The sequence below is a fragment of the Dermacentor albipictus genome, unplaced genomic scaffold (assembly GCF_038994185.2).
Source record: "Dermacentor albipictus isolate Rhodes 1998 colony unplaced genomic scaffold, USDA_Dalb.pri_finalv2 scaffold_13, whole genome shotgun sequence".
NCBI classification, from domain to species: domain Eukaryota; kingdom Metazoa; phylum Arthropoda; class Arachnida; order Ixodida; family Ixodidae; genus Dermacentor; species Dermacentor albipictus.
The window spans coordinates 4,123,926-4,373,398 of record NW_027225567.1 but is presented as its reverse complement, the minus strand read 5'-3'; the positions used below and the strand labels follow the sequence as shown (position 1 = coordinate 4,373,398).

Genomic DNA, 249,473 nt, shown 5'->3' with positions numbered 1-249,473 from the left:
AGGCTTCAATTTCTCTGTGTTTTTGGATTTGATTCGCTGGGGATCGTTTACTTGTATTTTGATTTGCGTGAGTATCGCAACAAGTATTGTGTGACAGCAAAGCCAAAGCTTAAAGTAGCGACCATGGTCCTAAAGTGTTTGACGGGAGCTGACCTGTTGTGGTTGTGTGAAGAGATCGAGGTGAACGTAGAGGAGGACTTGACGGAATCAGAAATTCGTAAGGCAATTCTAGAAAGTAACAATGATTCGAAATTCATAGAAAAAATGGGTCACCGAATTTTAAGAAAAAAACGGGAATAGGAAGCAATTAGGTATGAAAAGGAAGAATTTAAGCAAGAACAGGAAAAAGCAAGGCAGAAACTGAAAAGCATTTCACAGGAAGAAGGCCTAACAGAAGTAACGAGGCAGTACATTGAGGCATTAAACAAAGAGATTGAAGGTTTTCAGCAGTTCATCGAGCAAAGTCAGCAGCGGCTTGAGAAATCTGTAGGCTGCACGCAGCGAAAATGGCAGTAAATAGATAGCAGAGTTTGTTCGAAAGCCGAGAGTAGTAGTACCTGTGAAAATAGCAGCACATTCATAAGTGAACTCGAAGTGCTAGCAGCTAACGATGCCTTAGTGGCAGCAGAGGCCGTTAAAGGCCAGAGTGAGAGCGACGAGGTGCGGTGCCAACAGAGGACTGTAGGACAGCTAGGCCAGCTGCGAACAAATTGGCACAGTTACCGCGCGTGTGCGTGGCATCTTATGGTAGCGAGGTCGTAAGCGAGGTACAGAATACTACGGACTTGACAGACGCGAGCACCCATGTCGAGTCAGATCTGCGTGCAGAAGTAATGTGCCAGCTGGACGATGCAGTTGAGAGTAGTTCTCGGGATGGCAAGCTCCGTAGTTCACAAGAGAACAACTGCATTGTCCAGGGATCGGTGCGGCTCTCCGCCAGTCTAGGTAGCCTAGAGAGGGATGATTTAATTAGGAATCATTCGGACTGTGCGCGTGAGACAGCGATCGAGACCGACGGGCTGTGTGTCGATGCACAGCGTGAGCTGGGCAATGCAGTAGAGGGCAGTTCGCAAGAGTGCGAGTTGCATAACTCGAGTAAAGCCTGCTGCATCGTGCCAGAGTCGGTTGGGCTGTCCGCCAGTCGAGGCAGAGAGAATGTTGATTTAAATGAAAATCAATCAGACTGTGCGGGTAAGAGACCGATCTGGGCCGACCAGATGTGTAACGGTCAGCACGAGGCGCGAGATGACGGCATGAAAGAGAAGTCAAAGAGAAAGCGCCGAAAAGATCGGAATGCGCTGACTAATGTAGCGCCGCCAAAGACGGCGAGAGACCCAGAAGGGCAGGGCGCGGAGAAAAGACAGGTGCGGTCGTCACGGACGATGTTGACGCATCAAACACGTTCGAGCCACCGGTCAAAGGGAGACCGAGAAGCATGTTCTGCATGGACGCGGACAAAGGGCACGGGGCAGTTAAATTCCTCGTCATTCATTCGTTCTCTTCGAAGCTCAGCGTGCAGTACAAAGAAGCGCAAGGTGGCAGTACGAGACCAGGTGGGGAGTACGACGCGGTCAGTCGAGGTCATAATGAAAGCGGGGCGCCAGGACGCAAATTGGCAGGGGACTGTAACGTCTTGGGGGAGCTGATAGTGAATCAGCCCTTTTGTTGTTCCTCGGCAGCCAGAATAGCTTTCAAACCGCGGCCACCTCGGGTACGGCTGAAAGTATGAGTTAGTCGTAAGCAATCGGGAACGGGAGGCCAAGATAGCTTCCGTAGTAGGAAAACGTGTTGTTTTGTTTTCTTTTTGAACACTTGCAAATTTTCGCGATTTGAGACTAGGATTTCTTTCAATATGTAAGGTATGAGCTCTGTTTATGTTTTGTTTGAGAAGCTTGAGATTTGAAAGACGTGTTTAAAGTAAACCTGTAGTCTCGCGAGGTGTTCATTAATAAGTATGAAGGCTTTCTTTTTTTGTGTATGCGTGAGTAACCTGAAGGTCAACGTTATCGTTGAGAGGCCTATCGTAACGCGCGTGTGTGTTATTTAACCTTCTTTCTTTTTAAGTGTTTTTGAATTTTCTAAGGTTAAGCGCGTAGATTTTCAGTAAGTGCGTGATTTGCACTGAAAAGAGCTCTTAGGTCCATTAGCGCGTGTCCTGCGCCGACGGAAGGAAGCAGAACGTTGATGACTGGGTTGCTCGTGTGTGTCGAGGGCAGCCGTATTCTGACTTCTCTAGTACGCGTGCGAAGAGCTAGTTAGTAAAAGACACATTTGTTCAAAGGTTCCTCTGTGTTGCGTAAGTTACGCAAGTGTGGTTGTTTGTTTAAGAAACGTGTCCTGTGTGGATTAAAGGAACAAATGTGAGTCAGCATGATGAAAACTTTGTATGATGCAAGCACGTGTTCGGAATAGGGACCACAAACTTAGCACGTTTGTGATGACGTACCTGTGGAGTTGGCCAGACGGTTCAGTGGCAGCAGTACATGAAATAAGTACGCCACTGCGATAGGGTAAGAACAGGCTGTTCGTGAAGTTAAGCTGCTTAAGTTATGTTTGGGTATTGGTGTTTGAAAGCCTTCAGTTTAATTCTGCGTAAACCTTTGCTCTGGTGCAGCGCGACGGTCGGGTTTGGTCGAACTCAGGAGGAACGTGAACGCTCGCTTTGGCGGCACGAAATTTTGGGGTAAAATTTGGGATTCCCAGTTGAGTGACTTGCATGAAGATTGTGGTAGGAAGCCTGGTGGGTTAGGAGCTAATTCCGGGCGTTTGAACGCTGAGCGGTATTGTGTTGCCGGGTCGACTCTTCTGTGCCAGTTGTGATAAGATGGTTGAAGGCATTCGAAGTACGCAGGGGTTGCAGAGAGCAAAGCCGTCATCTTGCTCGCCAGCCATTCTCTTCCTACCCAGCGGTTGCCAGCACTGGCCAGGCGAGATTTTCCAGGCCATGGAGGAGCTGTTAGGAATGGCCGTACGGGGTGGCAACGTTCCAGCTTTCAGCCCGCTGCACGTGTTCCAAGCCCCCCAGACGGAGCGCCCTTCAGAGAACTGCGGATGACTGGTAGCCACGTGGCGCGCGGTCAGCTCAGGAATGTGGTACTCGGTAGCGCCACCGGGGATGGAGCAGAGTTCCACGAAGCCCTCTGACGTCGGCGCCGGACATGGGAATGTGTGTGCCTATGTGTACGCAAACTGTTCTGCGGGGTGGCGGCAAGTTTACAATGATTGGACGAACATTTCCGTCCACTGGGACTCCGTCCACGTGGACCTCGAAGAGTAACGCCGTACGATGACGTCGAACTATGACGTCAAGCGGAGAGCTCATAAGCAGCGTTTGCCGGCTGCTAGAGTGTGCTCGTGTCGTGCTCATCGTCGGGAGCTGAGTGCTCGGTGTCATGATCGAAATGTAGTAGTGAGCTGCGTACTCGTAAACTGTTTGCTGTATGTTAGTTTTGCGGGCTCCATATGGGAGTCGCGCTAGACTGCCGATGTATGTCTTGCTTAAAATGTAAAATATATAAATAAATCCTGTTCACCGAGTTCCTCTCTACGACCTTCAACTCCTTCAAATGGTGGCAGCGGCGAGGTAGTCCGACGACTCCTACATCTGGTTGACAGTGGAGGGATCGTCCGACGAATCTTACACCTCGCGAACGCGCTCGTGCCACTGGTCGCGCGTTCGTCGCAGTCGTCTTCTTCTTCTGCAGCTGGCTCCGTCGCCGCCCATCATGCCAGCGTTCCCATATACTGCCGCTCGCGCTCGTGCCACTGATCGCGCCTTCGTCGTCATCTTCTTCCACAGCCCGCTCCGATGCCGCTTATCGTGCTAACGTTCCCATACTGCCCCTCCCTGTGCGAAGGCGCTCACGGCGCTGGCCCACCGTCAGTGCGGTGATTTTCGGCAGAGTTAATGCGCTAAATGTAAACGGCCTCGCATCGCCTTTCTTAAGTGCGCTTGGAAATGCGATGCACCACTGTCGCATTCATGTAAACATGGCTATAGATAGGCTTTCGCCTATCGCAGTTTAGCTCAGCAGGGTGCCCATTGATTTTTTTTTCTAGGTTTAAATCAAAAACGCTCATTCCTAACTTTAAAGCAGCAACAGCTTCATCATCAGCGACATGAACACTCATTAAGGCAAATAGTGATTCTCTAAAGAAATGGCATAAGGATACTACATTTCGAGGTCATATCACTGCCAATACAGATACCACATGTCGACAAAAGGGCATCACACTGACGATGCATGCGGCAGGTTACTGAATGATGGAAACAAAAAATATGACTGTTTTTCAGTTCTCACAACTTATTAAAGACAATGCACCCGCCACCATTACACGTTTTTTTTTTCTATAACAGCGACGCACAATGGCGGACTGATATTTGTTTATGATATACTTCTTAAATACTTCTTAAAGGGGTGTAATTTTAGTTTTCATCGCGGAACCGCAATGCTGGAGCCGCGCTCTTTTTCTGCTAGCAATATGGCCGCCACCGGCTGCACGCACTCCCGTAGGCGGCGGCTGGGACTGGCACTCCCGAAGTTTCATTATATAACCTCTTTTCATAGAAACGACATCATGGTTGCCAATAGATTGTTGGCTCGGATATGTTTGGCATGATGCCCAAGTCGGCACCCTGTCTTCTAACGCGCTCTTATGGTTGCGTTCGCGTGAAGGTCGATCCAAATAGGTGGCGAAGCTTCGGGCGAAAAGCGGTTCAGTACAGATTGTAACCGGCATCAGCTAGGGGGATTATGGGAGCAGCGATTGGAGCGCGACTATGTTTGGAGGGAATAAACATTGGGAAAGAAAAAAGCGCTTTTTAATTCAAGCGAGACATAGTTAGATTCATTAAACGGAATTAAAATTCCTGGTCAATTTTATATCTTCGTGATGAGTTAACAAAATACAAGTTTATACAATTTTATCATTATTAATAAATGCATTTATTTTCGGCGCCCATCGTTACAGGGGACGTTGACGCCACTATCACTCGCAATGCAATGCACGTCTTGAAATGGGCAGAAACCCGCACTCGTAAAGTTCTCCTGTTGAAATACGCCCCCTTCACAGTTTGTGCTTTCTTGCTTGTCGAAGTTTGTCTGAATTTGGTGAAGCGGGTAGCTTCATCGCTTCTTAATCTGTTCAGCCAAGATGATGATGATGAAAAACGTTTATTTTCTCTATTTTGCAGTGATTTTTGCGGCATCAGATGGAGTCTTCCATCTTCTCTCCAGGGTCGGTTCCCCTAGTCCAGGGCTCCGCTGAGGGTAGCTGCCCTGCGTGCACGCCTTACTAGTCCTTGTTGGACTTTCAGGGTGTCGCTGGATAGCATCCTCTCCCACTGTTCCGCACTCGGGTTTTTTATTATGGCTAGCCCTTCTGTTTTCTGGCAAGCCCATGTGGTATGATATAGGGTTGGTTTGTCTCCACACCATGGGCACTTGCTCTCGTACTGCGTGGGGTAGATCTTGCTGAGCATGTTTAGGCACGGGAATGTTCCCGTTTGTAGCTGTCGCCATGCTACGGCGTCTTCTCTGTTTAGTTGTTTGTGAGGGGGTGGGTATTTTCGTCTGATGCCTCTGTAGTAATTGAGTATCTCTGAATAGCTTTGGGCTACCGGCTCGGGTTCCTCAGTGGGGTCGGGAATGTTGGATGCTCGGTTTGTTGCGTGCCCTCGAGCTATCCTATCGGCCACCTGATTTCCCGTAATGTCGGTATGTCCCGGCACCCAAACTATCGTGTGTTTGGCCTGGTTGTTGACGGTTTTGCCACTTGAGCGGAGGATTCGGAGCGCGCTGTGGCTGATTCTGCCGTTTAGGTAGTTGCGGCATGCTGCTTGTGAATCTGTGAGTATGGTTAAGGACCTGTTGCATCGGTAGCCCTCCGCTGCCGCTAGAGCCACGGCTGCCTCTTCGGCCTCAACTATCGTACAGTTCCGAATTGATGCGCTGGTGATTTCTTTTAAGTCCGAGTTGATCACCGTTGCGACTTTGCTTTTCTTGTGGTTTTTGTCCTGAGTGTAGGTAGCGGCGTCTACGTACACTGTGTCATGTCTAGTTGCCAGTGTTCTTTGTACATACTCTGCCCTTGCTTGTCTTCGTGCCATGTGTAGGTTCGGGTCCATATTGCTGGGTATAGGTGCTACTTTGATGGTGTTTCTGTATTCGTCCGGTATCGTCTCCGTGCTTTGTGTCTCCTTTATGGTAGCTTCACCGCCGTATCTACTCAGGAGTCTTCTGCCCGTTGCCGATAGCCTTAGTCTTTGCATTTGCGCGATTATCTGCGCTTCTTGGAGCTCCTCGAGACTGTTGTGTAGCCCCAGGGCCAGGAGTTTGTCGGTAGATGTTGACTGCGGTAGGTGGAGCGCCGTCTTGAGGGCTTTCCTCAGGATTGCGTCCGCTTGTTGCATTTCGTGCTTCGTACAGTGGTAGTACGGGAGGCTATACGTCACTCTACTGACCACCAGGCTTCTGACCAGTTTGAGTGTGTCTGCTTCCTTCATGCCGTGTCTTTTCCGTGAGACCCGCGTTATCATGCGGGCCACTTGGTTGGCTGCAGTTTTAAGTAGTGTTAGGGTGTGGGTACATCGTTGGTTCGATTGTATCCACATTCCTAATATCCTGATGAGCGTCTTCTCCGGGATTGGCTGTCCCTCGAGGTGGATGTTCAACTTCATGTTTACTTCCTCTGGGACGGTGCGATTCTTCTTGCCTCGCCATACTCTTAGGAGCTCGGACTTCTCCGTTGAGCAGGCTAGGCCTCTTGCCTTGACATATTTCTCTACGCATGTCGCAGCTTCTTGTAATCTTTCTTCCTTTTCCCTGAGTGAGCCTTTGGTGACCCATACAGTGATATCGTCGGCGTATATGGCGTGGCGTACGCCGTCGATTTGGTCTAGTTGTTGGGCCAGTCCAATCATAGCAACATTGAACAGGATGGGTGAGATGACCGATCCCTGCGGTGTGCCTTTGTTTGGGGTGGTGAACTTTTCGGATCTCAGCTCGCCCAGGCCGATTGTTGCTGTTCTGTTGGACAAAAATGCCTTGACGTAGCTGTGTATTTTCATGCCGCAATTTAGGTTGTCTAGTCCTGTCAGGATGGCCTCGTGGCTTACGTTGTCAAAGGCGCCTTTGACGTCCAGTGCCATCATGATGTGCTCTCCGTTGAGCGGGATATTGCTCAGTACCTCTTCTCTGATTTGCAGCAGTACATCTTGGGTCGAGAGCCTGGCTCTGAAACCAAACATGCTGTGGGGGTACAGCTCGTTTTCTTCCATATGATTTTGTAGCCTCCTCGTAACCACTCTCTCATAGATCTTGCCTAGACATGATGTAAGAGAGATTGGTCTGAGGTTTTCCACTTGAAGTTTCTTGCCTGGTTTCGGGATCATGATGACTTCCGCGTGTTTCCATTCTTCTGGTACTGTTCCCGCTTGCCAGTGTCCATTGAGATATTCGGTTAGCTTTTCGACTAGCTCGTCTCCAAGGTTGCGGATGAGCGCGTTTTTGATCTTGTCCGCACCTGCGGCTGTGTTCTTTATTGCGCTTCTTATCGCCGCGTACACCTCTTCCCGGGTGATGGGTCTATCCAGCCTTCCATTTTCTTCTCCTTTGTAGCGCTCTGTGTAGGCTGCTGGGTCACCGTCGCCGTAGCACTTTTTGCGTACTTTGTCCAATAGTTCCGAATCTGTTCCCTCGTACTGGTGCACCAGTCGGTATATGACTTTGTTGTTTTCGGTCTTTGATTTTGCCGGATCGAGGAGTGCCTTCAGTACACGCCATGTTTTTGCAGTGCTCAAGCGTAGTGAGTTACGACCGCCGCATAATTGTGTAGTTGTTCTCATGCGACTGCGCCGGCCGACGGGCTTGGCGTCCGATGATAGGATCAGCACCCTAGACCTAAAGCTTTTGTCGGGCTCCAAAGAAAGTATGTTCTGTGCAAGGGTGCGATTTCGACAACCGTACGGCTGGCTTTTCCTGCATTGCTTTCCGCGCTGAAAGCTCGAAACGCCCATCAAGTCGAATGGCAGGGCATTTGAATATATAGCTCCAAAAGCAGGCCAGAAAACAAATTTGGCGCCTTCGAAAACAAAATGACGTCACTTCTGCATTTAAAGGTCATGGCGTCACATTATTTTTTCTTCCGCCGGAAGTGTTCCCACCACATACATATGGCGCTAAGCGCCATGAACCACCGATGGACCGCCATGTATTGAACGTATGGGCTACTATGGAAGCTTCGCTACCAGGTATATTTACCTTGTTCGCGTCTTTGAGCCACCGGGCACAGCGGGCCAGCGTAGACGCCACTGGGCTTGTTGTACCACGCATGCGCACTGGTGTCTACGCTAGCCCACTGGGCACGCTGGCCTGCTCGCTCGCTGAGCTATAACTCTCTTTTGTCTGGAAGGGACCCACACCATAACATAATGCAAAGTGCTTCCGTTGAGCGTATGTATAAGGCGAGAAACGCTGTTCTAAACTGTCTGTTCTCTAACCTTTGCAGTAAGCCGATGTTTATAGTATTCCCGCAAACACAAGGGTCACGAGGATGGCAACCGTAACCGCAAGAGTCACAGTATGGTCGTAAGTTGTCGCGACTTCGCAGCTTTAGTTCACAGAGCCTGTCACTCAGTGATACGGGGCGAGGTAGGGCCGATGAATAAGCAATTGCCAAGATTCCTATTTGGAAAACGTCAATTACCAAGAACGGCGGCTTTTTATACTATCGCAAAGGACGCATGCTGGGCGGTGACTCCAATCATTTGCTCATTACATCACACATCTAGCGAAAATTAAACTGGTTTCAGAAATTCCCGTTTATATTCCTCGACTCTTACAGGGAAGCTGAAGAGTCTGTCGAATTCAATAAGACGCTCACATACGGATGCGGGAACCCTATAAACCATACAGGTAAAAGTTTGGGGGGGATTTTTCGCTTAGCAGCGACGTAATCGTCAGTTAAAATTGCGCTGTAGCTCCGCCCACCATCGAGCGCCGCGCGCTGCTGCTGACGCTGACGATGCGAGCGGACACCGGAAACCGCGCAGTAGTAACGTCAGCACTGGTCTTCTGCTCCTTCGCAGTCTCCGCGACCGTGCCTGGCCGTGCTTATTTCTGCGTGCGTGCCGTCCTAATCTGCTTCGCTCGACCCTACATTCCTTTGTTTGTTTGTATGTAGAGTGGTAGTTGACGTGCGCAGCATCAATTGAACTTGTAGGCCGATCATGCCGGTGTTCTGTGCAGCCTACGGTTGCACGAACACCAGCGGCCGCGACGATGTTCCTATGTTCCATTAGTTCCCACAAGACAAGAAGCTTTCAGCTAAGTGGGAGGCTGTTGTGAAGCGAAAGAACTTCAAGCGCTCAAGAACAACTGTGCTGTACTCTAACCACTTCCGTGACGACGATTACTACCAGAGTTTATCAATAATGCGTGCTTTGGGTTCTCCTTCGTGTTAGTACGCCGAACGGATGGTGCATGCTTATGTCGCACCCTTGACGCAGGTTTCATCGCCAAGCTCTGCGAATTTTCAATTGGCACGTTTGTTCTGAAACAGCCTGCATGCAGATACCATAACGCAGTGCAAGTGTAAAGTTTGCAGGTGTTGGAAAGCCTACTCATGCCAGCACGCTGCGCTCCCCCTTCTCTCGCACACATAGAGAAACAGACCATCTCAAATAGACGACGGAATTCGACGGTTACGAGTAGCGTGTGTATAGCGCGCTGATGAAGGTTCTATACTACAAGTGCTTCAACAGCCGGTAAACTTTTACCGCGTTTAAACCGTCTGTATAGATTGCCGACACCTTTGGGGCAGCGCACAAGTGCCGAAGATCGCATCACCGCTTACGTTCTACGAGGAGGCATGCAGGAAAATAACACTACAGTTGTTTGCCCGGAAACGTACTCACTGGATCGTTGAGTGCAGCTTAGCAAGAAACGTACTCGCCAAAGAACATTGCCAACACAAGGAGATGCAAACACTTCGCCTTCGTTCGCGTGGAAAGCACTTCTTGCACCAGCATTTTTTGCTTCTTGGAGAGGCCGGCTCTTCGCAATCGGCTCGCACATGCAGGGAGTAAAGTATAAACCCCATACAAGTGATCTTGCACGCGACAGCGACAAGCGAGGCGATGGCTGTCGCGTTCACTCGTCGCCTACAAGCCGAACTCCACGCGAGCGATGGCTTTGAGCGACGACTTCACTGTATGAAGGCAGCAATATACGTGGCGTAACAAGCGTGACGCGTGCTTTATCAATTTAAGTTGATGTATTTTATTGTAAAAAGGAGCATAAACTATTTCTGAAGCTCTTGCACTAGTTTCTTATTCTTGCACGTGTAAAATTCAATAGTTTGCTCGTTCCGTGCGACAAACAGTAGTATTTGAGTTATGTACATCCAGTTCCGGCTTCGCACTATTGGCTAGTCACTCATAGCACTTCCGGGTGACGAGCGACGAGTTCTAGATTTCTAGAAACGACCTATCAAGCGACAACACCGAGCGATCTGTTCAAGCGACGGCCTGTTTTGTCGCTTGAAGCCGTCGCCCGTTACCGTCGCGCGCAATATCACTCTCGTTGGGTTTGGACTTTATGCCGAACTTTTCAGAGAAGCGCAAGCTCTCGAAATTTTCCATGACCGTCTCAGTAAAATAGCGCCAAACTACCTTGCAGCGTGCTTCATGTGTAGCGACAGCAGTCGGTCCGGACGAACACCATTGTTGACGTCACGAGGGGCCTGACCAATCACAGGCGCAAACGAGGCGCGCGAGCTGCCCTGAGTCTGCTGCTGCATTTTTCGTCAAAATAAAATCTGTTTGCGCTTTCTTTCGCTCAATTTCGATGCGATATTCGAATTCAGAGGGTAGAAAACCATGACGTACTGCTCTTCACTCATTTTTCTGGAAAAGCTTTCACCTTCCCTTTAACTGCAACTTCGCCTGCCACCTGGACTAGTTTTTTTTTTCTCTTTTTGTGCCTTGCTCCTTTCCCAATGCACGGAGACGTGCTTCCACCGATGCTAGTACCTCGTTTTTTTCAATAAAAGAAGGCATTCATTCATTCATTCATTCCTAAGTTGCTGCAGAAAATACCATTTCTTAATCTCCGTAACCACCCTGTCTCTCACCTGGACTCTCCTATCGCAAAACTATGTTGCTGTGTTGCAAATGGCTGGGCGTCGAATATAAAGTTTTCTAGGAATGGCCAGCAGCGCGCATGCAATTTATAGACCACCTTCTCTGCCACTTCCACACTCAACACTCTGCTCCGTGAGCAACTATTACCCAGTTCGAAGGCAGACCACTATAGAAGAAAAATATCCTGGGAACCTGGTCAAAGCATTATTCGATTCACAAGGCCACAAAAGACCAACTGTGCTTCTTGAAAGTGCCTGCACTGTGTGTACTGCATGGTTCACTCTCGCGACCACTTCATTCTTTTTCCTTATTTCTCTGTTTATATTTTACTACGTAGCATTAGGATTGTTAAAGTGGAAAAAAGTGTAAGCGTGTGAGGTTTGGCACCGCCGGTCATCACGTGGGAAAGGTAGAGAGGAGATGGATGGGACCGCTTAGAAAAGTGAAACCCTGACGAAGATCGGTCCACCGATCGAAACTGTCGAAATTAAATACTTGTTCTGTTTACCTTGTAGCACCACTCAAGTTCTTTACGTTTGAAAGGTAGCCTGAAGAAACCCTCTTTGCCTACTATATATATATATATATATATATATATATATATGCACATGGTGGTATGCTCCAGACCCCACCGTCGGTTACACTTCGCTCCTAGAAGAGACAGGACGTGTGTCGAGTGAGGTACTGAACACCACGGCAACTTAGTAAACGTGTCATAAATCACAGATCTGGGACCTCGCAGAGGCGCGGCGCAATGCTTACCGTATTATATGTTCTTTTATTTAGTATGTTGCATTTTTTTTTTCTGGTGGCCTGCCTCATCTCTCACAGGATGAAGTACAAAATGAGAGAAACCTAGCTGCACTAGTCAAGGGCAGCGTTTTTCAGAATTCCTGATGCATCGATTTAAAAGATACATTTCGTATCCAAGCATAAATGACAGCGATACAGGCGAGGTGAGTTACGGCAGCTCGTGGGTTTGGACTAACGACGCTGTGACGCAGAACTTTCGTCTTTTGCGTGTTTGTGAACCGGAGTGAAAGGCAGGAGGGCAACACGCCTTCCCTAAATGAAAAGTTCGAAATGACCCTTTGTTCGAAGGTCGGACGTACATCCAGTTCCGGCTTCGCGCTATTGGCTAGTCGCTCATAGCACTTCCGGGCGACGAGCGACGATTTCTAGATTTGCAGAACCGAGCGATCCCGCGACAAGACCCGAGCGATCTGTTTCCGCGACGGATCGGGCCGTCGAGCGACGGCCCGATCCGTCGCTCAAAGCCATCGCTGGTCGCTGTCGCGCACAAAATTGCGCTCATGGGGTTTAGCCTTAAAAACAGAGACCGTTATAAACACTTTTTTCTTATGTCTCTGATCTTGCGTCTTTCTTCTTTCCTGTTCATTGCACTGTCGTTAAATATAAACCTAGACTCTTGCCCGCTATATCAAGAGTCTATATCAAGAGGCAAGAGTCTATGTATAATATAGACTCTTGCCTGCTTTCTATTCTAATAAACGTAATTTTGATTTCGCGCGTCTTCCAGGTTGGTTTGGTCTGTTTTGATGCCTATGGTTGAGACTCAGCCCACTAAAGGTCATCAACCATGAATCGGCCGGCGTTAGATACAAAAGAAAATACTAATATAGAAAGTTGTAATTGCAGAATGAGATAACGAATGAATACCAATCGTTATTACGAATTTTCCGGCTTTATTATTTTAAACTTCGAAGTTAATATTTTTGTGTTTACAATCAGCAAAATAAAACGATAAGATTAACATGGCAGTCTCTTCGTTTCACTTCCAAAATTAAGTCTGGCATCACCTACTTTCCTGTTGCTTCGAGCGCAGAACTTGACCGGCGCATCAATTTGGTTCGTTGTTGTTTCTGGCTGTGCAGACTTGTTGCGCAGAAACACGCAGCATGTCATGAACGGGTCAACTTCGCGTCACGTGATGCAGCTCCGAGACAGCGTGCCACGAGCAATGCATGACCACAAAATGGCGCTGATGATCACTTGACCCGTGCGAGGCACGATCCAGCCACCGGCCCTGCTCGACTCCAAGGATTGCGCCCAGCATCGCGTCCAAACCCAGAGGCGTTCCAGCTCCGCAGCCGATGATGGCGATGATGCCGATGGACCTGAGGCGATGACGACGCTCCAGCGACAACGTAAGTAAGCTTAGAGTGTACTAGAATACGGTTGATTGGGATGAGTGGCTGGGGCGGCGCATCCTTTGCAGTGAGGTGGGCCATAGCCTCCTATATTTTTCATGCCCGCGCAATGGTGCCGCGGAGACCGTCCATTGCCCTCTCCTTTCCTCCTCGATTTACGCCTCGGCTCTCCGCGAGAGGCGCTCACACCCCATACTACCTAAAATGCTGCCCTCACATGCCAGACCGAGCTACGCGTCGAGGCCCATCGAAGCACCCTAACCGATACGTCAAGCAAGAATTGTGCGATTCCCGTCGTGTTGGTTGCAGGTGAGCGTATGCGTTTTGCAACAGCAGCATGTTTATATACATATTTTCTTGAAATATCAGGGATGCATGACCGAACTTGTAAGCAGTGTACACAAATGAAGCGACCGTTTGTTTACTAGATTTTCCGCGACCACGTGTTAGTTGTTGGCGTTGTTGCAACGTGTATTGCTTTACTAGTGTAGGATCAGTGATTTACGATGCACAGTTCTTATCGTTTCCTTGCGTTACTTTCTTTTTTATACCCAATCAGTTCTCTATCTGCAGTGTGGAATCGGTCGTGGTGTCCTGCGCCCGACAAGATGCCGTACTGCTGTGTGCCACGCTGCAAGTCATCCAGTAAACAACGGACGCCGGGCACATCGTTCCACGAAATACCAAGTGATCCGGAACTGTGCGCAAAATGGCTGAAAGTCATTTCTCGTGAAAACTGGGTGCCGAATACGACGTCGTGCTATTCGACTGTATGCAGCCGACACTTCAGTTCCTCTGACTTTAAGGAAGGTTGCGAAATTCGGAAACTTAAGAAAGATGCTATTCCCAGCATTTTCGAAGAATGTCCGGCGTACTTGCAGCCTCCTAAAAAAAGAGAGAGAAGCTACGCGTCAGTGAAAAAGCGCGAGGCTGCTGCGCTAGCCAACCCACCACCGCCGAAGCGACGAGCAGTCATTGATGACAACCAAATGGAGTCGTGTCCGCATCCGCTCTACGAATTGCCGGTTGTCGACGTCGTCTTTGAAGATTTGTCACCTGTGGACTGCACCGCTACCGAACCGTTGCCACCCGTGAAAAACGGCGCTAGCGAGCACTGCATCACCGCGACTTTGCAGATGGACAGAGCAGTGCAGGTGTCCTCACAATTATCGGGTTCGACAGTGGACAAACGAAAGTGGAGACGCAAAGAACGAGACTTAAACGCGCATATTGAGCGGCTCAAGAATACCGTCGACAATTATAAACAAGAAATACAAAAGCTCAAGGAAGAGTGCTTTGTTCATGCATTCCTCCAAGTTGTCGAGAAAGCGAAGGAGAAAGACTTGGCTGCGTCAGTATTAGTAGAACAAGTTAAGAATTTCGGGAAAACGAAACCAACGTGGTCTGATCTGACAGTGCGCCATGCTGTAGTTTTACGTAACCTCTCGACTCGCGCATACGAGCACATAAGGACTACAGGCATTCTCCGGCTGCCCAGTCGAAGCACCCTGGAGCGTTTTATGGGCACATAACGTGGCGAAGTCGGCGTGACGGAACTCGCGAAGCAAAGGCTGTCAACCGAGCTCGCTTCTCATCCCTCATCGCAAGCCAGAGCGTGCTCTTTAATTGTCGACGAAATGCGCGTGAAACAGAGGCTACTTTACCATAAACAAAGGGACGCCTTCATCGGTGAAGTAGACTATGGTGGAAGCTTTCCTAAGGAAACAACAAATGAGCCTGTGCTAGCCAACTCACTTCTGTGCTTCGTCCTCAACGGCCTTTCAGTTTCGTTTAAAATACCCGTGGCATATTTTTCACGAGAAATTGCACTGGCCGCGAGCTGCACACGCTCATGCGACACGTCCTGAATGAAGTTGAAAACATAGGATTTTTCATCGTGCGCATTGTCACCGACAACCACAAAATCAATGTCTTAGCGTTCCAAATTCTATGCAACGGAAGCCTCACGCATTGCATTGAGCACCCAGGAACACCGAATCGAAAGCTTTTCTTAGCATTCGATCAGTGCCACTTGGTCAAAAACGTGCGCTCGCAGTTTTTATCGCGTGACATTGGAAAAGGCGGCGAAATAACGGCGAACCACTTGAAGAGCCTCTACAAAATGCAGCAAGGCAGCCTTGTAAAGCCAGTTCGATTTCTGACGAGAAAACACGTGTTCCCCACAAACATCGAAAAAATGAACGTAAAAAGAGCAATCCAAGTTTTGTCTCCTGCGGTGACAGCGGCACTGAAGCTCCTGCAAGAGCAAGCGGGCCACACATGCGACGCAAGTTTCGCGGGTGTCGGACCGACCGTTGAATTCATGGACACCGTGCACCGCTGGTTCATGCTCATGGGCGTGAGCAATTGTACCCAGCACATACACCAGAACAATGCCGATTGCAAGGAGTTCGAATTTACAAGCGATGAACGGTTAATCTGGCTTGAAACAAGCTTCCTCGACTACCTGGCCGATCTCAAAAGCCAGTGCCTGGCGAAGAACTTCTTAACCAAGGAGACTTACGAAGGCCTGGTGATGACAACTCGTTCAAATGTTGAGTGCATTCGATATCTTCTTGAAGAGATGCGCTTTCACTTTGTTTTAACGAGAAAAATGTCGTCTGACCCAATCGAGTCGTTTTTTGGCTGGCTGAGGAAGTCAGCAGGGTCAAATGATCAAACGGATGCCCGAGCTGTTCTGTCAGGTATTGAGAAGACTCTGAAGACTGGCATCGCGTCGGCGGCTGGTACGAGCAACGTAATGGCAGCAGAAGGCAGCGATCACTTGTCAACGCTGCCGCAACAGAAAAACAGAAGGGAAGGAACCAGCGAGGAATTCCCTGCAGATGCATGTAGAGAGCTCACAGAGCGACTCAAGCGAGGACAGCCTCTGCTTCCTACTCCAGATGTCGCAGCATTGGCTATGGTCGGCGGCTACTTGGCAAGAGTTGTACAAGAAAATATCAATTGCGAGGAGTGCGTCAGCCTGTTAAAAAAGCCAAACGCCTCGGCGCCCTCGGACTCGCTGATAAAGCACCAAGACCGCGGTGGACTCATCTACCCATCTGGACAACTTTTAGCAGTTCTCTACGCATTAGAGAAATTTATCGACGTTCTTCTCGCAAGAAGAAGGCACATGAATCAGCCTTTGAAGGAGGCTGTGAGTAATGCCGCTGCAATACTCCGCGAGCACAAAACTTTGATGTGCTCGACGCCAGGACACCAAGAGAACCTGCTGCAACTGTTGCTGACAAAGTTTTTTCGCCCAATATTCACAAATTTTGCAATGAAGGCGACAGACAAACACGACATGGCTAAAGTGTTTGAAATAAAACCGCTGTCACGAAAGACCCTCAAACTGTGAGCTATGATCTCACAGTTCGGCGCTTTTTGGTGAAGGGCTGGCTCTCCACAACATGTTTTGTGTTGCTTACTTCCACTGTACATTGTGTACGAACATCAATTTAACGTGCGAATATATTTTATAATTCCATCTCAAATACGAACGCCAAACTTGTCTCCACGAGCGCGTGCGCAAGCGGCGGCGTCGCGTCGTCTGCTCTGGGACAGGGTATGGGAAGGCAGCGCGGTCTGGTGGCGGGCGCATGAACTAGGCGGTACGGACGGCGCGCTTTGTTCCCCCACTCAGTGAGCGGGCATGAAAAAATATAGGAGGCTATGGGTGGGCGATGAGGAAAAATACTGTGGCGGCGGTGCGATCGAAGTGAATCGGGCCATATCAAGGTCACGCCGTTGGAAACTGCTGGCGATTCTGGTCGGGAGGGTCATTCGTGCTACTTCGCGTGCTGGTACATGCGTTCAGACCGCTCAAACGGTGTTTGTAATTGGACATGACATGTATTTAGGCCTCACGAATAGATGCCTTTCTTTCTGTTCTTTATTTCATTTTATTTATATATAATGCCACTCAGTGACTGCGCGTGCATTTCGGCCGCAGTGTCGGCTTTCATGCTACGATGCTGTTGTACGGTTCCCATTGGAGAGCAAATATTTTTCTTGCTATTCAGGCAGCATGTATCTCTCTTCTGTATTTTTCTGCGTATAGTTTTTCATCCATAGATTTTTCATCAGTTTCATGCAGGCGGAAAAAAACAAATGTGAGCTTCCTGCTTGCGCGTCAGACAAATAAAACATATGGGCCCCATTCGGCACCCTGTACTCAGATTTACGAGAAGTATTCTTATAGAAAAAGAAAAAAAAACTGCAGTGCAACATTCCATTCATGTTTCCGTCTTCCTCGCATAACAGAACACGGAGTAATTGGCACAGGTTCTTTTATTGCGGTCGGCACTGAGGCGCCGAAAACAGTTTTAGGGAGCTCTTATTTATGCTAATCGTTGGCCCGTAAGCCGGTGTGAAATTCTTTGTCAAATCCATGCTTAACAACAAGAACAAAAGAAAACTCGCTGCCCTTCCACTCTCTGAAGAAGGATGACCAGCGAAGCTGTGTATGTGGGCCCCTAAATGGCGAACGCCACCACCGCTGCGGGTAGGCCCGGCATTGTACTATCTTCGGGATTTTTTTTGTACACGCGGACACGGTTGTGGGGAAACAGCCCTTAACAGCTTCGCCGTAAAAAAAAAAAACAGTGACGCGGTAACTTAAGTAGCGGCTGCATAGTGAATATTTCGCTGCAACATTCGAGGTCACGGTTCCAAGCCAGGTCGCGGAATTCGATGTGAATGAAATGGAAAAGCACTCGTGTACTTCTGTTTAGGTGCATGTTAAGGAACCACAGGTGGTGAGAACAGAACATCATAAGCCTATCGCCAGACGTAAAACGCAAACATTTGTTTAATTAAAAAACAAAAAAGAAGGTAGCTGCGTCCTTCGGCTTTCTTCTAGGGGTGTAAGCGAAATAAGTTTTTCTCGAGTCTGATTTCTGAGAAAAACATGTTACGCTTATCTTATATTACATACCTAGATGTAATGCCGTTCGCGACTGTACGTCCGCTCAACGAAGTAGCTTCCGTATTGCAAGCGGCTGCTTTCAGTTATCCGGTGCACACGCATAAGGACAATAATGAAGCAGATAATGAAACGGCATGCCTCACATACGCGTAGAGATATTTGTAGATATGCTGTGTTCGTTAAACAAGAAAAGTGTGGTACAACATTGGGCACCCAGTTTTAATGAGTTGCAGCTATGGTAAGACTATCAAAAAATATGTCTTCCTTGCCCGAATCAAGTTAGTCCCAATACGGGGCGTTTATATTGAATGACAGCTCGGAAGTTGTTTAGGAGAACCGATTAGCACCCTTGCGTTAATTTTCTCAGGAACTGGTGCGCCTCCGCGCAACAATTACGATTCTCCAGAAGCACAGTCATTCTGAATAAAAGTCCTCACTTACATCGGCACCTCACCTTCGAGATTTCAAAAGTGCTGGTATTCGTTACATTCGAACGCAAACGGCTATTCAATAATTTTTAATAGTGAATTCTGAAGTCGAATACGGTCCGAATGGCAAATAATATTCGATTAGAGTGTATGTTATTTCATTTCGCCTGCTGGCATGTTAAAAGAGATCGCTAGACAAGCCACGGATATTGCTTTGATAAAGACTTCCCGGTCTCCCCGACTTAGTCTGAATACATCGGAAATATCTTGTCCCTAACACTGTTGTTCACATTAACGTGCAATAAGTGTTTTGATTTCCTTTCTCGGAAAATGAATTGGTTCAACTAGGGCTGGTGCAGCTTTCCAAAGAAACACGCTTATTCTGGTCAGGAGTTCTCAATTTTTCAATCAGTGTAGTTAGAACGTATAATATATTTTCTCTTGCATATATTTCGTGGATATATATGCCTATGTACCGTTAGATTTACCTGGAAGTGCATCGGTCATCTCCATCTCTTCGCACCACGCAGTTCCGTCAACAAGAAGCGTGCGTCAAATGACACGATATCAATAACATTTTCTTACGTAGCTTCGTGATGCGGATAAACGCCTTCTGTGGCAAAAATAACGTGTTACTATTAGAAAACAGTGTTAAAAATAGCCGTTCACCTGGCTAAAACTACAATCGTTACCGTCTGACAAGAGTCGCGGGCGCACGAAAACAAGTAAAACCATAAAAAAATTTACTGCACAGACTTTTGCAAGAAAAGCTGGGCGTCCGCCAGCGTCCGCGCAACGAACGCACCGTCGCTAGCTTGCAGACGACGCACTTGACAACGACAGCAAAATTGATGATGCCATGTTGCATAACCCAAGCCTCAAATATGTATACGTAGCAAAAATGTGTCAATATAAATTAGCAGTGAAAATAAAGCACTATTGCGAGAGCGTACGCGCGCAACCGGTCTCAGGGCCCGCAGAAAAATTACGTTGAATATGCCGCGAAGCGCGTCTCCGCCCCAATCCAGTTCGCTCGCAGTGCCATCGCAAAATTTTGCACACGCGGCGCCTCAGCGAGAGAGTACCGTTCGGCCCACTCAGCAATTGTCTAGTACACGCTAGTAAGGTCCCTGAATAAAACAAACCTAAGGCACTTCCCTCACTCTCAGTTCTGTTGGTCGCTTCGGTAAAGAAGAGTTTTTCGCCACACAGCGGTGTCGAACTGTCGGTGTATGTCACTGTGCTGCTGAGCCCGACGTCGAGGGTTTGACTCTTGTCCTTGATAGCCGCATCCCGATGGTGGCCTCGTTGCTATTTTCTTAGACGCCGAAGAGATTGCTACGAAATTCGAACTGGAGGCTAAAGTTCAAACTACCATCTGCATACATTGAAACAATAAGAAAAAAATTATACGGAGCACATGCTCCTTGTAACTACGAAGAAGCGCTATGTTCAATTTCAATGATTCCGTAGTCAAATTTTAAGCAAGATGTGAACCGGGGACTCAAATGCACATCGTTCAGCGTGAAATACCGCACTGCGTACTAAACGCAGGCAAAGCTAAAGAACGCAATAATGCAACGTAGTATCTTTTATAGTACATGTGCGTTTGAAGTTAAATTGATAGTACCTGAAAGTAGCCGCGGCTGGCGCGCGGACGCCGATTTATGCCAAAAACCAGAACCATACGATTTATAGCCACGCTATCTTTGTGTTTTGCCTTTCACATACACCCTAGGTAGCCCAAAAGAGATACGTAACGTTTTCGTAGCGTTTATCCAAGACGATAAAAACGGGTTAAAGAAGACACGAATGAGAGAACTTCGGCGGGAAAACGTCGTATATGTCTGCTAATGTCCGGCTTAATTACTTTCTTGGGACGATCTAGAACAGGTCTGCAAGACGTATTCGAAAAGCTGGTCTAGAAATAGGATTTGGAAAGACACAAGTAATCCCTTTGGCAAAACTATTCGTAACCAATTTCTAAACGTTTTTAGGACGTTATCAAAAAGCTGGTCTAAAAGTGGTCTTGAAAGGTTTACGATCATCTGAAGCTAATTTTCGCGGGTGACAGGGGCGCGATCAAACATCGTTGTTCAAAACACGCGTTTAGTTTCGCCTCACGCGACTGGCCTATGCCGCGCAGACGTCGCAGCCGCACTCATCGGCACGGCCTAGGCCAATCGCGTGAGGTGAAACTGATCGGGCGTTTCGAACAACGATCTCCAATCGCGCACCAGATGTGTAGAAGCGTCGGTGTTGACATTATGAGCCATGGCGCAGTGCCAAGCACTGTTCCCCGCATGGCCGGCACATCCTCTACCAAGTCACACGAAAATGAGCCTGTTGGGAATAATGAATCCTTAATACCGCCTTTAGTAAGCTACGATGCTTACAACCAAAATGGGATTGACATCCTGCAAAGAACAAATGGTCACGTCTTGGCAGGCGGCCAGACCAAGCCCTTCGTGCCAAGAGTGCATGAAATGAGAACATTGTGACCAAGCAAAAACACTTTATTAAAATGTAATGCTTATGCAAGGTTCGAACAAACTGTGTGAGAAAAGCAAATAGAAGTAAAAGTACATCAACAATGTCAAACGTCGCAGAAAGGATTCGTAATGAACTCGAAAGTGAACATTCACTTGCACATAAACAAAATTCCAAGTGCACATACAAAAATGAACGGAAAAACCTGAAGTGTACCTAAGTTTCTCATTTATCATAGTAAAGAGCACGGGCTAATAGATGGACTAGAGTTATGCAGAAGTCACATCGGAGCGAATGGAAGAGGTAGACTGAAAAATGCAAAAGTATGAATCGGATGGTAACTGCCTCCAAGCAATGTTACGAATCAGCTAGAAGCTTGAAAAGAGCACAAAAAGAAATACCACCGCATACCATCATAAAACAATCCTGTGACAGAAATAAAAAAAATGGGTACTACGCAAAATTGGAAATATTGCCTTTAGGATATATCAAAGAAGGTAACGGCGAGAAAAATAACCATACAACAAAAAAGCAATAAAGTGATATTAGTACAGAATACTTAAACGGGGTATTCAGTGTAACAAGTGAACACTACTGTAGTACAGCGAACGATGAGACAGTAATGCTGCATCTTGCCACTCCAGAACGTGAGAAATGAATATGCAAGCCTCATACTAGAAACTTACATAAACATGGAAATAAACTAGAATGCACTGGAAGTTGCATTTGTGTAACAAACGAAGCAATGGTCATAATAAATAGTAAGTGGTTTATCTAAAAAGCCCTGTACAAGAGGCAAAGTTGTACCTCTCTGGCAAAAACAAAGTTGCAACGAATAATTTGCAAACCAGCAAATACACTAATTAGCACATTGACATGTCACACGTTGCACACATTTCCAATCTCCTAAAGAAAAAAAAGCACTCCGAATGAGAAAAAGGCTTAACACATGTAGCCCTGAGCAAATTCTTTGCCAATTCACCCGCACTTTCACATCCAAAAACATTTGCCACAAAGTCCAGGCACAGTTCCACTGATGCTTACCAATTCACCCCCACTTTCACGTCCAAAAATATTTGGCACACAGTCCAGGCAGAGCTTCATAGATAGACAGCTTGAGAGCACCCTACTGATTATTCTGCAGTCCCGCTGGAAATAGAACTGCCGCACATGCTGGTAGTGGTTTCAATGTAGGCACACTTGCTACCCTGGACAGGTATGCTCAGATATCTGCACTGGTGCTCGATTTTGTCGAAGTAGACACGTTGATGCACTACGCTGGTAGTGGAAATGTTTTGAATGCACAAGTATTGGCTTCACCAGTAAGACTTGCCACCGTACCACCACTGGTATATATACGCACTTGCTTTTCACTGAGTCGCATTGAACTTAGTGTTCCCTATGTGGGAGCCATGTGTTAAACCGGTGTCACACGACCCCTCTCGATCGCGATCAAGCCCGATCCGGATCGAAGTTATCGATGCGACTGGCTCACTCTCGTAGCTTGCGCAATGGAGCCAATCACAACCGAGAAATTCGATTTGTAACGGACTGGATAGCGGTTAAAACCCGTGTGTAACCGCTAACCCGTGGGATAGCGGTTAAAAACCCGGGTGAAACCTGTATCAAATAATGCACAGACGTACGCTAGGAAAATGTGTTGCACAAGGACAAAGAACTGCGGCATGCCCTATTGTGCGAAGCGCGCGAACAGAACACAAATAAAAAAAAAACGCACGAGCGCTTCGCAAACTCCTTGCGCACAAATGGCAGCCGCACGAACTCGGCAGGCCGCCGACAAAGTAAAGCGTGAAGGGCGCACAGCGTACATTCCGACACATGTCCCAAACTGCACACAATCGTACCACCTAAAGCATACAAGTTATTTTATACCAAAGGCATACTTGACTCACGTACGCTGTATCCACAAGCGAGTTATGCAGCGTACATGTCATATCAATTTTGCAGCGTACAAGCAGCAAAATTGATAACAAGCACAAAGCTACAAGGGACTCAATACATTACTACCATTTGAGGCGTCAAATAAAATCGAATTTGGCCGTTTCATATATTCGGCACAATATATGGACACACGTGGTATCCCGTAAGACCATGAAATACCACTCACGTGGGTAAAGGGGGCGAAAACACAATCGAGAACCTGAAGCGCAAGCGATAAAAGCACGGTATGGTGAACGCAAAATTCTGTCGGTGCGCTGTAGCGCGAGGGAAGAAAATAGGGCGGGCACTTGACCTCACCTTTTGGAATACCGTACTAGTACGGAATCATTAAAAAAAAGCCTGTTTGAACCAGTTCTCTTGTCTGCAACACTCTTGCTAAACGGTGAACTAAAATACCACGATGACGGCTCTATTGCGGAGATCGGCAAGGTGCGCACAGACAGCAATTTTGCCCTCTTTCTTCGCATTCTGCAAAATGCTTTCTTGTTAGGATCACGCACAGCGGCCGATCCCGACGCTAGGGACACACAGGCGCGATTTCGTCCCCCTAACTTTCGTCCTTATACTGCCCTTAACGCCTTAATTACAGCGTCAGTGAAAAGATGCCTCACATAACATGACAATGAACTTGAAAAGCTGATTAGTGCCCTCCTCTCGGCGCCCTCCAATTGAAAACACTACTGATTTCCAAATTAAAACGACACAAACAGATCGCAAAACCCAAACTAATCACAGAATGTCGTTTTCTTGATGGCAAAACACTGCAACACTTACATGACAAAGGGCAGCGGCAGCACATTCAGAACAGCCGCAAACATACCACAGTGCCATGCGAGTGCGATTACGCAACTATGCCCGGCTTCACGAGCAGTGTTGCCAGGTCGGACAACGTGGAGTAGCCCAAAGCTAGAGAAACTGTAGCCCAAATGTAGCCGAACACAAAAAAGAGCAAAACAGATTTGTAGCCAAATATAGCCATTGTTATTTTCAGTTTTATCTGTATATACATTTTCGCATTCGACAACGGTAATCGCTTTTTGTACAATCCATCGTAAAAAAATGGCCGTGATGCCGTGACGGTCGACCCTTGACCTCTACAACAGCTAAACATCTTGAAGGGGCAGCGCAATATGACGAAGACGGAAGGCAGGAACACACAGGACAGCGCTGATCTCACAACTAACTTCATTCGAAGCTTACACAAACTTATGTACACAACCCATAGCCACGTGCTCTCCCATCAATGGCGTCATTAACAGTGCACAGACAAAAAACGCAAAACCCTGTAATCTAGGGTGCGATCTTGTACGCGTTCCAAAATTGAACGGAGGCGGTTCGTTCCACCGAGCCAAATACGATTCGTCAATTTGAACCATGCCGAACGCCATGACGTCAATTGTGACGTGATATCTGCTGTCAATCATTCCGTGTCGTCTGCTATCCGACGAACGGAACGGAACATACCGCCTATTTCGTGACGTAAAGAACGAACCGCCTCCGTTCTATTTTGGAACGCGTACAAGATCGCACCCCTGATCTTACACTATGAGGCGGCTAAAAATTCAAATTCACTGTCATGCAAATTTAACGATGGCTTGCTTACGCAACGCGACCCTTTTTTCCTGATATAGTAGACCTCCATAATCTCCCTCGTGGTCTCCCTCGATGTCGAATGGAAGCACGAACAAAAAACTTGGAGGACGCTTGGAGGACAACTGGTCAGAGAGTGTTGTGGGACATTGATGGAAATGAACTGATCATTATTTATGGCGACAGAAACAGACACGCTGTTCGGAATTGAATTAGCGATTATAATTCAAAATTGGCAAAGAATATCTCAAAGGCCAGTAAGTGGCGAGGCCTGGCAATGAAATCTTGGTACTTCGAATGTAGTCTATGCGATTACTGTAAGTAAGTCGGCTGTTATTTATAAAACATAATTATTGCTTAAAATTGCAGTTGCTATAGTATTAGACACTTGCGCTTTGTTCTATGCTTCGGAAATCAAAAGCGCACGCATGGCTACGGCAACACGCTGAACTGCGTATCACGCGTAAAATCGTCGTTTCGTTTTCAATCCGATTGGTTTCGCTTTGACTGTTTAAATACCAAAGCAGTCGGGCAGGAAACAATGGAAACACGTAGCTATTACCGCAAAAGTACTTAAGACTTCGGAAAACATGAATCGCAGGAACGTCGAATTGTTAGACAAACTACTTTGTCACACTTACGGCCGCACTTGTCGTCTGCCTCCCTCTAATGCCGGCGTATAATCACTATCGCGCTCACCTACCACCCCTGCCAACAAGCTGCCAGTGAGAGACTACATCCTCACTGCAGATGAAAAAATTCTGACAGAAAAATTTTCCACGGCGTTTTCCGCGTTACCACTTCATGATTACACACTCTCACTAGCAAACTTTCCATTGCATTAAAAAATAGGTACCATGAAAATTGGTTCTCAGCTCATTAATATATTCACAGTTAAGAGTGGAATGTGATAGCATTCAAAGATCCCTGACTGCTTCTCACCCTTCCCAGCAACTGCAGTGTATGCAACCATAATGTTTACCTGCAAATGCTGGAGGCGAACAATATGCATGAAGGCGAGCTTTCTGGTTCTTTTTTTTTCATTCCACTCGCATGGCAGGCGCCGCCGATGCTGCGGAGGCGAGTGCCATCTGTATGGCACTCGCTTCCGCAACCGAGCGGGGCGCGCCGATCCTACTTGGCAGTAACCGCTTGTCCTCGTTTTCTTCCTGTGTCTCATGTCCTGATTCGCGCTGCACCACTCAGTCTCATGGAAAACCAACTAGCCCAAACCATCGCCCCCTACTAAGATGTCGAACAGCAGCTAGAAAAGGGGTTTGTGTTCGAGGTTCCGCGTAACAAACATAGTTTTCTCGTATAATCAAATGACAATTCGACGCTACCATGTCTATAGAGGGAGTGTAAGTCGTATTTTACGAATTTTCTGCCGCGTTTTATTTCGAGAAAATCAGTTACTTCAGTAATGCGTATGCGACAGCCGAAGGGCCTACGTGGTTCGGGATAATTTGTTCACACAGCAATGGCGTCGACGCCGGATTTTCTGCGACACGGGGCCCTTAACGCCTGTCACATTAAAGTTCATTTCACACGCAAAGGAAAATGTCAGTAAAACGCTTACCGTGGGAGACGCGAACTAGGTCAGAAACTGTGCCTAGCGCGATACTTCAACCAGACACCTTCGCGTTGGACACACTGGAGCGTGTCATTTACCCAGGCTTCCCTTCTTTCATTTCGGCGCCACGATGGCGCAACCACATTGCTCTCTATTTCTCAGCATAGCCATGTTAGTACAGCGCACTGTGAAACACCCTCCACTCCCAGGCTCATCCGGATGCCCGGTAATTGGGTGTCGGGATAAGACGAAGATGAGACAATTGACATTGCTGGAGGAAATGTTAGCACGGTGAAGCGCGGTTTAAATTTAAGTTCGTCAAGGATAAAATCATCGGCTCAAAGAATGATGCACTGAGGGGGAGGGGGGGGGGGCATTTCGCGCGCACACGCACAGCGACGCTGCTGGCTCAGCCAGCTAAAACATGGCCTTCAAGTTTTGTTTCTACCCTCTGGAGTGTGTATTAAGGATCCACTAATAGCCTAAACAAAGCCAAGTCTCAAATTTTCAGTAGCCCAAATATAGCCACGTAGCCAACTCACCCAAGTCGACGCCAAAAATTTTTTTCTGTAGCCCAATTTGGCTATATATAGCCAAACCTGGCAACACTGTTCACGAATAACGTGGCCGCCTGGGTCACATGGCAATTGAAGACACTACTGATTTCCAAATTAAAACTACAGAAACATATCGCACAACCCAAACTAATCACAGAATATCGTTTTTTTTACAGCAAAACACTGCAACACTTACGTAGCAAAGGGCAGCGGCAGCACATTCAGAACAGCCGCAAACACACCACAGCGCAATGCGAGTGCGGTGACGCCATAGAATAAAGAACAAACTTAGAGAAGGGAAACTGTACCTTTCGCAGTGGTTTGAAAATAAGCAGCGGCAGCGCATGGAACTTACTTAGGTGGACGCCAGATGACGTTGCTCAATCCGGAAGCGGAAGTACACTTTTTTTAGAACAAAATCCAATATGGCCGCTTTTCGCCGGTCGCGTACGCTGGTAAGCGCCGTGCTTGTCCTGCCGGATATGCGGCGTGCCTCAATACCTTCGCTGCCGCGTAGCTGGTGCGTTGTAATTGCCAAGAGCCTCTACTGACGCCCATACAAACAAGCCACAAGTGAGTGAACAGAACGTGCGACTTTATTGGCAGAAGACAAGCAGTGTACATTCTCATGAAATGGCAGAAATAAAATTTGCATGTCGAGATACGCTGGAATCATTGACGCGACCTTGTAAACGGCTCACCGTCGTCGTCGCACGTGGTGGTCAGGTTAACGAGCGACAACCAGCAGCGGAAACAGATTGGACATTGTGCCACCTGCTTGCAGCGACAGTCGCCGTTAAAAATGCCCAAATTGCACTGCGAAGCAATCGGGTGACGCAGGCATCTGCTGCCGCAGCCTACACAGCGACATGGACTACCCCGGATTTTAGCCGGTCGCTCCTTCCCAACATGCACGTTTCTTTTCTTTCGGGGGCCGCTAATGTGTGGCTCACACTTGGCGCCCCACATTGTCTCAATACGGACAAGTCGCTTTCCTGGGCATCACCTTCATCAGCCACTTTTGCGGGCCTTTCCAACCATGTGGCTATCAACGTCATACGCATCGCACTATGTAAGCACGTATGCTCGTTCTCCGTTCATGCCTAATCGCGGCCAAGAAAGGCCACAGGCACAATTTGCCCATGGCTGCAGTTGGAAAGGGCGAACGGGGAGCACGAATTACGGTGCATGAAAATTGGGAGTCTATGTCGCTGTGCAGGCTGCAGGAGCGAATGCTTACTTCGAGAGACTGCTTCCCAATGCAACTGACCAGGCCACCACAGTCGAGAAGCATAACACGGCAACCATAACCAAGTGAGATAACATCGAAATTAAACAGCAATCAATCGCCACATAAGGTCCAGACAATACATTATACGTTGACTACGAACCATATGGCAACAGTGAGCATTCACAGAAACGGGTCTCTTAGGGTACATTCAGCCGCCTACCTACAGGCGTAGTGCCTGCCTTCATCGCACGTGGTGGTCTAGTAACGAGCGGCAACTAGCAGCAGAAACACATTGGACAGAGTGTCCCACCCGTTTGCAGCGACAGTCGCTGTTAAAGATAAGCAACTTGCAGTGCGAAGCAATCGGGTGACGCAGGCATCTGCTGCCGCAGCCTACACAGCGACATGGACTACCCATTATTTTAGCATTGACTCTTTTCCAACCTGCATGTTTCTTTTCTTTCGGAGACCGCTAATGTGTGCCTCACACTTGGTGTCCCACATTGTCTCAATATGGACAAGTCGCTTTCGTGGGCATCACTTTCATCAGCCACTTTTGCAGGCCTTTCCACCCTTTCCATGTAAGCACGTATTCTGGTCTCCGTTCGTGCTTAATCGCAGCCCAGAAAGGCCAGAGGCACAATTTGCCCATGGCTGCAGCAGGAAAGGGTGAACGAGGAGCACAAATGACGGTGTGTGTAAATTGGGAGTCTATGTTGCTGTACAGGCTGCAGGAGCAAATGCTTACTTCGAGAGACTGCTTACCAGTGCAACCGACCAGGCCGTAATGTTAAAAAAAGATAACACTGCAACCGTAACCAAGTGACATAACAGCCAAATTGACCAGCAATCAGTCACCGCATGAGGTTCATTCAATGCATTATACATTGGCTACGAACCATCTTACAGGCAAATGCTTGCCTTTGTCGCAAGTGGTCGTCTGGTAACGTGCAACAACCAGCGGTACAAACAGATTGGACAGAGCCTCGCACCTATTTGAACCAACAGTTGCCATTGAAGATGAGCAACTTCCATTGCGAAGCGATCAGGTGACGCAGGCATCTGCTGCCATAACCAACACAGCGGCATGGACTACCCGGCATTTTAGGGTCAACTCCTTTCCACCCTGCACATTTATTTTCTTTCGAGGGCCGCTAATGTGTGGCTCACACTTTGTGTCCCACTTTGTCTCAATGTGTACAAGTCCGGACAGGCCGCCATTGGAATCTGAACCTGGCAACGTTGAACGTTAGAACGTTATCTAGTGAGGCGAGTCTAGCAGTGTTATTGGAGGAATTATAGGGTAGTAAATGGGATATAATAGGGCTCAGTGAGGTTAGGAGGACGAAAGAAGCATATACAGTGCTAAAAAGCGGGCACGTACTGTGCTACCGCCGCTTAGCGGAGAGACGAGAACTAGGAGTCGGATTCCTGATTAATAAGGAAATAGCTGGTAACATACAGGAATTCTATAGCATTACCGAGAGGGTGGCACGTCTTGTTGTGAAACTTAATAAGAGGTACAAATTGAATGTGGTACAAGTCTATGCCCCTACATGCAGTCATGATGACCGGGAAGTCGAAAGCTTTTATGAAGACGTGGAATCGGCGATGGGTAAAGTCAAAACAAAATACACTATACTGATGGGCGACTCCAGTGCCAGGGTAGGCAAGAAGTAGGCTGGAGACAAGTCAGTGGGGGAATATGGCATAGGCTCTAGGAATAGCAGAGGAGAGTTATTAGTAGAGTTTGCAGAACAAAATAATATGTGGATAATGAATACCTTTTTCCGCAAGCGGGTTAGTCGAAAGTGGACGTGGAGGAGCCCGAATGGTGAGACTAGAAATAAAATCGACTTCATACTCTGCGCGAACCCTGGCATCATACAAGATGTAGACGTGCTCGGCAAGGTACGCTGCAGTGACCATAGGGTGGTAAGAACTCGAATTAGCCTAGACTTGAGGGGGGAACGGAAGAAACTGGTACACAAGAAGCCAATCAATGAGTTAGCGGTCAGAAGGAAACTAGAGGAATTCCGGATCAAGCTACAGAACAGGTATTCGGCTTTAACTCAGGAAGAGGACCTTAGTGTTGAAGCAATGAACGACAATCTCATGGGCATCATTAAGGAGTGCGCAATAGAAGTCGGTGGTAACGCCGTTAGACAGGAAACCAGTAAGCTATCGCAGGAGACGAAAGACCTGATCAAGAAACGCCAATGTATGAAAGCCTCTAACCCTACAGCTAGAATAGAACTGGCAGAATTTTCTAAGTTAATCAACAAGCGTAAGACAGCAGACATCAGGAAGTATAATATGGATAGAATTGAACAGGCTCTCAGGAACGGAGGAAGCCTAAAAACAGTGAAGAAGAAACTAGGAATAGGCAAGAATCAGATGTATGCGTTGAGAGATAAAGCCGCCAATATCGTTACTAATATGGATGAGATAGTTCAAGTGGCTGAGGAGTTCTACAGAGATTTATATAGTACCAGTGGCACCCACGACGACCGTGGTAGAGAGAATATCCTAGAGGAATTCGAAATCCCACAGGTAACGCCAGAGGAAGTAAAGAAAGCCTTAGGAGCTATGCAAAGAGGGAAGGCAGCTGGGGCGGATCAGGTAACAGCAGATTTGTTGGAGGATGGTGGTCAGATTGTTCTAGAGAAACTGGCCACCCTGTATATGCAATGCCTCCTAACCTCGAGCGTACCGGAATCTTGGAAGAACGCTTACATAATCCTAACCCATAAGAAAGGGGACGCCAAAGACTTGAAAAATTATAGACCGATGAGCTTACTGTCCGTCGCCTACAAACTATTTACTAAGGTAATCGCAAATAGAATCAGGAACACCTTCGACTTCTGTCAACCAAAGGACCAGGCAGGATTCCGTAAAGGCTACTCAACAATAGACCATATTCACACTATCAATCAAGTGATAGAGAAATGTGCAAAATATAACCAACATCTATATATAGCTTTCATTGATTACGAGAAAGCGTTTGATTCAGTCGAAACCTCAGCAGTTATGGAGGCATTACGGAATCAGGGTGTAGATGAGCCATATGTAAAAATACTGGAAGACATCTATAGCGGCTCCACAACCACTGTAGTCCTCCACAAAAAAAGCAACAAAATCCCAATAAAGAAAGGCGTCAGACAGGGAGATACGATCTTTCCAATGCTATTCACAGCATGTTTACAGGAAGTATTCAGAGACCTGGAGTGGGAAGAATGGGGGATAAAATTTGACGGAGAATACCTTAGCAACTGGCGATTCGCTGATGATATTGCCTTGCTTAGTAACTCAGGAGACCAATTGCAATGCATGCTCACTGACCTGGACAGACAAAGCAGAAGAGTGGGTCTAAAAATTAATCTACAGAAACCTAAAGTAATGTTTAACAGTCTCGGAAGAGAACAGCAATTTACAATAGGCAGCGACGCACTGGAAGTCGCAAGGGAATACATCTATTTAGGGCAGGTAGTCACTGTGGATCCGGATCATGAGACGGAAATAATCAGAAGAATAAGAATGGGCTGGGGTGCGTTTGGCCGGCATTCTCAGATCATGAACAGCAGGTTGCCACTATCCCTCAAAAGGAAAGTGTATAACAGCTGTGTCTTACGAGTACTCCCGTATGGAGCAGAAACGAAAAGGGTTCTGCTTATATTGAGGACGACGCAACGAGCTATGGAAAGAAGAATGATGGGTGTAACGTTAAGGGATAAGAAAAGAGCCGATTGGGTGAGGGAACAAACGCGGTTTAATGACATTTTAGTTGAAATCAAGAAAAAGAAATGGGCATGGGCAGGACGTGTAACGAGGAGGGAAGATAACCGATGGTCATGAAGGGTCACGGACTGGTTTCCAAGGGACGGCAAACGTAGCAGGGGGCGGCATAAAGTTAGATGGCGGATGACATTACGAAGTTTGCAGGGACAACATGACCACAATTAGAACATGACCGGGGTAGTTGGAGAAGTATGGGAGAGGCCTTTGCCTGCAGTGGGCGTAACCAGGCTGATGATATATATATGTGTGTGTGTGTGTGTGTGTGTGTGTGTGTGTGTGTGTGTGTGTGTGTGTGTGTGTGTGTGTGTGTGTGTGTAGTCATATCATCAGAACCAAGGTGGTGGGTTCGGTTCCCACCTGCGGCAAGTCGTTTTTTCATCCACTTTACATTCAATTAATTTATTGTTGCCTTATTTGATTTATTAAGCACAAGTAATTTCCCGTATGTTGTCCTTAGTGTGAGTGTTTGTTGGCTTGTTGTGGTACAAGTAATAAAAAATGGGGCCCCTTGGTTAACCCCCTTTCTTCTGGTTTATATATATATATATATATATATATATATGAAGAGCCGGTCTGCTGTGATCCGGTAGTTGAAGAGGCACTTGTGCGTTGAGGATGCACGTACGAAAAAGACGACGCTTTTTGCCTTACACTGCGGCGGCTGACCGGCACTGACGCAGGCCGGACCCTTGTTGAACCGTAGGAAATAAAGCATCGTTTTTCTCGAACGTGCATCCTGAAACTACAAGCGCCTACTGTTTTTGGGCGTGCGAATCAGTGCCAAGTGAGCAGCACAATAAGCCATGACGTGTTCCAATGATTTCTCTTCCGTGCTTCTCTGCACCCTTTCTTTTGAGTACATGCAGTTTTAGACAGCGACAGACCCTGTGCTTCTACGACAGCCACGAAGAAATTGCTAGCCGACTTCTTAAAATATTTGGCTTGCCTAAAGCTTTATATAAACGTGGCGCAAAAGTGAAAAGGCAAGGTTGTGGGTCACCTTCCCCTCATCATCATGAATAAAATTAATGCGGACTGGTGGGGTTTGAGTCTATTGTAGTAAATGTGGGGGTTTGCTCGGTTTAGAACACATGCTTTCGCGCTGCTTGGCGTTGGCCGGTGATGGTTCTCGAGGTGAACAGTGGTGGCAGCGGATGTTGCACAGTGAAGTGCTAGCGGACCAACTCAGGGCTGTCCAGAGGGCCCGTGTGATGGCAGAGGGGCTCGGCCTCTCTGTCCCGACGTGGGAGCGGCCCGCATCAGTGCCTAACGTATTACTTAGGACCTAAATAAAGTTCATACCATACCATACCTGCCCCACATGGATGCCTTTTGCGTACAGGCTCAGGCGGCCACCTCCCGCTACATTGTAAGCAGCACGGACGCACTCCCGTCTTCAGCAACATGTCAGTCGGGGGGAATGCCAGGGCGCAGCTGGAAAGACACTTGACAGAAGCCTGTCGCATTTCTAAACTTGGGCACGAAAAGTGTGTAAGCGCGACATTGGTGGTCCTAACCAATAAGAGCTTCAATATGTTGAAAAGTGTTGCCGTGTACTGATAAGGTGATTTGCGTTGCGTTGTGCCAGGCGCATGCTCAGAGCAACTGCGGGAAATTGTTTTCAAGAATAAAGATCAGTTGTTTGTCCAGCCACCATACTCTGGCTTTGTCTATGCTCACCTCTCGACTTTCTCCTCTTTCATGTTTAATGGCATTATGCGACTACAACCACGTAGCAACTAGCCGAACAAACCACTCTGCCGTTTAACTAATCGCCCAAGTGTAGCAAGCAATCATAGGTTATTTTTATAGCACGGACAAACACCGTTGACCATGCGGCTGCCCAAAGCACATTTACAGTGGAATCACTCCCCCGTCTCTAGCGTTATTTGTGTTAATCACACTCTAAAGTGTTAATCACTCCCCCCCTGTCAAATGTTCCTAGAATTATATAAGATCTATACTGCCTGCCAACAGCGATATTAAAAACATCCTTAAAACTTAAAAATTATCACTCCGTATTTAGATATCTAATCTATATTAAGGTTAAAGAGAAGATAGATGTACTTCCAACGCCACAACAACGATGTGTCTCACAGATGCACTCTGTTGTATGATTTCCTTTTTAATTTCTTTTTTCAAGTTCAGACACTAGCCACAATCTTCAGTCCATGTTTCAGGGACTGAACATCGGCTGTGGTGGCGCACGCTATAATAAACTGCAATCTTCATTGTACACTGACACCGTGGCAACGGTGTCAGTGTACAGCTGATCATTTCGAGCGTTGTACAGTGTGGACCCCGTACGACCACCCAGAGTGGTTTTCCTTTTCGACGCCGCCAGACTCCATGGCGACCTGCGTATGTCCTACAAGGAACTGACTTAGTTTTCCCTCTCTCAAGCATTTTCTTTATTTCGGAGGGTGGAAATGTTACAATATTTGTTTTCGCATAATTTTATGTTTAACTGTAATCGGTGCGACGCTGACTACTGCGAGAGATCGGGCAAGGTGCACATGGTGTTAGGGGAATTTGCAGTCACTCCTAAAACAAGTAAAAATTCTCATGAAAAAATGAATACAAATACCCTATGAAGACGTTAAGAATCCCCCCCAAACAACTACAATTTTCCGCTCAACTTGTTCTTTTTTTTAATTCTTTTTGTATTCCCTCCTTCATAAGGAGCAGGCGTTCGGCGACTGTCGGTGGCTGTGGCCAGCCTGGTTCCGCAACATTTCCATCTCAGTGCTACACATATGTGCTCCGACATCGAATAATAATAATAATAATAATAATAATAATAATAATAATAATAATAATAATCACAACAGCAATAATAATAAACCTTTGGGGTTTTCAGAATATGTTTCCTGGAGTGCGTTCTATGCGCCTGTCTCCTGCATTGACGGCGACCGCCGGCCACAGCAAGAAGACAGTCGCCATTAGCCATTTTTTTCGTTCTTCGAAAGTTTAACGCAAATTTCGAGTTTTATTTGATTCATTTTCAAGTAATCTCTGTCCAGCCTTGATATTCCTTGTGCTTTTCCTATAGTAGACTGACGGCTAAACAAGACATTCTTATTCAGACATTCTTCAGCGCGGACAGCAGCTCGGCGTTTGATCTCCGCCCCGGTGTGCCCAAGCTGGAACTTACTTGGTGGTTTGGCTCAGTTTTGGGTGGATTTGACATAGTTATCTTACTTATCTTATTTTTGTAGGATTTATCCGTGATTGAAACAACGCTGATGTCTAAAAACTCTCCTGGGCAAGGGCCCAGCCTTTGGTCAGCCTCCCTTTCCCCTGATAATTTGCCTTTGCAATCTTTCTTCCGCAGCGGTGTTAGCAGCATCCCTGTAGCGCTGGTGCCCTCGAACGGTGGATTCATCTGGCTGAACAACCCACAAGCTGTTCAGGCTGAGCTCCAGGCCATGACGCGTCATTTCCAGATGATAAGCGATGTCCGACAATTTGGAAGAGGTGGGATAGTCTGTAGGTCATCAGATTCGACCTGCGTTGCAGACCTCCTAAAGTGTAAGTCTTTCTCATCTGTCCTGGTGAGTGCGTTTATTCCTCCTCATCTAGCATGCACTAAAGGCATTGTCCGGGGCGTAGACTCTCGATTGAGCCCAACTGAGACTCTGGAGAAACTGTCTGATGCTGGCGTCATAGCTGTATACCGTTGTAACCGACTGGTAAACGGAGAAAAAGTTGCCACAGAGTCAGTCATTGCTACGTTTACTAGCATGTCCTCCCTTCTGAACTGAAAGTGTGGCCACTTATTTTTAGAGTGGAACCTCTCGCTTCCCGTCCACTTCAGTGTCGCAACTGCTGGCGTTTTGGCCATAGTGCAGGAGGCTGCAAATCAAATGGACGCTGTCGCGCCTGTGGTGACGATAATTCTCCCAATGAGTGCACAGCTGAAGCCGAAACTCGCTGCCTATGTGGAGGACACCATGCGGCTGACTATGCAAACTGCTCGGCTAGAGCTAACGAAATATAGGTACTGGAGGTAATTGACAGGCGACGATGTTCGCGGCGAGAAGCTATTGCAGTCGTCAAGGAAAGAGACTTTGGATACGCTGGTGTCACTGCGATGCAATCTACTTTACAGGAAGACAACTTGTCGAAACTCATTGAATCGGCCGTAGAAAAGGCAATGACAAAGGCTATGCAACATATTGTCACAAGTGTTACCGGCTGTCCTTCCCAAGTGTTTACTGCGCAGATGACACAGCTATTGCAAACAGCTGCAATACCAATCACTAAATCGATTGCTTGTGCTGCAGAACAGGTAGCCAGTTCAGTCCTAGTGCCGAGTACCACATCGGACCCAACATTTCTTGGATCCGATCCTTGTTCTTCGCGTCAGTCAGACTCGCAGGTCGACATGGAAACAGGTCATGATACCAGGCCGCAAAAGTGAACTGGGTCTCCAGTAACTGCTTCGTGCCCATATACCAAAAACAAAAAGGGTAACCCGATTTCTCATTCTGGCACCCAAAAAAGTTCATTGCGACGGTAGTCGCTGAAGTAACTATATCAATTAGATCATCACCATAGCTTCTTTAAAAGTGCTACAGTGGAACGGTCGTTCCCTGTTTTCTGCTTCAACAGACATATATTGCTTAACAACTCATCTTAATCCTGACATCATAATCTTACAAGAAACCTGGCTTGCTCCTGAGAAAAAAATTCATTTTAAGATTTTCGATCTTTTCGACTGGATCGCCTTTCACAAGGAGATGGCTTAATGATTTTGTTGACATCTAAATTCTGTCATAAGGCGAAAATAGCTTTCAAGTTAATGTCTCCGGAATGTTAAATTTTGTCAGTGCACCTCAGCATCCCAGGCTACCATTCATTTTCAATCATAGATGCTTATTTCCCTACTGGCGTGCACAGTACATACAAATTGGATAGTGCGCTTGCCAGCTGCAAAAATGAAGTCATTCTTACTGGTGACTTCAACTCGCATCACGTGTCATGGGGTTACAAAACAGATTGATGTGGGACACGTCTGTGGAACTGGACCATAGATAAAAATCTTTCATGCCTTAATATCAGAGGACCTACATTTGTCCGCGGACTATCTCGCTCAGGGTTAGATTTGACGTTTTCTAGCACAAGTGTCACTGTGGCATCTTGGACAACGATTGATTTCTGTACAAACAGTGTTCATCTCCCGGTATACTTTGAAATTGCATGCCCCACAAATATTCTGCCCCGACAAGGCAGAATATTTGTGAATTCCAAAAAATTTAAGGACTGCTTGCGGTCCACCATTGCGTCACTAAAAGTAATGACGAAGAAATTGGCTTGAATATTTGTTCAGCATTACAGACGTCCCGACAAAAGTCTGAATTTGTAATTCAGACAGCTAAGCGTTCCTCATCTAGTCCCTGGTGGAACAGCGAGTGCACACAAGTTTATAAAAGAAGGAAAGCTGCTTGAAAAAAACTTCTACATAATCAGAGCCCACAAAATTGGAAAGATTATCAATTTATTTCGGCAACCTTCAAACGTACTATTAAACATGCAAGAGATGAGTACGATAAAAACCATTCTGATTATCTATCTATATCCAAAATCAAACGTGCTTTATTTAATTACCTTCGTTTTAGAAACAAACTCCCAATGAGCATTAATGTAGACTCAATCGTCTATACCTCACAGGAAATGCAGGAGTCCTTAGAACTACTGGCTTAAGGACTGGAGAGTCGGTTCGCAACGCGCCTTCAAACTTCTGTTTTTTCACCTGCATTCTCGGGCTACAAGGAGATATCCTATTCGGAAGTAGCAAAGGTTATGTTATAGTTGCCAACTACAGCGCCTGGCCCGGATGGCATAACAAATGCAATGTTAAAGATTTTCTTTCAAGAAGATCCACGTGAGCTTCTGAAGTGGCTAAACTACTCTGTTAGTAACGCATAGATTCCACAAGAATGGAAGATCGCCAAAATTATTCCGTTACTTAAAGAACAAGGGGCAGAGTATAATATCGACAACATCAGACCAATTGGGTTGACATCAAACATAGTGAAACTTATTGAAAGAGTGCTTCTCGGAAATATAATAGACTTTATTGACGACAATCAATTATTGAGTCCGTGTCAAATTGGATTTCGATCTGGCTATTCAATATGGCACGCGCATGTAGACCTTGAAAATCGCATTAACATCGCCAGAACGAAAAAAACAATACGCGGCTCTAGTTACCTTAGATATATGTAAGGCCTATGACAGCATTAAACATACAATTTTAACGAATCGTTACAGAGCCATTACTTCCCCGGCTATATTGTAGCATGGGTGCATGAATATTTAAAAGACAGAGAGTTCTATTGTTTTCGAAGCAGCTATTCTTCCAGTAAATATAAGCAAACATGAGGTGTGCCTCAGGGATCGGTACTTTCACCAGTATTATTTAATATCTTACTGAGCAGAATCCCCGTTCACCCAGGTGTCAGTACATACGTTTATGCTGATGACATTGCCTTTTTTTGGTATGGCTAGCGACATATACTCTCTTTACGAAATACTGCAGTCGTATCTAAGGGAACTGGAAGGCTGGCTGGATAGCTTACACTTAAACCTGAATGCTAATAAGTGTGCTATCCTTGTTTTTCCTGTTAAAGACTCAGTATACATATCGCTTAACTATCATCTCGAAGATATCCCACAAATATAATCACTAAAATATCTTGGAGCTATTTACAACGGAAATCCTAACTGGCGGCTGCATATTGAATATATTGCGACAAAAAGAGCTCGTTCACCGGGCATTTTGCGCAAGTTGAGCAACCATAGAACAGGTATGCGAAGAAAATCCCTCTTGATGGTATATGAGATGTATGTTCGTCCGGTGTTAGAATTTGGATGCGTTTTATTCTCAGGTCTTCCAGCATAAAGCTTCGGCCGCTAGTTTTGTTGGAACGAGAGGCGCTACGTCTGTGCTTAGGCCTCCCAAAATGCGTTTCGAATGCCGTATTATACCTGGAGGCAAGAATCCCACCCATAATATGCCGATTTCACCTTCTGACAGTTCAGACTTTCTTAAGGCTATATGAATCCCCATCAAACCGCCTTCAAATTATTTTTCTCTCTGATCCAGAATTACTTTTCCCTATTCATTGGCCCAGGTTTCATAGACTACAAATTATATTTGTGCAAACATTACTTGAACCACTAAATGTGCAAATTCGCGAGGTGCTTCATGATAATACGCATTCAAATTACCCAGAGATCAGGTTCGATGACATTTTCCCAAACCACGCGAAAATACTCCCTTACGGCATCTTAAACGCCATGTTGCAAGACCACCTAAGCAGCCTAGAAACAAACATTATCATTGCAACAGATGCCTCACAGTGCGAGGAAAAAGCTGGCATTGGAATATTTTGTCCTGCACTCGACTGGTCTTTTTCTTTAAGGTTGCCTGATTTTTTGCCTATTTTTCTGGCCGAGTTGTTAGCAGCAATCCTAGCTTTAGGTAAATTAGACCCAATGATTACAACGGCTGCCATTCTGACTGACTCCCTTTCAGTAGGCTCTTGCCTTACCGCTACTAATGAGTCACCCATGCTAAAACTCTTCCACTTACCAGTTCCAGCCCATGTGCAATGTGTTCATTTGATTTGGGTGCCAGGGCATAAATGTTTGTTTTTTAATGAAACTGATGATTCACTGGCAAATGCATCATTCTCTGGCCCTGTTATTCCTATTCTACCAGTGACAGCACAGATCACGGCGGCAAGATTTCGAATGCGATCAATAAGATTAGCGTTATCAAACCCACATTTGACTGCTTCTCCAGAGTATAAGCACCTGGCATTTCCCTGGCATAGCGAATCCTGTGACACGAAGATGCTTGAGGTCTGCCTCACCAAATTACGCTGCCGCATACCCTCGCTGAATTTCTATTTACACAGGTCGGGTTTGGTTCCCTCCCCCCCCCCCCCTGTTCTTTTTGCAATGAGGAGGAGACGATACGCCACTTTCTTCTATCTTGTCGCCGCTTTACTGCGGTTAGAAAAAGATGGTTGGAAGCACCTTTTCGAAGAATTGGCCTGGACTTGACAGAACCTGCAATTCTTTCGTTTGGAGCGTCCACTTTGAGATTCAGCCACAGGGATGCATGCTTCGCTGTTCAAACATTCCTTACGGAATCTAAACGAATGCCCTGCAAAATTCCTTTCTTTTTGTTTTTACTGTTAAATAATTACTACTCATTCAATATGACCTTCCTGATTTTATTTAACAGGTCATTCTGCGCTATTCAATGCTATTTCAATAGCTATTAGGAAATTTATGCTCCATAATAATTTCCAATAATCCACCCATTTCTTGGCCAATCCCCCATCATGGGTAGGAGCCACACGCATCACAGGCTACAACAACAACAACAACGACTCTTGCTGCCTCTGCGGTGGAGCCCACAAAGCTGATAGCTCAAACTACCCTGCCAGAACTCAAGAAGTCCAAATAACGGAGGTTATGGACAAAAGGCGCTGCTCACGCCAAGAGGCAATTGCGGCGGTAAGAGAAAGAGCCCATGGTTATGCGAGTGTGACAGCACGAACCCAAGCTGTCGTTGATGGAAGCCTGTCAGAGGTAATCGCACAAGCAATTGAAAAGTATATGGCTAAAATTATGGAGCGCATAGTAGAAAGCGTCACTGAATGCTTCAGTGGACTGGTATCCTCAAAGTTAGAAAAATTATTACCGAGTGTTACTGCCCTGCCATCATGCTCTGACGTGAATGCTTGTTTAACCCACTCTCAGGAAAATGGAGCAATTGCTTCCGCAACCCATATAGAGCAAGTCTGGCCTGTTCCAGGTTCCTCAACCAAGGCCGCTAATAGCCCAGGCAACCCTGATTATCAAGATACCTCAATCATGGAAATTGACGTGAGGGCACATAAAAGGAGGTTTTGTCCCCTTGAGGCTACCACTTCACACTCAGTAAATCCAAAAAAAATCTTCCCTGAAATCAACCCGAAAGGTAACATATTGGTGGAGACTGTGGCCTCTGCGGTGCTCTCATCACTGGAAGCCTAATGAGGGTGTTGCAGTGGAACTGCACATCAGTATTCGCTGCTTCTACTGATTTAAACGTTCTATACTCTCAAATTTCTCCAGATGTAATTTTACGGCAAGAAACCTGGTTATCCCCTCAAAAACCATTTTCTCTGCGCAATTTTAGGTCCTTTCGCCTAGATCGCCCATCAAGAGGTGGGGGACTGTTATTTATGGTCTCAAGCAAGTTATGCCACCGGGCAAACATATCATTCCAGCTGATGTCTCCAGAATGTGAAATTCTATCAGTAGAAATTACTCTCCCTGGCAGTAGGCCTTTCTCGTTAGTCAACATATACTTTCCCTCGGGTGTGCAGGATACACACCCACTATACTCGGTTATGGCAAAATGCGGTAAAGATACAGTTTTGGCAGGTGACTTCAACTCTCATCATGTATCATGGGGATCCAGGACAGACCTGTGCGGAAAGCGTCTATGGGACTGGGCAATCACAAATAACTTTTCGTGTCAAAATTCGGGATCAGTTACGTTTCTTCGCGGACAGTTTAGATCTGTGCCGGATCTTACATTTTCAGGTCCAGGTCTTCCCAGATCCGCATGGGAAACGGTGAATGTCGGGAAGACCAGCGATCATTTTCCTGTTGTGTTTGAAGTGGTAGGCCCGCAGTCCACCGTGGAGGCTCGAATCCACTCTTTTGTGGATTACCGTACCTTTAAAAATTGCTTGCAGACCACTTTCAAATCAAACGGAAATTCTCCATTGAAAGCTGAGGATATTTGCTCAATCATTGATACTTCGCGCAAAATATCAGAGTTCCAGTTAAAGGCACGCAAAAACACTGCTTCTACAAATTGGTGTAATGATGATTGCTCGCGGGTCTACAAGCGACGCAAGGCTGCATGGAAACAACTCATGCATAACCAATCTATGAAAAACTGGAGCAACTATAAATTTATTGCTGGAACATTTGAAACAGTGGTGTGTAAGCCAAAAGACGATTACAATGTCCAACATTTCGAATTCCTTTCAAAAGCAAATAATAAGCATGCATTATTTCGGTTTTTAAGATCCCAAAAAATGATTCTACGCCCCTTGAACTGGGAGTCAGTAGTTTTAACCACAAGTGAAAAAGCCGACTCTCTAAATGTAATCGTGCGAGGGTGAGAGACCCGCTTCGCTACCTCTCTTCCCTTCTCTCCTCACGGACAGGGCACTTCAGAAGATTTCGAAGAGTTTTCCATGGCAGAATTGTCCCAAGCCGATTCCTGTTTACCAGCTGCAGCCCCAGGTCCCGATGGAGTCACTACCAAGATGATTAAACTTCTGCTTGAAGTCGCTCCTAACGGCTTGTTAGATGCCGTCAATTACTCAGTACAATATGCATGGTTACCTCCTTTGTGGAGAATTGCGAAGGTGATTCCTCTGCTGAAAGACCAAACCAAAGGGTATGTCCTAGACAATCTTCGGCCTATTTCTCTAACATCAAATTTCGTAAAATTAATAGAAAGATTATTAAACGCACGCATGGTGAAGTTTGTGACCACAAGGGAATTATTGAGCCCCTGCCGAATTGGATTTAGACCAGGGATGTCCATTTGGTGTGCACATATCGACCTAGAAAGCCGAATTCAGTTGGCTCGTTTTCAAAAACAATATGCTGCCCTAGTCACATTAGACATTTCTAAAGCTTATGATAGTGTGGAATACCCTTTATCAATAAAGAGGATGCAGGATATTGGATTGCCAGACTACTTCGTGACGTGGACTGCAGAGTTCTTGCAGGGCAGGGAGTTTTACTGTGCACGAAACGGAATTTCATCGGGAAAATTGAGACAAGCACGCGGGATTCCTCAAGGCGCAGTTTTGTCCCCGCTGTTCTTTAACATCCTACTCAGCTCCATTCCTTATCATCAGAATGTAAGCACATACGTTTAGGCTGATGATATAGCGTTTTTTGCATCAGCAAGCGATAGTCAGTCACTGTACGAATGCTTACAGGAATACTTATGCGAACTGGAAGCATGGCTGCACAGTATTCTCTTGTCCCTTAATGTAAGTAAGAGTGCCGTTCTTGTCTTTTCCTTACAAGACCAAGTTACTATATACCTTTCATACCGTCATTCCACTATCCAACAAGTGGAAAAGGTCAAGTACCTTGGAATTATTTATGATGGAAATCTTGATTGAAAACTTCTGGAAACTTCGAAAACTTCTCGTACAATGGGGATATTACGAAGGATAAGCAATTATCGATGGCGCATGCGCAGAGACACACTCCTAATGATTTACCGCATGTATATCCGACCTATACTAGAGTTCGGCTGTGTGTTATTCTCCGGCGCCGCGGCTTGCAAGCTACGCCCACTAGGTATGCTGGAACGGGAAGCGCTTCGCTTATGTCTGGGGCTACCAAAGATTGTAGCCAACGCTGTTCTCTACAAGGAATCACGATTACCTTCTCCTGAAATGAGATTTAAAATACTTACCGTTCAAACATTTATAAGGCTCTATGAATCCACACTAAGAAGTTCCCAGTATATCTTCATCAAACAATGAGTCCAATTTTTAGGAGTCAGATGGCCATGGTTTCACACGCCACAAGTCATTGTATCACAATCGTTATTGAATCCGTTAGACGTAAATATAAATGATGTAATCACGAAAAACAGCACCTCAAATTCCCTAGTTATTACTTATCATGACCTATACCCAAATAATGCAAAGCAGCTTCCCTCGCATATTCTTAACGGCTTTCTCCAGGATCACTTGAATCAACGCCACACTAACGTAATAATAGCAACGGATGCTTCGCAGAGTGAAAAAAAGGCAGGAGTTGGAATTTTTTCATCATCATTGGACTGGTATTTTTCTATTCGGCTTCCCGACTTCACTCCAATATACCTAGTGGAATTCCTAGCTGTTGTTCTAGCTTTACGAAAGCTACAATCTCCCAGGACATCCGCGGTAATAATCACATATTCTTTGTCGCTGTGCACCTCACTTACTGCTCCCGGCGAGTCACACATATCGAAAACTTTGTGCTCACCGGCTCCAAGTCACTTGAGAAGTTCACGATTAATATGGGTACCTCGGCACAAAGGCATAATTATGAATGAGGTGGCGCACAGCTTGGCCAAGGCTTCCATCAGCGGCCCAGTGCTTCCCCCTCTTCCAACGATGGGTTTTATCACGTCCGCCAGGTTCAGAAGATACATCCTTTTAACATCACAATCAAACCTTAAGTCATCCTTGGAAGTACACCACTTAGAATTCCCTTGGAGCAGGAAATTTCGCAAAACAAGACAAACGGAAGTCAGATTAACGAGACTACGTTGTCGAGTCCCATCTCTAAATTTTTACATGGACTGATCTGGTCTGGCAATATCCCCAATGAGCCATTATTTCAATGCATTAGAAACGATTGAGCACTACTTACTGGAGTGCCGGTGTTTCTCCTCCATGAGGGAAATGACATTAGAAAGTACAGTGCGACAGCTTGGCTTGCCATTGAACACTCCGGTACTACTGTCTTTCGGAGCGTCTGTGCTTGGGCACTCACACAGGAATGTGTGCTTCGCTTTAGAAAGATTTATTATGGAATCAAATCGATTTCGTTGAAGACCGTATTATTATTTTCATTCCTCCTCTATTGCCTCATTTATATATTATAGGTAATTTTTTCCCTCTTCATAGCATGACAGTCTACTGAACCGTTTCGATTTTTCCTCGCCTAAATTCATGTAACAAAATTATAGATTTTTACCTCCATTTTCTGAACACATAAGGAAAGTCTGCCCGACTCTTGGCCAATCCCCGCGAGTGGGTAAGCGCCAAACTCATCAAGGACATCATCATCATCATCATCATCATCATCATCGCTTCCAATCTGCGGGAGCTATTAGGCGCTTTCGTGCTTCATCTAAATAATCCGGTGAGGTTTCTTCGACGCAACCAGCGGGCACTGCTTCTTTTCCGTCGAGCTATATATACTCTTGCGACGCCTCCTTGCAATCATGATACAACGGCCTCAATCCGATGCCACGACTTCGCACCAGGATACAAAGAGGAATGGCCACGGATTTCACCGTGCTGCTCAACAAGACGACAGCAGCGGCCACATTCAGGGATTAGAAACGGTGTCCACAAAGGGTGACCCTCGGTCTCAACGTTCTCGTGGGTGGACAAAGCGTGGCAAGCATCCCGGGGTCTTTCCTTCTGGCGGCTGCCACGTGTCGGCGTTCCATTGGTCCGGAGACGCTTGCCCGCGTACCTTTGTCGTACCTTTGGCGTACCGCGTACCTTTGCCCGCGTACCTGAATTGTCGACAGGTGAATATTCCTACATGTTCTATCAGACAAACCAGATCATTTCTGAGAGAGATAGTTTAAAAGTAGCCGTCATGCAGTGCTCTAGCGAGAGGTCGCCTTCATCTCGGTTACACGTTACACCAAGAACTGCGGCAATCGTCGCGCGAAGCAATTTTAGGGCTTTTTCGAATATTCCTTCTCATGTAGTGCTAATCCCAATAGAAACGTGCGTGTCCTTAGTAAATTGGGTGCGCGCGCTCCTTTAACCTGTTTATCGAAATGTTGAAGCATGCTGAAATGTTTTCCTGCACACCAGAAGGCCAAACACTAAGAGAACACATGCAAAACTGCGGTTACCTGGTGTGAACGTGTTCTTATTGTGGCAGCCTTGTTTTATTGACTGTAATCAGCAGCGGGAGGAAGAAGATACCTTTTGTTTGTATATGGGTGTTTGGCACTGGCTGGTTGTTTTTGCTTCGTAAAATGTCCAAAATCACGGGTGATATTTGCTCTTGTGAATACTTGTAGCTTACTGACAATTTTTTGTGTGAGCGCCCAGGAGCCAAATGCATTTTATTCGATTAGGCCTTTCATAAAAGATTAATTAAAAAATAGAAATAATTCGATAATTGGTTACTTGTTACTTGAGCGTTCAATATCGAAATTGATTATGCGAAAGAGAAATATTATACAGGACAACAAACAAACTGTGAAGAACCTTTTAAGGCACCGTGATGCAAATATTCAATTTAGAACTTGAGACTGACTCCAACCAAATAACCTCCCCCCCCCCCCCCCCGCGGCCCATCAAGGGCACCCTCGTGAGCACTCCACCCAGCACCGGTCATCGCAGCACCTTGGAAGCGGTCAACAACACAACCCCCCTTTCCTTTTGCTCCCCCCCACCTTTCCGTCTGTGGAGTGTCTCCCCACCTCCCGTGTTCCCCCCCTCCTTTCTTCAAAAAAGACGCTTTAAAAGCGGCACACCGCCACCCCCCGAAGAACAACCCCCTGAAGAAGGAGCCGAATGGGCTCCGAAACGTCGGGCTAATAAAATTCAGTTATTTGGTTGGAGTCAGTCTCAAGTTCTAATCAATTTCCCAACCAGACAGGCAATTCTGTCGAAATGTTTAGCTTCAAGTCTTTACGTGCAGACTTCGGGCTAGAGGCAGTGCAACTTGCAAAGAACTATATAAAAGCAGTGAAAGGAATATCCACCTTCAAGACACACCTAGACTTCACCCGGAAATGCAAAGACAAGAACGTCGTGCCACGAAGTCTCCAGCTACGCCAACCAATCAACACACCAGAAGGCCGGGACATCATCGACAAGGCCCAGCAAAGATTGGTGACAGCACGGATACATGAGTGCCACATGGTGATCCGGAAGAAAGAAGTCGACGCGTTCTTCGCCAGAAGACAACTTGAACACAAGGTACCCCATCTCTTTTCATCAATTGAATCGTTTGCAAAGGCCGTAGCGTCCTCAGAGGAAATGAAACACAGTCAAACGCAGAAGAAGAAATTCTCTTCCCTAATCAACGAAAACGAGAAAACAGGAGTGTTAAACAAGCACACAGTAACCAATTTATCATCGAGAAAGCTCACAAGCGAAGAAACTTCAATCCTGGCAAAAGGTCAAAAATTCAATGTTACGACAGATAACCCACCCCTCCCCAAGATGATCGCCGCCCTTGAGAGCGGCATCCAGCAACTAGACCCCAAAGTGCGGGAACAGGTCAGACTGAAAGCAATCGGCAAAATAAGGTCCAATAACAACCGCAGAAGAGAACGCAACTTAACTTCCGACGAAATAAAAGCAGTGAGAACGCTGAAAGAAGATACCAACATTGTGATCCTACCGGCGGACAAGGGGAACTCAACCGTTGTTTTGAACATAAAGGACTACGAGGATAAGGCGTCCGCCCTACTTGACAGCCAAGATTACGAGAGACTAAAGAAGGACCCCACTACGAGAACTCAGTCGTTGCTGAACAAGACGCTGATTGAAATATTCCGCAGCCACCCAAATTCTCGAAATCTCTACCTAAAATTAATCTGTAGGAACGGATCCGCTCCAGCTTTCTACGGCTTGCCAAAACTCCATAAACCCGTAATCCCCTTACGACCAATCGTAGACTTTTCGTGTTCCCCACTACGATCATTATCCACTTACTTGCATCAGATCATATCACCACTCACCGGAAGGACAGCATCGCACGTGCGCGACTCCGAGAATTTCATCAAACTCACATCAAAAATCCGTATCGAAGATGATGAATGTCTGGTCTCTTTTGATGTAATCTCTCTGTTCACAAGAGTACCCATTAAGTTGGCTGTTTCCGCAACTAGAGATGCACTGGAACGTGACGATACGCTCAGTGAGAGAACCCCTTTGAGTGTAGACGAGATCTGCCGCCTTCTCGAACTGTGCCTGTCCAATACCTATTTCACCTTCCGAGGCAGCTACTACAAACAGGTTAAAGGAACTCCTATGGGGGCCTCAATTTCCGTTGCCATGGCTAACTTGACTATGGAGAGCATCGAGGAGAGAGCTTTAAATACTTTTTTCCCGAAACCAAAAGTCTTCCTCAGGTACGTGGATGATTGTTTTTGCATCGTGAAGACGAGCCAAGTCAAAAACTTGCAGAAACACTTAAACTCCATAGACCCGGATATACAGTTCACATATGAGCGCGAACAGAACGGATCACTCCCATTCTTAGATGTACAAGTTACACGAAAAGACGGCATTCTAAAATTTTCGGTCTACCGAAAACCAACCCACACAGGCCGCTATCTTCATTTCCAATCCGACCATCCGGCAAACCACAAGGCGTCTGTTGTAAATTCTTTATTCAAACGAGCCGAAACTCATTCCTCATCGGAATCGGATCTAAAGAAAGAAAAGAGAACGGTTCTCAACGAACTTAAGAGGAATGGCTACACAGATGACTTCATTCGAAAGACAACCAGACAACAAAAAAGAAGAAGCAAAATGCGGGACCTTCAGCCGTTTACTTCTCCCCAACCCCAGAAGCGAGTGTCCATCCCGTACATCAGAGGTACCAGCGAAGCGCTCAGCCGAATATTAAAAAAAGAAGGCCTCAAAGTGGCGCACAAACCAATAAACACTTTCAATATCCTCCTCCCTAAACCAAAAGATCGTCCACCAAAAGAAAAAGCTCAAGGCGTCGTCTACAAAATCAGTTGTGCTGACTGTCCGGCGTCGTACATCGGGGAAACCAAAAATCTAAAAGAAAGGATCAGACAACACGAGAACGACGTCAGGACATTCAACCGTATTCGCAGCGCCGTCGCTGAACACTCTGAAGTCGCCGACCACAAAATTGCTTTCAAGGAAACTGAAATCCTTCAAACAGAAACGAACTGGCGAAAGAGACTACTACTGGAGTCATGGCACATTCAGAATACGGAGAATAACATAAACCGTGTGAAGGGCCACCTACCCTCGGTCTATGTCCATGGCCTTGGCGACATGACGAAAAGAAGAAAAGGACGCACAGCCAGATCGACTCCCGCTCGTTTCACCAACACAGAACGTCGGCGCGACCCTGTAACCTCCCCCCCCCCCCGCGGCCCATCAAGGGCACCCTCGTGAGCACTCCACCCAGCACCGGTCATCCCAGCACCTTGGAAGCGGTCAACAACACAACCCCCCTTTCCTTTTGTTCCCCCCCACCTTTCCGTCTGTGGAGTGTCTCCCCACCTCCCGTGTTCCCCCCCTCCTTTCTTCAAAAAAAGACGCTTTAAAAGCGGCACACCGCCACCCCCCGAAGAACAACCCCCTGAAGAAGGAGCCGAATGGGCTCCGAAACGTCGGGCTAATAAAATTCAGTTATTTGGTTGGAGTCAGTCTCAAGTTCTAATCAATTTCCCAACCAGACAGGCAATCCTGTCGAAATGTTTAGCTTCAAATATTCAATTTCTAGCGAAATATTTATGTTCCAGCGGAAATCACCACCAACAAGCCAGCCCAAGACATTCTTGTCTTGGATCATCTGGTGCTCCCACGGCGTCGCTTCTCACTCCAGCTTCAGCAACCAAGACGATGGCCCACCGGGTGCGGCAGGAGCTCGCAGCTGGCACAGCGTGTCATCCCAGGCGACGCCTTCGCCAGCCCCGTGTTCTCGAAGCCTCCGCCCACCGCCTGACCATCGCAGGAGCACTGCGCTGTCCTTGCCCCTGTTCAACTCGTGGGGCTTGGCGCAACGGCAACGAGTCACGCTTCGAGTGCATCCACAGCTTTTGCGGGGCTGGCTCCGCGCGCCGGGTCGAGAATCCCGCCATCTTCGCTGTCCGTCCCTGTCCCTCGGCGAGCACCACGGGACCTTCAAAATACGTGTTCGAGTTCATCGAGGCCGAGCACACCGCCGCTATTCTGACTCTCGCGGAGTAATTTTCAAAAATATTCTCCTACTTTTCAACCAGTACGAGTACGTCCGGGCTGTTCGTTCGGACGTTATAAGCTTCCATAAAATCGGCTCTGCAAGCGCTGATCCGTGATCATAACAGTGCGCGCACAATTTAGCCGAAGTGGCGCCTCTCGGGGAACCGGTGGATCAAGCAGCTCGCCGCGGACGCGGGCATTTCTGCAGTGCTTTTTGCGTAGGAATCTGCTGAAACTCGTACGGCGCGTTGACCTAATTAACGCGAGATCTTCCATTCTTTCCGTTTTCTAAGAATATATTGTGACCTCTGCGATATTTGTAGTGTGCCTGAATATTTACTTTTTTGGGCCATCGTCAATGCATTGTCGGAATTTACGGATTCCTTATGATAACAGGCATGAACTGGCATATCACGACTTCATATATATACCTAGCTCACGATGAACAAAGCGAATAAAAGAAGAGGCGACGCATGAGGCGCATTGAGCTTAGTATCCGCTAAGCTCTCTGCTTTCGCTCTTCTTTATCGTCCGCTACGTACGCGATGTCAAGATGTAACAGGTCTAGAAGCGTACGGTGTGGGGCTAGTTGAGGCGACATGGCTGCGCCTGTGTCGTGTGGTTCTTTCTCTGTCTTGTCCTTTTTTTGCGCAGTGTTTCTTTGTTCTCATAATGTAATAGGTCGCTGAAATAGCTACAGCCGTCAATTTAATTACTCTTTACATGGTAGGTATACTATGCGACATTATAGCTTCTACCTGTATCTGCTTAGTTTTCCGTTAGGAAGTCTCATATCTCTGACTTGAGGTTGTTGAATGTTGAATACCCTACTCAGCCTCAATAGGCACAAGAACAGCCTCTTCAATACTCATAATCATTGTGACCAGTAAGAGTAACTTTATAAGCTGTAATTAGATAAAAAAATTACCGACGATTACGTTACTTCCTAATGCGAAATTTGAGCGCAGCAAATAAGCTGTTTCACCTTTTCGATAGATTGAGGCAAAGAAATCGAGCAACACATGTATGCGCTATCACAGAATTTTTTTTTATTTTTCACACGTATTCCTTTAACAAAGACTCCATTAACAGTTCTTGACAGTCATGAAGGAAGCTTTGTGGTCGGAGAAATAGACTGATATATGTTCGACTTGGTACACCAATGCTTGATTCTCAAAGACGAGATCTATACAAGTGCCTCGCGAGGTTGTCACAGCCGTGGGACGCGTTACGAGCGAGAGGAACGGGATGTTCTCCCGCATAAGTGTTAGGAAATTGCTGTTTGTCTTTATGTCAACATTAAAGTCCCCCACTACTAACATCGGTGTGGATCGATGGACGGTTAATGCGAGTTGCAGGAAGTGCACGACGTCTTTCGTGAGTGCGGTAGCGGACTCACGAAAGCGGTATCAGTCGGTCGCTGCTAGCGCTGGGGGGATGAAAGGGGGGCGGAGCTGGTTATGAGGCCGACGACAACGCGAAACCCAGGAACGGACGCCAAAGAGCCATTTGTGTAGCCAGCCCTCCTCCACAGTCTCTCCTCCTCCCTTCCATCATCCTCCCTCGCCCGGAGAGCCGACAGCGCGCATGCGCGGCGGCGGAGCAGCGGCGCATGCGCGGCGGCGGAGCGCGGCGGCGGAGGCGAGCTGGTTACGAGGCCGACGCCGACGACGACGACGCCGACGACGACGCGAAACCCAGGAACGGACGCCAAAGAGCTGCGCTCTAAAAGCGTCTCAGGAGGCAAGAAACAGCCATTAGTCAAGTACGTGCCCACTTAAATAAATTTTCACAATTGGCCAGAAAGGGACCAAATCACCAGTGCCGCGAATTCAGCACGGGTAAGTTTTGATGAATATAGCAGTGCAATGAAGTTTTCTAGTGCAATTTTTAATAAAAGGGCAGAATCCATATAAACCACGAAGTTTGAAATTGTTGCTCGAGCTTAAAATAAATCGGGCACCGAGGGGTCAATAAAATTGCATTATATTAGCTTCTTAGCTGCGCACTTCACGGCACCCGCCGTAGTGGCGTAGTGGTTACGGCCTCGCACTGCTAAGCACGAGGTCGCGGGATTGACTCCCGGCCAAAACGCCCGTGTACCGCGCATTAGGTGCACGTTAAAGAGCTCCAGCCAGTCAAACCTCCCAGTACGGGGAGCCTCATAATCAGACGGTGTTTTTCGCGCGCAACGCCCCGCAACTTCCTTTGTTACCACACTTAACGGCCAAATGTTGCGTGCGAAGAGCGAGAATTGTACACGAAAAGCTTTACTGACAGCGAATGCTTAAGTTCGGTAATGAATGGGCGTTCACGAGTCTCATGTCCCAGAAAGCCGAAGGACGAGCCAGGAGTCCTTCCTCGCTGTCTTGGGAAATGGTGCAAGCTAAGTTGGCGTGGAGCGCCATTTTACTGATTGGCAGTGGGTTCGCAATGGCCGAAGGCATGAGTGTGAGCAGTATGCAATTTCCAGATGCACTGCATGCTACGCTATTTTGACACTTGTAGTGCCACCTACTGATGCCATTGCATTTTTACTAATGCGACGGAAAGTTTCGCTTTTTGGTATACCCACTGATACGACTGCGTTTGGTGTTAAGCGTGTTAAGAAAAAAATCGCACTACCATTCTAGGGTAAGTTCTCGTTATTACGAATACTCACAGCTGATATAACTTTATCTTTATCTACAGTAAAAGCTCGTTAATTCGAACCGCAAAGGGAAGCCGCTTCAGTTCGAATTAACGAAAGTTCGAACTAACGAAAGTGAAGGAGCGCAACAGTACACTGCGATTTGGAAGCAGTAGGGCATGTCAGAAATTTGGCGTGTCAGAAAGTGATGGCGTGTGCCGCGGGCACACGCCATCTTCAGGTCGAAGCTCTGGGTCCGACTGCGCCACACCACCGATGTCTACCGAAACGAACGTTAGCCGAGGCTTAACACCATCACAATGAATCGCGACGGCCGATACCTCCTAAGCTGAAAACAGAGATGCACAACCGATGAAGACTGCCGAGACAAAGACGCTGAACATGTGAAGGTGGCGAAGGCCCTGATTCGTTGGTTCTTGATTGCAAGCGCAGCTGCGACGTACATGATTCGCTGTGTTTTGGAGCTTGCCGTGCCATCGCCGCACAACATTAGCAGCTGTACAAAATTTGCAAAGCCTCAGAGATTCGCAATGGGCAAGAAGTCTCGGAGGTTACGTAGAACGGAGAGGCGGCAGCCGCCGCTGCCTTCTGGATGACCCCGCGTCGGTTAGATTTTTTTCCGATTTTGCCTTCTCTCGCCGTTCTCTCCGTTTCGGAGGCAATACAGCCTTGTGTGTAGGCAGTAGACGCGCTTCTCTGGCCGTGTGCCAGGCGAGCGTAGTTCGAATTATCCGTGAAGGAACCTTCTCGCGTTCGAATTAACGGACTTTTTTATACATAGACTTCTGTGGAGCTTGGCCGGACCAAATCGTACAGTTCAAATTATCCATAAATTCGAATTATTGAAGTTCGAATTAACGAGCTTTCACTGTATTATTTGTCGAATACTGAAAAAAATCTGCGTTTACCATGGAAATATCTAGAAAAAAATGAAACTGTTGCAACAGCTTCAAGCCCTGTGCCGATAGGATAGTAGTAATGGGAGTACTTTTGGGCAAATATTGGCGGCTAACGAAGTTCCATGAAGTCCATATATTATATGGAACGTATAATAACAGTCACGGGCTTCGAGCTACGACAAACGGGGTGCCTTAGCGAAGAGTTATTAGAATCCGCCTTCAACTTCATCTTCATCTCTGCGCAAAGTTGGTGTACGCACACTTAGTTTAGAAGGTGCAGTCATTTGGGACTGAAATGTTTACAGCTGATCTTTTTTCTATTATTTTTCTCACAGCATCTGCATCGTAAGCGAACCGGGAGCCAGAACGCAGGTGATGACAATGCGATTTTGAAAACGTAGCGCCTCTCTAGACGGATATTTATTTCCCGCACATTGCAATTCATCTCTTGTAGCGCTCTGTAGATTGACGTCCCGTCCAATGGTGTAGAAGTTAACCTTTAAATAGCGGAGGAGGGTTGGAACAGTCAGACGGAGGCTTCTATAATTATATAACCGGAACGATAGTTATATCAAAGGCAGTGGGCGCGCGATCAAACCCCAGCCGCTGCGACCGCTCTTCTTTGAAGGCGAAAAGTAAGTAGACTGTTTACCTGCGCATTTGGTGCTCGTTAAAAAGCCCCATCTGGTCGAAATTATTCCGCAAAAGCTCAATACGGCATGCCTCATAATCATATTGCGGGTATGGCACGTAAAATCGACAAATTCGATTTTTTTTTCAAACCTAGTGGGCATGGTTTACAATAGCTCAGTACATTGTGTAATATCGCCGGCAAGCGAGCAGCTGTAAATTGTCAGGCACGTTTCACTTGGCACACTGTCCGTTTGCCCAAAATCTCAGACTTTCACCGATGTCGTTGAGCGTGCTTGCCGGCATCGCATAGACGATTGCTTATATAGTTATGTGGCGTGAAATTATTCATTAACTTTACCTAATTGCGCATGCCGCACCACGAAGCACCGAACTACGTTCAACCCCTTCGTGTGCGGCGTGATAATGAGCCTGTCATCGCACTGCCCTCTACCGACGACCTGTTTCCCATTCGATGTTGGCGCAACTCGTGTTTGGGCGCTAAGTCACGGCACCAGGGGTGAGACAGACCAATTTATCGCGCTACAGCAAGTTTTCATTTTGCGCTGCCCCACTGCGTATCGGGTAGGTTTAGTACGATCTGCGCTTCGTGGTGCCATGTGCGTAATCAGAATAATTTGATGAATGAGTTGACGCTTGTTATTTCGGTCCACGTGGCCACTTCTAAACCTAGAAACACGGAACTACACTGTTGTGATGACACCTTTAAACACCTCACTATAAGCATATGCCGTCAAGTGCATTAGAAAATTAAGGTGTGGGGTGTTACGCGCAAAAAACACCACATGATTATACGAGGCACCACGTAGTGAGTGATCGGACTGCCTGGGGCTCTTCAACGTGCACAGAGTGCGCGGTACGCGGGTGGTTTCGCCGGGATTCGATCGCGCGACCTCGTGCTTAGCAGCGCAACGCCCTAACAACTACGCGACCACGGTGGCTCCCGTCAAGTTCGTAGCTAGGAAGCTAATATAATGTAATTTTATTAACCCCTCGGTGCCCGATTTATTTTAATCTCGAGCAACAATTGCAAACTTTGTGGTTTATTTCGATTTTGCCCTTTTAATAAAAACTACGCTGGAAAACTTCATTGCACTGCCATATTTATCAAAATTGCCTCGTCCTGAATTCTCGGCAGCGCCAGTTGTTCAATATTCAGCCAATGGGGAAAATTTATTCATACGGGCACGTACTTAACTAAGGGCTAGTTCTTGTCTTCTGAAACACGTTTAATCTGAATAAAGCTTACAAAGTCACCCTTACTGCTCACAAATGCTGATGAGGGCTGAAGAGGCAGTCCTTGTGCGTATTGAGGCTGAGTGTAGCACGGCACTTGGAGTACACGAAAACCATCTCTTCATTACAGTTGGTCTGCACCTCTACCGCGTGCCTTTCTACAAGTGCCCTGTGCCCCGCGTGCTCATGCTGGCGTCCCAAGTTGGCGCTGGCTTCACGAGACGCATCCTCGACGCCACTAAAACTGTTCTCGTGGCCGATGTTTTCACGAAGGAGCCGTCTATATGGAGAACACATAAAGATCAAAACTGGCCCGTCATTTCCGTGACTTAATGTCTCGCCGAAAATTATTCGGTATGTCACGGATACGCGACGCTGGAATAATTCGGGACTGGGTCAATTTATTCCTCTCAAGCATTTTTAAGTGTACCCTGTAGTAAAAAGAAGCTATATAAAATGAAACTCGATTTAACGAAGTGATGACCACGCTCGAATTATTTTGTCAAGTAGGGAAGTTTCTAAAATCGGGAAAGGAATTTTTTGAGCCTTCAAAATTTAAAAATGTAAGGCGACACGCAAAAGTTAATGCGGCATTGTAATTGCCGCTAATCCAGCCGTCTGCTGCATAAACAACGAAATAACGAAAGGAACCACCACCACCCCTACCGAGGCGGTGTTCGTCCGCAGTTCCGTGGATGGCACGGTCGCATCTTCGTCAAAATACAGCTAGGGCCGCGGATGGGGCACCTAGATGTTTTAAAGCGTTAGCTTTAGAACGTACTGTCGAAGAAAAACCCGTCTGTATCAAAATTAGAAAGAAATCACCGTTTTTTACCTAATTTATTTCAGAGAAAACTTTGTTAAATAGAGTTCGGCCAAATTAGTTTGGTTAATTCGGGTAGATGACAAAATTGAACTCTATGGGCACTTTCCGGGGAATGCGAATTTTTTGGTTAGATTGGGAACTTCGTAAAATTGGGTTGCGTTAGATCGAGTTTTAACTGTGTACTAAAGTGCCACAGGACGACACTGCAACTGCTCGTTTGCAGTCCCGCGAGACAGCGTTTTGGACTCTGTGTTAGTCATTCACTTAGTGAAAACAAAGTAAGCGGTAAAACCATGAACACAGAGAGCACGCTAATTATTATTTTAATGAACAACTGACTGATTATTTCAAGAAGAGGTCGTACTGTAATAACGAGAGCCCGGCCGTGCTCGCAAGTCTCCAGGTGGTGGTTCAGTGATTCCTAGGCTAGCTTTCCGCAGTTTGTCTCTCTGCTACGACCGCGGACAGTGAGGCGGGCGATCACATTAGTCACGAGAGGAACCACAGGTACGACTTGCAACACCGGTATATCGTTGCGACACAAGGCATAGCTGCCAGATCAGTGAGCCATGCCAGCCAGCCATGGACGCAGATGCAGCAAAAGACATGTCGGCAGGGGCATTCCACAGGTTGTCGGTATACAGCAGCTCTTGCGGAGGCCTGGGCTCGAAGTTCTCCACGGAGTACACTCTAAAAACTAGGAAGGGTATCGCAGGAGTGAAGCGGCCGGTTCACTCTTCAAAGCGTCGTTTTACTCTCGCAAAATGTCGAGGAGAGTGAAATGCATTGTTCACTCTGTCACGAAGGAGAGAGTGAAATGTGCTTTTCACTCTCCCCTTCACAGAGAGAGTAGAATGCCCGTTCTACTCTTGCGGCAAGAGAGAACAAAACGTAGCGTAATCTTCTGCTTCAACTGTAGGTGGCTGGCCCCGAACATGGAAATGTATCATTCATGCACGCTGAGCAAAGAACACATCGTTTTGCTTCTAAGAGAACAGGCCGCCGCAGTTCAAAGGCACGCGTAGCGAGCGCTCTACTTTTTCACTCGGAGTTGCTTCACGGCGCGCGCACGCTCAAGATCGCGGAACAACACAGCACCGGAGAAAGGTGGTCCTTACAGTGAGCAGCACAGCAGCCGCGAAGGCCAGCCAAGGGAGATCGTATGTCAGCCATCTCGCTTCGCCACGAAAACACGACAGTCGTTCGTCATGCCTTGGATATAACAGCAAATCCTCCACGGTAAGTGAATTATAACTTAGGTGCACATTCTCCGTATATGTGATGCTATCGCCAAGAAGTCGTCGCTGCGCTTAGCCGACGCGATTGACAAAGGACTAGGCATACGCGCTGTGTCTCTCAATGTCAATCGAAAAAGCCAGTCGTCGCGATAACTGCATGTGATTTTATCACTCTGCCGTTGTCCGTAAGAGCTTTAAAGATCGCAAACGCTGCCAGAACTATGGTATGTTCAATAAGACGCCAGGCGCGAGGACGCTTAAAATGGTTCGTTCACCAGCCCGTGACTCCGAGCCTATGCAGAGCGTTATTAGCGTGCGCTTTGGGTGTTTGAATTTATTCAGTTTGGCAGTCTACTGTGTACGGAACGCTGTTGAACTCAGGAATCACATAACAGAAGGCGTCATTTTGCTGGCAGCATGCTTTTTTTATAAATAAACCACGCGCTTGACGGTGTCTCGCGCAGGGGGAATCTGCGACCACTGAAGTTACGTGCAGCACCAGTGCTAGTTAGAAACTTTGCCGCAGGCATTTAGCTGCATGCTGCAAGAGGTCAGTTGGGCGCGTTATCTTGAACTTACTGAAAACACATGAGGAATCCATGTTTTTTGCTGAAAAAAGTATAAATCCCATATAAGCGATCTTGCGCGCGGCAGCTACAAGCGACGCGATGGAGATGGCTGTCGCGTTCGCTCGTCGCCTACAAGTCGTACTCCGTGCGAGCGACGATATTGAGCGACGCCTCCCCGGTGTTGCCGGCATGAGGGCTGCAATCACGCGTGACGCGTGCTTTAGTAATTTACGTTGATGTATTTTAATAAAAAAGTTGCATAAAATATTTCCGGGGGTCTCGCCGTAGGTTCTTATCTTTGCACGTGTAAAAATTGAATCATTTGCTCGTTCCGCGCTACAATCAATAGTATTTGAGCGATGTACATACATCCACTTCCGGCTTCGCGCTATTGGCTGGTCGCTCATAGCACTTTCGGGCGACGAGCGACGATTTCTAGATTTCCAGAACCGAGCCATCTGTTCAAGCGACGGCCCGTTTTGTCGCTCGTCGCCGTCGCGCACTAAATCGCTCTCACAGTGTTTATCCCTAAGACTGAACTGTTCTTGCTCATGTATTGAAATGGTGTGATTATAGGTAGGTCTGGTTTTGTCTCCTGTTGCGGTTTTCGTGCACGGTGCGAAACTGAAGGGATGCTTATGTCTACGAACTCGGTGAATTGTCGAGCAGCTAGTTATGCATCGGCATCGAATATAACGGCTGTTGTGTGGAATTACAATTGCAAGGGCGCTTTGCATACGCTTATTGTTTTGGACATGCCTGTGCATTTGCTAATATGAGTTGGCGTGTCAAAGTTATGTCATATGAACAGCTAAATCAGCCTTCCTTTGCGGGTTACAAGCGTAATGTGTGCATTTTGCTATTGCATGGCAGATCAAAATGTGTTTATCGCTTGAATATTTTTAGTAGAGAAATAAAATATCAAAATAAAATGTTGCTTTAATTCCGTGTTACCAGTCTGTCGTACACTGAACAATAGGTTGGTGTAATAAACTAATAACTGCGGTTTAACTGCAACTTTTACATGCCTTCAAGAATCTAAAATGCTAGATTTCAAACTGCAGCAGTAGTCGGGTCTGTCAAAAATCAACTCCATTGTGCACCTCATACATGAAAATAAGTTCATGCGTTTTAGCAAGCTTAGATGCAGGCCGCAGTGAACTTTCTTGTTAGTATTGAAATGTGGGTAAGCTTGCCATAACAAGCCTTGTTGCCCTTTTTTATAGGCACGTCCATATATCCATTGAACTGAAGGACAATATTTTCATCCCTAGTGAGCATCATGTTTGCAGCTATTATCCTCAAATTATGGCTTCAGCAGTGGCACAACCAGGGATGGCGCGGGGGGCACACTGGGTACGTGCTTAGGATGTGTCACAAGTGGTGTTTGCGATATACCAGACTCATGACAGACCTATGATAACTGAAAATGACCAATATTCTATTCATTAGCAGTAGTATTCTAACATTCGTGCCGAACGAGGATGAACTGTCCGTTATTTCTTTTTTGTGTAAATCTAAAATTGAAGTTAATTTAGCAGTTGACTGTTGCAGTCATTTGGATGTTTTGCATGCATTTCACTAAGAAGACTAAGAGCTAAGACTTTCTTTTATTGCCATGGCCTTGACTGTCTTGATGTTGTTTTGCACCATGCCCTTGTGTTGACTTTTGCATATGATATTTTTCAGGCACCCGCTTTATAAAACTCAAGAAGGCAGCTGCAAGGACACGAGGATGTGAAAGAGCCAGTGCAGCGCGACTTCACTTAGTGCAGAGGAGCCTATGCCAAAAAATCAAAATACATTGGCATGCAGTTTGGACAAGAAAACTAGTATGTGGGTATATTGGGTGTACCATTTGACCAAATGTAAACAAAATCAAGATACAGTATGTTATACCAAGATGAAAATTCTCACGCGCTCCAGGCAGTCATCTTCATGTTATATTTATGTAATTTCTCCGATTGGAAAGTCAAATCAAGTATGCTCTCTGGAGACAAACACATAGCAGCAAATGTCATTGAAATGTTAGAAATTGGTTTTGAAAAAGCTGATTAGTTCTGAGAAGTGACTGCTTTTTGTCTTGCCTCTCAACAGATACATCCATGTGATAAAAAAATAGTGGTACAATGAAATTGCATATTTGCTCAGTGACATGATACGTACTTGCAATGAGCACAGTGCCTGTGTTTACTGTAAAAAGCAACAGCCCATGCTTGGTTAGGTTAGGCCCACTACAACATGCAGGCATGGGTGATTGGCGCTTTTTTTTATTTCTGTGTCGTGAGGTTTATTGACGTGCGTATAGGTGCAATGGCACGCAGTATGGCTAGTACAAAAAAGGGGGGGTAGATATATGTAGCTCAATGTACACGACACAGTGCAAACGGAATCCGTGTTCAGCCACTATGTTAAATGCCATGTACGCAAATTTTACAACGCTACTCATTCGAAGCGCGCACAGGTGCATATTGAAGAAAAGTTTTCCAGGGTACATAATTTAGTGCGTAATTTACACCAATTTTGCTTTAACTACAAGACATAAAAATTTGAATATACTGCACGGAAAAACCTAGAGCGAATTAAATTGTGTCAGCTTCGTGTGTATACATATAGTCTTTCCTATGCATTAGGTTTTTCGCGTAATGCATTACCAGTTGACAGCCTATCTTATGTGTACTCTGTTTACATTACAGTTGTTTATTAGTTTGCTCATTTGTTTTGCAACTTATGAAATGCCGGTGTATATATATTTTCAACATTTGACATAACCCTGTATGTTTTGTAGGGACAACCCAGGACTTGCATTTCTCAGCACCCAGTCAACTGCCAGAAGTGGCTCGAACACAGGCCACCAGTAAGTGGACATCAGTTGCGATTTCACATTATGCAGTTGGCTGCTGCCTTGTACTGAGGCTTTTTTTTAATGAGATGGTGGTGTCGTTCTAATGTACATTTTGACCACAAAGGTGCGATCATGTCTCACAGAGGCATATATGGTTGCTATTTTCTGCGAGGGACGTGTTCTCGTGTTCGTGAAGCATTTGTGTTTGGCAGTATTGTCGCCCAATGAGTCAGATATAAACACTGTAACTCGCCACTGCCGGGAAGTAGTTGCGAGAAACACAATATATTATGACGCTGTAAAGTTATTTCATTAATTCGAAGGAACATTTTGCAGCAGGAAAAAAGGTTGCTATTCCAGGTAAACATGTCTTTTTCTCACAAGTTGTTTAACCAAACTGGGGATGCGTGAAATTCATGACTTATGAATAGATTTTAATTCATCCTTTAGTAATGCTTCTAAAAGAGACTAGAAATAGCATGTGACTACCTCTCCTATCAGCAGATCATACACTTACAGTCATAAGTGGTAGTTCCATGCAGTCTCGCACTCTATATAACCTTTCCTTTCAGCAGCATTGGAACTGGCGGCTGCGTTTTCAGAAGGAGGAGTGCACTTGGCACTGTACATGTATGTGTGAATTCGGTTTTCTTTGTATGTGTCGGCTCACTGACACAAACAGTGCAAAAATCAGTTGTACCATGAGGCTGACGACGCCTTCTGCTGCTAGAAATGTGGCACTTCATATTTTATAGTACTGCATGACATTTAAATCAAAGCTAGCACACAAAATGATCAAGAAAACTAACCGCTGTTATAGCTGTTTTCCTCGAATAAAGCTTGTCCTTTGTGGACTGTGGTAATCTGAGCTCTCCACCGATGTTTCAGTAGTATTATCCCTTAGTGAGTGAGGGATTGGGGGCAAATAATCGTGTTAGTCTTTAAATGGTGTCCTAATTATGTGTATTTGTTGCAAAAAAGTTGTCTAGAATACTTTATTGTGTAGTGTAAAGCTTATGAAACCATCAGCAACTAGTGAGTTGCTAACATGCATATGCATTTTTCACTATACAGGTGGCACTCGGCTGTACCACTGCAGTGCTGCGGAAATTGCCAGCACCAGCGGCTTTGCAACAGCTGTTTCACAGCATGTCGGTATGTGCTAAGTTATAGTTATGTTGGGATGGGTTAGTATTATGGACCACTGCTACTCTGTATTGTGACAGATTCATATGATAAGTGATGTAATGGGTACAGCGAAAACCTGTGAATGTTTTACTATGGTACATAAAAAGGCTTTCCTTTTCGTCACTGGAGCAGGGGAGAAGAGCATGCAGGCACTCCTGAATGTACATATATTTAAAAACATGAGAGAGACATATATATATACAGTAAAAGCTCGTTAATTCGAACCGCAAGGGGAAGCCGCTTCAGTTCGAATTAACGAAAGTTCGAACTAACGAAAGTGAAGGAGCGCAACAGTACACTGCGATTTGGAAGCAGTAGGGAATGTCAGAAATTTGGCGTGTCAGAAAGTGATGGCGTGTGCGGCGGGCACACGCTATCTTCAAGTCGAAGCTCTGGGTCCGACTGTGCCACACCACCGATGCACACAGAAACTAACGTTAGCAGAGGCTTAACACCATCACAATGAATCGCGACGGCCGATACCTCCTAAGCTGGAAACAGAGGTACACAACCGATGAAGACTGCCGAGACAAAGACGCCGAACATGTGAAGGTGGCGAAGGCCCTGATTCGTTGGTTCTTGATTGCAAGCGCAGCTGCGACGTACTTGATTCGCTGTGTTTTGGCGCTTGCCGTGCCATCTCCGCACAACATTAGCAGCTGCACAAGATTTGCAAAGCCTCCGAGATTCGCAACGCGCAAGAAGTCTCGGAGGTTACGTAGAACGGAGAGGCGGCAGCCGCCGCTGCCTTCTGGCGGACGCCGCGTCGATTAGATTTTTTTCCGATTTTGCCTTCTCTCGCCGTTCTCTCCGTTTAGGAGGCAATACAGCCTTGTGTGTAGGCAGTAGGCGCGTTTCTCTGGCCGTGTGCCAGGCGAGCGTAGTTCGAATTATCCGTGAGGGAACCTTCTCGCGTTCGAATTAACGGACTTTTTTATACATGGACTCCTGTGGAGCTTGGCCGGACCAAATCATACAGTTCGAATTAACGAGCTTTCACTATATATATATATATATATATATATATATATATATATATACACACAATTAAACTAAAATCAAGGACATTCCATCTTTCATTGTGAATTGACTTGTACAGCGCAAAAATACAACACAGACCACAGAGAAGCCCGCATGTTAACAGGTTTGATACACACAATAATTCAACAGATTTGATACTTCAGGTGTGCTATTTTACGCAAGGGGTAAGGGAAAGGGGATAAAACCAGAAAAAAGAGTGGAGTGGAAAAGGAAGGAATCGTGCCAAAAGCCATGAGAAACATTGTGCAGCCAGGATTGCCAGCAGGACATCTAAAAAGCACTCTGATAAAATTACATACAGGGCAACCTTACGTATTGTTTGTTTCAATCAACTCAGATCACATGCAGCCCTTACTGCAATCAAGTTGTTTCCTTATGTCATGGGGGAATGATGCGGGCCCAAAAAACTGTTTAGAGCTGAAGGATTATGTTCCATGCTAGCCTCATTACCTGCTTTTTATCATATTGTTAGCAGCTGCTCATGTTAGGGACAAAAAGTAAGAGTACGAGCTTTTTCCTGATTCGCCATTCCACACAACATGTCTTTGTGACTACATGTACATGCAGATGATCCACAGATGAAAAATATTCAGTGCAGTAGAATCTCATTACAAGATACACTTGGTTGTAAGAGACATCTGAAAATGGTTTGGTTGGTTTTCGGATGTTTGCCACGTTAACAACGCTGTACACAAGAGTCACCTTTGTTACTAACGACTTTTTAAGTATTCACTACTTCGAAGGGACACAACCTAGACACATTCACTTAATAATAATAATAATATTTGGGGTTTTACGTGCCAAAACCACTTTCTGATTATGAGGCACGCCGTAGTGGAGGACTCCGGAAATTTTGACCACCTGGGGTTCTTTAACGTGCACCTAAATCTAAGCACACGGGTGTTTTCGCATTTCGCCCCCATCGAAATGCGGCCGCCGTGGCCGGGATTCGATCCCGCGACCTCGTGCTCAGCAGCCCAACACCATAGCCACTGAGCAACCACGGCGGGTCACATTCACTTCATGCACCTTGTGTGCACCGAAGGGCGTAAAGATCACGCAATCCTCACACAGGTCAATTGCGCATGTCTCTTTAGCATGAACTACAAAAGGAGGGCAACGAGGACAGTGCAGGGCAGAAAGTGTCTACAGTTGAAGCTGATGAGCGTCTAAGAGCACCTCAAAGGCACTGCGAGCAACAAGGCTTGCAAAATGAAGTGTTTACCTTCCAGAAGTTAGGAAGGAAGCTAACACAATCTACAGCAACTAAAAAGCTGTGAATGCCTTCTTTAAAGAGCCCCTAAACCACCGAGGTTGAAATTTAGTTGCGGTGTTGCAGTTGTACATGTTAAGGCAACGAACACGTAGCCACGAGAATTTTTCGAAACGATGCAGTAATAGTGGAGCTACGTGTTTGATTATCGAAAAGTAGTCCCCGCTCATTTTACTCTTTCATCTGGTACCCGCCATCTGGACAGTATCGTCTTTTCCTCGCCTAGTACACCTCCAAATGTTACGGGACAGGCCATCGCCAACGAGCTCTGTTGCTGCCGCGCAGGCCCGTCGTCCTGCGAAGGGTGGCGCTAATGACCTCGCCAATACAATGGAACTGTATGGTGACTCTAGTTGAAGAGCCTCATAGGGAGACCCTTCTGTTGGCATTTCTGTTCTCTGCCCCCATTGGCTGCTCACAATGGCATCGCGAGCAACGCGACGAGGAAGAAGGAGTGTGTATTTGCTTGCAGGCCTTGCCGGCAGTCGTACACTTTCGTTCGACCAATCGACAGCACCGGAAACTGGTGACATCATCAGAGACAGCCTGGTGATGTCAGGACAAACTGGGGGGTCAGTAACGTGGAAAGTTGGGCTAGTTGGTGAGTGATCATAGTACCTTGCTGGTGAAGCAGCGCACAAACACGGACACAGTGAAGACACTGGGGGGTGCAGGATAGGTCCAGAGAGGCGCAAGGGGTCGTTTTCTTCATATTGTGGTGGTCCCACAGTGCGTAGCACTGTGGCATTTGGCATCGTCAATTGTGACGGCATTCTGATTTTGATGCGCGTGTTTACTTGAAATGTTCAAAAAATGTCAAGAAGTGGTTTAGGGGCCCTTTAAGCCACCTTGAGCAATTATTCCTTCAGATATATCTAAACATACTTCAGTGATGATGCATAATAATGTGATCTAGTCTGGCTCCTCAGTGTTTTAAAATTTTTGGTGTTGAGAGACATGTTTCTCATGCCTCTTGAGTATCTCTTCTAATGAGGCTTAACTGTAATGTACACACACAATTGTGTAACTCCTCCTGCAAGTATTAGTCATTAAGCCTGGTCACTGATGTGCAAAGCGTGTGGTTAAGTTTTGATGTCCGTACTTTTTAGAGCTATGGTTAATAATTCAGGCTGTTCTTCTTGGTTCTTCGATGCAGGAGACAATGCCTACGAAATTATTGGCCCTGATGACGAGAGCCCTCAAGGGGCAAACGACATCTCTGTTGCAGAAGTGAGCCCGATACCACCTGAAGTTAGCATGACAGGTGGCACGGCAGCAATAGATACAGAGACGGCCATGTCTACTGCAGCTGCAACAGTGTACGAGGCAAGCAGGAGTGTGTCGGCGTCAGCAGCAGTGTCAGAAGGAATTGCACCAGGCCTGGTAGCGCAACATGTGTGCTATCACTGTGACTTTTTTTGTAGTGCATACAACTCATTTGCTCAACATACAAAAGCTTTTCACCGCGACTGTGAGCCAGTGTTCTTGTGCAGCAAGTGCAAGACTAAGTTAGGTGTTATAACACAGTACAAGCATCACTTTAAGATATGCAAACATATTACAGTTGTTGCCTCCCCAGCCAGTCCATATAGCGACAACAATGTGGAACACATGGTGGGACACACCTCTTCCCCATTAGAAGATAGTAGAGACTCTCAGTGTTGTTGCTAGATTAACTGGTCTTTGTAGGCAACTAGAAGGACAACACAGGTGTCATAAGATTGTTGTTTATGTTGTTGTTGAAGAGGTAAAAAAGAAGTTTGATGCAGCTGAAGTGCCAACTGATATTGAGCAAATCAAAAACAACCACCTGAGAAAGCAACACTCTCGAAATTTGGGTATCTATGTGCCGCCAACTCTGGTAAGGAAGGCATAGGACAGAAGTGTGATGAAAATCACACAGACACTGCTGTTCCATCACTGGTCACAGTGAGCAGTGACTTGTAGGGCAAGAGAGTGAACTGAAACGAACATTATGGCATAGTGTCATGCTCCCATGTGACCACTTTCCATGTTATTTTGCATGATACAGCTCAACATCCAGAAACGAGACTGCAACCTGTCTGTAAAAAGCTTTCATAAAAAATTATTCACAACACTATTAACACAGCAGTATCTTCTTTTTTGGGGGTTCGGGGTTCCCGGGTGTCCATTAATGCAAAAATTGCGGAAAGAAAGAACATGTGTCGTACTTACACCTTTTTAACAAGTACGAGGGGGACAGAACTTTTCTAGTCATGCATCTTCATCATACTATCAAGTTTTTAAATGCCTTTTATAATTATTATTACCAGTTATATCTGAGTGCATTGTATGCATTTAGCAGGTGTAAAATCAGGTCAGTTGGATCAGATGCCTTATCTGCAAGAGAGCCCTATATTCAAGAAATTTGAATTAAAATAGGTACGTTAGAAACGCAGTCTTTCAGCACTTTATTGCGTGTGGTTTAAGCATTGCTCAATACTTTTGTGGATGGCAGTTTCAACCGGCACAGCACTGCACTTTGTTACGGTCACGTGTCTTCAAAGCGGTGTTTACCATTTGTGTTGATCTGTTTCTGTATTCATAGAGCAAGTTTTTAATTTATTTTTTTCTGCATTCTTGTGCTTGCACTAAGCTTGTATAAGGCAGTTACAAAATGGGCGTCACTATAGCGAACTGTTCTGTTGAGCTTACACTTGCAAATAATAGTGTTCAGATGGCCGCACTTCTATGTAGGTGCACCGATAGCTTTGGGTATGTTCTCATGTTTGTATAAAGCTTATATCAGCTAGTTACAAAATGTATGTAACTAAGCATTGTGATATTCTTTAAAGAACTGCTTGGTTGATTTTACACTTGTGAATTAGTATTGAGGCGGTGATATTTCCATGTAGGTGCACTGCTAGCTTTCTGTGTGATCACGTGTTTGTATTAAGCTTTTACAAGGGAGTTACAGGATGCACGTCACTAAGCGCTCTGATATTTTTAAAGAACTGCTTTGTTGGTTTTACACCTGTGAGTAATAGTACTCTGGTGGCACTAGTCGTGTGTAGGTACACAGGGACCATTTGTATACATTATGCTCATATAAAGCAGTTACAAAGTGTATGTCACTAATCACTGTGATATTTGTTGAAGATTTGCTGTGATGGTTTTACACATGTGAAGAATAGTGGTCAGGACACATTACTTGCGATGTATAGTTGAATTTATACAGTGCCAAGACATGGGCTGTATACATACCAAAAGAAATGTATGTCATTATATTGTTGGGATTATTACTGTTTGGATTTTATTAAACTCTAATAACATTTTTTCTTGTATCAATTGAGGTATGGCAATTCGTCATGCAACGAAACTGAGGACCTGAACTTGTGCATACAAATAAGCAGCTAATTTAGGAGTATACTGCTCATATTCTGCGAAACCAGTTTAACAAATCTTGTACTACAATGCTGGAAAAATGAGAGCTGACAGGGATGTACAGAAAGAGTTCTGCACTGGCTGAAGGACTGCCCCACACTGGAGTTGGTCATGTTGCGTTTATTGGAGTAGAACAGTAAGTGCACTTCTATTAAAAATGTGACAGTCAATGCAGAAACATAAGGCAGACGAGCAGATGTCGCATATTTTTTTCAGGGCCTTCCATGCCTACTACTGCATTTCTAGTCTTCCTGTGCTCTTCGTATAAGCCCCTGTTCAGCCAAGGCTTTTACTCCATGACAGTTGTTCTACTGGGTTCGTAGCAATATTGAAGAAAAAAAATGCAATGGTTTTCAAGAACTTTCGAGGCCCCGACACAGTAACTTCAAGGACGTCGTGCGATTTTTTTAGTAGTTTGGACAGGCAATAACTTGCTCAACAACATCGTTCACTTTAATGCAAACAAAAGAATACAAAACAAATCGCATTTCACTGATTTCAAACATTTGAAACACTGCTAATTTGCCTTTCACCACCCATCACTAAATGCACACAAGGAAGCATTTCAAGAAAGCGCTCAGTTTTTCTGCAATAGCACAATTAACTACTTGGACCTGCAACATTTGCAGTTTTTTAATACTGTTTGGTTTGACAGTGTATGTGATGTCATCTGTTGCCTCAGCTTTTCACCACCAAATAAGCAAGTCATTTGTAATTTCTTTTTATTGTGTCTGTAGCTCTCGATTTACTCATCACGGCTTTTCTTCGAATGCCTCAACTGTTGAGCTTCCTGCTTCTGCTCGTCCAAGTACATTTGTCGCCGGTTCCATGTGCCTAAAACTGGTATCTGCAGCTCCTTTGTAATTGCAACTTTAAGGATGTCGCTTTCCTTCTATTACTTCCACAGACAATTCTCTGTGACATGCGAAGAGTGTCACAGAAGGGAAAAAAAAACGCTTGGCAATGTCTGCTAAGTTTAGCCAAGTGTACAAATTTAAGGACTTTCCAGTACTTCTAAAAATTCCAGGGTTTTCAATGCCTTGAAAATGGCATTTTAGAAATAAAGGGGTTTCAAGGATCGCTACAAACCCTGGATTCTAGCACCTAAATAATTTTACAAGCTCATTTTGCCATGGAGTTCGGAAATTCATGCTTTATAGCTAACGCTGCACTATCTCTGTACATTGAAGCCACGAGAGCGCAACCATTTTGGAGTAAAGCAAAATACTGAAAGCTTCTAATACCGCTCTTTTTCTATGGAGCTTCGTATTGCCTAGTTAAGTTTACGAATCTGCCTGGTTTTGGTGGGCGTTTCGTCGACATTTTCTGTGAGAAGTAGATGACTAACCCCCGTATTCAGAAATGTATCTTAATACAAAGCTCATGCTTGACTGTATATAAACGACGCCTGGTGCGAACGTCCCCCAGACGCTCACTGCCTTTCTTTTCGTGCGTTCACGACTTGCGTCATTTAGATCAAGTCAAGCATGGGCTTCAAGTTATGATGCATTTCTGAATATGGGGGTAAGCGTGCGCAATTCCGGGCAACGCATCGTGCCATTGACACTGAGAGGAAACGGGGAAAACAAAGTTAACGCCCTATGCACCTAAACTTTCGCGTACCTGTGGTGTGCGTGTATCGTGGAAGAAGAAACAGCGCAAACACGAGGACGAAAAAAAGCATCAACCACACCAGCGCTTCGTGGTGTGGTCCATGTTTTTGCGTTGTCCTTGCGTTGCGCTGTTTCTTCTAAAATGCTCAACCAACTAGCTGGCAAGTCCATCCTGTGCATATATATTGAACACACGTATGAATGTAGATGGTCTTCGAAGCTTTTAGAACGAGCACTACCATAGGATACGAGCAGTGCACGCGTAACAAGTGGACACATTAGTCATTTAAACATGCGTGCCAATGCATGTGACGCGGCTATCGGCATAAGCAGTCTCCAAATGCTGGAATGCATGCTCTTCAAAACGCTAACGATCCGCTGCTAATGCAGGAAAACAGCTCACAGCGGACTGAACCGAACTCTAAATTAATGCACTTGAAAAGAACGCCTTCACGGCAGCGTGAGGCACGTCGAAATACCTGGTACTGGCGTCTAAGTTGACCACATCACATACGAATGGAACTGGCGGAAAAAATAAACAGAAATGCTCACCAGTATACGCGCGACTTAAATTCATATACGTGGATGGTTGGCACGATACTTTGTATCCGCGTATTTTCGGAGAACATATAATGCATGGACTGGAAAAGCACTCGATCGTGAGCTGAACGGCACATTTGTTATTTTCCTGGAGTGACGACAAGCCGTGAATAGTTCTCACGTCGTCGTCTACGTTGTATTCTTTCGTTAGTCGTAGCAAGGAATGGAAATGATGCAAACGCAAACGTATTCCAGTACACAACAGCACAGCACACTGCAGAGAAACTCTACCCACCGCAGCCGATTCCTCAAGTACATTTGTTATATATATAACCTCTAAAAGAACACGACTCAGCGTGGTGGCTCTATGGTGTAATGGTTACGATGTGTGCTTTGAATTGTATAGATGCGAGTGTACGCGGGTTCGAATCCACGTGATGTATAGAGCAATGTGGTTCTCCATAAGTATGTGATTCCCTCGACTATTGTGTTCTAATCAGACTACGTGTCTCCTGATTGTGAAATGTGCGAAGACAATTGCGGATTAAGTAAGTGTTAATTAGCTTTTTCTTTTCTCCGCAGTGGCGTTCGGGACGCATACGCATAGGCCGATTCCGAGCAGTCACGCCTCATGGTAGGCAGCAAATAGCCAGGAAAAATGACTTTAAAATCCTGCATAACTTTGCTCACGCCTATTCTGGAGGCCGCTTGGAATTGGGCCACTGACTCTGAGGAGCCGCCTAATGAACGGTATATCAGCGACCCTAATTTGATCTGATTTCCTGCCTGCATGCGTGGCCAGGACCTTCGCTAAGGGGGTATTGAGAAGAGTACTAGCACTCTGTTTGGGGGAGTAGAAGTACTCGGTCTGGTGGAGTGCCATTAGCCGTGCTGTGAGAGTATTAGCACTCTGCGGAAGAGTACTAGCAATCCCTTGGGGTGGAGTAACAAAACTCTGTCAACAGGAGTTGACCTACTCTCTCTCATAGAGGGTCGATCTACTCTCGAAAAAGACAGTGAAATATGGGACAAGCCGCTACTCCCTCAAAGAGAGTGCCCGGCACTCTCTTTGTTTTTAGAGTGTAGACGGCCGATTCACTCGGCATATCGGCACGCTGGTTCGCACTCCGGCTAGAACATGGTGCGGCCAGCGGTTCAGGAGCCAAATTGCCGAACCAGCCCCGTTCAGATGAAACCCAGGTGTTGTTACGTGAATGGGATCTGCCGAACGCCAAGTTGTGGAATGATACGCGTGTCCAATACTGTGATGCAGAACCCAGTTTACGCGACTCTTCTCCGGCACCACATGGTGAGGACGTGGTCCGGCGTTGGAGAGGCGCGCCCGGTCTTCGGTCAGCTTGGCCAGATGCGGGTGCTGGAGTGCACCGTCCCGTGGACACGCCTGGTCGAACCGAACATTCCATGATAGAGCTCAGAAACGTTCCAACCTGAAAAGATTCGTCTTCTGTCAGCTCGCAGCACGAGGCATGAGAGACACATGCCAGAGCGCACCACATATAGAAGGCGGCCGAGGAAGATGACGCTGGCTATGAGAGGGCGCTTTCGAAAGATACTCGCGTGCTGGCGAATTAGTGGCCCATCCCCTGGAGACCGTAGGGTCCCGGAAGATCCAGCTAAACACCAGAAGAATACAAAGCAGCAGAAGGGCCACATCGCGGATACCGCGGTCTATACCAGCATCGGATTATTGTTGGCACATGACGGTTCAAAATTTATCTATTGAATTGAACAAGCGAGGAATGTTGACCACTATCCCAACTTTTTCTTTTGCTCATGAGATGAAACTGAGAAACTCGCCTGGCTATCGACAGCAATTAACCGTCTGGGCACTGCCGGCAGCCCTTTTTTCCTTCCGAAATATGTACGCCTAGTGAAATCCGCCTGTGTTTTTTTTTTCACTAATAAACGTTCTAGCCTGCAGCCAATGAGTCTTTCATTGATAACGTCTTCCTGAAGCTTCGAAAAGGATATGCTCTTGGGCGCCATCAAGTAACTTGTTTAAAACCAAACAAATCACTGGCAGCTGCAACGTACTCTCTTAGATGTTAAGTTTACATTTTATTGATTGCAAATGGTTTGTATTCTCTTCGCTGCCAAGATACTGCGTCTGCAACGCGCGTTCTGTTCGCAATGTTTATTTATGCGCTATTTATATTAGCGCAATGCAGGTTGTTTGTAGACAAATTCCTAATTCACGGCGTAATGTCGTCGGCCACCGATGTTGCATTCCTACAGTTACATGCGGATGCCACCACTAATTATTCCAAAGCCTTCCCTATTTTTCACTTTCATATATTTTACTCTACATTAAGGGCTTCCGCTGAACCGATTTGCCATTTGTGGTGAAAAAGAAGCTATTCATGCATTTTAAACTCCACATAACTTTTATTATCTGTTTTCCAATGTGTACGTGTAGCTAAAGATGCTGAGTAATGTGGTGATACCTAAGTCGCTTTTACCTTAAGGTACCCTTCCCTCAAAATAACTTCCATATTGTTCTGATTCGAGTTCTTTGCAAACTCATAAATAGACGTGCACTCGGAAATCCAGGCCACGCATTAATTGCTTATTTGTTGAGCTTAACCATATAGGATTGTCGTTTGTATGATAATGGGCCTGAATATGCTGTATATTCTAACATATATTCTACAAGATATGCTTTTCATCTGTCAAGAACCTAAGCAAACTATCACATAATATGGCATTAAAGAAGCGGCATTCACCTGATTTCTCGCATTATCGTATACAGCAATTCGACCCTTTTATGCAAGTGGGTCTGTTACCTTGTCTTCCCCGAAGTGAAGACTGCTTTGACCATTACGCCGGGAATAGCATTCACCAATGCATAGTCATTCTTCAGAAGAATGAACGATAGCGCCTATTGCAACGGTTATTCGGGTGGAAACTTTGAGAGACAGAGCGCAAGATGCAAGAAAAAAAAAGGCAGGAAGGTTTACCAGAACAAGAACGCGATTCGCTGCTCGCCCCTAGAAAGTGGGGGAGGTCGACGTACAAAGATGAGGAGCAAATGACACTTTCAGTGCTGTTGCCCGTTCTACAAAGGCGAAAGTTTACCCTCTGCACCCCTCAAATCCAGCTATACTAAATACCTTACTCAATGAGCAAGAGCTTGGTGCCTTGGTCACGTACATCACAGCTGCGGAAGGCCACAAGAGCACTGCGCCGACGAGTGAAGTTAGGCGTCCCATTACGTCGACGACTCCAATACACATCAAAAGTGGGATTTCTCCCTCTTTTTTAATCTTCCGTTTTCTATTGCCCACCCCCAGTGCAGGGCTTAGCCCTGGTTAACAATTCCGAGTTCATTTATGCTGTGCTTCTTTTTCTCTTTGCAACTACATTCCCATTAAACGAGCAAAAAGCGTCCCCTCTTATTGTTATTTTCTTAATTATTTCACAATTCACACCTCACCACGTACCTTCATACATGTCTTACGGATAACAACTACAGTATATATATATATATATATATATATATATATATATATATATATATATATATATATATATCCTACTTCTCCAAGCAACGAGTGTGTAGAACCGACCGATGGTATATTACTCAGAATTTTGTTGCCCACACTGTGCCGTGTTTAGCAGTTGTTATGTATGTACTTGCAAACAGTCATTGCTACATGCTTTTAAACAAAAGAGCCTTCATTATAACACTGCACGGAGTAGGCACCGTATGGACTACAATTAAAATATGGGGAAATTGGTTTAGCATGTTCATCGATAGGGCGGCGTAAAGATAAGGAAAGGACGAAATACGGTCGGGAAATAAGTTAGTTGCAATGTGCGCCTTTGGGCGTAGTAACGTAAAACTATTCCAAAACTTTCTGTTCCAATTCTGCAATCAGCCCACCGCGATTGGTCAAAAGAAAAAACAACTTCATTTAGTCGCCTGCAGAACAACACCATGACTAAATGGCGCTGTGACGCGGGCCCTGACGTCTTCTCAGCGGGGGGTCTCTACTCAACTCCAGCACGTGTTACTCCCGCGGTCGGTCGCCCTGAGGGGCAACGTTCCGCCAGTTTCGCTCGGCCTTTGTCTTTCAAGAGCCGCCGAGACCTGCTGGACGGCCCAGGTTTGGCTTCATGGTCGTAGCATTCCGCGGCAGCCGCGAGTCGTGGCGTAATTGTTGCACTTGTCGAAGCTTCGTCGGGGAACTTGGTGCAATCCTAGAGGATGTGCGTCAGGGTGGCCCTCTCCCGCTGGCACACGCGGCACACATCACTCACATATAATTTCGGGTACAGATGATTCATTAACACTGCGGTGGGTAAGGAACCAGTTTGCAATTGTCTGAACAGCACCGCCTCCGCTCGGCTCAGCCGCGGGTGCGGGAGTAGGAAAGTCCTTTGAGCCAGGCGGTGTAACTGTGTAAGTTCGTTGAACGCCGTCATGCGGTCCTTGGCACTACACCACGTTGGACGGTCGATTGCAGCGGCGCGGTTGGTTAGCGCTCGCGCCACTGCGTGTGCCGTCTCGTTGTGGTTATCGTGCTACTCCGACGCATTGTTGCCCGCGTGCGCCGGGAACCACTTGATTCTAACATACCTATTGTCTCGTTGCAGGTCAGCCGAGCACAGAACGCGCACAGCCTCACCACACACTTTGCCCTTGGCATAATTCCGCACTGCACTTCGCGAATCACACAACACCGTCTGGCACCCGGGGTCGGCAATGGCCAGGGCAATGGCCACCTCCTCCGCGTGACAAGCCTCGCGGACCCGTAAGCTCGCCACTGCCCTCGTCGCGCCACACGACGCCTCGATGACGGTAGCTACGAACGCCGCGCTGTCTCCCTGGTATTCTGCCGCATCCACAAACCTTGCGTGCTCGTCCTTGGCGTGAAAGTCGATGAGGGCCTTGGCCCTCACCGCTCTTCTCTCCTTCTTAAACTCCGGGTTCATGTTTCTCGTGATGAGGTCTACCCGAATCCGGCACCTGGTCCCGTCTGGGACAGAAACGTCGCTACTCGCCTTTTTCGCCCCGGGCGTGAAGCCCAAGTATTGAAGTATGCGTCTGCCGGCTTCGGTCATAGAGAGCCGCTCCAGCTTGGCGGTCAGTCGCGCTTCCGCAATTTCCTCGAGGGTATTGTGTACTCCCAGGCTCAGTAGCTTGTTGGTGTTCGTACACTCGAATAGTCCGAGCGTCGCCTTGTAAGCTCAGCGTATCACGGCCTTGATCTCATTCTTTTCACACTGCATCCAGTTGTGGAAGGCTGCAACGTAGGTGACATGGCTGATCACGAAGGAGTGCACAAGCCGAATCAAGCTTTCCTCCTTCATCCCTGTTAAGAATGGCCGTACGGGGGGACAACGTGCCAATCCAACCGGGACGGGGCGCACTTCAGAGAACTGCGGATAACCGGCAGCCACGTGGCGCGGGGTCACCTCAGTGGAGTCCTCGAGGGGAGGTAATTAGCGCAACCTCCCCATGAGCTTTTCGAGACACCAGACACGGCGCAGAGTTCTACTAAGCCCCTCTGACATCGGCTCCAGACCTTTACACCAGTGTGTGTGTATGCGGCGCGTGTATGTTAGCCCTCATCCTCCTCCAAAAGGGCGGGTCATCTTGAAAGACGTCGAACTATGACGTCGAGCGGAGAGCTTATAAGCAGCGAATGGGGGCTGCTAGAGTAGGCTCGTTGTCGTGCTCGAGATGTACTAGTGAGCTGAGAGCTCATTGTCGTGCTAGAAATGTACTCGTGAGCTGCGTGCTCGTTGTCTTGCTAGAAATGTACTCGTGAGCTGTGTGCTCGTAAGCTGTTTGCTGTATGTTAGTCTTACGGGCTGCATATGGGAGTCACGCTATACTGTCGATGTATGTCTTGTCTAAGATGTAAATAGTGTAAATAAATCCTGCTCGCCTAGTTTTGTCACCCCAAGGTCCTCCCTACAACTACGACCGCTCCAACCCCGACAACTGAATGGCAGCGGTGAGATCGGCCTATGGCTCCTAGATCGGCCTACGGCTCCTAAATCGGCCTACGACTCGGAGACAGCAACAGCAGCTGACGGACGTTGGCACTTGGTGACCGACCGGTATCCTGATCAAGTTGGAGGGGACTTGGGATAGACCACCTCTTGCAACTAACTGGATATGGCGGAGAAGGACTGGTGATATGGTGCTGCTTCAGTGGGTAAGCGCTTGGTTTTGGCTGTAAGTTTTACCAGGCTTCAATTTCTCTGTGTTTTGGAATTTGATTCGCTGGGGATCTTTTACTTGTATTTTGATTTGCGTGGGTATCACAGCAAGTATTGTGTGACAGCAGAGCCAAAGCCTAAAGTAGCGACCATGGTCCTAATGTGTTTAACGGGAGCTGACCTGTTGTGGTTGTGTGATGAGCTCGAGGTAGACGTATAGAAGGACTTGAAGGAATCAGAGAGTCGTAAAACCATTCTCGCAAGTAACAATGATTTGAAATTCATAGAACAAATTGGTAACGGAATTCTAAGAAAAAGACAGGAACAGCAAAATCAATTAAGCAAGAACGCCAAGAGCGCGAGCGAAAACGTCAAGAGCGTGAGCAGAAACGGCAAGAGGTAGAAAAAGAAATTGTAGCAGTGAAGGAACAGACACAAAATTTGCAGCAGTTAAGCGCACGAGGTCAAGAGCGGCTTGAGGAATCTGTAGGCTGGACGCAGCGAATGTGGGAGGAAGTAGACAGCAGATATCAGTTGAAAGCCGAGGAAAGTAGCACCTGCGAGATTAGCAGCACGTTCATAAGTGAACTCGAAGTGCTAACAGTTAACGATGCCTCAGTGGCAGCAGAGGCCGTTAAAGGCCATAGTGAAAGCGACGAGGTGCTGTGTCAACAGAGGACTGTAAAGACAGCTAGGCCAGCTGCGAACAAATTGGGACAGTCACCGCGTGTGTGCGTCGCATGTAAAGTTAACGAGGTTGCTAGCGAAGTAGAGAGTACTGCTGGCCCGACAGACGCGAGCACCCATGTCGAGTCAGATATGCGTGCCGAAGTGATTTGCGAGCTGGACGATAAAAAGCACCATAAAAAGAAGCGACGTAAAGATCAGAAGACGGTGACTAATGTAGCGAAGCCAAAGACGGCGAGAGACCCAAAAGGGCAGTGCGCGAGGAAAAGGAAGGTGCGGTCGTCCATGACGATGTTGACGCACCCAACACGTTCGAGCCACCGGTCAAAAGGAGACCGAGAAGCATGTTCTGCACGGACGCGGACAAAGGGCACGGGGCAGTTAAATTCCTCGTCGTTCCGTCGTTCTTTGCGAAGCTCAGCCTGCAGGGCGAGGGAGCGCAAGGTGGCAAGACGAGACCAGGTGGGGAGTAGCGACGCGGTCAATCGAGGTCGTGATGAAAACGGGGCGCCAGGACGCAAATTTGCAGGGGACTGTAACGTCTTGGGGGAGCTGATAGTGAGTCAGCCCTTTTGTTATTCCTCGGTAGCCAGAGTAGCTTTCGAACCGAGACCACCTCGAATATGGCTCAAAAGTATGAGTCAGGCGTAAACGTTCGGAACGGGAGGCCAAGAGAGCTTCCGTAGAAGTAAAGCATGTTGTTTTGTTTTATTTTTTGAGCATCGGATAATGTTCGCGTTTTACGTTTCTTTCAATATGTAAAAGTATGAGCTTTGCTGGTTTTTGTTCGAGAAGCTCCGAGGTTTGAAATAGGTGTTTTATGTAAACATGTGGTCTCGCGAGATGTTCATTAATGAGTGCATAGGCTTTCTTTTTTGTGTGTGTGCGAGTAACCTGAGTAAAGGTTATCGCTGAGAGACCTATGGTAACGCGCATGTGTTTTAGTTTACCTTCTTTTTCTTATAAGCTTTTTTTTATTTTCTAAGGTTAAGCGCGTAGATTTTCAGTAAGTGCTTGATATGCACTGAGAAGAACTCCTTTAGCGCGTGTCCTGTGTGGACGGAAGGAAGCAGAATGTTTATGACTGGGTTGCTCGTGTGTGCTGAGGGCAGCCGTAGTCTGACTTCTCTAGTACGCGTGCGTAGAACTAGTTATTAGAAGACACATTTCTTCGAAGTTTCCTCTGTGTTGCGTAATTTACGCAAGTTTGGTTGATCGGTTAAGGAACGTGTCCAGTGTGGGCTAAAGAAGCAAATGTGAGTAAGCCTGATAAAAACTTTGTGTATGACGCAAGTACGCGTTCTGAATAGAGACCACAAAGCCATCGCGTTTGTGATTGCGTACCTGTGGAGTTGGCCAGACGGTTCAGTGGCAACAGTACATGAGATAAGCACGCCACTGTGATAGGATAAGAACAGGCTGTTCGTTAACTTAGGCTGCTTAAGTTATATTTGGGTATTGGTATTTAAGAGCCTTCGGTTCAGTTCTGCGTAAACCTTTACTCTTGTGCAGCGCGACGGTCGGGTTTGGTCGAACTCAAGAGGAACGTGAACGCTCGCTTTGGCGGCACAAATCTTTGGGGCAAAATTTAGGATTCGCAGTCGAGTGACTTGCATTGAAATTTTGATAGGAAGCCTGGTAGGTTAACAGCTAATTCCGGGCATTTGAACGCTGAGCGGTATTGTGTTGCCGGGATCGACTCTTCTGTGCCAGTTGTTGTGAGACGGTTGAAGGCATTCCAAGTACGCAGCGGTTGCAGAGAGCAACCCCTGCGCTCAGCAGGAAGAGAATGGCTCGCCAGCCATTCTCTTCCTGCCCAGCGGTTGCCAGCACTGGCCAGGCGAGATTTTCCGGGCCATAGAGGAACTGTTAGGAATGGCCATACGGGGTGCAACGTGCCAATCCAACCGGGACGGGGCGCACTTCAGAGAACGGCGGATAACCGGCAGCCACGTGGCGTGGGGTCAGCTCAGGGGAGTCTTCGAGGGGAGGTAATTGGCGGAACCTCCCCATGAGCTTTTCGAGACACCAGACACGGCGCAGAGTTCTACGAAGCCCCTCTGACGTCGGCTCCAGACCTTTACACCAGTGTGTGTGTGTGCGGCACGTGTATGTTAGCCCTCATCCTCCTCCAAGTCGACAGCCCTCATCCTCCTCCAAAAGGGCGGGTCATCTTGAATGACGTCGAACTATGACGTCGAGCGGAGAGCTTATAAGCAGCGAGTGTGGGCTGCTAGAGTGTGCTCGTTGTCGTGCTCGAGATGTACTAGTGAGCTGAGAGCTCGTTGTCGTGCTAGAAATGTACTCGTGAGCTGCGTGCTCGTTGTCGTGCTAGAAATGTCCTCGTGAGCTGTGTGCTCGTAAGCTGTTTGCTGTGTGTTAGTCTTGCGGGCTCCATATGGGAGTCACGCTAGAGTGTCGATGTATGTCTTGTCTAAGGTGTAAATACTGTAAATAAATCCTGTTCACCGAGTTCCTCTCTACGACCTTCAACTCCTTCAAATGGTGGCAGTGTCGAGATCGCCCGACGACTCCTACATCTGGTTGACATCGGTGGCATCGTCCGACAACTCTGACATCCCGGCCTTGCGGTTGGCGACCCGTCTGATGAGACGTATTGCATTGGTAATCTTGGCTGTAAGGCGGGAAATGGTCTCGCCGTTGCCCCTTCGCTTGCCCCCACTTCACCTGTCTGTCACGCGACGTCACGAAAACCGCGATAGCACCCCATCTGATATGACGTGTACACACGGATTATGCATCATCTGACCGAACAAAACAGAAATAGTTATTTCTGATTCGAAGCCTCTTTGCCAGTAGCCCTCGACTATAGGTCAAATGTTTTCGGGTTGCACCCACTTCACCTGCCTCTAACGCGACGTTACAAAACCACAAAAACTTACCACGTCAAAGTGAAGCACACGAGTTAAAGATGCATTATTATGCCGAACAAAACTGAATTTTTCTTCTGAATAGCCGCAGACTGCCCCGTTTCGAAAAAAATAAAAGATGGCTGCCGCTGATCGCTCCGGCACTGGCTACTCGCCCCTGCCGGAGCGCATGGGTTTATTTGCGTGTAACAAAACTTTTTGCATGGCCGCGTAACGTTTTCGAGAACTTTCGGCACGTTTACGACCTCGTTCTGCCAACTCTTTGCTGAGGATCCGTTTTAGCGTCATTCTTAAACTTCCATTGCATGCCGTCGCGATTGTCGACGAGCCACCGCAAGCTAAGTAAGAGAAAGCGGACCAATCGCAGACGCCGGCACCACCCTCTTCATCCGGCTATCGATATTCAGTGCAGTGGCTCGGCACCATCGAATCCCTCTCCACTTGAGCATGCTCCTAGCTTCTTGTGAGCCAATTAAATAAGACAAGCCGCTCAGTGCAGGCAATGCATGGATGGAAACAACTTTATTCTGAATCCGGCAAATTTGACGACCCGGGCTCATGTCTCCCATGAGGGGACTTCGAGGCCTTGCCTCGTCGCCGCCTCTCGGGCTTGCTGGACAGCCCACTCTTGTGTCTTGAGGTTGGAGCTGCGCAGAGCAGCGGCCCACTTCGACGCAAGAGCCTCCGGAGCTACTGCCATTGTAGCTGAGGCAACCCGGCACTCCCACAACATGTGTGACAGCGTCGCTCTAGTTTCCTGACATAATTTGCAAAGAGCAGTCGGGTATTGCGCGGGGAAAATGTGCTGCAATCGCACCAGACTGGGGAATGTTTGTGTTTGCAACTGTCGCCAGATGACTGCCTGGCGACGTTTCAGCATGGGGTGAGGTGGGTGCAGCAACCGCCTGCCTAGCTGGTAGTGCTTGGTGATGTCATTGTACCTGACCAGGCGTTCTCGCGTGTTTTGAGCCAGCAGTTCTGAACTCGAAGAGGCGGTCTCCGATTCTGCGCGCGGGTCAGTTCTCGCAATGTTATTCGTTTTTCAAGCAAACAAAAGTGACCTCCTATGAACGACGGGAGCATTTGATTGGTTTGTTCAGACAACCCTGTGGGTGGCCGCCCAATACTTGCATCCCTGGTTACGCAAATTTGACGTCAGGGGATTGGAATGAAAACACATTGGAATAGTTTTACGTTATATGGCCCTTTATTCCTTTTCTGTGTCATCTACTTTCCCGTAATATATGGTTGTAAACTTCAAAAAAGAGTGCCGCGGTGGCTTAGTGCCTATGGTGTGGCGCTGATAAGCACGAAGGCGCGGGGTAGAATCCCGGCAGTGGTGACCGCATTTCCATAGGCCGAAATGGAAAAACACCTTTGTCCCATCCATTCCCAGGTAGCGCAAAAGGGATACATGACGTTTTTATAGCGTTTGTCTGAGACGGAAAAAACGGTGGCTTAAAGGAGACACGAGTAAGACAACGTCGTTGTTGAAACGTCGTATTTGTTTGCTAGGGTGCGATCTTGTACGCTTTCCAAAATAGAACGGAGGTGGTCCGTTCCACCAAGCCGCACACGATTGGTCAGTTTGAACCGTGACGAACGCCATGACGTCAATTGTAAAGTGATATCTGCTGTCAATCATTCCGTGTCGTCTGTTATCGGACGAACGCAACGGAACGGACCGCCAATTTCGCGACGTAAAGAACGGACCGCCTCCGTTCGATTTTGGAACGCGTGCAAGATCGCACCCCTAATGTCCGGTTTAATTATTTTTTCAGACGATCGAGAACAGCTATTTCAAACGTATTCGAAAAACTGGTCATTAAATAGGATTGGGAAAGACACAAATAACCCTTTGCCAGGGTTCTTACTATATGCCAGGGCTTTTACTATACGAGTGGAGGTGAGTGCGAGTGGAGGTGAGTGCGAGTGAGGACCAGTGAGTGTCAGTGGAGGTGAGTGCGAGTGAGTGTCAGTGAGCGTCAGTGAGTGCGAGTGGAGGTGAGTGCGAGTGCCAGTGAGTGTGAGTGGAGGTGAGTGCGCGTGCGAGTCAGTGCCATTAAAGGCGAGTGGAAGTGAGTGCGAGTGAGTGCCAGTGAGTGCGAGTGGAGGTGAGTGCGAGTGAGGACCAGTGAGTGTGAGTGGAGGTGAGTGCGACTGCGAGTGAGTGTGAGTGGAGGTGAGTGCGAGTGAGTGTCAGTGAGCGTCAGTGAGTGCGAGTGGAGGTGAGTGCGAGTGCCAGTGAGTGTGAGTGGAGGTGAGTGCGCGTGCGAGTCAGTGCCATTAAAGGCGAGTGGAAGTGAGTGCGAGTGAGTGCCAGTGAGTGCGAGTGGAGGTGAGTGCGAGTGAGGACCAGTGAGTGTGAGTGGAGGTGAGTGCGACTGCGAGTGAGTGTGAGTGGAGGTGAGTGCGAGTGAGTGTCAGTGAGCGTCAGTGAGTGCGAGTGCCAGTGAGTGTGAGTGGAGGTGAGTGCGAGTGCGAGTCAGTGCCACTAAAGGCGAGTGGAAGTGCGTGCGAGTAAGTGCCAGTGAGTATGAGTGGAGGTGAGTGCGAGTGAGTGCCAGTGAGTGTGAGTGGAGGTGAGTGCAAGTGAGTGTGAGGGGAGGTTAGTGGAGGTGAGTGCGAGTGAGTGCCAGTGAGTGCGAGTGAGTGTGATTGACTTGAACATAATTTGTTCAAATTATGTTTAATTATGTTCAATTATGTTCAAATAAGTGTGAGTGAACATAATTTACAGTAATTATGTAATACTGTTGATAATTAAAGAGATACAAGCGGCAAGCATGTTGCTCACAAGAAAATTTACCAACAATTACTACTATTCCTTTGCTTCGTCCTTCACGCCCATTATTTTCGCCTTTCGAACCATCACGCAATAAAAAAACACGGCATTGTATAATCATTTAAAGGTACTTCGATAACACTAATTTATTTATTTATTTATTTATTTATTTATTTATTTATTTATTTATTTATTTATTTATTTACTTACTGTATCCTCAGGGCCGAAGCATTACAGAGGGGAGTGGCAAAAGAAAGACTTTTGTGAAAAGATACACTTATACATGGAGATATATAATGCACGAATACAAATACAATACTCTAATTAACAAATCAAATCAACACAAATTTCCAAACTATAAAACAATATAATATGACTAGATGATACAGGTAAGCACAAGCAAACAAGAAGAAACAACGAATAAATAACATGAGGTAAAGAACTAATTAGTTACTTTTAGTTAAAGCATTCTTGAATCGTTGATGGTCCGTAATTTCTGCAGTAGTGGTAGGAAGATGGTTCTACTCCTCGCAAGTCCTGGGAAAAAATGAATACTGAAAAGTAGGAGCCCTGCAAAAAGGAACGGCTACATTATGTCGGTGGTGAATGCGTGATGATACATACTGGGGAGGAAAGATGAAATCAACTGCCGCTAGACGACAGGACCAGAAAGAGGAGGAGCCAACCACAGTGCTGTGTTTGTCTCCTCCTCTTTCTGGTCCTGTGGTCTAGCGCTGTTTGAATTTATTTGTTACCAAGATGAAATCGCCATGTAGTGAACGATAGTGAAATATGCGGTGAAAAAGGCACAAGCGATGAATCTTACGGCGAGATGGTAGTAATGGTAGTTCAAGGCTCAATTTCATATTAGTCACACTTGCGGTCCGAGCATTATTAGACATAATAAAACGTGCAGAGTTATTTTGAACCATTTCAAGTGAGTAGATTAGATTGTCAGGGAAAGGGTCCCAAACAGAGGCGGCGTATTCCACCTTCGAACGTATTACTGTTTTATAAAGTAAAGGTAACAGAGCTTGAGGAGCGCGTGAGAAATTCTGGCGAAGATATGCAAGTGTTTTGTTGGCGCTGGTGATTATGGATACAATGTGATCATTCAAGGTTAATTTTGAGGATATAGTGACGCCAAGATATCTGTATGACGATGCTACTTCCAAAGGAACTTTGTCAAGATGATATGAAACATTTGCATGAGTAGATCGGATTACACGCATGACTTTGCATTTTTAGTGTTTAATTTCATGCACCAAGTCTTACACTAATCGGACACAGCATCAAGATCAGACTGAAGAATAGTAGTATCGTTAGGACTAGTTATTTCTCGAAATATTACACAGTCACCTGCAAACAAGTTGATATGGGAAGAGACGCAGGAAGGTAAGTCGTTAATGTAGATTAGAAAAAGGAGAGGGCCAAGCACCGATCCTTGTGGTACCCCTGAGGAAACAGGACTCGGAGGAGAATCAGTGTTATTACCAGAGACATACTGCGAACGACTTAGTGGAAAAGATCCAAGCCATCCAAGTAGTTGAGAATCCAAATTTAGTAACTGCAGCTTATATAAAAGGAGATTATGGCATACTTTATCGAAGGCTTTTGAAAAATCTAAAAATATACAGTCAGTTAAAGAGGAACAATCGAGGATAGCATGAAGACGGTGAGTGAAACATACGAGTAGAGTGTCACACGAGAGTGTCTTGCGGAAACCGTGAAAGCGAAAAAACTGAGTTCGATTCCAGAAAAGAAACAAGATTTGAAAATAGAATATGCTCGAAAATATTACATGAAATGCAAGTTAGAGAAATGGGGCGACAATTTAGAGGCGAATGTTTATTACCAGACCTGTGAAGCGGAATCACCGTCCTGATCTTCCAGTCAGTGGGGAGGGAACTGTTCTGTAGAGACTGTTGAAAAAATTTTTGTTAATATAATTGATGATTAACAGACTGTATATATAAGAAACCTAGGATTAATGGAATCCAACCCAGGTGAGGAGGAGGCTTTTAAATTTTTTATAGCTTTGACCACGCCATTGTAGTGAATTATAATGGGAGACATTACTTTAAATCCTGAAGGTTTAACATGAGGAAACATTGTTTGAGTTCTTGTAAAGAAGTTGTACACAAAGACTTCATTTAACACACGGGCTCACTGCGCATCAGGTATAGTATTCCCTGCAGAATCAACAAGACTGATTGCGCAATCACTTTTAGGATGAAACACGCACCAGAACCTTTTGGGATCGGATGTGAGCATTGAAGGTAACGCGTCATTTAGAAAACTATCTTTAGCATTCTTTATGGCTGCTATGTACACGGCGGAAGCTTGTTCGTAGATCAGTGAGCGTCACTGAGTGCGAGTAGAGGTGAGTGCGAGTGCCAGTGAGTGTGAGTGGAGGTGAGTGCGAGTGCGAGTCAGTGCCACTAAAGGGGAGTGGAAACGCCTTTAGTGGCACTGACTTCCACTCACTTCCACTCGCCTTTAGTGGCACTGACTCGCACTCGCACTCACCTGGATCAACTACCCCGGATAATACCCAGCGGCCGTCATCTGGGGACTGAATAGCTGAGAGGTATGTGCTTTTTTTTCCTATTCGACAAACGTTTTATGTGACGGTTGTACCATGGTGCATCAGCATTTGCAATTATCATACGAGTAGGTATGTATTTATTTGTTAATTCATGAACCTTACATAAAAATAAATCCCAGTTTGATTGCACCATTCGCTCTTCAAAACCATCGAGAAAACCGTCAAGAAAAGTGCAAAGTTCCTGGTTGATTAGCTCGCAATTCGCATTTTTATCGTCTTTTGTAACTTTCTTTCTGTTCTTGCATTTTGGACGTGAAAGGTTAATGCGAAATGATAGAATGGAGTGGTCACTTATACCGGGCAGGTGAGTGATGTTAGAAACGTATTCAGGGTGTGTTGCTCGTACGAGGTCAAGAATGTGTGCTGTTAATTCAGCGATTCTAGTTGGTTTCGTTATCAATTGTGTTAAAGAAAATACAGCGCACATATCCAAAAAATATCTTGCGAGAGAAGAAGGCGGTTTCAGCGCAGGTGGCTCACAGTCCCACGAAACATTAGGGATGTTAAAATCCTCCATTAAGAAAAGCGGTATCCTCGGGAATTGACACACCACAGAATTAATGAGATCGTGCAGTTCGTTAACGAAAATGGTATTGTGAGAAGGGGGGCGGTAACAGACACCAATAATTATTTTTTGCTTGGGAAATTCAGCGACAACCCAAACGGTTTCCAACTCACAGGTAATGTAGATGTGGTATGATGGGAGTTCTTTCGAGATGGCGAGCAATACACCTACGCTGGTCCGCGACCCTCGATCACGGAGATATACAGAAAATTGATTAACTGACGAAAAAAGTTCATGATCGATTACATCTGGCTGAAGCCAGGTTTCTGTTAATACGAGAATGCGTGCATTGGAAGTATCAATAGCAGAGTTTGAAAGGTCACGCTTATTAGACAGACTTCGAACATTAGTAAAGAGTACCAGATGTGTACAACTGATCTTACCCACAGCCCCTCGCGCACCTCTAGCTTGGTGCACCTTTAGTTGCACTGGCATTTGTACGGCGGTTATCAGATGAAGCAAATTGCTTGCGTTCAGCGCCGCTGTCTGTTTCTGCAGTGTACACGTAATGCTTTTTATTCATGACAAGGGTTTTGTACCTAAGCTGTTAGGGCTGCGTTTCCGATCGACTTTTGGCAAAATCAGCAAGTTTCGAGCGTATACGACGCGTTGCGGGTGAAAAATCTTCGCTCATAGTGATGTTATCTTCTTTTAGCTTTCTACGCGCACCGAAACTATTTGTTTAATTTTATAGTTTGAAAACTTCACAACAATGGGGCAGCACTTGTTGGCGGCGAAAGGTTCGATACGATAAACACGATCGATACCATTATCGGGCAAATTATCCGCCACACAAAGAAGGGAAGATTTGACACGTGCTTCAGACTGCTCCCACGATTCAGGAGAGTCAGGTATACCCCGATAAATTAAGTTGTCGGGACGCGACCTATCTTCTAAATCGTCTAGACGAGCTTCCGAAGAGTCATGCCTGGCGGTAGCGCCTTCTAGTGTATGGCGTGCTGCGTTAAGTTCTTCAGGCATAATGTCTAACGATTAGGTTTTTTGTTCAAGTTTATCCAATCTATCGTTAATGTTGCCAATCTTCGTTTCCATACTTTTCTGACTGCTTTTTATGGCTTTTATGTCAGCGGACAGTTCGGCTTTACTTTTTTCTGATTGCACAGAATGAGTATGGAAATCTTTCAATAAATGAAAAAGAACCCGCATTTGTTCTGCGGGATCATCGGGCAAGTCTTCAAAGGAAATAAATGATGCCGCGCGAATGTCAGGCCCGGGATTTGTTTCCACATTACCAGAGCATAGTAGTAGAAACATTAACGAAAAACAGTCACAGGCAATTTCATAAAACACTTGTGGGCAAGGTAGCAACAGCAAGTATACATACGGGTTGCCGCTTCTTTAGCATATAAAGAATATCGTTTACACACCTGCGAAGCGCAAACGGGCCAAGCGTGAATCATGCTGCCTACGTTGCTCTCTTGCCCACTGAAGTAACGAGCTTGCAGCCAGTAGATATAGGTAGTCTCAAGTAAAACTCTTGCTTGGGCTAGTTGGTTCATGCTTGAATTAGTGAAGGCAAGGCGCAGAAGACCAGGACTCAAGAAGAACACAAACGACAGGAGGCGCTGGTGCTGTCGTTTGTGTTCTTCTTCTTGAGTACTGGCCTTCTGCGCCTTGCCTTTACTAATTCAAGGTAGGTTAAGGAACTGATGTCAGTGTCGATGAGTATTCCGCACAGAAAGCGAGCTGCGGTGCTGGACAAACATCCGAGATAATGCCCGGAAAACTTGGCATCCGGTCTAGTCCAGGCGTTCCTGAGTTGTAGAAACGGTGATTGCCGTCTGAGCAGGAGGCAGGCACAGCATAAGGACGGATGACAGGAAAACCTGCGAAACGCAAATGGGCCAAGCGTGAATCATGCTGCCTCCGTTGCTCTCTTGCCCACTGAAGTGATGAGCTTGCGGCCAAAAGATATAGGTAGCCTCAGGAACTGATGCCAGTGTCGATGGATATTCCCTGCAGACAGCGAGCTGCGGTGCTGGACAAACATCCGAGATCATCATCATCATCAGAAGCACCAGCAGCAGCAGCAGCCTAGTTACTCCCACTGCCGGGCAAAGGCCTCTCCCATACTTCTCCAACTACCCCGGTCATGTACTAATTAGGGCCATGTCGTCCCTGCAAACTTCTTAATCTCATCCGCCCACCTAACCTTCTGCCGCCGCCTGCTACGTTTCCCGTCACTTGAAATCCAGTGCGTAACCCTTAATGACAATCGGTTATCTTCCCTCCTCATTACACGTCCTGCCCATGTCCATTTCTTTTTCTTTATTTCAACTAAGATGTCATTAACTCGAGTTGGTTCCCTCACACAATCTGGTCTTTTCTGATCCCTTAAAGTTACACCTATCATTCTTCTTTCCATAGCTCGTTGCGTCGTCCTCAACTTAAGTAGACACCTTTTCGTAAGCCTCCAGGTTTCTGCCCCATTCGTGAGTACTGGAAAGACACAGCTGTTATACACTGTTCTCTTGAGGGATAATGGCAACCTGCTGTTCATGATCTGAGAATACATGCCAAACGCACCCCAGCCCATTCTTAGGGCCAAACAATGAAATCTTCCTTACCTCAGTAAGGAAGCCTTCATTGCAGTGAGGCTACCTTATGTCACTCTGAAAGCTTCCTTACTAAGGAGCCCTCGGTGAAGGCTTCCTTGGTGCATCCTCAGCATAAGGTAGCTCCAAAGCTACCTTCATGCATCCTCACGCCGCTCCTTTCCCTGAACGAGCGCTTCACCTCACTGCTTAACCACGTGACGTTTCCTTGCGCATGCGCGCTGTCGCCCACCTGCGGAGAAGCGCAAGCGTGGTACGTATGGCCAGGCATGTTCGTTTCACCACCGTATTCACAAACGCACCTCGACTCGACCCTCCACTCGAAATGCTCCTTGAGTGCGGTTTTTCGTTTCACAAATCGCCCTCCACTCGAAACGCGCCTTGAGTGAAGGAAAGCTCGAGCGTTTTACTCGACAATGTCAAGGTAGCCTCGCAGCTACCTTGAATCGCTCCTTGAGTGAAGTTAGTGCGTAAACATGGCGGCCGTGCTTTATGTCGCTCGCTTCATCAGCTTTTTCGGATGGACGCCAGTTGCCTCCGTAGTTTTTCTTTAGTTAACGATACTTCGCATTTTCAAAGACTTCGTTTTTGGGACCACTGCAATCCTCTGGAGTGCTTCGGCAACGGAATTATTCCACTGCGGCGCTGAGACAGATCGGCCGTCCTGTCAAGAAGACTGCGAGCTAGTGCAGCGGCTGTCGTATTACTCCTGGCATGAGCCAGTTGTTGACCTGCATACAGGTATTCTTCGCGCGAGTGCTCCAAAACTACTATTGGCGCCAGAGCATTTGTGTGTTTCTCACGGCTGATCGTACAAGGCCGCATCAATTCAAGCACGGCACGATGCATTACTGCAGTTGACTTCAAACCTATGAAAAGAAAACAGCGACGAAGATTCCTGCGATTAGTGCGTGTACCTGTGCAAGTGCCGGCAGTCGCCAACGTTCGTGCGGTTTGCACTAGGATAGATCGTCACTGACTGCGCTAATCAAGGATGGCAAAGCACACCGCAGCAAGGGGATCATCTCTATAAACGAGCAGGTGCGTTCACTTTAATTTTTTTCAATTTTCTTTAATACCATGCAGCTAGTTGAGCAAGAGAAAACAAAATATAGTACTGTAACTTTGCCTGGACCGTGTGCAGTTGGTGGAATTTAAAGTCGTAACCAATAATTACGTGAGCCTTGCTTCTAAATATCCAGTTTAATTGGCTTATCATGCCTATGAACATCCGAGCCCAACTAAGAAGTGGCCAGTTATGAAATGGCATTCCGAATTATAACTTCACGTATACACAGGTGAATGGAATGTTTTGTTTGAGTAAAAAACACAATAACAATACAACTGAGTATACTTTTTGCACATCACATTATTTTTTATTGTGATAAAGCTGTAGCAGTCCAGTGAGAGCTCCTAGTACAGATGTTGCTAGCAAGTGGTAGCAGATGTATCTCGCATATCTTTGTTGCGAACATTCCAGGAGTATAGAGAGCTCATTATGTAAGTATTAGATCGCTGTATATCAGTCTGGCTGCGCAAGCGCCAGACCAGCTGAAAAATGTTTCTTTTGAAAATAAATAAAAAGGGTATGAGCTTATTATAGAAAAAAAATCGCGCTCTAGACCATAAACTCTTAAACGAATTTAATTAGTACGGAAGTTCTTAGGCTGATTAGTGCATAGGTTTTTTTGCAGTGTCTTTTCAGTTGTGGCTTTTTGTTGCTTTGTACATGACCATTCCTTGGATGTTTTTATTATTTTGCCGCCCCCCCTTATGTAATACCCCACGCGGGGCCCTTAAGGGAATAATAAATGATGATGATGAAAATAAACTAAAGACAACGAATACAGTACCCAAGCTTCTTTTCATGCACCTTAACATCATTGTGTATTTATCACCAACCCCTTGTCCTATGCAGGCACCAGACTGGCAACACAAGCACGCAGAGCAAGTTCCTTTCCAAGTGTGCTGTGTGTGATGCGCTTGCATTGGTGTGCAAGTGAATAACTACAGTGAATGTGTTCTGCGGCACTACAATAGTTGTCGCAATATTCTGGCTAAGACGTCTATCCTACCGCATCCGGCATCTTATATGCTCAAACATCACCACTAAATGCAGTTAGACTGCATGCATTTGCCTTCATAGACACTTCGCAGCTGAAGTGATTGTATTTTTTATCCAGATTTATTTTCTTCAGCCATATTTAATAAAAGAGTATGTACCCCTTAATAATTTCTGGTCAATCCAAGTGCCATTATTTTTTCTAAAACAACTTAAAATTATGCCCACCTTTCAGTACTTTAATACTGAACAAATACAGCGTGAACTCTGATCTTGCAAGCAGAAGCAGTAGTATTGCTTACAAATATAATATAGAACAAAACTCCACCTGTATTCTAGACAGTAGCCTGTCGGGTGTGAGCACCCGACGGCATCTAATGGTAAATCCTTCCAGAATATATGCTCTTTCTGGTCTGGCTCTAGCTTCAGCTTAAGGTGAATTATGAGCGTCGCAACAATGAATTTTTTTTATTGGGTAGGGACGACAGCTGGCTTCCATGGGGCTTGAAGAACTTCTCCAATTGACCGAGGAACAAAACGCACGGTAGCAGCGTGTATTGTAGGATCCCAAATTAGGCCAAATGATGGTGCAGACTGTCACAATGACGGTCCTGAAAAATAAAGTATAGAGTGTATCACTACGGTTACTTCAGACAAGCTGTGATTAACCTTAAAATTAAGGAATATTTCTTAATGTACACTAGCTCATGCTAAAGTAGCTTCAGCATACTAAAGTGCTGGCTACAAATGCTACGAAACTGCTGCATCACAACTTGTGGGCAGTAAAAAGCTCACATAGCAATGCAACGCATCATGGGCACTGATGACTTCGCACATCATAATGGTGAATATGTGGTCTCCAAAACAAGTTTATATGACAGTTGAAGATGAATAAAATATGCATTTCATTTCATTATGGTATAGCTCTTTCACGTTTGTGGTTCGAAATAACACGGTATACATTTTGTAATGTAGGGAAACGTAACAACAATATTATTACAAAGTTTATGAAAATAAGCACAGAATAATTACCGGGTAGGTTAGTCAAGTACTTCTTGAGCACCTAGGTTCTTCCAGGGAAGCGGGCTGGTGCATTTCCAGCAGGGCAGGCACCATATCTATCTATGCTTTCAGGTCTGCCAAACGCCTTGCTGTGCAGCACAGACATTAATTTTTTTCATCAACTGGTTCTTCCAGTTGATGTACACTGGGCGTTCGCGCTCTAAGTAACATCAGTGTACCTAAGCAACGGAAATCAAAAGACATAGCCCAACTTTAAAAATGTGGCCACAGCGCGAACTTAAACCACAGTTTATGGATCGTGCATCAGATTTCCACATAGCACATTGGAAAAGGTAAGGAGAAAAACACTAAGGCCCAAACAATGAAACGTTCCTTTCCTTCGAGCGCTTCCTAACCTTACGTGAGGCCTCCTTACAGCGAAGGACCGATGGAGGAAGCAAGCGTACTCTGAAAGCTCCCTTCACCCGTCCTCACGTAAGGAGCGGTTGCCGCCATGCCTGGGTTCGAGATTATCTCTTAAAAGCTTTAGGCGAACACCAGAACACCCCTATTCAATAAAAAAAGGTTGTATCGTCGCACAATCTCTAAGTTGATGAGCTAATATAGAGAAGCGTGGACGCTATTTTTTAGTTTTGTTTACTAAATCTAAAGAAGCAGTGCATTACAGTGCGAAACTTGATGTGCTCCAGCAACGCTGGCACGCCGGCGTCGTGCAACGCCTAGCAACGCTTCCATGCCGCACGCGTGACTGAAACGAACGTGCCTGGCAAAACGTACCGTGCTCGCGCTTCTCCGAAGGTGGGCGACAGCACGCACGCGCAAGCGAATGCCACGTGGTTAAGCAGTGAGGCGAAGTGCTCGTTCAGGGCCAGGAGCGGCGTAAGGACGCATGAAGGTAGCTTGGCCCAAACAATAAAACGTTCCTTTTAGGGGTGTGCGAATATTGAAATTTTCGATTACGAATCGAATACGAATAAGGCGAAGAACTCTCTTCGAATATCGAATCGAATATCGAATACATATGTAGTATTAAAAATTGCAAGAGAGGTAACAATAGATTTATTACCCTTTTAAAAATAACATTGCATTTTACAAGGTTGCTTCAAATTAAAGAGGTACTCAATTATAGATAATGGACTCAGGTAATGCCCTCAGTCAGGTAAAACGCTTGTTACAGATTGTCGTGAAGGAAAATTAACTGCTCAATATGGCCAGAAAGTAAACGCTCTCTATGCACTGTCACATTTCTACCGGTAGAAAAGACTCTTTCACTAGGAACTGAAGTGGCAGGGATCGCCAAGTACTTCCGGGCGAGTGCACTTAAAAGCGGGTACCTGAAGCGGCCAATGGACTGCCACCACTCACAAGGATTCATGCCCCTTTCCAGAAGAGGCTTTTGCGCGTAGTCCGTAACTTCCCTCTCAGGGGCAGATGCCAAATGTATCTTCTCTTTGTTCATCACTAGATCGTCAAAAGCATTCCATACACTCGATGCCACCAGTGGACACGAAGTCGACGCTGGCACGGCGGTGTCCCCACGGTGTTCCACGACGGCTTCCTGGAGCTCCGTTGTCAGAAGGTTGTTCAGCCAGATCATATGACCAGATGCCTGATGAACTGTGGCCATAAAGCGCGGATCAAGAAACATGCCTAGGCTGGCCACTTCATCAAATTTCCACTCCGCACAAAGAGCCTTGATACATTTTGAATCAATGTTAGCAAACCCTGAGTTGCCTTTGCAACCTTCAAGGCAATGGGGCATTCCAAAAATAATTGGAATTATAAAGCTTGGTGAAAAAGAAACCGAAACTGATCATGCCTCAAATGCCTGAAGCAGATAGACTGAAACAGAGCATACAGATAATGGCAACTCAGGGTTGCAATGGCAACCCTGAGTTGCCTTTGCCACCTTCAAGGCAGTGGGGCATTCCAAAATAATTGGAATTATAAAGCTTGGTGAAAAAGAAACCGAAACTGATCATGTCTCAAATGCCTGAAGCAGATAGACTGAAACAGAGCATACAGATAATGAGCGGATCATGCGAAGTTCCCAGTTAATAAACATGTTCTTAGGAGAATGCGGAGCAAGCATACAATTGGTTAATTGCTCAATTATTCGCAGTCTATCCAAATATTCGCCGTTTCCACCGTTATTCGGCCGTCCTCGGATATTCGTGAATTTCCGAACATGCATTTCTCGAATCGAATACGCTTCGAATATGGAAAATATTCGATTCGTATTCGAAATTCCGAATATTCGCACACCCCTAGTTCCTTTCCTTCGAGCGCTTCCTAACCTTACGTGAGGCCTCCTTACAGCGAAGGACCGATGGAGGAAGCAAGCGTACTCTGAAAGCTCCCTTCACCCGTCCTCACCTAAGGAGCGGTTGCCGCGTGCCTGTGTTCGAGATTATCTCTTCGAATCTTTCTGCGAACACCATTATTCTATTAAAAAATGTTGTATCGTCGCACAATCTTTAAATTGAATAGCTAATATAGAGAAGCGTGGACGCTTTCTTCTAGTTTCGTTTACTAAAGTTAAAAAAAGTTGCGCATTACAGTGCAAAACTTGATGTGCTCCAGCAACGCTGGCACGCCGGCGTCTTGCAACGCCTAGCAACGCCTAGCAATGCTTGCATGCCGCACGCGTGACTGAAACGAACATGCCTGGCAAGACGTACCGTGCTCGCGCTTCTGCGCAGGTGGGCGACAGTGCGCATGCGCAAGCGAATGCCACGTGGTTAAGCAGTGAGGTGAAGCGCTCGTTCAGGGCCAGGAGCGGCGTAAGGACGCATGAAGGTAGCTTTGGAGCTACCTTATGCTGAGGAAGCACCAAGGAAGCCTTCACCGAGGGCCCCTCAGTAAGGAAGCTTTCAGAGTGACATAAGGTAGCCTCACCCCAATGAAGGCTTCCTTAGTGAGGTAAGGAAGATTTCATTGTTTGGCTTCTTATGCTGAGGAAGTACCAAGGAAGCACCAAGGAAGCCTTCACCGAGGGCGCCTCAGTAAGGAACCTTTCAGAGTGACATAAGGTAGCCTCACTGCAATGAAGGCTTCCTTACTGAGGTAAGGAAGATTTCATTGTCTGGCCCTAATCCTGGCGATGAACTACTGAAAAATTAATTTCCAGAAGATTGAAACATTGCGTAACGTGTATGTGAAATGAGGAAGCACTGGAAATGCGGGCACCAGTGCTGGTTCGTTGACTATGGGTGCTACAATTTGAACAAACCGACTAACCACCATGGTTTCTCAAACAAAGTACAGGACTCAAAAACGCTTTTCTTCAACCTGCCGGTGCTACGGGCAGAACCATATGCATTCTGCCACATGTATACTATAACAGCTTCTCCTCAATACTGAAAGATTTCATACGCGATACTGCAATGGCCGTTGGACATAGGCGCCGATAGGTACATTCTGCATTTTTGTTTAAAAAAGCGAAACCACTAACAGACTGTTGTGCCGAATCTCCCACAAGCTCCGATTAGAAAAAAAAAACGTTTTGTGCAAGCTTATGCTGCCTCAAATATTCATCAGGTGCTAACGCCCGCAACATGAACAACAGTCATGCTTGAGCACATTGGAAAAAACTTTTATCGACAGCGCCGCAGCAACCCGCGAAAACCGCATCGACATAATGTGCTTCTATGCAAAAATTGTTCACTCACCCATATTTTCTGTCCTCTTGTTGCTTTCAGTAAACTTTTAGCGCCAATCGGTCTTGAATATCGAAGGTAAATAAACCTGCCCATCGGCCGTTCCATCTGTGGCTTCCTTAGAAATCAATCCGGCTCGGTCACCATACAGACACGGACACAATCACCCATAATAACCGCGATTAACAACCGCAACGTGAACCACCAATGAAGCACTATATAACAAAGAGAAGCGGACTAATGCCGGCGCAAATTTTCTTGGTTTTCAGCCATTGGCCATGCTCTCAGCTGTTGGGGTGCGATTGTTGCCAGACCTCAAGCACAGCTCCCGCTTGATCTATCAGTCGAATGCTCACAGTGGCAGCACTGCCGAGCTAAAGTTGTGCATTGCGGCTAGTAGTCGTTTGATTAGGAAGACGAATTAACGGGAACACATATTTGTCTTAAATAATTGTAGTTTTGACAAGCACATTTGGGAATAATCTCGACATCAGACGCCTTTCTCGGTCGGTGCGCTTCACTCGAGTCAAGGGCGTATTTTCAAGGCGTTCCTTGGTGAAGGAAAATTGGAGTAGTGTTCACGAAACGCAACGGCGCCTTGAGTGAAGGAAGCCCCGTCACCTCGACTTGGCTGAGTGGAGGAGAAGTATTGAGTGAAGGCGTGTTTAAGAATACGGGGGCCAGTCACGCGTAGGGCATGAAAGCGTTGCTAGGCGTTGCTAGGTGTTGCACGACACCGGCGTGCCAGCGTTGACGGAGCACATCAACTTTTGCGCTGTCATGCACTACATTTTTTTTAAGTTTAGTAAACAAAACTAGAAGAAAGCGACGCTTCTCTATATTAGCTCTTCAATTTGAAGATTGTGCGACGATACAACACTTTTTTTTATTGAATAATGGTGTTCGCGTAAAGCTTTTAAGAGGTAATCTAGAACCCAGGCATGCGGCAACCGCTCCTTACGTGAGTACGGGTGAAGGGAGCTTTCAGAGTACGCTTGCTTCTTCCATCGATCCTTCGCTGTAAGGAGGCCTCCCGTAAGGTTAGGAAGCGCTCGAAGGAAAGGAACGTTTCATTGTTTGGTGCTCATTCTTCTGATTATTTGAGTTTCATGATCCAGATGATCCGTGGTCACTACCTGCCCTAAGTAGATGTATTCCCTTACCACTTCCAGTGCCTCGTCACCTATCATAAACTGCTGTTCTCTTCCGAGACTGTTAAACATTACTTTAGTTTTCTGCCGATTAATTTTTAGACCCACTCTTCTGCTTTGCCTCTCAGTTGCTTCTCCTCAGGGCGCCGTCACTTCGACAACACTGTTTAACATCTGCATGATTGGTCTTTCCGAGGGGTAGGCGCACGTCGAGCACGTCAAGCACACCATCTACGCCGATGACATCACCATATGGTGCTCCTGCGGCTGCGTGCGCAGAGTCGAAGGAGCCATGCAGGAGGCGATCGACGTGATCGAGGAGTATCTCCGCCCCACCGGACTTCGATACTCCCTCGCCAACTCGGAGCTCCTTCTTTACAGGAAAAAGAATGAAGGTAGACCGAAAGATTGGACGTCAGTCTCCGAAAGCAGCATCAGACTTCGCACTTGTGACGGGGGGGGGGGGGTGATACCCATCATCATCATCATCATCATCAGCCTGGTTACGCCAACTGCAGGGCAAAGGCCTCTCCCATACTTCTCCAACAACCCCGGTCATGTACTAATTGTGGCCATGCCCTGCCTGCAAACTTCTTAATCTCATCCGCCCACCTAACTTTCTGTCGCCCCCTGCTACGCTTCCCTTCCCTTGGGATCCAGTCCGTAACCCTTAATGACCATCGGTTATCTTCCCTCCTCATTACATGTCCTGCCCATGCCCATTTCTTTTTCTTGATTTCAACTAAGATGTCATTAACTCGTGTTTGTTCCCTCACCCAATCTGCTCTTTTCTTATCCTTTAACGTTACACCTATCATTCTTCTTTCCATAGCTCGTTGCGTCGTCCTCACTTTGAGTAGAACCCTTTTCGTAAGCCTCCAGGTTTCTGCCCCATAGGTGAGTACTGGTAAGACACAGCTATTATATACTTTTCTCTTGAGGGATAATGGCAGCCTGCTGTTCATGATCTGTGAATGCCTGCCAAATGCACCCCAGCCCATTCTTATTCTTCTGATTATTTCCGTCTCATGATCCGGATCGGCCGTCACTACCTGCCCTAAGTAGATGTATTCCCTTACGACTTCCAGTGCCTCGCTGCCTATTGTAAATTGCGCTTCTCTTCCGAGACTGTTAAGCACTACTTTAGTTTTCTGCAGATTAATTTTTAGACCCACTCTTCTGCTTTGCCTCTCCAGGTCAGTGAGCATGCATTGCAATTGGTCCCCTGAGTTACTAAGCAAGGCAATATCATCAGTGAATCGCAAGTTACTAAGGTATTCTGCATTAACTTTTATCCCCAATTCGTCCCAATCCAGGTCTCTGAATACCTCCTGCAAACACGCTGTGAATAGCATTGGGGATATCGTATCTCCCTGCCTGACGTCTTTCTTTATTGGGATTTTGTTGCTTGCTTTATGGAGGACTACAGTGGCTGTGGAGCCGCTATAGTTATCTTTCAGTATTTTTGCATACGGCTCGTCTACACCCTGATTCCGTAATGCCTCCATGACTGCTGAGGTTTCGACAGAATCAAACGCTTTCACGTAATCAATGAAAGCTATATATAAGGGTTGGTTATATTCCGCGCATTTCTCTATCACCTGATTGATAGTGTGAATATGATCTATTGTTGAGTAGCCTTTACGGAATCCTGGCTGGTCCTTTGCTTGGCAGAAGTCTAAGGTGTTCCTGATTCCATTTGCGATTACCTTAGTAAATATTTGTTAGGCAACGGACAGTAAGCTGATCGGTCTATAATTTTTCAAGTCCATGGCGTCCCCTTTCTTATGGATTAGGATTATGTTAGCGTTCTTCCAAGATTCCGGTACGCTCGAGGTCATGAGGCATTGCGTATTCAGGGTGGCCACTTTTTCTAGAACAATCTGCCCACCATCCTTCAACAAGTCTGCTGTTACCTGATCCTCCCCAGCTTCATTCCCCCTTTGCATAGCTCCCAAGGCTTTCTTTACTTCTTCCGGCGTTACTTGTGGGATTTCAAATTCCTCTAGACTATTCTCTCTTCCATTATCATCGGGGGTGCCACTGGTACTGTATAAATTTCCATAGAACTCCTCAGCCACTAGAACTATCTCCTTCATATTAGTAATGATATTGCCGGATTTGTCTCTTAACGCATACATCTGATTCTTGCCAATTCCTAGTTTCTTCTTCACTGCTTTTAGGTTTCCTCCGTTCCTTAGAGCATGTTATATTCTATCCATATTATACTTCCTTACGTCAGCTGTCTTACGCTTGTAAATTAACTTCGAAAGTTCTGCCAGGTCTATTCTAGCTGTAGAGTTAGAGGCTTTCATACATTGGTGGTTCTCGATCAGATTTTTCGTCTCCTGCGATAGCTTACTGGTATCCTGTCTAAAGGAGTTACCACCGACTTTTATTGCACACTCCTTAATGATGCCCATAAGATTGTCGTTCATTGCGTCAACGCTAAGGTCTTCTTACTGGGTTAAAGCTGAATACCAGTTCTGCAGCTTGGTCCGGAATCCCTCTATTTTCCCTTTTGCGGCTAACTCATTGATCGGCTTCTTATGTACCAGTTTCTTCCGTTCCCTCCTCAAGCCTCGGCTAATTCGAGTTCTTTCCATTTGCAATGTCTACTAATAACTCTCCCCTGCTATTCTTAGTGCCTATGCCTATGCCACTGACTTGTCTCCAGCCTGTTTGTCGCCTACCTTGGCATTGAAGTAGCCCATCAGTACGGTGTATTTTGTTTTGACTTTGCCCATCGCCAATTCCAAGTCTTCATAGAAGCTTTCGACTTCCTGGTCATCATGACTAGATGTAGGGGCGTAGACGTGTACGGCGTTCAATTAGTACCTCTTATTAAGTTTCACAACAAGACGTCCCACCCTCTCGTTAATGCTATTGAATTCGTGTATGTTACCAGCTATATCCTTCTTAACAAGGAATCCGACTCCTAGTTCTCATCTCTCCGCTAAGCCCCGGTAGCACAGGACATGCCCGCTTTTTAGCACTGTATATGCTTCTTTGTCCTCCTAACTTCACTGAGCCCTGTTATATCCCATTTACTGCCTTCTAATTTCTCCAATAGGACTGCTAGACTCGCCTCACTAGATAACGTTCTAGCCTTAAACGTTGCCAGGTTCAGATTCCAATGGCGGCCTGTCCGGATCCAGGGATTCTTAGCACCCTCTGCTGCGTCACAGGTATGACCGCCGCCGTGGTCAGTTGCTTCGCAGCTGCTGGGGACGGAGTGCCGGGGTTTGATTGTTGTATTCATATGGGAGGTTGTGGCTAAGTACTGCACCAGGGTGGCCAATCCTGCTCTGGTGAGGGAGTACATTACCGGTGCTAGTCACCAGGATCAGGCCACACTCCACGCCTGTTTTTGCAATTTTATGAACACGCGGATTTTGTTTTTTAATCCGGTGGAAAATTGCGCGGCACCGGGATTCGAACCACGGTCTTATTGCACGCGAGGCGGATCTTCTACCTCTACGCTACGGTTGCCGTACTGAAAAGAGAAACATAAGTACGAGTGAATTTCTTCAGTTTTTCAACTGCTAGATTTTAGGCCTCTGTAGATGTGCACCCAATCCTGTTTTGCAGTATTTGTGGCCAAGAAGATCACTTCATGCAAAGAACATGTTCCAACTGAAGCGGGAAAAAAACGAGCCAATATTGCGGGCAATAGAATTCTTGAACATTTGCTTACTTTCTGGTTGTTGTTAGCTCAACCAAATGAGGCTAACAGACAAAGACCTCTTTTTTTCTAATTAAGCGCTGAAACAATAAGGAAAAAGGAGGTGAGACGTAGACGAAAAGGGAACTTGTCCTTGCCTTCCGCATTACGCGTGTGATGCTCTAACAATTGATCTACGGCAGCGGCTTTCACCTTTTCACTGTCTTTTTTTTTAACGTGTTGTTCTGAAAGTGTCAGCCAGCGACCTCGCGAGTGCGACAGCGTATGTAGACCATCGCCTTAACCGCCGTGTAACGTAACACGTGAACTTAGGAGGAGGCAATTAAGCTAATAGGTTATCGTTACTTAAGAACACCCTCGTTTTTCTCATTGCGTAGCGACGTTCACAACTGAGGCAGCGCCGAGGTCTTCAGTTAGGCTACAAAGTTCAATTGGCCCCCCTTTGCAAGCTCCGAAATTCACGCACGGCACACCACCCATAGCTGTGACTGAATGAATATTCGACATCCACCGTCATGAGCGTGAGGGGAGCTGGCTATCTTTTGTAGACCGAGATCTACAACTCGAACGCCGATTTCGCTCAAAGAGGATGGAGGACAGCCGCCTCCGTAGCTGAATTGATGGAGCATCGCATCAGCAATGTGGGAGGTGGTTTGACTATTACAGATGGTATTTACATTGTACACAAAAGAACTGTTTAGTCACCTATGCTTGCCTTGCTTTGATGTAGTTGTGATGAATGAACGCTCTTTAAAGTTGATGTTTGAATTACGATCATTAATGTGGCTGACAAGTGAATGTAAAACGCAAATTTCTAGAGATACTCATTGCCACTCGTTGTCGGACAAGAACTGCTCATGTCGATTTTGTGTAGTGTAGGAAAGGCATTTATTTCTTCCATGGGGCTACACAAACGTGAGAAGACTTTCAATAACCTCATCAATCGCACTGCATGCACTGCAATGGTGCCCATCCCCGCACGCAACTTGAACGTTTTCACGTAATTGGTACCGATTAGGCACATGCGTTGCGAAATAATTCGCATCCCGAATAACATATCCATATATTTCTCACAAACTTCTGTTTGATGCGACATGCAGCGAAGGAATTCGTATTAGGAAAGCTCGGCACTCTGCTGCTGTTGTGATCGCAGGATCAAATCCCGGCTACTACGGCCGCATTTCGATGGGGGCTAAATGCAAGAACAACGGTGTACACCGGTGTATGTTAAAGAGCCCCAGGTAATGAAAATTATTCCGCAGCCCCAAATACGGCGCAGCCTCATAACCAGATCGTGGTTTTGGCACGTAAAATCTCATAATTTTTTTTTGCTGTTCTGATTTGCAAAATCGAAAAGATATTTATTCTAAATAAGTTCTTTTTCTTCGTCAACAGTCATATATTTCAGTTTTTTCACTACAAGTCTCCCGCATTCGAGTACATTAGTGTAGTCCATTATGCCTTGCAGACAGGGTTCCATAGATGCCATGCGCAGAAGCCACTCCTCGGGCTAGATTAGATTAACCGTCAACGCTTAAATACACTCATGTGTGTCATCTGTTGACAGCTAGTACATAGTGCGTAAGCTATTTCAATCTATCTCTCAACAGGTGAGATTATCCCTATGTCTTAACCTACACGCCACATCACTTGGCGGAAAACTAACTTCTTTCGCACATGGTGTTGGAAATAATCACGCGACCACTTTAAACATTCACTTCTTCGCTCTTTCTCCATTTGTTAATAGCTTTCCTCTTTTGTCGCATAAGTAGCGCGTACATCGTAGCTTGCCAATGTGAGCGATAGCGAGCCTTTCTTAAACCCGCTCGTGGCTGCGCACTAACGCCAAGCGCCACCGACTGAGCTGCGAGGAGAGAGAGAGAGAAAAAACATTTATTTATCATGAGTTTGGACGACTTCCTCGCAGGGTGGAGCCCTTAGTTCAGGGCCCCATTGGCTCGCGCCACTCCGCGTGCCCGCCGGATCAGCCGTCGCTGCTCTTGCGGGTCTGAGCTGGTCAGCGCAGTCTCCCAGGAGGAAGGGGAAGGCGAAGGAATGGGGGAGTAGCCCGGAGGGTGTGGGCATTCCCAGGTGCAATGATATACTGTGGGTTTCGCTCCACAATAGGGACAGTATGAGGGCTAGTGTGTGGGGTGGAAGAGGTGAAGATAAAAGAGGCAGGGAAATGAATTAGTTTGAAGCTGTCGCCACGCGACGGCATCTTTTCGATTAAGGGAATTATGTGCTTGTAGCTGTTGTGTCCACTCGCCTAGGAAGAGTCGCGGCCTGCCAGTCGTGAAAAGAGGTGGCGCTAAGTGGCGGGTTCTACGCTGAAACCCGCCGCGGGCAAAATGTGGCCCACGAGTCTGAGTTTAGAGACCCACGTGTTAGGATACCCTAGCTGTTATTCCATTTCATTTAGGCTACCATTAAGTAGTGTGTCAAACACACTTCTCATACTTTACTTTAACGAGCTAATTCTAGGAACTGAAGTTGTCCTACAATAATCCATCGTCATCATCATCCTAATTTGCTCTTGTATGACTTCTGCAAACAGCTTATGCATGGAAAGCTCAGCTAAGATTGTCCATAGTTTCCTGGTCATTGGTTGCTTATAGAAGCCAACGTCGTTGAAGAAAACTAAGCAAAACGCAGGGGGGCGGAAGGTAAGAGGAAAAAATACAATACAAGCAATAGTACAATAGTACATTTATTGACATCAACATAAACACATAAATTAAAACAAAGCAACCACAATGTTTTTCTTCTTTCTTTTTGTGATTCGCCTATTTTAATCATGATTGTCATGACTACATTTTAGCCTACGTTCAGAGCGTGGCTCATGTAAGGCACCATAGTAGCCATGGTGATCAGATCACTTCTGGGGTGGCCAAGGTATCGTCAGAGTGGCAGATTTCCCGCGCAATTGCCGCTCATCAGTCGCCATGTTGAAAGCAGACACTGAGAAGCTGCACTCCTGCGCCCGGGCAGGGAGACCTATAGAGTGAAGCGATAGTCAAAGTTGATCCCGGGTACTACATTCATGCCAGTCATTGTGGGCATTGAAACAGTATTAAATTTGGCAAATTGCAATTATTCTTACTTATTTCGTAATGTTACTCTCATGTTCGGTGCTAAGAATTGATAGAATTACTATGCACAGCACTTCAAGTATTAAAGCGAGAAAGATGGGAAAGCAGACGTTACGGGCAACAAAGGGTGAAACATGGTTTCATGAGTTACGATCAGCTACACTCTTAAACAAATGTACACCTTTTGGGTCGTATCTTTCCACAAAACAATAATCATAATCTGTATTGCTTGCGTTTCCTTTCTTGAAAACTCTGCGATCGCTGCTTTCCTGTCTAGAATGCTCCATCGTGCTGATAACGTTCATGCCGTTCGTGACGTGGAAGTACCGGTCTCGCAGCGTTAAAGAAAGGAAATGCAGCAAGACAGATGTCGTTGTGTTGCAATATACGACCGAAAGGGTGTAATTTTGCTTAAGAGTGTAAGTGACGCTATAACCTGGACATGCTCTATATTATTTCGGGGATGTTGGGAGTATAGAATATTATATTTACAATATATATACAAAATGAGTCTGAGTAGTTAAGATGGCTGACCAACAATAACCCGCACCAGCCAGCGTCTCGCGATCTTCTTCTTGCTCTCTTCATTCATCCTTCCGTAAGAGGAGCCCCGGGTGGTGAAGCACCGTCGTGGCGCATGCTAGGCAAAGAAGTGCGAGCGAAGTGTGGCTTTAGCCGCGAAACGCGCACGACGTCAACAGGCGGCGGACTTGAGGATGGATCAAACTCTAACGGCACGATCTCGTAACTGACTTCGTTAACTTGACGTAGGACTTCATAAGGCCCTGTTTAGCGAGAGAGAAGCTTCTGGAAGAGGCTGAACCAATGAGATGGTGACCAAAGCAGCACCCAAGCACCTGGGGCGAACTGATCATCCCGATGGCACTGGTCGCAACGTTCTTTTTGCAGATGCTGCGAGGCTAATAAGCGAGATCGGGCGATTTGACGCGCCATGTGAGCGCGATCGATGACTTCGCCAGCGTACTCAGTGGCAACACGGGGCACAGAAGGTAGGATGGTGCCAAAGGGCAATGCAGGGTCGCGACCATACAAAATATAAAAGGATGAATATCCTGCGGTGTCATGTCGGGACGAGTTATACGCGAATGTCACATAGGCCAGCGTGGCATCCCAGTCGCTGTGATTGTTGGAAACGTACATTGACAGCATCTCTGCGCGCGTTCGTTCGTTTGTGGGTGGTAGGTGGTGGACAGCTTGTGCTCAGTGGCACAAGGGCGGAGGAGGTCGTCCACAACTCGAGACAAGAACGAGCGACCACGGTGTATAAGTAACTGTCGAGGTGACGTCGTGAAGGAGAAAATCGGCGACGTCTGTTGCGCAACTAGTCGGCAACGCATTCGCTAACGCGTAGCGTGTCGCTTACTCAGTAGTGACAGCGATCCACTTATTCCCTCTAGTCATCGTTGGAAAAGGGCCAAGCAGGTCTAGGCCTACACGAAAGAACGGTTCAGAGGGAACTTCAATTGGATGGAGCCGTCCGACAGGTGGTAGGGGAGGTTTCTTCCGGCGCAGGCACAATTCGCAAGTTGAGACATAACGACACACAGAGCGGTAGAGACCCGGCCAGAAGAACCCGCGTCGTACGCGGTCGTATGTACGCAAAACTCCAAGGTGTCCCGCCGTCGGTGCATCGTGAAGTTGTTCGAGAGGGACGGATCACAGATGACAAGGAAGGACAAGGCGCAACTCGGCGCCGTCAGGGTTGATATTGTGGCGGTAAAGGACGCCGTCATGCAGCACGAACATGTGGCATGTGCTGTCGGTGCGGCCAGATTGCACTCCGGCGATGATGGGCTGTAAGGATACGTCGCGTTGTTGTTCAGCGCGCATGTCGGCCATGTCAGTCAAAGCCCTCACGCAGGTCACCGGATCATGCGCAACAGGATCAAGGGGATCCACGCGATTACGCGAGAGGCAGTCAGCGTTCTTGTGCAGACGCCCAGACTTATAGTTGACAATAAATGAAAATTTCTGGAGCCGCAAAGCCCGGCGACTAAACCATCCTGTGGGGTCCCGGAGGAAAGACAGCCAACAGAGGGTGTGGTGGTCTGTAACGACCGAAAACGTGCGGCCGTACAAATATGACCGGAACTTTCCGACAACACAATCTAAAGCCAAGCATTCCCGCTCGGTGATGGAGTAATTTCTCTCGGCAAGTGACAGCAGGCGGCTCGCGTAAGCTATGACGCACTCGGTACCATTCTGCTGTTGGGCAAAAACAGCGCCAATGCTGTGGCCGCTTGCGTCAGTGTGGACTTCGGTCGGTGCAGATGGATCAAAGTGGGCAAGTATGGGAGGGGTGGTCAGAAACCCGAGGAGAGCGGCGAACGCGTGAGCCTTCTCCGGGCCCCATGAGAAAGGCGCGTTCTTCTTTAGAAGATCTGTCAAAGGCCGAGCAACGTCGGCGAAGTTTTTGACGAAACGGCCTGTTTTTGTCGGCCTGTGAAGAACACAGGTCGACTAAGCAGCGCACGTCAGAAGCAGAACGTGGCACAGGGAAGCTGCATACGGCGCGAACTTTTTCCGGATCTGATTGGACACTAGATGCGTCAACGAGGTGTGCCAACACCGTAATCTGACGGTGCCCGAATTGACACTTCGTGGAGTTCAGTTGGAGGCCGGCTTTTCGGAAGACCGAGAGAATGGCAGCGAGTCGGGTAATGTGGCTGCCGAACGTGGGAGAAAAAACAATAGCGTCGTCAAGGTAACAAAGACATGTGATCCCTTTGTAGCCTCGTAGAAAAGAGTCCATCATACGTTCAAATTTCGCTGGAGCATTGCATAGGCCAAAGGGCATGACTTTGAACTGATATAAGCCATCCGGCGTGATGAAGGTCGTCTTCTTGCGGTCCATTTCATCAACGGAAATCTGCCACTACACAGTAAAATAATTTACACCCTTGATGGTGAGAATTGCGAATCATAACACCCTTGAAGGGTGTTTTCATTCAAGAAACATCCCATCATCATGACTTTTTGCGAAGCATAGGGCAGTTCTAGATGCCATAACACCCTTTTACCCACCGAAAGGGTGCACTGACTAAGAATATTGGGGGTGGGTGCAAGGGTGTTTTTGTTTGTTTTTATCACATTCACAAACATACAATTGCACGAAGAGACGGCGTGTCCCACGGCACTAAAAACCAGTGGCGGATCCAGAAATGGGCCCTGCCTTACCCCAAGCCCTCCCCCCCCCCCCCCCCTCGAGACATGTCGGGCTTTCAAAGCCGAAAAAACTCCTGAAGAGAGTCCCCCTCCGTTTCACTGTCTGTTTTGATAAGCCATTTTAAATATGTCCTGGGAAAAACCTGTTGCTGAAGCACTACTATATATTATGGCACAGTGTTCTAGGTGGCACACAGTTCCTAAATGTCGTCACGCACAAATTCCGCGGAATCCAAAAGCGCGCACCTACTTTTTCTAGTATTGAATACTTAACCAAAAGAAAAATGTTCAAAATGTTTTCAGCAAGGCAGAACTAGTGCAGCTCCTGCTTTTGGGACGCCAGGAATCTAGCAAAATGAATAGGCCACGTGACAGCATGCAGCTGGACGCGCCACAATTCCTCTAAAGCAGTGCGGTCGTCTAGGTTTCTTTCAAGCATGGCAAAACAGGCAGAAAAGGGTGCGACGAACCATACGCGGACAAAAGATACGCCGATTTGAGAAGCTTTGACCCCACCTGACCTTCTTTCGCCGAATCAATAACCCCAATTCGTTCTGCTTCTCTCAAGTTTATAAACAAGGTAGGTTCGTTGGCAAACTTGAGCCTTCTCACCCACCACAATGCTTTGCTCAAGCAGCATCTGCAGAAAGAGCCGTGCAAAACGCTCACGGCTTCGCGTCTGCGTCAATTTACGAAGCTGGCTGTACAAAAAGAAACTATTAAGTTTGTAGTTGTATAGTAAAGGAACGTTCTACTGGCTTACAAACAGCTGCCTGAACGGAGTGCTCAAAAAGAAAGGGAGAATAATCTAAGAAAGTATAGAGAACCAACGTACAACTTGCGATGCATAAAGTATTTACAACACCGACTAACGACGGTATTTACTGAAATATTTCCCCTCCCAAATTGGAGACAGTATTATTGCATGCATGAATAGGATATCAAGCCAATCATTGTAGATATAACGAGATTCCAGAAATTGGCGGGGCATTTGCAGACCAATCTTTGTTCACGGAACAGTGGCGAGGCATTTTTCAAGTGTGCGCGCTACTGCCCACCTGCCAAGTACGTTCGCGATGTCTTGGCATATGTAGACCTGCGCGAGACTCACCCGTCTCCCCTCGCGAGACGGGTAGGACAGGTGCACATGCTGAATACGGGAAAGAAATACTTTGCAGAATGAAATTGAATTTTGTCAAAACACCAGAGCTCTGGATTGCAGGTTACAGCGTGCACAGGGGCGCTCTGCCAGATTTTAAAGCGAAGCTTTCTATGCCTCCTCCCTCACTTTTTCCAATTCTGCTGCTGCTGCTGTCACTGGCTTGCCAGCCGCGTCGGTGGGTGGTTTGAGAGCGTGCATAATGAACATGAGAGGGACGCGGGGAAGGCGTGTGCGAGTCCTTTTAGCGAGAACTTCGTGGGCATCGCTACAATACTCTTTGGACCTCTTTGGCCGTCACAATGCCCACTGAAACACCCTGGCCATCGACACAATGCCCTCTGGAAGACTAATTACGCGTTAGCCCCCTTCTGCCCACCCCCACCCACCGCAAAAGTAGTGCAGAAGGTGCAGCACTTACTTTTTTGTACTCACATGCAACAGCGCAGAGGAGAGACAGTATGGTACTAAGGGGAGACAAGAGAATGCTTAAAGCCAACACTCAGACGAAATGTCATCACAGTTCCCACACTTTGCCAGGAAATTGTTGTTGTCATTCAATAGCCTTTACCACAGCTGCACCCTCGCCGAGCAAAGGGGTTCGGCGATGGTATAGGCACAGCTATTGAATGGGAACAATACTAAATTGCTCTGCTCGTGGTAGTTTGTGGGCGAGCGTAGTTGGGTCGAAAATGACTTGTCTACCGCATGCACAAAATACCTCGATTTTGAATATATCTTCCTCATTACCCGTCAAACTGCTATTATAAGCAACTGCAGTAAGACAAAGACCGACATCAGATTATGACAACGACAACTCACGGTGCTGTCCACCAGAGGGGAATCGTTGTTATATTTGTTCTTTCTTTTGAGCGGTCATAGGCCCCACTCGCTCACCCGGTCATAAAAACAAAGAAAAAAAACCCGAGATCTGGATTCGCTTCGGTTGCACTTTCACGACAGCAGGCAAAGAAAGACTTTTCGTACTTGGAAACTTAAGGTTTTCGTGTAATTCTGCACATGTGAAATTTCGTGGTGTCGCCTATACGTTTAGAAAGCTATTATGCAAGTACTTCTATATCTGCCGTTAATCCAAGCTATTTAAAATTTGAGTGAGCACTCCAGTTCAGAAATATGAGCATTGTGAACTTCTTGAGAATGCCAATTAAAGCTTTTTTTCTCTCTCTGTTTCTCTGTGCATAAAAGAAAAGACAGACTCGCAAGTACCTCTGTATCTTATACAATCAGGAAGGGCCACGTCTCTTTACAAATGAACGACCAAGGAAACAAACAAAAAAGAAAGCATCGACAAATAAATTCACTTACACGCAGTTACCAGCCCACCTTTGCCCCATTTGATTTGATATCAGCCCATGTTTCTGGAAATAAATTTCCAGTGAAACTACCCGTAAACACTGAAAATGGCTTAGAGGTAGCGTAAAATAAATAGCTTTGAAAGTAATACACACACATAGTTTAAAAGAATATTTGTTTTTATGCCTTGAAAACGAAACCGAAATTGAAATAACTTCCCCCGACGGGTGTCGCCGCTATCGCCGCTACGTCATTTCCTGCGTCTCGCGGCGGGCCACCGGGAGCACATGTGTGTGTTCTCCGTGACATTCTTGAAGTTGTGAGTAATTAGATTGTTTTTTGCTGCGTTTAGGTTGTACCACCTCGTTGTTTTCGTGTACTTTTGTGCTCATCGACGCGAAGTGAGCGTCCGGAGTGAAGGCGACGCGATTATGCGTGAGAAAGAAGGGCACCAGCGGCCTACGACATCGGTGTTTCTTTGTGACAGTGTGTTTACTACGCCTACGACGGCCGTCATTCGTGGCGAAGGAGAAAACATCTTCCATTCGGCCTGAACAGTGATGAAGTGGACGTTTTGTTTTTCGGCGGAATGCATCGTCAACATGGTCCATCCACTACGTAAACGAAACGGCGTGCCCAGAGTACAGATCGTGACAGCGCTCCGCCTTCAAACCGAGGGCCTTTTGCAAGGCGCATGAACTGCTCATATAAAAGGTACGTACGTAGCCACGTTCAGCGTCGCGTTTTTTATGGTGCGTCATTGTGGTAGTAATTTTCGCGTAATTTATTTAAAGGACAGCGCAAGGTGTGTTGGATGCGAGTGTAGTATATGTACTCCAGGCGTAGCCTATGGGCACCGAATGTGAAAAAGAAAAAAAAAAATGAATGTTTCATTGTTCACGTGTCCTCAACTAGAGTTGTAGAGAATTAAGTACTGCTACGCGTCAGTATTCGGCGCAGGCAGGGAAATAATACTTTGGTTTGACTAATTGGTTCTTTCTGTTACCAAAGATGCGCGCAGACTTATACCGGTGTCACACGGCCACTTTCGAGCACGATTGAGCGCGTTCTGGATCGAAATTTTCGACCGCGATTGGCTCCCGTCCACCGATTGTGCAACGAGGCCAAACGCGTCCAGAAATTCGATTCCAGTCAGGATCGATCGCGGCCAAAAGTGTGCAGTGTGACAACCGTATTAAATGTCGCTTGTGTACTTTCACTTAATTGTTATTATTTATTTTTTTTGTCGGAGGTCCCGTGGTAGGTAATGGCGCAGGCAGCTTGCAATGCTTGTGGTTTCATGACTAGAACTAATGCAAAACAAAAGAACCACGACCGTCCCGGCTATGTACTTATCAATCGCTTTAAGTTGTGCTCGTTTGTTATAGAAGCTGTCGTGCTGTTGCGGATGAATGCGTGGTTGCGCTATTTGTTTGTAAATTTATCTTTTTGTATAAATAAGCACACCGAGCCTAATAAATTTTTTTCTCGTCCTTGTACTCGTTTCTTGGTTTCACGCAGGCGTGCTTATTATTACTACTATTTGTTTTCTTGTTCCGTGACTGAACCCTGCTTAAGGCGTCCTGTCAGTTGTCAACAGTATTTCTGAAATGAATTGCACTTAGCGTCCTACGGTTATTGTACGCTTCACTACCTTATTTTAATGTCTAGTTATAAAGTGTATGGTTATTGTAACTATTCTTGGCCTTTATATATGTATTTATTAAGCTGGTAAATGCTTAATTGTATTTGCTGTTTTGAGAGGTTCTTTTATTGAGTGGTCAATCTCGGGTGGTATTAATGGGGGGGTTGTTTTCTTGTGCCCATGCAGTTGCAGTCAGCATGAAGCAATTGCATGGGAACCGACTGGCTGTCTTGGGCCTACACGTTGCTGAAAAGACAGTGAAGACGTCTGACCCGACAGGTATACTTTTTTCATCACAATTGGCCTACATATTTTTTTCACCGGAGGATGAAGACCTCCCCCAGTGAGCTCCAATTACCCCTGTCTTGCGCTAGCTGATTCGAAGTGAAGCCTGCAAAATTTTTTGACTTCATCGTAGTCTACTTCTCTACCGTCCTTGACTACCCTTCTCTTCTCTTGGCATCCATTCTGTAACTCGAATGTGCCACCGGTTATCTGCCCTATGCATTACATGGTTGAAGAAGGCACTTGGGCTAGTTGGTGCTCATTGCAGACTTGAGACATCAATAACTAGCGTGAAAAAGACAACATCAAGAAGCACATAAGAAAGAAGTCTAGACTTCAACTGAAATTTTTGCTACACAGAAACATGGAATGCACAGAATGTCGACGGACAGAAACAACACAGGAGCTATCGGAACAAATTTATGAACAGGTTAATTTCACTTACGAACATTCTTGGTAAGAGCCAGAGACGGGTGCTTACACAGCTATTCCCCACTTTTTTGATGCAAAGTGGTTCGTATATTTCCCGATGTACCTGCTTCTGGAGCTGCCCGAGCACACGATTGCTTTGAAACTGCTCGGTGCATGAGCACGTATGGCGATGATTGGCCATGTGGCCACCAACCACCAAGGCACTCAAAGCTGCCCTATGTGTCCTCAAGCCAAACAGGTCGGTGTTTAAACGACCGCTTGGGGGAACAAAGATAGGGCAGCTGTCATGGCTGGTGGCCATCTGGCCAATCATTGCTGTAAGTGCTCATGCATTGAGCAGTTTCAAAGCACTCATCTGCCCACGCGGCTCTAGAGGCAGGTCGACATGAAAATATTCGAAGCACTTTGCATCGAAAAGCGGGTGATAAGTGTGTAAGCACCCCTTCCCTTGCTCTCGCCAAAAAAGAGTGTTCGTATCTCGAAATGAACCTGCCCATCGATTGGCTCCAATACCTCCTGTGTCAGGCAGGGAAAAGGAAAGCTAAATGTCGCTTCCATGCGTTGAGGTCGCATCCCCTGAATCCTATGTTTCTGTGTAGCCAAAATTTCAGTTGAAGCCTAGAGTTCTGTCCTGTGTGCTTCTAGCTGTCGTCCGTTGTCTTTTTCGCGCTAGTTAATGATGTCTCACGTCTGCACTACATGGCCTGACCAGCTCCCTTTTTTTACTCTTTATGTCAGCAAGGATATCAGCTCCTTCATCTACTTTCTGAACCACGCTGCTGTCTTCCTGTTTCTGCTGCCATCAGGATAGGAGTGGACATGACAAATGAAACTGAATGTCATTTAGACAGAGGAGCAGTGAGACTTCCTGTGCTTTACCTTTTGCTGTTGTACATAATAGTTGAAATTGCACCAACACATCTTTTCCACCTTGTGATTTTCCCATAGTTGTGGCAAATAAATATATAGGCTTTAAGAAACTAGAAATGCAGTTTGCCTAAGAAAGAGAATACTCTTGCACCTAAAGGTAATGTGTATGATGCTCTGACTTCTTTGATGCATGTGCCTTGAGAGGTGTTGACATCATTCTTCATTTCTTTCTCAGTAAGCTTTACTTGATGGGTCTGACTTTGTATAAAGAAATAAGTTCTAAAGAAACCTAATACCTAACAGGCAGAATTGTCGAGGTTGAAAGTCAAGTTTTCTTTCATGACATTTTTTTCAGGCTGTACTAGTTGATCCATGATGCTCGACAGACAGCGCAGACTTGTACAAGGGACGTCAAAAATGGCGAGAAATGGAACAAATGCTATCGCCTCTTTCTCCATCCTTTGTCGAGTTCACATTGTCTAACGTCATCGACCAATACCAACTAGCCCGTTTGCGTACCTGTACTAATTGAGCCATTTATACTATGGTACTCTAAACCAAATGTGATAAATTCAAAATTGGTGCCTTTTCTATCTTTGTACAAATACCTGTTTCATAAAATAGTTTAAAGTGTTATGGTTGATGTCATGTTTCGACACCACCATAACCTCATAAAATATCTTCATGGATGCAAAAGGTGCTTCTTGTGCAAGTTCCGTTCTAGCCTGACACGGAAAACAAACCTGGCAGAAGGTAGAGCACATGCTCTTTTGTAAACAAAACGCACGATTGAATTTTCTTGGCAGTTATTGCAATGTTTTCTGATGTTTATCTGAATGAACATTAATTATCTCAGCTGCTAGACACATCACTAGACACTGTGAGCAGAAAAACGTGATTGTGCAGTACTGTTGAAGTCACAATGCGTTGGCGGGCTAGTTGGTGCGAATCCATGAATACTTTGTTTAGCGCAAAACGACAGAGACAAGAAAGACGACAGGACAAGGCGCCTTGTCCTGTCGTCTTTCTTGTCTCTGTCGTTTTGCGCTAAACAAAGTATTGTTGAAGTCACACATTATGTTTAAGCAAACTGGCAGGGATGCTAGCTGTTAAAAAGAAAAAGCTGACTTCTAGAAAAATTTGCACTCCTAAATGTGGAATTGAAATTCACTATGCTTATAAGCTACAAAAGATTTCCAGGATGATCAGACTAGTTACACTGGCCATTTGCTGATTCAATAAGGTTCACTGAAGCTTGTTTTTAAATTCACACTGTTTTTATGCAGGGTGATGATTTTCAGTCTTGTGGAATTTTTAAATATAGTCCTGTTGCATATAGCATAATTCTAGTCCTTGAGCAGGAATATTCAAACACGCAGATATATCTAGCACAATAAATCGAACCATATTAAACTAATTACAAACTTTATTATCTTTTGAAATAATTACATTATAGCTAATATAACCGAAAAGCAAGGGGCTTAACCAAGAAACCCGATGTTTATTAATCATATCCTAAGAAGCCAGCAAACACTGACACCAAGGACAAGTAAGGGTAAATTACTTGTGATTAACAAATGAAATAAAGAAATGATAAATTAATGGAAATGAAAGTGGATGAAAAAACAGCTTGCTGCAGGTGGGGAACGAACCCACGTCTTTGCATTACGCGTTAGATGCTTTACCAATTGAGCTACTGCGGGCGCCGTTTCCCCATCACTTTCTTGGGTATTTATGCTTCCTAGTAGAACGCTGGGAGTGTTTGCCAGCACCACCACATATCTGGGGCACATATTGTAATTTAAGAATCATAGCCAGTGAGATTACAAGGTGTATCTACTTGGAATAGATTTCCAGAATGGCGTCAGTTTGGAGATATGCACCATCAAACTTGCCGGAAAAATGCATGTTGTTCCACTTACTTTTTAACAAAATGTACTTTTATGGTTGTGCACTGATGCACAACCCACTACTTTATTAGTAGTACTGAAAACATTTTGGCTCTTTGTCATTAATGCACTGATGTTTAAGCTATAGAATGTCACTTGCCCCATCTTCCTATCTCTTCACGTTCCAAAGTAATCGAGCAATGCATGGCATCCAGTGGTGATGTCCGGTTGAAACAGTGGGCTGTAATTGAATTTCTCACTGCGGATGGTTCTGCGCCCTTCAACATTCATTGCCATCTGAAAGCAGTTTACGGGGATGCCTGTGTTGAAATCAGCACTGTGCGTAGGTGGACAAGTACTGAGAAACATCAAAATCCAGCCGCATCAAATGTCCAGGATCAGCACTGAACTGGACAGCCCACAATGGCTTCTTATGAGGATCATCAACATCAGGCAGACGAGTTGAATCGGGTCAATCGTAGGATCAAGCAACACCAGATTGCAGCAACACTCGCTATTTCCATTGGTTCAGTGAACCACATAATTAAAAACCTCCTGGGTTACAAGAATTGAACTTGTTGGCTATGCTTCGACTTTTTCATGTCAGTCGTCAGTTACCGTGACACCCAACAAGCGCAAGTCTTCTTGTAACGCAGGTCTTTAATGATGTGGTTCACTGAGGCAATGGAAATGGCGAGTGTTGCAATCTGGTGTTGCTTGATCCTGCAATTGCACCGAGTCAACTCATCTGCTGATGTTCATGACCCTCATCAGAAGCCATTGTGGGCCATCCATTTCGGTGCTGATCCGGGAGATTTGATGTGGTAGGATTTTGGTCTTTCACAGTCCTTGCCCACCTCTGCACAGTGCTGACGTCAACACAGGCATTCCTGTAAACTGCAGTCAAATGGCCATGAATGTTGATATGCGCACAACCTTCCACAGTCAGAAATTCAATTACACCCTGTTGTTTCAACTGGACGTCACCACTGGATGCCATGAATTGCTCGATTACTCTGGAACGAGAAGAGATAGGAAGGTGAGGCAAGTGACATTCGATAGCTTAAGCATAAGTGCATCAATGATAAAAAGTTGAAAATGTTTGCTGTAATATTGGCAAAGTAGTGGGCTTGGAGGCAATAATTTCTGAATTGCCCTCATATAGTTGTGTAGCCTGTATCTCCTACATTCATGATGTGGCAGATTAAATGCCTTATTCTTTCGAAATAACGATTTCCTGGAAGTAAGCACTATCTGTGCTTGTTTTCTTTAACCTGCTCTTCATGTGATCTTGAAATATTAAAGTGAATTATGCAGGGAAGCGCTGCTGGTCATGTTTCGTGTACTTTTCCTGACATTAAATTGCAACAAATCAATTTGCAGGCAGAAAAGAAGCAGATGGCTACAGTGATCAATGAAGAAATGGCTTCATCTATGATGGCTCGCCTTAGGACATTGGAATGGAGCTACAAAAAGGCATCATCATCCTCGCCTGTGCCCTGGAACTATGGTTTGAATGAGACTGTTCTTCAATGTATAACGGCCGCAAGACTTGTCACCACAAGGCATAGTGCAAGCTCAAAATATTGTACAGGAGGCTAGAATAAATGACCCTCCATGCAGTCACTCTGTATCTGTGATAAATGGGACCATTTCACGCAGAACACTCACAAGTGATAATGTGTTTTCTCTCAAAGTTGCTATGCAGTGCGTTTGTAAACACATTACCTATTGTATGCACACCATACATAACATTTCTGTGTGCTAGCCTAACTGTAGACTTAGAAACAAACAATGATGTGCATATGTACCCGCTTCCACATGCCATACTTCAAGGGCTATTATATTGCTCATTACACCCGATAGGTGAAGGGGTAATATATTCCTGATCACACCCTTACACCCCATGGGTCGAAGGGTAATATGTTGTTCAAAACACCCTCAAGGGATAGGGTGTTATTGGAATATAGAATAACCATCATAAGGGTGTAATTCCCTATAAAACCCAGCTTTTTCAAGGGTGCTAGGGGGTTAGTTATAGACACCGAAAAAAACCCTTAGGGGTGTAAATTATTTTACAGTGTAGCCGGATCGAAGATCGATGGACGAGAAGCACTTTGCTCCGTGCAAGCAGTCCAAGGCGTCATCGGTGCGTGGTGGTGGGCAGACATCTTTGCACGTGATCTTTTTTACATGGCAATAATCGACGCAAAAACGCCAGGTACCATCTTTCTTTTTCGCAAGGACGACAGGCGAAGCCTAAGGGCTGGCTGATGGCTCGATGACCCCTTTGCGGAGCATTTTGTCCACTTGTGATTGGATGACTCGACGTTGAGCATGCGATACCCGATAGGGACGCCGACGAATAGCATTCGTGCCTCCAGTGTTTATACGGTGGTGAACGACAGATGTTTGACCTAAAGGCCTGTCGCCGAAATCAAACATGTCACTGTACGATTCAAGCAGGTGGCCTATGTCCGTTGCCTGTGCAGAGGTCAGGTCAGGTGCAATCATTTCCGCAATGTCATGCGTTAAGGAACCAGAGCTGTGAGCTGCAATTGGCGCTAAGACGGCCCGCTCGGCATTCAGAATCTCAATGTCAAATTCGGAACAACAACAAACGCTGGCCAAGAACATGCCGGCTGGAATCACTCGAGGACACAGGCTGAAATTCAGAAGCGGTGGAACGACGTCGTTGTTAGTAACCGTGACCAACGTATGCGGAACAGCAACGTTCCGGTCCAAAAGCACATCGATGATGGGGCGAAGCACATGTTCACCGTCAGGAACCGTCAGGGCGGTCGGTCAAAGTGACGTAAGTAACTGCCTCGGGTGACAGACGCACATCGGGACGAGAGCGCAAGGGCGGTGAGGCGGTGCTCGAGGCATCGGCGAGTTGAGGCAGTTCCAGCAGAAGAACGCCGGTCGCGCAGTCGATGAGAGCAGAATGAGCGGATAAAAAGTTTATCCAAGGATAACGTCGTGCGTAACGTCAAATTTGCGTAACCACCTACGCATACATCAGGCGGTCACCCGCAGGGTTGTCTGAACAGGCCAATCAAACGCTCTCCTCGTTCATAGGAGGTAACTTTTGTTTGCTTGAAAAACGAATAACATTGCCTACACTGAGCAGCTTGTGTTATCTAATTAGCTGACAAGAGGCGAGGAGCACGCTCAAGGGCAGAGGGATTGAATGGGGCCGAGCCACTGCAGTGAAAATCGATAATCGGATGAGGAGGGTGGTGTGGGCGTCTGGGATTGGTCCGCTTTCCCTTACTTAGCCTGCGGTGGTTGGTCGAAAATCGTGGTGGCATGCAACGGAACCTTAATAATTACGCTAAAACGGACCCTCAGCAAAGCAGAATTGGCAGAACGAGGTCGTTAACGTGCCTGAAGTGCTGGAAAAATTTGCGCGGCCACGGAAAGAAGTTTATTATACGGAAATAAAGTCATGCTCTTGGGCAGGTGCGAGTAGCCAGTGCCTGAGCGATCGGCGGCAGCCATCTTTTATTCCTTTCGGAACGGGGCGGCCTGCAGCTATTCAGAAGAAAATTCAGTTTTTTTCGGCATATTATTGCACCTTTAACGCGTACACGTCAATCTGACGTGTGAGTTTTTGCAGTTTTGTGACGTCGCGTGACAGGTAGATGAAGTGGGTGCAGCCCGAAAACTTTTGACCAATAGCCGAGGGCTAATAGCAAAAAGGCGTCGAATCAGAGATAACTATTTTTCTTTTGTTCGGTCAGATCAAACATAATCAGTGTGTACACGTAATATCAGATGGCGAGCTATCGCGGATTTCATGACGTCGCGTGACAGACAGGTGAGTGGGGGTGGTCCAAAAAAGTTTTTGACCAATCGCGGAGGGCTGATTGCAGAATTGGAATAGAAAAGTTTGGAATAGCTTTGCGTTATAGCGCCCCAGTTCTCGTCTAACGATTCGCACCACGTCCTCTGATGGTGACGCATGCTGCTGTGCGGGTTGAACTTCACAAATCGACGTTGCACCAGTATTGGAAAGTCTGGCGAATGGTTGCAAGACGCGTCGGCTTTAGGCCTGTTCGAATTATCGGCACTCTTTAATGATTGCATCAACTGGAGAACAGCTTTTGCACATGAGCAGATTAAACGCGTCGTCACAATGCCCTTAAGCACGTGCCCGGCCTTCTCAGCTTCTGTCATGTTGTGATCGGCCTTACAACAAAGTGCCAGCACCTCCTGGATGTACGAGACATAAAACTGCGTGGGGGATTGGGCAAGGGAGACCAGTTCCTGCTTTGTGGCAATTTTACGGCCGGCTGGTTTGCCAAACAACTCTGCCAACTTCTGTTTGCGTTAGTCCCAACTGGTTAGCTCTTCTTCGTGGTTTTCGTAGCACACCTTTGCCGTGCCTCTTAGGTAGAACAACAGGTTAGCTAGTATAAGCGTAGGGTCCCATCTGTTGATTCCACTCCCGCGTTCGTACATGGCCACCCACTCTTCAACGTCGGCGCCATCGGTCCCGCAGAAAGTTCCAGGATCCTTGGGTTGCACAACGACAACCGAAGGTGGCAGCAACGTAGCTGGCGACCGTGACGTAGGAGGCGGCAACGACGTTGATCCCGCGTGCTCACCGTCATTCATGGTGTGGACGGGGATGCGACGTCCACTGCGGAGATCCGTTTCCAACCGTGGTAGCCCGCACCTCTCACCAATATGTTAGGGGGACGTTGGGAATATAGAAGATTATATTTACAATATATATACAAAATGAGTCTGAGTAGTCAAGATGGCTGTCCCCCAACAATCCGCAGCTGCCTGCGTCTCGCGATCTTCTTCTTCCTCTTTCGTTTATCCTTCCGTAACAATGTTAAGTAGTCCCAGCACATTAATTTCTGTTCACAGAATCCCGAAACACCAGAAAAAGACACGTATAAAAGCGTTGTTGGCGCCATGCTGTGAACCTGATGTCAACTGAAGTTCGGAGCACTGCAAGTGAACCTACCCTGCCTTATGGGACAAACGTGTCACCAACAATAATGATATGGGTGTAATGGATTGCGTTTTTGTCTTTCTTTTTTTCCAGTCTGCCAAGAAATCGACGCAACACAAATACGTTTCTAAGACCACGGATATATTTGGTTTGAAGTCCATCATGTATATTTTGAAGCACCACAAGAAACTGTGACAGCTATAACAGAACCTCAGTCACTTTAAGCTTTTAGTTAGAAAAGGTAAGCGCTTTTCTACACATCTGACCGAAGAAAACGTAAGAATCTGATGTTCCAACTAAGATAAATAGGAATAAGTAGGATAAAACAGCTCACGTAGCCCATAGAACATACAACCGATGGCCTTTTAGAGTTACATAATGGGCACAAAGATGAGAAACACCACCGAGACGGCAGAAGGTTACACTTAGTAATTAGATCATGAAATACTATAGGCTTGGGGTGGCGGCTGCTGGTGTAGAAAAGGTGACGGGATCCCTGGGAGAAGCATTCTTAGTGCAGCAGACTTAACATGTAAAATATGATGGTGCATATGTACACACAAATGTACCTAAGGGGTGCCCTGGGCATATTGTGGCATTTAAGGGAAAAAAACGTTTCTGTAGCGAGCTGGCGCTCGCCATGAATCTCTCCCTGTGTTCTAGTCTGTACTGCTTTAAAGTATGCGCACTTGAGAATATGAGCTATATGTATAAGGCACCGACTACGCAGGAACTATTTATTGGTGCAGTCAGTTACATCAAATTAGCTTTATGCTCGTGCAATACGGGAGAACACGAAGGGAACGTTTTTAGGAAATTATTTAGAGATAATGTTGAATGGATAAATGTCCGGCAATAATGAACTCATCACGCAGTTATCAGGCGGGAAAAAAGAAGACAGGATTGCGTACCAGGGATGGCAAAAAAGGATTGATCAGTGGTCGCAGCCATTAGATGGTCCTGGTCACACTGCCAGGAGACCACGTAGCCCGTCAGCGGACCCCTTGGCTCGTCCGGCGCCTTCCACTCGAGGTGAGCTGAAGAACCATCTTCTGTTGCATTCACTGTCAGTCCACTAGGCTTACTCGGCTCTGCAGAACGCGTAGCGGAGACAACACGTGGCGATCAACACTGTGGGCAGAATCTATGTTTAAACTGGGTGTTGCAGTATATTCCAGTTGATGGCACCAGGTTGCTGCTTTTCTATTGCTGAAGCACCGCGTGTCAGAGGTTCGAACTGAAAGGCCCCAGAGTATGTTTTAATGCATTTCAGCTTCAGCCTTTGCTTCTCCGTTAAGTTCGCCCATATTGCCTCAAGGTAAATACATCGGCTAAGCCGCGTGCAAAGAAAATTTAGTACAGAGGCACGACAGTTTCGTCATTTTTTTCATCATCCTCAATTCCAATGCCCCGGATAGCTGAAACATGTGATCATGAGTGACGATAAACGGCGATACCGCGTATTGAAACTCGTGATTTCTGTGAGCCTCGATGGCCACGCACAGTGAGCGCATCAAGAGCGACCGATTGAAGAGCTGTAAATAAGCGTAATGTAGGAAGTACCTGGCACCTTCGCGGGACCTTGGATAATGAACAAAAAGACCAATATTTACTGTTGAATTTAGCAGCAAAAATACCTGACATGTCGGTTGCGATGACCACTGTGTTTGCATCACCACATCCTAGGTTGTTGCAGCCTCTCACTGATAGTGAGTAGGTCGTGTGTGGTCTAAGATCTGAGAGCCTGACGTATCCCGCTTTGAAGGAGGAGTTCCAGCCGTGCAACACGACCTCGTCGCATTCGGTCGAGTTCTCGCAATTCACCCAGTTGCTGTAGTTCGTTGAAACCTGAGGAAGAAGGCGAGGACAACAGCACAGCGATAACGCGGTCATTGGGAGGCGTGAACCGTGCACATATTGGTTACACCAACAATGCGCGCCCATATTTACATAAAATGAGTTAAGCGCATGGGAAAATCCGTATTTTGAGCTCGATTCAAGCACGCGTGCGCGCAAGCAAACACACACATGCGCACAAATGAAGGCTTCGAAGCGGCTGTATATTCAAAGAACCCCAAGTTGTTAAGACCACGTAATTCAGCCCGCTAACTCCCAGAGAATAATTGCACGAAGAATTCTATCGCTCTTAGCGTGCCTTACAACTTGCCCTTCGTTAAGTTCAGGAGAGACTAAGACATTCTTTGTTCCTACACTGACCTAGATTTGTACACAGTAGGTAAATTAACAGTGCATTGATTGTTTTATATATTGGGGTCATTAGTTCGGTATGAGCTTAGGGAGATTCGCTTGGGACGTTTCCGCTTAATACGTATTTGGTCACTCTTGCCATGTGCGACTGGGCAACTTTGAGGCCAAAACCCCGAGTGACTACATCATGGTCCCCCCTACTCCAATGAGATGGAGAGACGGGATAGTTCGTTGAAGTTCATAATGAACAGATCTTGAAGCACACGACCACGCACAGTTCTTGTGGTCAAGGTTGTGTGGGACAAACCGGAATATACGACAACGATCGCAACCGGGAACATCGCGCATTCTTAAAGGCCTCAGGAACTCCACATCTTGCGAACCATTGAAAGAAATATTATCTGGCTTTCAAAGAAAACAAAAATTATTTTTGGACATCTAGATTAACTAACTCGCTAGTTCGTAGATTCAGATAACTTCAAGAAACACTAAAAAGCCCCCGTCAGTCAAGCCACAATCATTTTACAAAATATGGAGTTCTACTACCTTGATAATTCGCATTTGCCTGCGTTTTCTTTGTGTAGTAATACGTAGTGTACCGGGTGGTTCTTATGATATGACCTCTTGTTTTGGGCTTTGCTGCGAGTGCGCGAGAAATCGTTTAACAACTTATAAAGTCTTTGGCTAAAAAAAAAAATATGTTTCGGTTGTGAGCGAAGCGCTATCCTATCTGAATTTCCAATCTCTTCGTGTGTGTGTGTGTGCGTGCGCGTGTGTGTATGTGTGTGTGTGTGTGTGCGTGTGTGTGTGTGTGCGTGCGTGCGCGCTTCAAGATCTGTCCAATATGAAATTTCATCTCATGGAAAAAGGGATGCCATCCCTTCTTTTATTTAAATGAAGGAAGTGGTTGCCTGGTGATTGAGGTTTTACGTGCCAAATAAGAGGGCCCTCCGGAAATTTGGACCACCTGGATTCTTTAACGTGCAACTAACCCAAGTACACCGGTGTTATGCATTTCGCTCCCACCAAAATGCAACCGCCACGGCCGAGATTTGATCCCGCGACCTCGTGCTTAGCAGCCCAACACCATAGCCACTAAGCAACCGCGGCGGGTAGAAAATGGAAAAAAAAAACTGCCTTTATATTGCCGTCTTAAGTGTCATGACTTGTGACATGGCATACAAACCCAAACGAAGTAGAGAAAGCCACTCAAACGAAGTGCATCAATACGAGCAACCAACCTCTACATGCGTAACGGTGCTGTTGAGAAATATCCATGACACAGCAGCTATGTCTGGCGTGGACTGGAACCCTCTTGTGGACAACGTTGGAGCCAGAGGAACTGTTGGACGAGAAAAGAAACAGAACCACACATACGAGCAATTCGCAGTCACCACGTAAACAGAACTAAAAACAGCAGCCATACAGTGAAAACTACTCCGTTGATACACTGGACTTTAACCGGCAGCATACACTGCCAACTACTTCCTGTGAAAAATGAACATCAATAATTTCATTTCACAGCACCGCAATAACGTGCCTCATATATACACTATTATCACGTAAAACATACAAACATCCTTAAACTTAATGGACTAACGGTAAGAACATGACGTCATATTTAGGGCCACTTTAGCGATTTATGTTTAACTTAAGGATTAGTGCTCTTCCATAAAAAACAAGCCTGTGTCGTTTATTTTTAGGTCATTTGAGTACACCGTTTACTCTAGAGGTGTTCTGTATCACTATCTCCCGCCTGGAACATTTTTTTTGCTTAAACGACAAAGTTCATTAGCTATGCTTTTCATGATCACCAAAAAACTTCTGCGCTTATACCTAATTAGCTTACCTGAATTGTATTTCAAGTTAATCCTGCATTTTTCGCGAAGCATAGACTACTTCACTGCATTTGCTGTTCTAACGATGCCCGATGGTAAATTTAATCAGGTGCCTCCTTAAAGCGCGCGAGATGTAAGGTAAATGAGCCTGAGGAAGTCGCGACGTTCTTTTTTTAAAGGGACGCACAACTAATTTTCATGGTAGCTATTTCATTTAATGCAATGGAGAGTTTACTGGTCAGAATGTCTAATAATGAAGTGGTAACCCGGAAAACGCCGTGGAAAATTTTTATCAAAATTTTTCGATCTGCAGTGATGATGTAGTCGTTCACGGGAAGCATGCTGAAAACGGTGATAGGTGAGTGCGATAGCGATTATACGCCAGCGCTAGTGGGAGGCAGATGGCAAGTGCGGCCGTAACAGTGAGAAATTATTATTTTGTTTATCAAGTCGATGTTCCGGCAGTTGATGTTTTCCGAAGTGTTACAGTGTTTCTTCGATAACAGCTACGTGTTTTTACTGTTTCCTGTCCAACTGCATTGCTATTTAACCAGTCAAAACGAAACCAATCGGAGCGAAAGCAAAATGACGCTTTTACACATGATACGCAGTTCAGCGTGTTGCCGTAGCCATGCGTGCACTTTTTATTTCCGGAGCATATAATTAAGTTCAAGTGTCTAATAATATAGCAGTTGCAATGTCAAGCAATAATTGGGCTGTACTTAATAACAGCCGGTTTACGTACAGTAATCTCAGGCTATATCCGAAGTACCAAGATTTCACTGCCAGGCCTCGGCACTTACTGGTTCTTGAGACCTTCTTTGCCAATTTAAAATTATTGTTCCTACTGAAATCGCGAACACCATGATGGATTCTATCACAATAAATCATGGTCAATTCACTTCCATGAACCTCTCACAACACATTCTGGCCACTAGACAGTCCCTTTATTAAGCGCTTCAGGCAACAGTGCTGGGACTTCCGACTACTTCCATTTGAAGGTCTTATTTTTTGTTTTAAAGCGACAGCATTATTTGCCTGTTCTAACCACTTCGTGGTTTGTATGTGCCCAGCTGTTCATGGCCAACTAAGAACATACGTGAGATGTTACTACTTGCCACTAGACAAAAACAAATGAAATTGCTCGATGATCGATTGCGAACCCTGTGCCCCCAGCACAGAAGTGCCTTGCTCTAACCATTGGGCCATGGACTCACGCCACCTAAAAGGCGGAAAAATCAAGGGCGATTAGGTATCCCTACGTGGCTGAATGCGAAAGCATGCATGAGAAGTCTCTCCGATGATGGCCTCGGCCGCGTTAGCGTACTTGCGTTGACGTCCAAAGAAGCCGGGCGCAGCAATTGACTGACATGCCGAAGTCCATCGAAGCGCACGGCAGAACTCACCGAAATCACCGCACCGACTGGCATCGCCGCGACGCGCGGCGCTATGCTATATAGACTGGTCACACAATTGCCGCGTCCCGGCAACTTCGGCTTATCTAACCGTAATCTTTACCGGGAAGCGCTTGCGGCGAACGCTATGCGTGAAGGCGAGCATTCTGGTTACGTTTTCTTTCCCCCACATGGTCGGCGCCGCCACCTCAGCGAATGTGTCATGTGGTGGTGCTTCAAGGAACCCAGCGCGAACTACTAATTGGACAGTAGTGTGATTGCCGGTGATTAACAATTGGCAGCTGTAGGGTGCACAGGAGGCATAATTTTGAACATGAAAAGGGCACAGGTTAAGCAAGACTATAGGCGGCATGGCTGCTTGTTGCTTACCGAGAGGCCAAGTGCTTACGGTGGCACTTGCAGGGCGGCCGTACTCTCGTTTTCCTGGGGTCCTCTCCAAAGAAAGCAGCACCTGAACCTCGTACTCTGCGCCTGAGCTGAGATTCCCTATCGTAATCGCCTTCTCAACAGTATGGACGAGTCTGTAGAAACCATTCGTCTTCACTGTCACTTCGAACTCCGGGTTCAGCTCTGGCGCGTGCCGCAGGAGCGTGATGTTCCATTCCAAGTAGAGGGAACGGGTGTCGTTCGATAGGATTGTTGTAATTATAGGCGTGGGAATAGCTGCGAAAATTGCAAAAAAGGAAAAACATTACGTGAAGGAAGTTGCCGCAAGTAACAGGAAAACGCACAGCAGTCTAAGAAAGAAAACAGCATTTTCGCTTATGTTCTTATTCTTTCATACCATGGATGGGACATCTATAATTTACCCCTAACAGATTATTAATTTCTGTGTAATTCACAATTTAGAAATGAATATTCTTGTTCATATGGCAGCAGCTTTCCTTTGACATAGCCGTCCAGATTAACATTTATTCTGGTAGTTTTTGTAGATGTTTCTTGCCTTCGCTATCCAAATTTGCATGCTGGCAACACGTGTAGTTTTCTTTTTTTTAATTAATAGTGCTCTATTTTTAAACACCTGAGGATTCGGCAAAACAAGCAAGTGCTTGTTAGCGCGGAATGAGATACAGTCGCACGTATGGTGAAAACAGATAGAGTGAAAGAAGTGTAAGATTCGAAGGCTCTGCTCTCTTATTCTACGTGACTTTGCCATAGAACAGAATGTAGCGTAAGCAAGGCTTGATACCCACAAGTTTCTCCAGACTCTTCACGCCTGTATGTAGCATGTATAATTTTTTATCTCAGTATGCCACTTTCACCACACTCTTCGTGTATTCAATAAGCATGTATAATGTTCTTGTTCTCAATGACTTATCTGGTGACTTACTGGAATCCTAAGTAGCGCCAAGAATACAAGGACAGACATAAGAAAGACAAACATGGCGTTCGTGTTAGCGCTACTTAGGATGCCAGCGTGACAGAACAAGTAGCACGAATTACTGCTTTACACTTATTCAACCTTAGAGATCCAAAAATCGTTTTATTCTTCGTGCACTTGCTTACAATTTCAGCCTGTGCCCCGACAACATAATCCGCACGTTTATGCTCATATCAGTCCATACGTACTTTTGAAAAAACTTGAGAGTGCCCTCGAAATGGGCCTGTTAGCACGAGCGCGTAGTATAGCATCTGTCTAGTCAGCTATAGGTTAGGTTTTCTCAACTACTTATATCGTCGTGCCAACTGAAAGAACAAACGTTCTCACACGAAGAAATCTTTCGTGGTCGAGCTAGTGGTACTGATCTCAAGTTCAACAACAACATAAGCAAACAACTGTTGGGCCCATAGCCAAGGCTAGTGTGGGCCCATGTCGTATACATGCGTATGTGCTACGGCGATCAGGACAGTGATGAACAAATGCGTATTGATTATACATAATTGTACAGGATGAGAAACAATTAAGAGGGGAAAAAACATACATCAGTGCAACAATAGAATAGTATTACTGAAAAAATATCACCGCAAAGACAGAGCAACATTCTTAACTAATTTTTGAGAGATATAATCTTTTTATGGAAAACAAAAAGTTACTGTCACTCTTCACTTCTATTGGTAAGGCGTCCCATATTTTCGTACCATGATACTGAATTAGTCTTTGACCGTATGGGTTTCGGGTAACTGGTAAATTGAAATTTATGTTAGTAGCGTATCTAGTATTTCGTGTAGGAATCACAAATACCACAAATACGTTGCTGCTGCGCACTCGTAACGGCTTTTGCATCGGATGAAATCTCTCCTGACTGACATCTAAGAGGCCGCTCTCGCAGATAGTATTGTTGCTGGTAGCCACGAAAGATACTGTGAATTTCCGCAGCTGTTTCAAACACTGTAAATAATCTAAATGTTGTAAATGCTTCTCTTCCAAACTCTTAACACTGGTGTTCTCTATCTCGCCCTTCTTCTTTTTCTGCTTTCTCTTGTGTGGTCTACATTTAGCCACATCCCTGCTGACACATGTCCAAGTGTCAGCAGTCAGCTACAGACGCATGGCGCTGCCACCGGAATTTCTTTCTCCTTTTCGTTCTTCTGTGTGCAAAAAAATAAAAACTGGAGCAATTCTATGCCCCTTTACATTGCTGTTCAGCACTACGTGATTATCATGTCATTGTCCTGAGGGTTTCTTCATACGTGCAGCTTGGATCGCGATTGTGTGCCACAGCCTGGGACGGCTGAGGGCTGAAGTTTAGGCGGAAAGAGTACGTCACGAAGTCAACCTTCACAATTCAACGTTGTCTGACACCGTATACTCCTTTTTCCTGAACTCACGAGACCCTCTGCACTGTAAATGATAGCAACCACGTCTGCCCGTTTTCAAGACGCTTACGGTATTGTTTGGTCAACGGTAGGTTTTAGCAGTTGCGGCCGTCATAGCGTTGGCCTAAGGCGGCGCCGACGAAGAACAATGTCTTATGTCAACAATGAAGCAACATGTCAATGGCACTTGAGACGACTACACACTGCCATTTTTCATCTACTGTCATGACCTACTAAGCTTTTGGGAGTGTTACACATTCTATTATATATTAGCGAAATGTGAAAACACCTTGTACTTAGATTTAGGCGCTCACTAAAGAACCCCAGGTGGTTCAAATTCTCGGAGTCCCCCACTACGGCGTATCTCATAATTAGATCGTGATTTTGGCACGTAAAACCCCATAATTTTTATAATATATTATTAGACCTACGAAATTATCATATCATGGTTTCTTGCTATGCTTTTCTTCTTCCATGACCGCGAAAGACAGTACTGAAGGAGATCCAGGCCGATTCCAACATGACCCCACTGATCAGTATTATAACGACCAGCGCATTATTTAAGACGAAGACACACAGGGGGACGAGGGCGGGCACTGTTTAGCACTGCGCCCATGCTCGTCTTCTTGTGCGTTTTCATCAACTCGCCCAAAGCTACACCTTACTGAAGCATATTCAGGGTTTCATATTAAAGGATTAATGCAGTGACTTTGTTGTCATTAGAGTTTTTTTTTCAAGCTTCATGCATAGAAATCACGGATGCGATTGATACCAAATGCAACGAAACACCACTGCGCTGAATTTTGGAGCAGTCAACCAAGATGTGAGCATTATCCAGCAATTAGAGCTCTGATATAACGAAGAGATGCGCTTTAGTTACAGCGACCACGAATATACTTGCCATGCCTCGAAATTTGGGACATTGGCCAAAAGTGCCACCTCCCAGCGGTGGATGTAAAGCTGTCGTGTCGTTCAGTGGGAACGTTTTTTTGATGACTGTGGCAGAACGCTTTTCGATGCACTCTACACTGAATTGCCATACGTTAAGCTGTGCTCTATCACTTAGTGCTATTTGGCTCTATATCCAGGAGCTCATCTATACTCTATAACAATGCTTTTAGAAATTTACGCTTTCATCTTCCCAAATCCTATTACTGACGTAGCCTTTGAGACTCACTCTCCGCACGAGGAAACGATTGCCTAAGTCACTGAGGTTTGACAGGCACTTTAAAAAAAACATACAGTGAAGTAGCATTGCGCTGGTGCGTACGTGCTTTTTATGCCCTCGCGGGCCTGAACACCTGAACACATGAACGATTCAGAGCTGTTACGTAAAATTGATTTTCCGAAAGGTGAGAAATCGCATACCACCTATATTTGCCTATATTTATTTAGGACATTTGGAGACGAGGTTCAGCATCAAAGCACCTCGACTGCTAATTCTGTTTTCACAGACATTTTCTTTAAAAAATTGTCTGCACTGCGGAAAAACTAAATTACGGAATACGGTCTAAGAGAGAAACCATGCTCTTCACGGTCCATGTTGTGTCCGTGCTTTTCTCCGAACCAGTGCCAACAAAGAGACTTCAAGATGATCTCAAAACACACTGACCACTGAATGTTTATTCTTTGTTCATGCAGAATAAACACTGCCTCGTGATGAGCAATAAAGTAAACAGATGACACACACCAGCACAAGTGCCCAAAGAAAAAAAAAACGAGAAGGCATGCCTAAATAATGTTTATGCTGAATTCTGATGTTAAGCACACAGCTGTTGCAGATAAAAGAGGGCGCTATTTGCAACAAGCCAACAACAACCGAAACAATATGCCTAATCTAGGCAGAACATTCCTATAGTAAAATGTTATGCTTTGAATGCTAGCGGACTTCGCATGCGCAATTAAATTTTCTTCCTTAAGACACGTATTTAGAATATAATGACAACATTTTCTTAGCAAACTGCTGGTTGACACTGCTATGGGACTTTGTAAGGAAACATTATCATTTCAACTGGATTCTACAACATTTATAATCAGAGACCATCATCGCAGAAATACATGGTATCGGCATTGTTTCACGCTCAAAAAGTTCGCCGTTTCGCCCGAAAGGCGATGCATGATAACGACAGCAAAGTACTAGACAACTGCACCAAGTATAAGGGTCGCATTGTTTGCGGCCGTATAATTTTAATTGAACATTTGCTTACTAAATAAATTACCAAGTGCCGAGTTACGCACGCAGGCACAAATGAACAGATCGCACTCGCTGTCACAACGCTGGCGTGATGAAGAGCGACAGCAAAGGCCAGCGAACGTTTCGTGCTGCCTCTGGCTTCAACGCGTCTTCGGAACTGGATTCCCAACCGTCAACACTTGGCGTGCAAGAACACAGCGCACGCGTTGCCACCAGCCATCTTGGGGCGCCTTTCCTTCTTCAGCCCGCTCGTTACCTCCGAGATAGGGGGCGCGGAGCAGCGCTCAGCCGCACCGTGCACAGCAACGGCCGGTCTAGAAGAGGAGACGTACGCTCATGTGCCCCCTCTCAGCCCCACCGCCGGTCCATTGCGCGTGCAACAGAAGGCGAGCGGAAATAAGGCGCGCAGCAAGCCGCCATACTTCTCGGCTCACTGCCGCACGCACTGCCTTACACCTACAGCATACGGTGGGAAGGGTGGGATAGGATGTTATTGCACTTCAACCTTATATGGAACAATAGGGTGAGAACAACGGCGAAAAATCGCCTGGAGTGTCACTCTAATTAATATCGCAATAAAACCATGTGCGTACGTGAGGTAAGATGGGTACCCGCCACCATCGTCAAGGATAGACGCGTATTCGAGTCGCGAGTGCAGGACGCGTGTCGTAACTGTTCCTGGGCAGAAGTGCGTTTGCTGTGGTGCTCTGACACGCAGAGTATTTCCGATAAATTGTGTTACGCCCTGAAATATTCACGGGTCCTTTACGAGGCTGCAACCAACTTGGTGTTGTTCACTGTCATCTTGAGCAACCTATATTTTTAGTACGAGCTTAGATAATTAGTTGATTATGAATACTAAACCAGCTCCTAAAAGTTTTGCTTCAAACGCAAATTCTCAGTTCAACACATTGCAACTTGTACAGGTTTGTTGAGCAATACCCAAATAATTTCGTTGAGTGGTCATAGCTGCTGTGGCTTTAATTTTTCCGGACTACCTAAGCTGTCCGGTGGCGACAACTACAAACCAAATCATACAAGAGCCCGATGCTAATGCACGCTATTTATCCAGACATATACACAGCAGATAGATGCAAAGTGTGTGGCACCAGAGCCACGCTAGAACACATGCTATGGGAATGCCAGGAACTAATACAGGACAATGCGAGCGCAGCCTCCGTCGACAGCCTCCGCGCGTGATGGCAGGCCGCGCTGCTCAGCTCGAACCTGGAAGACCAACTCTGGGCTGTCCAGTGGGCCAAGGGAGCCGCCGAGAGGCAAGAACTCTTGGCCGTAACCTCGGTGGGTGCCCCAGCCCACTAACTCACCGGACGTGAATCGTTCTGATTCAAAATAACGTTTTCTCTCTCACTCATAAAGAAAGCGCGCGAGATTTGACAGAACAAGTACCATGGGCCTCCTCACTAGGCGCGCAGCGACTTTAGTGCCCTCATGCAAGCTACCACCTAATTACTGATGCTGCACGCAGAGGGAAAGAAAAAATGGACTGACCGACTGAACAGGCCGCAATCAAAAATGGTAGATCATGGCCGTGCCCGTCATCTCCGAAACATCACCATCCGCCTCCGAAACCTCCTCAAGCATTAAGCTCTCGTTAACAGAAAAAACGCTGACAGAGATTCAAGAATTTAATTCATAATTTATACCATATACATATCACATGACCCCATTTGCTTCATTGTTTGAGCAGGCAGGACACCTATAGGTAAAAGTCGAAACGAAGACGTTTATGTTTCATCTATCTCCATATCTGAAGTCCTGTTCATGCCTGCGGCTTGTCAAATTTGAGTTATGAAATGCTACAGAAATGGCATATAATGTCACTGCGGCACGGTGAAGCAGGCGACGGGGTACTGTCGAGTTTGCCCTTAGTCTATTCCTCACAATATCGGCCGAGGACCAGCTTTCCTATACATATTATCATTATAGTCTATAGCATATATGTTATCTATGCATGAAAACATGGCTATGAAAATACTTATGCTTGAGCCATTTTGAGCTACTTATGCACAGCAATTTTGCCTGTGGTCAATGGAATTCTGCTCTTGGGGTCACCATTTCACACATCCTCTTTTTTTAATTGTTAATTCACAATTAGTTTTTTTTTTTGCCTAAACTAGGAAAACGTGCCTCACAATTCTTGTCCACTATCATGGTATATTGTAACACTCTAAAAAACGTAATATTTTAGTTTTTATATTTCATTTTCTTCATGTAAGGGAGTCAAAATGTCGGCATTTATGCAGCGAAATGCAAGCTCGTAATGTTGTGCACAAAGTGCGCTGTGAGCGTAGAAAAAGTTCCGTCTGCGTTGTAATATAACGCTTGCACCACCCCCTTCCCCTGCCAGACAGGCGCCATCTCACCTGAAGGAGGAGTGGTAAAAGTCGTGCTTGTCTCGCTGCTGCATAATTCGGCACCACATGCTGTGACTTTGACTGTGTAGTTCACAGACGACAATAAGTTGAACAGGGGTAGACTGTAGGATGACGATTCCTGAGAACTTCCGTCAAGCACAACAGTCGACGTCTGGAGGCGTGTGCCGCCAAAAGAGTATCGGTCACCCGTGTACAAATTGTCGTCATAGCGGCAAAGTTCGACTGCGCATGTACGCAGTGGTGCGTCAAAGGATCGATAAATCTGGAAAGTCCAATAAAGGTAAGTCATGAAAGAGGAACAAAAAAAAACCATCAAAGATGTATGCCAATCATAGCAACTCGTCAAAGATAGCGAAGTTGCACAACAGTTCTCATCCGCTCAGGATGTCCAGACGGCCTGTTTTGCCATTGATTGCAATCTACGCGAGAGTTCGCAAATGCTTCCCGATATCCGGTGCAAATCCTTCGCTTTATACGAACATATTCAATTGTTACACAATATCCTCGCATAGTACGTCTATACCTTCTCTTATATCCTACGCCTGTTCGTGCATGCTGAACCGGTTCTATCAGCGCCCGCATCTGGCTGCACCTTCCTACAGTCATCTATAGGACCGCGTTGGCGCCTGCTGTTAAGCTTTAGCAGTGGGAAAACTCCGATACCACCTATTCAAATGCATGTAAAATGCAGAAATGCTTTTATGAGACACGTGTGCGGATGAAGCTATGTTGATGTTGTTAAAACCTCGGCGGTAACTTAATCAGGTCTGAAATTTCGGTCAGAGGGACCTAAGCGACACGTTGACTTCGTCAGCATTTCGAGCAGTAAGAGCATTTCTTCACCAGTCAACAAGAAGAGAAGCACCCGATGAGAAACACGCTATAATAATTGCTTACCGAGTGCTCCGTTTAAGAGCCATGGTACTATAACTTACCACAAACCTTCGTGCAGGACTAGCAGCTTGCCATGAAATGATAACGCTGGTTGGGTCAATGCTCTTCGCCGACAAGTTAGTGGGAGCTGCGAGAAATAATAATAATAATAATAATAATAATAATAATAATAATAATAATAATAATAATAATAATATATTTATTACCATTTTGTTGAGGATACAGAGAGGTTTACGGCAGAGGTAACAAAATGGCAACAACAAAGAGAGCACTGATTGAAACGAAAAATAGCTTCAGCTGAATAAATAGAAAGACAAAGCAATTGCAAAGCTAGTACCAAGGACATCAATGATAACTGTAAGGAAACAGAACTCAAAATATATAATCGCATACTTTCAAGCACAACTATAAAAAATACAACAATCAACATAATATTCTCAAATGCATCTTTAGGTTACGCGTAGAGGTTACAGCAAAAAGTTCTTCTGGTAACCCATTAAATAGGTCAGGCACATAAGCACACCGCATTGCCTTTCCATACCTTGTTAAGCTCCGCGGTACATAACATTGAATGGCTTTCACAACTTCCGATTAGCAATATATTTAACTTTTAAAAAGTCTGAATTCCAAAAGTGGCGATCAACAACAGTTTGTACGAAGAGGGAATGGAAGGAGCGAAGATGTAAGAAACGGAAATATCCGCCCCGGATGGGATGTGACAATTATCTGCAATGCTCTTTAACATGTTTTTTGAAGATGCTATCTATTCGGCAATGCCAACGAGAAGGACATGACGCAAATAAGATGATTCCCTATGTAAGAACACTATACGCAAGTGCACATAGTTTTCTTCGCAGACATTGGAGCCGAAAATCTGATAATAAAGAGTAACCATGAAACCTTCCGTAGTCTGGCACAAACGTAAGCCAAGTGGTCATGCCACGATAAACTACTATCGAAAACCACTCCGAGATATTTGAACGAATTTACATATTCAACGGGTTCGCAACGACAACGGAGTGAATCATGATCATGTAAAAATACTTGTGTGTCTGTAAGGGCTGTCTTTAAAGGATTTCTGAAACATATTATTTTGGTTTTCTGTGTGTTCACTGAAATTCCGTTCTCAGTGAACCATTTCATTACGTAATTTATGTTTTCCTGCAACACATGAACTGCTGTCTCGTAGTTCATATGACTTGTGAGCAAAACATTGTCCTCCGCGTACTGAAATATTGCACTTAGAAGTTACTGAGCTCAGGTGCTTTGCAAATATATCAAAGAATAGCGGTGAGAAAATGGATCCCCGGTGTACACCAGCCTTCACAGGCAGCTTGCTACTACATCCTGATTGGTTGTTTGAGCTAACAATTTGAGAACGACCGCTTAAAAAATTCTTGAGGATGGCATAAAAGGGACCTCGAAAGCGTACTCAGCATAGTTTTTGTAAAGCCATACTACGGTTAACCGTATCAAAAGCTTTCTTCACGTCTAAAAAGAGAGCGTAGCTAAACGAGTTTTCTTCAAATGCTGCGTACAATTCGTCTGCTAATTCCTCCAAAACTCGTATGGTGCTTCTTCCTGGAATAAAACCATATTGAGGGTTTGAAAGGACAGCGAATTAGTTTAAGAAGGACATCATGCATTCAAATAAAAATTTCTCCAATATTTGAGATAGGCTTGGCAAAACAGAGATGATGATGATGGTGGTAATAATAATAACAGCAATTATTATTATTATTATTATTATTATTATTATTATTATTATTGTTATTGTTGTTGTTGTTGTTGTTGTTGTTGTTGTTGTTGTTATTATTATTATTATTATTATTATTATTATTATTATTATTATTATTATTATTAATATTATTATTAGTCGGCAGTGATACATTCGCCTGTTAAACTGATCGCCTGACTTCCACAGATCCCCTGGCCTGCTGAAGGTTTTTCACGCTGGATTGGCCGAGGTGCCCTCATCGACGCCTACCGACACTGCTCGGCTGATTTCGTCGCCTGGATCCTGCTCTTCTGGCAACGCTGGCACGGCGTTTCAGCATAAAGCGCTCACTCAAGCCAGACCGCTTCGCAGTCGGCAGCGATACATTGGCCTGTTAAAGGGAAGCTGAAAGCTTTTCAAGAAAAAATAAGTGAAGAGCAGTACGTCATGGTTTTCAACCCTCTGAATTCGAATATTGCATCGAAATTGAGCGAAAAAAAGCGCAAACAGATTTCACTTCGATGAAAAGTGCAGCAGCAGACTCGGGGCAGCTCGCGTGCCTCATTTCCGCCTGTGATTGGTCGGGCGCCTCATGACGTCAACAATGGTGTTCGTCCTGACCGACTGCTGACGCTACACATGAAGCACGGTGCAAGGTACTTTGGTGCTGTCTTGCTGAGACGGTCATATAAAATTTCAAGAGCTTGCGTTTCTCTGAGGAGTTCGGCATTAGGTCCAAACCCCAGGAGAGCGATTTTGCGCGCGACGGTGATGGCTTCGAGCGACAAAACAGGCCGTCGCTTGAACAGGTCGCTCGGTGTTGTCGCTCGATCACTCGTTTCTAGAAATCTAGAACTCGTCACTCGTCGCCCGGAAGTGCTATGAGCGACTAGCCAATAGTGCAAAGCCGGAACTGGATGTACATAACTCAAAATACTACTGTTTGTCACATGGAACGAGCAAACTATTGAATTTTACACGTACAAGAATAGGAACGTAGTGCAAGACCTTCAGAAATATTTTATGCTCCTTTTTTACAGTAAAATACATCAACTTAAATTGAGAAAGCACGCATCACAATAGTGTCAGGAGTGACGAGCGTGGACGAGGAAAGAAGACGAGGAAGAAAGAGCGGAGCGAGCGCGTGGAGCCGCCATCTTGGAGAAGGGGCGCGCGCAGAGAAGGACGGGGTGACCGGGCGCAGCGTTCCAAGAAGAAGACGGCCGGAGATCGCCTGTCTGGGTCCTGCCCCAGATCTTAGGCGACACATCGACGTCCCGCCCGAGTACCAGGCTCGGCGAGCAGATGTCCGACGTCCCTGGAACCACCGCTGGCCCGGACCTACCTGCTAGGACACGTCGGCGTTGCTGCCGCTGAACGTAGACGCGCGGAGGCTGACTACAGCCAGTCACCATCCCGTCCGGAGAACCAAGCTGGGCCGGCGTGCACCGGGAGCGCCAGCCGGCACGAGCCCCGCTCTGCCGGAGCGCGACGGCCCCTCAGCGACCGTGCCGTCGTCACGTCGGCTGGGGCATCGGTGACGCCAGACACTAACAACGACTGACGACGACCAGATCGCATCGACAGACCACAGACCGGGGAGACGCCGATACTCGCGTCGAACAGTACCGGTACTGTAAGCGCTCCTACTACAGCGAATAGACAATCGCCGCACAGACGTTTGTAAGCGCGATAGTGTGAGCGGAAAGCTTATTAAGGGAGGACGCATGCCGTGTGCAATGTGTTGAATCTCATCGTGTGTTCCTTCCGCTCGCTCAAGCAAGCGTACCAGGCGTTAACCTACTCGTGACAACATTGGCGAGCCTGCCAGGATCCCTTTAACTTCGTCACGTGCCTCGGGGTGTCTTGAGCCGCGGAATGGACCTTGAACGTTTGATGACGGCTGGGAGTGCCGCGGGCATGTCGGCTGAGGCCATAATAGCACTATATCACGAGGAACAGAAGCGATTAAGAGAAGAACGCGCAGAGGCGCGAGAGGCTGCGAAGGAAGATGAGGAGAGAGCGAAGGCCGCTGAGGAGAGAGCGAAGGATGCGGACGAGCGTGCATATAGGAATTTGATTTTGGAAAAAGAGCTTACAGAAAAGAAATTGCAGCTGCGCATGAGTAATGGTGGAGAAGAGGCAGGAAATAGCTCATACGTGCTACCTCAGAGAATAGCGACAGTGTGTCCCCAAAAGCTAATCGCCCCCTTTGACGAAAGGCGAGATGACCTAGATGCCTATATACAGCGTTTCGAGCGAATAGCAACTGGACAAGCCTGGCCGAAGAGTGACTGGGCGACGGGATTGAGTATGTGTCTGGTGGGGGAAGCATTGGCCGTGTACAGCCGGATGTCAGCGACTGACGCACTAGATTACGACAAGGTAAAGAAGGCTCTCCTACAACGCTTCAGACTAACGGCCGAAGGTTTCCTGGATAAATTCCGAAGCTCCAAGCCACACGATAACGAGACAGGCCAGCAATTCGCCGCTCGAATCTCCAACTACTTTGATCGTTGGTTGTAGATGGCTAACGTAGAGAAGACATTTGAAGACTTGAGGGACAACATGATTGCAGAACAGTTCCTAGCATCATGTCATCAGGGCGTGGCAATATTCCTCAAAGAACGCAACTTGAGGACGGTGGCGGAACTATCTGAACACGCCGACCGCTATTTAGAAGCCCAAGGCCAAAAGAATTTGGGAAAGGGCAAGGAAGATAAAAAGACACCAGATGAGAGAGAACAGACTCGAAGCACAATCAAATGTTTTATGTGTGACAGGATAGGGCATCGGGCTGTGAATTGTCCCTTGGGTCGTACTCTTAGTTCGACGTTGAAGTGCGATGCGTGCGGACGGCATGGACATACAATACAAACCTGCCGAGGTAATTCAGAAAATAAGACTGCCTGTGTTGTTGCGAGCAAAAGTCACATCGAAGGTGACAGGACGCAAATGGAACCGGAGTACAGCGACAAGGCAGGCGCTGTCATGACAGTTCCGAGGTCAGAAGACCCGGAAACCTCGATGCCAGTAGTAGTGGGAGTGCTGCAAGGACGAAAAGTGTCAGTACTCAGAGACACCGGGTCCAACATTGTTATGGTAAGGCGATCCATGGTGTCGGACAGAGATATCACCGGTACAGAAGCACCAGTTCGATTGGCGGATGGTACAGTAAGGCGAATGCCTATGGCTCGTGTGTTGCTTTTGACGCCCTATTATTGCGGTTGGATTGAAGCCCGGTGCGTCAAAGAACCGCTGTACGACGTCATTCTTGGGAATGTGCCAGGAGTTAGAAGAGTGGATGATCCAGATCCCCTCTGGAGTTTTCCCAGTGTCCAAATTACAAGTAGGACGGAGCATGAATCCACCGAAGCAAGTGGCAGAGACAACGGAAGAAGTTCGGATCCGTATACCGGAGAAGCTAGTATATTGTCAGTAGAGAAAAGCACAAGGAACCAGGATAGGAGAGATGTCGGTATAAAGAATACTTCAGGCACCGGCATCGATGTAACCACGACGGAAATGAAGAAAAAGCAAGAAGCGGACAGTACGCTGCGACATTATTTTGAAATGTTAGGGAAATAGATTCAGAATAAGAAGAGCCGGGTCGTACATAAGTTTGAGAAGGTTGGAGGATTACTGTACCGAATAGCCAGAACCCATGATGGAAGAGAAACACGACAGCTAGTAGTGCCAGCGAGTTTACGAAGAGCAGTCCTCGAGCTGGCGCACGACACTATAATGGCTGGCCATCAAGGAGTAAGAAAGACGACCAGCCGAGTATCTGAAGAATTCTTTTGGCCGTGCATGCAAAGTGACATTAAACGGTTTGTGCGATCTTGCGACATATGCCAGAGAACCACATCAAAAGGATTGCTATCAAAGGTACCTCTAGGGACTACGCCTATTATTGAGCAACCATTGCAAAAGGACTCCGGAATTGTAATCACAGAGTTGGTTGCTGAAAGCCCCTACCAAGCAGACATCCCAGCAACAGAAACTACGCCTCAGAAGGCGAAGATAACAAGCATGATGTCTAAACCGAGGGTATTTGAGAAAAGACGGACTCAAGAATTGAAGAGCAATGGACGCATCACCGCTGTGTCCGACAACTTTGACAAGCTTTCGGCATGCAGGGCTGGGTCCCACCCCAACTCCTGGTGTCATCCAAATCATTCTGCCCGAGGTCATGTCTTGATGAGGCGCTGGTGGTGAGAGTCCGGACCAGTGCACAGCTTCCTGCCTGGCTGTATCCATGTCAGACAAGAACCGGTAGGCTGGAGTTCGCGGACTACGTGAGTGAACGTGCCACGAGTGAGATTACTGACTTTGCTACTCATGTTCGTTTTTGTTAATAACACTAAAGAGGTATACAATCATACTTGAGAACAGCATGCTGCGCATACATATAGTGTTTAGAGCTTCTGAGGAGTCTTCCTCAAACATTCGCGGAAGACAATGCCTTGTGAATGGTGCTGGCGTTGACATTGATGTAGTGTCAAGACTCGGCAGAAACATACGTGCTTACGTGATGTGCGCGTGGGTGTAGTGAAGTGCGGTGAAGTGTAGTGATGTGTGAATGAAGAAACGACGAAGTGAAGTTACATGTGGTGTAGTACAGTGAAGCGCGGTGAAATGCAGTGATGGGTGAAGAAGTGGGGCAGTGAAGTTATATGTGGTGTGGTGAAGTGGAAGTGCAGTGTCTCTGCACACCCAGCGGTGACGAGCAGGGAGGGAAGTTTTCGCGGAGCGAAAACTCGGAAAACAAGGGGGCCATTGTCAGGAGTGACAAGCGTGGACAAGGAAAGAAGACGAGGAAGAAAGAGCGGAGCGAGCGCGTGGAGCCGCCATCTTGGAGAAGGGGCGCGCGCAGAGAAGGACGGGGTGACCGGGCGCAGCGTTCCAAGAAGAAGACGGCCGGAGATCGCCTGTCTGGGTCCTGCCCCAGATCTTAGGCGACACATCGACGTCCCGCCCGAGTACCAGGCTCGGCGAGCAGATGTCCGACGTCCCTGGAACCACCGCTGGCCCGGACCTACCTGCTAGGACACGTCAGCGTTGCTGCCGCTGAACCTAGACGCACGGAGGCTGACTACAGCCAGTCACCATCCCGTCCGGAGAACCTAGCTGGGCCGGCGTGCACCGGGAGCGCCAGCCAGCACGAGCCCCGCTCTGCCGGAGCGCGACAGCCCCTCAGCGACCGTGCCGTCGTCACGTCGGCTGGGGCATCGGTGACGCCGGACACTAACAACGACTGACGACGACCAGATCGCATCGACAGACCACAGACCGGGGGGACGCCGATACTCGCGTCGAACAGTACCGGTACTGTAAGCGCTTTTACTACAGCGAATAGACAATCGCCGCACAGACGTTTGTAAGCGCGATAGTGTGAGCGGAAAGCTTATTAAGGGAGGACGCATGCCGTGTGCAATGTGTTGAATCTCATCGTGTGTTCCTTCCGCTCGCTCAAGCAAGCGTACCAGGCGTTAACCTACTCGTGACAAATAGTTTCGGCGCGCATATTGCTGCCCTCATACCGGGTGGCCATCGGTCAAAGCCATCGCTCGCGTGGAGTTCGGCTTGTAGGCGACGAGTGAACGCGACAGCCATCGCCTCACTTGTAGCTGTCGCGTGCAAGATCACTTGTATGGGGTTTATACTTTACTCCCTACATGTGCGAGCCGATCGCGAAGAGCCGGCCTCTCCAAGAAGCAAAAAATGCTGGTGCAAGAAGTGCTTTCCACGTGAACGAAGGCGAAGTGTTAGCATCTCCTTGTGTTGGAAATGTTCTTTGGCGAGTATGTTTTTTGCTAAGCCGCACTCAGTGAGTGATCCAGTGAGTACGTTTCCGGGCCAACAACTGCGGTGTTATTTTCCTGCATGCCTTCTCGTAGAACGTAAGCGGTGATGCGATCTTCGGCATTTGTGCGCTGCCCCAAAGCTGTCGGCAATCTATACAGACGGTTTAAACGCGGTAAAAGTTTACCGGCTGTTGTAGCACGTGTAGTATAGAACCTTCATCAGCGCGCCATCCGCACGCTACTCGTAACCGTTGAATTTCGTCGGCTATGTGGGATGGTCGGTTTCTCTATGTGTGCGAGAGAAGGGGGAGCGCAGCGTCCTGGCGTGAGCCGGCTTTCCAACACATGTGTGAAGTGATTTTTAAAGAGAAATGGAAGAGATAAGTGCAGTGCCGTAACTGTCTCTCACAAGAGGACACCTCAACAGCACTGCACGTGGAAAGGGGTGTGGGGAGAAAAGGATGGAGATAGTGACCGGAAGTAAAAAGGAGAGAGAGACCGGAATAGCAAAAAAGAAAAGACGACAATGTAGCTAAGCGTTTGCGGGGCCTACAGCCGCGCTCTGAGGTGTGTTGCTTCACAGAATTCCATCAATGCCGAAAATGCACGCTTGGTGATGGAACTGGGAGCATTGGGGAAGAGTAGGCACTGCAGGGTGGTGGATGGCAAGCCACATCGGCGGTAGGAAGCGTACAGAGCCTCCCTCTCGGTCCCGAAGGCCGGGAAGTGACGCAGAAGATGCTCCAGTGTCTCCACGCCGTCGCAGCTACCACACACGGGGCTGCCGGTTCCCGTGAGCCTGTGTGTGCGCGCCGCTGTTTTGTAGCAGCCGATGCGCACGCGGAGAAGGAAGGCGCAATCAGCCCGTGAGAGGCCCGCACGCGGGAGCAGGCACGGGGGCGTTCCCGCCGCGACGCGCCGATCGGCATGTTGCGCAGTGAGGCTGCGCAGAACCGCTGTCTTGGCCGCGTCGAAGCTCGTCACCAAGTGGGTGAGGGGACAGCGCTCACCGTGCGCCACCAGCGCCACCTTGGCGAGGGAATCAGCCTCCTCGTTGCCTGGCAATCCGATGAGTGCGGGTATCCACTGAAGCGCCAGGTCGCAGCCTTGATTCACGATGTGTCGCAGCTTGCAGCCAACTCGAACAACAAGGCGCACTCCGGCGTAGTCCTGGCCAGCATGCAAAGAGCCGCACGAAAGTCAGTGAGAATGGCCGCTGACACAATGTTCGGATGTTCCAAAAGGAGGTCGGCAGCGAGATCGACGGCGGCGGGTTCGGCCACTGTCGATGACGCGGCAAAGCGCAGTCGGCACTGGCGCGTTTCGGAGATGTCCGGTGCCGTGCAAGCCGCAGCACCAGACACGCCCGGCGTCACCGAGGCATCGGTGTAGACGAGAAGTCGTCCTGCCAGTCGCTCGTGTAGTAGGGAGGCGGTCTCCTGTTTCATGGCGCACACCGCAGTTCGGCGCTTTGATGCGACGCCAGGCACCGCGATGTTCACGTCGAGCAGACTGGAGTAGTACGGCAGGGAGACGAACTATGGCGACGACCCGATGAGCTTTGAGAACTCGGTAGCGCACTTGCCCATTCCTGAGTTCGGCCGGGAGTGGTGTCTGCAGATGAGCCGCTGGCCCTGTGGCTAATCACTAATTTTTTGGGTTGACGTCATCACGCGTCGCCGCGGGAAGTTTGAAAAGTTTAAGGTCAGTACGCCACGTGGTGGCACTCACGCGAACTAAACCCTTGTGTCCAGAAAAGCTTGATACGGAAACAGAAATATAGGAATGTTGGCGGCCACTGCGCCGTTCAACAAACCGAAGAGTGTGACAGTGACTAACGGAAAAGAATGTTAAGAAGGGGACTAGAGTGACGAATTCAAGGAGGGGGGATGCGCATTAAGGGCATCAAATATGAAGTTGGCGGATAGTTATGAACACAGGGAGAGTCTCGTCACTGCCCGATCGCTGAACGCCAGACGGCCGTGACCAGACGCCTAGCTGTGGCTCATCACCCCACCGTAACACGTGCTGCTTGGTGGGGAGAGCCCAGCCAAACTAAACGACTCCGATATTGTCAGAATAGACTGGTGTCAGCAGAAACGACGCTTTCAAATCTCTCGGAGCTATTAGCCGTTATGTTACTGAATTCTCGAAGTGTTGTGAATAAATTAAATAAACTTGAAGATTTGTTGCTGCTGTATGATCCACATGTCTGCGTCATAACAGAAACTTGGCTGAATGAGTTCATTCGAGACGATGAAGCTCTTTCGCCGGCCTATCAGCTGTACAGACGGGATAGAGGCTCACATGGTGGCGGCGTAGCTGTCATTGCTCGAAAAGGGGTCAACGTACAAGTACTTGACCAGATTGATAACCACGAAAGCCTGTTTTTGAGAGTCGAGTTTTTTATATTACGTTTGTTCTTGTCGCTGTTTACCGCCCTCCCGATACTGATGACTTGTATTTGACCCAATTGTACGATCACGCGCTACAATTTCAGGGACAAATTATCATAATAACCGGTGATATTAATTTGCCCTTCATTAATTGGCAAGAGCTTCATTATGGTTGCTCCATCCCTGGAGACTTCATATTGGACATTATGCTTTCCCTGAACCTTGAGCAAGTCGTGAAAGTAAACACAAGAGGAAAGGCAGTCCTAGATCTTTTATTTATCAGTGACATTTTCGGCGGAGGCACTCTGCTAGTTAAGGAGGGTATTTCAGACCACAAGTTAATTTTTCACTCATGGATTAAAGACACTGATAGGCAAAAAATGCTTCTGTGATACAAGTTATCAAGGATTTCGCTCGGGTGGATGATGTGGCCATAATAGACTATTTGGGTACTCATCTATGCGGTCCTATAAGTAATATAGAGGCAGCATGGAAGAGCATTCGTAATGTTGTTCACCACTGTATCGAAAACTTTGTGCCACTAAAAGCGCTCCGTCAGTGTAGATTAAATCCATGGATCACCAGAGGAATAATTCAGAGTAAAAGAAAATTAAAACGATGGAGGAAGAAACGTAAAAGAGAATCCAAGCAGTTCAGACACCTTAAAGATGATTTGTTATGGAAAGTTAGGCAAGCTAGGAGTATTTTTTTCAACAACAGCTTTGCGGAGTTCATTAAAAACGATCCTTCTAAGTTCTGGCGCTACTTAGGAAACACAAAAGTCGAAGTGTCCAAATTGAGTGCCGATGGTGTCATTCAGACAGATCCCTCTAGCATAGCGGAGACCTTTAACGAGTACTTTCAAAGTGTATTTTCTGAGCATGAAGAATATGAGCCACGAACCACCGCATCGGACCTCCCGCAGGTCATTCGGGTAACGCGTGAAGGGGTTTTGGCATTGATTTTAAATGTTGATATGCGTAAAGCTACTGGCCCGGACGGTGTCCCGAACCTATTTTTGAGGCGATATGCCGAACAAATTTCTTGGTACCTAACAGAGCTCTTTAACTTTTCACTAGGAATGGGCGAAATACCTGATGATTGGCGTTTGGCGCGAGTCGTTCCCACACACAAAAAGGGCAGCCGTCTTCTGCCTTCTAACTACCACCCTGTCTCAATGACCAGTCTATGCTGTAAGATGTTAGAGCATGTGATTGCTAAGCACATACAAGGCTTCCTCTCCGAACATAAAGTTTTATCGGTTCATCAGCACGGGTTCAGAAAGGGTATGTCAACAGTTACACAGCTAGTATCGACATTGCATAATTTGTTTAGTGTTCTTGACATGACTGAACATGACTGACATGACATCAATGAACACTTATGCCCAGTTTTAAAGCAACTTCTTGGCATGGCAATAGCTAAAAAGAAAACAGCAAACTGGAAGTTTGTGTGGACGAATGATGGGCGTATTCTTGCGCGGAAAGATGAAAACTCGCATGTTCTGCACATTCGTGAAGCATGTGACATTGAAAAGATTGCTTAGAATCGCTGTGCGCTGTTGTGGTGCATCTTTTCTTTCGCCATGGCGATATCATCTCGTGACGTAAATAATCTTGTAGCGAGTCGCTTTCGCGACAAACTGTGCTGCTTTCACCTAAACATTCGCTCAGCACGACACAAGGAAGATGAACTATCTGCTTTTCTTAACACCTTTTCTTTTACTTTTGACATCATAATGATTACGGAAACTTGGTATACGGTAGAAGACCAGGTTTACAGGCACGATAACTATAACACTTACTTCCTCAACCGTACGAATAAAAAAGGGGGTGGACTTGCTGTTTTAGTAAAGAACGACACAGACTCTCGAATAGTATCAGAATTTTCTTTTATTAATTCCGACATTGAATGCTTAACTCTAACGTCACGAAATTACGTTTACTCTGTCATATATAGACCACCTGATTCATCTGTAAATAATTTCACCAGTGTTCTTGAACAATTATTCAATTACGTAAACGACAACAATTTAAGACTAATTCTTGGTGGCGACATCAACATCAACGTACTAGAGTCTTCTCCCCTAGTAACTGAGTTCGTGGCTATGGTTGTGTCAAATGGTTACGAGATAGTAACAGAAACCCCCACACGTATCACACCAAATTCAGCAACTTTAATTGATGTGTTTATTACCAACATAAACAAAGATAACGTGGAGTCAGGTGTATTGTACTGCGATATAAGCGACCACCTAGCACTTTATTTTATGACAGACAGTACTACCAAAAGGCCGACGGAGTTACCGACTAGAACAGTTCAAGACATCACGCCTCTTACCTTGGCTGCTTTTAGCGCAAGTCTTTCCCAAACAGATTGGAGTACAGTCTACCTTTCGTTAACTGCAGATTCAGCCTACGAGTCATTCATAGCTATCCTTAAACAAATTTATTTGAAGCATTTCAAAGAAAAGGTTGTAAAAGAATGCCGTAAAAATCGAAAACCATGGATAAATTATGAGTGTTTAAAAATGATCAAAAGGAAAACGAAACTCTTTAGTAGGTTTTTAAGAACTAGAGACATATCAGACCTTAAAACATTTAAAGAATTCCGAAATAAAGTAAATGCGTTTATTAGGAAAGAAAAAAGAAATTATTTAAGTCAACAATTCGATCCAGACTTCTGCAATGGGAGTGCAAACATCTGGAGGAAGCTTAACACGTTACTTCACAGGACCCCTATTTGCCCAGGAATTACGGAAATAGAAATAGATGGCCGCATTGTTAAAGATCTAGAGCTTGCTGAAAAATTTAACCACTTTCTCATAAACGTTGTACAGCCAACGCAACAATTACAGCCAACGGTAACTCGTGCACAGACTACAGAAACGAACAGCATCTTTTTCGCACCAACCGACGATCAAGAAATAGTCTTAACGTTCTCTACACTAAAGAACACCAGCGCACGTGACATAGACGGTTTTCAAATATCTCCGATCAAGCATGTAATCCATATTATAGCTCCTGTGCTCACTCACATTTATAACCTGTCTTTATCGACAGGCTGTTTTCCAAAACAAATGCAAACGTCTGTTGTCACTGTGCTACATAAAAAAGGAGACAAAAATGACCTTGGGAACTACCGACCCATCTCCATATTACCGATATTTTCAAAAGGCTTTGAAAAAATTATTTTTAAAAGAGTTATAAACTTTTGCACCAAATATCACATAATAACAAAATCGCAATACGGTTTTATGAAAGGCAGGTCGACTGAGACTGCTTTACTAGCCCAAAAAGAAATAATTCTAGAATCTTTTGAAGATAGGAAACTCTGCATTGGAATCTTTATAGATTTTTCCAGGGCCTTTGATCGTCTCTGTCACTACACTTTAATTGAAAAACTAGAAATGTATGGTATTCGTGGCATCCCACTTTCACTCTTGAAATCATATCTTAAGTACCGATCACAATGTGTAAAAATTAACAATTACTGCTCTTCTCTTCAGCCGATAATCACTGGGGTACCACAAGGTAGCATTTTAGGGCCGCTGCTTTTTAACTTATACATCAACGACATTGTAAAAATTAATGATAAACTTAAATATGTAATCTATGCCGATGACACTAGCATTTTCTTCACCGGTAACGATATGAATGCATTGACTACACTTATCAACACTACATTAGAGAACCTATATGCATGGAGTGAGCAAAATTCATTAGTCATTAACGCATCAAAAACAAAAGCTGTTATTTTTCACTCGCGGATGCAGCTTACTTCTCCACACGATGCCATACGCTTAGGTAGCGCGACGATTGAAATTGTAGAGACGGTTAAAACCTTAGGAGTGTTTTTTAATTGTATAATGTCATGGGAACCACAAATTAATAAACTAATAACTAATATTTCCAAATGTGTAGGTATACTTGCACGACTGCGTTCCTTGCTTCCAGTTTCGGTTAAGATAACACTTTATAACAGCTTGTTTTTATCGCATGTCAGTTATTGTTTTTTGGTATGGGGAAGTACAACAGCAACGAACATTAATAGACTATACAAACTACAGAAAAAAGCGATTAGGCACATTGCTAATATTGACTACTATGCACATACGGGTGAATTATTTAAGCGGTTTAACATTATCCCAATTCATCAGCTTTACGAGTATTACCTGGCAATAAGATATAAAAAATCCGTGCTCCATAGCAATCGAGCTTTTTTGGATATTTTTCAACTTGAACCATACACTATCCCATACCCTACTCGTCACCAACAACACTGGATCATTCCATTGTGCAGAACACACTTTGGCCGACAAATGCTTCGCTTCACTGTTCCTGTTTTATTAAACAAATTAATTAAAAAAAGATAATAATTGAAGAATGTGGCATACGTGTTATTAGGGAAGCCCTTTTATCATGAAATCAACGCAATATTGTTTATCACTAACTAAACTTTCAGTGTATATTGGAATTTGTGTTCATGTATTATACTGTATAATTTAACCGTAAAGGAATCTGTATATCTATATTTTCAGTTCATGATGAATCTATGTGTATTACGACTTGTAAATATTAACCCCTTCTTGCTATGAACGAATTTTGTTCGTTTGTCCTCAATGCATTCCATGTATCAGGGAGGCTCGGGTTCCCCTCAAGTGACTGATGTCACTTTTATCCCGAGCCTGCCCTCATCCTTGAGATGAAAAATAAACTGATTTGATTTGATTTGATTTGAACATAAAGTTTTATCGGTTCATCAGCACGGGTTCAGAAAGGGTATGTCAACAGTTACACAGCTAGTATCGACATTGCATAATTTGTTTAGTGTTCTTGACATGACTGGCCAAGTAAATGTATTGCTTATGGACTTTTGCAAGGCATTTGACAAGGTACCGCATAATAAATTATTGTTTAGGTTGGAGAGCATTGGACTTCCACTCTTTGTTGTTAGGTGGATTTCCGCGTACCTTAATCATAGGCAACAGTTTGTACAAGTGCAGGATGTTTCTTTCAGTGTGCTGCCAGTTACCTCGGGGGTTACACATGGGAGTGGGTTAGGGCCATTGTTGTTCTTAATTTATATAAATGATTTAACGAAGGTAATACCAATGGATGTCTCAATCAGATTATTTGCTGATGATTGTGTGGTTTGTAAAACAATCTCGAATGCAAATGACCACGCCTCTTTACAAGCAACTGTTCTGGCAATTCACGACTGGTGTGAGAACTGGGGCATGGAACTGAATAGGGAAAAAACTGTTCTTCTACGTGTAGCAAGGAAAAAGTGTCCGAGTACCTTCACTTACCACATTAACGGCAGCATTATAAAGGAGGTTAATAAATATAAGTACCTGGGGGTAACTCCTACCAGTAATCTTGCATGGGTTGTGCACATTTCAGATATCTGTGCGTCAGCTTTTCAAAAGCTTTGTTTTCTTGAGAGGAAACTTAGAAATGCTCCTGTAAGTGCTCGGCTTCTAGCTTATAACGCATGTGGTAGGCCGAAGTTAGAGTACGCGTCTGCGCTGTGAGACCCACATGTTAAGACGGATATAATAAAACTTGAGGGTGTTCAAAGAAAGGCTGTACGGTTTATATTCGGAAAATATAGAAGGATGGATTCACCATCGTCTCTGATGAAACGTAATAACATTAAAACATTGGAGATTCGTAGAAAAATAAACAGACTTTTGTTACTTCACAATTTTATGTCCGGAAAAATTGCCCTATCTGAATCAAGTTATGTTCAACCTACTGCTACTAGGAAAACAAGGCACACAGCAGAACATTCACTGAGACCTATTTTTGCGAAAACTAATTTTTACAAATGCAGTTTTTTCCCTAGAACATTTAAAGAACGGAATGAGTTGCCGCCAAGTGTTACCAAGGCCGACGACTTTTCGGGAAAACTGGAACGTTTCTTTTGTGAGCAATAGAAACTTGCAATTGTATAAATGTAGGCATTTGCTGCTGGTTTAGTTCTGTTCTGTCTGTTTTGGTTTCTTTTTTTTTAGAATTGCTTCATTGTGTTAGCGCTGTTGCTTTTGCCCCTTTTGCTGTTTGCGAATTTATTGCTGTTATATACTGTTTGTCATTCCGAAAATGCCGCTCCTGTTAGGGCCAAAGAATTGGCCTGCGGTATGGTTAAATAAATAAATAAACAACAGAAGTCCCAATTTTCACAAAGGTTTCTACGCAGCTAAGAAGCAGCACTTCTTCGGACTGTCTGCCTCGTCAGTTCCCGAGTGTGATCAAATAACAATATGCATCACATGATGACGACAATGCCATGGTCGCCAAACATCTTTTCAACCAAGTCGGACTGTACGGGCTCTATAACGTAAAACTATTCCAAACTCTTCTGCTCTAATTCTGCAATCAGCCCTCTGCGATTGATCAAAAACTTTTTTGGACCATGCGGACTTCGAACATGTCCTGTGGGGCTGCGCCTCTGCCGGTCTCCCTTTAACCCAAGAGGAAATGATGAGGCTAATTAGGGCACAGGATCAGACCTCTTAAATCCTGGCAGTCCAGAGGGCTCGCGAGAGGACCGTCAGGTTTCACCTGATGGTCCCCGAGTGGGCCTAGCTGGATGACGTTGAGTTTGCTTATGTCTAGAGTGGGCCAAATAAAGTGGTTTCACTCACTCACCCCCCCCCCCTTCACCTTTCTGACACGCAACGCCACGAAAACCGCGATAGCTCCCCATCTGATATGACGTGTACACACTGATTATGTATGATTTTACCATACAAAGGAAAAATAATTATTTATGATTCGACGCCTTTTCGCCATTAGCCCTCGGCTATTGGCCAAAAGTTCTCGGGCTGCACCCACTTCACCTGCCTGTCACGCGGCATCACAAAACCGCAAAAACTCAACACGTCAAAGTGATGTGTACGCATTAAAGATGCTATAATATGCCAAACAAAACTCAATTTTCTTCTGAGTAGCCGCAGGCTGCTCTGTTCCGAAAGGAATAAAAGATGACTGCCGCCGATCGCTCATGCACTGGCTACTCGCACTTGCCGGAGAGCATGGGTTTATTTGCGTGTAATGAAACTTTTTGCGCGGCCGCGTAACGTTTTCGAGCACTTTCGGCACGTTTACGACCTCGTTCTGACAACTATTCTTTCTTCTTTGCTAAGAATCTGTTTTAGCGTCATTCTTAAGCTTCCGTTGCATGCCGCCGCGATTGTCGACGAGCCTCCGTAAGCTAAGTAAGGGAAAGCAGTCCAATCACATACACCAGCATCACACTTTTCATCCGGTTACCAATTTTCAGTGCAGTGACTCGGCCCCATCGAGTGCATCTCCCCTTGAGCGTGCTCCTCGCCTCTTGTGAGCCCATTAGATAAGACAAGCCGCTCAGTGTAGGCAGTGTTATTCGTTTTTCAAGCAAAAAGTAACGTCCTATGAACGAGGAGGGCGTTTGATTGGTTCTGTTAAGGCAACCCTGCGGGTGACCACCCGATGTTTGCATCGGCGGTTACGCAAATTTCACGTCAGGAGATTGGAATTAAAACATAAGGGAATAGTTTTACGTTATAGGGCTCTAGGTCACCAAACGTGAGCGAAACTTGCATCATATGATACTATCGAAGTTGTAGCGCAAAGCTTCGTTCCTTAAGTTGTAGCGCAAAGCTTCGTTCCTTAATTTTTAAATCTACAATAATATTGTTACGCTGCAGAAATCGCATATAAAGATGTATTTGCTATATTTACACGAGAGACAACGATGCATAAACATGAAGGCTGTCGAGAGCGATTCTACCTCTACACATCAAATCGTCTTCTAACTGGTGCGACTCTTGGTAGCGCCGTAACGTAAGCCCCGCCTATAAAGGCGCCGTCTCGGCGCTAAATGTAAGGGATGTGAACAGTGGCAAAGTAAGACTTCAGCCGGGACACATGCACAACGTCCGTGGGGACATGCGAGTCCAGCGGAGCAATCTCGTAGTTCACATCCAAAGCTGATGCAATATCGCAGCCCTGTTTAGTGCTGCAGCAGCTTTTCAGAGAAGCCGACGCGGTGACATGGTGTCCATGGGAGGTCAACGGAGCCAGGAGCTAATCGAACGTACCGATGTCAGCTGTCGTACCGGATCTTCTGGGCGGCCTGAGACAGTGAGCCGGGAGCTGGTAATCTGGCGTGCCGTGTGAGCCCGGGTGAAGGCGTCTTGAGCATATTCACTGAGAGTGCTCGTCGTGGAAGGAAGCGGGGTGTCAAAGGGCAAAGAAGGGCGGTGGCCGAACAGAAGGTAAAGGGGCGAAAAGCCAGCGGTCTCGTGATGGGAGGAATTATAGGGGAAAGTGACAAAGGGTAACGTGCTGCGCAATCACTGTGGTCGTCAGAAACGTACATAGACATCCCTTCTGTCAACGAGCGATTGAGCTGCTCCGTCAGTCCGTTGGTCTTCGGGTGGTAGGTGGTGAAAAGCTTGTGCTCGGCAGAACAGGAGTGAGGTAGGTCTTCAACTACTCGGGGCAAGAAGGTGCGGCCGCGATGAGTGAGGTGATTCCGGGGTGCGCTTTGATGGAGGATGACGTCATGTAAAAGTAAATCAGCCACCTCTATTACACAGCTTGTGCGCAGAGCTCGCGTGATCGCGTACCGGGACCCGTAATCAGTAACGACAATGACCCACTTACTGCCAGATTTCGACGTTGGAAAAGGGCTGAGAAGATCGAGACCGACGCGAAAGAATGGTTGTGATGGCACATCGATGGGGTGAAGGCGTCCAGCGGGCAGCCCAGCTGTTTAGAGGTGGGCAGCGGGCAGCGGGCAGCCCAGTGGGCAGCGGGCAGCCCAGCTGTTTACCGGTTTAGCCGGTACACTTTGTCAGCGGAGCTGACAAAGTGTACCGGCTGCAACGTAGCGGTGCACAGAGCGGTGCAGCCCTGGTCAGTGAAAGCAGCACCGTACACGGTCGTAAGTACGCGAAACGCCAAGGTGACCGGCAGCAGGCGCGCCATGCGACTGCTCAAGAACGGACGTCCGGAGATGGCGTGGTACAACAAGCTAAAATTCTGGTCCTTCAGGGCGTAAGCTGCGACGGTAGAGAACGTCGTCGCGGAGTACAAACATGCGCAGCGTGGGCCCCGAATGTCTAGAATTGAGACGATCGATGAGAACATGCAAGCAGTCATCACGTCGTTGTTCAGTGCGGATGTCGTGCAGATCAGAAATGGCCAGTACGCAAGAGTCGGTGCCATGCGCATCATATTCAGGGCAGTTGATAGGTTGACGGCAGTGGCAGTTGGCGTTCTAGTGCAAATGGCCTGACTTGTATAAAAAAGCGAGTGTGCATTTTTGGAGCCGTAGCGCCCATCTACCCTATTGGCCAGTGGGGTCTTTAAGTGAGGAGAGCCAGCACAAGGCGTCGTGATAGATAACCACGGAAAATGTGTGGCTATACAAGTAGGGGCGGAATTTGGCAACTGCCCGAACTAACGCCAGGCACTCCCATTCGGTAACTGGAAAATTCCTCTCGGCAGGTGACAGGCGGTGGCTGGTGTATACAATTACGCGCTCTGCGTTACGCTGTCGTTGAACATGTACTGCCCCAACTCCGTGGTCTCTGGCGTCCCTGTTAAGTTCAGTGGCGGCAGATGGATCATAATGAGCCAGCAATAGGGGAGCGGTGAGCAATCGTACGAGAGCGGAGAAGAATTGGGTTTGGGCAAAGCGCCATGTAAAAGGAACGTCCTTCTTAAGTAATCGGTGAATGGGCAAGCGGTTTCGATGAAATGCTTCATAAAACCCCGTAAATACGAGCATAGCCCAACAAAGCTTCTTACGTCTGCGGCGGAAGACGTAACAGGAAAGTTCTGGACAGAGCGAATCTTGTGAAAGTCAGGTTGAACGTCAGCGGCACTGACGAGTTGGCCAAGAACGGTAATTTGACGACGTCCAAAGTGGCAATCGGATGAGTTCATTTGCAGGCCAATGCTTCGGAAAATAGCAAGAATAGGCGATAGACGCGTTAGATGACTCGTGAAAGCTGATGAAAGGAATATGACATCGTATAGATAACACAGACATGTGGACCATTTATAGCCGCGAAGTAATACAATACAATGCAATTTTTATTCTGTTTAAAGAAAAACAACATACAGGTAGGAGGGCTTCCAAAGCCTCAGAGGGCTTGACTGGCAGTGCCTGATAGGCAGGTCACAGAAAATTGCACATGGTTATTAGCGGAGTTAGCTATTAGCGGGTCGGAACGAAATATTGAAGAAGTTATACAAAAATGTTCTTTTAAACTTCGGAAATCCTGAGTAATTTCTGGATCGCGCGTCTTGTGTTAGCTTTTAACACAGGCGCTGGTAATTTATTAAATATGGCTGGAACCTAATATTGCCGCGTTCTTCTTCCACACTTTGTTGCCGTCTTGGAGATCACATACAGTTCTTTCGGTCAAAGGGAACGGGATGGTGTATACCGTATCTTAATATTACTATTGCAGAAGTGTTTTACTACAACACTTTCGACAATCAGGGAAGTGAAGTTTGACAAATTCAACAGCTTGAACACATCTGTATCTTTCCTTGGACATATATCGTAAGCCATTATCGACAACAGTGAACGTGAAATTTATTTAATTCGTGAGCACCATCTAAGGGTACCGTGACCATAAACAATCAAGCCATAATGTAGCAAACTAGCCTAAAGCATTCACAATAATTTTTTTGCACGGTGATTGGCATAAGACATCGCATGCTGAATAATACATGCGAGACCGCGCGAAACCTGTTACAGAGGTGGGGGCAAGTGCGAGTTCCATAAAAGATTCCAGTCAAAACGTAATTCAAGATACTTAACAGAAGATGCGTATTTAACTGGTTGATGTTTACATGTATAACAGTCATATCTCTGTAAGAATAATGGTTTCAAAGGCAGTATTTTTTTCATGGGGTTAATGAAAGCATAGAAATTGCGTTTTAGAAAGGTTGACGCTTATTAAATTTGGCGCGAACCAGTGCATAGCTTTGGTTACCTTATTCTGTAAGGAACTAATTGCATCGGAGAGATTAGTTGCACAGGATACAAGAACTGTATCATCGGCGTATTGGTATATATAATCACCTACTATATCTAACGAGGCGTTCACAAAAATGTTCAAGAGCAGGGGACTTAATATTGAGGCCTGAAGGACTCCAGAATAAATACATGTAAGAGCGCTTAACCTATTACGCACTTTTACTCACTGTTGCCTATCCTTCAGAAAGTTAATAGATTCAAGAATAATACACGAAGGCCACGCAGAGACAGTTTCTGTAACAAAATATCATGACAAACACTGTCAAATACCTTAGAGGCATCCACAAAGAGAGCGCAAGATACCCAGTTGCGATCTATTGTGGAATTTAATAGATCAAAGAAACATAACAGTGCTTACGTGCCCTTCCACTGCACGAATCCGTACTGATTTGATGATAGTACACTATGCTTATCTAGAAAATGTGTTATCGTAAAAACCACATGTTTCTCTAATATTTGAGCTATACAGGGGATTATCGAAATAGGTCTGTAATTTTCAATATTATTGCGTGCACCTTGCATATGAAGTGGAATTATTATTATGGTTTTCATTTCAACTGTAATCACACCAGCATCCAAAATAAAGTTTAGAAGAGATAGCAATACATGTTTAATTGCGTCGAAATTCCTCTGGAGTTCACTGACAGATATTTTGTAAAAGCCTAGTGATTTATTAATCTTAAGATTAAAAACAATGTACATCAATTCATCATGGAAGAGTAAGGGAACATATGCTGTATCTAGCAAACTATCGGTTAAAGTGCACACAGATGGACGCCGTTTCTCAGCCCTGAGATACTTGAAAATGACTGATTAAATAAGTTTGCCAGAGTTTCATCATCTGCAGAAAAATAAGACAAAAGACGTGGTTTAGGCGTTGAAATGTTACCGCCTCTAAGATTGTTGATAAGAGATTACGTGTTTATGTCAGATAGGGCTTCTTGAAGTTTCTTTCTAAAGTATGTGCGTTCCGTAAATCAAATCATTGCATTTATCTTGTTTCTGACACATTTATATTTTAAGCTCGTGTCATCGCAGTTTGACGAGCGCTTGGCCGTAGTCCACAGCAAGTCTTTTTCCTTTATAGCGGTTAGGATTTCGCTGGTCATCCATTCGCTGGCTCAAGTTACGTTTCCTAATTTTGACAACACGTGTTGCCGCCTGCCTAAAATAATCAAGCGCAGCTACAAATTCACGATGCATATTTCCCGGTGACACAGTAAATAAAAATCTATCCCAGCCATTTCTATGGACTAGTTTATCAAACAGCCCTAGATTAATTGTGCAGATTTGTTTTGATGGAGCTAATTGCCATCGTTTGTTTAAAAGGGGAGAGCTGCGCAAACACGTCTGCTTTCACTTTCTGTGCGAAGTTACGCAGTATTCTGAGCGCCCATGCTGGGGCGCCAGGCTCTGGGCGGACCTACGCGTCGCTCGCTCATTCGTAACATGTTTCCCGAATCATCGTATCCGGCAAGTCGGACACAACGCGCCGTATGACGGATGACACGCAAAATTGCACCGTGTGTCTCGCGCTTTACTCAGGAGATCTGCACTACAACACACAGAGTGTACTCGTTCAAAGAAGGAAACGCGTATTTAGCTGTTCTACATGTTTATGCCCGCCGCATACGAACGTAAAACATGCCGAAACCAGCGAGATAAGTCAGGCGCAGGTTCGTAAAAAAATTTCCCCATTCACCTAACGCCCCTGTAAAAAAAAATATTCCGACAGAACTCATCTGCGGTGACTATTCAGGTGCGTGAATAACGGAAACGCGTCGTGTATGAGGCGTGTACTGCAGCCGAGCTCCTCTAGCGCACTTCCCTCTGTGCACGCTGCGCCTTCTGGCGGTGCCACCGTTAAGTCCGCGAACACCCAGTGGCACATACAAAGTGACACATTTGGCGACAAAGAGCTTCATGGAAGAGCGGCACATAACCAGTCGCGCATACCCAGCAGCTGCAAAGGCACATACGTAGCTGTCATCAAACATGTTCAGTGGCACATACCCAGTGGTACATATTCACACCAAGGACCCACATTTATAAAATGCGCAACCTTGGGATCAGCCAACACATTTACACTGCACTATCTCCAGGACCAGCCTATATTTTTGTGCATTAGCTAGATACATAAAAAGAAAGGTGGTCGTACTATGCCAAGAATGCTACTACATTTAAATATTGAAGGGATACGTTGGACGTACCTTTATCCACAGGCATACTTTTTCGCTCAAGGGCTTGTTAATTCGTGCTAACAAGAGATACTAGGCCTAATAGAAAGCCATCCACTCAGTGAAAAGGATATTCTGGAGGAATGTGTAATGCACCGTGCAAGCTCAACATGGTAATAATTATTGGTGAATGACTGCTGAACCACAGGCACGAATGCCGGTTAAATCTGAAAATACGCGTTTTAATTATGTTAAATGGCTTGCGAAGTTCATTTGTTTCTGTTATTAAGGCCTCTTCTAAGCCGCGGCATACCTTGCGGACATGCGAAACGAGCTGACTTTGTAGGTCATTATCACGCTGAGCATGGTGTTCCAATCTTCCAGTCAATGCTGTAGCATGGTCTGAAGTTTGAGCTGCAACAATTCCGGATAGATTGTTTGCACTATCAGTGGATGAAGAACAAGATAGAAACATCTGCGAGGATTATCCCTATCAACAGAAAGAATAATTCATTCCTGAGATGCTTTTATGTCGTTAAGAAAGGAGTTCAAATCAACACCATGTTATGCTTTGGAAAAAAACTACTTTGCTATGTAGAGATAGTTGTCATGCACGAAAGCTATAATAATATTAGGCTGAAGACATGAATTGCGTGACACACTTGTAATCTTAAGTCGCGAACACAAGTTTCTGGTCATTCCGACTAGGTGTTTTTACGTGAAAGCTTAATGTGTGCGCTGCAATTTGTCTTCAGGTATACTTCGCTTTACTCAAACTGCAGTACCCTCCAGGAATCTCCCTCGTGATTTCATTTTAGCCAATTTACTAGTCCTTAATTTATTACAGACATGTTTCCCATTGACTCACCCAGTGGAGTAGTTTCCATCGTCACCGACGTCTCGGGGCCTATGAGGACTTCCCCGAAGTCCCCGACCCCACGTGCGCTCGCAAATAGCGTGTATTCATGTCCAGGCTTCAAAGACAGCGTGACGTTCAAATCCTTCTTGCGCCCCATCGCATGGAGAGGCAAATCGAAATCCGTAGCCGATTCGTTGCTTTGTTCATTGGGTTCCCATCGCAGGCGGAAGCCGGCTGGACTGGAGTTCCAAGACACTGGTTCAAGGATGGTTACGGCCAGTTGTCGTGCATTATCCTGTCTTATACGCCACGGCGACTGTCGCACAATGTTCATCGGTGCACCCGGAGCTGTAAAAAAAAAGAAAAGAGCCCGTGCTCTTTGTACCACCGTAATATATATATATATATATATATATATATATATATATATATATATATATATATATATATATATATATATATATATATATATATTAGAGGGGGCTAGTCGTATGCACCGGAATGCTTCTGCACCGTTCACGAGGTAGCCTAATTTGAGGAAGGTTACTCAGGATTTGGCTTTCCTAGATGACTAGAAGACCACTGATACCACTCCTAAGACTAAGCACAGCCACATGTGGCCATGATGTATGCATTTGTTTCACATGCTGGAGACTGGTTATTCTAACAGTGATGATTCGAAGAAACTAAAGAAACTACTGAAGTGGCCGCGTAGGCAGGCAGTGAAGCCCCACGGGTGAATCTCCGCATGGCTGCCATTGGCTGTTTTTAAGCAGACGCTTTTTAAACGCTAGTGCCAAGGTCGCCTTCAGTTATGGCCCTTGGAGGAGGGCGATACTTTGGTGAAATGGCGGCACACACGCTTGTTTACGTTGTCGTGGCAGAAGCAACAGCAGCCGAGCGGCGCCTCATCACCCAAGCGTCCTTCGCTTTTTTTTTTTTTTTTGATGACGACCCGTTCCCACTCCACCCTTCCCCATGCCCCGCGCACCTTCACTTTTGCTTTCTTTTTGCCTGTCCGCGGCGCGGTTTTTTTTTTTTTTATCGCAAGCGCGCGCTACCCCAGGCAGTGTTTGTGAACTGGCGCGTGGTGTGCCGTGGGTTCTGTATGCGTTAGCACGCACGCAGTCTTGTCCATACTTTGAGTATGGACAAGAACATACATAAATTCCACTTCCAACACAACAGATCTTTGGCCTCCTTTTATTCACTTCGGTTTTGAAAAGATTTTCGCATAACTTGGTATGATACACGCTCAAAAATAAACAAAAGTGAAAAATGCATGACATGACATGAGCACTAAACAACACAAAAGTTCCCAGATAGTGAAATAACAAAAAAATAAAGCTCAAGAAAACGCAAAGGCCGTTTCATGTGCACACATATAAAAGATTTTTATATAATGCCCTGAAGACCAAAGTGCATAAGAGCTTCTGATATGCTCACTGAGAGCTTCTGGTATACTCATTGAAATATTGCACAAAACTGGACGACGTGTATGACATAGTCATGACAACTAAAGAAAGAAAATTCACCGGTAATGCCAAATACGATGACACGCAATATACCTAAAAACAGAATAAAATGCTAAGATTGTTTTATTGACAGCCATACAAAAAAGAAAGAAAAATGAAGAGCTCACTTATAAACCTGCACAAAACTACGTAAAATAATTGACATGTTTATAACTACTGAACAACATGAAAAAGACATGGCCGAACAAAAATAACATTGTACTAAAAACTGAAATACACATTATCACATTATTTTGCACTTGGACACAACTTGAGTAACGGTGGCAAGGGGGAACAGCAGGTAGTCAGCTTTTGCAGCAGCAGCTAGAAAACATTCGCAGAAAGGCCTATTCTTCACTCAATGACCAGGTGAAATAAGCCAACAACAAGACTTTTCTTTCCCCCCGAATGCAATGCTTAGCAATAAAATTACGTCACTTAAGGCACTAAGCCATGCCTACCGGGCAGTCCTTTTTGTAATAAACACGAACTGCAAAAATCCGCATATATAGGACACTTGCAATGCTCATGCTTTCCAGACAAAAAAGAAAGCGTATCATCCCTACACATGAAGGTCGTTCACGCAGTATTCCCATCGGCAACTACTGAGATGATACATAAACAAGAACAGTGATTTTCGAGCTGTTAGTACGCTTGTAGAACGGTGACACACAGAAAAAGCAGTGAGAGCGGAATGGAAAGCTGGGCGAGTCACTGAAGTTGCAGAATGAGACTTTGCACATAAAAACAAGTCATAGACCAGGTGACAATGACGAGAAACATCTATTTGTCAGCTTTCTCTACCGGTAAGAGGGAAGTGTAGCACAATCAAGGCGCAGCGACGTCCGGAGACTCATGGAGCACACACATAGAGAGGGCCATGCTTGTGTACATGCGTCTTCTTATGTCCTTGTGTCTGCGAGCTCACCTGTTGTCTTTAGGCACCCGGAACAACCTTGCAGGGCTTGTTTTTGAGGTATTCGTGCACCACAGCTCGATGCACGAGCGGTGCGAGTCGTGAAACAGGTTAAACATCGCGGGGCAAAAGCACGCAGCTATCGAGCACCACGAAACTGATGAAACTGCCCACGCCGGTCAACGCACAGCAGCGCACGCTTCCCGATAACAGTAAATAATGAAACGCGAAACTTCATGCAGCGGCCTAAGCTGGCGCGGGGTCGGCGGGCGAGCGCAGAGACAGTCGAAAGTGAGGGAGTTGCGAATAAAATTATGGGGTTTTAAGCGCCAAAACCACTTTCTGATTATGAGGCACGCTGTAGTGGAGGACTCCGGAAATTTCGACCACGTGGGGTTCTTTAACGTGCACCTAAATCTAAGTACACCGGTGTTTTCGTATTTGGAGTTGCGAATAGTTCTCTGTGGACCAAGCGCCTCACGGTTTCTTCGATATTTTTTCGGTAGCCACATTAGGGGCCCGAAGTAGGCATTCGATTGTGCCCAACACGCTTTCCTTCGGTTTTTTTTTTTTTCCTTTCAGTGCCCCCGCCCCACAAAAGAAAAAAATACATTGCTGCGGCGCAGCGAATTGTCGTAGGGTGAAAGTTCGATTTTACTTCTTCTGTTTAGAAAGACATTTCTGCAGAAAGACATTCTGCTACATAAAAGATTTTCTGTCAAACCGAACGGCGACCATCGGGATAGGGGAGGAGAAGTCGGACCCTGTCGAGCTCGGCGATAGGGGCACCCCTCAGGGATCAGTCTTGTCGCCCCTGCTCTTCAATCTGGCCCTGCTGCCCCTGCCCGATCTACTCAAGCAAATTGAAGGCGTGGACCACGCGTTCTACGCCGACGATATTACGGTGTGGACGGCCCGAGCCGGATCCGATGCCTGGATGGAGGAAGTCTTGCAGCGGGCGGCAACGACCGTGCACGAGTACGCAAAGTCGTGCGGACTGAGCTGCGCTCCCCAGAAATCAGAGCTGCTCATGATCCAACCGGGAAAAACCAAGAAGGAGCTGCCGCCGAACGTGATTATCACGATCGCCGGAACGACCATCAAGCCAACACAGCAGATTAGGATTCTCGGCCTACTACTTCAGAGCGACGGAAAGGCACAGGCCGCCATCACAAAGATCAAGACTACAACCGAACAGATACTTGGTATGATTCGGAGGGTATCAAACAGAAACCGAGGCCTTAAAGAGGACGATGCCATGCGCCTGGTACGCGCGTTCGTCGTGTCGCGGGTTACCTACTCCGCCCCGTATCTCCAGCTGACGAAGGCGAATAGGGACACCCTAAACACGATGCTTCGTAAGGCAACGAAACAAGCACTGGGCATACCCATATACTCATCCACGCAAAAACTGCTAGACATGGGCGCCCACAACAAGGTGGAGGAGCTCATCGAAGTCCACCTCTCTAATCAGAGAATCCGGCTCAGTCACACGGAACACGGACGAGCCGTCCTACGCAAGATAAGATGGCAGATCGAGCCAGTACCCATCAAGACGGCCTTTCCGAAAGACTGGAAAATGATAATTCAGACAAAACCCCTTCCCCGGAACATGACGCCGGGCAAGGACGATGAGAGGCGCACCGCGCGAGCCAAAGCCCTAGCCCGTAAGCTGGAAGAGAACCCCAGGGTCCTCTACGCGGACGCCTCGCTCCAGAAACACAGTGACCGTGCAGCCGTGGTGGTTACTTCAAAAGAGAGGCTGATCGTCAGCGCGTCCCTGAAGACAACAGACCCCGCAGTTGCCGAAGAAGCGGCCGTAGCCCTCGCACTCGCACAGCCGAGCGTGGACACCGTAGTCACCGACTCAAAGACAGCCTACAGAAGCTTCCGCAGGGGGGTAATCTCCTCCGCGACCCGAGCCATTCTAGCCAAGCACAAGCCTCCGGGAAGAGCCATAGAGCTCATGTGGGTCCCGGCTCACTCGCAGGTAGCAGGCAACACCATCGCCGACTACCATGCCCGAGAAATGTCAATCCGGGCCGAGCACGAGCCGGAAGAGCTACCGCACCCGGTTACCAGCTTTCGCGACATTACCCGGATGTACCGAGAAGAAAGGTGCAGACTGCCAGAACCGCACCCCAAACTCACCAGGCAACAACAGACGATCCTGCGTCGAGCGCAGGCGGGATCGCTTGCGCATCCCGTACTGATGAAGCGCATGTACCCTGCGGAATACGATATGCTCTGTCCTTTTTGCAGAAGAGAAAAGGGCACCCTGCCGCACGTCTTGGCAGAGTGCACAGGACTCAAGACCCCCCCTCCTCCCCTTCCCACCAACACCCCCAATCCCCAACCCCTTGAGCGATGGGAGACCTTGTTATCCAGCCCCGCCCTACCGATTCAGCTCGCACTGACGGACAGGGGCCAGGAGCTGCTGGAAACATATGGGTCCCGTAACTAGGGAACCACCCCGTCTGGTGCCTGCGTGCACCCCCGATTTATTTCGGGCCCAGTGAATGTTGCTTCATCATCATCATACTTCTTCTGTTGCGGAATTTTGATGAGCCGCGGGACGCTTCAGTTGCCGGATACATTTATTATATAATTGCCATAGCAATTATGCGGCCACTCAGGCGCATTCCTGTAGTCACCGTCACCCTCATGTTCCGTATGAAGTCCATGGAGATAACATCATGACCGCGTGCCGCATGCTCTATGTGCGAGTGAAAGCGTAATGGAAAGGTGACATGGGTGAGCCGACGATGGTGGCTCAGTCTTCTATGCGCAAGGAAGAAAAGTGGAGAGGATGCGCGCCGCCTTCCATCACGCGCGATGGATCGGGGGGAGTGGAGCGAGGGGTGGGGCGAGCCTTAGGATTTTGTGATCTGTGATTCCGCAGCATGTTTATTTGCCTTCTTTGCTGCATTACACTAAGTGACTTTTTCTTAGATACGTAGATTGATTGCATACTTTAACTTATATTTAAATATCCTGTTGGGCGGTTTTGTGTATACCTGCAGTTAACTTTTCTTTCCAGTGACACTTTTTTGCCCTCTATCAAGCTGTATCATCGCATTTTATATTTCATTGTATCTTCGGATTTCTAATGTACAAGGGCGAGTCAAATGAAAGTGAGCCTACCCATCCCACGCAATAATGGTTCGGTTCATTATCTGCGATGCGTGCGCGTAGCACACAGGCATCTCTCATTTACAAAAGTTACACACAGGTGTGAGGATAAATGTTCTTTAATGATCTCATTCACTGCATTGAACAAGGTTGTGTGACATAATGAACGCTCAAAAAGTTGAACAGCGTGGTGTCGTGAGGTCTTTGAGGGCTGAAGGTGTTTCCCAAAGAGAAATTAATCGCCGTATGGCTGCTGTGTACGTTGAACATTGTATTTCATTGGCCACTGTGAACCGTTGGAGCAAATGGTTCAAAGAAGGCCCTAAAAGCTTCAAGTATGACCCAAGACCGGGCCAAAGCCACCGTGCAATAACCCCCAACGCAACTGCAAACGTTGATGAGCTGATTAGACAAGAGCGGAGGATAAGCATCGATGAACTGGCTGAGCGTGTGAACATCAATCACGGTTCGGTTCACAGCATGATTCCTTAACATCTCGATTATCGGCTCTTGTGAGCGCAATGGATGGCCAAGATTTTGAACCACCGCCAGAAGACGGAGAGGTTCGGCGCTGCCTCCACTCATCTGATCCGGTATTACAGTGAGGGTGACGACTTCTTGTCTGCAATCGTAACTGGGGAGAAATCATGGTGCCACTACTACAAGCCTGAAACACGATGGCAAAGCTTACAGTGTAAACATCCCAATTCATGCCTCCAAAGAAAAAACAAAGGTCGTCATTCGCGCCGGAAAAGTGCCGTTGACTTCTTTTGTACGATCGTCAGGCGCCATTACTGATCCAATTTGCTCAACCTGGAGAAGCTATCAATCGTTTTCGATATTGTGGAACGCCGGATCGGCTGCATGTCGCAATCAAGAACAAATGACGTGAAAATTTGACGAATGAAGTCATCTCGCTCCACGACAATGCCTGCCCCCACGTCGCTGATGTATTTAATACAAAACTGGTAAAGTTCAAGTGGGAAACGCTGGAACATCCGCATACATCCCAGACCTGTCGCCTTGGGACTTCAACGTTTTGGGGCAACTAAAAAAACAGCTCAAGGGAACCAGGTTCGTGTCGGACGATGACGTGAAAGAGTCAGTTACAGACTTTCTGAAGCAGCGACCCAAAGTGTTCCATGAGACTTGAATCACGCGACTCTTCAGTCAGTGGGCAAATGTCTAAATGGTCATGGAGAGTACTTTTAAATAAAGTACACCATTTGCCATATATTTGCATTGGCTCACTTCCATTTGACTCGCGCTCGTATATTCTGCAGATCGGATGATTTTTATATGTGCTCTCTGTTCCGACTATAATTTCGGTTCAATTACTCACAATACACGACGGTGACAGCTGATCCTGCGCAATACGTTGGAACAAAGAACAGCGTCATTGAGACCTTTCCCTGGCCGTTGCATCTTTACAAAAATGTAAACAAGGTTCTTGAATGACAAAGTTTCATTAAAATATTTGTTCTCAACGTATTCATTTCCTGGCATTTACATTTTTCATATCAGCGGCATGTACTGCTTTACTGGTATCGAACTGATATAGTTCTAAAGTTCGTGTGATATGTTGTTTATATTTAAATAGACAAAAAACATGGAAGCATTCATATCAGTTATTTCGGGTGCAAATTTTGGGAAATACATGTATATTCTTTCACGAAAAAATACATATTTTACTTGTCACTGTGCGTAGCGTTCAAGTTCGTTGGCAGCATATTTTGCAATGGCATTGCAGTTATTATTGAGGTATTTGATCCCTCGACAAATTCCATAACAAGAAGGCCGAGCCGCAATGTTATGGAAAAACGTTGCACCCCCCCCCCCGAACAATATTTCTGGCTGCGCCACCGTCTACATTATTTTACTTGTTAGAATCCCGGAACAATAGGTCGAACAGTCTTTTGCTCAAGAGGCTGTGTAACAATTAATTTTTTTTATTTCAGTGGAGGCTAGCACAGTGCACCACTTTCAATAGAGGCCGAGTACCATCCAAAACTGTGCAGCCAGTACTATACAGGGTGCTTCAGCTAATTTCAGGCAGAGTTTAAAAATATGCCGATGCACTCTAAGACGACGCGACCTAATGCATGTTGCTAACTTTTGCGTGTAGTGTGTCCCGCTATTTTTTGTATATTGCTTAATTAGATAATTAGTCAAGACAAATTAACCAACTTCTTAAGCAACGACATTAGGCAAACAATTCTAATTAGGAAGATGTCGAGCGCTTTGAAAAACATGCGATTAAGCAGTTTCTAATTTTCTATCTATTATGTATTAGTTTTTTTAAGCTTACTGCGGATGCCCGCGAAATGCAAAACAAAAATACTACGTGGCATACCGGCTTGCACGCCGTTAATGCAGCGCTCCTAAACTGTCCGCGTACAAAGGAACATAGCATCTAGCAGGGTGCGCTGCCGCTTAACAGACGACAGGTCAGTGACGAAGGCGTTGGCTGTGCGATTTACGCCAGCGATGTGCTTCCCTCGCGGTGGTTCGTGATAGCGACAAGCAGACGCAGCGGCCGCCCACCCGGCTAAATGCTATGTTCGTTTGTGCGCGGAACGCTTGAGTGCAGTGCAATCACGACGAGCAAGCGGGCATGTCACGTGGTGCTTCTTTTTGTATTTCGCGGCAATCCGCACTGTAGGCTGGAAAACACTAAGGGCCAAAGAATGAAATGTTCCTTTACTTCGAGCGCTTCCTAACCTTACGTGAGGCCTCCTTACGAAGGACCGATGGAGGAAGCAAGCGTACTCTGAAAGCTCCCTTCACCCGTCCTCACGTAAGGAGTGGTTCCCGCATGCCTGGGTTCGAGGTTATCTCTTAAAATCTTTACGCGAACACCATTATTCTATTAAAAATGTTGTATCATCACACAATCTTTAAATTGAAGAGCTAATATAGAGAAGCGTGGACGTGTTCTTCTAGTTTTGTTTACTGAAGTTAAAAAAAGTTGCGCATTACAGTGCGAAACTTGATGTGCTCGATCAACTCTGGTACGCCGGCGTCGTGGAACCCCTAGCAACGCTTTCATGCCGCACGCGTGACTGAAACGAACATGCCTGGCAAGACGTACCGGGCTCGCGCTTCTCCGCAGGTGGGCGACAGCGCGCATGCACAAGGAAACGTCACGTGGTTAAGCAGTGAGGTGGAGCGCTCGTTCAGGGCCAGGAGCGGCGAAAGGACGCATGAAGGTACCTTTGGAGCTACCTTATGCTGAGGAAGCACCAAGGAAGCCTTCGCCGAGGGCCCCTTAGTAAGGAAGCTTTCAGAGTGACATAAGGTAGCCTCACCGCAATGAAGGTTTCCTTAATGAGGTAAGGAAGATTTCATTGTTTGGCCCTAATACTTAATATAAAAAAGACAGAAACTGTTTATTACGACGTTTTTCAAACAACTCTGCAGCTTTCTAATTGGAATTTTTTTCCTTGCTTCGTTGCTTCAGAAGTTGGTTACTTAATCTTGACTAATTATCTAAGTAAGCAAAATACAAAATATAGCATGACACTACGTGCAAAAGTGAGCAACATACATTCGGTCGTGTCGTCTTAGTGTGCATCCGCATAATTATAAACTCTGACTAAAGTTAGCTGAAACACCCTGTAGATTATTGGACAATAAGCAGTGTTAAAAGCAGATTATTTACTAAAACATGTGGAGATGCGCGACTCTCACGCGTCCCCTCATACGTCATTTTCCCGCATAGCTCCCGTCTCCTGTAATCTGGCTTCGCCGCGTGGCCTGGTGCCCGCGGCGGTCGGTGTGGTTGAAGCGCAGTACGAGGGATGGCGCGAGTGTTGCGCTGCTAACACCACCTCACGGCGGGGTTACTTGGGCGCGAAAAGAAGAAGGCGCTTCCTCTTTGGTTCGGGCTCGGCAAGCTGCACGGACGTTCGGCGAGTGCACTGATCCATGCTTCTGCAAGACCATCTCGTGAGGCGTCGTTCGAATGCGCCACCGTTCGCGTGACCGTATGCGCGAACAAACAGGCGTTGGGATCCAGCAAGGGGCGAACATATTCATTCGTTATCCGGTCGCGGTGAGTCGGATTTCTTAGATTTGTCGCGCCCCCATCGGCATATTTTGTGGATAGCAACTCGGCTAGCAGGCATTGATCTGTAAAATGTGCAATAAATGCCCTTGTGACTGTTTGCACTACTGTGTTGTCGTTGCTTTGTCCCCAGAGCACGGATGAGAATCCCACATCTGGCGCCCAACGTGGGGCCTCTTGGGGCATCGGGCGATAGTTTTAACAGTTTTGCTTCGTTCGAGGCCTTTGTTTAAACCGAAGCGTAGGCCTAGCATGGATTTTGATCGCTAGCGTAGGTGGCGTGCTTTTATGGGCGAGGCAACGGTGGCTGTAGTGTGTTTGAACTTTTGAACATGCTAAGCCTTTTCGCAAATAATTTTTTTAAATGACATTCGTTGGTACGAGAGCCACTTGGTTTACATCCTGGGAGAGTGAGGCTTAGCGCCCGCGAAGCATTGGCAAGCCTGAAGCGAGTGAGTACGGAAGCCTCGTGGTTGGTCCGAATTTCTGATGTAAATAGCTTCTTCTATCTCTTTGACTCTGATGAAGTCGCGGCTCTGGGAACCGGGTGGCCGCGGGCCACGGGTGCCGCTACGGGCTGACTGGTATTGCGGCCTGGCACTGAGCGCTCCGACACCATCTGGGACGGTGGGCGCCGTTAATTCGGATGCTGTGTGTACCGAGCGGGATAGGACTACCTAACAGAGCTGACGGCTCCTCGCGGCTGCCTGTTTTGCGCCCATTTTGGGATTTTTTTTTTGATGCCGGTTGTTGTCAGGGTGGGAGGTTGGGAGGAATAAGAACGGGCTGGGGTGCGTTTGGCAGGCATTCTCAGATCATGAACAGCAGGTTGCCATTATCCCTCAAGAGAAAAGTGTATAATAGCTGTGTCTTACCAGTACTCACCTACGGGGCAGAAACCTGAAGGCTTACATAAAGGGTTGTACTTATATTGAGGACGACGCAACGAGCTATGGAAAGAAGAATGATGGGTGTAACGTTAAGGGATCAGAAAAGAGCAGATTGGGTGAGGGAACAAACGCGAGTTAATGACACCTTAGTTGAAGTCAAGAAAAAGAAATGGGCATGGGCAGGACATGTAATGAGGAGGGAAGATAACCGATGGTCATTAAGGGTTACGCACTGGATTCCGAGGGAAGGGAAGCGTAGCTGGGGGCGGCAGAAAGTTAGGTGGGCGGATGAGGTTAAGAAGTTTGCAGGGACAACATGGCCACAATTAGTACATGACACCGGGGTTGTTGGAGAAGTATGGGAGAGGCCTTTGCCCTGCAGTGGGCGTAACCAGGCTGATGATGATGATGATGTTGTCAGGGTAGCGACGCTTTAGGCCTAAGGCTTTACAAAGCTGCCTTTCGCATGTGGAGGAGCACAACCTGCTGGAGCGTGGCGCTGTGGTGTTGCACTTTGCCTTTGCTTCCCTCATTCTAGTTAGCCTCGCACGAACTGAAAATACTCGTTCGAATCAAGGAAGCGAGCTTCGTTCACGTGAACTTAGCACCTGAGTAGCTGCCCGATCTTTTGCTAGCCGAGTTGAATATCGTGCCACGTGGGTGATGCGCATGCAGAATTGCCCTCCCTTGCACTACTTTAGTGTTTGCCGAGTGTGTTTAGTGTACGCAGCGTGCACATCGTCTGCGCTGCTGCCCCTGACTACGATCGAGCCACCCCGGGTGGTGGTGATGCTGTGGCCAGTTCGGCGCAGCGACTTCGGCGGCCGCCTGTATCCAGCTCGCTACCCTCGGCGGCGGAGAAAATAGCCGGCGGTCACCGACCGCTACTGCGGTTCTCGCCAGCAGGGCGCGAGCGACGCTTGCTCTTCCCGACTACTGCGTCGCCGTTTCCGGAGTCCTGGCCAGGGATCGTGCCGTCGAGTCTGCAGAGCTGCTGCTGTGACCAGTGGACCAGCGGTGAACCCAAGGGGAATGTCGGCTCGCATTTTATGGACATCGTGTGGACATTTCCTCGGCGCGGCCACTGTTGCATGTACTACCTTGTTCGTGAAGCACGCGTTGATGTTAGACCGTGTGACATGTTTCGCCGGAATATGTAGTGATTTAAGGTTGGGGGATGTGGAAATGCGCGACTCACACGCTGCCCCTGATACGGTGTTTTCCCACATAGCTCCCGTCTCCTGTAATCCGGCTTCGCCGCGTGGCCTGGGGAACTCGTGATAACGGGAACAAATGTTTCTAACTATCTGAATTTAAATGACACGTTTCAACTGAATAAAAGGAATATTACGCTCGTATCATCCGTGAATGGCAACGACCTTACGGTTTGGCTTGCATAGCGGTTGAGAATCGTTTCGAGTTACTACAAGTATAGTTTTGCAACCACTTATTGGAGGTTGTACTCATGCTGTACCTTAAAGCTGGATCCGTGCGAAAAATCCAATTCCGCAGACAAGCATCACGTGGCCGAGCGGTAATCAATCACGCCGCTAGGAGGACCGACTGCGGCGTTCTTCTGTATGGTGTGATTCGACGGCACTCTGCCCCACATCATGCTCGTCCGCGAAAATTGACCTGTCATGTGAACAATTAAAGCAGCTTGCATTAAAAGGGTGCGCTTGAGAGTTTTCCAGGTTAAGTGCTTCGAAAAAACCTTAACTTTTTCAGATGTGGCATCAATATCAATACCATGACCGCACAAAAAACATCTTACGAATGCACTTACCAGTAGCTGGAGTTCGTACGATGAGCTGTTCCGCCTTGCCAAGTTTCGACAGGCCGTCAATGTTGTAGAAAGGCCGCAGCGTAATGCTGTATTCGGTGTATCCTCGGAGGCAATCAGCTGTGTAATCACTCTGCAAGGGCGACAGCGTTGTCTGAAATGTGTGGTCCGAGGAAGTACCGCGTAGATAGTATCCCGCCAGCTCAGAGCTCAGTGCCGTGGTCCACGCCCACGAAAGCAGTAGCGAACCATTCGGATGTGCCAGGCTGGTGAGCCGTACTTCGTCCCGGAGATGCTCTTGTGCTGCATGTAGAAGGAAATGCGCTAGTAAATCAAAGAAATGACGCTTTCTCTAATTAGGAGGAAGACTATATAAAATTTCAAGAATAGTCTGTTTTAATTACTATATAGCTTATTACCAGAAGACAAACAAAGAGGTGCTGATTATGAGCATTACAAATTGAAGATCAGTGAAAGGCAGAGAAGGTAACAGGAAGACGACACATGCCGAGAAAGTTGATGGCGTAAAACTGGTAAAAGCAGACAACCGAACAATTCATTGCCCATACTATCCCTTTTCTGTGACTTCATACACGCAGCTAGAACAAAAATGCACCAATTGGCCGGCCGCACATGGTTGTCCTGTGTATAGCACTTCATTTTTCATGAACTCCAACTTACTTTCATGTCAGCAATACCATAGGCTTGTCTATACATATCCGCAACGTTGTCAACGTCGCACAAAAAGTTTCTAGAATTTCTCTCCTGGTCTGTTCGAGCATGTTGCTGCGTTGTGTGGGGCGATGTAGAAAGAGAGAGAGGGCAAATGATAAATGAAAGGTACGGAGGTTAACGAGAGCTGAGCCCGCATGGCTACCCTACACTGGGGAAAGGGAAAAGGGTACGGAAAGATTAAAGGAAGAAGAGAAAGTGCATTGGGGATAGCGTTCGGTCACTCAGTCCGGATCACAGACGCTGACACAATCCGGTAACTTTCAAATATGAATAAAAATATGCAGATCTCCGGCGCTCTGCGAATCGGTTTAAGTGAAGCTTTCATTTGTGTTCGTGAAGAATGGTGTTTGTGCGTAGTGGCTATTTGCAAGTTGAGACCACACTATCCACACGAACACTCCCACTTGCAACCGCCCCGCTCAACATAAGCCTGTTGCGTTCGGTCATGCACATGACACGCATGAAGGAATGACAACGATGGAACGAACCCGAAGCATGAAGATGACGGTATGACGACGACGCGACAACGAAATTGGAATGATTACGAAGGCATAACGAGAACGGCATAAAGACGCTAAAATCAATATGACAAAATGACTCGTCATGATATCTGTACGACAAAGGGCATCATGACAACTGTATGACAACCACGGTATGACGGCGAGACGACCATGAAATGACGCTGGAGTGGCGACGATGATAAATGAACATGATTAAGTGACGACAACGGCGTGAGGACCATGGGATTATGATGATTGAGTGGCGATGATAGTATCAGGACGATGGTGTCACAATGACAGCACGCCGACCATTGTATAACGACGCTGGAGTGGCGGCAGCATGTCAACAGTGGTGTGGTGACGACTACGGAATGAGTAGTAGCTAGAGTGGCGATGATGGTATCACGACAACAGTGTGACGAGAATGGCGTGACAATAATAGGATGAAGACGCTGGAGGGACGGCAAACACGTATGAAGATGATGGTGGGACGAAATCGGTGCGCCGACCTTGGGATGACGAAAATTTTATGACTACGGCCATGGAGTGACGACCATTCTTATTGAAAAAACTAATATGCCCCATAACTGCCATATCCAATAACTCAGCATGACACATAGGATTCCATATAAAACGCATTTTCCCCATACGTCATATGATTAAATTAGCTATAGGAGTTATGAGGAATACCTTTTTTTGGTAGGGATGCATGGTATGACGACGCCGGAGTGACGAAAAACATGCAAGACAACAAGGGTGGGATGACAACGGTGCGCCGACCATCGGATGACAGCGTTAGACTGACGACGATGGTGTGCCGACGGCGGTGTGACGAGCATTGTCGTCATCAACCTATTATGTCCCCTGCAGGACAAAGGCCTTTCCTTACGATCTCCAATTACCGCAGTCCTGCGCCAACCGATTCCAAAAAAATGATGGAGTTTTACGCGCCAAAACCACGATCTTATTATGAGGCACGCCGTGGCGTAACCCTAATTCTGTAACCCTAATGGTGCACAGGTTATCTAACTTACGCATTACATACGGCCTGCCCGCCCCATATTTTTCTCGTAATGTCAACTAAAATGTCGGCTGTCCCCGTTTGCTCTGTGATCCCCACAGCCCTCATCCTGTCTCCTTGATGTTACGTCTAATATTCTTTGTTCCATCGCTCTTTGCGCGGTCGTTGACTTGTTCTCGAGTTCCTTTGTCAATCTCCAAGTTTCTTCCCTATATGTTAGCACCGGTAGAATGCATTGATTGCAAACCTTTCTTTTGAATGATAGTGGTGAGCTTCCAATCAAGATCTGGCAATGAATGTCGTATGCCATTCCAATTCATTTTTATTCTTCTGTAAATTTCCTTCTCATGATCAGGGTTCCCTGTAAGTAATTGACCTAGGTAAACGTACCCCTTCACAGACTCTAGCGGCTGACCGAATGATATCCTGAACTCTTGTTTCTTTGCCAAGCTGTTGTTGGATGCTGACCCTTGGATGCCGATGGTATGCCAACGACGATGGTGTGACGAAGGAACTGACTAAACTGGAATGATGACGGTATGATGACAAAGGCATGACGACAATGGGATGACGGTAGTGGACAAAGTGATGACGATGGACTGACCACAACGGCATGACGGCAACCTAGTGATGACATTGCGATTACAACAATGGAATGACAATAATGGAATGCTGAGGACTGAATAATGAGGACTGCTCGAAGATGGCAGCGCGACGACAATACGAAAACGCAATCACAGTGACAGAGTGTAAACGACGAAAAGGTGGCGATGACATGACAGCGAAGGAATGTTCAAAAAGGCGCGAAGGCGATGAAATGAAGACGATGGTGTGATGATGACGGTATGATAACAACGGCCTGTTCGTGTAGCAGCTCACTTTCTCGCTCAAGTACATCAATTGTCGCCGTGGGCAGCGTTAACTCATACTATATCCGGCGCTTGTTTGTACTATATCTGGTAGTAGCCGCCATCGGCTGGTGAGCCACCACATTAGCTCACGCCTTTGACTACTCGATCGTGCAACAAAATCGATGGTGTGAGGCATGTGCGGCACCACCCATTGTTCTTCGAGCCCGCGCTTTCCGCGTCATGGCAGCATCTCGCTCATCTATTGGCCGCGAGATAAAGCAGATTCGCCGCCTGGCGGGCACAGGCTGAATCACGGATCGTGTGGATCTAATATCGTCGACAATTCGACTGTTCGACAAGTCGACGTTTCGCCACAGTCACACCAATTTTATTGCCGCTTTGTGTTTCGAGGAAATCCCAGAACTCATTGTTCCTCGTTTTAAAGAAATCGAGTGGTTGCAGCGATACGTGAAGGCCGAACTTTAGCGACTTGTCGCGATGTGTTCATCATTCCGCAATCTATGTTATACCAAGCACAGTAAACGAAGTGGAATTAATATCAGTCAGCCGTAAAAATAAACAATCATTATAATTGCGATAATTGTATAAATCTCGCTTAGGGGTTACGCAGAGGCTCGTGGTGTTCCTTGAACAAGTGGTTCTAATTCCACGAGACTGAGTTCATTTTGCCTAGCAGGGAAATCATGGGCTTTTGTATTTTGACTCGCTGTTACAAAAGGAAAGCTAAAACAGAGTATCAGGGAGGATCATGTGCCACAGAAGTCTCTAGACGCAGGACGTCGTAACATTGAGTTAAAAGGCGGTTACTATCATTTCCTTTCGGTCTCCTGTGTAGAGTGACTCGCCGGAAGGGCAACAGTGGCCATAATTAGCTGAAATAAACCAAAGTAATAATTTTAGCCTCTTGAGTATTCACAACATTGACGTAACTATGCAAAGGCAACTTTCTGTTTAAATTGCGCGTTGTAGTGCTACTGCGATAACAATATTCTCGTCTGATGGAACCTAGCAATCCTTTTAACGTGCTGCCACAGACAGTTGCCTAGCTCATTTACTTGAACTGATCAAGTGTTTCCGTTGTGCAGCGAATTCAAAATAAAGGACATATGTGCCTGAAATTGGTAATATAACGTGCGCATTATTTTGGTACTTCAGCTCCATTGTACAGGGATGTTGACATTTTTTATAACCCGTGCAAGATTCGCAAAGAATGCGGTTATAATGAAGTTGCACAACAATTTTAGCATAACCGGTGTAACGCCAGCGAAGAATGAACAAAAAAGCCCCAATAAGTGTAGAAATGCACACTGTTTGGCTCTGCAGTCCCCTGTTGAATGGCTGCCTGCTCTTCTTTCAAGTAAAGAGAAACTTCCGGCGCCCTTCGTGCGAAATCGCGGCATCGGAGGCAAATATATAATCACTTCACTGCAATCAGCGCGTCTGACTGTCATAAATTGGGCCAAATCGCTTACCAGCGAAGCGCTGCCGTGTACATTTTTATGACTGCCACCGACTGCCTATCCACACTAACGCGGTGATGTTACTGCCACCTTTAGCTCGATCTCGCGGTGGATACTGCCTTTCAAAAACGTGCTCGGCTGCACTGTCTATGCGAGCCACGTCACAATCAATTTAAGTTGAAACAATGAAGCAGGTACGTGTGCTGCATGCCGGCAGATGCTTCAGAAGGCTGCGATTAAACAAAAGCAGTGCTCAAACCCACTATGCTCGAAGCGAAGAAAAATTACATGAATACTTTGGAGCTAACCAACGTAATAAGAATATTAGAATGCGTGAGAACAATTGCATGGGTACAGGTATTGCACAGAAAGAAATGAACTTGGTTAAAACACGTTGGCGGGCTAGTTGGTTAGAATCCATGGTAATGTAGATAAGCGCGACTGTACGAGGACGAAGAAAGAAACAGATACAAGCGCTGTGTCTGTGTATCTGTTTCTTTCTTCGTCCTCGCCCAGTCGCGCTTATACACACTACCATGGACAGAAAGAAAGCTCTTGTGACGCTTTTATTTATGCCGTGAATATACCGCCTTGAATTTATTTTTCGCGTATAATGCATGAATTTCTCTGTCATGGTGATATTTAGAAAACGCATAGCTTTATTGTAGCTTTGAGTTTTTTGTACGTTATCACCTAAAACGTGAACATGCGTCGACATTGGAAGTTTACAAAGCATAACAGAGTGTGGCTATAGAGGTTTTCAAACTGCCACTTAAAGGGGGTTTCAATGTGGCCGATGTGTTGCTTACGAAAAGTTCCGCACTAAATCACGTAGATCCCATTGGCGTTGTCACATGTAAAGTCTGATTTGTCGCCGTGTCGCATCAGCAAAGTGTCGGCGAAGATTCTCCACTAATAGAACTGAAGATGGCGACTTGCTCGAATATTTTGTATTCTGTTCGTAAAGATGAGATTGTTATGTAGCCTAGTTCTGCGCCTATAGTAGAGGTGCTAACTTGGACTTATAGCTGACCTTCAGATTTAATCTTCTTGGTAAAGAATTAGCATTAACATCAGAATTGCTTTATAAAACGCAGATTTAGTATATTGTCACGTGGTAGTGACCATTAAGGACACAGCAAGAAAACCTAATGTTCCAGAGTAATCGCTGGGACCCGCGTGCCTTCCACAAAATGCTACATTTTCGCGTCGCGCACACATGCAATCAGATTACACAACGATCGGTCACAGACAGCGGATGGAACCATCGATAACATTCCAGAAACTTCCGATACATGCAGGCGCGTCCTGTGCTGTGCGATAACATTTGTTAGACGGTGAAACATGGTCGCCTGATAAAGATAGGCAAGTACGCGTGTCAATACCCCCCTATCTAAAAAATATATTTTTTCTTCTCAAGCCCAAACATATTTTCAAATAGTAGTACGTGTGACTACTGCAATTTATAACTATTAGTTTCTTTGCGTCATCCCTAGGTGGTATCGCGCACAGCGAGAAGAAAAAGAAAAAGAAACGACGGGAAGAGTGGCGCACTTTTCAAGAGGCAGCGACAACATTCCAGTGGCTCGCTGGCACCGATGATGGGGTCGATTTCTCTGTACAACCAACGAATTATTTGTTTCTAGAAACAAAAACGACGCCGCAATTCACTTTCTGCCATTTCTTCAAACGCGTTTCGTACCGCCACCCGCTCTCCTCCTTCCTTTAGAAACGCAAGCGCAACAACCTAAGTTCGCAACGGAAGCACCATTTTCTCGAATTAAACTATGGATTGGATTCAAACGTGGCATGCCACAGCCGCCATGTTGGATCCAATCCAATCCACTAGACGCACCATGCGAACCGTATGATTGCTCCAAACGTCCCAGCTCCCATCGGCTCCGGCGCCTAGCAGACGAAATGCTCGATCGGAGGATGATTGACAGGAGCATGTCGTCATTTTGACGTCACCAAAAACGTGGCCGCGCCCCGCGGCTGGCGACGTCGGCGCGGAGTAGGCCAATCGCGCCCGCCGGTAACCGAACGAACGCGCCGAACAACCATCTCTGATCGCACCCCAGATTACACAACGTTCGGTCACAGACAGCGGATGTAACCATCGATAACATTCCAGAAACTTCCGATACGTGCGGGCGCGTCCTGCGCTTTGCGATAACATTTGTTATGCGGTGAAACGTGGTCGCCTGATAAAGATAGGCAAGTACACGTGTCAATATGCATGAAGGAGTGTCAGGATCTCATGAGCATGGCAGATATTAATGTAAAGCACCGGCATTTATAGTATGATGAGAAAAGCCTCTGCGCATCGTGCAAATAAAATATTTCAAAAGTGCTTCATGTCAATGCCATACGAGGGAAACGAATAGCACAGATGATGTTGTCAACGCAGCCTGCAAGGTCTGTCGTGTCTGTGCTTATTCATTGCACAGTTGGTCTCTCAGGATAGAGGAGTCTGATAGTATGAGTACAAATCTATCGACCACTAGTGTGAATGGAGAAATCAAAATATACAATGCACAACTATAATTTCTTTGTACAAGACGTACAACGATGTTTTAAACAAATATATTAACATTTTCAGTAGTGCTGTAGCTCATGTGAGTGAGTGAGTGAGTGAGTGAGTGAGTGAGTGAGTGAGTGAGTGAGTGAGTGAGTGAGTGAGTGAGTGAGTGAGTGAGTGAGTGAGTGAGTGAGTGAGTGAGAGTGAGTGAGTGAGTGAGTGAGTGAGTGAGTGAGTGAGTGAGTGAGTGAGTGAGTGAGTGAGTGAGTGAGTGAGTGAGTGAGTGAGTGAGTGAGTGAGTGAGTGAGTGAGTGAGTGAGTGAGTGAGTGAGTGAGTGAGTGAGTGAGTGAGTGAGTGAGTGAGTGAGTGAGTGAGTGAGTGAGTGCAAATGTATTAGGGTCCAGTGCAGACGTGCAGATTGCCCCGCTCCTCTAGGCTACTCCCACGTGGGAGCCTGCAAGCGTTGATGCCGGCGTGCTGAGCGGCCAGGATTTGGTCTTGAAGCTTTGTGCTGTGCAGAAGCGCATCCCACTCGGGCTTGCTGTAAGTCGAGCGGAACGACCCGCACTCCCAAAGCATATGTGCTAACGTAGCGGTCTGCCCGCAAGCGGTGCAGGTGGCATTATGGAACTTGTGGGGATAGATTTCATCTAACTATGCTAATGAGGGATACAAATTGGTTCGCAATAAGTACAGTGACCCTCCTAGTCATGCAGTAATATTTGGTAATCTTATGCGTGGTTGTAGCAACTTTATGTCCTGCGTCGCCGGCGCTGGAGCCGTCGCCCATCTGTAGAGCAGCGCGATTGGTGAGCGCGCACTGCTGCGCGGGCCCACTCGTTGGGATTCAGGGCGACGCCCTTTACCGAGCTGACGTGCGCGGGGAACCAGTAAATGGTGTGAGAGACGATCCCATTGCGGGTGTTCAAGATCCTGGCCGCTTGTACTGATATGCAGCCCTTTTGAAAGGTTCTGACTGCCACCTTTGAGTCGCTGGACACCTCTCCACACCGACCATCTAGCAGAGCGAGTGCGATGGCCCCTTGTTCGGTCACCTGCGGGTTCTTTGTGCATATTGGGGCGCAGTTCGTAGTCGAGCAAGTCTGATCGATAGCTACCATCGTAAATTTATTGCCAGATATGCTGCAGCGTCGACGAAGCTTCCACTTGTACTACTCATTCCCAGTTGCTTGAGTAGTGCCCCCGCTCTCACCCGACGCCGTCCCTCGTTGTGCACGGGGTGAACGTTGCGCTGGATGGGAGTAACGGTGAAGTTTTCTTGTACGTTTTTGGATATACGCTCGCTATTTGTCTCCAACTGCATCGGGGTTGAACCCCGATTCTGCAAGTACATGTCGACCGGTCATCGTGGTGGACAATCTGGCCAGCTGAGGGCGTTCCTGCGCTTCCGCTATCTTGGCCATAGAGTTTTGCACACCAGGCTTAAGTAAAATCTCGGTGTGTGCATACGGGAAGCCCCAGGGCTTTCTTGACAGTCTTCGTAATAATAACGTCGAGCTTGTCCCATCCCGATCTGAGCCAATTGTGCATGGCGACGGTGCAGGCAAAGTGGTACAACACGAACGCATTGATAAGCCTTCGCAAATTGTCGTCCCTGAGGCCCAGGTGTCTCCCGAAGATCACTTTACCTCCCCCTCCCCTCTCTCCCCAGCGTAGGGTAGCCAACCGGATTTTTTTTTCTCTGGTTAACCTCCCTGCCTTTCCCCTTTCCTCTCTCTCTCTCTCTCTCTCTCTCTCTCTCTTTTGACGAGCCGAAAAGCGCTGTCTCTCTTGGCGACTATCTTTCGCAGAGCGGTGCCGTTGCCACCCTTTACTTCGATAAACATGCCGAGGAACCTGATAGTGCCTACCTTCGGAATTTCCTTTCTGTCTCTCGTATAGAGATGTATGCCACCTGGTTCCACGGGTTTCTATCCCTTGGGTCCGGAGACTCATACCTTCCTGCAGAGTAGAAGCAGAAGCTCCGACTTGGCGGATGAGCATATGTGTCCCATTGGGCGCAAGTAAGATTCCCCCTCAACCATCGCCTCCTGCATGGCATCGTGTACCAGGCCTTCGTTGCTTCCACTGCACTACAGCGTGATGTCGTCGGCGTAGATGGAATACTTCATGCCGTCTATGCTGGCTAGTCTCTTGGACAGTCCAATCATGCAAGGATTAAAAAGCACCTGAGAAATCACAGATCCCCGGGGCGTGCCTCGATGTTCTAGTGGTACGTCTTCAGAGAAGAAGTTCCCGATGCGCAGCCTCGTTCTTCTCCCAAACAGGAAGGATCTGATGTAGTCGTACAGCCTGGGCCCAAGTTTGAGGTTCGCCACCGTCCTTAGAATGAATTTGTGCTTGATGTCGAAGGCGTTCTCCAGCTCTAGGCCAAGAAGGGCCTTCGTATCCCTGGAGTACCCATCCATAACTTGGTGGCTAATGAGCCTCATTGTGTCCTGCGTTGAAATGCCGGCGCGAAAACCGATCATGTAACGTGTATAAATGCCGTTTCCCTCCAGGTAGTCGTTAAGTCTGTTGAGGATTGCGTGCTCTGCCACCTTACCCACACAGGAAGGTAAGGGAGATGGGGCGAAGGTTCTCGACACTAGGTGACTTTCCCGGCTTGGGGATCAGCACGGTGTGGGCTACCTTCTATTCCTCCGTGACCTCACCAGTTTTCTATGCTTCGTTGGTGAAATTGCTTAGTCGTTCTATGGATGCGGCGTCGAGGTTTCTGAGGGTCCTGTTAGTGATTCCGTCCGGCGCAGGAGCCGACTTGCGACTGAGAGTTTAAACCACCCGCCAAATTTCGGTTTCTGAAAAGTCTACGTCCAGCTGTGGCAGAGGGGGCCACCATATTCTGAGAACACGCCGTCTTCGCCATCGCGTTCGACCGGAAGGTACTTGGATGCTAATCGAGCAAGAAGCTCCTCTTCTGCCCTTTGGTGGTTTCACGTAGGGCTCGGGATATGATGTGTCTCTGGTTGACTTTAGTGCTGTGTTCGTCCTAGAGGTGCTTCATAAGCTTCCAGGATTTGCCGTTTCCGATTTGCCCGTCGATGGACTTACAGAGCTCGTCCACTGCTGTTTGCACAATGTGTTGCAATATTCCTCTATTTCCTTGTTCATCGTTGAAATTTTCCGCAGCCTAAGATTGTGCTTCTGCTCCTTCCATCTTCGGAATAAGGCTTCCTTGGCTTCGAGCAGGTGGGCAAGTCTGCTGTCCGTCTTGTCCACGTTTAGATCCGACTTTACCGTTTTGATGGCAGCGGTGGTACTTTTCCGAATGCCCTCGCACCATTCCTCTAGGTTGTCGGGAGCATCGGCCCTTGTACTACGGATGTTGCGAAAGAGATCCCTGTTAATCACCGTGAACTCATGGATCCTGCTGCGATCCACCATTACTGAGGTCTCCAATATGTAGTGATCATTACCAAAATCCACGGAGGTGTTGGTCCATGTAGAGCTTTCGACATTCTTGATGAAAGCGACGTCTTGTGTCATGTCTCTGGTCACTGAATATCCCATCCCCGTAGGGCAAGCTTTATCAGTGATTAGGGTTAGGCCTAGTTCATTGCCGTCTTACCAGAGGTCCCAATCTTTGCTTGTGTCGTACACGTATCCCCATAAGCCGTGCAGGACATTGAAGTATCCGACTATGATGAGGGGGCGTGGGCCACCAAGTTCCACTGCCTTCTTGAGCGGCGTTTTGAACGGCTGGCACTTGTGCTTGGGATTGATGTTAACGTTCAGCAAAAATACACAGGTTCTGCGTTAGTTATGCCGCGGTGCGTTAAGCAGGATCTCCCCCACTACGTGTTCGACCTTACAGCTCGTCAGCTTCAGGTCGTGTGAGAGTTGTGTTTGCTTCTTATCGATAAGTGTGCAGATGCCTCATCCGCCTGGCTGCTCGGGGACTGCCCTATAACCAGCGAGGGAAGCTGTGGAAGCTAGGGATTCTTGCAGTGCTATTATCTGAGGTTTATCCGTTAGTGATCTCAAGTACTGCTCCAACGTACTCACGTGACTGTTATTTTGTCATTGAGCTGTCTTATCATCGCCACCGCTTTTCCTTTATCTGTGGGCTTAATATGATGGCAGTGCGGTTTACAATATTCGAATAGTCTGAGCTCCGTGAGTGAGGTGGTTAAGAAGAAGCAACGATACCAACCCGATATAGTGACATCATTAGAAGCTAATTATTCCGTTCAAGGCCGTTGTAAGCCCTGCAATAAAACGCGCGGGAAAGTTCGCGAGCATAGAACCATTTCGCTTCCAGACAGAAGCCCCGCCTCCAATTATCTTAGAATATAGGCTTTACATGCGACAATGTGATCATGCGATCGTACTAAGCTTTATGTTCAAGTGCTCAACATGTCTTACTCCTCCCTCGTCATACACAAGCGATACATTAGCCAAACCAAAACGTCCATTTTTCAGTTAAAATATCCCATTTCTAGTACCGCAAGGCTCACACATCATACGCTTCCTTAGCTTTAATTACCAAAGCATGTTCAAATGTTAGATCAACCGCCCCCCCCCCACCGAAAAAAGCATGAAAGCTACAGTACTGCAATCGGGTTTTGAATCCAACCACAACATACGTGAATATATGATAATTGTGAAATTCAACGCTCCATAGTCGGGCATAAACTAAAGCTCTAGAGAAATGTTTTTGTCTCTGCAGTAGCATTGATCAGGCAGTGGTACCCCAAGCTATCAGAAACGTTTACCCATTATGAAGCGTTGAGAACATATTAGAAAATAAAGCGTTAAGGCCTTGAAAATGGTTTACATTAAAAAGCAAAAAAACCTAATAATTATTGTTTTGCGGGATTACATGGTAACACATTTCAAAACCTTGCCCCAGGAACTTCCTTACCACACAATTCTCTGGCTTCGTCGTCAGAATCCCTGTAGTAGCCATAATCACTGTTGAAGCCTTTGGGGAAAAAAGAATTCAGAAATGCAGATTAGTTAATACAGAAGGAGCAATCGCTGCATAAATGCTCACTGTAATGCTACAACGAATTTAACACTCAGGGTAAACTGCGGGTAACATTTACAAAAATTTTTTTCGCAGTTTAATTTATAACGAAATGAAAAAGATTAGGAATGTAATGTCCAGCGACACGCAACTGGGAAAAGGTCTGAAGCTTGACGGGAGAGACAATTACCTATCGCAAAGTGCCCTGTCCGAGGCAGACGAATATCTGTAATAATGTACCAAGGAAAATAATTCCTCGCGTTATTAATACCCCAATCATGGTTCAACCTGCCTTTGAAGAAAATGACTGCAAGGGCTTCTTATCCCGCTGGATCGTTAGAGACCTAACCAAGTGTGTTTTAAGTGCACAATGAGAACAAATTCACAAAGTTTTTCTTTCGTAAGTGCTTTTCGCAATTGGCTGCCAGGTTGTGTTAATAAAATATTGATCATCAGGAGTGGCTGTAGTCTATTTCTATGAACATTTTTATGTAATAACTTTTCTTGCGAATACGGACCGCATTTTTAGGCTCCTGAGAACATTTTTTACCTCTAGGTCTTGCACGCCAAGCCTTTTTTGTGTCGCGTATTTCAAGACCAATAAATAAGATATGGCCAGGAAGGAGGTTCAAGAAATATTTTAATTGACTTATGAAAGGATTCATTATATGCCATAATTGAGAGTAATAACGGCTCATACTTCCTTGTAACAGCGCTAAACATATGGGAAGAAAAAGAAAAAAGATTTTCACTGAATAGCTGTGCTGTGACACTCAGGGTTATTACAGCATCGCGATATTCTACATGGTTCCCTAGAAATTCGCAGTTTCGTCTGAAGGACGAAGCACTGCTAGCAACAGCAAACTATTAGGCGACGCTAGCAGAACGTTTTCTGAAACAAGAACTCTTGAAACCTCGCCACATTCGATGGCGCAGAAAGCTATTCGTGCGCAACTGCTGTTTTTTGTAGAACACCGGCATTGAGAGACCGTCGTACTGCTGGGCGTCCTACTGTAAGCGCGCAGTGCTCGTGCCCTCCGTCTCTTCATATTTTCCTCTTTCTATTTCCTTTTTCCCTCATCGCCAGTGCAGAGCAGCAAACCGGAAGCTCGCGTGGTTGACCTTGTCTTCCCTCTTATTGTTTTCTCTCTCTTTCTCTAGACAACTACACGACGTACACTTTCTAGTTTCAATGACCGTATAAATAGCAGTAAACATTCGCTTACTAAGTAAATTAACAAGCATGATGTCACGTCCACACAGAAACTGAAGAAGAGGTGTCGATCTCCGCAAACACTCACTATCACAACGCTGGCGTGCTGAAGAGCGCTGGCAGCAGGGAGCGAACGCTTCGGACTGACTGTCGATTTAACGCGACCTCGAAGCATGAGATTGCACTGCCTCCAACACTAAGTGCACGTGAAGACAGCGCATAAAAATCCACCAGCTATCTCGGCTTGTCTGTAGCTTTTGAACCTGCCGCGGGCTTCTTCAAGACAGGGCGAGCGAGTCGCGTATGCGCTCAGCTGCACGTACAGTCATGAGCAGCCATGGCAGGGCTAGTGGAGATAACGCACGTTCCCCTTTTCCTCTCCGCACTCTTGCGCTTGTTTGATCGCGTGATCTCCAGCATTGGGCGGGTGGCAAAATGGCGCACATAAAAAATACAAATAGCACACTCCTAGCTCCTTAATGCATTCCTGGTGTTGGACGGGGCATGAGATTCGACCAAGGATAAATAGGCAACTTACGGTCCCTCTTGTAGCAGTCGTCAACTCCATTGCAAATATTGACGCTTGGAACAATATTTCCATTCTCAGTGCACTTGATGTCCTTCTCTTCATACGACGCCACAGCTGCTCAAAGTATGCGAGTGGAGGGAGATCAAAAAGACAAATGAAATCAGGAGTCTGCACTTCATTCGGCGAAATGCAAGTATATATCTTTGGACCTCACGATGCTGCGTGGCAGTCATAAAATAGTTCGGCACTTCGGATGTGTAAGAAAATGGCGAAGCTACATTTGTGAATTATTATTAATACTGTTATGATTATTAATCATGTATCGAATTACTTCTTCAATTTTAAATGATTTACTGCGTAGAAAAACGATAAAAGAACGAAAAATGAGCTAATGCCCAGGCTTCGGCTTCTCGCTTAACGTACTGCACGTTGCGTCCTTATTAGGGGAGGGCATGGAATGAAAATTTTAAATAAATTATTGAGCAGCTTTTATGCGAATATATCTTCAATATATTGGCGCTTTGGTTTGTGTTGTACATGAGCTAAAAATTAAAGCCGTTGATTTTTGTACCCAATCATCAAAGAAAGAAACAATGCGCTTTGAATTGACATTTGCTTTTAATATCCCATCATCGACGCCATCCTTTAGCGAACATACAATGCCTAAAGTATTAAACTTACTCTGGCGCAATCCCAAGTCCAAGTGAAATACGCATTCACCACTGGATAGAAGTACAGCACGTCATAGGCGGCTTTTGCTCTGAGACGCACGCAGTTGCCGTTTGACATGTATATTCGACACATTACCGCTCAATTTGTTGTTGCCTCCAAGTTGCTTATGAGCAAATGGAGTGGCGACGTTGGTGCTGGCTCCTTCCCGATTTTCCTGGCGCCTCCTTAAGTGATTAACCGCAACGAAAGGAATTGATGTGAATAAAGCAATATTCAATTAATGAGGACATTGATGAATCAATTGCTGAGTGCACAGACCATGGTTTGTATGCCACACAGCACCAAGCTCCTACCAACTACTGTATAGACTTATAAACCAAACAGATAATGAAGTCAAGGAAAGCAACGGGGAAATTAGCTGTGGATTAAAATGGAACGTAGAAAATAATGAATAAAATGGAAATGAAGGTGCACGAAAAGGTAACTTGTCATTTGGTGGGAGCCCAACCCACAGCCTCCGCATTAAGAATGCGTTACTCCACCAGGTGCGCTACGGCGACGGCTATCAAACCGTCCACTCACTTGTGTATTTACGTTTACTAGATCTATCCCTAGGAATGTTAGCCAGTGCCGCTCAGAGCCAAGGGGGGTGGATGTAGAACATCCTTTATTTGACCAAGGGAGTCAAGTAACCCGTGACCTTAGGAAAGTGTGCACGTGACTAAGAAACCCTAGCACGCTACCTAATGGCATCAATGCTGCGAGATTCGAGACCCTCGCAATGGATAAACGAAAGAAGAAGCCGAATTGAGGGGCTAGATTTTGGTAATTATGACCACATAAAACCAACAGACAACAACGGCAAGGAAAGCATTGGGGAAGTTGACTGTGGTTTAAATAGGAATGTAGAAAATAATGAAGCAAAGGAATATGAAAGTGGACGAAAAGATAACTTGTCGCCGGTGAGAGCGAACCCACAACCTCCGAATTACGCATGCGTTGCAATACCAGTTGTGCTACGATGACGGCTATCAATTCGTCCACTACATTGGGTATTAGGACAAAAGAAGGATGTTCCACATCCGCCCACCTTGGCTTTCAATGGCGCTATCTAACACTCCCAGGGCTAGATCCAAGAAACACAAGTATCCAAGTTAGTGGACAAAGCGATAGCATTACCCGCCGTGGTTGCTCAGTGGCTATGGTGTTAGGCTGCTGAGCACGATGTCGCGGGATCGAATCCCGGCCACGGCGGCCGCATTCCGATGGGGGCGAAATGCGAAAACACCCGTGTGCTTAGATTTAGGTGCACGTTAAAGAACCCCAGGTGGTCGAAATTTCCGGAGTCCTCCACTACGGCATGCCTCATAATCAGAAAGTGGTTTTGGCACGTAAAACCCCATAACTTAAGTGATAGCCGTCGCCGCAGCCCAATTTGTAGTGCAACGCACGCGTATTGCAGAGGTTGTGGGTTCGGCTTCCACCGGCAACAAGTTATCTTTTCGTCCACTTTCACTTCCCTCTTCTTTATGACTTTGTACATTCTAAATTAAACTACACTTATTTCTTCGATGCTTTCATTCGTTTTGTTGTCGGTTGGCTATACGTGATTTTGATCAACGAAATCGAGCACCTCAGTAAACCTTCTTTTCTTGTGTATAGACTTACGGCTCACGTAGTATTGCAAGGCTTTCTGGCCAAACCTAGTTACTGCTATGCGAGTAAAGCTAGAAAATAACAAAAAAAATTTAGGGAAGCCCGATGAAATGGTATAACTAATGGCATGGTGCATGTGGAAACGCTGACATCCTGTGCAAGCGCACCATTTTTAAATAATTGACAAGGAGCTCTACCCGGGATTATCCAAAGTAAGCTTTGCTGAAGAGTTGCTTCACTTGCACACACGAACGCACGGACACATACGCGCACACACGAGCACACGCAGATATACGCACATACACATACATGCATGAACGCATAAACACACAAGAAACAAACACAATAAAATAAACCTTCACTTCTAGGAAAAAGCCACGCATTATTTCCTCGGCCTTGTTAATAAGCCGTTTCTTAAACACTTACAAGTTTCCTTGAACACCTAGTAATGTAGTCGAAGACAGGTTTGTTATCATTACGTGCTTTCTTACAGGGTTTCACTCTTACAAATCCCTATTTCGTATTTATTCATCGATTGACCCCTTCACCTTCCATATCGAGCGTTTGAGTTTTACCTTTCGTCTCCGTATGTTTGTGCTTTTGCGCCTGAAACCCACGTAAATGTCGCGCGGAAAAGCCAGAACATGGATGATAAAGGTTGCCAATGCTAAACTTTGCCTTAACAAGAATTTGCTTCTTTTAACATCTATGCCACTATTCTGATACATCCGTGCAACACTCCACTATACTTTCAGGATCATCGGTGCTTGTTCGCCACGAAGTCAACTACGAAGGCCTCTTATGGTCCTCCACAGAATACTAGGTCTTTTTTCTTTATGCTGTTACCTCTCTGCGGGTTTTTCTCGTGCAATGCAGTGCGAACAGCACCGGGTGCCTCGTGAGCGACTGACGTTTTTGCCTGGAGCGTATATGTTGGTCAGTATGTAACGCCATTATAATTTCGAAAATTACTTACTTTCTTCATGATCATGAGCTTTGACAGCTCCGGGAATTCCATCTGATATCTTCAGCTAGAAAAATTCATGCTTTGTCGTTTATTTATTAGGCCCTTCGTTACCTACTGGTCACCCTGGTGCCTTACCTCGCACTTCAGTTGCTGCTTCTGAAATCAGCCTAGTTAAGGTTTCATTCATTACGTCATTGTTATTTTCGTCTTCCTGTTTCAAAGCTAGAGCATCGCACGCGTAATGCGAAGGCGTGGGATCGTCCCCCACCTTCGGCAAGTTGTTTTTTTGTCTACTTTCATTGCCATTAATTTATCATTTGATTTAATTCAATTAGTAAGTACAAGTAATTTCCCCTATGTTTTCCTTGGTGTCTTTGTTTGTTGGCTTCTCATGATATGACTAATAAAAATCGGGCCCCTCGGTTAACCACCTTTCTTCTTGTTCTAAAGCTGAACATTTAATTGCGATCACCAGCCTAAACTGATCTGCTTTTACCCTTACTGCGTCTTGGGTAGCCTGTTTCTTCTTGACAAGTTTTGCTCTTACTCTCTTCGAATTAAAAGCTATCCTAGACTTCACTACTCTACGATCACTGACTGCCCTGTACTCTACCTAACCATTCTACATCCTGCACTATGCTGGGATTGGCAGAGAGTATGAAGTCAATTTCATTTCTTTTTTCTCGATTATGGCTTTTACATGTCCACTTCCTGGTGCTCCGCTTCCTGAAGAAGGTATTCATTATTCGGAGTCTATTCCTTCTCGCGGATTTGAGAAAGATGGCTCCTCTATTATTCCTAGAATCGGTGCCGCAGTATCTAATTGCTTGTTCTCCAGCCTGTTTTTTCCCCACTTTTGCATTGAAGTCGCGCGTAGCTACAGTATACTGAGTTTGCACGTTTGTGATAGCTAGTTTAACGTCTTCATCAAACTGTTCTATTTCTTCATCAGCCCGCCGTAGTGGCGGACTGGCTGAGACGTTGCGCTATTAAGCCCGAAGGCACGGGATCGAATCCCTGCCGCGGCAGCCGCATTTCGGTGGGGGAGAAATGCAAAACCGTCCCGTGCTTTGGGTGCAAGAACCCCAGGTGGTCAAAATAATTACAGCATGTATCATAGTCATATCGTGGCTTTGTCCCGTAAAACATAAGAATTTGATTCAAATTTTGTTCGGCAAGCAAAACGCATTAGAAGTATCCGTAGCGATGATGGAGATTGAACCCCCTTTAAAATATCCTGAAGGCAACACAAATTGAAAGTAAGCAACGAAATGCTCTAAACCTGTTATAGAAGGATACATGTAAATTCAATATGATATAAATGTTAGCTAGAAAAGAGCATGAAACACACGTCAAGCTGCCGTTTGACTTAGTAACAAAATACTTGAACGCGACCCAAATAAAAAAATATTCTACAGATATATTATCCGATGCTATCCAAAATATTTTCGTTGGCATTAGGGTCACCTAGCGCGTTCAAACATTTAAGACGTGTTAGTGCACGCAGAATTAAGCCCGCGCTGTACCGTTAACATAGCCTGTACTCGTCCCTGCGGTAAGACCTGCAGATACCTTCTAAGCGATATAAAAATTAAAAACCCTGCAGTCGATTACGTGTAGGAAAGAAATCCAGTTTGACCTGCACTAGTTCTATCGTAAATTATGAACTGGAATGCCTGTTTTGTCACCGAATACATTGCTGAAACTAGACGGCCAATGATTTTTGGACAAATGGCTATCATACGGGCACGCACAACTAACTTCTTAAACTTCTTAAATGTTATTTCGGCACCGACATCATACCGTCTTTTAAAATTAAATGATGTGACCGCTTCTATGCCGCAGCATTGACTTTTATTTTCAATCCCTGTTTGTACGATGGAGTCTTTCCAATGGCGCGGAAGTAAGCTGTATAGTCGTACCCATTTATCAGGGAAGAGATACCTGTCTCACATCGAATTATCGGCCTTGTTCGGCGATTTCACGAAAATCTTTGTACCTATTGTCCACGAGTGTCTCTCTTGCCACGTGTCTAAACATATGTTGCCACAAGAAGATATATTTATGAGAGGAAGGTCTGTTGAACTGTGTTCTTACCGTAACTACAGTTCATCTATGGTTTCGTCTCACCGTCAAGTTGACACAATCTACTTCGAGCCTTCGATAAAGGGGACCACCCTCTGTTGGAGCTAAAGATGGTAAGTTATGGCATTTGTCAGATTGTTTCTAAATGGCTTTCTAGCTACTTCTTCTCGAAGAAAAAATTACGTTCTTTATGACAGTTTATGACAGTTTATGTTTGACCTGGACCCTAGTTTTCATCTTCAAGTTTACCTCAGAGTTCAGTTTTGCATGGGCCCGTTGCTGTTCCTGGTGTATATAACTGAATTTATAAGTTGAGTCCAATTTGGGAACCTTTGACTGCTTGCTCATCCTGTGAAATTGTTTATGAGTATGCCGTCTTTAGTAGACTGCAAAAAATTCCAAAGAACATTTTGAGTATTCTGAATTGGTGCTCTGAAACCATTTGTCCTTAGACAAACAAAACAAGAACGTTATTACTTTGCCGCGTCAGAAAGCGTCAATGCACTTCATTTATTCTTTGGACACAACGGAAGTTTCGAGAGTTGATGTGGTTCCGAATCTGGGCGTGCTAATTGACTGATAGCTTTCCTTCAAGCGGAATGCCGCGTCTTTTTCTTACACTTGTTTTAAACTCCTCGGTATTATATCTCGTCTAACGTGGCGTTTTCGGACACCTGATGCCTTACTCCTCCTTTATTGTTGGTTGATCAAACCTCTTCTGCGATTCAGATGTATTATTTGGAACAAGTTGGGAGTGGGATGTGATAAGCAACTAGAAGTATTACAGAAACGCCTTGTTTGAATTGCGTAGGATATGCGCTTTTAATCGTAAGGCGTCCTTTGACTGCTACTGATGTGTCAATGATTGGAAACTTTGCACGTTCAGCAACAGGAAGCAGTGTCGAGACTTTGTTTTTCTGCAGAAAATTAGTCAAGGAGGTATTGACTTTGCGGAATTGCGCGTTCTACCGAGACTGGCATAACATTTCCAGCCCTTTGCTTATCACAACCAAATGAAAGGCTTGCCTTGGTAACGAATACATATTTCTTTTTTAGCACCGCGGAGTTAAGGTTTCATTGATCGCCTAAGTGCCTAACGCTTACCACACATGCAGGGTGTCCCAACTATCATGCACCAAGAATTTAAAAGTATGAAAATGTCAAGTAGCTAGACAGAACCAAAGTAACGTTGTTTGCCGTCGTTTGGAGACGCCCAGCTGATTTTTGCATTCAACCTAATTGCATAATTAGTATTAATTATTCAATCAATTTCTCGAATATTATGATTAAATTAAAGTGTCGATGAGAAAATTGTAGAGCAACATGAAAGACTCTGGATACAACTTTCTGTTGCTAAATGCATGCTACATAAAAGTTTTTCTCCGTGCGTGAAATAAACCCGCGAATACACGCAAGATTGGCGCGCGACTGGCCGTTACAGGCACTTTGCGTGTATTCGCGGGCTTCTTTCATCACGCCCGGAGAAACATTTATGCATCACGTATTGGGCAACAAAAAGCTGTATCGCGAGTTTTTAGTATTGGTCTACAATTTTTTCATTCACCCTTTTCATGTAATTATGACGTTTGAGAAATTGATTAATTAAGACTAATTATGTACTCAGGCAGAATGCAAAAAAATCACCTGTGTATCTCCAAGCGACGGCAACGAACATCTCCTTGGTACTTTGCAGCTAAGCGGCGTTGGCATACTTTTAAATCTTGATGCATGGTATACATACGCGGTGTATGTATATATATTTAAGTATAGTCCCTTTGTGTAGATCTCTGTTATTGTTTATCGACATGTGGCTGACATGCGAGTGAACCATTTTTACTGAGAAACAATATAAACCTAGGGGTGCACGCGCGTGACCATCTTAATAGCGCGGATATGTGATTTCTTAAGCTAGCCCACTCAATCTGGGCTTTTGGCGGTTATGATCCGCTTGTAACCAAGTGAAACATAAATTGTGAGGTTTTACGCGCCCAAACCACTTTCTGATTATGAGGCATGCCGTAGTCGGGGACTCCGGAAATTTCGACCACCTGGGGTTCTTAACGCGCACCTAAATCTAAGTACACCAGTGTTTTCGCATTTCGCCCCCATCGAAATGCGGCCGCCGGGGCTGCCAATGTAAGCATCGTTTCAATTGTGATAACCGTTTACTACAATGTGTCGGCATTCAGTAAGATCAGTTTCAAGTTCGCTTCAAATGGGTTTCAGTTCGATTTCATTTTCCAGTGCTTAAGGTTTCGCGCAGATGTTGTCACGGATAACGTATTAAATCCATAAATTCCACTGGATAAAACAATAATTTCTGCCAGCGTGCGATTATACTAACTTTCAAACTCAAATCAAGTAGTTCTTATTCGCATCGAATAAGATGGGAGAATCGGATAGTCTATGTTTTCGAACATTTTTAAAGGATCTTTATAATTCTGCAGCCTCGAACGCGCGAGGTTTTCAGCGAGCAATCGCTTTATTAGGGCCAGTTTAGACACTCGCCGAGTGAGCGGAATAACCTGGATTATTTCACAAATCCCTCTTTCTATAGCAGCGGGACGTTTTACTGCAGGAGTTTTTTTTTTTTTAACTTGTTTCAGGGAGCAGTTACTGAGCTAGCCTCGGAGCTCAATTCGTGCATGACAGATTTAAAATGTCATTTTATAACTTCCTTGTTGACACGCGATTGTCTATAGGATACACATTTGACATGCAAACAGTTTCCTTGCTGCTGGAGTGGAGTATTGCAAAGATACAGCTACTCTGGTTGGCCACCACAAGGAACGCCTCTTACCTGTCAATGCTGCGCAAAGCAGTATGGCCGGGTGCATGCTGACAGGCATCTTGTGGATCCTTCCTGTCCCTGTCCGAGAGAGAACGTTCTGTGCTCTGGCAACGTTTGCCGGAAACGAGCACGGTGCTGCCACTGGCTCACTGAACTACGGCTTCACCGCTTGGAATGAGAAAGCGGGGCGGTTTTAGAAAGAACAAAATAAATAAAGAAAGAAAGAAAGAAAGAAATGAAGAAAAAGAAAGAAAGAAAGAAAGAAAGAAAGAAAGAAAAAAAGAAAGAAAGAAAGAAAGAAAGAAAGAAAGAAAGAAAGAAAGAAAGAAAGAAAGAAAGAAAGAAAGAAAGAAAGAAAGATTTCTTTCTTCTGTATCTTTACAGAAACGGTGACAAGAGCAAAAGGCATCGAGGCCCGACAGAGGCTCCTACTCCGTTAAAATTTTCGCAAAAGCGAATAGCTTACACGCAACACAAAAGTAAACACAACACCTTCGTTTGAAGATACTATAACAGGAAAAAATGGCGTTCTTAACTAGCATATCACAATGACAAGTAACTATTAGAAGTGAAAGTATTCGTTGTTTATACCTACACTCAATATAAACATATCAAAATAAATTACGAATAGTCAATGTAATATCCAGCACGAAATTAATACTACGTAACATTATAAAGATTTCAGGCCATTAAACATCGTGAAGAACTTGTATAAAATATAAGTATCAAGGACAGCAATTAACGAACTAGTAATTGCAGCACACTTCGAATGTATAATGATAATTAAAAACAGTCAGGTATATACGATTTCATTTTCAATTACGAAGAACTTGAAAGATTTCTTAGTAAGCATATTGCATTCCGTAGTTAAGAGACAAAGCCGGCAATATAATTACTAATATGGATGAGATAGTTCAAGTGGCTGAGGAGTTCTATAGAGATTTATACAGTACCAGTGCCACCCACGACGATAATGGAAGGGAAAATAGTCTAGAGGAATTCGAAATCCCAAAGGTAACGCCGGAAGAAGTAAAGAACGCCTTGGGAGATATGCAAAGGGGGAAGGCAGCTCGGGAGGATCAGATAACAGCAGATTTGTTGAAGGATGGTGGACAGATTGTTCTAGAGAAACTGGCCACGCTGTATACGCAATGCCTCATGACATCGAGCGTACCGGATTCTTGGAAGAACGCTAACATAATCCTAATTCATAAGAAAGGAGACGCCAAAGACGTGAAAAATTATAGACCGATCAGCTTACTGTCCGTTGCCTACAAACTATTTACTAAGGTAATCGCAAATAGAATCAGGAATACCTTAGACTCTTGTCAAGCAAAGGACCAGGCAGGATTCCGTAAAGGCTACTCAACAATAGATCATATTCACACTATCAATCAGGTGATACAGAAATGTGCGGAATATAACCAACCCTTATTTATAGCTTTCATTGATTACGAGAAAGCGTTTGATTCTGTCGAAACCTCAGCAGTCATGGAGGCATTACGGAATCAGGGTGTAGACGAGCCGTATGTAAAAATACTGAAAGATATCTATAGCGGCTCCACAGCCACCGTAGTCCTCCATAATGTAAGCAACAAAATCCCGATAAAGAAAGGCGTCAGGCAGGGAGATACGATCTCTCCAATGCTATTCACGGCATGTTTACAGGAGGTATTCAGAGACCTGGATTGGGAAGAATTGGGGATAAAAGTTAATGGGGAATACCTTAGTAACTTGCGATTCGCTGATGATATTGCCTTGCTTAGTAACTCAGGGGACCAATTGCAATGCATCCTCACTGACCTGGAAAGGCAAAGCAGAACAGTGGGTCTAAAAATTAATCTGCAGAAAACTAAAATAATGTTTAACGCTCTCGGAAGAGAACAGCAATTTACAATAGGCAGCGAGGCACTGGAAGTCGTAAGGGAATACACCTACTTGGGGTAGGTAGTGACGGCGGATCCGGACCATGAGACGGAAATAATCAGCAGAATAAGAATGGGCTGGGGTGCGTTTGGCAGGCATTCTCAGATCATGAACAGCAGGTTGCCATTATCCCTCAAGAGAAAAGTATATAATAGCTGTGTCTGACCAGTACTCACCTACGGGGCAGAAACCTGGAGGCTTACGAAAAGAGTTCTACTCAAATTGAGGACGCCGCAACGAGCTATGGAAAGAAGAATGATAGGTGTAACGTTAAGGGATAAGAAAAGAGCAGATTGGGTCAGGGAACAAACGCGAGTTAATGACATCTTAGTTGAAATCAAGAAAAAGAAATGGGCATGGGCAGGACATGTAATGAGGAGGGAAGATAACCGATGGTCATTAAGGGTTACGGACTGGATCCCAAGGGAAGGGAAGCGTAGCAGGGGGCGGCAGAAAGTTAGGTGGGCGGATGAGATTAAGAAGTTTGCAGGGACGGCATGGCCACAATTAGTTCATGACCGGGGTTGTTGGAGATATATGGGAGAGGCCTTTGCCCTGCAGAGGGCGTAACCAGGCTGATGATGATGATGATGATTCCGTAGTTCCTAGACGATTCAACAATGCAGAGATTTGACAAGTTACATGTTGTCTGCCATAATTCGTTCTTGTCCGCGTAACTCGAATAGCTTTCCTACGTAGTGGGTGCAGATTTTGCGATTGTGACCCATATACATCAAAAATTTCATTAGTTTTTATATATTGTAATAACTTATAACAGTAAATTTGAGAGGCCTTTATTAGTTCATATTTGATAAACAATGGCTCCGTGTCCAAGTGTTTCGGCCTTGCTCGATAATTTTCTAAAACTCTCAGCACTCTCTTTCGTAATATTAGTTTCTTTTGTAATAATAAGTTTCTTGTAATTCAGTGTATATGTGGTGCCACATAGTAATATACAATAGGAAAGGCTACAGTAAGATAATGAATAATATAGGACACTTCTTAACCAAGCAGGTATAATGTGAATTATGTTAAAGAAACATACTGTAATTTTGCTAAGCTCAGCTGTAAGGTAACAACATGGGTATTCCATGATAAGTCTTCTCTGAACCACAGACGAAGAAACTTGTGAGCTTGTACCTGTTCCAGTTCAGCCCCACGGAATTTAACTAATTTTATAATGACGCGGTTTGTTAATTGTCGCAACTTCATTTTGTTAACATTTAACTGTAGCTTATTGATGGGTAACCTATTCGATAGCCGATCTAAATATGTATTAATTGAACTTTGCAACTCTGTCACCGATCTGTCCGCAAAAACATATTAGTATCATCGCGTACATTATTAATCTTTGGAAAAATGGAATTAAAGCAAGATCATCACTATAAAGGTTATACAATAACGGACCTAATATGGACCCTTAGGGTACACCCATTTTTAATTTTTAATTTGGTGACATTACCCTATTGACTGAAACATATTGGTATCTATTGGTAAGGTAGCTTTGTAATAATTGTAGTGCAATACCGCGTATTCCGTAATCATCTAGCTTATTTAAAAGCTCATCATGATTCACCGAATCAAAACCTTTCCTTAAATCTATAAATAGCCCAATAGCGTATAGCTTTTGTTAAACGTTTTCTATGATTGCATGTTTAGCATTCAGTAGTGCCTGCTCACAAGATCTTTTCCGAAAAGCGTACTGCGCATCACACATAATATTGTATTTAGCCGCGAAGCCTGCAATGCGGTTATTTATGACTGTTTCAAAAACTTTCGATAACAAGGGAAGTACTGAGAATATTGGTCGAAAATTATGGACACTGATCTGTTCCCTCTTTATGAATTGGGCGTACGCTAGCTATGTTAAGCGCATCGGGAAGCATATCACATTGAAACATTAAGTTATCAATGTACCTAGACAGTAATACAAATTATGTCAGCTACATGTTTGACTGGAACTGGGAGGATTTCATCAGTACCAGAAGCAGCATCATTTTTAACATTTCTGGTTATTTTGACCACTTCATGCATTGTTGTAGGCAATAAAACAAGTGAATTCGCAATCAGAATCAGAATCGGTTTTTATTGAGATTAGAAACATTGCAAGATGTTAATATAATCGAGGGTTCAACTAAAGTTCGTCTGGTCAGTCATGCAAATGAAGGGAATCACGGTCACTGACCAAGTCTGATGAGATATTGTCATCCTGTCGGCCACAAGACGTCCGTAGTGTCGACCAAGACGTCCGTAGTGATGAGACCACGATGCACTAAAAAAGAATTACGGACGATCCACCGTGAACTAACCCACAACGGCTACCCTAGTAGTTTCGTATGCAGGACCGGGAAACGGATATTACAGCCAAGCTCGGAGAACAACACTACAATCCGTGCACGTGCAGCCATCCCTTACGTGCAAGGAATCAGCGGGGCACTGTCACGCGTATTTTCAAAATACAACTTGCGCATTGCCAACATCCCGACCAGCAAGCTCCGGAACCAACTAATGAATGTGAAAGACAGGTTACCTGTTGATTCATTCGCAGGAGTTGTGTATAAGATACCATGCACTGATTGCCACAAAGTATATATTGGTGAAACAGGGAAGCTCTCCAGACGCCTCAAGGAACATAAACGTGACGTAAGAAATAATAGTCACACGACGAACGGCATTGCCGAACATGCGCAGGAGCATAATCACAAGATTGATTGGGACAATGCCACTGTTGTTGCCAAAGAAAAGAACGTGTCATCCCGAGGGCTGCTAGAATCTCTAATCATTCAATCGACGCCAGCTACGATGAACCGGACTCCAGGGACTATGCCTGCCATTTACGCACATTCGTTACGTCACGTGCTGGCTATAAAAGTGACGACGATTTCCTGTCCAACTAAGTGAACAAGGAACCCGTACGCGGTTCCGAAATGTCAGACTATTCATGAGATTTAGTCAGTGACCGTGATTCCCTTCAAAATGTTAATATACAGAAAAAGGTCCCGAAGTCTAAGACTGTAATGGGACCTCCTTTACAAAGTGAACGTAATAAAACAACACTCACAGCAATTTCAGCAAATCGTTAACATTGAACAATTACAGGTTTTAGTATGAATAGAATGATTGAAGAATTACATGTGTATAAATGTCATGAAAAAAAGCACGGTAACATAATGTCGTTGACAACTAATAAGTAACACGGTAGGTGACGTGACGAACACAGTATAATTTGCTAACTCGAACGTATATGTAAGGCAGAAACAGAAACCTAATGGTATGGCAATGAAAATGAAATGATGGCACCCTGAAAGAATGGTGAGTATGAACTAGGCATCAGTATTCGACATAACGTAATGTTTAATTATTTCTTGAATTCATGAATTTTAAGTGTTTCTATATCTAATGGTAGTGTGTTCCAGAATGTGGTAGATGAAAAATGGACGCTCTGCTTGCCATAATTAGTGCGTATTTTGGGTAAAATGAAGTTCCCATTTATTGCAAACCTGGTAATATTAGTTTTTATTATAGAAGATTGTGGTATCAAGCTATCGCATCGTGTGTAATTTATTTGACGGAACGAAAAGGTACCTAGGTTATATTTAACGAGTTATGTGACTGAAAGAATGTGATTACATCGTAAGATATATGAGGCGTTGTTGTTACATGGGCTAAATGTAATTATCCTAATAGCCTGATTCTGTGGGATTTGCAATGAATTGAGTGGGTTACGTAAGTGTTTCCCCAGCAAGTAACGCAGTAGTTAATGAGGTAATGAGTAAATGAAAAGTATAATAATAGTAATATTTGATGATTACATATGTTCCGTGATTTGAGAAGTAGCCTAATCACGTAGGTAATTTTCTGTTTTAGTTTGGTTGTGTTTAATAAATTTCAGATTTCTGTCTACGTCTATGCCATGAAAAACTTGCAGGGATAGGACTTGCGCCCAGAAAAATAGAAAGAATGGAGTGAAGTGTTCGTTGGTGGGAAGTGAATACAACAGGTTTTGTTTTCGACGGGTTTATCTGTAGCTGGTTAGTATGGCACCACTCCAGCAGAGTGTGTAAATCGCCATTAAGGTTAGATACTAAGGTTGTAAGACATTTGTCGGAGTTAATGATAGTAGTATCATCTTCATAAAGTATAAATTTCGAAGAAGAGAGGCAGTTATGCAGATCATTGACGTATAATAAATATAAAAGCGGACTCAATATGGAACCCTGGGGCACGCCAGTATTAGGGAACATGGTTTTAGAATCAACGCCTGAAACAGTTACTTCCTGCATTCTGTCTGTCAATAATTTTGTAGTAACAAAAATGCTGGGCCGGTAATTCCTAATGATTCAAGCTTAAGAAATAAGATGTGAGGATTGATTTTCTCAAACGCTTTGCTTAAATTAACAAATACTGAAGCTGCATAATTGCCTTCATCGATAGCGAGATTTAGTTGATCGGTTAGAGCAACAAGAGCAAGTGCGGTCGAGTAACCCGAGTAATGATACGTCTTTCTTTCCGTGTTAGCAGTGTTTGATAGATTAACAAGTATTATATATTCTCCCCTACGTATAAATTGAGCATTTAGTACTGTAGCAGCTCTTCGTCAGTAAAAGTAACCTGAACTGTCGTTACATTTATGGTGTCGATTGTTTTTTCCTATTATTTATATCATTCCCAGCCTGCCAGACCTTCCTAAAATTATCTGAAATCCGAGTAAACAAATGTTCGTAATACTGTAGTTTTGCACGTTTTAAATCGATATTAACTTATTTCGATAGTCTTTCAATAAACCAAGTTTAGTCAGTTCTCTACTTTCAATGAAGGTGTGGTATAATTTGTTTTTCGTCTTCATTCTGCGCAAAAGCACAGCAGTAACTGCACGGTTTTCTAGTTTTGGTTTCCTGAGTGAGTGAGTGAGTGAGTGAGTGAGTGAGTGAGTGAGTGAGTGAGTGAGTGAGTGAGTGAGTGAGTGAGTGAGTGAGTGAGTGAGTGAGTGAGTGAGTGAGTGAGTGAGTGAGTGAGTGAGTGAGTGAGTGAGTGAGTGAGTGAGTGAGTGAGTGAGTGAGTGAGTGAGTGAGTGAGAGTGAGTGAGTGAGTGAGTGAGTGAGTGAGTGAGTGAGTGAGTGAGTGAGTGAGTGAGTGAGTGAGTGAGTGAGTGAGTGAGTGAGTGAGTGAGTGAGTGAGAGTGAGTGAGTCAGTGAGTCAGTGAGTGAGTGAGTGAGTGAGTGAGTGAGTGAGTGAGTGAGTGAGTGAGTGAGTGAGTGAGTGAGTGAGTGAGTGAGTGAGTGAGTGAGTGAGAAAACTTTACTTCGAATCCGAACGATTCGCGTCCGGCGAGTTAGTGGGCTGGGGCACCCGCCGAGGTTACGGCCAAAGGTTCTTGCCTCTCGGCAGCTTCCTTGGCCCGCTGGACTGCCCAGAGTTGGTCTTCCAGGTTCGAGCTGAGCAGCGCGGCGTGCCATCACGCGCGCGAAGGCTGTCGACGGAGGCTGCGCTCGCATTGTCCTGTATTAGTTCCTGGCATTCCCATAGCATGTGTTCTAGCGTGGCTCTGGTGCCACACACTTTGCATCTATCTGCTGTGTATATGTCTGGATAAATAGCGAGCATTAGTATCGGGCTCTTGTATGATTTGGTTTGTAGTTTTCCCCACTGGACAGCTTGCAATCTGGTGAGTTGTGGATGGGGTGGTGGATAAGTGCATCTTTGCATCCTGTAATGGTTGGTGATGTCGTTAAACCTGGTCATTCTATCTTCCCATTCCCATATTTCGTAGGGCCCTGTCGAGGGGTCTACGTTCGTCGCAGCTCGGAAAGTCATTCCTCGAGCTACGTTGTGTGCCGCCGCGTTAGGGTTGTCCTCTCCCGTTGAGTCGGTGGTGTGGGCTGGTATCCATAGGTTTTGAACGCATCTGTCTTCACTTGTTGGTTTGCCTTTTTGGATATGTTTAGCGCCTCAGCTGAGATCCGGCCGTTCGCGAAGTTGCGTATTGCCGTCTGGGAATCGCTGATTATATAGTATGCTTTGCTTTGTGCTATGGCTAACGCTATAGCTGCTTCCTCCGCCGTTTCGATGCGTGTCGTGTTTATAGTCAAGCTTGTGCAGCATTGTCTGTTGTGGTTAAATACTGCTGCGACAAAGCTGCGTTTGTGTTTGTAACGTGCAGGCGTCTACAAAGACCGCGTCCTTGTTCCTTCCGTAGTTCTTCGCCATGTTCCTTGCCCTGTTTTTCCTCCTGCCCTCGTGGTGTACAGGATGCATATTCTTGGGTAAGGGGGGTACGATGAGTTTGGCCATTATTTCCTTGGGTATATCCCGTTTGTCTCCGTGTTGGGTGTGTTAGCGGATCCCTAATTTATCTAGGATGTGTCTGCCCGCCATCGTCGTCCTACTGTATTTAAGAGGAAACGTCAGGTTGTAGCAATATCTAAACTCTAATAAAAATAACTGTATGCTTTATTTGGGTATGTAGTTGTCATCACCAATTCCCAGTTTACCTTTTCAATAAGTGAGCAGAACGTTTCTGGTGACTGAGAATTGACACTCTGATAAGTCGAAGCAGATAGCTTGCTGTCTTTAGCTTTTACTACCGGCAGGAAACAGAAGAATTGCAGATGATCACTGATATCTAGCGTCAGCCGACCAGCAGCAGCGTCCTGGTAGAACATGTTTGCGATACAAACATTTAGTAACGTTGCACTATCTGCCGTGATCCGCGTCGATAAGTGAATAAGGTTTTCACATGCGTATGATTTGATTATATTTTTGAATTCACTTGTGCATGCGTCGTTTCCAAGCATGTTAATATTCACATGACCAGTAATAAAAACGATAGCACCACAATTACCTAAATAAATTAAGATATTTTATACAAGATTAAGAAGATGTCTCTTGCTGCCGCAGGGCGGCCTGTAGATAACACAGAAGTACTGTCATTTTGTACGAATAACAAGACATTCTACATTTTCACTCATGGCGGTATAATCACGTAATACTTCATACAGGATATACCTTTTGATATTTATGGCAAGACAGTAGCCGCGACTACTGCTTCTTATTAGTCCTTTATACGTATACCCATCAAATGGTGGTGGGCTATCCCGTTCGGTAAACCACGTTTCTGAGAAACATAGAACGTCAAATTTGCATTTGATGTCTTCAAGCGCCTGTTGCACTTTTTCCCGCTTGTTTCTCATACTTCGTGCATTCAGGCGAAACACGGATATCCATTTTTTATAAGTTATATCGCCATAATACGCATTAAAACAGTCATAATCATGATAAGATTAGACATTATGGCTAAGTGCCACCATGTGTGCAGCTACACTACTAACACATGAACTGAATGTACAGACGTCGGGCAGAACGATCCTTAATAATGTGTTTAAAAAGCGCAAGAAAAGTAAGAAAAGTAAGGAGACGCATCAAACAGTACTTCAAGTCCTCGAAATCGCGCTCACTTCTGATAACCACTGCACGTTCACCATTTGTTCTTCGCACCGACACCTTACCATTCGTGTGCCGGACAAACGCATATCCAGCGCTCCGTGCCCAGTCCTTAGTTGTAAGCAGAAGTTCACAGAAAAGTCAATTCATATTCTCACAGATCTACACATTGCCACTTTATTTCATTCTTTTTTGTTTGCAAGCAAGGAATCACGCTGCTCTTGTCTTCTAAAGCGAATTACGATCCCGCGCGTCTTTCCCGGCTTCGCTGCAAGTCTGTGCACAGCGATGACTTCTTCCTCTGTTATGTGTGGTTGGCGAATCGTATCGGCAATATGATTCACCTTATCGATCAAATTTTCATTTTCTGTTTCCTGAATGACATGTATGTCGATGTTTTGGCGAGGGCTGCGCCTTCCAAAGTTGTCAACGTCTAGTCTGAGGTGACCCATTTCTTGAAGGCTAGTGTTTTCAAGGATTCCAACACGTTTTTCCAATTCTTCAGTTGATTTTTCTTGAGCAAATAGTCGCCTTTGAAGCTAGACAAATTTATCTGAGAGCCCCTGAACGCGTTCTTCGTTGGACTGAATTTTTCCGGGTGTGCTAAGAAGGGAATCACGCTTGGTTTCAATTGCACACATTCGCTGACACAACTCTTTTTCGTACCTGGAACTCTCTATAGCTGCTCCGTTTTTGTTATTGCCTCCTTTACAAGTGTCACATTTCCATTTTTTTCTGGCGCCGTCACGTCTAGAGCCAAGCAGCTCCTCGTTGACTCCCGAACATTCACCGAAATGAAATCTAAACTTACAATCCATTCAGGTTATGAAAAGCCCATTTTCAGGGAGCTCCAGTGTGCATACACAACACCACGACATAGCAATGCTTTCACCAGTTCAAGTCACTCCATGCAAGACCTATGGCAGCAGCAGCAGCGATAGACAGATCGCAAGAAAAGGTAACCAACCTGTAAAGGCAGCAAGAAGACTTCACACGACCTGTCTCCCGCTTCTGCCGTTGACGCCAAATGCCAAGCAACACCCGATTCGGCGTTTTGCTGGCCGCTCTGTCGCTTGAGTCGGCTGATACAGTGGGCGATCGGGTTGGCGAGATCAGCGTTTCAATCGTAGTGAAAGGGTAGCTACACGGCCCTGAAGGCGGTTACGGCAGGTAGGGCAGCGCAGAGTGAGGCTTCTCCAGCAAGCAGGAAGGAAAAGCTGGACAGCTGCAAAGGCAGTAAGAAGAGTGCAGACGACGTGTCTCCCGCCGCTGTCGCTGCCACCAAAAGAGGAGGATACCGAAACCATACGTTTGACGGTCGCCGGCGGAGCGGTGGAAGCGGAGAAGGCGACGAGAGGACAAGTGGCGCGGCCACAGACATTAGATAAGGTGACGCTCCCAGCAGCTCACTTGAAAAACGATGCTTCGCTCCGTGTACGACTCGCACGTTCAAAAAGGAAGATAAAAAGACCGGCTTCAACATATGCGGCAGCTCAGTCGCTTGGCTGCGTGCACTTTCACATGCCCTTACTTGCGGGAAAGGAAATGCATAGCTACTCCACTTATCACCCAGAGCGGCGTCTGCAGCATATGAATCGTCGAGCCAAATCAAAGGGCCCAGAAACGCATAGGGAGCTGCCGCAGGCGCTTTTCTTCGCTTTCGCAACGCTTTTCTTTCCTCTTTTTTTTTCCTTCTGCTATGCGTATTTATACCACAAATTGACTAAATAACCAGGGGCCGAATTCACTAAGGGTTTTATTCCCAAGAACGTTTTACGACTGGTCGGCGGCCTTCGGTAAATTCTATTTATTTATTTATTTATTTATTTATTTACCCTCAAGGCCAATGACATTACAGAGGGGTGTGGGAACAAAATACAATCATCAAGAGAACAAGGTACAGTGAGTTTCAATAACAATTTCACACAGGCATGAACTTAAACAATGGTGGTTAGTGCCTCGCGAAAACGTTGGTTATCAATGACTGATGCAATGTCAGCAGGAAGGTATTTATAAGATATGACGGATCCTAGTGGAACGTTGTTCAAAAGATAAATAGCAGGACTGCTAGCGTTTCAGGCGACACGCATAATCTTACATTTTGTACGTTTAGTTCCATTCGCTATGTTTTACACCATTTAGATACAGCAACTATGAGACACTATGCTCGCTGTCGCTCTTGAAAGGTTTCCATCGCTACGAACTGTACTAGCGTAAGACCGTTTAGTGAATACGACTGCAAGTTACTGGGGAGAGCGGTAACTGGATGCTAAGAACTACTGGACAACGACACGAACAAGGATAAACATGGTCCTTGTTTTTATTGTCGTTCAGTAGTTCTTTTGCATCGCGCTACCGCTCTCCTCAGTAATCACGACATATGAACTAGCTTAAACCGCTACCTTTTTGCGAATAATCAACTTGGAAATTGCACTTTTATTAGACTGCTGTTTCGTCGAGAGTATATTTGAGAATTACGATAACAACGTTAATTACGTTGTCCTCCTTTTCTTCTTTATAAATGAGTCGATTAATACAATCGTGTCACTTATTAGACAGTTCGAAACTTCACTGCTACGAACATTAGAAGGAGAAATTTATTATATTATCAGACATTAACACACTGTTTGTGGTTGGATGGATTTATTCATTGAAACGATTAGTATACAGACGCTTTGCAGCGTTGCCGTATTGGTTCTGTCATCTTTCGACACGTTACCACACCTCTATTCCTCATATTATCAACCATCTATTGACCTGCTCTTCTCTATTAGCTTCATGCACGACTGATGGCTGTGCTGCAAACGGCGCTCCGGTGACGTCAGTCGGGGGACCCGTCTTTGTCGTCTGCTGCACCCCGGCTATAGAAGAGCTTCGTTTTCATGCATCTTCTCGCGCTCTCATTGCGGCTCGCGTAGCAAGCTAGGCGCTCTCCAATTACTCTCTGTATTTTTTTTTATAGTTTTAGTTCTATACATGACAGCATTAGGAGGACAACAAACGTTGTATATTCAATGTAGCTTCTGCAACCCCACCCGATGTGGTAGAACAGGGCCTATGGCGTTGCGCTGCAAATCTCGAAATCGAGCTTAGCAGTCTCGAAGTCGAGGGCTTTACTTATAGTTGCTTTTTGGTTGGGCTCAACATGCCAATCGCGCAGACAGCAAATTTAGAAGTTAATCTGGTTTTGTCCCGGAAACACTCAGTCGTTTTGTGCTCCGATGTAAGCAAAGTGAGCCGAGGGTTTTTCGTCATTCGCTAAAGGCCCTGAACGAAATTTGTTTCTCCGCAAAAACCTTCAAATTTTGGTGCTTCCCACAACATGATGAGACATATATGCCAACAATGCCAAGAAGACTTTCACTTTATTGTCGGGACTGTAAGTGCTTTCTACTACAGTTACACAGACGTGTAAGCTCTTGCTAGTTATCTACTCTTGTTATTAATATAGGCTTTGTCAGAAGTGAAAATTTCGTTAAGAAGCAACCGATTCGTGTGGCGGGGTGAAAGGCATACTCAGCGCCACCCCAGTACTCCTCCCAACTACTGGTAACTGACTTAGGTGTAGGGAATGTTTTTTTTTTTTTTTGCAGCTGAGAAATTAAATTTAGTAGTGCAAATCTGTTTTGGCGGAGAAACATTTATTTATGCTCGCAGGTTATAACTGTTTGTCGCAATCTGCACGAACTAAAGATGTGCGCCCGCGCAACAAATGAACGAACATTGGGCCGTATAACGTAAAACCATTCCAATATGTTTCTATTCCAATCTCCTGACGTCAAATTTGCGTAACCACCGACGCGAGCGCCGGGCGGTCACCCGCAGGGTTGTCTGAACACACCAATAAAACGCTCTCTTTGTTCATAGGAGGTCACTTTTGATTGCTTGGAAAACGAATAACATTGCCTACACTGGCCTATACTGAGCGTCTTGTCGTATCTAATTGGCTGACAAGAGGCGAGGAGAACGCTCAAGTGGAGAGGGATTCGATGGTGCAGAGCCAGTGCACAGAAAATGATAACCGGATAAGAGGGTGATGCCGGCGTCTGCGATTGCTCGGCTTCACTTAGCTTAGCTTGGGGTGGCTGGTCGAAAATCGCGGCGGCATACAACGGAAGCTTAAGAATGACCCTAAAACGGACTCTCAGCAAAGAATAGTTGGCAGAATGAGGTGGTAAACGTGCCGAAAGTGCTCGAAAGCGTTACACGGCCACGCAGGATGTTTTACTATGCGCAAATACACCCATGCTCTCCTGCAGGTGCGAGTAGCCAGCGCCTGAGCGATCGGCGGCAGCCATCTTTATATTCCTTTCGGAACGGGGCAGCCTGCGGCTATTCAGAAGAAAATTCAGTTTTGTTCGGCATAATGATGCATCTTTAATGCGTACACGTCACTTTGACACGGTGAGTTTTGTGGATTTGTGACGTCGCGTGACAGTAAGGTGAAGTGGAGGTGGTCGAAAAAAGTTTTTGACCAATCATGAAGGGCTGATAGCAGAATTGGAATAGAAAACTTTGGAATAGTTTTACGTTATAGCGTCCATTTTCACTAGTTTATGGCCCGTCGGCAGAGACAGTATGTCGTCACAAGTTACCCTTTCTCTGTATGATACTACATTGAGCTCTATATGCGCATTATGATCGTCTCTGCTTCTGTTTGTTTAGCAGAATAAATGATTTGACTCTTGTAGTGAAATCAACCACGCGCACTCAGAAGACCCACAACAGCACACAGTTAGCCGAGTACCCTATAATTGAGATTGCAAAATTCACAATTTGTGCATTATTATACAGAAGTTACGATGTTTCCTTTGTAACAGTACCCATTGTATCGTACCAACCCGTGTTTGTACGTAGATTTTAAGTAATATTTAGAAATAGTCATATTAAAGTAAAACGACGGTTCCTTCGGAGATATACCGAGTGTGGTGGCGACCATGGGGTGACGGGTGATGCGTACTAATTAGTGGCTAATTAACAAAAATTCCTAAATAATCTTTATACTATTAGTTTTAGTGGGCTCACCGTAATTGGGAAATTGAAGCAAGCTCTCCCCGTACAAGCCATATCAAAATTTGGACCTGGAAAAATGCGATGACCGGCGGAATTGTGGAACGATAAAATTCGGCTACCACAGTGTGCCAAACCGAAAGTAGGAGGCCGCAGCGAGCAAGCCGTGCCTCTCGAGTCGATGTTCGGCTTACGTCGCCCAGCAGTGGGCAGCGAGCGCTCTGCGACAGCGAGTCTGTGTAGCCGAAGATAAGAAAAAGGCCTGGTATGTGAAGCGAAGCTTTAGTGAGGTGGTTAATTAGGTGCTACTCAACTGACGGCGATGGGCGTATTTACTCTTATCCTATGCAAAGCGCAACCTCAGGCAGTGTTCATGTTTATGCACCAAAGAGGTCACAAGTTTACTCCCGTGCGATATTTATATTTGTGCACTAAAATGCTCTCAAGCTACGCCCAAAATTACAACACCAAATCAGGCGGACGCAGTGTCAGACGTCTACGCAGTGATCTCACAAGGCAGAACGTGAAATATGGTGCTTGTGGAGGTAACGCTGTCAATTACAGGTGTATGCACAAAGCAGTCAGACACATATGTATCTTTGTTCATAAGTTTTATACATCTCTTGTCTCAGACACATATACCCATTCTGTATGGATGGCCAAGAATGTGCACTCACTGTATGGCACAAAGCGGATGGCTTAATAAAAATTTATGCAGATCCCCCGCACTGTGGGAATCAATGCAAGCGAAGTTTTCTGTGCTGTTGGTGTTGATTGACGACAATTGGAGGTGACGTTGACGGCATACGAGGGTCGTGAGTTGATGTTAAATGTTGCCTTGTGGCCACCACTTGCGTTTGTCTACATAGTACACAGATGACACAGCGAGACGCATTTGCTCGAGGCGTTTTTGTGTGCCATTGTTCGTAGCCTGCCAGAAGGTTAATGCTCTCATTGCCTCACACGGCGGTATTACGGTGGTATTTCTTCTCGAAGTTTGTAGGAAGTCCATCACTTGGACCCATAAACGGCAATGAAGTTTCTTCCTCCTCCTGCTGAGTCTATCGAGTGGGTATTCACTTGCGTGCAGTGTTTCGGCGATGAATTGCAACCTACCTTCACTGTTGTCATACAGGTTTTCTCTGCATAGCACCTCCTCGTCAGCACCGTGCGGTGGAGACGTGCGTTTAAACTCTACACAAAGCCTCCACTGTGCTTTCGCAACGTCGCACACAAGCTTCCGCCCAACTTGTTTCTTGAAGCGTTCATAGTTCCTTCCGTCCCGAAGCCGCAGTGCGGCTGCCATACAAATGAGCACGATTGTGATAACGCATTCTTAATATAGAGATATCTGCAAATCTGACGCTGCAGGGCATATCTGGAGTCATTCACTCCGCAAAGGCAGGTGGGCTTCAATAGAGATGAAAATATTGCGGCATGTTTCTGAGGCTTCGATGGTCGCAAAACGTAATATTGCCAATGTGACACTGTCCGTACCGTCACTTGTCCACGACTATCCAAAGCTACCTGGCCAACATTTCGTTGACCTCGTCCTAGCCATGCCGTCGGGCAGCGTTTACCATTCAGGGCCAAAGTTTAACTTCTCCTGAGAAGTGGTACGGGAGGTTAACGTTTGTGGCCTGGCATTATCCAATTAATAGAGTGGTGAATTATTCAGAGGCAAGATCCAAACAAAGGACAAAAGAAAATATTTCAATACGGGAAATCGACACGGACCACAGCTGTTATTTTAAGCGCAGTCACTCAAGCAATTTCGCAATTCAAAAGCAAATCATGTAACGTACAGATGTCAGCCGCTGCAGCATCCACTGCCCAGTCATGTGATTCGTAAAGCGACACTCGAAGTCAAAGCATACATGAATGGCAGCTGGCGGTGAGCGGTGTCACGACGCGACGTTGGCGAAAGTTTCCCAGGAGCTGGCTCAGCGATCTGCTTGCACCACAGAAGAAGGCAGCCTAGTGTCGTCATCAGCCTACTCTTACAACGCTCCCGACGCGTCGGGTTCTCTACATCCGCCACGCTGACGCGCAAATCCTGCATGCACGCCCGCACCGATTGCCGTCGCGGTTTGGATTCCCTTGGCGGTCACCTTCAGCGACGGACAATTCAATCATACAAAACACGACAGCCCGTACACTCGCACACCGAGTACCTTGGGCATTCAGAGGATCAGGTTCAGTATAAACCGTACAAACACGTAGAAAAAGAAATGCAAGTATGTTTGCACAACCACCGCTAAAGAAAGGATGTTTACAGGATGTTTGTAGCATTTTACAGCGCAGCTGTTCGCCTCTAGTCAGTCGGGATTTTTCGCTCACAGAAAAACAAACGGCAGCTGAAAGGCTTTGTGTTTGAGTTTCTGCGTAACAGAATTATGTTTTTCATATATTCGAATTACGATCCGATGTTGCCATGTCTGCAGGTTGCACGTAAGTGGTATTTTACGGGTTTTCTGGGGCATTTTCCTGGAGAAATTCAATTAGCTCAATAAAGCACTTGCGCTGTATAGGCTGCGGGCCTACAAGAATGAGGAGGTATGATGTGCGCTAACGGCTCCGCCACCTATTCGAATAATAATCCGAAGCTACCACGTCTGCAGTTTGTGTGTAAGTCGTACTTTACGCCTTTTTCTGACGCATTTTATTTGTAAACATTCGTTCAGTTCAATAATGCACTTGCGCTTAGCGGAGGGCCTAGAAGGCTGAGGATGTATGCCGCACTTCCGGACACGTGCGTGCGGGCGTGACGTATACGTTGTTTGCAGGTGTAATTTTTTTTCCCAGGAAGGCGCGATTTTATGACAGGTTCGTGTGATGACTTTTGAATGCGTAACGTCTGGTACCTATAACAGTCTTACAGACCTCGAGCAACATTAAAGTACTGGGCAAAGCCACTGAAGCACCTTTTCTAAAGGACTTAATTGGCTTGCCCGTTGAACCGAGTATCTCAGATTCCACTCCACAGAAACTCGCAAGGCACACCACTCCTACCACCATTGATACCCACCGGAAAGAAATCTAACAGCCTAGGGCAATGAGCAGGAACAAATAGTACAAGGAATCCGCTATTTTTAAAGTTATTAACGCCTTGATTATTGCGCGGACTAAATGCAGTACCTCTTTACGGCGTTCAAAACCAACTCTAGCGAAGCTTTAAGGTATATTGAGCATGCTTCCCGCACCTTCTTGCCTCGGTGGGGTTCCATCTACAATAACAGGACAGCTGGACATATATATTTTTAAAAGAGGAAACTTGAGCTCGAGGGCTCCTAAGTCGATGGGAAAGGAGAAATAACTTTTTCTCGCCAAGTTATGCACCAAATTTGATTAGCTTTGTTGCATTTAAAAGAGAATGTTGATAACATTTTTTAATCAGTACGTCAATTTTTTAATAAAGATTGTTGAAATCATAAATTTACGCAGAACGAAGCTATCAAGCGTATAACTCTGTAACTCAGCAATGAAAAAAGAAAGATATCGCAATTCTGTAAATTTAATGTAATAGCACATCTAAATCGGGCAAGATTGATGCATTATACATGGCGCTCAAGCAGAACACCAATGTCCGATGATGTGACGTAGGCCACTTTCCGTGCCCAATGAACACTACAGAAATAGTGAACGCTGGCGTTTAGCATTGCGAGGATATGGCGCAATGTTGACAGCATTGACTCATCCAGACAGTTAGCATCTCATATTCTTCACGAAGTTCACCGTCTGCAAGACTGCCGTCATTGCTACAGCCGTAATGGTTACCTCACAGACCGGCACAAGTGTAGGGAATGCGGTGGATGCGCTTCCCGACATCCTGATCCACAGAAATCCCAAAAATGCAGTAGAAATGTTCAAACCACAAGATGAAGCGACACGTGCACTAGCTGGCAGTCAGTTAGGCTGCTGGGCGATTTCTACTGTGTAGAGGAGGTCGCCGGTGAGTTTTACGGTGTACCATATAGGGTATACCCTGGTTATAAAAAAAAACATATTCCAAAACATCACTTTATTTCCACTTTACTAATTAAATGCATTTTAGACTTACTTGTACCGTATTGTTGTCCAACTACATTCATATTAGGTGCGAGGGGACAAATCCGCACAAGAACTCTCTATGCAGCGTAGAAGGTGGCCGATTGCTTATTCTTCGTCGCAATATGGACAATATACGCTGTGAAGGCCACTCGGGCAAGTCCTCCAGCAGCGCGCAGCTGACTGCATCAGGCGACCAGAAGCCGACTAAACAGGTCCTCGTTGCAGAACCTTGCCAGGCATAATAGTCTTGACTCTCAAAATTCCGCCATACTCTCAAAGTCCCCACTACGGCATTCTGAGCGAATCAGAGAAGCCGTAGCAGCAATGTGGTTCAATCAGAGCTGACGACATGGCGAATCTGACAAAGTGAAGGACTTCACAACGTCTAGAGTGCCACCTTAGTATCATTATAAATGCTGAGGACGGCTTCGCTTCAATATCGGTATCTACTTGTGATCTTGCCGCCCTTTCGACCTCTATAATAAATATAAACGCACAACCGATAACAAGATCGAGCCACTGTCTTCGAGCACAGCATGCCCATGCTCTAACCACTAGGCCAATATCGCACTGATATTTGTCTTGTGCCAAAGCCGACTATCGCTTTAAGACCTTTTGCGCGTGTGTGTTCTTTCCTAGTTACAGATCCTGATTTTAGACACCATGCTGGATTGCACCTCCCGTCTTCGACGTCGGCCAAGATTGCCTAGCACTTTTCTCGTCGCAGCTAGCGTTACTTAGGAACGGCAAGGCCTATTCAAACTGGTCGCGAAGCTTCGGGCGAAAAGTGGTCCAGAACAATTGTCACCGATACCAGCAAGGGCGGTTATGGGAGTAGCGATTGTAGCGGGCCTTGGTGAATGGAGAAGAAATAGTCTTGAAAAAAAATTGGTTTTTTATTGCGACAGAAATAATATGGACACCCCACATGACTGTCTGCCGTCGCCGTCGCCGTGAGGTAAGGTATAAAGTCAAAGGGTGATAAAATCTTCGCCGTGCGCCGTCCGCTGTATGTGCGAGTGAAAGCGTGCGAAAGTTAGCCAGCGATCACTGCTCTATTTCGCGCACGCAACGGAGGAAAGCGGGAAGGAAGCGCGCCGTCATCTGTCGCGCGCTAGGCTCCGGGGTGAGGGTAGGGAGGGAGCGCGGGTTCTGCTCCGTGCGGTCCGGGCGGCCCAGGTGGCGACGGGGACACACTCCGTCGTGCGCTGTATTTTTGCCGTTTAGTACGCGTTGATGCGAGACGCAGCGCATAGGTCAATTCACTCGCTGCTGCTGCGGCGTCTCCTCACTACAGCATTTTGACAGCGAGTTTCCGCGGTCATCGAGTGAGGCGTGTTCATGTTTGCTTGTGCGAGCATTAAACCATGCTCATTATAGTTTGCAAATTTACACGGCCGATAAAACTATCATTACTTCGTGTAGCTGTCCACTAATTCACTAACACAACAGAGGTATTGCATCTGAGGCAAAACTGAGACTTTTTTCATTTAAAAGCAAAACACGATTTGATTTCATTCCACGTAAATAAAGTTCCTTATCAACTTTATATACATGTCGAAAGCAAAAAACAAAGAATGCTACTTCCTTCCACTTGATCATTAACAATAAATACCACTTTTTCAGCACCTGCTAAAAAAAGGAGGGCGTTCTCATCTCTATCAATTGTAACGCAATGCAGCTCCTGTATCGTGCAAGAAGGCGCGCTCGTGAGTTCAACTGCTACTATACGCCCCCCCCCCCCTCACATGTTGCGTCCTTTGTTTGCCAGCGTTTATCTGAATCCTGGAGGCGTTGTGTTTGCAAGTTGTAGCTCATCGTAGGTGAATGTGCTCAGTTTAAAGTTGTGAGTTACGCGCGCCAGTTAATTATTAAGTTAGGGGCATTAAGAAGCCACCAAGATAATATGAAAACAAAGCGTAAGCGGAATACAGTAATAAAGAAGCGCAGAGCACTTTGAAGCCACAATAAATATGAGGTGTTGCGTGGAATCTGAAAAGCAGTAATGATACCAGTGCTAACGTTCGTAAATGTCATTCTGCGCTTAAAATCAGACATCTGGGTTGCTATGCAGGATGCGCCGAGTTTGGCGAAACTCGGGATCTTCACGAGCTCTGGCGACACCCCAAGATGAAAGCACGAATGGTACCGAGACACAGTTTATCTCTCGACAAGCCTCCAGTTTCATTGGTTTATCTAGATTCCCTCTGCCTGGCTATCATTCCTTGGGCGTTGCCTTCTGGGCGGTCGACAAACTGGGGCTCACGTGATCATACCGCCGGTGCATGGTCGTGCCTTCTTTCACTTGTTTGTCGTTGCACCCAGTGCATTACATGCAGAAGCAAGTTGTAAAACAAATGCATTTAGTACAATATTATTAGTTACTTTAACGTGGTTTAGAAGCATTTTGAAGCTTACGAGATGTGCACTGAATGCGTCTTAGACTAATTTGTAATTTAGTACGCTTCGCATTATACCACGAGGGAACGCTGTAGTATGGTGGCTAGAGGGGAGCAGTGTGCCGGGCGCCTTATCCGCGCCATGGAGGAGGAGCGCGCGGAACGCGGTGAAAATTTAGCTACCGCTAGGGGCACTGCTGTGTTCAAAGGTGCCACGCTTGCGACGGCCGGGCACTGACTAGGCTTCGCCGGCTGCGTTGGCGCTTCCCTGTCGCCTCTGCCGTCGTTTGTGAAATTTGTCTGCAGTGTTGGGTCGTCGCGTTGCCACACGAGGAATGGACTCTTCAGATTCAGACTCTTGGATGTAATGAACCATGCCGTCAAGCCGCTGAAGTACGTGCTTTGTGGCTGGATGCAAAGGCGGGTATCGACCTTGCTCGCAAAAGCTTTCTGTACGTGTTTAAAGCCCCAACTGATGTGTTGCAAAGGGAGCAATGGGCCCGAATTATTAAACGGGCTGACAAAGAGCTTACCAACGACAGCGTGGTTTGTGAACGGCACATCGACAAAAGATTCGTTGAAAGGACCTACCGGCACACAATCAACGGTGAGGTTGTGGAATTGCCGCGCGATCGTTCGCATCTGAAAGAAGACGCCGTGCCCACTGTGTTCCCTGAGGCACCTAAAAATTGCACGACGAAAGCTCCGATAAAAAGGAAAGAGAGAAATATATGCGAGGAGCGTGGACCTGCTGCAAAACGGCAAAAGCTGAACGCAATCAACAGGCAAGACGCCCAGCAAGAAGACGGCGCAGCGCACACGCAGCTTCTCCAGGAGCCAGATACATCAGATATCATTGCCTCAGATACACATCACGCCGTGCAACTTGAGCGAGTGTGTCATAACGTCTGCCTACCTGATGCAACATGGAATAAGATAACGTTTTCAAGTGAACGTTACAGTGTGTTCTTCGGAGTCTGTGAGCTCGAGGTTCGAGCAGGTTGACCACATCTTGCTGCCAAATTTAGTCAAATTCAAGTCAGAAAGCAACCAACCGGAATCGTTGTGTTGCTCTGTATTCCTCAGGGGCCAATTGCGCTCACAGTGCACTGTTTCTTCGCCGGAGGAAGCGTGCTCGACAGCACACATGCACTTCTATTGTGTGGAGGTTGCGGTGTGAAACCAGAGAAGCAAGGAAGATATATATCGTTTGCTGGGTATTACTTTTCTATCAAGTGCACATACGTATGTGAAAGTAACAGCCCCTGCATTCATTGCAAATACTTGATAAAATTGCTGGAGAATCAATTTACACGAAAGCGAGGGAACGGGAGAGAAACAGTAAAAAAAAAAATGAATGCAGAAGTTCGGTGCAACAGAGCCCTGACTGTAGCATTGCAATTTCTACTGTAAAAATATAAGCTCTCCAAGGAAAAGTAAAAGAGAAAATTAAATTTAAGTGATTTCAACACTGAACAAAACCTTTGAGAGCGAAAAATAAACACGCTACACCCGAACCATTGCTTATTACAAGAGAAAATATTAAGCAGTTTACACTCCAAACAAAGCCCATGAAGAAACACTGAAGACACAGTTCGACTGTGCGCTCACGTAAATGGGTTAATTCAAATGAAGTTGGCAAAACATGTCAAATCTGGTCAATGCTGAGAAACAATTAATTATCAACTAAACGCCGCTTGCCAGTTGCGTCTATCAGAAACATTGTGGTTTTCGTTTATGTTAAGTAGCTCCATTTAAAATTTCAAACGCATGCTTTTTAACGAACTAACAAAATGACTAGTTCATGTCCTGTTAACACGGACGCGGCGTGTAATTATTGGAAACAAGGTGGAGAGGAAAAACATGAGGCCCAACGTGAAACCGCCCAGCGCCGCTGGCACCTGTCGCACAGCCAACGCCATCTACTGGGGCCGCCATCTTTCATAGCAAATTTCTGCACCTCTCCGCTCTCGCCCGTCACACTACCCCCCTCTAGTCACCATAGCTGTAGTGGCGTCATCACATCCATTCACCGGGCAAGCATGGCGGCTAAGCATCAGGGAGGCCCAGTGTAAACAAACCCGTACAACGAGCTTGCAGTGCGCGACGTAGTGATCAGGCTCGACGATGGCCACTATTTCTTGGATAGTTCTGTTCCTCCGTGGGCAATCTTCCCGTGCACCCGGTAAGACTGCCAATAGCTTCGGCGATATTACAGATTGCAGCGCGCACCTACTGTTCACGGCGAAGTACTGAAGAAACAACTTGTCCGGTGCTGCTTCTGCGAGTGCGCTGAGTTCCTCTACTCTGCGTGACTGCGAGCGTCACGAACATTACATAGTGTGGGCAAAAGGCAGACATCCTATATAGCTACGATGCGACAAGAAGGTGGTACCGACGATGGATCTCGCTACCAACACAGTGAAGGAGACATCGACAAACTGCAGATAAGTATATTTCTAGTGTTTCATATTTAGCATAATAAGAGGGCACGGATTAAGTCACTTTTGTAGTAAGGAACTGAATGTTCAGCAGTTTAAAGAAGGCAGTGAGAACCAATGAGTGTTCGTGCTTTTACGTGCAAGTGGGCCCGCGAAAATATGTAAAAGATGAAGGTAACCTTCACTAACTTGGTGAGATAACAGAAATTCATGAGTGACGTTAAGCCAGCAAAATTTATGGAAGAGTATCTTTATCCAAGTGAAATATCAATAGCAAGTACTGATATAAAGCAGGAAACTTATACAAAAATTTCATGGGTTGAACAGCACGTGGAAGGCATTACCGAATCGTGATCGCCACGTTGCCGATATCCTTGAAAAAAGTCTAGAATCATTGCATTCCACCAGTTATGCAATATGGGACATAAACCTGGAGGTTAACAAAGAAACTTGAGATGTCAATGACTGTGCAGAAAGCGAAGTAACAAAAATTGATGGAGATAGCATTAAGGCAGGAAGACAGTAGCGTAGTAAGCCGTGGCAACTGATATGCTAGTTGAGATTAAGAAAAAAGAAAGGAATTGGCAGGCAGGCCATGCACGTATTCGATCACTTCTTGCCAATTCATATCAGGTGATTACATAAGCATGACAGAATGGATGTCAAGGAGAGAGAACTACAGCCGAGGATGGTAGAAAATTGCGTAATGGGACAAAAATATGATGTTTGTAGGCATAGGATGCAATCAGCTCGTATAAGACGGGATTGTAGGGTGAGGCATTTGTTTTGCAGCGAACAAAAATAGGTTTGTGGTGCTGACAGTAGAGACTCGTGAAGGTGCAGGGCCACCTCAGCTGCCGGCACACTAATCAACATGACAATTGGCTCTGAAAAAGAAAACCCCAGTAATTAAAAATAAAGCAACGTTGTCCCAATGCATTGTTTTATTATGCATACTACACCAGAGGCTTTCACAGTTAAGGGCACTTAGTACTAATAGTGCAACGAGCATTTTTCTTTGTAAATTATGGTTTGTATGCGGCTGATTCATTTCAATACACTTTTTTGCAGCAAAACATTCTGCTGCTGGAGGCACTCAACCACCTGGTGGCAGTAGGTGAGCGCCAGGCACGTGCTCTTGAGAGTGTGCCAGAGGTCCAGAGGGCTGATCTGCAACAGTAGTATCGGTGCCCTCACTGCTTTCCTGTCGAGCCCACAGAAGGCACCTTATAAAGGAGCTTTCAGTTTAATATTTTGTTTATTATTCAAGAACATGAATAAAATTATTGCAGTAAACATTGTGCTGTGCATATTAGGAGACTTGTAACATGCACTTGGTGTCCCTTCAAAATAGGCAAAAACGTAAGACAACCTGTGCCACTCTTGGACCATGTAAATAAAGAATACACTAATGCAGCATACACGTCATCGTGCTGTTTGTTCTTTCTATGTGCAAGAATACAGTGCGTGTTGATTTGCCACAAGATGAACGGTGTGTGTAATTCACAATGAAGACAGGAAACAGCAGGAGCTTAATAATGCTATCATCTATAGACTGTGCATAAGACTGCAACACTCCCCGATTCAAATGTGCGATTACATGCATGTTCGATACCACATATTCTTTAACATTGTCTTATAATTGCATGTACCATATTTCACACATCTTAAGCTCTTGTATAGCACACTTCTGATGTATCCATTTCATAGGCAAAATAATTGTACACTTTGTCCTTTTGTGTTGCATGAAAAGCAGCATCCTTTACAGTCGGATAAAACTTCAGAAGACACGAGAGGCCTGACCCAGACGACCAAAGCGCAGAAGCCGATTGCCTACACGTCTAAAGAAATAGTCCTTCTCCAACGAGCAGGTTCCGGCGGCACGATGTCAGTCTAGGGTGCATGCCCATTGGTGCAGGCTTGTGTTCACCTGCCTTGAAGTGCTGATTCCGCAGCCTCCTAAAGTTGGATCCGACTATAGAAACACGTAATGCCTTGCACCAGTTGCATAGACTTCTGCAACTTGATAGCACACAATGATTAGGAGCAGAAATCTATAAAGGCATCCAAGCAAAGCTGGCTGGCCACACTTCCATTATGAGGGGCTGAAAAAGGTCTCGCCAAATATTCCCATGACGTCCTTGAAAAAGAGGAGGTGTTTGGCGCTTCTTTAGAATCAAAAACAGATTACACTGAATGTTGTGTAGCATGTCAAAAGAAACTGAGCTTGGTTATTTGCACAGCATGTAATGGGAGGTTGCGCTTCACATAGGAAACAAACTGCTCTGTCCAGTACAATTTTGAGGCCGGTATGGCATCTATTATGTCAACAGTGTCTATATACAAATTACACTTTTCACAGGCCACTGATTTCACCATTATTGTTGTGTTATGGTTCTTTCAATCAGCGCTTGTATTACATGAGCAGGTGGATTTGAAAGCAAAGCTTTGTTTGCAAACCTTCCGACTTCCATAATTGTGTGGCAAGGCACTGGCATGTTGTCGAATAGCTCACACTTCCTCGGTCCTGCACCAAAGAAGCCCAATGCTCTATTTGAAGTTGGATAGCACAACAATTCAACGGCACACAAAGAAGTGTAACACACACAGCAAAGCATTCTGCTGTGTGTATTTCTCTTTGTGTCCCGTCAAATTGTTGTGCAATCAAACTTCAAGCTTCTATACCAATACACCGTCTTCAACCTCGCCAATGCTCTAGTTATTAGGCCACAATGGTGCACATCTTTGAAATTTCCCAACACAAATTAGCTCTCCAAAAAATCACAAATGTTAAATTTTGCAGCACAGCTGTATGTATGCACGTGCCATATTCTTTACCATTAAACTCACAGGAATCAAAGAGGCACGCATTAACCAGCCTTGCTGCTGCCGTAACCTTATCATCATGACGCCAGTGGAAAGACAGTGCCACGTTTCAGTAAAGGGAGTGCTGGAGCGAAAGGTGTGACAGCGAGGGCTTACAATAAAAATAACGGTTACGAGACATGTTCAATGCCAATATATGCTGCATGTCGCTCAGCCAACTTTGGCATTGCGGCAAGCGTTTACTCGTTTGGGCATATCACGTTTTGTGTAATCATTGCTCTAAAGCTGTACAAATGGTCTATTTGCTCTGCAATTTTTATTTTTATCATGGTGGGTTGAAGGCCCACTTTTCATTGGCATCTGCACCACATTTCTCCCGATATGTAATTTTGCCTTGGTGGTTCATGACATCTTCACGTACAGAAAGTTGTGCAGAGTATCGGATGTGCATTGTTCTACTGCATAAAAATTAGAGCCCCATTATGAGACGAAAATATACAATTTATCCATCCAGAATAACGCCACCCCCCAAAAGAAAGAAGATGCATTGAACCTCTGGCGCATGCATCGACAGTGAACAGAGCAAACAATCTGAAGTATTTTCTTCATGCAAGCCAACACACTAAGATTCTCAATGCATTTTAATTTCGCCACAAATGCATAGGCACAACCGGCTTGGCGCAACATCCACATCTCGCGCTGCAACAAATTGTGCAATGCCTCGCTGTTTCATAGTTCGCCCGATAGATTACGCATGACCAAAATTCAGCATTGCGCATACTTAGTAACTTCACCAATGAAGAACCCCAAGTTCTTTATGAGATTAGGATTCATAGGTTACTTCACACAATTTGTGATATCCATTTATCTATTTATACTTAATTAACCTCTTTCCCAAGAAAGTGAGCCATTTGGAAGGCACCCTGACAGACAAGTAGAACAATCGGCAAAAAGTGATCAACCAGCGAAAAAGTCTCAGTAACGCTGACATTGAAGGCGCCTTAATTCCTACGTACGTTCCGTCGACACACCCGACTACGTTCGTAATGTTCCCACGAAGTAGGAGGCATTCCTTTATATGTGCCCGCTCCGCCGCAGTATTCTGGAAAGCATCGATAAGCGCGTCAGACACATCTCTGACACAGTTGCTAACAGTAGTTTGATGGCGTCCAATGTAATGCTCGGCGCCGACGCTTCCCTGAAAACTCCCTGTCCCGTAGAAACGGATGGCACAGATGACTTGCTATACGACGGTGAGCGAACGAAGCCCGCCACGCTGTCTCCGCAGACGAGAGTCTTCGCCTAGCTCGTCACACAGCCAGCACACTGATGTCTTCCACACGCGAAAATGACGCTGAAACTCCCCGTCGGTCAAGCAGGTGAATGGGTCGGGACGGTCATACTGACGCTTGCTGCCGCTGGATGCAATGAAACAGGCTGCTGCTGCCGCCGCCATGTTCCCGAGTTGAACTCAGAGGGGGTTTCGCGATGTACGAGTTTAGCACGAGTTCGCCTGTCAATCAAAACCAGAGGTCACGCCCCGCGCGAGGCATGTAACTATTGCGCGCGCACCCACTACAGTAGGGCCACGCCCAACTTATCTTCCGGCAACAGCGACGCGGTGTCGAGCTGAGAGGCATCAACAATCTTGACCGCCGACATAAAACGCACAACGCACTGTCATCGGTGATGTACTGAGCACCACTATCAAAAACAAAGCGTTGACCGTCGCTGGCTTATGCATACATCTTCTCGGGCTGAGATGGCCGCACAACACGGTTTCATTGCCTGCATTGTGGCGCGTAGCGCACAGTAAATAATTATCGGCACGTCACTGTAGCTGCTTGCAAGGCGTCGATGCGTCGAGGGGGACGACGATGCTGAGGAATGCGTATTGCAGCAGTCGTTTGAGATGGCTGCTCTGTCATCGGTGATGAAACGGAGCCACAGCGTCGTAAACACGATCAGCGTCTGAGAATCGCTCGCTCTTCTAGACCCAGTGCAATGGCATTTCTTCATCACAAGCACTGCGCACTCAACAGTTCCAACACCTCTCTCCGTTCAAAATCTGATTTCATAAATGCACACAAGAGCCCTCACCTGCCAAAATGCGAGTGCTGCGGTGTTGTTACGATATCCATCTGCGATCGCTGCTGGCTCCAGCAGAGGTAATCCGCAAGCACCTTCGACTGCACAACACACTCATATACTACGTACATGCGCTCAGAGGCGCCTTCACTGGGCAAGCGATGACAAGCGATGAATTGTGTCGCTGGGGAAGCACGCACTTTTCGCAATGTATCGCAGAGGCTTCGCGCACAAAGTTAAGCTGGTACATTTTCACTGAACTGCGTCACTACGCACTCTAAAATAACATACCGCCATTTTGCAGCGACAGTTGTGTCGTTTTTAGTTGGTAAAGCGGGGGCCTTAATAGCCTAGTGAAGCGCCTGCGATGAACAGCCGTACCGCGGCGCTGCGTTTCTATTCCCCTATGCCACAGGATGAAGTAACTAGTAAATGGGAAATGTACCGGGAGAAAAAGTCTATGGTTCAAATACTGGTGCAAGCAAAATTAAAAGGTGAAAGTCAACGTTGGTTGTCAGAAATACGTGAGAACCAGAAGGCCGCACCTAGAATATTTTGGAGCCACATAAAATTATTAGGCAGGAAGTCAACAAAAATACAACAACATATCCTAGACAAAGATGAAAACAGACTCGAAGGAGAAGCGGCAATAAATTACATCCGAAAAGCAACAGCCGAATCATTCCAAGGCAATGACGAGTTTATACTTGCTGAAAAAAAGAGCATGAAAGAGACCCAAGGGGAAAAGCAGCTGGTGCTGACAAATTTAAACTGGAAGAAAGCGGAAGAGAAAATTCCTAAGCGTAAAGCCACAGGGCTAGACGAGGTTCCCGTTAGGCTGATAAATGAACTAGGACCAAAAAGTAAGGAAGCTCTGGTGAAAGCAGTGGAAAGAACTTTAAAAGATACACGAATACCAGACAGTTGGCGACAAAGTAGAATGAATTTAATTTATAAAGGAAAGGGGGAGAAAGACAGAATTCACTCGTATAGACCGTTGACCATTACATCGGTAATATACAGGCTAGCAATGCAGGCAATCAAATTAAAGCTTCAAGCATGGACAGAGAATAATGGCATTTTGGGAGAGCTTCAGAATGGCTTCAGAATAGGTAGGCGTTTGGATGATAACTTGTTTGTTCTTACTCAGTGTATTGAAATATCAAAAGCAGAAAGCAGACCATTGTATGTGGCCTTTTTAGACATTACAGGAGCCTACGACAACGTGGACCGCAACATTTTGTGGGATATCCTGGAAGGGGAAGGCTTAGGTAACGATTGTAAACAGCTTTTGAGAGAGATTTGCCTAGAAAATACCGTTTGCGTTGAATGGGGAGGGATGCGGAGCGAGGAGAAAGTTCATATCAACAAGGGACTGAGGCAGGGGTGCCCTTTATCCCCGCTGTTGTTTATGATGTACACGGTGAGGATGGAGAGGGCGCTAGAAGGAAGTAATATCGGGTTTAATCTCTCATACAAACAGGCGGCTACAGTAACAGAGCAGCAACTCCCAGGTTTATTTTATGCGGACGACATTGTGTTGCTAGCTAACAAGCAAAGTGATTTGCAACGTCTGGGTAATATCTGTGGACAGGAAGGCAACGATTTAGGTTTGAAGTTTAGTGTTAGAAAATCAGGTGTGATGGTATTCAATGAAAACAGTGGACAGTGGAGATACAGGGCAAAGAAATACCTCGGGTAACAGAATACAAATACCTTGGTATATGGATAAACGAAGGCAGTGGATATATGGAAACACGGGAAAAAACTATAACAGTAAAGGGGAAGAGAAATGCAGCCATAATGAAGCACAGAGCGCTATGGGGATACAATGGTACGAGGTCCTCCGAGGTATGTGAAAAGGTGTAATGGTTCCCGGACTTGCTTTTGGAAATGCGGTTGTTTGCTATAAATCAGGGGTACAATCAGGACTCGACGGGAAACAAAGGTCAGTGGGTCGCCTCGCATTGGGCGCTCACGGGGAGACTACAAATGAAGCTGTGCAGGGTGATATGGGCTGGGCTAGTTTTGAAGTGAGGGAAGCTCGCAGTAAAATTGAGTATGAAGAACAGGTGAGGAATATGGAAGAAAGTAAATGGGCTGAGAGAGTGTTCAGGTATCTGTACAGGAAAAACATTGATTCACAGTGGAGGAAAACAACGAGGAAGCTTACCAGCAAGTATGCGGCCTGTAGGGTGGACAACACAACAACAAAGGTCAAGCGGAAAGTCAGAGAAGCTGAAATAATCTCATGGGAGGTGGCAATGGAACAGAAACCTGCCATGAGTAACTATTTAAGAGGAAAAAACGAAATCAGGAAAGAAACCATTTATGATAACTCAAAGGGAAGCTCATTACTTTTCGAAGCGAGATCGGGATGCCTTAGAACACGCACCTATAAAGCGAGATATAAGAAGGAAGAAGAAGCATGTGCTTGCTGTGGTAAAGCTAGGGAAACTACGGAGCATATTTTATTAGAATGTGAAGAAGTCTACCCAGTGGTCGATTTAGGCACCACTGGCCTCCTTGAAGCCCTTGGGTTCAGAGGGAGCAGTGGTAAGGCAAACATGTCCGCAATAGACATTAGTAAGCGGCGACTGGAGGATTGGTGGAAGAAAAGTAGGGAAACGGCAAAAGACGGAGACGTACAAAAGCACAGTTCGCAATAGGGGATCAGAAAATTTGGGCGTGGTAGTTCATAGTGTTTTTTTGTTTTTTTTATTGTTTAACCTAGGTAGAATATTAGGCAGTATAGTGGCAAGAGCTTGGTGGCGCAACCCACCGCCCCGTTCCAAAGGGGAGGCTCATAACATCCATCCATCCATCCATCCATCCTAATAGAGAAAGAGTGGCCATGACCCTCCATGGATCATGACCGACTTTATTGAGAATAGCACTGCAGCTCCCCTAGGCGACTTATCACCGTATGAACACCCTCGTGTGTGCGACCCGCTTCAATGTACCGCTTCTAAGCTTTCGCCTCTGTTGTGTACCGATTCTGGCCGCTGAATTCAGCGGATGACGTATCTGCATCAGTTAACCCCTGTGTTGAAGAGCGCCCTCTCCCGGCCTCAAGAATGTATATATTGTAGCAGTTATCAAGTTCCCACTGTTCTGTGTTTGTTTCGTGACGGCAATAAAAGGTTATTGCCGATACGCCTTGTCGCGATGGTGCCTCGCGATACGACCCACGCAGCAACATAACAGCCTCCCTGTCGCCACTCGTGGCAAGAAGTGAAAAATTTAATAATTTCCTCGATCTCCCTTTGTCATCACAAATTTCTAGCGTTGAAAACGAAAAACAGATACCTAAAGAAATAAAAATGTTCGTTATTTTATTTGTTGTATTTTAACGTATTCGTTTGAGTGAAAGTGTAGGTGCAAGAATGCGCCGCATGTACCCTGTTCGCATTCGATGGAGGATACAAAGACAGTGCCCGAAAGATGAGGCACGCCCTTGAAGCTCCCGGGAAATGCGTGGCAAGCGGCTCACGGCAAGTGTGCAGACAGACAGCGGGGCAGTCACGGTATCGCTAATTTGCGATAATCCGTTGATAACAATACGCGGCGCTGGCGCGTTTCGTTGTGTAGCCTTCTGCGCTTGAAACGTGGAAACAGCGTGCCGCGCAGGGTGCGCTCATGTCGTCATATGCGGCTTTTTGTCTACATATTTTTTTTGCCTGCACCTTCGGCGCGTTTCGCGTTATCTCCGTTCACTGACTGCCGTCGAGCAAACTCGGGTAAAACTCGGGTGAACGAGAAACTCGGCGCATCCTGCATAGCACCCCTGGTCGGGCTTGCAAGTTAACCAAAGATCAGTAGGCCGGTTGGCTTTGGGAGCCCACGGTAAAAGTACAAATGAGGCAGTGCAGCGTGACATAGATTGGGCTTCTTCTGAAATAAGAGAAGCGCAGAGAAAGAGTGTTAACTTTATTGAGCATCAGCAGTTCAGTCGGCTGGGCCTAGGCCTCCCACGATGGGACGTCGAGGTCTTGCCTCTTCGCCGATTCGTAGGCCTGCTGGGTCGCCCAGAGCTGGGTCGCCCAGAGGTGGAAGCTGCGCAGGGCGGCGTGCCATCTCGACGAGAGGGTCACGGGATTAAGGTCTGGGTATTGATGTTTGCACTCCCATAGCATGTGGGGGAGTGTTACTGATGGAGTTTTACAGACCTTGCGCGTGTGGCTCAGGTAGATGTTGGGGTATATGGTGTGATAGCGTGTGAGTGAGGGGTATGTATTGGTATGTAACAGGCGAAGGGTGGTTGCCTGTGCTCTGTTTAACTTGCGGTGAGGGGTGGGGAAGGTTCCTCCTTCGAGGTAAAATGACTTCACAAGTCGTTGTATCTTGTAAGGCGGTCGCGTCCTGCGGGTGCACCTGCACCATCTCCGGCACGGTTGACTAGTCCTCGTGCTACGGAGTGTGTAACCTCGTTGAAGTTGCTGAGGTGCGGGTGGACGACGCCGGCGTGTGCTGGGATCCAGATGAGGGTGATTTGATTTTCAGGCGAATGCGGGGCTTGTCGTAAGATATGGAGTGATCGATGAGAAATACGACCTTTGATGTAGTTGTTGACTGCTGCGCGAGAATCACTCAGTATGGTGTGACAGGCTGGGTCAAGAGTGGCCAGGGCAATGGCCACTTCTTTGGCCGTCTCGGCATTTTAGGTAACGATGCTGGCAGCATGTCGGAGCAAGCCGCCTGCTGTGGTAACCGCCGCAAAGCGCCGTCCATCTTTGTACACAGCTGCATCGACGAAGGTGACGCCCGTGGTGACGCCCGCAAAATTATTTTTTAAGAAAGACTGACGAATATCAATTAAAAGAAAGGGATGGCTAAAGTGCAGAAGTATCTCTACCTGGAAAGCGCGGACACAGTATGGAGGGAGAGGTCAAGAAAGTTGGCAACCAAGTACAGGGTAATTGAAGTGTAAATGAACAATCGGGAATCATCAAAAAGAAAATGCGAGTAACATTGGATGCAAATAATAGAAACAAAGAAAGACCATTGAGATTTACAAGAATGGGAAGAAAGAAATTACAAGGAAAAATCTGTGCAATAACATAAATGGGGGCACGTGCTTGCTATCTAAGGCTTGAGCTGGTTGCCTAAGGGCAAAAAAATACCGGAGCGAACACTGGCAAAAAGATTAGGCATGTTTATACTGCAGTAAACACTGGAGACCACTCATCACATCCTAACTGTATGCGAATGGATTCACCCATTGAGACCCGTAGGTAACGTGCACCTTCCAGAAGCTCTTGGATTTAAAGTGTACGGTAGCATCAACCGGTCAGCAGCAGAGATAAGCAAGAGACGTTCGGAGTTCATTGTGAAAATTAAGCAGGGAATAAATTTACGCGGCCCGATCCTTTACAGTAATAGGTAACGGTGCAAGGTAGATACGCAAGTTTTGACGAAGGGAGAAAAGATTAACGAGATGTATACAAAAATGCTAGAATCAAAAGTATATATAACATACGTGAGCTGCTCAGGCAGGCTAAGTGACTATTTGTAACCTCCCGGTTTCAAAGGGTATACCAATAGAGCATCATCATGATCATCAATATATATAATTTGTCGCTTTCAGCGTGCAAGGCAGCGGCCGGTGAAGTCGGACACGTCACGCCGGCGACGCCAGCATCACCGAACCTTTGCCTCCTATGTACGCGTAGTTCAGCTCCTATAGAGGAGTCATTAATGGCCACATAGCGGGTGCTTTGGAAAGTACGCTCGGAATGCAGTATCAGCCGACAACGCTTTGTAGCAAGGATGGCTGAAGTTCGCGGCGGCGATTTTCTCTTCGTTTGGGCGCCAGACCGCTACTACAGCGGTGAGAGCTGCAGGTAAGGCTCTAGCCTCTGGAAGAGCAGACATATAAACTACGTTACCGGAGTATGGGGCGATCCAGTAAGCATACGAGCCACGGGCGTCCCGCAGACAAGTGCGACGAAGCCTGCTTATAGGAAGTGGAAATTGTCTTAAGCTGCCCCTTCGTTTTGTTGACTAATGCGATGTCTCGATAGTTTTTTTTTTATTTTTGTTTGTTTGTAGTTCCACTTTTCTCATAATACTGTTTTATATCTCAATAATAGGCACAGGTTGTAGGTTCAAACTAATGCCTCAATGAAACGACTCCACACGGCGGGACCACTGTATGTATTGTAGTGATCTTCCTACCACTCGATAGACGTGACATCTCCAAGTAAGTGCCATCAAAGTCGCCTCAATAACAGTAATTGCGTTGAGTATAGTCGAGCAAGTCACCAAACGCGCGGGGGAATAAAGGAATAACAGCGTTTGATGCCGATGCAATTGCGCTGCGTATGCTGATGACCTGCCCTTCCCGCTGTAGTTTTCGTACCTTGAAATTCCCTTAGTGACTTGGTTGCTCAGTGACACTTTGAAATTTCCTTAGTGTCCTTTGCTACGTAGCCATTGCGCTCCAACGCCGCAAAAGATAAGAAAGAATTCAATTACGTACAAAACGCACACACGAAAAGCACTCATCTGTGAAACAAATAAAGCACTCTGCGTGGTAAGTCTGCTCAGACAGCATCAACTTGTAAAGACTTCACAAACATGGCCCGAATGTTTCCGCGAACATTGAATAGTAAATTCGTATAAAGCAAGCAATTAATAGCAATCCTCGCCATGAGCGACCTCTCTTCTAACGCACTTCCCGATCAACGACAATATGGAACATGTCGACTCTGGCGAAAAGAATACAACCATAAAAGCTGTAATCATGCCGATAACACACAGCGTAAGTTAAGCCCCCATAAACGAGGCGAGGTGAAAGCCTCATGCATAAAAACAATCAACAACAGTTCTGCATGAAGCGACTGGAAATAGGTTAAAATGTGTGAAGCCACACATAAAATAGATCCAAAAACATGAACCGCATGAGAGCTCGTGCGACGATTAACGGGACACATACAGCCAAGAAAAATCAGTCCTCGCAAGTCTAAGGAGCTCTAACACACAACGCGGTGCACTCGTACAGTGGCTCACTCTTGCCAGAGCAACACGGCAAAGAAGCGGCTAGCGGCATTCAGAACCTAAGCGAAATGCATTTAACCCGTATTCTGCACTGCGGAAAAAGCAAAACAAAGTATGGATAGGCCGTGATCAACTTCGTCGCTTTAGACGTATAAACTTGATCGAGTGCCAGAAACACTGAGATGACAGAAATAATGCATGAGAACATAAATTTTCCCGCCCAATGGCAGTGATCTATTGCTGCTGTTGCTGATGTTCATGCTGCCTCACCGGGAACGATTACAGCCACGTCGACGGCAAGCTTTTGCACGTATAATTAGGCGTCCCAACACACCACAATCATTCTTCGACATAGCTCGAAGCTAAGACCACCACGAACATGCGACTGGTGTTGCTTATTTCACTCCGAAGACGTGAATCAAATATAGGAGCACGAGCAGCGACGCAGAAAGCTATGGCAGCCTGCTGGCTCCTTTCCCCAGTGCACTTAGCGGGGCCGCCACCAGCGGCGCGTCCGTCGGCCCTCACCTCGCGTATAGACCTACAACGTGTTTCCAAAAAACGGTAGGCACGCTAGATGGCACGATGTATTGCGCTCGAGGCACGCTCGAGGCACGATGTATTGTAGGCACAACTGGAGGCGAGCTCCACCACTGGGGAAGCTGGCGCCACCGTCGGCGTGTCGTGGCATGAGAGATCACGTGGACACAGCTGCCGCGTCAGCTGCTTCGGAAGCGCCGAAGCGAGCTGTAAACGAAAGTTTTAAAGTCCCACCTGCACCGCGGTTTATGATTAAGTGGTGAGGCTTTACCGACTTGGGTGTCTCTTTGACAACATTTGAAATCACTATAATAGGTAGTGGCTGCTTTGGCGGCGTGCATCAAGGTAGGCTACTACTCGGTGCCGCAGTGCCGGGCGTACGCAACGAGCCCGGTGTTCACACGTAGCCGCAGGGCAAGGAGCTGCGTGAAGCTTGGCTGGCAAAATTTAGAACCAGCAGACAGACATTGGATATGCAATTACAACTCGGGTATGCAGCAAGCACAGAGGCGAGAAAGATTTCTGCTACGGCGCCAGGACTGCGTGATTTTCGATGAGTAGAAGAAAACTCGCGCTGAGGCGCTCGGCCGCTCCCGCTGCCCAGCTAATGTTATGATGATTTGGTCTATGAACTTGGTGATGCTAGGTACTGACAAGCTCACTGGAACGGAAAGGGAGCGGGAAGACTCACATTAAAAAAAAAGGCATGGCATATGGTAATGTTTGTGTTATGAATTAATGCACTGGCTTACAAAAAATAAGCAGAGGGAAATCGCACGCTGAGAATACTGATAAACATATAGTGCGATGCAACTTGAGAAATAATATTAAAACGTCCAAGACTTTAGAAGAAGAAAAAAAGGATTGAATCATCGCGACATCGCCGTCCCCGTAGGTGTCGAAGTCTCTATAACGATTTTTTTTAAGAGTTCTAATAGCGTCCACGCAACAATGGTTGCTAGTGTGCTCTTAAATGCACATATGCTGCGACCTAACGCTTACGGCACGGTGCGAAAACGTGCTCACAACGAAAGCAAAACATTGTGCGTGGACAAGCATGCGGGCGCGCAGTCGATCGCAGCGAACCCGTGCCATCGCTGCATTGAGGCTTCATTCTGTTATGCCCCATTTGGTTATACAGACAGCCCGCTATAAGAACCTATTTCACATAATTTGCTCTCAGCGTTTGCCTACCTTTCACGCAAGAAGCCGGTGCGGGAGACTCCATCGCGGTGACTGCGCGCAGTGGCGTTCACTCTACGTGCTCGGTAAAGAGATGGCGTCTCTAAACAATTCTGTGCTTTCAGTTTGCCCTAGATTTTTATATCGACAGTCAAAAACTTCCCTCGTTTTCAGAGTATCTACATAAATGTTCAAGAGGGCTGCCGCGTGTTGTTTTTATTGAGCGCCATAAGCGAAACCTATGAGGAGCGCGCCGCGTGATCCCTCATACTACGCAAGGGCAGCGCCTCCGACAGATGGCGACTCCGTAACTCCTCGCCCCCAAGAGCGACTGCACCTGAATGCTCGACCCCTAACGGCTGCGCCGTCAACCAGCCAATCAAGGTTCAGCCTCAGGTTCTCACATTAGAGCGTGGGCTGCAATGTTACCTGGCTAATTCACAGATTGTCGTCATGCCGCCTTGCACAAGTCCGAAAGAGAGAAGGCGGATGTCAAAAGACTTTTGCTGTTTAGCATTATGGGTGTGTCATCGCGGTGGAAAGACAGCAATGTATGATTTCATCGTTTTCCTAAAGAAGCAGACGACCCGTATCGGAGATATACATGGCTAAAAATCTTACGCATTCAGATGAGGTGACTGATACTATGCTGGTTTGTTCTAAACATTTCATTCGAGATCAATTCTTTATTCCTGGCGAGTAGGCCATTGCTTTCTTTTAATACGTAGCTATCTTTGACTAGGCGCCCTGAGCCATTTTCTTTCCCGTTCCATTCGTCCTTCCGTTCCCGTTCCGTGTCCACCCCCTCCCCCCCCCCTCCCAAAGAATAAGAGTTCCACCATCCAGGGTGAATAGTTGAATTTCTGTGAAAACACAAACTCTGTACGCTTACTGCCAACTACTCGTAGGCGCACTAACCTCCGACGCTATATCTTGCCATTGAACACGGGAGTGATCGTGACTACTAATATCGAAGTAAACTTCGTCCTTCTTGTTTCAAATGTCGTCGTAAGGTGATGTTAAACAGATAATTTTTTTTAATATTTAAATAAACACCATTAAAACTGTCGGATGGAAGGATTAGAACACATTACGTATAGCACAGAAGCCCGATATCGAAACCATTAGGCCACGCACGCTTTTTTTTTTCTTTATTTCCAGCTCGGCTACAAGCCTCAAAAGAGTTGGTGATCATAGGTCACACTCGTTTTATATTTGTTAAAGTATCAAGAATTGACACCACAGCTTCATCGCAGTCATTCGTCTTGTACAAGTCACGTACTTTCTCAACCATTTTCACAAAATATTCATACAGAGCACGATGCCAAAATAAGCGGCATAGGACACCCTTATGAATTTCTCGCCGCAAACGAGCACATTGAGATGCTTGGTGCGTATCAATTTGACCTTACAGAGGCGCATTTAGAACGCAGGCGAAAGCTTCTGCGGACAAGGCGCGAATACCGCAAGCAACAACAGAAATATGTCTGCAACAACAAGGGGAAGCTTTTGAAGAGTACGCATTCGAACGAAGGTGAGCGTCGTCGTCGTCGTCGTCGTCGTCGGCGGCGGCGGCGGCGGCGGCAGCAGCAGCAGCAGCAGCAGCAGCAGCAGCAGCAGCCTGTTTTATGTCCACTGCAGGACGAAGGCCTCTCCCATGCGATCTCCAATTACCCCTGTCCTGCGCCAACCGATTCCAACTAGCGCCCGCGAATTTCCTAATTTCATCGCTCCACCTAGTCTTCTGTCGTCCTTGATTGCGTTTCCCTTCTCTTGGCACCTATTCTGTAACCCTAATGGTCCAACGGTTAACTAACCTGCGTATAACGTGACCTGCCCAGCTGCATTTTTTTCTCTTCATGTCAATTAGAATATTGTCTATACCCGTTTGCTCTCTGATCCAAACTGACCTCTTTCTTTCTCTTAACGTTATGCCTAGCAATATTCGTTCCATCGCTCTTTGCTCGGTCCTTAACTTGTTCTAAAGCTTCTTTGTCAGTCTCCAAGTCTCTGCTCCATATGTCAGCACTGGTAAAATGCACTGTTTGTACACCTTCCTTTTCAATGAGAATGGTAAGCTTCCAGTCAGGAGCTGCCAATGTCTGCCGTATGTGATCCAACCCATTCCTATTCTTCAGTTAATTTATTTCTCATGATCAGGGTTCCCTGTGATGAATTGACCTCGGTAAACGTACTCCTTAACAGACTCTAGAGGCCGACTGGCGATCTTGAATTCTTGTTCCTTTGCCCGGCTATTTATTATTCTTTGTCTTCTGCATAGTAATCTTCAGTTCCACTCTTACACCCTCTCAGCCAAGGTCTTCAATCATTTGTTGTACCTCGTCTGCATTGTTGATGAATAGAACAATGTCATCGGCAAACAGAAGATTGCTGAGATATTGGCCGCCGATCTTTACTCCTAAGCCTTCCCAATTTAATAGCTTGAGTACTTCTTCCAAGCACGCAGTGGATAGCATTGGAGAGATTGTGGCTCCCTGTCTGACCCCTTTCTTTATAGGTATCTTCCTGCTTTTCTTGTGTTGAATTAATGTAGCTATAGAACCTCCGTAGATATTTTCCAAGGTATTTACGTAAGCGCTCTGTATTCTTTCATTACGTAATGGCACTAAGACTGTTGGTAACTGCACTCAATCAAATGCGCTTTCGTAATCTATGAAAACCGTCTGGAGAGGCATATCATACTCTGTGGATTTCTCGATCACCTGAATTATGACATGGATGTGATCCATTGTAGAGTATCTCTTCCTGAAGCCAGCCTGCTCCCTTGGTTGAATAAAGTCCAGTGTTGCCCCTATTCTATTGGAGGTTATTTTGGTAAATATTTTATATAATACTGGGAGTAAGCTAATGGCCCTATAATTTTTCAAATATTTATCGTCTCCCTTTTTGTGCATTAGTATAATGTTTGCATTCTTCCAGTTTTCTGATACCCTTGCAGTCGATAGACACTTCGTATAAAGAGCCGCCAGTTTTTCAAGTAATATGTCTCCTCCATCTTTGTTTAAATCGACTGTTATTCCATCTTCTCCTGCCGCTCTTCCTCGTTTCATGTCTTGCAGGGCCCTTCTGACCTCATCGCTAGTTATAGGAGGAGTTTCTGTATCCTCTTCATTGCTGTTTTTAATTGAGGTATCCTGACTCTTCTGGGTACTGTACAGCTGAGTATAGAATTCTTCCACTGCTTTTACTATATGTTCCAAATTTCTGATGATATTACCCTACTTATCTTTTAGTGCATGCATCTTGGTTTGTCCTATGCCAAGTTTATTTCTCACTGATTTCAGGCTGCGTCCATTTTTTACGGCTTCAGTTTTTCTCACGTTATAGTTTCGAATATCACTTATTTTCGACTTGTTGATCAGTTTTGACAGTTCCGCAAATTCCATCTTATCTCTTGCTTGAGTTGGACACTTTCATTCTCTGTCGTTTCTTTATTAGGTCCTTTGTTACTTGGGAGAGCTTGCCTACTGGTTGTCTTGGTGTCTTGCCTCCCACTTCAATTGCTGCCTCTGTGTCGTAAAAGTCACGTTATTTCTTGCATTCTCCACCCCCACGCCTATTAAGCACCGCTTCTTAAAGAGTGGCCGCAAGCCTACGTTCACCACCATTTCGCAAACGGTAGAGAACGTCATCTTGGGTGCATCCAGAGCACGTGAGCTGTGTGCGTTCGTGACTGCTGTCTTGTGTGTGATTAAATTGCACGACGGAGAAGGTGACCGCTGGTAGGGTGGAAACCATGGTGTCTACGCACCCTGGCTACGTGAAGCTGGCTGCGTCTGCAGCTGTTGTTTTGTGTGTGATTAAATTGCTTGCCAGTGAAGGTGACCGCTAGCAGAATCTGAACCATGGTGGAAGCGCGCCCAGATTACGTGAAGCCGTCTTCCTCCGCAGCTATTGTTTTGTGTGTGACCAAACTGACTACCGGTTAAGGTAACCGCCAGTGGAGTCTGAACTACGGCGAGATCGAGCGTGCGCGTGTGTGAACCATGTCTGGCCGCCACGAGGGGAAGGCCGACGCCTCGAGAGTTGTATAAAAACGCACCGATCCGACACTTCGGCAGTCTGCTCCGGGGACGATAAACGAATGCCGAGCAACTCCTGGGCAAATAAGCTGCCGACATCATGCCCCGGCACCGAACACCGCCGGCCGCCGTGGAAGCCAGCCGCCGACGTCGAGGGTCGCTTACGGGCTGAATCGGTTGGGACGGACCTATTCTTTGGAATTGCCACTTTACTTTTTCAGTCTAACATCTTCACATCTACTACTCAATACCGCAAGTTTGTGTTGCTGCTGAGAAAACACATTAAATTACTGCCTTTGCTTGATTTCATCAGGCCGTTGTCTCGTTCACGACGGCAATGGACGAAAGCCAGGCACCAGGCTCCACCTCCGTATGCCACTACTCAGGAGAAGCTAACGCATCGGCTCTGAGTCGTGACACTCTGAAACTAGCCTAGTTACGGTTTCATTCATTAGCTCTATGTCATCATCATCTCTCTCTTCTAAAGCCACAAATTTTTTGCAAGTACCAGCCTAAATTTGTCTGCATTTACCTTTACTGCGTCAAGGTTGACCTGTTTCTTCTTGACCAATTTTTCTCTTTCTCTCTTCAAATTGAAGTGAATCGTAGCCCTCACTGACCTATGATCACTGCACTTTACCCTACCTATCACTTCTACAGCCTGCACTATGCTGGGATCAGGAGAAAGTGTGAAGTCAATTTCACTTCTTGTTTCAACTTTAGGGCTTTTCCAGGTCCACTTTCTGTTGCTACGCTTCTACGCGTTCCAAAAATCGACGCCGTACTTGCCAATTGCTTGTTCCCCAGCTTACCTTTTCCCCACTTTTGCATTGAAGTCGCCCATTACTACAGTATACTGAGTTTGCACTATTCTCATCGCTAATTCAACATTTTAATCTACTCTAATTCAACATCTAAGTGATCTATTTCTTCATCATCGTGAGTGGATGTTGGAGCGTAGGCTTGTACTACCTTTAATCAATACCTCTAAATTAGGCTTGATTACGACTACAGCTACCCTCTTATTAATACTGCAGAATTCGTCAATGTTACCTGCTATTTCCTCATGGATTAGGAATCCTACCCAGTATTGCTTATCTAGGAGACCTCTAAGCAGAGGACATGTCCGTTATTCAGCAATGTATAAGCCTCACCAGTTCTTCTAATCTCACTAAGGCCGATGATATCCCAAACAATGTCTGATAATTCCTCAAAAAGTCCTGCTAAGCTAGCCTCAATCGAGAGGGTTCGGGTGTTACACGTTGACAGGGTCAGTTTCCATCGGCGGCCTGTCCGGGTCCAGAGATCCTTAGCTCCCTCTGCTGCGTTATAGGTCTGACCGCCGCCTTGGTCAGGTTCTCCGCAGCTGCTGGTGACTGAGGGCCATTGAGCAATTGAATGAGCCATGTGGGAGGGGGTGGCCGAATACTGCACCAGGGAGGCCAATTCCAGTTCTGGTGAGAGAGTGCCTTGTTGAAGCTTAGTGGGTCTTCCTAATTTGGTTGTACCTGGATTAGTATAGCCCCACTCGCTCTGGGCATCTTTTGCCGATGACAGGCGTCACTCCAAGCCTGCAGATATTGTGTACTCGAGGAGGTGAATTTCAAGCTCACCATCGTAAAAAAAAAAAAAACTCTTATAGCAGGATACGAACTTCCAACTATAGCAACCGAACATTCGACATAGCTCAGTCAGCTAATTCCACAGACGGCGAGGTTACCTTATCGCCGAAAAGTGCAGTCCCGAGGGCCCTACGTGCCTAAATATTACCTCCATTTTGCGCTCCTTTGGAGGCCCAGCCGAGGAGAATAGATAAGCTGCTCAGTCGTATGCACACACGTATAGTATATACAGCTGCATACACGAAAGCGTTCGCTCACGGGCGAATCGGAAGACTGTGAACCCGGATTTTTCTACGGCACGGAGCCCATAACGCGCTACTCTCATTTAAAAATGATAATAACAGCAATAACGTCCACTATGTGCTCGCTTTGACCACAAAAGGGGCGCATGCATCTCAGTCGGCACGCCTCGGCGACGCGTTTCAGGAGTTTCTGCTGCCTATTTCCTGAACCTTACGTGCCTAAAAATTTCCTTGATTTGTCCGCGATGGATACCTTTAGCTGATCGCGACGGGTAACTCAACACAGAACGATTTCTAAGCGGTTCTGGCCTCGTAGTTGCGGAATCACACGTGCGCAGTCGGCCGAGAACCCGGCTAGGTATATAAGGCGTCTCGGCCGCCTTTGACCGTGTGGCAGCGTGTTTGACCGCGTGAGCGTGTCGGCAGGTAAATTATGCGAGCAAAAAGAAAGAACTGCAGCAAAACTTGATGTGAACCGTAACATAGCATGTAGGACAACAGAAGGGAACGAAGACACAGGGCTACTAACAACTTAATTTTTATCAACAACTGACAACTAACTCCAACTGTCTCGCGTCTCTCTTAGGCGACCTAGGACTCACTCATTACGAATGGATTCTGCTCATTAGATTGGTATGGCGATGGCTATCTGGTATTTCTACAATTTGACAATGAAGGCTTGGCTTCCCCGACGTCCGCTGTTTGTTGTTTTTCGCGAGTGCCTCCAACCTCTTATTTTGTCATGTGAAGAGCCTGCTAAAGGTTGTAATACGTTTTCACATCTTGCGCTTTTTTTCTCAAACAGTCATGTTTGTTGGTGCTATGAGCCCCGAGGGAAGAAAGGCATTCTACCAGTTTCATCAGCACATTCCAAACTAGTTAAGCGGGGCATCATTAACCTTTGTTTTAAAAAGGCTCTTCTAAAATGCTGCCTTCACCTGGTACACAGAAACTCTGAAAACCAAGTATCGTACCTAATCGCAGCTGGCTACCCCTTGCAAATGCAGACAGCTGTGGCTGGCAGCATTTTAAGAAAACGCGAGGATCATCCGGATTCCGCTGTCCAACAGAGCAGAGGCAGAAAAGTGGTAGTCATGGCGTACTTGCACTAAGCTAGCCATAATCTGAAGAAAATTAGGAATCGTGTTGGCGTAGACGTCGTCCTTTCTGCCCCTTTGGAATTGTCTGCTTTGTGCGCGAAAGCTAACAATACTACAAAGAGTCGCCATGACTGCAATATTAAAAACAAGAAGACCTTGTTTCGTGAATGCATGGTAGGAGTGGTGTACCGTGTTCCTTTAGAATGCGGGAAGGAATATATCGGTCAGACGTGAATGTGCCTCAGTGATCACTTAGGGGGACATTTGAACAATGTTAATAAGCCGGTAGACTGTTCATCTAGCCGCACACTGCTTGCGTTGTGGCTGTAATCTTTATTTCACAAATCGCAAGTGATATCTAGAAAGCCAAATTAAGTGACTAAGGAGATCATTGAGGTATTCTATATAATTAGAAACGATAACTCTGTAAGTTGCCGATCTGTTTCGCTTTCAAAAAAGTAAATCTTGTTCTTATACCTGTGGCGGCCTATCGTGGATGATCTTGCTGAAAATAAATATTTGTGACCACGATGGCCTTTATTCTTCCTATTGTACTATGGTATATATAGGGTACTCACGTGCAGCAAAAATTCAGTTGTTAGTAGCGATGTGTCTTCGTTCCCTGCTGTTGTCCTGCGTGCTATTTTGCGCTTTGCCTCAAGTTATGCATTGCCAATAGCCCACCAGCCTGTTCTCACTACAGGAACTTTTCCTTCATTTGACAAGCACAAATTTGGGAATAGAAATGAGTTTAGTGGGGGCATCGTCATAGTGTCGAGATATTCTTCGCAGTTGCTTACTTCTTTTATAATATGGCAGTCTTGGTTTCAAGGGTACAGTCCGGACTTTATGAGTAATGATTACAATGAATGCTACGCGCTATATGACAATTCCACAGTGTTGAGTGTCCGCCCTAATTTTGTTGTCATATATTGTGAATACAGGGTGTTTTTTTTTTTAGCTGCGCCAAACTTTTTAAAAGTTGCCTATGGCAGATAGCACAATTCTAACCCTTGACCTAATTACTCGATGAGGCGGCCCTTTTACAAGAAATCAAAATGTTCAATTGAATAATTAACACAACTACGCAAATAACATTTAAAATAAATACTTGACCACACATATTTATTCTACGAATTATAGTAGGTGAGTTCGCAAGGCCTATTCACTTGGAATGAATTCTCTGAACAGCACCGATTCCGCCATAATAATTTTCAAGGTGTCCGCCAAATAGCATTGGCGTTCCAGTTACTTCTGTAAGAAACCGATGTTTTATGCATTGAAGCTCGAAAATAACTGGAACACCAAGGAATTTCGACGGACACATTGAAAAGTAATATCTCGGAACTGGTGCTGACCAGAGAATTCTCTCCAGGTGCATACGCCGTGAGAAGTCAGCACCTATAATTCGTAGATTGAAATGTGTAGCGTAAATTATAATAATTAAAGAGGTAATTAGCGTAAATACATTAATTATTCCATTTAACATTTTGATTTCTCGTAGCCGTAACGGCAGCCTCATAGAGTAATTCAGATCAGGGGTGATGACTTTGCTATCTGCCATAAGCAATCTTTAAAAAATTTGGTGCAGCCAAAAGAAAGCACCCTGTATGCTAATGGCGTTTCAGATAGCCAAATGTACTTTGTTAAGGCACGTGTTTTAATATGAGCTAGACGACATAGCCATACGTATGTACGATTATAGTACACATGGTCCCTGTTGACATCATAACCGCGTTTTTCTCGCTTACGATCGTCCAGTACCTACACATGCAGGGTATTTCGTGTAACTTGAACCAAGGATTTAATAAATAAAGTGGTTAGCCGCAGCTTATGAAACCGTCGTGCCATCGTGAATGTGGCGCTCCTTTGAATATTTTTTTAATATTCTGCTTAATTAGTTAATAACTGACATGCATTACGTATTTTTTTAATATTTAGGGCCAAGTGTGTTTTGTTGCGTTGTAGAGGGGATTCAGCAAGAAACTACCTATTCAATTTTTTGTGGCAACGTATATGCTGCGTGATGATGTTTTTCGGCGCTTAAAAAAAGCCCGCGAAATATGAAATAAAATCACCGGCCTGCGCTCATGCGCTACCGTATTGCAGCGCTCTCGGCCGCGCTTCGTACGAAAGAACCGTGCGCGCGGACCGTATCACAATGAAGGACCGCGACTCTAGACATCGGCTTCACAGTACGTCAGCACCTTTGGCGGTGGTGCAGGGAAAGGAAGCGCCGTCGTCCTGAAAAGCGATAGGCTCGACGCACAGTTGAGAGCACTGCAATACGCTAGCGCACGATCACGGTCACATGGTTTTATTTCGTATTTTACGGGCTTTCTTTAAACGCCGAAAAAAAGTCGCCGCGCAGCATATACGTTGCCCGAAAAAATTGCATCACTCGTTTCTGAACGCCCTCTACAACGCAAGGAAAGGCATTTGGCCCTAAAGTGAATAATAAATATTTTGCATAATTGATTTAGCTATAGTTAACTAATTAAGCGGAATATAAAAAATTCTCCAAGGAGCGCCACATGATGGCAAACAAGATACCGTTGGTTTCATTCACCTGCAGCTAACCCCTTTTTTAATCCTTGGTTCAAGTTACGTGAAATATCCCGTATGTAGAAACTAACAATCGGCATGTCGTAAACGCGCGTCCAATGGCCGCGGTACAAGTCATGCCGTTGGCGTCATACGATCGTCGTCACCGTCGTCTCGTGTCACGCACAGAGCTGTTGTCTTCCACAGAAACGTTAATTGACCTAGTGACGCAACCTTTCCTTAACGACGTTCGCCGTCTGATTAGCTCTTCCAGTCCTTATACCCTTTTGTTATTCTCATTCTGTCTGTAACCGACTTTCGGTGCGACGACAGTTCATGTCGGCATTCCAAGACTGACTTCTGAAAGTGGCCTGTCGTCAAGGCGTGTCAACGCGGTCGCTAGTGACAGCCGGTACGCGCTGTATCGAGGACAGTGGCAAAGTACATGTTCTATGGTCTCCTCGCCGCCGCAGTGACTGCAAACCTCGCTCACGTCCATATCGACTCGGAAGGCGAAAGATCTTGTGTGTGCGACACCAAGCCACAGTCGGCAAAGTACTGCTGTCTCGAGTCGAGAGAGTCCAGTTTGGGGTCGAAGTACAAGGAACAGGTCCAGACGATGTAGACGTGTGTGCTTCAAGCTTGGTGAGTCCCATAAGGTTATAATGGCTTCATTTGGAAGCACACGAGTCGCCTATTAGAAAGACTATAATGATCCCATTCTGTCCCTTTTCATTTGTTTTCAATTCCCTTTCCCCTTCCCCTAATGCAGGGTAGCAAACCGGAGGTTTCAACTCTGGTTAACCTCCTTGCCTTTTTTCTCATTTTCATCTCTCTCTCCCTCTCTCTCTCTCCCCCCTCTTTCTCCCTCTCTCTCTCTAATTCTGCTTTTTTTTGGTTTGGCCATTTTGCTGCCGCCTGTGTCCATGTTGGCAAACACAGGCGCGCAAAAGCAGCAGTGGATATATATACGTCCACTGCTGCGGAATCTTCTAACTCTCCGCCGCGTCTGCTATTGCCCTTGGCTACTCGCTCATGCAACATATTTGATGGTGTGTTGCACCACCCATTGTTCGCAGGCCAGGCGTTAGGCGCGTGGTGCCAGCACCTTGCGCAGGTATGTACACTGCTATATATAGCTACAGACGTATATGATGTCGGGGTCCTTACACCGTCGTCATTAGGTTGCAGTCGTTCCAGTGTCATCATGCGATTCCCTTGACGCCATCGTCGTCATTCAATCGTTGTCAGTGCGTAATCGTTAGTCCAGCTTCGTCATCCTAACGTCGTCATGACGTCGTTTTCCTCCCGCATCATCAACATTCTAGTGTCTTCGCATATTTGTCGTCATGCCGTCCTCGCCGCAGCTTTGTCGCGCCATTGTCATCTCTGCTGGCGGCTGGTTACGGTCTCGCACGAGTGGTCGGTATTGAACCTGCCGCAAGCAAACACCAGACATACTGCGAATCAAACGGCCCGCGGTGCCAAGAGAGAGATAAAACTTTATTATGTCCTTGATGGGGTCCAGGTGTGGCGGGGGTTCGGAGACTAACCCCCAATGCCCCCTTCCTCAGACGGCGCCTAGTCCTTGCTTTCTGGCAGCGTCTTCGGCCATCCGGATGGCCCAGAGCTGCTCCTCTGGGTCCAAGCTGAGCAGCAAAGTCTCCCACTGCTCAGCCGTAGTTATGATGCGTGTAGTGTTAGTGCGGTATATAGGTGTTGGTGGGTGAGGATTTGGGGCACTGCCAGATAATGTGATCGAGGTCATGGCGGGCGCCGCACGCTTTGCGGAGGGAGGAGTATGCATCGGGGTAAATGCGGTTGTATAGCACGGGGTTCGGGAAAGTTCGCGTCTGAAGTAGTCGCCAAGTGGTGGATTGAGATTTATTCAGCGTTTTGTGTGCCGGTGGGTAGCGGAACCACTCTCTGCAGTAGTGGAGGAGGATTGCTCTGAACGTGAGTGACCATTCGGTCACGCGCGTGACCGCGATGCAGAACAAAGGGCAAGTCAGGATAGGAAGACTCAAGAGAAGGATGATGCGCCCGGTGTGCGAGAGCTCGGGTGGCATCGTGGGCTGCTTTGTTTCCAGCCAGACCCGAGTGACCAGGGGCCCAGATGATCTGGACGCGGCGTTGCCTTAAGGGAAGAGTGCCAGAGAGTATCTTCTGCGCTTGGGGCGCTAACAGTCCTCTTGTGTAGCTGCGAATGGCGGTTTTTGAATCGCTGATGATGCAGTGGGCATAGGTAGCCGCGTATGCCAAAGCGATGGCCGTTTCTTCTTCTTCGGATTGCTTGGTGAGTATTGATGCGGCCGCGGCGAGGTGGTACTGCGTGCCCGCGACTGCGACGACCGCCATGGTGTTTTGGTTGGGGTATTCCGCTGTGACTACATAGGTAGCCTATGTAGTTGTCGCTTTTGTAGTTGTTGTAGGCTTTTGTAGTTGTTTAGCTCTTTCTGCACGTCGCTCCGGACTGTGCTCAGGGTGCATAATGTGAGGTATGGGCAGGATAACTAGCTGAGCGCGAAAGTTTGGAGGGATTACTTTTGGTCCTAATTGGATGGTGTAGGTTATCCATACGGTGCCTAGAATGTGCCTGCCCGTGGTGGAATTGGCGAGTCGTTCATATTGGCTCATACGCTGCGCTTCAATCAGCTCGTCTATGGTGTTGTAAATGCCGAGGGCTTCCAATTTCTCGTTAGAGGTGGAGATAGGAATATGTAGGGCTTGTTTATAGGCCCTCTGGATCATGGTATTGAGTTCGAGCTTGTCAGTTGCATTAAGGCTAAGGTACGGGGCGACAGAGGCGGTCCTGCTCAGGCCGTAGGTGGTTACCAGGCGTATAAGGTTGTTTTCTTTCATGCCGTGATATCGATTTGCGATGCGTGCAATGAGGCGAGTGGTTTGGTGCACATGCGTATCTAATTGCTCGAGTATCTACGTGTTTCTGCCGTTTTGTTGGATGTGTAAGCTAAGGATACGGGTGCTAGGTACAATAGGTATGAGTTGCTGATGCACGTGGCTTTCTATCTCGGGTGGTGGGGGGAGGTGAGGATCTGGACGTCGACCTCCCCAATTAGGATTGTACAGAAGGAGCTCCGATTTCTGTAGGGAGCACTCCAGGCCGCGGGGTTCTACGTATGCAACGACCTCGTTAATGGCTTGCTGCAGCGTGTCTTGGATGTCCCTGTCGCTGCCCCCGGTGACCCACAGGGTGATATCGTCTGCGTAGAGGCGTTGGTTGAGGTTGGGGATGCTAGCTAATGCAGGTGGTAGTCCTGGCAAGGGCACATTAAACAGAAAAGGGGACAGAACCGATCCTTGCGGCGTGCCTTTGCTGCCGAATTGAATAAGTGGCGACTGCAACCCTCCTTTGGTAATGGCGGCCGTGCGACCTGCAAGGAAATTCTTCACGTAGTTATATGTTCGATGTCCAACCTGGAGTTGTGCCATTTGGTTCAGTATGGCCTCATGCGTGACGTTATCGAAGGCCTTGGTTAGGTCTAGCCCCAAGATGGCTCTGGTGTCCAGCCTGGAGATTTTATCACCAACGATAATTTGGTGCTTGAGCAGAATCATGATATCTTGAGCAGAAAGCTTCGGGCGGAAGCCAACCATGGTATTGGGGAAGAGGTCGCTGTCCTTCATATGTCTGTGTAAGCATGCGAGGATGACGTTTTCGATGACCTTTCCGACACGTGAAGTAAGGAAGATAGGGCGGAGGTTTTCGAGTAGGAGGCGCTTCCCTGGTTTGGGAATCATATTAATTTTGGCTTCTTTCTATTGTTAGGGGAGATTTCCAGTTTCCCAGTAGGCGTTAAAATAAGCTGTGAGGGCTCATATAGAAACCTCATCTAGGTTGCGATGTATCTAATTAATAATGCCATCAGGTCCCAGGGCCGAGTTAGGGCGGAGTGCGAGGATGACTTCACATACTTCTGCTGCTTGTATGGGCGCGTCCAGCAGGTCGTTAGCAGTGCCAATGTATGCTGGAGAGGGTGTAGTAGGTTGAGGTCCTACGTATCAGTCTATCAGCTCTTGAAGAACGTGTGCGTCCGTGCTCGGATGGGTGTGAATATTTTTTTTTTTTTGCAAATTGTGCTGTTGTGTGTTCTTGCTGTTGACCGGATCGAGGAGGCAACGGAGAATATTCCACGTTTTGGGAAGGTTTTGTTGCCGCTCCATGCTGTCGCATGTGCTGTGCCAATTTTGACGAGTAAGTTGTGCATAGTCTTCGATGTGAAGGGTGAGAATGCTAATACGTTTCTTGAGCTTTCGGTTGAGCTTGTTGTCTTTGTATCTGCGTTGCAGACTAGCCAGGGCTTCCCGCATATGTAGTAACTTGATATCTGCCTCCTGCAGATTGGCTTCCTCAGGCACACATTTAGTGGCTTCACTCGCGTCTTGCAGCAAGACGCGAGTTCCCCTGCCAGATGCAGTAGGTAACTCGTTCGGCATTATTCGCAGCCATCTTTGTCCGTATGCGAGTACGGCTTCTTTAGGGGACCTGCTCTGGGATGGAGTAGGGTGTTTTCCAATTCTGTCAAACGGGTGTTGTGATGTCTTGTGTTGTCTTGAAGCACTTAGCGCGTATCGTCCATTTTTTCCTGTCGCTGTTGTTCTCTTGCCGCAAAGGCCTGCTCAATTCTGGGCAGTAGTAGCATTTCGAGTTTCACAGTTGCGCGTTCGAGGGCCTTTGCAATGGAGGCGTTGAACAATGTGGCAAGCTTACAGTCTAATTCTTCGCTGAGGTTGCGTTCTATCCGCTGTTGCAGCTGAGTGAAGGCCTCACAGCTGGCGTTTCCTTCTGAAGTGTATGCTGGTGTTGCCGCTTTTGAGAATGGTTCGGGGGCTTTGCGTTTGTGCGGGGTTGATTGTTGGGTGGTTTGCGGGCAATCTATTGCAGGGACACGAAGGATGTCTGCATTTGATGGTAAGTGTTTGGGTTGTGTGTCTGCAAGTTGTGATTTGAGCTTAGCGTTTTCTGTCTTGAGGTCTTGTATCTCAGCACGTAAGGATCGGAACTCCTGCATGAAGCTGTGCATGGTATCGTCACTAACTGTGTTCACTGTGGTTGCTATAAGTTGTGTGGTGTGACCTGTGTGGGAGACAATGCTGGCCCAGCTTACCTTGTGCGTTGCGTCTTGCGCTTTAGCTGTGGCCGTTCTAAGACTGGCGTTTCCTTGCTGCTGCATCGGTGTTGAATCCGGTCTGCTCCGGGAGTGGCTGCTTCCCTGTGACTCAAGGGCAGATACAAGGGCAGCGGCGACAGCGAAAAGTGCAAGGTTCAATCGTCTCTTATTTGTGTGCAGATTCAAACCGTCAACCACTCCTTCACCCTCGCCGGCTACCCTCACCTGCAAGCCACATCATCACCAGTTACACGTGCGGGCTCTGCAGCTGCGCATACCGACCTTCCGGAACAGTGAAGCCGCCCTTCCGGTGGCCACTGCTATAAAGCCAAGCCAGCATCAACGCACCGCCACAAGGGCAGCGGCGACAGCGAAAAGTGCAAGGTTCAATCGTCTCTTATTTGTGTGCAGCTTAGTTCAAACACTATTGTGTTTTCTTCTCATGTTGTAATACTTTTCCGCTGTCGCTGCTGCTGCCCTGATTGCAACTTCTTTTTTTTTATTGTGCCGCCCTGTTCCGAAATAGTTTTTTTTTCTTTGGATCATTCTACTTGCTAAGTATATAATTCTCAGCGTTTATCCTGTTTGTTACACCTGTGTGTTACACCTGCCACATGCAATATGTCGATTAAAGAGGCCGACTTTCTCAAATTCAAAGAGGAAATAAGGCAAGAGCTTAAAGTGTTTCGCGAATCACTAGAGAGGGATTTGCGCAATGACATCCGGGATTTGAAAGCTGAACAAAGGAATCTTGTGCAGAGCCTTGACTTTGCTCATGGCAGTATTAATGAAATAAAGCAAAAACTGGAATCAGAAATCTTGAAAAAAGAATGTTTTGCAACAGAAAATGAAGCCCTCCGCAAAAAATGCCTAGCAGCAGAAAGTAAAATTCAAGACCTTGAAGATCGTATCGTGTCTTCAGAGCAGTACTCGCGAAGGGCAAACATCGAAATTCAAGGCGTCATTCAGAAAGAAAATGAAAGCGTGACAGATTTGCTTGTTAGGATTGGTAGTGTTGTGAAAGAACCAATAACAGTAAGTGACATTGAAGCCTGCCATCGAGTGCCCACTCGAAAGGCTGATAAGGCCAAAAGCATTGTCATGCATTTCAAGACGCGCACAAAACGGGATGCTGTCTTGAAGAAAGCCAAGAAAGCACGGCTGACAAATGACGACCTCGGCCTTGACGATGCAGCACCTGTTTTTGTAAACGAGCACCTCTGTCCCGCGCTCAAAAAACTACTTGCGATGACTGTAAAAAAGAAACACGAACACAAATGGAAGTCAGTTTGGGCATACAGCGGCAAAATCTACGCAAGGAAATCGGATGGCAGCTCTGCCGTGCTGATGGCACATGAAAGTGATCTTGAAAGGATATTTTGTCAGTCGACATAGCACTTGTTTCCGATAATAACGCAGATTAACTAGCACATCATGGATTCTTCTATGAAGTACCAAGAATTCATTCTTCCTAAAGATGTTGAACCTCCTGCAAAATCTTGCGAATCTGTTCTGCATATTAATGCACGGTCTGTGAGTGGAAAAGAAGATGTTCTTACCTCATTTCTGGATGATTTTGGGTTTAAATTTAGTATCGTGATGTTGTCAGAGACGTGGTATCACGACGGATGTAATATGTTAAGATTACCAGGTTATAAGAATTTCTTTTTAAATCGTACTGGCAGACGAGGCGGTGGTGTTTCAGTTCATGTAAAAGTGCACAAGAACTGTGAAATCGTGCCTGACTTGAGCAAAGTAACCTCCGATTTCGATATACTCACCGTACAATGCAAAAATAAAACCATCTGTGTTGTATATCGTCCTCCAGCAGGTAACGTAAAATCTTTCATGGAGTTTTTTGAGTCGTTGCTGGACTATTTATGCAGCAACAACTTCCGCCTTGTCTGCGGTGGGGATTTTAACATGAATATACTTGACGATACCAACACTACTCGACAATTAAACACTGTGTTGCATTCCTCTGGTTTCCTGAACCTAATCAAAACATCTACACGAGTTACAGTCACTACGCAATTCGCACTCGACTTTATTTTGACAAATATTAATACCAAAGTTCATACATGTGGTACTCTAACTTCTGACATAGGCGACCATTGCCCTGTATTCATGACCTATCAAACGAACTGCTCTCAAACAAGGGAGCCCAAAGAACCCATTATAATTCAATCCATCACGCAGGACACTTTGGAAATGTTCAAACAAGATTTATTGGCCTGTGATTGGTCAACAGTTCTGAACAAAACAAATCCGAATGATGCATATGGGGAATTTATTAAAATCTTTATGGACAAGTACGCAAAGCACTTCCCATTGATCGCACTTAAGTCATCAAAGAAAACGAGAAAACCATGGATAAACCGGGAACACCTCAAATTGATTAGAATGAAAAACCGCCTTTATCATGATTTTCTTCATTCACGTTCCGAAACCACACTGAAGGAATTTAAGAAAACAAGGAATCAAGTAAATGCTGAGATTAAACGTGCAAAGACTGCATATTACCAGAAACTGTTTGCAGATATAAATAGGCAATGACCTGGTGCTGCATGGAAAGTTATAAACAATGTCCTTGGGCGGGATGACTCGCGTTCAATTCCGAGAAAGATAACTATTAATGGCCGTGAACATTTTAGATCGCGACATAGCTGAATACTTCAATCATTATTTTGTAAACGCTGCAAGACCGATTAGTACTCCCTTGGATATAGTTACCCTAGCTTATAGCTGTGCTGAAGGCATATTTTTTGCTCCTACAGATGAAAATGAAATATGCAGCACATTCATGAGCCTAAAAAACAGTAGATCATTGGATACAAACGATATTCAAATTAAACCTGTTAAGTATGTATTAGAATTGTTAACGTCTGCCCTTGCTCATATTTTTATTCTTGTCCTTGAGACAGGTATATTTCCAACTTCCATGAAATGTGCAAGGGTATCTGCATTGTACAAAGGCAGTGATCACAACCTTGCGTCTAATTACCGTCCCATTTCCGTCCTCCCAATTTTTTCGAATGGACTGGAAAAAATTATTTTTGTTCGCATTACAAACTTTTATGATAAGCACAGTATTTTGACAAACTCACAGTATGGTTTTCGGAAGGGGCGGTCGACTGAAGCCGCCTTATTAGCCCTGAAGGAAATTATTTTGGAAAATAATAATAATAACTTACTGACAGCCGGAATTTTCCTCGATTTTAGTAAAGCATTTGACTCCATTGATCACAGTATTCTCATTAGGAAGCTTTCATCATATGGAATTCGTGGTACAGCTTTGGCCTTAGTTAAATCCTACTTAGAAAATAGGTACCAGTGCTTGTATATTAACAACCAAAGATCATCATTCTTACCAAATGCATGTGGTGTGCCACAAGGAAGTATATTGGGGCCCCTTTTATTTAATACGTTTATGAATGATATCGTAAATATCGACACCACAGTAAAATTTGTAATCTATGCTGATGATAGCACCTTACTTATTTCTGGGAGTAATATTAGCACACTAGAGCTAAAATGCAATGATACCCTTACTAAACTATCAGCTTGGACTAGAGTAAATCAAATCAAAGTAAACCCAACTAAATCCAGAGCAGTTATTTTTCGTGCTCAAAATAAAGCACTTCCTCCGGTGAATTCATTCATTTTTCAAGACCAGCATATAGAAATAGTCACCGAGCACAAGGTTCTCGGTGTGTATTTTTCTGCCCATCTAAAATGGGACGCTCATGTTGTTTACGTCTCCAGAAAACTGTCTGCAGTTACAGGTGTAATCTCACGCTGCCGCACACTTCTTCCCACAAGCGCTAAACTACAAATATATTACGCCCTATTTCTTTCTCACATTAACTATTGTACACTGGCATGGGTAACAACAACAAAAATAAATATGAACCAGCTTCTTGTATTGCAGAGACGTTGGATTAACGACGTTGGATTAACCAACGTCGAGTGTTAATCCCGCAATAGCATCATTCAATTTGATCCGTGTAGATAAGATATATGAATTTCGTTTATTACAAATAACATACTTTTCTTCCACAGGTATGAGTAATTTCCTGACACAACTTGCTTCCCTTGAATATCATACACCAATAGTTAACACTCGTTGTACTGACACTTGGTCCTTACCACAGTTTAGAGCCGATTACAAGCTTCAATCCTTGGCTCACAATCTGCCATTTTTTTCTCAATAAACATAAACATACTGCTGGTTTTATTCCAAAACAACTAAGAACATACTTTGTGCACATGTAATCCGTATTCATTCATATGTCGTTTAAGAAAACTTCTGTGTTATTGCTGTAATTGATTTGATGCTGTACTAAATTGCTTTCTGCATTTGACTTGATGACTACTTCCGTATAGCTATTGTTGTTTCGTTCTGTCTGCTGCTGCCATATAATGGTTTCCTGGGCCTTCGTCAAGCTGTTCGTACAGCTTTTAGCCCAGGTGACCATCCAGATACTTTCTGGAGAATAAAATATGATTTGATTTGATTTGATTTTGATTTGACTGCGACCTCGGGAGCGGCTGCGTCCACGAGACCGACTGCATCCTCGTGAGTTGCTGCGTTCGGGAGCCTGTGGTTGTGGCGTCGACTTCAGTGTTGGCAGAGCTGAGTCTCCATTTGCAGAAGTCGATGGCCTCGTCTCCTGGTGCGCTCCTTTCTGTTCCAGTCGCAGGCGTTCCCATCGTCGTTGGAGTAGGAGGTTTGGTGTGTGGAAGCGGTGATGGCAGGCCTTATCACCAGTCGGGTCGTCTGCCGCAGAGCGCGCAGCAAGGGTGACAGAGGTGATCAGCCGGCATATTTACTGTGTCACAGCTCTTTCATTTCTTCTGGGTTGGAGTGGGGCACACATCGGCCCTGTGGCCGACGGTCCCGCAGACGTCGCAGACCTCAATGCGCTTTTTATGTAGATAGCATTTGCATTCTGCTCAGCGGTAATAGACATGGTACGGTACTTGCTTTCCGTCGAATACAATGAGCACTGAATTAGTATTGCCCATGCGTCGGGCCTGCAGAATCGTAGGGTTCTTCTTGTAAACGAGACTGGTGGCAATGTCTTCTTCTGCGCCATATAAAGGGATGTTATGTATAACTCCTTCGGCTGTGTCCTCCGGTGGTGTGGCGTATGCTGTGGCCGCATTTCAGACTGCTCCGATAAGGACACTGCGGATGTGGCAGTATTTTTCGGCGTTAGACATGATTGGCGTGCTAACTACAATGATGTTATTATCCGTGCATGGGTGGTAAATGTCGTCCTCTGATTTTTTTGCTGTAATGTCGGTGATCTGTAGTATTGAGTTGTCTATCTGAGCGTCTCCTAGTTTGGACACCTTGAAACCGTCTCTTGGGTGAATGACGATCTTGCCATGGTGTGCGTGGGCGTAGTGCGGACTGCTGGGTACTCTCGGTGCTTGCGCTTGCTGTAGTCTGTGGTTGCTTACGGGGGCTGACAAGTCACCCTGCTTCAAGGGTAATTTCTTCGAGGGCTATTTCTGTACCTTCCACCTCTACTACCTCCATAACGAGGAAAGGGGCTGCGCTTCCTTGATCTCACTGGGGTGCGAGTCGTTGGGCGAAGTCCTCGGGAGACGGGATGGCGACAGCGACGCCGCGCACCTGTTTTTCGACCAGACGGAGCAGCTGAAGATCTCATTAGGGTTAACAATCTTGTGGCTGTAGAAACCCTTGTCCTGGGTCTCTGGCATCAGGACTGGTCTTGATCGGTAGCGGACCACTTTCGGAAACTGGTTCCAACGTTAGTTTGGGTCCAGCTGTGGTTGTTTGCCCACAAGAGTTTGAAATATACGGAGCCCATACGAGGCGCGTAGACTCCGTCAGCGTCGTCCTCTTCTCTCCCGCGGTGCCAAATGATGTGCTTTAGGCGCCGACGTGATCTCCACAACCAACATTGCCGTTGTCGTCACTCCATCGCTGCCATGCCGTCGTGGTTATTCCATTTTCGTGATTCTGTTGTAGTGATTTCAGTCACCACGCTATTGTCGTCAAGCCGTATTCATCGCTCGATCGCCGCCATTGTGTCGTGGTCATACAGTCGTCTTCATACCGTCGTGGTCGCTCCATCGTCACCATTCGGTCGCCGTCGTGCATGGCAAATGCATGATCGAGCGGCACACGTTTATGCTGAGCGAGGTGGTTCACAATAAAAGGTAGTTCACATCGCTGGCTTAGCAATGACAAGGACCCATTCCGCTTTAATTCACCCATATATGAGTATTGACCCAGACGTACGACTAACCATACGGGAGCAGCCAATTATGCATCATCGAATATTACAAACGCCAACCTGACCTGGAGTGAAATGTTGCGAAATGGGAATAAGTATTTGTAGGATTCATTCATCCTAAAAAATAAAACCAAAAACCTAATCGCTCACCTTCTTCATCCATTACTGCCTTCTGCAGTGTCCTTGATCAAGCCAATGAAAAAAATATCGTTTGCGAGAAGCAACGTTAACCTTATCGATGCCACTTGACCTAATGCTGCTAAGTATTAAACCAGCTTTCACAGTTTTGGTTATGAATATATTATTAACCTTCTACCACGCTGAACTCAAAGCACCCACGTGAACCTAATTGATCTCGCATTATCCTACCTAACAGTCCCACCGGGAGCAGGCATTGTTCACATTGACTTTACCGATGAATACACTATCGTACTACGCTTAAAAAACCGTCGACACTTAACACTTCGTACTACAGAGTCATGCTTGACGAAGAAGTGTTCTTTATCAATACAACTACAATAGACTGGTCTGAAGTCGTATCACCAAACAATCCTCAAAAAGCTTTCATGTAATTTCTAATAATGCGCTTATCACTTTTCAACTCTCACTCAAAAACAAAAATGCAGAAAAGTGGTACCATCCCCGCAGAATCCTTGGTTCACGGATAACCTCATGAAAGCCGTGCGCTTTTGTGAAAATGTTCACACATAAAAAAACAGTCCTTTAATACTAAACTACCTGCTCGATACGAAAAGTTTTCCAATTCACTTATTGTGCAACTGAGAAAAGCGAAAAGCAATTATATTGAAAAAAATGCAGAACGTGGTAATAACACTACAAGAAAGTTGGAAATAGTTAATAAGCTTTTAAACAGAAGCACGTAGAAATTATATCGAGAATCATTTATAATAACACGGTGCACAATAATCCACTTGAGATAGTTGACGCTTTCCGTGATGCCTACGTCATTAATGCCATGGGCTCTGCATCATGCTACAACATATCTTTCAGCCACCTTCCTCATTCATTCTTTCTTTTTCCTACCTCAGTTGGTGAATTAAAGTTGATGATTAAGACATCAACGAGCGCTGGCATCGATAGCATTAACCTATATCATATCAAAATTACTGCGCAACATATTGCTAAGATTATTTGTGTGCTCATCAACCGCATTTTTAAATCTGGTGTATTCCCACGTGAACTGAAATGCGGCTGTGCCGTTCCCATATTCAAAAAAAGGTGATCGCGCTTTTACAGAA

General features: G+C 46.0%; 2 protein-coding genes and 2 long non-coding RNA genes across 7 annotated transcripts; 3 read left to right on the top strand and 1 right to left on the bottom strand.

Annotated features, from left to right (window-relative positions):
• Window positions 1–15,277: 15,277 nt before the first annotated feature.
• On the top strand, window positions 15,278–16,813 carry LOC135912972 (uncharacterized). The gene has a single exon (XM_065445592.2). The coding sequence runs from the start codon at window positions 15,437–15,439 to the stop codon at window positions 16,676–16,678; it is 1,242 nt and encodes a 413-aa protein (XP_065301664.1). The 5' UTR covers window positions 15,278–15,436; the 3' UTR covers window positions 16,679–16,813.
• A 43,727-nt stretch (window positions 16,814–60,540) lies between these two features.
• Window positions 60,541–65,301, top strand: LOC135912993 (uncharacterized). Its single transcript, XR_010567867.2, has 3 exons — window positions 60,541–60,558; window positions 61,621–61,701; window positions 65,205–65,301. It is a non-coding gene; the product is annotated as an uncharacterized lncRNA (long non-coding RNA).
• Window positions 65,302–90,446: 25,145 nt separating this feature from the next.
• LOC135912996 (receptor-type tyrosine-protein phosphatase F-like) lies at window positions 90,447–201,122 on the bottom strand. Of its 3 annotated transcripts, none has more exons than XM_065445606.2 (13): window positions 200,692–201,122; window positions 190,368–190,526; window positions 182,197–182,301; window positions 180,341–180,400; window positions 168,349–168,648; window positions 156,054–156,392; window positions 132,081–132,166; window positions 131,134–131,407; window positions 124,165–124,458; window positions 121,784–121,884; window positions 119,972–120,182; window positions 119,246–119,425; window positions 90,447–90,583 (listed from the first exon to the last, which is right to left on the bottom strand). In XM_065445606.2, exons 2-13 carry the CDS (start codon window positions 190,414–190,416, stop codon window positions 90,570–90,572), a joined length of 2,013 nt encoding a protein of 670 aa, XP_065301678.1. In that variant the 5' UTR covers window positions 190,417–190,526; window positions 200,692–201,122; the 3' UTR covers window positions 90,447–90,569. The 3 variants fall into 3 exon arrangements, with proteins under 3 accessions (XP_065301678.1, XP_065301676.1, XP_065301677.1); XM_065445604.1 differs by lacking the exon at window positions 90,447–90,583 and adding an exon at window positions 102,183–102,487 and having other exon boundaries at window positions 200,692–201,120; XM_065445605.1 differs by lacking the exon at window positions 90,447–90,583 and adding an exon at window positions 102,183–102,487 and having other exon boundaries at window positions 190,368–190,436; window positions 200,692–201,120.
• LOC135912973 (uncharacterized) lies at window positions 108,518–114,984 on the top strand. 2 transcript variants are annotated; one of them, XR_010567846.1, is made up of 3 exons: window positions 108,518–108,955; window positions 110,073–110,165; window positions 114,746–114,984. It is a non-coding gene; the product is annotated as an uncharacterized lncRNA (long non-coding RNA). The 2 variants fall into 2 exon arrangements; XR_010567845.1 differs by lacking the exon at window positions 114,746–114,984 and having other exon boundaries at window positions 110,073–110,168.
• Window positions 201,123–249,473: the final 48,351 nt, after the last annotated feature.

Excerpts from the sequence above, each read along its gene's own strand:
- LOC135912996 (XM_065445604.1), bottom strand. The coding sequence starts at position 190,416 with ATGCCTGTCAGCATGCACCCGGCCATACTGCTTTGCGCAGCATTGACA. Across the intron at positions 182,302-190,367 it reads GCTTTGCGCAGCATTGACAG|CTGTGGCGTCGTATGAAGAG; the intron begins GTAAGAGGCGTT and ends TACTTTGAGCAG. Across the intron at positions 120,183-121,783 it reads GCACCGTTACGCATGTAGAG|GTTTCAACGAACTACAGCAA; the intron begins GTTGGTTGCTCG and ends CTTCTTCCTCAG.
- LOC135912972 (XM_065445592.2), top strand. The coding sequence starts at position 15,437 with ATGCAGCAAGGCAGCCTTGTAAAGCCAGTTCGATTTCTGACGAGAAAA.